The sequence below is a fragment of the Pristiophorus japonicus genome, chromosome 13, assembly GCF_044704955.1.
Source record: "Pristiophorus japonicus isolate sPriJap1 chromosome 13, sPriJap1.hap1, whole genome shotgun sequence".
Classification (NCBI taxonomy): domain Eukaryota; kingdom Metazoa; phylum Chordata; class Chondrichthyes; family Pristiophoridae; genus Pristiophorus; species Pristiophorus japonicus.
Window position 1 is genome coordinate 16,315,633 of NC_091989.1, and position 288,358 is coordinate 16,603,990.

The window sequence follows — 288,358 nt, forward strand, 5'->3', positions numbered from 1 at the left end:
ACATTATATTTTCCTGCAAGGTCATTGTTGGGGTCTCTTGGGGATCTACCCAGATTATTGTAACGCGATGTTTCATTTCAAAATGCCACTGTCTGCCTTCAAGAACCACTGTCATGTTATTCAGGAGGAGGCACCCTTCCCACCCACTCCCACGATAAAGCAATACTGCTGGAACAGCAGCTCTCCGCCCTTCTATATTGGGGTCCTTCTTACAAAATCAGACGATTTTATCATTCCCATTTCCCTCCAGCCTGAATGTGTGACTGACTGACAACACATAAAATGCCCTCCCGCTTAGAGACCACCTACCCCCTCACAGACTCCCTACCTCTCTCCCTTATAAACCTTCTACCCCTCACAGACTCCCTCCCCCTCCCCCTTGGATATAGCCTCCTTCTCCCCCTTCAGACACCCACCTGCCCCCTTCCTGCTCCTTCACAGGAATGCTCTACCCTTCCTCCTTTCCAAGCTTCCCCAAGGCACTATCTCTCTCTCCCACACACACACATAGCCACTGTTCATTTCCCTTTCACAGAGACACTGGCCATGACACATTGCTCACTCCCCGGCCTGGACCCCACACAGGCCTGATGCTGTCGCTGTACCTCAGTAGCAGGATTAGCTTTAGCGAGATCAGTCATTCCCACACATGGTGCACAGTGGTGGTCTCCCAATGGGACATTATCTGGGTCACAGAAGCAGAAAACTGCTCTCTGCCAACATTAAACATCAGGAAAATGCCAGAAAGATTGAGAGAAAATGATTCCTAGCCAGACATGAACAGCCGAGCAGACTGAATGTTGCCTTCCTGTTTCAGCTTGGGCCGGTTGGTAGACTCTGGGTTGTGGGTTTAAGTCCCACATTGGGACCTGGAGCTCCTGTAGACGGGCAGCACTGAGGAAAGGGGATCAGGCTGAAATGTTTTACACAGGATATACAGCACAGAAACAGGCCATTCGGCCCAACCAGTCCATGACGGTGTTTATGCTCCACTCGCACCTCCTCTTGTCTTTCCTCATCTAACTCTATCAGCATAACCCTCTATTCCCTTCTCCCTCACATGCTTGTCTAACATCCCCTTAAATGCATCGATACTATTCGCTTCAACCACTCCCTGTGGTAGTGAGTTCCACATTCTCACCACTCTCTGGGTAAAGAAGTTTCTTCTGAATTCCCTATTGGATTTCCTGGTCTCTACCTTATATAGATGGCCTCTAGTTATGCTCTTCCCCACAAGTGGAAACATTCTCTCTGTATCCACTCTATCAAAACCTTTCATAATTTTAAAGACCTCTATTAGGTCACCCCTCAGCCTTCTCATATCAAGAGAAAAGAGACCCAGCCTGTTCATCCTTTCCTGATAGGTATGCCCTGACATTTCTGGTATTATCCTTGTAAATCTTCTCTGCACCCTCTCCAGTGCCTCTATATCCTTTTTATAATCTGGCGACCACAGCTGTTGGCAGGTGTCCTTTCGCTGTTAAACCCAAGTTCCGTTAACCTGTTTGAGGAGCAATTCGAGGGGTAATTCTCCAACTTCATGCTCCCAGCTGCTGAGATTTCCGACACGCACTCTCGGCGATCCCCGGTCAGGAGTATCACGTTGGAAACTTGCGCCTTTGCTACAAGTTTTTTTTCCTGTTTGTATTGTGGCAAGTTCAGTTTTGGACTAACAATAAGAACATCTGATACAAAGACTTAACTTAGCATGGAGATACTTGAGTTTAAAGAAATTTAAGAGTTTTATTAGCTGCTGTATTTATATGTGTACACAACGTTTGCTAATTACATGTACAGAAGTCCCTTTTTAACATACTATATCCTTCCATTTAAAAAAACAGACTCATTACATTGACGATGTTTTATAGTTTAAAAGCCTAGTGTTGAGGTTCAGTTGAACTATTCATGACTGTCTCCAGTGGTGCATTACTGACTGCTCAATTGTACATTATCGTCCAAATCCCTTTTCCTCCTCGCCTGAAGGTGCTGCCACTTGCTGGGATTGGGCTTCCATGGGAGTTTGCTGCCCTCTGGTGGCTACTCTTCATGATTGCTGGCAGACTACTCAACTAAAGGTGGCATCACAGATAAATCTGACCTTGTCCCCATCCAAAATCCATACACACATCCTCAAGCACACACACACACACACAAAAGAGTCTGGGGATACAATTAGGAGTGGTAACCCTGGCTGATTTGCTGTCTCAAATGCTACCCTTGCTGATATCGGCACAGTGCAGGAATTGAACCTGGAGCACGCACTGCCTGTATGACTCAATTGCACAGCAGGTAGTATACCTACCAACTAAGCCATTGGGGGAAGCACACACAGCTAATCTTATTAAACCAATCACCTGTGGAACAGCAACAAAGAGTGATTTATTGATTAGTGTCAGCCGTGGCTCAGTGGACAGCACTCGTGCCTCTGAGTCAGAAGGTTGTGGGTTCAAATGTCACTCCAGGAACTTGAGCATAAAAAATCTAGGCTGACACTCCAGTGCTGTGCTGAGGGAGTGCTGCACTGTCAGAGGTGCCGTCTTTCGGATGAGACGTTAAACCGAGGCCCTGTCTGCTCTCTCAGGTGGATGGAAAAGATCCCATGCCACTATTTTGAAGAAGAGCAGGGGAGTTATTCCCGGTGTCCAGGCCAATATTTATCCCTCAATCAACATAACAAAAAGAGATTATCTGGTCATTGTCACGTTGCTGTTTGTGGGAGCTTGCTGTGCGCAAATTGGCTGCCGTATTTCCTACATTACAATAGTGACTACACTCCGAAAGTACTTCATTGGCTGTAAAGCGCTTTGAGACGTCCAGTGGTCATGAAAGGCACTATATAAATGCAAGTCTTTCTGTTTTCTTTAAAATCTGGCAACAGGATCTGTATTTGCCAGGAATAGAGCCACCCACTTGCCAATTTGTCGACTCCAGTGAGTTGCCTAATGGTTATTGAGTTTTGGGGTTTGATTACTTGATGACGAATAAAAGGAATATCTTTTACTCCCTGAATCGGTTGCTAGATATGGTGCTTTGTGCATTCACCGTGATCCCTTTGTGTGCAGTAGTTCACTTCCATTGATCCTCCGTGGTGTGTGGTAGACTTAATTGGACAATAACGGATGAGCATGGCCAGGTATGCAGCCTAGATTTTACTGCATCAGATTATTTTCGACACAAATAAGGAGCTAGCACCTTATTGTGTCTCAGAAACGGCCCCGAGCATTTCAGACGGAGTGAATTACAATGCCTGGTTACTGCTGTTACGCAGGCAAGCCCGGCAGCCAGTTTGTATATGCCAAGGACCCGCAAAGGCCAATGAGTTAAATGATGGTGTTGAGGGACGTGCTGGACAATGACCGTGGCTTCAAATAGTGCTGTGGGATCTGCAACAGGAAGCCAGAGCTTGGTTTTCCCTCTGACAATGCTGTCAGCACTACATTGAAGGGTCAGCCGAAAGTCTGCATCCAAGTCCTAAAGTGGGGCTTGAACCTGCCCCTTTCAGTCTCTGAGAAGAGACACAGGGGGGCCTCTGACCGAAGCAAGGCCCAGCACCACTCCAATCTGTAAGTAAAATAAAATGAATTACCATTTCAAGCTGTATAAAAACCAGGCTGGAAATCTCGTTATAGAGCTAAATTGCTCACAAACAGGGCGTCTGATGATGATTGGTAGCATAGCCCATCGCAGAGGATGGACCCTGCAGGGGATAGTAAAATGCAAAACCACCAGAAGAATGCTTTTACAATGCTCCGATGGCTGGTGGGGCCCCACGCATTGGGCTCTACTGATTGCTTTTCACTGGATGTAAGTCTTCAATGTCAAACTTCCATCAAAATCATTCAAATTCACACGCTCATGAGGAAATTTGGGGAAAATGATGATTCTTACCAACTCACAGTGTCGCCTCCTGCACTGTGCTGACTGGAATGGAGCAGCTCAATCCAACGTGGTTGCCGAGGTGGCTGGAGAGTTGCCTTGTGAAGATGATTTGCATTTATTTGTTTAAACATAGAACTTAACAATAAAACAATCTCTCAAGCCCCCACAGTTTAAAAAGACCTCTAGTGTTGTATATACTTAGTATTAACAATCTGATTTGTCTCATTGGCATTATTTATTGTTAAAAGTTGGCTGCAATGTTGTTGTACACCTTCCCGCCTCATTGGTGTTCAGGTATTTTGCCTGAAGTAAAAGATGTGGCTGAATGTGCAGCATTAAAGATATAAAGCCATATTCTCTCTTTTGGAAATATAACTACACCCTCACCTCCGGTTATTAACTTCAAAATAGATCTGTTCAGGTGGATGTTAATGGGAAGCTGGTGGGTCTGGTATTCTGGAAGCAGAAGATCAAATGAGCTGCAGGGGCTTCTTCATCTAAACCCATCTTGTGCCCTTGGGAACCTTATTCTATTTCTTTATTTGCATACATATAAATCATTCGTCAGACCTGCAGGCCCTCAGAGTCCTACACTAGTGATAGCCAGGGATTTGCACTGGTGAAGGACAAGGAGTGGGAGCTCCTCTTTCTCAGGGTTGCCAACTCTGGTTGCACCTATTCCTGGAGGTTTCATCACATGACCTGCTGATTGCACCGCCCTCTCCCCTCCACTCCTACTATTGGTCGCTTGCCATGTCCATCCCCACTGTGCCCCGCCTTCCCTCAGCCAATTGGAAGGCGAATGGACTCCTCATCGCCCGACTGGATGATTCTCGACTGTTGGGCAAACAGCATTTTATCTTGTGTCTGATGATTTTATAACTAATAAACCAAAGTGTTCAAAGAAACATGTTTTAAAAAAAACACCCACAAATTTTTCAACGCGCCGATCATTTTTCTCCTCGGGTCGCTGACAGCAGCATCCTGGAGACTCCAGAGTAATCCTGGAGGGTTGGCAACCCAACTCTTCTCAGGAGCCGGCGCTGAGCTCGCGGGATCTCGCCTGGAATGTCTGTGGGGGTCCTTCTGGTGAGAGAAACCTCCCCCCCCCCACAGAAACTGTGATCAAGGCTGTGTCAGCTGTGGCTCAGTGGGTAGCACACTCGCCTCTGAGTCAGAAGGTTGTGGGTTCAAGTCCCACTCCAGGCACATGAGCACATAAATCTAGGCTGACACTCCAGTGCAGTGCTGAGGGAGCGCTGCACTGTCGGAGGTGCCGTCTTTCGGATGGAACATTAAACCGAGGCCCCGTCTGCCCTCTCAGGTGGATGTAAAAGATCCCATGGCATTATTTGGAAGAAGAGCTGGGGAGTTATCCCCGGTGTCCTGGGCCAATATTTATCCCTCAGTCAACATCACTAAAACTGATTATCTGCTCATTATCACATTGCTGTTTGTGGGAGCTTGCCGGGCGCGAATTGGCTGCCGCGTTTCCCACATTACAGCAGTGACTGCACTCCAAAAGTACTTCGTTGACTGTAAAGAGCTTTGAGACGTCCGGTGGCTGTGAAAGGCGCTATATAAATGCAAGTCTTTCGAAAGCTTCTCCAGGTATTCCGCCAGACATCCAGCGGGAGATGAGGAGAATCCTGTGGAAATTTGCCCCTTAAGAATAATTTGTTGTAATAGTTAATGTTTTTAGGAAAGAAGAGAGTCGGCTGCAGCTCTCCGTAAATCCTGGAAAATCTAATTTCCAAATAAAAACAACCCTATAATGATCCGGAGAGAATATGGCTTTAAGGAGGTGGTTGTATGGGTTACAGTTTGAGTTCAGTCTCTGTTGGCGTATATATATATATAATATATACACATACACATATATTGAAGCAATCGTACAGGTGTGCAGTGGAGCGGGAGATAGCAGTGAGATTATATTTTCAGCTGCTTTACAAATGTGTGTCTTCTTCATCCAGCTCGTCCTTGGTGAGGCTGTCCATGGGCACAATCCAACTGTCCGTGTTTTCCAGGAAGTTCGCATTTGAGTTGGGCTTCTTCTCCTGCATCTCTGACTCCCGCTCGCTGATGTCCATGGCCGGGTTGTCGTGGCAACCGTTGACCACCGAGCGCATCTCTTCAGTCAGGTACTGCGAAGGAGGGAAAGATTTAAAAAAAAAAAGGAACCAATGACGAAAGAATTTCTGGACCCAGGTTCGATCCCTCGGTCTGTGGCCATGAGTTGATCTCGGCTCCGGGCACTTTTATTGCCTTCGGTTGCACCCAGGCTGGGGGAGGGGGTGGGCGGAGAGACTACCCGGGGTTCCTGCTCCTGATTACTATCCAGTGATAAACGTCTGCTGGAATAGCTGTTTGTCAGATTTTTCAGAAGTAGGTTATCCGGTCATTTATCTCGACCGCTGTTTGTGGGAGCTTGTTGTGCGCAGACTGGCTGCCACATTTCCTACATTACAACAGCGATTGCCCCTTCAAAGGAAACATAGAAAATAGGTGCAGGAGTAGGCCATTCGGCCCTTCGAGCCTGCACCGCCATTCAATGAGTTCATGGCTGAACATGCAACCTCAGTACGCCATTCCTGCTTTCTCGCCATACCCCTTGATCCCCCTAGTAGTAAGGACTACATCTAACTCCTTTTTGAATCTATTTAGTGAATTGGCCTCAACAACTTTCTGTGGTAGAGAATTCCACAGATTCACCACTCTCTGGGTGAAGACGTTTCTCCTCATCTTGGTCCTAAATGGCTTACCCATTATCCTTAGACTGTGACCCCTGGTTCTGGACTTCCCCAACATTGGGAACATTCTTCCTGCATCTAACCTGTCTTAAACCCATCAGAATTTTAAACGTTTCTATGAGATCCCCTCTCATTCTTCTGAACTCCAGTGAATACAAGCCCAGTTGATCCAGTCTTTCTTGATATGTCAGTCCCGCCATCCCGGGAATCAGTCTGGTGAATCTTCGCTGCACTCCTTCAATAGCAAGAATGTCTTTCCTCAAGTTAGGAGACCAAAACTGTACACAATACTCCAGGTGTGGCCTCACCAAGGTCCTGTACAACTGTAGTAACACCTCCCTGCCCCTGTACTCAAATCCCCTTGCTATGAAGGCCAACATGCCATTTGCTTTCTTAACCGCCTGCTGTACCTGCATGCCAACCTTCAATGACTGATGTACCATGACACCCAGGTCTCTTTGCACCTCCCCTTTTCATAATCTGTCACCATTCAGATAATAGTCTGTCTCTCTGTTTTTACCACCAAAGTGGATAACCTCACATTTATCCACATTATACTTCATCTGCCATACATTTGCCCACTCACCTAACCTATCCAAGTCATTCTGCAACCTCATAGCATCCTCCTCACAGCTCACACTGCCACCCTACTTAGTGTCATCCGCAAATTTGAAGATACTACATTTAATCCCCTCGTCTAAATCATTAATGTACAATGTAAACAGCTGGGGCCCCAGCACAGAACCTTGCGGTACCCCACTAGTCACTGCCTGCCATTCTGAAAAGTACCCATTTACTCCTACTCTTTGCTTCCTGTCTGCCAACCAGTTCTCAATCCATGTCAGCACACTACCCCCAATCCCATGTGCATTAACTTTGCACATTAATCTCTTGTGTGGGACCTTGTTGAAAGCCTTCTGAAAGTCCAAATATACCACATCAGCTGGTTCTCCCTTGTCCACTCTACTGGAAACATCCTCAAAAAATTCCAGAAGATTTGTCAAGCATGATTTCCCTTTCACAAATCCATGCTGACTTGGACCTATCATGTCACCTCTTTCCAAATGCGCTGCTATGACAACCTTAATAATTGATTCCATCATTTTACCCACTACCGATGTCAGGCTGACTGGTCTATAATTCCCTGTTTTCTCTCTCCCTCCTTTTTTAAAAAGTGGGGTTACATTGGCTACCCTCCACTCCATAGGAACTGATCCAGAGTTATGGAATGTTGGAAAATGACTGTCAATGCATCCGCTATTTCCAAGGCCACCTCCTTAAGTACTCTGGGATGCAGACCATCAGGCCCTGGGGGTTTATCGGCTTTCAATCCCATCAATTTCCCCAACACAATTTCCCGACTAATAAGGATTTCCCTCAGTTCCTCCTCCTTACTAGACCCTTTGACTCCTTTTATATCCGGAAGGTTGTTTGTGTCCTCCTTAGTGAATACCGAACCAAAGTACTTGTTCAATTGGTCCGCCATTTCTTTGTTCCCCGTTATGACTTCCCCTGATTCTGACTGCAGGGGACCTACGTTTGTCTTTACTAACCTTTTTCTCTTTACATATCTATAGAAACTTTTGCAGTCCGTTTTAATGTTCCCTGCAAGCTTCTTCTCGTACTCTATTTTTCCTGCCCTAATCAAACCCTTTGTCCTCCTCTGCTGAGTTCTAAATTTCTCCCAGTCCCTCGGGTCGCTGCTATTTCTGGCCAATTTGTATGCCACTTCCTTGGCTTTAATACTATCCCTGATTTCCCTTGATAGCCACGGTTGAGCCACCTTTCCTTTTTTATTTTTATGCCAGACAGGAATGTACAATTGTTGTAGTTCATCCATGCGGTCTCTAAATGTCTGCCATTGCCCATCCACTGTCAACCCCTTAGGTATCATTCGCCAATCTATCCTAGCCAATTCACGCCTCATACCTTCAAAGTTACCCTTCTTTAAGTTCTGGACCATGGTCTCTGAATTAACTGTTTCATTCTCCATCCTAATGTAGAATTCCACCATATTATGGTCACTCTTCCCCAAGAGGCCTCGCACAATGAGTTTGCTAATTAATCCTCTCTCATTACACAACACCCAGTCTAAGATGGCCTCCCCCCTAGTTGGTTCCTCGACATATTGGTCTAGAAAACCATCCCTTATGCACTCCAGGAAATCCTCCTCCACCGTATTGCTTGCAGTTTGGTTAGCCCAATCTATATGCATATTAAAGTCACCTATGTTAACTGCTGCACCTTTATTGCATGCACCCCTATTTTCCTGTTTGATGCCCTCCCCAACATCACTCCTACTGTTTGGTGGTCTGTACACAACTCCCACTAACATTTTTTGCCCTTTGGTGTTCTGCAGCTCTACCCATATAGATTCCACATCATCCAAGCTAATGTCCTTCCTAACTATTGCATTAATCTCCTCTTTAACCAGCAATGCTACCCCACCTCCTTTTCCTGTTATTCTATCCTTCCTGAATGTTGAATACCCTTGGATGTTGAGTTCCCAGCCCTGATCATCCTGGAGCCATGTCTCTGTAATCCCAATCACATCATATCTGTTAATATCTATTTGCACAGTTAATTCTCCACCTTATTACGGATACTCCTTGCATTAAGACACAAAGCCTTCAGGCTTGTTTTTTTTTAGCACCCTTTGTCCTTTTAAAATTATGATGTAGTGTGGCCCTTTTTGTTTCTTGCCTTTGTTTACTTGGCCTTCCACTATTGCTTTTTACCTTTCTACCATCTGTTTCTGACTCCATATTACTTCGCCCTATCTCGCGGCATAGGTTCCCATCCCCCTGCCATATTAGTTTAAACACTCCCGAACTGCATTAGCAAATGTTACCCCCAGGACATCAGTTCCAGTGCAGACCGTCCCTTTTGTACAGATCCCATTTCCCCCAGAGCTGGTTCCAATGTCCCAGGAATTTGAATCCCTCCCTCTTGCACCACTGCTCAAGCCACGTATTTATTCTAACTATCCTGCTCCCTCTACTCTGATTAGCACGTGGCACTGGTAGCAATCCAGAGATTACTACCTTTGAGGTCCTACTTTTTAATTTAACTCCTAGCTCCCTAAATTCAGCTTGTAGGACCTCTGCCCGCTTCTTACCTATATCGTTGGTACCTACATGTACCGCGACAACTGGCTGTTCACCCTCCCTCTCCAGAATGCTCTGCAGCCGCTCCGAGACATCCTTGACCCTTGCACCAGGGAGGCAATATCCTATCCTGGAGTCTCGGTTGCGGCCGCAGAAACTCTTATCTATTCCCCTTACAATAGAGTCCCCTATCACTAGAGCTCTCCCACTCTTTTTCCCGCCCTTCTGTGCAGCAGAGCCACCCATGGTGCCATGAACCTGGCTGCTGGTGCCTTCCCCTGGTAAGTCATCTCCCCCAACAGTATCTAAAACAGTATATCTGTTTGGCTGGTTGGTTGGAACTTCACTGGTTGTAAAGCGCTTCGAGGTGCACTGAGGTGGTGACAGTTCTTTCTTTTTCATTATTTCTTTAATTCTGCTCTCTTGAGCATTCCTGATTATAATCACTCAACCACTGGTGGCCGTGCCTTCTGTTGCCTAGGTCCCAAGCTCTGGAACTCCCTGCCTAAACCTCTCTCTACCTCTATTTCCTCCTTCAAGATGCTCCTTAAAACCTCCCTCTTTGACCAAGCTTTTGGTCACCTGTGCTAATTTCTATTTATGCGGCTTGGTGTCAAGTTTTTTAAATCTCATAATACTCCTGTGAAGTGCCTTGGGACGTTTCACTACATTAAAGGCGCTATATAAATACGAGTTGTTGTTGCTGTAATGAGCACGGGAAAACTGTCCAGATCTCGTGTGGAAATGCAAGATCGCCACCTGGTGATCAGACCCTGCAACAGCTTCCCAGTGCATCAGGCGACAAGGTGCAGTGAGATGGCAGCACCAGCAGAGGGAGCTGTTTCTGAACAGCTGCAAAAGGTTCAGAAAGAGTTGCAGCTCCCACTGTTATGTTTTATAGTGGGCTAACGTTTCGTGCTACAGGACAATTTTGATATAGATTGTGCAATGAGGGTTACACTCGTGGGTTTGATTGAACTAATTTCTCTTGTATGTCGCTGTTTTGCAGCCTCAAAAAAAAACTGCTGTACGACTAATAAATCTAAATACACCTGCAGACAGATCATCTGATCATTATCACATTGCTGTTTGCGGGGAGCTTGCTGTGCGCAAGTTGGCTGCCGTGTTTCCCACATTACAACAGTGACTACACTCCAAAAGTACTTCATTGGCTGTAAAGCGCTTTGAGATGTCAAATGGTTGTGAAAGAGGCTATATAAATGCAAGTCTTAGTTCTTTCAGTGTTTCTCTCCCTCCTTTCCGGAAGGCTTTTATTCATTGGTGGGCTCCAGTTGCAGAAGTTAGCAAACTATTGGACTGAGGTGGGGTGGGGTCACAGTGGAGCCCAATCCTTTACCATTGCCCAGTTAATTTGGCACAGCGTTGATTGACAAGATTGCAATCGGGAGCGGGAATCTGGGCATGATTCCTTCTCCACTCTGGCCGAGAGGAACTGAGCCATGTGCTTGGCATCCTTTCTGCTGCCTTGCCTGAGGTGATAAGGGGGAGTTAATTAACATTCCATGGCAGTGACTGGCTCTCAGGCACTGCAGGCAGCCCCGCGGGTACTCACCGGGTCCTTCTTGTGCTGCGACTTGCGCTGTGTGCACCTGTAGATAATGGCGGACAGGAACACCAGCAGCAGGAGAGCGCCAGTGACCACCATGGCGATGAGCTTCTTGAGCTCCGATGCCTTTTGCCGTTCGTTGTTGGATTCATGGTACGAGGAGGACCGAATATTCAGCTGTAACAGCGGGGACAAGCAATAAGTCGACGTGACAATTCAGGCAACCAGAGAAAAGAAGCAAAATACCACGGAGCCTGGAAATCTCGACTCGGGCAATATTTTTAACTTATTATTTATTCATTCGTGGGATGTGGGCATCGCTGGCAAGGCCAGCATTTATTATCCATCCCTAATCGCTCTTGAGCCGCCTTATTGAATCGCTGCAGTCCGTGTGCTGGTTTGGGAGGGAGTGCCAGGATTTTACATAAGACATAAGAAATAGGAGCAGGAGCAAGCCATAGGACCCCTTGAGCCTGCTCCGCCATTTAATACAATCATGGCTGATCTGATCATGGACTCAGGTCCACTTCCCTGCCCGCTCCCCATAACCCCTTTTGACCCAGATGAAGGAACGGTGATATATTTCCACGGCCGGATGGTGTGTGACTTGGAGGGGGAACGTGGAGGTGGTGGTGTTCCCATGCGCCTGCTGCCCTTGTCCTTCTAGGCGGGTTTGGGAGGTGCTGCCGAAGAAGCCTTGGTGAGTTGCTGCAGTGCATCTTGTAGGTGGTACCCACTGCAGCCACGATGGCTGAGGGAGTGAATGCTTACGGTGAATGGCAATGCTGGTTACTAAGGTACTGCTGTACCCAACACCCCAGTTCTCGTTCTTTATTCTCTTGAGCATAGGATACAAGCACCAGGGTTTATGTGAAAAATTGCAAATATTGAATGCAAGAAATGAACAGCACCTGAGAGAGACGAAGACAGAAGCAGAATACTGCCGATGCATGGAAATCGGAAATAAAAACAGTAAAATGCTGGAAAACGCTCAGTGGGTCAGATAGGATCTGTGGAGCGAGAAACAGCGAGTTAACCCTCCAGGTCGCTGGCCTCTCGTCAGAACTGGAAAAGATTTTGCAGTTTTTAAGCAAGTGCTGAGCCAGGGGAAAAGGGAGAACAGGGTGGGGAAAGAACGAGGAGGGAGGTCTGTGACAGGGTGGAGGGCAGGAGTGCTGACAAAAAGGGAGCTGGTGCGAGACACCAAGGGATGGGAATGGGACATGTGAGTAGATGTTTCCTTGAGGGGCCAGAGGAAGCAATCCCACTCCTCCTGACCCACAAACGAGCTGTAAAAAAACACGCACATGGGCCTCCTGTGGTCAGGACGGCCTGAAACTACATGAGAGTTACAATGAGGTGTGCGTCGCTATCATGGTGTCAACAGGATGTTTAAACTAAGGCCTGGACTCTTCTGGGGAGGGTGGCCCTCCCATATCTGATTTCAGGTTAAGTTAAGGTAGTGGTGCGGGAGTGGGGTGGGTGGACATGGTGCGGATTAACCCCTTCATCTTAACCACCCGCCCACACTGTTCCCGCTGGTGGGGGTGGGGTTAAAATACCCCCTTATATAAATGCAAGCTACTTGTTTTCCTTTTGTTAATGAACGGTTGCGAAAATCATGCACTGCGGGTACAAATGTATTTGCTTCATGGGTTCTTTGCGAATTCATAGCAACACATTGCTATTAAGAACTGGTTGGTTACAGCAAAGGTTTAACAATCACACTACAGCTCATCCACCAGGCTCACAACTGCATACCTCATCGTGGATCCCCCGAACCCAACTGTCTGGGGTTTTATTGAGTCTTGTGAACATCACGTGACTGGCTCAGCCACTCCCAACTCAACAGCTCTACAACTATTTTCGTTGTGAACATTAATCAAGTGCCCCCTGATTAAAAGGGGGGAGGGGAACTAAAACCGACAAAATAAACCAAAATGAACTTTGGACGGTAAACTTAAATCAAATTAAAATGTGGTTGCCGGGGGTGATGATGCACTCCAGTTCCTCCGGTGCCCACCTCTTCAACAGCTCCACAAGCCTGTGAGCATCCTCACAGCAAGCTGCATACATTGCAACATGTTTTGGTGAGGTCCCAGTGCACACTCACAACAGGCAACGCTCCCTGTCAGGAGTGCAACACTTAAAACAATTCACCCTTTTGGTATTCCTTAAAGTGTGGGGGTGGGGGCCGGGGGCGGTCAAGAACAGATGGTGCTGGGACCTGGGAGGAGAGTCAAATGATTGAATGAGTATTCCTGGATGGAGTGGGATAAAGGGCCCTTTTTCACTCCTTACACGTCCTTATGTCTGACCCTTCCAGGGCATGCAACTGAATCAGTCCGAACGTTGTATATTGTAATTGTACAAACAGAAATGTAGTAATGTCAAATATTACCTCGGTCAGTCTTGTCTCCATGTTACCCAGAACCTTGTTGACTTTGTTTTCATCAACTGTGAAGAAAAACAATAAAGTTTCAGAATGCCCAAGGTTTGACCTTCTCCCTGTGCTGAGGTAGGTTCCCACTCTGGTCAGGAGCTGACGCACTGCGGAACTCCTGGGTTATGTTCCGCTGTGGGTCCTCACCTGATTCCCTCTCCATTGGTGCTTGGCACGGGCGTGTTGAGGTCACGCTTGGGCACTGTTGGGTGGACACAAGGGGCATCTACATCCTTCCGCTCCCAGCCATTCCACTACAGCAACAACTGCCTGCATTGTTATAGCGTCTTTGACATAGTCAAACATGCCAAGGCGCTTCGCGAGGGATGCCAACTCTGCTTGGGGTGATTCCTGGAGGTTTCATCGCATGACCTGCTCCCTGCCGTACGCCCGCCGCTGATCGCCCGACATGCCCGTCCACACCGTGCCCACTTCTTCCCTCGGCCAATCAGTAAGTGATTGCACTCTTCATCACCCTAATGATTTAGATGAAGGAATTGAGTGTAATATCTCCAAGTTTGCAGATGACACTAAACTGGGTGGCGGTGTGAGCTGAGAGGGGGACGCTAGGAGGCTACAGGGCGACTTGGACCAGTTAGGTGAGAGGGCAAATGCAGAGCAGATGCAGTATAATGTGGATAAATGTGAGGTTATCCACTTTGGGGACAAAAACACGAATGCAAAATATTATCTGAATGGTGGCAGATTAAGAAAAGGGGAGGTGCAACGAGACCTGGGTGTCATGGTTCATCAGTCATTGAAAGTTGGCATGCAGGTATAGCAGACGGTGAAGAAGGCAAATGGTATGTTGGCCTTCATAGCTAGGGGATTTGAGTATAGGAGCAGGGAGGTCTTACTGCAGTTGTACAGGGCCTTGGTGAGACCTCCCCTGGAATATTGTGTTCAGTTTTGGTCTCCTAAACTGAGGAAGGACGTTCTTGCTATTGAGGGAGTGCAGAGAAGGTTCACTAGACTGATTCCAGGAATGGCTGGACTGACATGTGAGGAGAGACTGGATCAACTGGGCATTTATACACTGGAGTTTAGAAGGATGAGAGGGGATCTCATAGAAACGTAAAAGATTCTGACGGGACTGGACAGGTTAGATGCGGGAAGAATGTTCCCGATGTTGGGGAAATCCAGAACCAGGGGACACAGTCTTAGGATAAGGGGTAGGCCACTTAGGACTGAGATGAAGAGAAACTTCTTCACTCAGAGAGTTGTTAACCTGTGGAATTCCCTGCTGCAGAGAGTTGTTGATGCCAGTTCATTGGATATATTCAAAAGGGAGTTAGATATGGCCCTCACAGCAAAAGGGATCAAGGGCTATGGAGAGAAAGCAGGAAGGGGGTACTGAGGTGAATGATCAGCCATGATCGTATTGAATGGTGGTGCAGGCTCGAAGGGCCGAATGGCCTACCTCTGCACCTATTTTCTATGTTTCTATGTTTCTAATGGGTGTTTCTTGACTGTCCGTCAAACAGGCTTTTTTCCTCAGGTCCAAAATTTTTATAACTAGTAAACAAAAATCTTCAAAGAAAATTCAAAACAATGTTTTAATGTTGCTGTGGATTGTCTCCCGCGTTGTTCACAGCAATGTCCTGGAATTTAATCTTTCATCTCCAGGGCAACCCTGGCGGTTTTGGCATGCCCACACTTTACCACAGCATTATGAGATAAAATTGAGCACTAAGCCACAGAAGGTGATATGAGGACAGGTGACCAAAAGCTTGGGTCAAAGAGGTAGCTCTTGGCTGCTGCAAACTTTGATTGTTCCTCTGAACTTTGCCCCATTGTTCTCGTGCTCGCTCGCGCGCACACACCAGGGATGTGGTTCCCTGACTAGCCGCACAAACCAGGGTTGGAATCTGATCTGCGTGGATCAATACCATCTATCGGAAGGGTGATGGTGGGAGAGGTGGGTGGCAGTGCATTTACTCATTGAGCCGCCGCTGGGAGCTGGTTCTTGGTCACCGGTTCGCACCGAGTCTGGGCTGGAGCGTCGACCAGTTACCCTGGGCGCAAAATGTTAACAAACTGATGGATCTCACCTTTAAAAGAGATGTCGATGTTCAGAGTGCTCTGGACTTCTTTCACAGGGCTGAGTCTAATCTCGCAGTGGGTAAACCCTTTGAAGTTCTCATTCCCGGCAACTGCAGAGCACAGCAGATTGCCCAGAGTCTGTCCGTACATCCTCTTAAACTCTTTCTAGAATTAATTACATAGGATTACATCGGATATACAACACAGAAACAGGTCATTCGGCCAAACCAGTCCGTGCCGGCATTTATGCTCCGTTCGAGCCTCCTCCCGTCTTTCCTCATCTAACTCTATCAGCATAACCCTCTATTCCCTTCTCCCTCATATGCTTGTCTAGCCTCCCCTTAAATGCATCGATACTATTCACTTCAACCACTCCCTGTGGTAGCGAGTTCCACATTCTCACCACCAAGGTTCTCTCTAATTATTGTTTGTACTGATTGGGCCACGAGCTCCTCTGAACGCAACATTTTCGTCCATGAGCAAATTCTACAACAACAACAACAACAACAACGTTTACAACAACAACTTTTACAACAACGGCAGCAACCACTTAAAAGCATATATACAGCCCTGCCATATTGCCACCCCACTGTCTCAAATCATGAGACAATCAGACAAGATTCTATACAAGTTTAACATAACTTCGCTGCTTTTGAATTCTGTTCCTCTAGAAATGAACCTCAGTGCTTTATTGACACTTTTATAGCTTTTTTTTTAAACCGTTGCTACTTTTAATGATTTGTGTATCCCCTAGATCCCTTTACTCCATTTAGATTCCCATTTTCCAAGGAGAAGGCAGCCTTCTTATTCCTGCTACCAAAATGCACCACCTCACACTTACCTATATTGAAATTAATTTATCATTTGCATACCAATTCTACAAGTTTGTTTACAGTAGAATTAATTAAAAGCTTTTAGTTCATTATGTACAAACTCTATTTAATAAAAAAAATACTTGTTAGAAATGACTGGGATATAAAAGAACTGCACAATAATGCAGGGTTGTAAATCTGTGGAATTCTCTGCCCCAGAGAGCTGTGGAGGCTGGGTCATTGAATATATTTAAGGCGGAGATAGACAGTTTTTTGAGCGATAAGGGAGTAAAGGGTTATGGGGAGCAGGCAGGGAAATGGAGCTGAGTCCATGATCAGATCAGCCATGATCTTTTTGAATGGCAGAGCAGGCTCGAGGGGCCAAATGGCCTACTCCTGCTCCTATTTCTTATGTTCTTATGTTCGTAATGCATTAACAGTTCAGAAACGTTATTCAGTTACACGGTTATGCATCGACAAATATTCCAAAGGTCCAAGGTGAGCTGAAAGAGGCCTATCTATTTGTGCAATTAGTATTAATTTTAAAGTTTTCAATGTATTTTCCCATCCCTCATGTCACTATAGCAAAGGCTGCACAAGCAGCAGGAGCAGTGACTTTCCTATGGTGCTGACGTGCTGTATGTCCACATATGTAATTACAATATTAATCATGGTGTAACCAGACAACCAACAAAGTGCTGTCGTTCTTTAGTTCACAGTATTAAAAATTGATCAAAAACGGGTATCCATATTTCCAACTTCAATCACTCCCATTAATAAACGTTGCCTTCTTGAACCAGCACAACCCCATGTAACATGTCAGAAATGCAGCACTTATTCACAGTGCAGAAAAACACAAACACGATTTGCATCACTGAATTAAAAACAAAAAGCAGGAAAAGCTATGATTGAACAGAAATAAACAAATAATCTTTCTTCCTAGACAGGAGAAACAATCAGGCGGACTTGGAAATGTTTACATATTATGTTTACCGTAAAGATGTTAATTTACGAATTTCACTTCTGATGTTTCTCTCTTAAACATTCTCCACAATATTAATCCCTGCTCTCATCACGAAAAGTGTTGAATTATTTTGGGTACCTCCTAATTAAACAGTGGGAAACAAACTTCATTGTAATCTCAATTTTGAATCTCCTATTTCAAACATTTATACCAAATCAAAATTATACATTATCAGTTTAACCAAAGTATTTTCTATGTCTTTCTCAATAAACAAATAGTAGTTTCTTCTGAATTAGCTTTCCTGCAATTTTTATACATCATTATATAACTCCACTAAACGTATAAGAGGAAATCTATATTTACATTATTCCTGGGACTAGTTCGGACTATAGAACAACAGACAAGATAAAATGGTTTGTGTTTTTCCCCTTTTTTGGTTCTCTTCCTAAATGTCTTAATGTTTTAGTTTTTAAAGTCAATAAAAAGTAATATATAACACCTACAAATCCCCCCCTACCTTCCCCCTCCTCAACAGCATGATTGCAAGTCTGTGTAAAGTGATCATTCAAAAGCAGATATTGAGAAATGTACTTTTTAAAATGTTTTAAGCATTTCAGATCCTCTTTGAAAGCGTTTAGACTTCAAGAACGGGTTAAAACTTGTTTAGATGAGTGGAAAATTGATTTTTGTTTCTGTTTCTTCCAAAATCATATTCGAAACTTAGGGGGGAAAAGTGCTTTTAACACTCAATTTGTGTGAAATTTTCATTAAAAATCTTTAAATTTATTCAAGTTTCATTGCAGCTTTGACATTTCTTTAAATTTTCAGGTGACCAATTGTCAATGGCTTTTTGGGGGGAAAATGTTCCAGCTTTCCACTACCCTTTGTGTGAAGAAGTGCTTCCTGACATCACCCCTGAACGGCCTGGCTCTAATTTTAAGGGCAGGTAAGAGATATCAGTCACTTTCAAAATTCTCTCTCATTTTTGGGGGGATGTGCAATCCCTTTAAGTGTCGGCGCGGCCCATTCAAATCTTCACCAACGGGGAACGCTACCAGGAGGAGTAGTCGGGGCGAAAAGCATAGATGCCTTTAAAGAGAAGCTAGATAAGTAAATGAGGGAGCGAGGTATAGAAGGATATACTGGTAGTTATCTGAAGTAGGGTGAGAGGAAGCTCGTGTGGAACATAAATACGGCGTAGACCAGTTAGGCCCAATGGCTTGTTTCTATGCAAGGATATCCCACTTAACGGTCCTTCACTCCACACCTTCAACTGGTGGGCAGTGGGCAGGCTCTGCAAAGGGCAGGCGATGAGGGTGTAAATTTACACCCCATGGTCCTCCACAAAGGCTCCTCGCTGCCCAAGACAGAAGACAGAATGGCTTTCTGTTCCTCTTGCCCCCCCCCGCCCCCGCCCCCGCACCCCAGCGCAGTTTCACCAGAATGATACCTGGACTGAAACAGTTAAATTACGAGGGCAGGTTGTGTAGACCAGGTTTGTATTCCCTCGAGTATGGAAGATTAAGAGGTGATCTGATTGAGGTGTTTAAGATGATCAAAGGAGAGGGTAGATAGAAAGAAACTATTCCCTCTGGTGGGGGGAGTCCAGGGCAAGGGGGCATGACCTTAAAATTAGAGCCAGGCCCTTCAGGAGTGATGTCAGGAAGCACCTCTTCACACAAAGGATGGGGTAAAGGGGTTATGGGGAGCGGGCAGGGAGCCGAGTCCATGATCAGATCAGCCATGATCTTATTGAATGGTGGAACAGGCTCGAGGGGCCGTATGGTCTACTCCTGCTCCTATTTCTTATGTACATATGTTAAATCTGGAACTTCCCCCCTCAAAATTGTTGACAATTGGTCAATTGAAAATTTTTAAATTAATATTGCTAGATTGTTTTGTTAGGCAAGGGTTATTGAGGCAGGGCAAGTAGATGGACTTAAGATACAAGATCAGCCATGATCTAATTGAATGGTGGAACAGGCTCGTGGGGCTGAATGGCCCACGTCTGTTCCGATGGTTCCCATTGCCAATCCTCCAGTCCCAGACTGAGAATTCTTTGTTTGGGAATTCAGGCATTGATTCAGCTGGTGGCCGCTTTGCAGCGCCAAGCCACTGTGCCAAGAAACGGTTAGAAAGTCGTCTGTTGAACAGTGTGCTGTGCAAGCAGCCAAATAGTTCCACTTCGCCTCACTGCACAAAGGCTCCTGAGCAAGGCCAGGAGGTGAAATGCAGCGTTTGAGAACTTGAAACATTTTTAGGGGCAGGAAAGGCCATTGGGCCCAACAAGCTTGTCTCTTGTTGATAATCGAACCCTACCTCACCATATACCCTCCAGTCCGCCACTACCCCGAAACACAACTAGCCACGTCTGACCAGGCTGCACTGCCGTCTTTCGGACAAGATGTTAAACTGAGTCACTCTGGTGGATGTAAAAAGATCCGACAACACTATTCCAAAGAAGAGCAGAGGTGTTCCTCCCTGGCCAATATTTTCCCCTCGACTAACATCACCAAATCAGATTAGCTGGTCATTCTTGCTGTTTGTGGGAGCTTGCCGTGCGCAATTTGGCTGCCGCGTTTTCCTACATTACAACAGTGACTGCACTTCAAAAAATACTGAATAGGTTATAAAGCACTTTGGGACATCCTGAGGTTGTGAAAGGCGCTATATAAATGCAAGTTCTTTCCTTTTTTATCGTGAACTCATTTGCACGGTGCGCTTCAGTGAGCTAAATCTTCGCCACCATCCTGCGCCGTGTTTTTGGCCTACGCTGGTTTTTTTTTGAGCAGACTAAAATCTGCAAGTTTTGCCAAAGTTTCTGTGCCATCCTAAAGTAGATACGTCACGATTCTTTTTCGTTCCTGATTTTTTGACGTCACTGGGGGCGGAACCTGCCGGGTGCGTCATCTCTGGCCATTTAAACGAGTTTGGTCAAGTACGATCTCTTTCTACAACAGTGCACTGCACCCTTCTGAAAAAGCTCACCTACATTTAAGAAAATCGTCCCAGAGAAGAGAAAATCGGCGGGGAGAAGACGCCATTGTTTCAGCGGAGCTGAAGACACGGCCGGGGGCGGGGTGGGGGGTGGGGGGTGGGGGGGGGGTGGAGGCCTTTCGGCCAGGGATCGAAGTGGCAGGCAGCGGGGGCAGGTGGTGGGAGGAGGGACCATTACAGGGTCATGGTTGAGTTTACAAAGAGACAAATCAATTTTTAAGAATTAGGCTCTTGGAAAGTTTACACCCGTTTTGAAAATAGAAGTTCTTGGGGAGAAAAAAAAAATCAGCAGTGACACTACAGGATAAATTCAGCGACCCTCGTTACCCTGGCAACCTCAGTTTTTCGGCGCACACCTTAAGCTCCACCCACAGAACTTAAGGACAATATGCACCGCTCCAAAATGAAAGGTTATGCCGGCGAAACTTGGAACTGTTTTTTTGGCGCAGTCGGACCACCAAAAAAAATCGGGCGTACCTCTACAATTGTGCCAAAAAAAGTCCATGTGGAACTTTGGGCCCAATGTCTTTGCCTGTCGACAAAGAAGCTCTCTGATGGCACAAAATGTCCATTACCCTCTCGGTGGAAAAGCTCCAATTGACTTCATAGAATCTTATACCACAGAAGGAGGCCATTCAGCCCAACTGAAAGAGCTATCATAGAAACCTAGAAAATAGGTGCAGGAGGAGGCCATTCGGCCCTTCGAGCCTGCACCGCCCTTCAATATGATCATGGCTGATCATGCAACTTCAGTACCCCAATCCTGCTTTCTCTCCATACCCCTTGATCCCTTTAGCCATAGGGGCCACATCTAACTCCCTTTTGACTATATCCAACGAACTGGCCTCAACAACTTTCTGTGGTAGAGAATTCCACAGGTTCACAATTCTCTGGGTGAAGAAGTTTCTCCTGATCTTGGTCCTAAATGGCTTACCCCTTATCCTTAGACTGTGACCCCTGGTTCTGGACTTCCCCAACATCGGGAACATTCTTCCTGCATCTAACCTGTCCAATCCCGTCAGAATTTTATATATTTCTATGAGATCTCCTCTCATTCTTCTAAATTCCATATCCAATTAGTCCCTCTCCCCTGTTCTTTCCCCATACAACAACAATAACAACTTATATTTATATAGCGCCTTTAACATAGTGAAACATCCCAAGGTGCTTCACATGAGTATTATGAGATAAAAATTTGACATTGAGCTGCATAAGTAGAAATTAGCGCAGGTGATTAAAAGCTTGGTCAAAGAGGTAGGTTTTAAGAAGCGCCTTGAAGGAGGAAAAAGAGATAGAGAGGTTTAGGGAGGGAGTTCCAGAGTTGTGGCTGAGGCAACAGAAGGCACGGCCACCAATGGTTGAGTGATTATAATCAGGGATGCTCAGGAGGGCAGAATTAACCCTCAAATTGCCTTGCAAATATTCCTTATCAAGTATATATCCGACTGCTTTTGAAAGTTGCTATTAAATCTGCTTCCACCGCCCTTTCATAGAATGTACAGCACGGAAAGAGGTGGTCTGGCCCAACTGGTCCACACCAACCCCTTCCCAGCCTGCTTTCATCTCACCATATCAGCATAGCCCATCTATTCCTTTCTCCCTCATGTACTTATCTAGTTTCCCCTTAAAGGCATCATTTTCAGTTAGTACCTTCCAGATCAGAACAAATGTTCTTATTCCGAACATCCCATTTTTTAAACTTGAATTTTTTACCCTTGATAATTTGCCAAATTGCGCACAGCAAGCTCCCACAAACAGCACTGTGATAGTGATCAGATAATCTGTTTTTCTTATGTTGTTTGAGGGATAAATATCGGACAGGACATAGAAACATAGAGATCTACAGCGCAGAAGGGGGCCACTTCTGCCCATCGTGTCCGCGCCGGCCGACAAAGAGCCACACGGCCCTCGGTCAGCAGCCCTGAAGGTTACATATAAATCTATGAACAATGAACAATGGTGGAAAGATAAGGTGCACCCGGCCCAACCAGTCTGTCCCACACAACTGCGACACCCCTTGCACCGAAACATTCGACACTCCACCCCAACCGGAGCCATGTGATCTCCTGGGGGAGGCAAAACCCAGATAAAAATCGGGCACTTGGGATAACTCCCCTGCTCTTTTTCGAAATAGTATGGTGGGATATTTTACATCCATCTGAGAGAGCAGACGGGGTCTCGGTCTTCACAGTAGAAGACACTAAAAACATCCCAATAGTAGATAATCAAGGGGCTATAGGGAGGGAGGAACTTAATACAATCACTATCACTAAAGAAGTAGTACTCGGTAAAATAATGGGACTAAAGGCGGACAAGTCCCCGGGACCTGATGGCTTGCGTCCCAGGGTCTTAAAAGAAGTGGCTGCAGAGATAGTGGGTGCATTGGTTGTAATCTACCAAAATTCCCTGGATTCTGGTGAGATCCCAGCAGATTGGAAAACTGCAAATGTAATGCCCCTTTTTAAAAAAGGAGGCAGACAGAAAGCAGGAAACTATAGACCAGTTAGCCTAACCTCTGTCGTTGGGAAAATGCTGGAGTCCATTATTAAGGAAGCAGGAGCAGGACATTTGGAAAAGCATGATTCAATCAAGCAGAGTCAGCATGGTTTTATGAAATGGAAATCATGTTTGACAAATTTTCTGGAGTTCTTTGAGGATGTTACAAGCAGGGTAGATAAGGGGGAACCAGTGGCTGTGGTGTATTTGGATTTCCGGAAGGCATTCGATAAGGTGCCACATAAAAGGTTACTGCACAAGATAAAAGTTCACGGGGTTGGGGGTAATATATTAGCATGGATAGAGAATTGGCTAACTAACAGGTAACAGCGAGTCAGGATAAATGGGTCATTTTCTGGTTGGCAAACAATAACTAGTGGGGTGCCACAGGGATCGGTGCTGGGGCCTCAACTATTTACAATCTATATTAATGACTTGGATGAAGGGACCGAGTGTAATGTAGCCAAGTTTGCTGATGAAAAGATGGGTGGGAAAGCAAATTGTGAGGAGGACACAAAAAATCTGCAAAGGGTAGAAGGAACTAGAAGGCAGGATCTTAGAATAAGGGGCCGCCCATTTAAAACTGAGATGAGGAGAAATTTCTTCTGAGGTTTGTAAATCTGTGGAATTTGCTGCCTCAGAGAGCTGTGGAAGACGGAACATTGCATAAATTTAAGACAGAAATAGACAGTTTCTTAAACAATAAGGGGATAAGGGGTTATAGGGAGTGGGTGGGGAAATGGAGCTGAGTCCATGATCAGATCAGCCATGATCTTATTAAATGGCGGAGCAGGCTCGAGGGGCCGAATGGCCTACTCCTGTTCCTATTTCTTATGTTCTTATGTTCCTATGTAAAGGGTGATAGACAGGCTAAGTGAGTTGACAAAAATTTGGCAGATGGAGTATAATGTGGGAAAATGTGAGGTTATCCACTTTGGCAGAAAAAATAGAAAAGCAAATTATAATTTAAATGGAGAAAAATTGCAAAGTGCTGCAGTACAGAGGGACCTGGGGGTCCTTGTGCATGAAACATAAAAAGCTAATAAGCGGTCCAGCAAGTAATCAGGAAGGCAAGTGGAATGTTGGCTTTTATTGCAAGGGGGACGGAGTATAAAAGCAGAGAAGTCCTGCTACAACTGTATAGGGTATTGGTGAGGCCACACCTGGAGTACTGCGTACAGTTTTGGTCTCCGACTTTAAGGAAGGATATACTTGCATTGGAGGCTGTTCAGAGAAGGTTCACTCGGTTGATTCCTGAAATGAGGGATTTGACTTAGATAGGTTGAATAGGTTGGGCCTATACTCATTGGAGTTCAGAAGAATGAGAGGTGATATTATAGAAACATGTAAGATAATGAGGGGGCTCGACAAGGTGGATGCAGTGAGGATAGTTCCACATAGGGGAATCTAGAACTCGAGGGCATAATTTCAGAATAAGGAGCACCCATTTAAAACTGAGATGAGGAAGAATTTCTTCTCTGAGGGTTGTAAATCTATGGAATTCTCTGCCCCAGAGAGCTGTGGAGGCTGGGTCATTGAATATATTTAAGGCGGAGATAGACAAATTTTTGAGCGATAAGGGAATAAAGGGTTATGGGAAGCGGGCAGGGAAGTGGAGCTGAGTCCATGATCAGATCAGCCATGATCTTATTGAATGGCGGAGCAGGCTCGAGGGGCCAAATGGCCTACTCCTGCTCCTATTTCGTATGATCTTATGTTCTTAATGTCTCATCTTCAGCACCGCACTGGGAGTGTCAGCTTGGAATTTTGTGCTCAAGTCCCTGGAGTGGGACTTGAACCTGCAACCTCCTAACTCAGAAGCGAGGGTGCTACCCACTGAGCCACGGCTGAGCCGGGAGCCCTCGAAGCTGGCACCCGCCCGCTCTCTGTGGCTCAGTTCCACACCGGCCTGTGGACGCACTGTGGGAGGTTGATGTTTTAAAATAAGACACACCAGACGACGATTTGTCACTGGCTGAGCCTCTTGCAACAAACTTGCCTGTTAGATTCTGTCACCGTTGACATCAGGAGCAGTACTCCGAAGCGAAATGGGGTTGTAACAACTGCTGTGGTAATGAATGATATTTCAGCGACATGTCCCTTATCACACATGCTGAACTCTCAAACAAAACGTGTGCTTGTTTACCCCTATTGTGGGAAAGAAAGAGCAGATGGCGACCTCTCTCCTCGGAGGGCTGAAAGGCCTGAATATTACTACTTATCACCAGCAATATGGCTTGTGACAGCTTCATCAGTAAACACTTGACTTCCTATCTCTCTCTGGCAGCTGTACATGATATTAGCATAAAGTGGCCACTGGGACTGTAAACGTGTTAAAGGAGGGAATAATGTGAACAGCATAGAGTTTTACTAATATTCAATCATCGCTGCAGCCGACCTCAACCTTTGGTGGTCTGTGTGAGTTTTTGTCAGAGGCGCCTATATCTTAGCTCAGGCGAGAGACAGAGAGAGCTGTCAGGCCGACATTTTGACTGGAATATTGGGTCCTTCATTGAAACATCTGGAACTCATGTGGAAGCAAGTCATCCTCGTTCGAGGGACCGCCGATGATGATGATGACTTCAGCTTAATTCCTACATTACTCTGCAGTTACTCTAGGTGGCGCTGTCGTGATTCTCTCTACTCCTGGCTGCTCCACCTCCCCGCGACTCAAGCACCCTCAAACACCCCACCCCCTCAAACACCCCACCCCCTCAAACACCCCACCCCCTCAAACACCCCACCCCCTCAAACACCCCACCCCCTCAAACACCCCACCCCCTCAAACACCCCACCCCCTCAAACACCCCACCCCCTCAAACACCCCACCCCCTCAAACACCCCACCCCCTCAAACACACCACCCCCTCAAACACCCCACCCCCTCAAACACCCCACCCCCTCAAACACCCCACTCCCTCAAACACCCCACTCCCTCAAACACCCCACCCCCTCAAACACCCCACCCCCTCAAACACCCCACCCCCTCAAACACCCCACCCCCTCAAACACCCCACCCCCTCAAACACCCCACCCCCTCAAACACCCCACCCCCTCAAACACCCCACCCCCTCAAACACCCCACCCCCTCAAACACCCCACCCCCCCAAACACCCCACCCCCTCAAACACCCCACCCCCTCAAACATACCGCGACTCAAACACCCTCAAACAACCCATTCCCCAGCCCACTTACACACCACCTTAGCCCCCCCTGCCTGCCTGATTCCAACTCCAGGTTAAAATTGGACCATTTATCGCTCTCTCTCTCTTTCTACCTCAGTGAGGCACGAGAGTCAACCAAGTATGGTGAAAAAATCCTTTTGTCACCGATGAAGTGATTTCACCGAGTCAGCCACAATAAATCGAAAAAATTGACTTAGAAAATAGGTGTTTTATCAGCAAACCAAAAACCATCCACTAATTAATCTGCCTTTCTATTCCTTCCACATATCCTGCCTGTAAAAAGTACAATGTTCTGAACTAAATGAATACAAATTACAATACCCTTCAGAGGGCAAAATGGATCATGCTCAGACCTAGAATCACTGAATAAATAGACTAGTCCATTTTACTACTGGTGGGTTTTTATTATGAGAATGAAAGACCCAAAACTTAAAGGAAGCATCAACATGCATTCTTCCTTCCTCACTGAACATTTCTCTGATGCTACATATGGCCACCGAAGTGTTTCTGCTAACACACCGTATCGCCCGGGATAAATGGGTCCTTTTCGGGTTGGAAATCGGCGGTTAGTGGTGTGCCACAGGGATCGGTGCTGGGACCATAACTGTTTACAATATACATAGATGACCTGGAAGAGGGGACAGAGTGTAGTGTAACAAAATTTGCAGATGACACAAAGATTAGTGGGAAAGCGGGTTGTATAGAGGACACAGAGAGGCTGCAAAGAGATTTAGATAGGTTAAGCGAATGGGCTAAGGTTTGGCAGATGGAATACAATGTCGGAAAATGTGAGGTCATCCACCTTTGGGAAAAAAAACAGTAAAAGGGAATATTATTTGAATGGGGAGAAATTACAACATGCTGAGGTGCAGAGGGACCTGGGGGTCCTTGTGCATGAATCCCAAAAAGTTTGTTTGCAGGTGCAGAAGGTAATCAGGAAGGCAATTGGAATGTTGGCCTTCATTGCGAGAGGGATGGAGTACAAAAGCAGGGAGGTCTTTCTGCAACTGTATAGGGTATTGGTGAGGCCGTACCTGGAGTACTGGGTGCAGTTTTGGTCACCTTACTTAAGGAAGGATATACTAGCTTTGGAGGGGGTACAGAGACGATTCACTAGGCTGATACCGGAGATGAGGGGTTACCTTATGATGATAGATTGAGTAGACTGGGTCTTTACTCGTTGGAGTTCAGAAGGATGAGGGGTGATCTTATAGAAACATTTAAAATCATGAAAGGGATAGACAAGATAGAGGCAGAGAGGTTGTTTCCACTGGTTGGGGAGACTAGAACTAGGGGGCACAGCCTCAAAATACGGGGGAGCCAATTTAAAACCGAGTTGACAAGGAATTTCTTCTCCCAGAGGGTTGTGAATCTGTGGAATTCTCTGCCCAAGGAAGCAGTTGAGGCTAGCTCATTGAATGTATTCAAATCACAGATAGATAGATTTTTAACCAATAAGGGAATTAAGGGTTACGGGGAGCGGGCGGGTAAGTGGAGCTGAGTCCACGGCCAGATCAGCCATGATCTTGTTGAATGGCGGAGCAGGCTCGAGGGGCTAGATGGCCTACTCCTGTTCCTAATTCTTATGTTCTTATGGCCCCGCCCCAAACGGGACGCACTTACCGTTTGTAGAAGTTTTTGGGGCGGAGATTCCAGCGAAATTTAGAACTTTTTTTTTGGGGGTTGAGGTGGTGTTCTGGTCGGGTGCGGGGCAGAAGTGCCCTTGTCGCGGGTCAGCTGCCCCGGCCAGTCACCAGTGCTGCGCGGGTGAGGTCAGCGCGACGCGGCACGACACCCCTCCCCTTCAGTTAAAGGGGAGGGCCGCTGCGAACTCTGCAAAGTTTTTGCATAGGTCCACTGGGCCACCAAGGAGGCCACCGGGCCAGCGGCCTGGCACCCAAGAGGGGGTGCCAGGCTGCCTGTTGGTGGCCCGGCCGAAACCCCGCGTGCATCATTGTCGGCCCGACCTAGCAGCCGACCGATAATAGAAAATAATCTGGAGTCGCCGGCAGTGCCACCTCCCCTTTAAGGGCGGATGCCGGGAAAGCTGTCAGTGCCACCTCCCCTTTAAGGGCGGATGCCGGGAAAGCTGTCAGTGGCACCGACCGGCTGCAGCGCTCTCGCGGGGCAATACCGAGCGAGGGGCAGAAAGGGGATCGTCGCCGGTCGGAAAGGGGCCGGCGCGTGGCCGACGGGGCGGGAAAACGGGCGGTGCGGAAACTCATTCCCGCTGCTTCTGGCCCGGGGACAATGCCGGTCGGGTAGGCCCATCCGTCTGCCCCCGGTTGGTAAGGCCTCTGTGCTCCATTCCAGTTTCGGCCCCCATTTATAAGTTGAAGACTTTTACCGCCTTCTTCTGAGGCGGTCCCTCGAAACGAGGATGACTTGCTTCCACGCCAAAAAGGGTGAGTTCACAGGTGTTTTAATGAAGGACCTAATACTCCAGGTCCTGAACTACATCCTGAAGGGTGGAAGATGTGTGTGCGTGGATTTTTTTAACGTGGGGTGGCCGTTGCACACCAGCCACCACACGGGGCTTGACGGAGCAAGGTCTTGGTCCAGTGGCAAGGATTAACCAGGATGACTGGAGACCAGCTCTGCTGCACGGACCTAGTGCGCAGACATATCGCAGAGTGGGCTGGGCCCGTGCTGCCCCTGGGCCCTCGCCTCTTCTGGCCGCGCACTCACACCTCTCCTGGGCCCCGATCACATCGCTCTACAATCTCTCGCCGCGCCCTTGCCCCGACCTCGCCACTCCTGCTGTGCCTGCCCATGCACCAATCACTGACCTGGATTATGGTGACGTCAAATCCAGTCGCCCTCTTCACCACCTCTTTACTGACTCTCAGGTGCAGTGCTGAGGGAATGCTGCACTGTCGAAGGTGCCGTCTTTTGGATGAGACGTTAAACCGAGGCCCTGTCTGCTCTCTCAGATGTAAAAGGTCCCATGACACAATTTCAAAGAAGAGCAGGGGAGTTATCCCCGGTGTCCAGGCCAATATTTATCCCTCAATCAACAGAACCAAAACAGATTATCTGGTCATTATCACATTGCTGTTTGTGGGAGCTTGCTGTGCACTTACAACAGTGACTGCACTTCAAAAGTACTTTATTGGCTGTAAAGCACTTTGGGACGTCCTGAGGTCTTGAGAGGCGCTGAGACCATGCAGAAACCAAGCGCAGACAGCGGAAGGAGCGTGCGGCAAACCAGACTCCCCACCCACCCTTTCCCTCAACCACTGTTTGTCCCACCTGGGACAGAGACTGTAATTCCCGTATTGGACTGAACAGTCACCTGAGAACTCATTTTTAGAGTGGAAGCAAGTCTTCCTTGATTTCGAGGGACTGCCTATGATAATGATGATACATACAAGTCTTTCTTTTTACTTGAATGGTCTTGCCAAGATTTCCCTCTGTGAAGGTAACCTTTTTGCTGCTGTTCCCATTTTTGTATTTCTCAGGTCCCTGTGAATGACAGAGAGTCAATCGCCCTAGATTCCCAGAGCACAGTGCAAAAATAAACACGCAGTGCAGAATTTCAAACATGAAGGATCACTGGCCACACTTGATACGGTGCCCAGCGAGCTGTCAATTGCAGTCCCACTGCTTGCCTGCCAGTTGGCATATAGTATCGTGGGCCACCCTGACCTGTATGAGAACACCACCGCAGGTCGGGCCTACAAATAGAGCTGGGCCCTGGAACATCGTGGGCGAAGGTGCGGCGAATGAGGGTACGGGGCCCAGAAGGGCCGAGGGCCCAGGGGCAGCACGGACCAGCCCACACTGCGATATGTGTGCGCACTAGGTCTGTGCAGCAGAGCAGGTCTCCAGTCATTCTGGTTAATCCTTGCCACTGGATAAAGGCCAGTTCTGTCAAGCCCGTGCGGTGGCTGGTGTGCAATGGTCACCGCACGTTAAAAAAAATCCACGCTCATCAATGGAGTTCAGGACTGGAACATCAGGTCATTCATTGAAACATCTGTGAACTCTCATGGAAGTAAGTCATCCTCGTTTGAGGGACCACCTATGATGATGATGATGATGATGAGTATCGCAACTAGTAGCCACGTGATCAAACTTGGCCAGGCACCCTCATTTCCTGGCTATCATTTAAACCCTGCGTTCTCCCTCACAGTGACACCGACACGCTGTCACTGTGCACTGTAGATCGGATCAAATATTTGCACAGCCTGCTAATTTATCATTGGCTGTTTAAGTGGTAAAGAAAACCAAATTCAGAGAATATTGTGGGTTCACTCCAGGGAAACAGCCTAAAGACTTGGCTCTAAAAACGGCCAGTCTCATTCAGAGAGGTCATGGAAGGTGCCACATTGGTTCGGGAGGCGGAGCGGGAGGGGCGGTCAGGGATTACTTATCAGCACTGGACCACATTGGATTACACTGTAAGATTTACCTGCTGTGTCTCTATCACTGATGCTAAAAAAAAAAGTTACAAAAAAAAATTGAAACTGTGGCCGTGTGTGCTGAACTGGTTCCAGTGGTCTTTCGACGCTGTTGGCCTATTAAGCCGCATTAGAGGGAGCAGCGGGCCGGAAATCGGCATGGTCCCGGCCTGCAAGACCATCAGCAAGCCGGGGCCATCGGAGGGAGCAACGTGCGGCGGCGCATACCACTGCAGGAGGACGACGGCTACGAAGTCAGGTCGCTCATTGCACTGCGGGCAGGCACAGCAGGAGGGGCGAAGGAGCAAGAGTTTGTTGAAGGAAGTGACCGGGGCCCAGGAGAGGCGTGAATCTGAGGCCCAGAAAAGACGAGGGCCCAGGGGCAGCACGGGCCAGCCCACACTGCGATATGTGTGCGTGCTCGGTCCGTGCAGCAGAGCTGGTCTCCAGTTAGTCTTGGGTAATCCTTGCCACTGGACCAAGACCTAGCTCGGTCAAGCCTGTGTGGTGGCTGGTGTGCAACGGTCACCCCACGTTAAAAAAATCCAAGCACAGGCATCTTCCACCCTCCAAGATGCAGTTCGGGATCTGGAATATTAGGTCCTTCATTGAAACACCTGTGAACTCATTCCTTTTTGGCGTGGAAGCAAGTCATCCTCGCTTCGAGGGACTGCCTATGATGATCTTAGGTTGGGATATGGCACAGTGTTGCGGAACAGGGCCTAACCACCCTTTACCCTGACCTGAGAACGCCTGAAGCTGATACTGGAGGGGGCTTGGGGGGACTGAAGAGGAAGAAGGTCTCTTTCCCCAGCAGCAACTCCCGCCCCAGAAAAAAAGTGACAAGTCACACTCACATTGAGAATGATAATTCACCTCGAATCCTTTGAGCTAGAGTGCAAAATGTACCTTGTTGAATTAAATTACAAACCGGCTCCCCGAGCCTGTGCGTTCACAAACACCCCACTCCACACTCCAACATAGTTTGATAAACCTCTCCGCCTCTCTCTCTCCTCCTTTAATGTCAGCTGTGGCTCAGTGGGTAGCACTCTCACCTCTGAGTCAGCAGGTTGTGGGTTCAAGTCCCACTCCTGAGACTTGAGCACAAAAATCTGGGCTGAGGGAGCGTTGCACTGTCGGTGGTGCCGTCTTTCGGATGAGACGTTAAACCGAGGCCCCACCTGCTCTCTCAGGTAGATGTAAAAGATCCCATGGCACTATTTCGAAGAAGAGCAGGGGAGTTCTTCTCGGTGTCCTGACCAATATTTATCCCTCAACCAACATAACAAATAAACAGTTGCTGTTTGTGGGAGCTTGCTGTGCGCAAATTGGCTGCTGCATTACCACAGTGACTAAACTCCAAAAGTATTTCATTGGCTGTAAAGCGCTTTGGGACGTCCGGTGGTCATGAAAGGCGCTATATAAATCCAAGTCTGTCTTTTTCTTTTTAAGTCACTGCTTAAAACCTACCTCTTTGACCAAGCTTTTGGTCACCTGTCCTAATATGGCCTTGTGTGGCTCACGTTGTTTGATAATGTTCCTGTGAAGCACCTTGGGATGTTTTTACTATGCTAACGGCGCTATTCAAATGCAAGTTGTTGTGAATAATTTTTTTTTAAAAGCCAGGGATAGTTTTGCAAGAACTTTGGTTTAATCTGAAGCTGCCAGCTTGCTGGGTTTTGAGGTATCTTCCCATGTCAATATGTGTGAAACAGGCAGCCCACTTTGGAATGCACAGTGCTGTGGGTAAAACCATCTCACACACAGGCGGTGATTCTATTGTGAGGGAGTAGCCAGTTCCTCTGATAAAATGGAGAATGCTATCTAACCCAGCCAGATCCCTGCAGCAGGAATGTCCCACAGCACCGTGCCAAGGAACAGGCTCGAATCACACTGCTGCCGCTGATTTAACCCCCACAGTGCTGACTCCCCCGGACTTCTCCTTACTTTTCTTCGCACCTCTCCCGAAAGAGAGAAAAAAACTTGCATTTATATAGCGCCTTTCATGACCTCAGGATGCCCCCAAAGCGCTTTACAGCAAAAGGAATACTATTGTAATGTGGGAGCCAAGTTGCGCACAGCAAGCACCCACAAACAGCAATGTAATAAATGACCAGGGTATCTTTTTTTTAAGTGATGTTGCTTGACGGATAAATAAGTGTTGTGTATCTGTAAAGCATGCACTCCCATGTTCCGCCACCAGGGAGTGCATCCCCTGAAGTCCCAAGGAATCCCAGCATCCCTTGGGAGCACTGTAAAAAAGCCGGCCCCTAAGGCCTGTTCCTCATTCTTGAGTGTCTTAATAAAGACTGAGGTCACTGTTACTTCAACCTCCCTGTGTGCAGTCTCATCTGTGTTAGGAACACAATAACTGGCGACGAGTACACGAATCCAACGCAAAGATGCAGCAAACTGTGGGCATCCTGGAGAAGTTCTCGGAGGGTGAGGACTGGGAAGCCTATGTCGAATGGTTAGACCAATACTTTGCAGTTAACGAGCTGGACGGAGAAGGAAGCGCTGCAAAAAGGAGAGTGGTCCTCCTCTCAGTCTGCGGGGCACCGACCGACAGCCTCATGAAGAATATTCTGGCTCTGGTGAAACCCACAGATAAGTCGTATGAGGAACTGTGTACACTGGTTCGGGAGCATCTTAACCTGAGGGAGAGCGTGCTGATGGCGAGATATCGGTTCTACAGGTGCCAGTGATCTGAAGGTCAGGAAGTAGCGAGCTACATCGCCGAGCTAAGGTGACTTGCAGGATAATGTGAGTTTGATGGCTACCTGGAGCAAATGCTCAGAGACCTTTTTGTACTAGGCATTGGTCACGAGACCATCCTAGGAAAACTTTTGACTGTAGAGACACCGACCCTCAGTAAGGCTATTGCGATAGAACAGGCGTTTATGTCCACCAGTGATAACACCAAACAAATCTTTCAGCACACAAGTGCTAGCAATGTTCATAAATTAACTGGAACTGTGTTTGCGAGCAGAAATGTACAGGGCAGAAACCACGAGTCTGCAACTGCCAGCAGGCCTCAGGTGACTCAGAGTCCGCAACAAAGGATGAATGCAAGGCAATTCACACCTTGTTGGCGCTGTGGAGGCTTTAATTCAGCCTATTCATGCCGCTTCAAAAGGTATGTTTGCAAGAGCTGTGGAACAATGGGGCACCTCCAACGAGCTTGCAGACGAGCTGCAAGCTCTGCAAAACCTGCTAACCACCACGTGGCAGAGGAAGATCGGATCATGGTGGCTCAAAGCAATTTCAAGCCTCCGAGAGAGGAGGCAGATGCTGAAATACACGGGGTGCACACATTTTCGACGAAATGTCCACCTATAATGCTAAATGTAAAATTGAATGGCTTACCTGTAGCCATGGTACTGGACACTGGTGCTAGCCAATCCATCATGAGTAAAAAGATGTTTGAGAGACTGTGGTGCAACAAGGCACTCAGACCAGCCCTGAGCCCCATCCACACGAAACTGAGAACGTACACCAAGGAGCTTATCACTGTCCTGGGCAGCGCCATGGTCAAGGTCACCTACGAGGGCACGGTGCATGAACTGCCATTCTGGATTGTCCCGGGCGATGGCCCCACGCTGCTTGGAAGGAGCTGGCTGGGCAAAATCCGCTGGAACTGGGATGACATCCGAGCGCTATCACATGTTGATAAGGCCTCATGTACCCAGGTTCTTCACAAATTTCCTTCCCTTTTTGAGCCAGACATTGGAAACTTTTCCGGGGCGAAGGTGCGGATCGACTTGATCCCAGAGACACGACACATTCACCACAAGACGCGAGCGGTACCTCACATGATGAGGGAGAGAGTGGAAATCGAGCTGGACAGACTGCAACGCGAGGGCATCATCTCCCCAGTGGAGTTCAGCGAGTCGGCCAGCCCGATTGTTCCAGTACTCAAAAGTGATGGCACGGTCAGGATTTGCGGCGATTATAAAGTAACTATTAATCGTTTCTCGCTACAGGACCAATACCCACTACCTAAGGCAGACGACCTATTTGCGACGCTGGCAGGAGGCAAGACGTTCACCAAGCTCGACCTGACTTCGGCCTACATGACACAGGAGCTGGAGGAGTCTTCGAAGGGTCTCACCTGCATCAACACGCACAAGGGACTGCTCATCTACAACCGATGCCCATTTGGAATTCGGTCGGCTGCAGCGATCTTCCAGAGAAACATGGAGAGCCTACTCAAGTCGGTACCATGCACAGTGGTTTTTCAGGATGACATATTGGTCACGGGTCGGGACACTGCCGAGCACCTACAAAACCTGGAGGAGGTCCTCCAGCAACTGGATCGCGTAGGGCTGCGGCTGAAGAGGTCGAAATACGTCTTCATGGCAACAGAAGTGGAGTTTTTGTGGAGAAAGATCGCGGCGGATGGCATTCGGCCCACAGACGCCAAGACAGAGACTATCAGGAACGCGCCCAGGCCACAGAACATCACGGAGCTGCTGTCGTTCCTGGGACTCCTCAACTATTTTGGTAACTTCCTACCGGGGTTAAGCACCCTCTTAGAGCCCCTACATGTGTTATTGCGTAAAGGTGAGAACTGGGTATGGGGAAAATTGCTTTTGAGAAAGCCAGAAACATTTTATTTACCAACAAGCTGCTTGTATTGTATAACCCGTGTAAAAGACTTGTGCTAGCATGTGTCGCCGTACAGAGTCGCGTGTGTATTACAACAAGCTAATGTTGCGGGCAAGTTGCAACCTGTCGCCTATGCCTCCAGGAGCGTGTCTAAGGCTGAGGGGGCCTACAGCATGAATGAGAAAGAGGCATTAGCGTGTGTGTTCGGGGTAAAGAAAATGCATCAGTACCTGTTTGGCCTCAAATTTGAGCTGGAAACTGATCATAAGCCCCTCACATCCCTGTTCGCTGAAAACAAGGGGATAAACACTAATGCCTCAGCCCGCATACAAAGGTGGGCACTCGAGCTATCAGCGTATAACTTTACCATCCGCACAGGTCAGGCACCGAGAACTGTGCGGATGCTCTCAGTCGGCTTGTCTGCAAACTTGTTGATGGTGGTGCAGCCCGCAGACTTGTTGATGGTCATGGAAGCATTTGAAAATGATCAATCACCTGTCACGGCCCGCCAGATTAGGACTTGGACCAGCCAAGATCCTCTGCTGTCCCTAGTAAAAAAAACTGTGTACTGTATGGGAGCTGGGCCAGCATCCCCGTTGAAATGCAACAACTAATCAAGCCGTTCCAGCGGCGAAAGGACGAGCTGTCCATTCAGGCAGACTGCCTGTTAGGTAACCGCGTAGTGCTACCCAAAAAGGGCACGAAGACATTCATCTCGGATCACCACAGCACACACCTGGGTATAGTAACGATGAAAGCGATAGCCAGATCCCACGTGAGGTGGCCCGGTATCGACTCAGACTGAGAGTCCTGTGTACGGCAATGCAGCATGTGTCTCAGTTGAGCAACGCGCCCAGAGAGGCACCACTAAGTTTGTGGTCCTGGCCCTCCAGACCATGGTCGAGGATCCATGTCGACTATGCGGGCCCGTTTCTCGGTAAAATGTTCCTGGTGGTGGTGGATGCTTTTTCAAAGTGGATTGAATGTGAAATAATGTCGGGAAGCACCACCACCGCCACCATTGAAAGCCTGAGGGCCATGTTTGGCACCCACGGCCTGCCTGACATACTGGTCAGTGACAACGGGCCATGTTTCACCAGTGCCGAATTAAAAAAATTCATGACCCGCAATGGGATCAAACATGTCACCTCGGCCCCGTTTAAACCAGCCTCCAATGGGCAGGCAGAGCAGGCAATACAAACCATCAAACCATCTTAAATGAGTCACAGAAGGCTCACTCCAAAGCCGCCTGTCCCGAGTAACTGCTCAGCTACCGCACGAGACCCCATTCGCTCACAGGGGTGCCCCCGGCTGAGCTACTCATGAAAAGGACACTTAAAACCAGACTCTCGCTGGTTCACCCCAACCTGCATGATCAGGCAGAGAGCAGGCAGCAGCAACAAAATGGAAACGATGTTTGCGCCACTGTGTCACGGGAAATTGATCTGAATGACCCTGTGTATGTGCTAAACTATGGACATGGTCCCAAGTGGATCGCGGGCACGGTGATAGCTAAAGAAGGGAGTAGGGTGTTTGTAGTCAAACTAGACAATGGACAAATTTGCAGAAAGCATCTGGACCAAACGAGGCTGTGGTTCACAGACTGCCCTGAACAACCCACAGCAGACACCACCTTTTTCGAGCCCACAACACACACCCAAAGGATCAACGACACCACCCCGGACCAGGAAATCGAACCCATCATGCCCAACAGCCCAGCAAGGCCAGGCTCACCCAGCAGCCCTGCAGGGCCAACAACACGCGAGCCCAGCGAGGGCACAGCCAACACTCTAGAACAGGCGGTCCACCAGAGAAAGAAAGGCTCCCGACCGCCTCACCTTGTAAATAGTTTTCACTTTGACTTTGGGGCGGGCGAGTGATGTTGTGTATCTGTAAAGTATGCACTCCCATGTTCCGCCACCAGGGAGTGCATCCCCTGAAGTCCCAAGGGATCCCAGCATCCCCTGGGAGCACTGTATATAAGCCGGCCCCTAAGGCCTGTTCCTCACTCTGGAGTGTCTTAATAAAGACTGAGGTCACTGTTACTTTAACCTCCAAGTGTGCAGTCTCATCTGTGTTAGGAACACAATAATAAAAACATAAGAAATAGGAGCATAAGTACCTATCTTCATAAGTCAACCCCCTCATCTCCGGAATCAACCTAATGAACCTTCTCTGAATTGCCTCCAAAGCAAGTATGTCCTTTCATAAATATGGAAACCAAAACTGAACGCAGTATTCCAGGTGTGGCCTCACCAATGCCCTGTATAACTGTAGCAAGACTTCCCTGCTTTTATACTCCAGGATATTAGCCAGGACATCGGGGAGAACTTCCTGCTCTTCTTCGAAAAAGAGTGCTCTGGGATCTTTTGTGTCCGCCTGAGAGGGTAGACATGGCCCTTGGTTTAATGTCTCATCCAAAAGACGGCACTGACTCAAACTGGGCTGTGGGTCCACCGGCACTAGCCCCTCCTTGTACAGGAGACCGCTGAGCATTACTGCGGCCCTGAGCACTCTCCCAGCCCTGCCTGGTCTAACCTTCAGCTGACGTCCCATCACAGGAGATCAGCGGATAAACATTAGGAGTGGGGGACCCTAGCCGTTCTTTCCTGCCCATAGCCCAGGGTTGCTAAGACCGGTTTACCCAGCGCAGTGTCTCACTGTACCTGGGCATCCATTTGTCAGCAGAGCCATCTTGTGGTGGGGAGGAGGGAGGGCAGCACTTCACCAATTAATTAAAAAGTAGATAGAGTAAGGGTACATGAACTGATAAAGAGGTGAGTTCAGGGCCCGGAAGAGGTGAGGGCCCAGGGGCAGCCCACACTGCGATATGTGTGCGCACTAGGTCCGTGCAGCAGAGCTGGTCTCCAGTCGTCTTGGTTAATCTTTGCCACTGGACAAAGACCTAGCTCTGTCAAGCCCGTGTGGTGGCTGATGTGCAACGGCCACCCCACGTTAAAAAAAATCCACGCACAGGCATCTTCCACCCTTCAACATGTAGTTCGGGATCCGGAATATTAGGTCCTTCAGTGAAACACCTGTGAACTCATCCCTTTTTGGCGTGGAAGCAAGTCATCCTCGATACGAGGGAGCGAGCGCCTACGATCTATCACTGGGGACACTTGCATCATGGATTCGAAAAGATTCTGAAAATGCCAAGATGGTTAAAGGGTCTACAATCGTTCACTTAAAAAAAAAAAAGAATTAAAATGAAACAATTATCAAAATAAAGATTCCCATTCAAGATTCTTCTCCAGTTCCTGGCAGGCTGTTGGGGGTGGGGGGAGACGGGGGCGGGGGGGGGGCGCAGGGAATAAGCATTGATCCTCTTGATATTCATAAAACATTTTAGCAGGCAAGAAAGAAAGCTCTTTGAAAGATTTAAATCTTAGGGCTTAAATGCTGCTGTGCAGATAATAACATAGACATGCTGAATGCATTCATGTGTAAATCTTTTGTTGATTATTTTAATAGAGACATTAATCCAATTAGAGGACAAAAGAATTGCACACAAACATGTCAAGCCTTCCTACGCTAATATTACTCCTGCCAAACCAAGATTTCTATTTTACGCAGTACCACTCCCTTTGCTGATCAATAACTCCCCGTCTTGTGAGAATCAAGAGTTTGGAACAGAAGAGATGTCTGTGAAGGCCTTGGAGAGAGGAGAGGAGATTGACCAGAATGGTTCCAGGGATGAGGGATTACAGTTACGTGGATAGACTGGAGAAGCTGGGGTTGTTCTCCTTAGAGCAGAAAAGACTAAGAGCAGATTTGATAGAGGTGTTCAAAATGATGAAGGTTTAGATAGAGTGAATAAAGGGAAATGGTGCCCAGTGGCTGAAGGGTCGATAACCAGAGGGCACAGGTTTATGGCGATTGGCAAAAGAACCGGAGGCAACAGGAGGAAAAACCTTTTTATGCGACGAGTGGTTAGGATTTAGAAAGCACAACCGGATAGGGTGGTGGACACAGATTCAATAGCAGCCTTCAAAAGGACAAATATTTGAAAGAGAAAATATTGCAAGGATATGGGGAAAGATCGGGGGAGTGGGATTAACGGGATCGCTCTTCAAAAGAGCCGGCACAGACTCGATGGGCCGAATGGCCTCCTTCTGTGCTGTACTATTCTAAAATGGGGCTTTCTCTCTCAATAGAGCTCTAATGGTGAACTCCCTTATCTACAAGCAATGGCAGCCATCTGCTCTCGCCCTCAACTCAAAACTTCATCTCAATAGATGGCAGATATACAGGTCAATGGGGCGTCTTGGGTGTGAGAGAGTTAAGTGAGTTCACCGTCTTCGGTAGCTTGATGAATACGAGTTTGCTTTAAAGTCTGCGGGAAAGCACTGATCAAAATCCTTGGAATAAAGGCCGGACCAGTAAGTCAGTGTTTTGATTGGAAAGTTTCACCAATAATGGATTACTTTTTCCTCACCTTCATCCTTGCTCTGCCCCCACCCGCTCAGCTTTGTTAAAGGCATTGACTCACGCTGGGGTACAGTCCCAGTGCTGTCAGCTGCCAGATGTCCTCAGGCACTTGACCTGATCTTCATGTAGGAGCCTGAACGCTGCACGTCAGCCGGTCCTGCCCCCACCTGGCATCAACACTTTCCAGCAGGGAGCACTAGCTAATTAGCAGTGGTATCCACCCCACCCCCCTCATCATTTTCTCCCTTCTTAAGGTAAGGACCCTTGTGGTCAGTGGTAGTACTCCCACTACCGCCATGGCTAAGATCATAGAAACATAGAAAATAAGTGCAGGAGTTGGCCATTCGGCCCTTCGAGCCTGCACCACCATTCAATGAGATCATGGCTGATCATTCCTTCAGTACCCCTTTCCTGCTTTCTCTCCATACCCCTTGATCCCTTTAGCCGTAAGGGCCATATCTAACTCCCTCTTGAATATATCCAATGAACTGACATCAGCAACTCTCTGTGGCAGGGAATTTCACAGGTTAACAACTCTCTGAGTGAAGAAGTTTCTCCTCATCTCAGTCCTCAATGGCCTGCCCCTTATCCTAAGACTGTGACCCCTGGTTCTGGACTTTCCCAACATCAGGAACATTCTTTCTGCATCTAACCTGACAAGTCCCATCAGAATCTTATATGTTTCTACGAGATCCCCTCTCATCCTTCTAAACTCCAGTGTATAAAGGCCCAGTTGATCCAGTCTCTCCTCATATGTCAGTCCAGCCATCCCTGGAATCAGTCTGGTGAACCTTCGATGCACTCCCTCAACAGCAAGAACGTCCTTCCTCAGATTAGGAGACTAAAACTGAACACTTTCCTCAGCAAGGCCCTGTACAACTGCACTAAGACTTCCCTGCTCCTATACTCAAATCCCCTAGCTATGAAAACCAACATACCATTTGCCTTCTTCACCGCCTGCTGTACCTGTATGCCAACTTTCAATGACTGATGAACCATGACACCCAGGTCTCGCTGCAGCTCCCCTTTTCCTAATCTGCCACAATTCAGATAATATTCTGCCTTTGTGTTGTTGCCCCAAAGTGGATAACCTCACATTTATCGACATTATGCTGCATCTGTCATGTATTTGCCCTCTCACCTAACCTATCCAAGTCACTCTGCAGCCTGCAGCCTCTTAACGTCCTCACCGCTCACACCGCCACCCAGTTTAGTGCCATCTGCAAACTTGGAGATATTACACTCAATTCCATCATCTAAATCATTAATGTATAAAGAGCTGGGGTCCCAGCACTGAGCCCTGCGGCACCCCACTAGTCACTGCCTGCCATTCTGAAAAGGACCCGTTTATCCCGACCCTCTGCTTCCTGTCTGCCAACCAGTTCTCTATCCACGTCAATACATAACCCCCAATACCATGTGCTTTGATTTTGCACATCAATCTCTTGTGTGGGACCTTGTCAAAAGCCTTTTGAAAGTCCAAATACACCACATCCACTGGTTCTCACTTGTCCACTCTACTAGTTACCTCCTCAAAAAATTCCAGAAGATTTGACAAGCATGATTTCCCTTTCATAAATCCATGCTGACTTGGACCAATCCTGTCACTGCTTTCCAAATGCACTGCTATTTCATCCTTAATGATTGATTCCAACATTTTCCCCACTACTGATGTCAGGCTAAACGGTGTATAATTATCCGTTTTCTCTCTCCCTCCTTTTTTAAAAAGTGGTGTTACTTTAGCTACTCTCCAGTCCATAGGAACTGATCCAGAGTCGAAAGACTGTTGGGAAATGATCACCAATGCATCCACTATTTCTAGGGCCACTTCCTTAAGTACTCTGGGATGTAGGCCCCGGGGATTTATCGGCCTTCAATCCCATCAATTTTCCGAACGCAATTTCCCACCTAATAAGGATATCCTTCAGTTCCTCCTTCTCACTAGATCCTCGGTCCCCTAGTACATCCAGAAGTTATTTGTGTCTTCCTTTGTGAAGACAGAACCAAAGTATTTGTTCAATTGGTCTGCCATTTCTTTGTTCCCTATTATAAATTCACCTGAATCCGACTGCAAGGGACCTACGTTTATCTTCACTAATTTGTTTTTCTTCACTTATCTACAGAAGCTTTTGCAGTCAGTTTTTATGTTCCCGGCAAGCTTCCTCTCATACTCCATTTTCCCCCTCTTAATTAAACCCTTTGTTCTCCTCTGCTGAATTCTAAATTTCTCCCAGTCCTCAGGTTTGCTGCTTTTTCTGGCTAATTTATATGCCTCTTCCTTGGATTTAACACTATCCCTAATTTCCCTTGTTAGCCACGGTTGAACCACCTTCCCCGTTTTATTTTTACTCCAGACAGGGATGTACAATTGTTGAAATTCATCCATATGATCTTTAAAGCTTTGCCATTGCCTATCCACCGTCAACCCTTTAAGTATAATTTGCCAGTCTAATCTAGCCAATTCGCGCCTCATACTGTCAAAGTTACCTTTCCTTAAGTTCAGGACCCTAGTTTCTGAATTAACTGTGTCACTCTCCATCTTAATAAAGAATTCTACCGTGTTATGGTCACTCTTCCCCAAGGCACCTCAAACAACAAGATTGCTAATTAGTCCCTTCTCATTACACATCACCTAGTCTAGGATGGCCAGCTCTCTGGTTGGTTCCTTCGACATATTGGTCTCGAAAACCATCCCTGATACACTCCGGGAAATCTTCCTCCACAGCATTGCTACCAGTTTGGTTCGCCCAATCAATATGTAGATTAAAGTCGCCCATGATTACTGCTGTACCTTTATTGCACACATCCCTTATTTCTTGTTTGATGCTGTCCGCAACTTCACTACTACTGTTTGGTGGCCTGTACACAATGCCCACTAGCGTTTTCTGCCCTTTGGTATTCCATAGCTCCACCCATACCGATTCCACATCATCCAAGCTAATGTCCTTCCTTACAATTGCATTAATTTCCTCTTTAACCAGCAACACCACCCCGCCTCCTTTTCCTTTCTGTCTATCCTTCCTAAATGCTGAATACCCTTGGATGTTGAGTTCCCAGCCTTGGTCACCCTGGAGTCATGTCTCCGTGATGCCAATCACATCATATCCGTTAACTGCTATCTGCGCAGTTAATTCGTCCACCTTATTCTGAATACTCCTTGCATTGAGGCACAGAGCCTTCAGGCTTGTCTTTTTAACACACTTTGCCCCTTTAGAATTTTGCTGTAATGTGGCCCTTTTTGTTTTTTGCCTTGGGTTTCTCTGCCCTCCACTTTTACGATTCTCCTTTCTATCTTTTGCTTCTGACTCCATTTTATTTCCCTCTGTCTCCCTGCATAGGTTCCCATCTCCCTGCCATATTAGGTTAACTCCTCCCCAACAGCACTAGCAAACACTCCCCCTAGGACATTGGTTCTGATCCTGCCCGGGTGCAGAACGTCCGCTTTGTACTGGTCCCACCTCTCCCAGAACCGGTTCCAGTGCCCCAGGAATTTGAATCCTTCCCTTCTGAACCATTGCTCAAGCCATGTATTCAGCTGAGCTAACCTGCGATTCCTACTCTGACTAGTACGTGGCACTGGTAGCAATCCTGAGATTACTACTTTTGAGGTCCTACTTTTTAATTTAACTCCTAGCTCCCTAAATTCGTCTCGTAGGACCTCATCCCGTTCTTTACCTATATCGTTGGTACCTATATGCACCACGACAACTGGCTGTTCACCCTCCCTTTTCAGCTGAAGCAAGACAGGCCGGTAATGGAACCTGTGGTTTTACCATGTCTGCATAGCTCGCATGAACATACAATACATGCATGTCGTGGAGCAGGCGGAGGATGGTGACAAACTTTTGGGGGCAGCCAAAACGGAGAAGGACGCTCCATAGTCCCTCGCGGTTGACCGTGTCAAAGAAGGCTATGTACAAGGGTTGGTGCTGTTCACAAAAGGATAGGTGAAGACCAGCTGGTCCGTAGGGCCTGTCACGCTCTGAGATGTGCAAATATCGACTTGTCATTCGGGGCAGCATGACCCAGCGTTTTCAAGGCTTTCCTTTTTTCTCCTCGATGGTTCCCCCTTTTGTCATATTTGTCCTTTTAGTGATAGTTGTCATAAACTTTCCTTGAGGTTAATGGGCAGGGGCGCTTGTCTTGGTCCTGGTAGCTAAGGACCAACAAAGGAATGGACTTTGGTGTGATGCTCACTTCCTCCCTTTGGGGGAGTTCCTGGCCTCCATTCAGTGGCTCTTCCCAACAGCGTGACTGACATTGGGTACATGGTATGACGTTTCTCCTGAATTCCCTCTTGGATTTATTAGATAAATAATCTTGCATTTACATAAGTGTCTTTCACAGGGCCATACAGTGGTGCAGCGCATTAAGGCCCCCATCTAATGTGGAAACACAGGTTCTCACCTGCAGTTCCACACATGCTATGTACCTTGTGTGTATGTATCGGCACATGCGGTGGAGCCTGGTCTCCAGCCTTGGATCCCCTTGCCACTGGACCAAGACCGTGCTCCGTCAAGCCCGTGTGGTGACTGGTGTACAACGACCACCACACGTTAAAAAAATCCACGCACAGGCATCTTCCGCTGTTTAAAATTAGTTTATCAGTCACCTGAGTACTCATTTTCAGTGTGGAAACAAGTCATCCTCGACCCCGAGGGATTGCCTATGATGATGATGATGTGACAGTGCCATGTAATGGGCACACTAGAAATTACATGGGCTTTGCAAAGGTTTCTTTGAAGCATTCCCTTAAATCTTAAGCAAGCACTTAATTAATATAGCTCCTCAAACTCCCACGTCTCTGTACAAACGCAATTAACCCGTACCCTGTCAAATAAGCGCATACAAGTGCTGCAGACCGAGTACAGCAACTGCAGTGACGGCTTTCAAATGATCTTGGTTCCGACACTGACCTACTATTCATGCTGGGAGCTCCTGAACACATGGGCTAGGGTGGGCTTGCTGGTAATTTAATATGGAAAAATAAACTCAACAAGATTTAAATTACATGCTCAGAAATTGATAGCGCCTCTTTCCCACAGTGACAAAAATCTAAAATAAACATCCTGCCATGAAGCAAGCACTGAGACTCGAAAGAGCAATTTACATTAATCAGGCGCTGCCTCACGGAGGATACAAGCATCAGGCTGCTTAAGCCACACAGGCCAGGATCCAATTAAAGCCACACAGAGACTGAGGGGGAGCCAAGTCTCACATGTCAGCTACGCTTCACACTTCTTCTCTCTGGCGAAAATGCCAATATTTTCAAAGACCTTGACGCCAAGGTCCAAATTGGGAAATCCATAACTCTTACATCGGATTACATACACAGGATCTATGGCACAGAAACAGGCCATTCGGCCCAACCAGTCCATGCCAGCGTTTATGCTCCACTCGCGCCTCCTCCCGTCTTTCTTCATCTAAATCTATCAGCATAACCCTCTATTCTCTTTCTCCCTCATATGCTTGTCCAGCCTCCCCTTAACTGCATCCATAATATTATGTCTTGAATAAAGAGTCAGACTAGATACTGCAAGCTCAAAGTAAGGTGTGACCGTAGTCCTTTGTTACAGCTCTCAGAGTGCCTCTCCAGCCTGTGAGGCCTCCTTATATACACGTGCTCCCAAGGGATTGTGGGATCCCTTGGGACTCCAGGGGATAGGCCCTCTGGTGGTTAGACATGGTGTTTACATGTTTACATACATAACACATACTATTCGCTTCAACCACTCCCTGTGGTAGCGAGGTCCACATTCTCGCCACTCTCTGGGTAAAGAATTTCCTTCTCAATTCCCTATTGGATTTCTTGGTGACTATCTTATATTGATGGCCTCTAGTTATGCTCTTCCCCACAAGTAGAAACATTCTCTCTGTATCCACTCTATCAAAACCTTTCATCATTTTAAAGACCTCTATTAGGTCACGCCTCTGCCTTCTTTTTTCAAGCAAAAAGAGACCTAGCCTGTTCATCCTTTCCTGATATGTATACCCTCGCATTTCTGTAAATCTTGTAAATCTTCTCTCCACCCTCTCCAGTGCCTCCATATCCTTTTTCTAATACGGTGACCAGAACTGTACACATTAGTCCAAGTGTGGTCTAATCAAGGTTCGATACAGGATTTGCATAACTTCCCAACTTTTCAAATCATTTTATAAAAGATACTAATGGTGGATTAATAAATTTAAAGCCAACATCCAAACTTTTCTTTAGGGGTAATGTTTTCCATCTTTTTTCCTCCCTCTGAGTTAGGTGCCTCTGTGGCACAGAAGGTAGGTTTAACTGGCCAACTTCCAATCCACTGTCATCACCGGGCATCTGAAGGCATGTGGCAGAAGTTGAACGGGACCCGCCGTCCCATCACTATTAAATGCCAATCTGCCCCTCCAACCACACACCCTTCGCTGGTTAAGAAGTTGAGGGAGTGCCCCACTTGTTATCAGTGGAGATTCTGGAGCTGGGTGCAAGGAATTGGTTAAAAGCAGCCTGGTGTTGACCCAAGCCTGTGTTTTTCCATCCCTTCCACCTGTTATTGTTGCCTTGAAACTCAAGATGGTAAAAGTACCAGCGGTTGCCATGACTATGGGGAAATATTATGCAACTGCCTCCAGCCATTAATACAGCACACATTTACTGCAAGGGCGGAGACCGGGTGGACTCTGTCCGTTAACTGATTGGATAACTCTGGCAATATATTTGAACTTTGTGAGAAATTGTAAAAAAAAAAAAAATTAGATTTAGGTCATTCGGGGGTGATGTCAGGAAACACTTCTTCACACAAAGGGTAGTGGGAATCTGGAACTCTTTCTCCAATAAGCTGTTGAGGCTGGAGGGTCAATTGAACATTTTAAAACTGAGGCTGCTAGATAATGGTTGGGCAGGGGTAGTAAGGGATAGAAAACCAAGGCGGGTGGGTGGAGTTGAGATATAGATCAGTTATGATCTAATTGAAGGGTGGAACAGGTTCGTAGGGCTGAATGGCCTATTCCTGTTACTATGGTCCCTTTCTGTGCTGTCAGGTTCTATGATTCTATGAGCTCAGTGATAACTGTTGAGAACTTGTGGGGTGAGCACTACAGCCTATATATGTATATCAAAAAAGAATCACTGAGCTGGGGTGGAGAGATTTAAAAAATACAGCTTTAGAAGAGTGTCAGCTGTGGCTCAGTGGACAGCGCTCTTGCCTCTGAGTCAGAAGGTTGTGGGTTCGAGTCCCACTCCAGAGGCTTGAGCACAAAAATCTAGGCTGACACTCCCGTGGAGTGGTGCACTGTTGGAGGTGCCGTCTTTCGGATGAGACATTAAGCCGAGGCACCATCTGCTCTCAAGTGGGTGTAAAAGATCCAATGACATTAATTTTAAAGAAGAGCAGGGGACTTATCTCCCGGTGTCCTGGCCAATATTTATCCCTCAATCAACATAACAAAAGCAGATTATCTGGTCATTATCACATTGCTGTTTGCGGGAGCTTGCTGTGCGCAAATTGGCTGTCACGTTTCCCACATTACAACAGTGACTACACTCCAAAAGTACTTCATTGGCTGATAAGCGCTTTGAGGCAGCCGGTGGTCATTGAAAGGCGCTAGATAAATCCGAGTGTTGACTTTTTTTTAACAGCATTGAGTTAACATCAACATAACAAAGTTTCTTCAACAAAAACTCTTTATCTTTTGCTATAAGATAAGCACTGCCTGGGAAAGCACGTCTCAACGTTCGGTGGGCTGTGGCTTTAATTCAGCATACTGATTTATGGTGGGATTTACCTCCAACTGAGGTTGAAGTTGCAAAGCGAGGCTGGCAGGTAAATGAGCCTCGGTGACAGGCTGCGCAAGGCCGTAAAAGTGTGAGGCCTGTCACTGTGGCGCACAAAGTAAGGCCTGTCACCAAGTCAGAACAAGGCATGGTTCTTCGCAATTAAACTTTTAAAAGAACTATTCCGAGCAATGCTCCGGCCAATGATTGTGGGGACGCGCGGTCCCTTTAATTGGCTGTGCGCCGTTCAAAGTTTTGCGCATGCGTGACATTTCACGTCGGAAAAGCCACGTAGCTTAGAGGAGATATTGACTCGAACACAGCCATGTCTGCCTAAGCGTGCGCACATCTCATCTTGACTGTTCTGTGGCATGAAGCATGCACACCAAGACTTAAAATGTACGTCATACGATGGCCACTGTCAGTCTGTCAGCCGTGGCTCAGTAGTAGCATCCTTGCCTCTGATTCAGAAGGTTCACGTCCCACTCCAGAGACTTGAGCACAAAATCCAATCTAACCCTCCAGTGCTGCACTGTCTTTCAGATGAGACATTAAACCGACGCTCCGTCTGCCCTCTCGGGTGGACGTAAAAGATCCCACGTCACTGTTTCGAAGAAGAGCAAGAGTGTTCTTCCCCGGTGTCCTGGCCAATATGTAACTCTCAGTCAACACCTAAAAACAGATGATCTGGCCATTATCACGTTGCTGCTTGTGGGATCTTTCTGTGCGCAAGTTGGCTGCCGTGTTTCCTACATTACAACATTTCAAAAGTACTTCATTGGCTGTAAAGCGCCTTAGGACGTCCTGAGATCATGAAAGGCGCTATATAATTGCAAGTCTTTTTTTTTAATGTTCCTTTGTTTGCTTGGCACTGGGAATATGACTGGCTGCCCATTTGATTTCCCACAATTGGTTCAGGCAAAGAAGGTCTTTTGTCGCACTTGATCTCTTCTTTCCAGAATGCCAACCCTGCCATTTTCCCATAACAGCAATTAGCTGGAGCCCAGTGTCTGGGCCTAGCTCATTCTTCATGCTACCCTGATCCTGCTGGAGCTGCTGGAATTGGCAAGCCTGCTAAATAATTGTAGGTCAGACACACTGCAGTGAGGAGGCAAGAGGGGCTTCACACCCACAATGCTGTTAGGGTCGGCAACCCTGGAGGTCTCGTCACATGACCTCCTGCCTCCAACTGCACCGCCCAGTAACACAGCTTCTTTTTTTTAAATCGCCAATATTTTTATAACTAATAAATAAAACTGTTTGACGAAATTGGCAAAAACACTTTTTTTAACCCCTATGATTTTACCCCTGGGTGTTGCTCACAGTGGTGTCCAGGAGATACATCTTTAATTCTTGGATACTCCAGGGTAATCCTGGAGGGTTGGCAACCCAACCTACTATGCAAGAGCCAGCCTCCTACTGGATTCCCAGTTTTACCTTTCACAAACTCCGAGACTGACCCCTCTTATCTAATGCTGGGCAAACGAGATGCTAAATTCAGGTCATAAGAACATAAGAAATAAGAACAGGATTAGGTTATACGGCCCCTCGAGCCTGCTCTGCCATTGAATAAGATCATGGCTGATCTGATCATGGACTCAGCTCCACTTCCCTGCCCGCTCCCTATAACCCCTTATCCCCTTATCGATTAAGAAACTGTCTATTTCTGTCTTAAATTTATTCAATGTCCCAGCTTCCACAGCTCTCTGAGGCAGTGAATTCCATAGATTTACAACCCTCTGAGAGAAGAAATTTCTCCTCATCTCAGTTTTAAATGGGCGGCTCCTTACTCTAAGATTATGCCCCCTAGTTCTAGTCTCCCCCATCAGAGGAAACATCCTCTCTGCATCCACCTTGTCAAGCCCCCTCATAATCTTATATGTTTTCATAAGATCACCTCTCATTCTTCTGAATTCCAATGAGTAGAGGCCCAATCTACTCATCATTTCCTCATAAGTCAACCCCCTCATTCCTGGAATCAACCTAGTGAATCTTCTCTGAACTGCCTCCAAAGCAAGTATATCCTTTCGTAAATATGGAAACCAAAACTGCACGCAATATTTTAGGTGTGGCCTCACCAATACCTTGTATAGCTGTCGCAAGACTTCCCTGCTTTTATACTCCATCCCCTTTGCCAAGATACCATTGACCTTCCTGATCACTTGCTGTACCTGCATACTATTCCTTTTGTGTTTCATACACAAGTACCCCCGGTCCCGTTTACTGCGGCACTTTGTAATCTTTCTCCATTTAATAATAACTTGCTCTTTGATTTTTTTCTGTCAAAGTGCATGACCTCACACTTTCCAACATTATACTCCATCTGCCAAATTTTTGCCCACTCACTTAACCTGTCTATGTCTTTTTGCAGATTTTTTGTGTCCTCCTCACGCATTGCTTTGGCTACGTTACACTCAGTCCCTTCTTCCAAGTCGTTAATATAGATTGTTAATAGTTGGGGTCCCAGCACTGATCCCTGCGGTACCCCACTGGTTACTTATTGTCAACCCGAGAATGAACCATTTATCCCGACTATCTGTTTTCTGTAAGTTAGCCAATCCTCTATCCATGCTAATATATTACCTCCAACCCCGTGAACTTTTATCTTGTGCAGTAACCTTTTATGCGGCACCTTGTCAAATGCCTTCTGGAAATCCAAATACACCACATCCACTGGTTCCCCTTTATCCACCCTGTTCGTTACATCCTCAAAGAACTCCAGCAAATTTGTCAAACATGACTTCCCCTTCATAAATCCATGCTGACTCTGCCTGACCAAATTTTGATTTTCCAAATGTCCTGCTACTGTCATCCCTGTGTTGTAGTCCGCTGTGGCTATTTACATGCATCAGAATGTTCCTATGATATCATAATCTGCCAGCAAGGCAAACGAGATGGGCTCCAAATATATTATTGTCTTGCATAGGGCTTTCAGGATCTGAGGAAAATGATGAGAGTTGTTAGCATGTAGAACTCGCTACCACAGGAGAATTTGAGGTGAATAGCATAGATGCATTTAAGGGGAAGCTGGATAAAAACGTGAGGGAGAAAGGAATAGAAGGTTATGCTGATAGGGTGAGATGTAAAGGGATGGGAGAAGGCTTGTGTGGAGCATCAACACCGGCATGGATCAATTAGGCTGAATGGTCTGTTTCAATGCTGTAGATTCTATGTGTTATGTCTGTAATGTACTTATGAATGATTCCATGAAGCAATGTGTTGTACTCAAACTGTAGTGACCTTAGTCCTTTATTCATGACTCCAGAGTGAAGCACAAGCAGGGTGGGCAGCCTTTTATACTGGGCCCTGCACACCTATGCAGGTGACTCTCAGGTCTCCCACCGCAGTGCCCTCTGGTGGACAGCCACTGCCACAGGAACAGGAAACCCCGGTCTCCACCAGTTGCACTCTCTAGTGGTGCCAGCATAGTATATACACAGTGTAAACCTTATTGATAGTACGTCAGGTAACAAGTCTCCATCTTATGCAACTATACAGTGACTACACAGAGAGTATATCTATAGTCTGCATATATAACACTATGTAATAAGCAACTCGTGACTATTCTTCTGGGGGGGAAGGTGGGGGGGAGGCGGGGGGGTAAGCTGGTTCTCCATGGATTGAGTGGCCCCACCAGATACAATGCCAACAGGGAACTGAACCGATCCTCAGTGGTAGATTTGCCAATTGGTATCTGAACCGGGCAGGTTTGCCGTGCTCTCGGGCGCTGTTGATGATTGAGATAAACAACAATGACAAATTGCATTTATATAGTGCCTATAATACAGTAAAATGTCTCAAGGCGCTTCAGACAAAATTTGAAAATTATTGAAGCGATTGGGGAAAGAGCAAATAAAGAAAGACTTGCATTTATATAGCGCCTTTCACAACCACCGGATGTCTCAAAGCGCTTTACAGCCAACGCAGTTCTTTTGAATTGTAGTCACTGTCGTAATATAGGAAACACGGTGGCCAATTAGCGCACAGCAAACCCCCACAAACAGCAATGTGGTAATGACCAGAAAATCTGTTCTTGTTATGGTGATTGAGGAAAAAAATATTGGCCCCAGGGATAACTCCCCTGCTCTTCTTTGAAGTAGTGGCATGGGATCTTTTACGTCCACTTGAGAGTACAGACAGTGCCTCGCTTTAACTTCTCATCCGAAAGACAGCACCTCCGACAGTGCAGCACTGCACTGGAGTGCCAGCCTAGATTTTTGTGCTCAAGTTCCTAGAGTGGGACTTGAACCCACAACCTTCTGACTCAGTGGCAAGTTGTGCTATGCACTGAGCCGCAGCTGACACTGTGATAAAGTGCTCATGTGGCGATAGCATTGACTCAGATACGATGGGCCCAATGGCTTCCCTCTGTTCTGCCAGCTCTATGATTCATTAACTTATACCAGACGGTGTGTTTGAGATTCCTATTGAAAAGCTTTTTGCTCGTTGCCATGGCACAGGTTCCGTGTCTGCCCTCCGGTATGCGAGATCTTTATGTCTCATTAAACCAGAAGCCTTGGTTTAAACGTCAATGGCAGGGAGGGAAAAAGCTGTTGCTACCCAACATCTTCAACTGGACAATGCAGCCTGGGATTCGTGCCTCTTGGAATGACAACTATAGCAAAGAGGTCAAGGGAGTCTAAAAATATGATGGAGCTGGAAAAGCAGTTTTAGTGGAACAGGCTCCAGGGGCTGAATGGCCTACTCCTGTTCCTATTTTAAACTGAATCCAAATTCCGAAACGTTTTGGTCGAATTTGAACTCTTGTTCATGATAATTATTAGTCCGGGTGTTGTGGATTATTAATCCAGTGACCAAACCACCACACTGCCATTCCCTGCTCGCTCGCCTGTGCACACATAAAGCAGTGGATAGTTTATAGAAACATAGAAAATAGGTGCAGGAGCAGGCCATTCAGCCCTTCTAGCCTGCACCACCATTCAATGAGTTCATGGCTGAACATGAAACTTTAGTACCCCCTTCCTGCTTTCTCGCCATACCCCTTGATCCCCCGAGTAGTAAGGACTTTATCTAACTCCCTTTTGAATATATTTAGTGAATTGGCCTCAACTACTTTCTGTGGTAGAGAATTCCACAGGTTCACCACTCTCTGGGTGAAGAAGTTTCTCCTCATCTCAGTCCTAAATGGCTTACCCCTTATCCTTAGACTGTGACCCCTGGTTCTGGACTTCCCCAACATTGGGAACATTCTTCCTGCATCCAACCTGTCCAAACCCGTTAGAATTTTAAACGTTTCTATGAGGTCCCTTCTCACTCTTCTGAACTCCAGTGAATACAAGCCCAGTTGATCCAGTCTTTCTTGATAGGTCAGTCCCACCATCCCGGGAATCAGTCTGGTGAATCTTCGCTGCACTCCCTCAATAGCAAGAATGTCCTTCCTCAAGTTAGGAGACCAAAACTGTACACAATACTCCAGGTGTGGCCTCACCAAGGCCCTGTACAACTGTAGCAACACCTCCCTGCCCCTGTACTCAAATCCCCTCGCTATGAAGGCCAACATGCCATTTGCTTTCTTAACCGCCTGCTGTACCTGCATGCCAACCTTCAATGACTGATGTACCAAGACACCCAGGTCTCGTTGCACCTTCCCTTTTCCTAATCTGTCACCATTCAGATAATAGTCTGTTTCTCTGTTTTTACCACCAAAGTGGATAACCTCACATTTATCCACATTATACTTCATCTGCCATGCATTTGCCCACTCACCTAACCTATCCAAGTCACTCTGCAGCCTCATAGCATCCTCCTCGCAGCTCACACTGCCACCCAACTTAGTGTCATCCGCAAATTTGGAGATACTACATTTAATCCCCTCGTCTAAATCATTAATGTACAATGTATACAGCTGGGGCCCCAGCACAGAACCTTGCGGTACCCCACTAGTCACTGCCTGCCATTCTGAAAAGTACCCATTTACTCCTACTCTTTGCTTCCTGTCTGACAACCAGTTCTCAATCCATGTCAGCACACTACCCCCAATCCCATGTGCTTTAACTTTGCACATTAATCTCTTGTGTGGGACCTTGTCGAAAGCCTTCTGAAAGTTCAAATATACCACATCAACTGGTTCTCCTTTGTCCACTTTACTGGAAACATCCTCAAAAAATTCCAGAAGATTTGTCAAGCATGATTTCCCTTTCACAAATCCATGCTGACTTGGACCTATCATGTCACCATTTTCCAAATGTGCTGCTATGACATCCTTAATAATTGATTCCATCATTTTACCCACTACTGAGGTCAGGCTGACCGGTCTATAATTCCCTGCTTTCTCTCTCCCTCCTTTTTTAAAAAGTGGGATTACATTGTCTACCCTCCACTCGATAGGAACTGATCCAGAGTCAATGGAATGTTGGAAAATGACTGTCAATGCATCCGCTATTTCCAAGGCCACCTCCTTAAGTGCTCTGGGATGCAGTCCATCAGGCCCTGGGGATTTATCGGCCTTCAATCCCATCAATTTCCCCAACACAATTTCCCGACTAATAAAGATTTCCCTCAGTTCCTCCTCCTTACTAGACACTCTGACCCCATTTTATATAATGGGGAGGTGGGTGTTGCAGAAAGGTGCAGGAATGCAAGCGGGGTAGAATTAGCAGCGGGCCCCACCAGCCTGTTGGCCTTGCCACTTTAAAAGTTGAGACAATTCTGTCAATGTTATTCCAAAGATGATCGATGGGCAGAATGTGAACCAAACCAAGCTGGGACAATGTGAATTGGGTCAATTCAGATGAATTTGCCAAAATATTTCCCAATCAGACCCTTTAAGATGTGCTTGTACCTTTAAGAAGATGCAAATTCAGTGGGGGCAACTTGGCAGCTAATGTCTACTTTCTCTTGGACCATGAGGTCCCTAAAGTGACAGTGCTTAGTATCTTCCTATAATTCATAGGGTTTGGCAGAGAAGATGTGATTTTCTTTCTCAATTCTAACTATTCATTTTTCGCGGTTGCCTGAGGAGACACCTAACCCCATATCCAGATTCATGGTGATCTCAGGAAGGATCTAACCCTGACATTACATGTCGCTCTATGTTACCTTCACAAGATATCTTCCAGCACCTTAATGGGCGAGGCTAGATACATCCATTTGCCTGATCTTTTTGTGATGTTTCACCTAAACTGTATATACACATCCTCCTCTCTGCATCCCAGCTGTGTTGACATTAAGACTTATTGCACCGTCTCCTACTCTACCTCATTCTTTCTAATCGACTCTAAACTGTAGATTCCTTCTTTCTACAAACTACAGGCTTTGAAAAGCCTCCTGTAATCACTACTTCCAAATTGCATACTTGGCAACTCACAAAGCCATTGTGCAGCTTCAAACAAATGTTGGTGCCACCTCAAAACAGCCAACAATCCTGAATATAAGCCCAGTGGATGACTAAATAAGTTCAATTCTGTTTTCACAACTTACTATTGCTGTGAAAACTGGAACCTTCCAACCTTGCCTCCGACATATGCAAGCAAGGAGTTACAGTGAGAGTGCAGTGGGACATAATTCGATCGCAATCTAAGTAGCAAGTGTACCTATACTGCATCACTTGTATTGCAAGGAACTAGACAAAAAGGTTTGTTGCATTGGTGAATCTAGACATTTCTGAAGGGTAATGTGTGTATTGAACATGCAGGGTTTATTTTCTGGGAGATATATATTTCTCCCAGGATATATATTTCTTGACACTTTTTTGGCACATTTTCCAGCATTTTTGGAGAGCACTGTAATTCCAACTTTGAAACCAAATGCAATTTCACCTTTGAAACCAAATGTAATTTATTCAGCAAAGTGAAATGTCCCAAGGCGCTTCACAGGAGTATTATGAGACAAAAATTTGACACTGAGCCGCATAAGGAGAAATTAGCGCAGGTGACCAAAAACTTGGTTAAAGAGGTAGGTTTTAAGGGGCGCCTTGAAGGAGGAAAGAGAGGTAGAGAGGCGGAGAGGTTTAGGGAGGGAGTTCCAGAACTTAGGGCCTAGCCTACAGAAGGCACAGCCATCAATGATTGAGTGATTATAATCAGAGATGCTCAAGAGGGCAGAATTAGAGGAGCGCAGACATCTCGGGGGTGGGGGTGGGGGGGGTTTGTGGGGCTGGAGGAGATTACAGAGATAGGGAGGGCTGAGGCCATGGAGGGATTTGAATACAAGGATGAGAATTTTGAAATCGAAGCGTTGCTTAACCGGAAGCCTGTTATGTATGTAACTATGTAATACTTGCCACCAGAGGGCGCGACTGTTGGAGTCCTAATGGTCACCTGCACACACGTGCAGGGCAAGTATAAAAGGTTGGCTGCCATGTTGCTTAGACGCTCTGGAGTTGTAATAAAGAAGACTAAGGTCACATTAAGTTTAGCTCACAGTACTCAGCCTCATGGAGTTCTATATATAATAATTGGCAAAGAGTAACAGAATACGAACCTTCATGCAACCATGGCTGCAGTTGGAATATTAGAGATGCGTAGAGGGTGATGATTGGGAAGCCTTCGTTGAGCGTCTTGACCAGTACTTCGTGGCCAATGAACTGGAAGGAGACACTAACGCGGTCAAGCGCAGGGCGGTTCTCCTCACCGTCTGTGGGCCTAAAATATACGGCCTCATCAAGAATCTGCTCACACCGACAAAACCAACGGATAAGGAATACACAGAGTTGTGCATGCTGGTTCGGGACCACCTCAAGCCGAAGGCGAGTATTCTCATGGCCAGATATCGTTTTTACACGCACCATCGCTCTGGGGGCCAGGACCTGAGACGACTCGCAGGATCGTGCGATTTTGGAGCTGCGTTGGAGGAAATGCTGTGGGACTTTTTTGTGCTGGGCATCAGCCACGAGGTCATTCTTCGAAAGCTGCTGGCTGCCGAAACCCTCGACCTGAGCAGGGCCATCGCGATCGCCCAGGCATGCAAGGCTACGGACAATAACACCAAACAGATATTCTCTCAACATCGAAGCTCACCGGCAAGCACTGTGCATAAAATGATGTCGCTAGCAGGCCGAACTGCATATGGCAGGGCCTATACGTCTGCGGCTGCAAGACCTGTGATGACTCAGAGTCCGCCATCGGGGGTGAATGTGAATCCATTAGCACCATGTTAGCGCTGCGGGGGTAATCATCGGATCCATCAATGTTGATTCAAGCACTACGTGTGCAAAGGCTGCGCAACAATGGGGCACCTCCAGCGAATGTGCAAACGTGCTGCGACACACCACGTGGCAGAGGATGATCGATCCGGCGCGGATTATGCAGCACAGGCAACTCAACCCGAGGAAGAAGAGTATGGGATACATACCTTCACCACTAAGAGCCCTCCTATAATGCTGAAAGTCAAATTAAATGGAGTTCCAGTATCCATGGAGTTGGACACGGATGCGAGTCAGTCAATAATGAGCCAGAAGGCTTTCGAGAAACTGTGGGGCAATAAGGCACAAAGGTCCAAACTGATCCCAATTAATGCAAAGCTGCGTACCTACACCAAAGAGCTCATACCAGTTATTGGAAGTGCGGCAGTGAAGGTATTGTATGATGGAGCTGTGCATGACCTATCATTGTGGATTGTACCAGGCAATGGCCCAACGCTGTTCGGCAGAAGCTGGCTAGAAAAGATTAGATGGAATTGGAACGACATCAAAGCACTATCTTCAGTGGATGACGCCTCGTGTGCTCAAGTGCTGAGCAAGTTTCCCTCGCTATTCGAACTAGGCATTGGCAACTTCACAGGTGCCAAAGTACCGATCCATCTAAGCCCCGATGCACGGCCCGTCCATCACAAGACTTGGGCGGTTCCATACATGATGAGGGAAAAAGTCGAGATCGAACTGGACAGACTCCAACACGAAGGAATTATATTGCTAGTCGAGTTCAACGAGTGGGCCAGTCCAATTGTTCCGGTGTTGAAAAGCGATGGCGCGGTCAGAATCTGTGGAGACTGCAAGGTAACAATTAACCGAGTCTCACTACAGGACTAGTACCCACTGCCCAAGGCAGATGACCTGTTTGCAATGTTAGCAGGGGGGAAGTCGTTCACCAAGTTGGACCTAACCTCCGCCTATATGACACAGGAGCTAGCTGAATCTTCGAAAAGACTGACGTGCATCAACACACACAAAGGACCGTTCATATACCACAGGTGCTCTTTCGGGATTCGCTCGGCTACAGTCATTTTCCAGAGAAACATGGAGAGTTTGCTGAAACGCGCACCGTTGTGTTTCAAGACGACATCCTGATCACCAGTCATGACACCATCGAATACCTACACAACCTGGAAGAGGTTCTAAGTCACCTGGACAGAGTGGGGCTCAGGCTGAAACGCTCCAAGTGTGTTTTCCTGGCGCCAGAAGTCGAATTTTTGGGAAGAAAGATTGCAGCAGACGGCATCAGGCCCACGGACTCAGACAGAGGCCATCAAGAATGCACGCAGACCACAGAATGTGACAGAGCTGCGTTTGCTCCTGGTACTCCTCAACTATTTTGGTAACTTTCTACCCGGGTTGAGCACATTGTTAGAGCCTTTACACATGCTGCTATGTAAGGGTGATGGGTTTGGGGCAAATCTCAAGACACACCCTTTGAGAAGGCCAGGAACCTGCTATGTTCAAATAAGTAACTTGTACACTATGACCCATGTAAATGTTTAGTGCTCGCTTGTGATGCCTCATCGTACGAGGTCGGCTGTGTATTACATCAAGCCAATGTATCGGGCAACCTCCAACCAGTTGCATAGGCATCTAGAAGTCTGTCTAAGGCTGAGAGGGTCTATAGTATGGTCGAGAAAGAGGTGCTAGCATGTGTATGTGGGGTTAAGAAAATGCACCAATACCTATTTGGACTTTGGTTTGAGCTTGAAACTGACCACAAGCCACTCATTTCGCTGTTTTCAGAGAGCAAAGGTATAAACACCAACGCTTCGTCCCGCATCCAAAGATGGGCACTAACATTATCCGCTTATGACTATGTTATCCGCCACAGACTAGGCACTGTAAACTGTGCCGATGCTCTTAGCCGGCTGCCATTACACACCACCGGGATTGAAATGGCGCAGCCCGCAGACATGCTACTGGTCATGGATGCTTTTGAGAGCGAGGGGTCACCCATCATGGCTCGCCAGATCAGGACCTGGACCAGCCATGATTCTGTGCTATCATTAGCAAAGAGTTGCGTCCTAAATGGGAACTGGTCGGCCGTTCCCAGGGAAATGCAAGATGAAATTAAGCCGTTTCACCGACGCAAAGATGAAATTTCCATCCAGTCGTTCGGAATCCTTATGGGGTAATCGCCTGGTTTTGCCAAAAAAAGGCAAGGAAACGTTTATATGCGACCTACACAGCACCCACCCAGGCATTGTCATGATGAAGGCAATAGCCAGGTTGCGTGTTTGGTGGCCCGGCATTGACTCGGACTTGGAGTCATGCGTGCATCAGTGCAAAACTTGCTCGCAACTGAGCAATGCACCAAGGGAGGCTCCACTGAGTCTGTGGTCATGGCCCTCCGAACCGTGGTCCAGGATCAACGTAGATTTTGCTGGCTTCTTTCTAGGAAAGATGTTTTTAGTAGAAGTGGACGCTTACTCCAAATGGATTGAATGCGTAATCATGTCATCCAGCACATCCACAGCCACCATTGAAAGCCTCCGGGCCATGATCGCCACCCATGGCTTGCCCGACGTCCTTGTCAGCGACAATGGACCGTGTTTCACCAGCTCGGAATTCAACGAGTTTATGACCCGCAATGGCATCAAGCATGTCAGGTCTGCTCCATTTAAGCCCGCGTCTAACGGTCAAGCGGAGTGGGCAGTCCAAACAATCAAGCAGAGCAGGAAACGCGTGACGGACGGCTCCCTGCAGACCTGCTTGTCTCTCATTCTGCTCAGTTACCAGACACGACCCCACGCGCTCCCCCGGCAGAAGTGTTAATGAAGAGAGCCCTCAAAACCTGGCTATCCTGAGTCCACCCGGATCTCAATGATCACGTGGAAACCCGGCGACACCGGCAGATCATGTACCACAATCGCGCGGCTATTTCACGTGACATTGATGTTAACGACCCTGTGTTTGTCCTGAATTACGGTCATGGTCCCAAGTGGGTTGCTGGCACTGTTTTGGCCAAGGAAGAGAATAGGATGTTTGTAGTCAAACTGTTGAATGGCCAAACGTGCAGAAAGCATTTAGATCAGACCAAATTATGATTTACTGACAACCAGGAATGACTTGAAGGGGACGTCACCATTGACGATCCACTAACACACACCCAACCAGCAATTGACCTCGCTGTCAATCACGAGGATGAACCCACCGTTCCTGACAGTCCTGTCAGACCAGCCACGGTGCAGTGTGGCAATGGTCCAACCACCTCACACACGCCAGGGTTTGAACTTAGATGATCAACCAGGGAACGAAGGGCTCCGGATTGCCTCAACTTGTAAATAACTTGTACCGAAGATTTTGGGGGGGGTGTGATGTTATGTATGTAACTATGTAATACTTACCACCAGAGGGCGCGACTGTTGGAGTCCTAATGGTCACCTGCACACACGTGCAGGGCCAGTATAAAAGATTGGCTGCCATGTTGTTTAGGCACTCTGGAGTTGTAATAAGGAAGACTAAGGTCACACTAAGTTTAGCTCACAGTACTCAGCCTCGTGGAGTTCTTATATACATAATAAAGCCCATGTAGGTCAGCGAGCACAGGGGTGATGGGTGAGTGGGACTTGATGCGAGTTAGGACACGGGCTGCCGAGTTTTTGGATCGCCTCTAGTTTACGGAGGGTAGAATGTGGGAGGCCAGCCAGGAGTGTGTTGGACTGATCAAGTCTAGAGGTAACAAAAGCACGGATGAGGGCTTCAGCAGCGGATGAGCTGAGACAAGGGCGGAGAAGGGCGATGATACGGAGGTGGAAATAGGCAGTCTTAGTTATGCTGCGGATATGTGGTCAAAATGAAAGATTACAGATAGTTTAAATATTAAAACGGTTGTTACAAGTTGAACTCTTTCTTGATTTTGGTACCATTAATGGCAATAAATAGCAGGGTTACATAGCAGATCACTGCCACATGAAGCAGTGCAGTTGTCCCGTGAAACCCCAACTTTTCTTAAAGACACTTTAATAGATTCACACTAAACCTGAACAAACCATCTAAATGCAAGGAGAAAACAGCTGTATTGTGATCAGAAGGTTAAAGAATGGAATTCACAATAAAGTCTATTCTGGTCACACTCTTTGTCACGTATTTATTTTTCCCATAATTTTAGGTTGCAACCAAATTTCAGGTTCCCCCAGAGACCGTGGTCACGAACTTCATTCTTGTGGATTGTTGCAAAAACAAAAGAATGAATTCTTAGCCTAACCCTGCACAATAGCAAGAGAATTGTTTCTATTTCCATTAAGCGTGCCGGTGGCTACTGATCACAAGTCAGTGAGAGATCCATACGTTCGTACGTGATGCGCAGACGCAACTCAGTACACGCTTACGATCAGCGTAAAACGCCAACAGCGACCATGAATGGATTGAGCTCATCATCTAACTCGTTTCGTCATTGCCGGTGCCCTGCTCAGGTTGTCTACCCTCGGGGATTGTCTTGGGAGTCTCCAGGAATGAAACCGTAATCTCCAGGATACGGATGCAAGCGCCTCAGGAGAAAAATCATAAGAAATAGGAGCACGGAGTAGGCCCTATGGCCCCACGAGCCTGCTCCGCCATTCAATAAGATCCTCCATATCCCTTGATTTCCCTCGACTCCAAAATCACAGCTGCATTTGGAAAAAAAAGTGTTTTTTTTTCAATTCTCTTGGAACACTTTTGTTTATATGTTATAAAAATATTGAAGATGGGAAATAAGGCTGTTTGACTGGGTGGGAGCGGTTGGAGATCATTTGATGACATTTCCAGGAATATGTTGGCCTTTATTGCAAGGGGGATAGAGTATAAAAGCAGAGAAGTCCTGCTACAACTGAACAGGGTATTGGTGAGGCCACACCTGGAGTACTGCGTACAGTTTTGGTCTCCGTATTTAATTAAGGATAAATGCATTGGAGGCTGTTCAGAAAAGGTTCACTAGGTTGATTCTGAAGGTGAGGGGATTGACTTTATGAAGATAGGTTAAGTAGGCTGGGCCTATACTCACTGCAGTTCAGAAGAATGGGAGGTGATCTTATTGAAACATATAAGATAATGAGGAGGCTCGACAAGGTGGATGCAGAGAGGATATTTCCACTCATAGGTGAAACTAAAACTAGGGGATATACTCTTAGAATAAGGGGTCGCCCATTTAAAACTGAGATGAGGAGAAATTTCTTCTCTCCTAATTTAAAAATTAATTCCTGTCCCGAATGGATTGTGAATTGTCAAGAAGCCTAGGTGACAGACAATGGCCCAGTAATGCAGGGTTCCAGGGTAGCTGATCATTATCCCACCATTCACACCCTATCTTGACTATGTTTTTCTAACTCCTGGCATTACCATTTCAATTTGGCCCATCGTCCCTTTTGTCTCTCTAATCCCTTCTATCTTCCACCCTAGCACAGACCTTCCCTTTTGTTCTTCTTCCCCTCCCCCGTTCAGTGTTGGTTAAGAATCTGTTCTTTCTGAACACTCTCCAGTTCTGATGAAGGGTCATCGACCCGAAACGTTAACTCTGCTTCCTCTCCACAGATGTTGCCTGACCCGCTGAGATTTCCAGCGTTTTCTGTTTTTAATTCCAGATTCCAGCATCCGCAGTATTTTGGTTTCACCTGGGTGACAAAAGTAAGGAGGTACGAGCTAAACCAAGGAAGTAATGGCGTGGGCTGGGGCCAATATTTATCCTTCAACCAACATCACTAAAACAGATTATCTGTTCATTATCACATTGCTGTTTGTGGGAGCTTGCTGTGCGCAAAATTGGCTGCCATGTTTCCTATAGTGCCGACACTTCAACAAAGTACTTCATTGGCTATAAAGCGCTTTGGAACGTCCTGAGGTCGTGAAAGGCGCTATATGAATGCAAGTTATTTCTTTCTCTTGGGTTTTAAAAGCCTGGAGATTGTAGGAGGAAGAGATGACTGATACAAGGAGTTCTGTACTTCTGAGATGCTGAAAAGCTAATGAGTTATAAATACTTTTGACTTAACATGGTTTTTTTTGGAGGAGAAAAGCTCCTGGCAATTAAAAAATACAGCTGTTCAGTGCAAGTCTGATGTTTTCTGATTAAATGCAAACACACAGCAAAAATGCCCTTTACGGCAAGCAAATAATTCAATTCTGAGACTGACGTTTTTTAAGGTACCATTTAAAGTTTGCTCTTTGTAGCTAGACACAAACCAGAGGCACTTTAGATGCTAATGGACACTGCACCAGGTTCATTTATCAGGTTCTCATTCACTTGAATCACCTCGCTCTGTTCTCTTAATTGGCATCTAAGTGACCTTTCATCCGAAAGGTCACCTGTGGAACTTGCAGGAACCACCGATATCACAGTGAGAGTCCTGTGATAGATCACATCTGGTACAACCTGTACCATGCTGTTAGCTTTCACCGAGGCTACAGGGGTGCTCAAAATTCCACTTCTGGTAATCTTTGACCCCAGTGTGCCCCTTCACCTTTCACTTTAAGATTAGACCTGTCAAGTCTCAATTTATCGCAAACTGGTATGCTGCCTTGGAGTCGGACTTTGCAGTTAGAATGTGGTCGAATCCTTTCGTCCACAGTATAGAAAGCTTGTTTCCTCCTCCCACGTCCTGGTACCCGCAGGTCAAATGTCAACACACATCCTCCTTCAACCAGGAGTGAGGACAGATCTACAATGTAAAGTTTCCCTGATTAACATTAAACCTCCACACCCCCGCCCCTCAACCCATGATCAATCAGAACCAGGCAGGATTCAGGAGAGAATAAGATCCTAGAATCATAGACAGTCAAAGTTACTTTTATTTCTCTCCAAAGTGGTTCACTCCATCTAGTGGCCCGGCTGAGAACTTGGGTCGGCAGATCAAAAAATATAGAAACATAGAAAAATAAGTGCAGGAGTAGGCCATTCGGCCCTTCGAGCCTGCACCACCATTCAATAAGATCATGGCTGATCATTCCCTCAGTACCCCATTCCTGCTTTCTCTCCATACCCCTTGATCCCCTTAACCGTAAGGGCCATATCTAACTCCCTCTTGAATATATCCAATGAACTGGCATCAACAACTCTCTGCGGCAGGGAATTCCACAGGTCAACAACTCTCTGAGTGAAGAAGTTTCTCCTCATCTCAGTCCTAAATGGCCTACCCCTTATCCTAAGACTATGTCCCCTGGTTCTGGACTTTCCCAACATCGAGAACATTCTTCCCGCATCTAACCTGTCCAGTCCTGTCAGAATCTTGTATGTTTCTATGAGATCCCCCCTCATCCTTCTAAACGCCAGTGAATAAAGGCTCAGTTGATCCAGTCTCTTCTCAGATGACAGCCCAGCCATCCCTGGAATCAGTCTGGTGAACCTTCGCTGCAAGCCCTCAATAGCAAGAACGTCCTTCCTCAGATTAGGAGACCAAAACTGAACACAATATTCCAGGTGAGGCCTCACTAAGGCCGTGTACAACTGCAGTAAGATCTCCCTGCTTCTATACTCAACTCCTAGCTATGAAGGCCAACATACCATTTGCCTTCTTCACCGCCTGCTGTACCTGCGTGCCCACTTTCAGTGACTGATGAACCATGACACCCAGGTCTCGTTGCACCTCCCGTTATTCTAGTCTGCCGCCATTCAGTTAATATTCTGCCTTCGTGTTTTTGCCCCCAAAATGGATAACCTCACATTTATCCACATTATACTGCATCTGCCATGTATTTGCCCACTCACCTAATCTGTCCAAGTCACCCTGCAACCTCTTAGCGTCCTCCTCACAGCTCACACCCGCCACCCAGTTTAGTGTCATCCGCAAATTTGGAGATATTACACTCTATTCCTTCATCCAAATCGTTAATGTATGTTGTAAAAAGCTGGGGTCCCAGCACTGAGCCCTGCTGCACCCCACTAGTAACTGCCTGCCATTCTGAAAAGGACCCGTTTATCCCGACTCTCTGCTTCCTGTCTGCCAACCAGTTTTCTATCCATGTCAGTACATTACACCCAATACCATGCGTTTTGATTTTGTACACCAATCTCTTGTGCGGGACCTTGTCAAAAGCCTTTTGAAAGTCCAAATACACCACATCCACTGGTTCTCCCTTGTCCACTCTAGCAGTTACATCCTCAAAAAATTCCAGAAGATTCGTCAAGCATGATTTCCCTTTCATAAATCCATGCTGACTCAGTCCGATCCTGTCACTGCTTTCCAAATGGGCTGCTATTTCATCCTTAATGATTGATTCCAACATTTTCCCCACTACTGATGTCGGGCTAACCGGTCTATAATTACCCGCTTTTTCTCTCCCTCCTTTTTAAAAAAGTGGCGTTACATTAGCTACCCTCCAGTCCATAGGAACTGATCCAGAGTCGATAGATAGTTGGAAAATGATCACCAATGCATCCACTATTTCTAGGGCCACTTCCTTAAGTACTCTGGGATGCAGACTATCAGGATCCGGGGATTTATCGGCTTTTAATCCCATCAATTTCCCTAACTCAATTTCCCGCCTAATAAGGATATCTTTCAGTTCCTCATTCTCACTAGACCCACTGTCCCCTAGTACATTCGGAAGGTTATTTGTGAAGACAGAACTAAAGTATTTGTTCAATTGGTCTGCCATTTCTTTGTTCCTCATTATAAATTCAGCTGAATCCGATTGCAAGGGACCTACGTTTGTCTTTACTAATCTTTTTCTTTTCACATATTTATAGAAGCTTTTGCAGTCAGTTTTTATGTTCCCTGCAAGTTTCCTCTCATACTCTCTTTTCCCCTTCTTAATTAAATCCTTAGTCCTCCTCTGTTGAATTCTAAATTTCTCCCAGTCCTCAGGTTTGTTGCTTTTTCTAGCCAATTTATATGCCTCTTCCTTGGTTTTAACACCTTGCTTAATTTCCCTTGTTAGCCATGGTTGAGCCACCTTCCCAGTTTTATTTTTACTCCAGACAGGGATGTACAATTGCTGAAGTTCATCCATGTGATCTTTAAATGTTTGCCATTGCTTATCCACCGTCAACCCTTTAAGTATCCTCTGCCAGTCTATTCTAGCCAATTCACACCCCATACCGTCGAAGTTAACTTTCCTTAAGTTCAGAACCATAGTTTCTGAATTAACTTTGTCACTCTCCATCTTAATAAGGAATTCTACCATATTATGGTCACTTTTCCCCAAAGGGCCTCGCACAACAAGATTGCTAATTGGTCCCTTCTCATTACACATCACCCAGTCTAGGATGGCCGGCTCCCTGGTTGGTTCCTCGACATATTGGTCTAGAAAACCATCCCTAATACACTCCAGGAAATCCTCCTCCACCGCATTGCTACCAGTTAGGTTAGCCCAATCTATATGAAGATTAAAGTCGCCCATGATTACTGCTGTACCTTTATTGCACATATCCCTTATTTCTTGTTAGATGCTGTCCCCAACCTCACTACTACTATTTGGTGGTCTATACACAACTCCCACTAGCATTTTCTGCCTTTTGGAATTCCGCAGCTCCATCCATACTAATTCCACATCATCCAGGCTAATGTCCTTCCTTACAATTGCATTGATTTTCTCTTTAACCAGCAACACCACCCTGCCTCCTTTTGCTTTTGTGGCTCTTTTTGCTTTTTGCCTTGGGTTTCTCTGCCCACCACTTTTACTATTCTCCTTTCTATCTTTTGCTTCTGCCCCCCTTCTATTTCCCTCTGTCTCCCTGCATAGGTTCCCATCCCCCTGCCATATTAGTTTAACTCCTACCCAACAGCACTAGCAAACACTTCCCCTAGGACATTGGTTCCGATCCTCAAAGAGAGAGGCAGTCCACGGGTATGAACCCGGGATCCTCTCCTTGGGACCTCAACGCTCACTTTCACACTGCACAGTGCAGCCAGGGCAGGTCTGGAAAAATACACACCTCAACAACTTAAGGCTAAGATACTCTCAGCTTTGTCCAGACTGGACAGCAAAGAAATTCAACAGCTTACCAGCAACATCTGTATTTGTTTGCCTTTATTTCAAGTTGTTCAATACTGAGCTTTCCTGCAGCAACTAAACCTTTGTGGCCTTTGGTATGTCCTCCCCGCTCCACTAACCTTCTATGTCCAGCAAAGATCCACTTTTTTTGAAGAACTTGCAGTTTAAGATTCATATCCTCTGGTTAAAATAACCATTGTTAATGAGTACTAAATGAACCCAGGCAAGTTTAAAAGGAAAGTTTATAGAATGATACAGGACAGGAGGAGGCCATTCGGCCCATCTTGCCTGTGCCGGCTCATTGAAAGAGCTGTCTAATTAGTCCCACTCCCCTGCTCTTTTCCCCCATAGCCCTGCAAATGTTTTACCCTTCACGGATTCATCCAAGACAGGGCTCATTTTTACTTTCACCTCATGAGCCCATTGTAGAACTTGCTCAGTTTTCATCCCATTGATCACAACAACTATTATAATCAGCAGGTCTGGAGATAATCCCTTATAACCGCTGACTTTGAACCTATGGTTCCCAAAGCTCTCCATCATTGGGTGTTTTTTCCTCACCTCATGTCTGGGTCTGCTGCAGACTAATTGTTAGAGATTGATTGCTGTGATTAGTCAACAACTCCATTATCGTTGTACCAAGCGAATGGTAGAAGATGAACTACGACATTTTTTTTTCTAGTAATTCCTAAGTTCCTATCTAAGCTGAACGCAGAGTTACATAAGTACATAAGAACGTAAGAAATAGGAGCTGGAGTAGGCCATGCGGCCCTTCGAGTCATTCATCAAGATCATGACTGATCTTCTACCACAACTCCACCTTCCCGTATTATCCCCATATCCCTTGATTCCCTTAGTTCCCCAAAATTTATCGACCTCTGTCTTGAATATACTTAATGACTGAGCATCCACAGCTCTCAGGGGTAGAGAATTTCAAAGATTCTTTTGAGTGAAGAAATTTCTCCTCATCTCAGTCCTAAATGGCCGACCCCTTATTCGAGACTGTGACCCCGTATTGTAGATTCCCCAGCCAGGGGAAACCTTTTCTCAATATTAACCCTGTCAAGCCTCTTAAGAATTTTATATATTTCAATTAGATCGCCTCTCATTCTTTGAAATTCTAGGGAATGTAGGCCTAAGGAAAGACATACCTGCCTCAGAGGGAGTGCAATGAAGGTTCACTAGGTGGGTTCCTGGGATGAGACGATTGCCCTATGAGAGGAGATAGAGTCAAGTCGATCTCCTCTCATAGGACAATCGCCTCATCCCAGGGACCAGCCTAGTGACCTAGAGGTATGTCTTTCCTTAGATAAGGAGACAAGAACTGTACACAGTATTCCAGGTGTGACCTCACCAATGCCCTGTATAATTGTAGTAAGACTTCTTCACTCTTATACTCCAATCCATTTGAAGCAAAAGCTAACATACCATTTGCTTTCCTAATTGCTTGCTGTACCTGCATGTTAACTTTCTGTGATTCATGTACAAGGACACCCGGGTCCCTCTGAATGCAAATATTTCCCAGTCTCTCGCAATTCAAAAAATATTCTGCCTTTTTGTGTTTCCTACCAAAGTGGATAACTTCACATTTCCCCACATTGTATTCTATTTTCCATGTTCTTGCCACTCAGTCAACCTGTCTCTACCTCTCTGCAACCTCTTTCTGTTCTCCTGACAGCTTACTTTCCCAGCTAACACTGTATCATCAGCAAACTTGGATAGGTTACATTCAGTCCCTTCATCTAAGTCATTACTTACACAGTCCATGCTTTTATTCAATATCAGGAAGTTTTTTTGGCTACTGGATTCAGCCACACAATGGACCTGGGAAAACAGATAAACACAAAATGGTTAGCGTCGATTTTGTTTAAAGCAATATTTTTTTGGGGAAAAAATTGTCAATTTCCAAGCACATCAGGAGTCATGACCAAGATGTGAATGAGGTGTATTTGGATCTCCAGAAGGCATTCGATAAGGTACCACATAAAAGCTAACTGCACAAGATAAAAGTTCATGGGGTTGGGGGTAATATATTAGCATGGATAGAGGATTGGCTAACTAACAGAAAACAGAGTTGGGATAAATTTGGTCATTTCCCGGTTGGCAAACAGGAACTAGTGGGGTGCCACAGGATCAGTGCTGGGTCCTCAACTATTTACAATCTATATTAATGACTTGGATGAAGAGACCGAGTGTAATGTAGCCAAGTTTGCTGATGATACAAAGATGGGTGGGAAAGCAAATTGTGAGGAGGTCGTAAAAAATCTGCAAAGGGATATAGACAGGCTAAGTGAGTAGGCAAAAATTTGGCAGATGGAGTATAATGTGAGAAAATGTGAGGTTATCCACTTTGGCAGAAAAAATAGAAAAGCAAATTATAATTTAAATGGAGAAAAATTGCAAAGTGCTGCAGTACAGAGAGACCTGGGGGTCCTTGTGCATGAAACACAAAAAGTGAGTATGCAGGTACAGCAAGTAATCAGGAAGGTAAATGGAATGTTGGCCTTTATTGCAAGGGGGATAGAGTATAAAAGCAGAAAAGTCCTGCTACAACTGTACAGGGTATTGGTGAGGCTACACCTAGAGTACCGTGTACAGTTTTGGTCTCCATATTTAAGGAAGGATATACTTACATTGGAGGCTGTTCAGAGAAGGTTCACTCGGTTGATTCCAGAGTTGGGGGGGGTTGACTTATTAAGATAGGTTAAGTAAGTTGGGCCTATACTCATTGGAGTTCAGAAGAACTCAAAACATATAAGGTGGATGCAGAGAGGATATTTCCACTCATAGGGAAAACTAAAACTAGGGGACATAGTCTTAGAATAAGGGGCTGCCCATTTAAAACTGAGATGAGGAATTTGTTCTTCTCAGAGGGTTGTAAATCTGTGGAATTCTCTGCCTCAGAGAGCTTTGGAGGCTGGGTCATTGAATATATTTAAGGTGGAGTTAGACAGATTTTTTGAGTAGTAAGGGAATAAAGGGTTATGGGGAGCGGGCGGGGAAGTGGAGCTGAGTCCATGATCAGACCAGCCATGATCTTATTGAATGGCGGAGCAGGCTCGAGGGGTCAGGTGGCCAACTCCTGCTCCTATTTCTTATGTTCTTATGAAAAGTTGGTTTCAAAGTTTTGGGTTTCGCTCATGTAACTTGATTTCAAGAATGTCAACAATTTGTTCTTTAATATACTTTCTTTTGTGAATTGTGTACATGTCAAGTTGAGGCTTGAAGGAATGGAACACTTTCCCCTACAGAAACCGACCTTTGCTATCTGTTAATTCTAGATTAGGTATAGTATAGTTAGTCAACCTGCCCGGCCCCATCACTGTGCTTTAAGCCCAACCTCAGAAGAACATTTGTGGCATTGCCCTATCACCCACACACCAGATAGCTTGTGCCCTTTCTGAGGGCTCAAATTTGGCCCACCCCTTTTTTCGTCGCACTCACCAAAGATGCGCCGGCTTTGTGGGCTGAAAATGGCGCCTAAAAAATCTCCCCCAATTCTGGCTGCTGTGTTGCCTCTCCCGGGCGTGGCGTGGCGTGGCCAGTCGATTGGGGGTGGAGCTAGGGCCCTGTGCCAGAAACAGTGCCGGCAGCTCTGCACATGCGCGTTGGAGTGCGCGCGCATGCGCAGTAGCTCCTGCCCCCAGCCTCTGTTTGCATGCTGCAGCGTGGGACCTGATACGTCCCGCCCCTATCCTGGGCCGCGTGGCCTGCCGCACAGTAACGAGACTTTGATAGAGAAGCCTGCCTTCTTCCAAAGCACTTGGTTCTTTTGTTGAATGCCTACATTATTGCCGCTGGATGTCAATATTCTACACATAACTTGAAGGCTTAAGGACATTGCCATGCAAAGGTTCAGGTAGAATTGTCTATTTTGAAATCCATCTCAAAAGTTATATCCAGGTATTTTTGTAGAGAAACGATTATAAACGTCATTAGGTTGGCAGTTTAATTTTCCACCCACTCAATTACATTTTTCCTCGGGATGGGGGGGAGGGGGGGGGGAAGAGTTTTGATCGGTGGGGGGGTGGCAGGGGAGGTGGGGAGGGGTGATAACTGTGTAGCCAGTAATTTTAATGAGCTTACTCAAGACTTTCCTTAACCCTGTTGATGAAAATACTTTCCTACATAAAAACATAAGAAAGACGAGCAGGAGGTACTTCTATTTTTTATTTGGATATTTAGAAAAAATGATGTAAATATATTTTGTCTCTACTTTTATTTTTGTAGTTTAAGCTTCCATGAATGCTTCTGTTGTATAGTAAATTAACTTTGCGAAGTTTGTCATATGATGTCCTGTATAGCTGTTTGATCCTATTCACATTCTTTAGTCAAGTCATTAAGTTCTGCTGGCCCCCGTTGTACCTACCTGCGCTGATTTCATAACTCTCCGCAAGGGTTTTCTTTGTGGCCACATATGCTGGCCTAAGTTAGTTTGGAGTAACTAGTAGCTGTACAAAGTGGCCTAAATGGGCAAAACCGGTCATAGGTGGCTAGTAACGCCCCCTTTTGAAAAAAACTAAACGAAACTAAAAAAAATCCTAACTAACTCACTTACACTGGTGCAAATTGAATGCGCAAAATGGGGATTTTTAAGATACTCCAGAAAAAATCAAGTTGCTCCAAAAAACACGGAGCAACTTCTGGGCAATTTTGAGCCCGAGTGAGGTCATTAATCAGTGACAAATTCGGGTCCGCTTTACGCTACAGGTTCATGGAGGAGATGGATTGAAACTTCCAGCAATCATTCACAAGCTTTGTTCTAACCACACAAAATATCACTCTTGCAAAAGGTGGAATGACCAGAGTTATGAACATATCTCCGTGGTTCTGACAGTCCTGCATAAACGAGAACAATATGACAGCAAGAATGAAGAGAAACATTGAGGAAAGGGAGGGGAATGATTGGCAGTGCTGAGTGCTCACTCTTGCACTGTTTTGTTTTACCTCTGACTGTATATCTGTCTTTGAGTTAGTTGATGCAGTTCCCTGTGTTTCTTCATTTGCATTTTCCATTGTTCCTTGAGGACTTGAGGACTTTTCTAATGTTCCTTCAGTTACATTTTTCTTTGTCTCTTCAGTTGATGTATTGTGGGAAATCTCTTCAGTTGATGTAATTAGCAATATCCTTTTATTAGTCTGAAGGTTGTCATTCATTGCTCCTGTAGCTGTAACACTTGTAGGTGTGGTTTTGAACAATGCTGAAACGGTTGTGTTCACAAGGTGTGTTGATTGTGTTATAGCAGGGCTAGAATTTACTGATGTTGAATTGACGGCACTGTCGGTGGGTGCAGTTTTAGTTACAACTGTGGGACTTGTAGTTTCTGTAACAACATAGGTTTAGAATATATTTAAAAAATATCCAAGTTCCCTGTCCTGCGCCTCTGATTTTAACTGGTGCAGTAGAAATGATTAAATATTAAGGAAAGTTTACAAATTGGCACACATGGCATGAAGCTTTGCTTATCAAGAGTTGAGTGGACTCTGCATAATGGCAAATCTTCTAATTGTTATTGACTGTCCCACATTGCACTGTAACTACTCTTGGGTAGTTTTTTAGAGCCTTGGTTCAGTGGGTAGCACTCTCGCCTCTGAGTCAGAAGGTCTAAGCCCCACTCCAGGAACTTGAGCACAAAATCTAAGCTGACACTCCTGCGCAGTGCTAAGCGAGCACTGCACTGTCAGAGCTGCTGTCTTTTGGATGAGAGGTTAAACCGAGGCCCCATCTCCTCGCTCAGGAGGGGGTAAAAGATTCACATGGCAATATTTCGAAGAAGAGCAGGGGAGTTACCCCTGGTGTCCTGGCCAATATTTAGCCCTCAACCATCACCAAGAAACAGATTATCTGGTCATTATCACATTGCTGTTTGCGGGACCTTGCTGTGCACAAATTGGCTGCTATGTTTCCTAGATTACAACAGTGACTACACTCCAAAAAAGTACTTCATTGGTTGTAAAGCACTTTGGGACGTCCTGAGGTTGTGAAAGTCGCTATATAAATACAAATTCTTTGTTTCTTCCTAGAAATATGTTGATTAGGCAGATAAGGTGTATGAAGCTGGGCTAATTTGATCCATCAGTTTGGATGTAAGCTCAGTGTTATGGTGAACATCAATCTGAAGTCGCGGCGATGCACACTCGCCAACAGCGAATACCCAGAAAGAGGCCCCAGAGCTACTATCTTCAAACAGTTGGATTAATGCTACAAGGCAGGGTAGTTGAGAATGTGTGTCGATCACGTGAGGCATCATGTAGTGGGGCTCAAACCTCCAACCTGGGGCGTCACTCAATGGTAGAAGGTGGCCGCTTCCCTGCCATCCCCAACACATTGAGTTCTCAATCCCAGCCATGTCCCACATCAGCAGGCCAAAAGTTTCTCTTGGTTGAATTTTTGTACTCCTCAGAGTGAGGGGAAGGGAACAGTTCTCTCCCCAGGCACCGGTGTCAGCATAAAGCACTCCCAGATTCAGTTAGATATATAATGAAGCTCCCTCAATTCAGCACCAACCTCAGGCGTGCCACTTAGGACACGTTGAGGAGCCTCACTATCCAGAAGCAAGTGATGAATAATGCATCTCCGTGATGCAACCAAGGTTCAAATTTTCAGTGGCCACGGGAAATTCCATGAATGCGGTGATCTCAGGAACTCCTTCCTCACGTTAATATTCTAATAGGGAATTGTGTAACGCACAGGAAGTTCAATGTAGGAGCACTCTGAGTGTAATCATCTCATAAACACTTTCCTCTTCAATACATTTGACCTCAATAGTTCTGTCCTTATCATTTTCCAGAGCCAAGGAGAAGTATTGATCTGCAGGATGTATTTTGAGTAAAAAGAAAAAAAGAAAAACATGCATTTATATGCCTCAGGACATCCCAAAGCATTTTATAGAGTAGTCACTGTTGCAATGCAGGAAACTCTGTGCAAGGTCCCATAAACAGCCATGTGATAATGACCAGATAATCTGTTTTAGCAAGGCTGGTTGAGGGATAAATATTGGCCAGGACACCAGGAAGAACTCCCCTGCTCTTCTTCAAAATAGTGCCATGGGATCTTTTACGTCTACCTGAGAGAGCAGACGGGGTCTTGGTTTAACGTCTCATCCGAAAGGCAGCACCTCTGACAGCGCAGTACTCCCTCAGTACTACACTGGGGAGTGTCAGCCTCGATGTCTGTGCTCAAGTCTCTTGAGGGGGGATTGAACCCATAATCTGCTGACTGAGAGTTGAGAGTGACTACACTCCAAAACTACTTCATTGGCTGTAAAGTGCTTTGAGATGTCAGGTGGTCATGAAAGGTGCTATATAAATGCGAGCCTTCTTTTCATATGATCTGGAATGCACTGCCTGAAAGGGCGGTGGAAGCAGATTCAATAGCAACTTTCAAAAGCGAATCAGATATATACTTGAAAGGAAAAATTTTCAGAGCTATGGGGAAAGAACAGGGGATTTGGGACTAATTGGATAGCTCTTTCATAGAACAAGATGGGTCGAATGGCCTCCTTATGTGCTGTATGATTCTATGATTTCAGTGGTACATTCTCCTTACCAGGTATTACATCACTTGTAGACTTCTGGGTTGTAGAGGCACTGCTTTCATTCTGATGTGAAGCAGTTGGTGTGAACCCTTCACGTTGAACAGTTGTGGTATTACTCTGACCCGTAGATGTCACTGACATGGTGTTGGTCAAAGTCGTCGTTGCTGGATTGGTCACTACTCCAGGCATTGCACCGAGAGTGGGTGTGGTCATTGTGGGTGCCGTGATCGTAGCAGTAGAGTTGTTTCCCTCAGCGACAGTGCTAGAATTTGATACCGTGCTTTCTTCTTTTTGTGTTGCAGTGCTGGAAGGCACGATAACACTCGTTGAGCTGGTGTGCTGTGCAGTTATGGACACATCGGTGACCGTTCTCATTGCATTGCTTGAGACTGTTAAGGTGATTGTGGTTGGAATGCTGATTGACCATAAACCTGCTGAAATAATAAAAGTCTGAGGTTATTATAGGAACAGGAGTAGGCCATTCAACCCCTTGAGCCTGCGCCGCCCTTCAAATACATCATGGCTGACCTGTATTTTAATTCCATTTATTCATCTTGGTTCCATAACTCTTAATACCCTTAACTATCAAACAGCTATCAACCACAGTTTTGAAATTTTCAACTGACAGCCGAAACAGCTTTATGGTGTGAGCCTTGGCTCAGTGGGTAGCATTCCCACCTCTGGGTCAGAAGGTTGTGGGTTCAAGTCACTACTCCAGAGACTTGAGCACAAAAGTGCTCCACGCTAACACACCAGGTCTCGGCCTATGATGATGATGATGATGATTTTTTTTAGAGAACGTGCAAATCCAGTCCAAGATGGAGGTCTCGTCTCTGTAATGTATTTGCTTCATGGGTTCTTTGCTTAAGAATTCATAGCAACAGTTGGTTTATTAACAACGGTTAACAAAGGTTTAACAATCACACTGCACATTGCCAGTTCATCCACCAGACTCACAACTACATACCTCATCGTGGATGACCTAGATCCAACTGACTGGGGTTTTATTGAGTTTTGTGGATGGCACATGACTGGCTAAGCCACTCACAGTGCAACAGCTCTACAAGCCTGTGAGTATTCTCACAGGGGCATACATTGTCTCCTTTATGGGAGGTGATAAAAACTTATTTATGAGAACAGCACAAGAGGTCATCAAGCTTCCAGTTTTAATGCATGATTATTCCATGATGTACTCCCCACCTCCATCCCCTGTATTGGTAGTTGATTTGGAGCTGGACCCATATCTGTTGAGAAGGAGGATAGTGGGACATACAGATAACAGCTTGTTTTTTTTGTTCACGTGAATTAAAGAATGGAATTTAGGGGGCGATTTTCTGAATTGCCAAATCTTCACCTCTGGGTCCTGACAGTGAGTGGCTACAGGCTTTTCATTTATGGAGAGCCCTATAGCCCAGTCTGATCTTGCTCTCACTTTAAAGCCCATGGATCACTGGATGGTAATCACCAGTAGAAACCCTGCTTGATTTTTCTCCCCCATTCATTCTATAGCCGAGGAACGTTGAGACCAATTATAGCCTCTCCATGCCTACAACCAATCAACTCATCAATCACAGACAGGGACAGATTGGCACTGTCCTGGGGCCTGTGTCCTTAATTCTATAATTATCAGTGCTCCTACCCCGTGAGCCATAAGAACATAGAAACATAAGAATTAGGTTCAGGAGTAGGCCAGACGGCCCTTCGAGCCTGATCCGCCATTCAATAAGATCATGGTTGAACTTTGACCTCAACTCCACTTTCCCGCCCGATCCCTGTATCCCTTGATTCCCCTAGAGTCCAAAACATCTATCTAGCTCAGCCTTGAATAAACAAAGTGACTCAGAGCACATGAGGACATACAGCACATAAGGAGGCCATTCGACCCATCTTGCTCGATGAAAGAACTATCTAATTAGTCCCAAATCCCCTGTTCTTTCCCCACGGCCCTTTGAGGTAGAGAATTCCAAAGGTTCACAACCCTCTGAGTGAAGAAAAATTCCTCCTCATCTCAGTCTTAAATGGCCGACTCCTTATTCTGAGACTATGTCCCCTAGTTCTAGACTCTCTAGCCAGGAAAAACAACCTTACAGCATCCACCCTGTCAATCCCCCGAGGAATCTTATATGTTCCAATGAGATCACCTCTCATTCTTCCAATTTCCAGAGTGTATAAACCCAATCTGCTCTATCCCTCCTCATAGAACAACCAACTAATCCCAGGAATCAATCGAGTGAACCTTCGTTGCACCACCTCCAAGGCAGGTATATCCTTTCTCAGATAAGGAGACCAAAACTGCACACAGTACTCCAGGTGTAGTCTCACCAAAGCCCTGTACAATTATAGTAAGACTTCCTTTGTCTAGTACTCCAACCTCCTTGCTATAAAGGCCAACATGTCTATTACCTGCTGTATCTGCATGCTAGCTTTCTGTGTTTCCTGTACGAGGACACCTAAATCTCTCTGAACACCAACATTTAATAGTTTCTAATCACTTTAAAAAAATTCTGTTTTTCTATTCTTCCTACTAAAGTGAATAACCTCACATTTACGTACATTATACTCCATATACCATCTTATTGCCCACTCACTTAATCTGTCCATATCTCTCCTCACAGCTTACTTTCCCACCTAGCTTTTTATCATCAGCAAACTTGGATACATTGCACTCAGTTCCTTCATCTAAGTTATTAATATAGATTGTAAATAGCTGAGACCCAAGCACTGATCCTTGCGGCATCCCATTAGTTACAGCCTGCCAACTGAAAATTACCTGTTTATCCCGACTCACGGTTTTCTGTCTGTTAACCAATCCTCTATACATGCTAATGTATTACCCCTACCTCGTGAGCCCTTATCTTGCGTAGCAACCTTTTATGTGGCACCTTATCGAATGCCTTTTGGAAATCCAAATATACGACATCCACTGGATCCCCTTTATCTACCTTGCTCATTACATCCTCAAAAAACTCGAATAAATTTGTTAAACATGATTTACTTTTCATAAAACTATGTTAACTCTGCCTGATCATATTATGATTTTCTAAGTGCCCTGTTTTCACATCCTTAATAATGCATTCCAGCATTTACCCTGATGACTGATGTCAGGCTAACTGGCCTGTAGTTCCCTACTTTCTCTCTCTCACCTTTCTTGAAAAGCGGGGTTACGTTTACCTTCCAATCTTCTGGGACCGTTCGAGAATGTAGGGAATTTTGGAAGATCACAACCAATGCATCAGGTTCAGGGGATTTGTCAGCTTTTAGTCCCATTAGTTTTTCAAGGTAACTTTGAAGGTATGAGGCATGAATTGGCTAGGATAGATTAGCGAATGATACTTAAAAGGTTGACAATGGATGGGCAATGGCAGACATTTAGAGATCGCATGGATGAACTACAACAATTGTACATCCCTGTCTGGCGTAAAAAGAAAAAAGGGAAGGTGGCTCAACCGTGGCTATCAAGGGAAATCAGGGATAGTATTAAAACCAAGGAAGTGGCATACAAATTGGCCAGAAATAGCAGCGAACCCGGGGACTGGGAGAAATTTAGAACTCAGCAGAGGAGGACAAAGGGTTTGATTAGGGCAGGGAAAATAGAGTACGAGAGGAAGCTTGCAGGGAACATTAAGACGGACTGCAAAAGCTTCTATAGATATGTAAAGAGAAAAAGGTTAGTAAAGACAAACATAGGTCCCCTGCAGTCAGAATTAGGGGAAGTCATAACGGGGAACAAAGAAATGGCAGACCAATTGAACAAGTACTTTGGTTCTGTATTCACTAAGGAGGACACAAACAACCTTCCGGATATAAAAGGGGTCAGAGGGTCGAGTAAGAAGGAGGAACTGGGGGAAATTCTTATTAGTCGGGAAATTGTGTTGGGGAAATTGATGGGATTGAAGGCCGATAAATCCCCAGGGCCTGATGGACTGCATCCCAGAGTACTTAAGGAGGTGGCCTTGGAAATAGCGGATGCATTGACAGTCATTTTCCAACATTCCATTGACTCTGGATCAGTTCCTATGGAGTGGAGGGTAGCCAATGTAACCCCACTTTTTAAAAAATGAGGGAGAGAGAAAACAGGGAATTATAGACCGGTCAGCCTGACATCGGTAGTGGGTAAAATGATGGAATCAATTATTAAGGATGTCATAGCAGCGCATTTGGAAAGAGGTGATATGATAGGTCCAAGTCAGCATGGATTTGTGAAAGGTAAATCATGCTTGACAAATCTTCTGGAATTTTTTGAGGATGTTTCCAGTCGAGTGGACAAGGGAGAACCAGTTGATGTGGTGTATTTGGACTTTCAGAAGGTTTTCGACAAGGTTCCACACAAGAGATTAATGTGCAAAGTTAAAGCACATGGGATTGGGGGTAGTGTGCTGACATGGATTGAGAACTGGTTGTCAGACAGGAAGCAAAGAGTAGGAGTAAATGGGGACTTTTCAGAATGGCAGGCAGTGACTAGTGGGGTACCGCAAGGTTCTGTGCTGGGGCCCCAGCTGTTTACATTGTACATTACTGATTTAGATGAGGGGATTAAATGTAGTATCTCCAAATTTGCGGATGACACTAAGTTGGGTAGTAGTGTGAGCTGCGAGGAGGATGCTATGAGGCTGCAGAGTGACTTGGATAGGTTAGGTGAGTGGGCAAATGCATGGCAGATGAAGTATAATGTGGATAAATGTGAGGTTATCCATTTTGGTGGTAAAAACAGAGAGACAGACTATTATCTGAATGGTGACAGATTAGGAAAAGGGGAGGTGCAACAAGACCTGGGTGTCATGGTACATCAGTCATTGAAGGTTGGCATGCAGGAATAGCAGGCGATTAAGAAAGCAAATTGCATGTTGGCCTTCATAGCGAGGGGATTTGAGTACAGGGGCAGGGAGGTGTTACTACAGTTGTACCGGGCCTTGGTGAGGCCACACCTGGAGTGTTGTGTACAGTTTTGGTCTCCTAACTTGAGGAAGGACATTCTTGCTATTGAGGGAGTGCAGCGAAGGTTCACCAGACTGATTCCCGGGATGGCGGGACTGACATAGCAAGAAAGACTGGATCAACTGGGCTTGTATTCACTGGAGTTCAGAAGACTGAGATGGGATCTCATAGAAACGTTTAAAATTCTGACGGGTTTAGACAGGTTAGATGCAGGAAGAATGTTCCCAATGTTGGGGAAGTCCAGAACCAGGGGTCACAGTCTAAGGATAAGGGGTAAGCCATTTAGGACCGAGATGAGGAGAAACTTCTTCACCCAGAGAGTGGTGAACCTGTGGAATTCTCTACCACAGAAAGTTGTTGAGGCCAATTCACTAAATATATTCAAAAAGGAATTAGATGTAGTCCTTACTACTAGGAGGATCAAGGGGTATTGCGAGAAAGCAGGAATAGGGTACTGAAGTTGCATGTTCAGCCATGAACTCATTGAATGGTGGTGCAGGCTCGAAGGGCCGAATGGCCTACTCCTGCACCTATTTTCTATGTTTCTATGTTTAAATACATTTCTCTACTGATATTAATTACTTTCTCACACGTATTAGTCCCTTGGTTCCCCACTATTTTTGGCATGCTTTTGTGTCTGCAAAGACCGATACAAAATATTTGTTTAAAATCTCTGCCATCTCCTTATTCCCAATTATAATTTCACCTGTTTCAGCCTCCAAGAGACCAATGTTACTTTTGCTACTCTCTTCCTTTTTACATACTTGTCGAAGCTCTTACTATCTGTTTTTATACTTCTTGATAGTTTACTCTCATATTCTATTTTTTTTCTTTTCACCAATTTTTTGATCATCCTTTGCTGGTTTCTAAAGCTCTCCCAAGCCTCAGGCTTACTACTATGCTTCGCAACATTATAAGCCTCTTCTTTTAATCTAATACTATCCTTAACTTCTTTAGTTAGCCACACGGGGGGGGGGGGATCTCTTTTGCTGTGGAGTTTTTTATTTCTCAGTGGAATGAATATATGGAATGTGACCAAGGAACAACGGACCTGATTGAAATGGAGTCTGATGGCAGAGCCTGTGAAACAACAATTTTCTTTTTAAAGCTGTCAAACGCACTGTGATGTCATGGCCACGCATCGCATAAATTTACTGCTATTTAGTCACTGAGCTCAGAATGGGTGAGCAATGGCTGAGTACCTTCAACAGCAGTAAGGATTTCTTCCCGATCAAATTGTCCATGGTGCCTACAGCTGGGTGGATGGAGTTTGACAGTGCAAGTTGATTGTTAGCTCCCCGAAGCATCAACTATGCAGTGTGGTTCCTGGCCTTAAATCTGAGTGCAGGGTGAAGGGCACACTAGACTTTTCTGATCATCTACAGGAGCAGTAACTTGGTCTGCAGAAGAGTCTGCCAAGAAAATCCTCATCGGAAATGGCCACTTCATAACGAGTGCAGTTTCCTGTTCTGATTAATAAGACTGGACGACTGTTGACTGCCTGACTATGCTGTGTGGGTAATTGTGAATCAGTGCCTCACAGGTCGAAGAAGTAGCTCTCAACAGATTAAAGAAAGAAGGCGTTTATACAGGACCTTTCATGACCTCAGGATGTTCAAAAGCGCTTCGCAGCCAATGATGTATTTTTGAAGTGGAGTTATTTCTGTAACGTTGGGAAATGCAGCAGCCAATTTGCGCACAGCAAGGTCCCATGAACAGCAGTGAGATAAATGACCACATCATTTGTTTTACTGACACGGGTTGAGGGATAAATATTGGTCTGGGTACCAGGTGAACTCCACTGCTCTTCTTCGAATAGGGCCGTGGGATCTTTCACATCCACCTGAGATGGGAGACGGGGCCTCGGTTTAACGTCTCAACCGAAAGACGGCACCTCTGACAGTGCCAGCACTCCCTCAGCACTGCACTGGAGTGTCAGTCTAGATTATATTATCTGGAGTGGGACTTGAAGCCACAACTTTAAATAGAAACATAGAAACATCGAAAATAGGTGCAGGAGTAGGCCATTCGGCCTTTCGAGCCTGCACCACCATTCAATAAGATCATGGCTGATCATGCAACTTCAGTACCCCACTCCTGCCTTACTTGTTTATTTGTCGTCACGATATTTTTACACGATAAAGTTGCTGAACGGGCACAGCTGTATTAACGGGAAGGATTGCGGTCATTTGATAATGTTAATGAAACCATTCATAAATGCTACGATTAGTTTAAATGGGGCTCTGATGCACCCATCACCCATTAATCTCAAGGCTGCATCGAGAGGTGAATCCACGAGTTACAGAATCGTTGAGTAAGACTGGGGCCGATGTTAACGCCGGTTGTTTTTGGGCGGAAAGCAGCAGCTGGATGGCAGCACCTGGAGAAGGTTGCCGGCAGCAAGATAAGTCGGCGAAAGGGGGGGGGTTGCGAAGGCCTCGCGGTTAGGGCAGGATGGGGGGGGGGAGGGGGGGAGGTAGCGAGCTGCAGAGGCCAGGGCATTCCTTCTGCGGCATTCCTTAAAGGGTTGGCTGTGGTGGGAATCCAGCTCAAGAGCGCGTTAAAATGTAATCGGGGTCTCTCATGTATGTCATTGAACCCCAATTTGCATTTACCAATGAGGGTCCTGCCTGCCAAAGTCCAATGGGAGCCTTGTCCAGCACCAAAACCAGCGGGAAATGGAACCGCTCCATTTTAACTGCTCCCCTGCCCCCTCACCTTTCCAGCCATTCAGAGTGGGTTAAAATCCCCCCTATTGTTTTAATGATGAGGGACGGCGTACTATTCTGCTGCTAAGGCTCATCTCTGTTTAAACTGCCCTGTTCCTTTCAAACTACAGGGCCAGAAATTCGGTGCATTTGCCCCACCCGTTAACGCAAAAGCCTTACCGGCCGGGTGCACCGCTGGCAACGACTCCCGCCCTCAGCAGCGGCCCTGCCGCTTTGCTTCCCGATCTCCTGCGCCCGGAGATGGTGACATCATTGCCACGCGCATTGCCTCCCCCCCCCCCCCCCTCCCGCCGTGCAGCAGTGCCGGGCAAAAGCACTAAAATTACCTTCTTGTTGCCGCTCCTGATCTGGTCCCTTCGCAGGCTCCTGGCCGCGATCGCATTCTGATTGAGTGACGGGCTGATCGCGTGGCACGCCCCGCTCCCTGGTGGTCCAGGTAGGTGCTTTTTCCTTCCGCAATGTCGGCAGCGTGGGCCCTTCCCCTTTAAGTGAGGGATGGGCCCCCTCGGACGCGGCACCACGGCATGGCCCAGGGTGCAGTGCAGCTGTGGCATCCGCCCCAGGAATGCATCCTTCCTGGGGGGGGGGAAACCCGAATTTTTCGAGAGGGGCGAGACTGCAGCGCCTGGGGGTAAGTTCGCGCCTCCTGACTGTTACCAACCCCAAACGGGGCAATAATGAATTTCAGCCCCACAAAGTCTAATTATTGTAAATATGGACCACCCAGAGGCCAAGCAGAGATCAATTGCTTTAGGTCAGAGAAGTTTTGCAGTTTGGCAGGCTCTTGAAAATTTCTGGCTGCAGATCAGAATAAAGCAGCATAAAATCACTGCCTAATTTTCTGTTTCTTCATCCTTTGACGCTGTCAAGTGTGACGCCTGATGCAATATTGAAAGTATGGCAATATCTAATCAGACAGACATTTTAGGGGATGGAGCAGCCATTCTTGTTGCTCTTTCATTAATTTTTCCTGACGCAGTAAAATCCTTTTGAAGATAAAGCAATCTAAAACTGCAGCAAACATTCCACATGTGGCCTTACTAATGAGCTATCGAGAATCAAAAATGAGAGGCCATAAATATAAGATAGTCACGAATAAATCCAATAAATAATTCTGCAGAATTTTGTTTATGCAGAGGAGTGCTGTGAAAGTGGTACACGCTACCACATGGAATAGTTGAGGCGAATAGTATAGATGGATTTAAGATGAAGCTAGTTAAGAACATGAGGGAGAAAGGAATAGAAGGCTATGCTGATTGGGTGCGATGAAGTAGGGTGGGAGGAGGCTCGTGTGGAGCACAAACACCGGCATAGACCAGTTGGTCCGAATGACCTGTTTCTGTGCTATACATTCTATGCAATGTGTGTGTAAAATAAGTTGCTTCAACTTATAGAATCATAGAAAGATACAACATAAAACGGGGCTATTCGGCCCATCGTGCCTGTGCCGGCTCTTTGAAAGAGTTATCCAAGTAGTCCCACTCTCCCGCTCTTTCCCCATTGTCTTGCAAATTTTTTCTCCTTCAAGTATTTATCTGATTCCCTTTTAAAAGTTACCATTGAATCTGCTTCCCTTTCAGGCAGCGCATTCCAGATCATATCAACTCTCTGAGTAAATGATTTTCTCCTCATCTCCCCTTGTGGTTCCTTTTCTAATGACCTTAAATCTGTGTCCTCTGGTTAACGACCCCCCCGCCAGTGGAAACAGTTTCTCCTTATTTACTCTATCAAAAGCCCTCATGATTTTGAACGCCTCTATCAAAACTCCCCTTAGCCTTCTCTGCTCGAAGGAGAACAATCCCAGCTTCTCCGCATAACTAAAGCCTCTCATCCCTAGTACCGTTCTGGTAAATCTCCCCATGGAATGAGAGCAGCCTCACATCGCTGGATACAATGAATTCTTGATAATCACACCCAAATCCTTTTCCTTTTCTATCTTTGCCTACGGACAGTTAATGTGTATCCAAGGTTCATGTTTCCTGTTCCATTGTACATTAGTTTACGTTCATACGCATTCCAATCGGATGGTCATTCCTTAGACAATCCCCTGAATTTGCATGTAATTAATCTCCCTTTATTCTGGTCACCGATCCTTATAGCTGATGTCATCTGCAAATGTTATATTCAGATAGTTCTACTCTCCTCCATATCATTGATGAATAGGGCAAACATGAAGGGCTCCCAAATTGTTCCCTGTGGCCTTTGTTATGTTCAGAATAATTCCACAAGGCTGTATTGTAAGCTCAAACTGTTGTGACCTTGGTCTCTTTATTCAGACTCCAGAGTGAGGAGGTAGCATGGTGGATTACCTTTTATACCTGCTTGCCCAGGGTGCACAGGTGACCCTTAGGTCTCCCACAGGTCTGCCCCCTAGTGGCAAGTCTTACATATTGGTGAGGTTTACATACATACAGAACAGTCTCCCCTACTCACTGCTTCCCAAGGCACAGACTTACCTATTAATTACTTTGACTCTGTTGACCAGTCAACGTTCTGTACAGCTAACCTCCACTCCGCTCCAACAGCTGTAATCTTCCTTAAAAACATTGAGCTTTATTAAATGTCTTCTGAAAATCCAGGTAAATTATACAGTCGATTCCACAATCATGGGAAAAGTAACCAAGAGAACCAGTCGATTCCCTCTGCTCCTCGTATCACAACAGAAGCCACAAAACTCTGCTTCTATTGTAGGCTAAACTCGTGCGCTAACAAGATACCTGAACCTGAACTAATTGTCACTTACCTTTGGTTACAAGCAGTGTGGGTTCATTCTACGATACTCAAGCCTGTGTCTGACTAACCTGCACTCACTGAATAGGGCTCTCTCGCTCTACCTGCACCAGGCTTCCACTTTAGTGGCAAAGGGGAAAAAAAGACAACCCTCTGATCCCTCACTCAGCTGTGTATGTCAAGGATTGGCTCACCAAGCTGACAATCAAAACCATTACCTTGAATGAAATGCCACTCCCCATCTCTCCTTGCTGTGAAGTTTATATTAATAATGAATGAAAACCATTCCACTTCTTCTGAGGCAGTCCCCCAGACTCGAGGATGACTTGCTTCCACACTAAAATGAATTCTAAGGTGCCTGATGAGACCAATGCGGGATCTAGCGTCTCTGTCACAGGTGAGGCAAATGGTGGTTGGAGGGACGGCTGGGTGGGGTGCATGATTTGTCGTACGCTTCTTCCGCTGTTTGTTCCTGGCTTCTGCATGCTACCGGCGAAGAAACTCGAAGTGTTCAGCGCCTTCTCCTCCACTTTGAGCAGTCCTGGGCCAGGGATTCCCAAGAGTCGGTGGCTTTGAGGCTTTGAGGATGTCCTTGAAGCATTTTCTCTGCCCTTCTGGGGCTCGCCTCCTGTGACGTGGTTCAGAGTAGAGTGCTTGTTTCGGGAGTCTGGTTTCGGGCATGTGGACAATGTGGTCCATCCATCGGAGCTGATCGAGCGTGGTCAATGCCTCGATGCTGGGGATGTTGGGTGCAAACTGCAATGGACCATAATAAATACCCTTCCTTTGTCTCAAAACTGAGATAACATGGAACAGAACACATTTTGATGGCTGTTCCAGTGGGAGACCCACCTAATCATCTTAAGCCACATTCTGTATGTCTCTGGGAGTACCTCATATCAAGAACATAAATTAAAACAAAATCCCTCCCAGGTTAAAAAGGTAAACGTCCCAAAATGTTACCGTTCGCTTAAACATCTTCTTACTTCCCCATTGAAAATCACTCATTCAGTAACCCATTCAGTAATGGGCAGCTGCCCATTAGGAGCAAGGAACTCAATGCATTGGCCTTAGTAATGAGTGCAGAACCTAGAATGGCATCTTACTAATACATGTTCCCTTTCTCTTCATGAGGGATCTCCCAAAAAGATACAGATATGAGCTGGACGCTGCCCCATCTCACCAGCACCCCTGACCACACAGGCACCAGTCCAGATACCTCCATCTCTGGGGAATGAGACGGAGAGGAGAAGCAAGTTGAGCAACGGAGGAGCAGCAACAAGGTGAAGGGAATACTAGAGCAGCCCGCAAAAACGCTCAACCAGCGAAATGCAAATTGGGTGTTGGGTTTATTTTCCCCGATTCAGCGAATCACGTTTGTGCGAGGTATGTCTCTGGAACATGAGGTTGTGTTCTCTGACTGCGCCAGTGGGGCGTCAGCCCTTTTATCTATTGTAGAAACCTTAACCATCCTCTCAATCATCTCCTTAAAGAACTACAGTGGATTTATGAACTGTGACCTATCGCTTCTAAAACCATACTGACTGCTCCTTTAAGGAATCTCTGCTCTTTAGTTGAACCCTCACACCATTGCATAAAGTGCTCGCTAGCATTTTGCCCATTACAGGTGTTAGACTAAGTGATGCTGAAGGCACGGCCACCAATGGTGGAGCGATTAAAATCAGGGATGCCCCAAGAGGCCAGAATTAGAGGAGCGCAGACATCTCGGGGTGTTGTGGGGCTGGAGGAGATTAGAGAGATAGGGAGGGACGAGGCCATGGAGAGATTTAAAAACAAGGATGAGAATTTTTAAAATCGAGGCGTTGCTTAACCGCGATGAGGGACCTTGTGAGTAAATTGAGCGCAGCCCACTCTGCAGCATGATTTATAAAGCTTGTGACTTTTCTGTGGCTTGTTGTGTCAGCTGTAGTTCAGTGGGTATCACATTCGCCTCTGAGTCAGAAGGTTGTGGGTTCAAGTGCACATAAATCTAGGCTGACACTCCAGTGAAGTGTTGCGCTGTCAGAGGTGCTGTCTTTTGAATGAAACATTAACGTGAGGCCTCGTCGGCATAAAAGATGAAGAAGAGCAGGGGAGTTATCCCCGGTGTTCTGGCCAATATTTATCCCTCAATCAACATAACAAAAACAGATTATTTGGTGATTATCACATTGCTGTTTGTGGGAGCTTGCTGTGCGCAAATTGACTGCCGCGTTTCCCACATTACAACAGTGACAACACTTCAAAAGTACTTTATTGGCTGTAAAGCACTTTGGGATGTCTGGTGGTCGTGAAAGGCGCTATATAAATGCAAGGCTTTCTTTTTTCTCTTTCTTGTTAGGTGCTTGAGGAGTGTTAAAGCTGTCTTAATGCAGGTGTGTTATGGTTACTGTTTTTTTTTGTTAACACTAACAAGATGACAATCTAATTAATCACATTTATCAGAACAATGCGTTCCCACAATTTTGCTAACAGGTCATAAATCACAGTGAGAAAGCTAGGCACTTTTGTTCAAAGAAGGATTAGTGGCTCTCTTTAAAAAAAGAAAGAAACCTATTCATTTTTATGAAATTGGATCAGACAAAAAAACAAAGAGACATTTCTATTGTTGCCTAATATTTATCACGTCGTGTGACTCGTTGAACTTCCATTTGATTTGAATTTAATTTGGCCTGTGTTGGTCCTCCAGCCTCAGCCTCATTCCTCCCTCCCTTGGACATGTGACCCTGGCTGCTTGGTAGCTTCTGGCAACTCTTTCTGCAAGGATGCAGCAGATCAGTTCCGTCTTCCTCCTGCTCCTGCACGGATATGACCTGAAGCGATGAAGTGCGATCTTTACGGCGTGACAACTGCAAGAGAAATGCAGGGAACAGCACCAACCCTTGTACCTGGCCTTCTTTGACCTTACAAAGGCCTTTGACACTGTTAACCGCGAGGGACTATGGAGCATCCTCCTCTGTTTTGTATATATATATATAGCCCCAGCTGTGGCTCAGTGGGTAGCACTCTCGCCTCTGAGTCAGAAGGTCGTGGGTTCGCGTCCCACTCCTGAGACTTGAGAACAAAAATCCAGGCTGACACTCCCGAGGGAGCACTGCACTGTTGGAGGTGCCGTCTTTTGGATGTGACATTAAACCGAAACCCCGTATGTTCTCTGAGGTGGATCTTGCTATGAATAAATTGGCTGCCGCGGTTCCGACATTACAACAGTGACTACACTTCAAGAGTACTTCATTGGATGCAAAGGGACATCCTGAGGTTGTGAAAGGCGCTATATAGATGCAAGTCCTTCTTTCATATATAATTGCAAGTTGATTGGAACAATAAAAAAATTAGGAGAAAAGAATGTGATTTTTGTTATTTTCTCCCCATTAATTAAATCATGGGAATGCCTGGCTTGAGACACTTTTCATTTCATACAATGCTATTTCATTAGACGGAACAAAAAAATAATCTTCTAATCAGGATGCATCTGTGATAATAATCGTGCAGCCCTTCTTTAACAGCTAACGAGCCTTCAAATATCTGAATGTTCATGAATCCAGCTGCAAAGTGCACGATTGTATAGAAGGGCTGAGTGTAAATGGAGAAAATCCCCTATTTACCCAAGACAAGCTCCACTGCAGCACCTCCCAAACACAGCAGCCAATTTGTGCACAGGAGTGGGATTTGAACCCACAAACAACAATGAAATAAATGATCGCATCATCTGTTTTAGGTGTAGGCTAAGGGATAAGTATTGGTCAGGACACCAGGAGACCTCCTCTGCTCTTCTTCAAATAGTGCCGTGGGCTCTTTTACATCCACTTGAGAGGGCAGACAGGGCCTTGGTTTCATGTCTCAAGTCAAAAGATGGCACCTCTCTCAGTACTGCACTGAAATGTCAGCCTAGATTTTGTGCTCGTGTGACTGCAGTGGAACTTTGAACCCACGACTCAGAGGTGAGAGTGTTATAACACTGATTCAGATGTGCTTAAGCTAACCTATAAACTTCCGTTGCCAATAGTTCAGTGAGACGGAGCTCTCAAAGTGGAGCCTCACTCGCGGAGGTAAGAAACATGTTAAAAAGTCCCAGTATTTGAGTGTCAGCTTTCCCAGTGCTGCTACCTTACACGTAGCTGGCACCACCTCACATGTCAGCAACTGCAGCAACTTGCCACTGCTTCTTCGGCAGCACCTCCCAAACCCACAGCCTCCATCGCCTAGAAGGACAAAGGCAGCAAGCGCATGGGAACACCTCCACAGTCACACACCATCCTGACTTGGAAATATATCGCCGTTCCTTTATTGTTGTTGGGTCAAAATCCTGGAAGTCCCTCGCTAACAGCTCTGTGGGAGCACCTGACCACTTGCCAGAGTTTTGTTTCCCAGCGGAAACCTGCTCCGAGTTAAAATTCCCCTCCAAGGTTTTGGTCCTCAGAATCAAGGTCAACAGTAGGTGTCCTGGACATCCCCCTTGAGTAAACAGCTCCCTCCTATCGCCTTCCAGATGAATCATTCCTGGCTCTGGCACGGCCTTAGGTATTTTGAAACTGCAGTCACAGTGCTTCCAACATCCCTTCCGTGATTTCTCAACTACAGAGATACTGATTGGCTTCCTTGCAATCTCCACCCAAGCCTTCTTCCTCTTCACAGCGCTTGCGGATGGCTACAGGTGCCAGACATTTTTTGTTTTTGTTTTTTAGACTTTCCAACCTAAGAGGAAGTCCACCTCAGTGTCAAGGAAACGTTCTTTGCTCGGCCTCCCTGCCGATTCGAGCTTGCGCTTTTTTTACCTTTTGCTTTCCAGCACACAGGGTCCTCAGCTCGCCTCCGCTTTCTTGCTCTTGTCTCCCATTCGCATTCTAATCACGTTCCCTTCTACTTTGATGATATTTTATTCACCTTTCGTCTTTCAAATGCCTGACTGAACATAGGAACAGGAGGAGTCACTCAGCCCCTCGAGCCAGCTCCGTCATTCATGGCTGATCTGTACCTTAACTCCACCTACCCGCCTTATATATTTTACCGAGTAAGAATCTGTCTATCTCATTTTTTTAATTTTCAATTGACCCCCAGTCTCAACAGCTTTTTGGGGGCAGAGAGTTCCAGTTGTCACTACCCTTTGTGTGACGAAGTGCTTCCTGACATCACCCCTGAATAGCCTGGCTATAATTTTAAGGTTATGCCCCCTTGTTCTGGATTCCCCCAGCAGATGAAATAGTATATCTCTATCTACCCTATCAACTCCTTTTTATCAACACCCCAATTACATCATCCCTTAATCTTCTGTACGCAAGGGTATAAAAGCCTATGCAACCTGTCATCATAATTTAACCCTTTTAGCTCTAGTATAATTCTGGAATTTGTGCTTCATTGTCTTTTCGGTGTACGGTAGCATAGTGGTTATGTTTCTGGACTAGTAATCCAGAGGCTTGGACTAATAATCCGGAGACGTGAGTTCAAATCCCATCACGGTAGCTGGGGGGATTTAAATTCAGTTACTTAAATAAATCTAGAATTAAAAAGCTAGTATCAGTAATGGTGACCATGAAACTGCAGGATTGTCATAAAAACTCATCTGTTTCACTAATGTCCTTCAGGGAAGGAAATCTGCCGCCCTTACCCGGTCTGGCCTATATGTGACTCCAGACCCCACAGCGATGTGGTTTACTCTTAACTGCCCACTGAAATGGCCCAGCAAGACACTCAGTTGTACCAAACCGTTACGAACAAGTCAGCACTGTGGGAGTACCTTCACCACAGTGGTTCAAGAAGGCGGCTCACCATTACCTTCTCAAGGGCAATTAGGGATGGGCAATAAATGCTAGCCTTGCCAGCGATGCCCACATCCCGTGAACGAATAAATAACAGTAATATAGATCCCTCCTGAGGTGCAGTGCCCAGAACATATGAACGTCCAGAATGACTAAAAATCATTTGGCCCATCAAGCCCTCTCCTTCCAAAGTCAATATGTGATTTTACTCTCACAGACATCCCTCAAATGCAAACTGTTGATCCCTATTTTAAGTAATATAAAATTCCTTCCCCTACCTTCCCTTGAAGATTATCCTTAATCCTTCCTTCTCAAAAGGACATAAGAAATAGGAGCAGGAGGAGGCCATTCGGCCCCTTGAGTCTGCTCCGCCATTCAATAAGATCATGGCTGATTTTCGACCTCAACTAAAATTTCCCGCTCGATACCCATATCCCTTGATTCCCCTAAAGTCCAAAAATCTATCTATCCCATCGAACAAAATGCCGTGACTGAGATGATATTTCTATATCGTTCAGCACTTCTCAACACTTCCAACATCCTGTTGGTGCATTTTCGAATCGACCCCTTTATGTTGTTTTATTAAGGAATGTGTTGCCCAGTTGCAATACGATTACAACCTTGCCAAACCTGGAACTGACAACTAAACAAGACCTATGTTACTGCTTTCAGCAAATAGAAATGGAAGTGGTCCCATGACTTGCTGATTGATTGTTTTTTGTTAACCAAAGGTATTAATGGGTATGGGTTAATATGGAGTTAGATCGCAGATGAGCCATGATGTCAGTGAATAGCGGAACAGGTTGAATGGCTGACTCCTGTTCCTATTTCATTCATTCATGGGGGCATCGCTGGCAAGACCAGCATTTATTGCCCATCCCTAATTGCCCTTGAGAAGGTGATAGTGAGCCACCATTTCAGAGGGCAGTTAAGAGTCAACCACATTGCTGTGGGTCTGGAGTCACATATAGGCCAGACCTGGTATGGATGGCAGATTTCTTTCCCTAAAGGACATTAGTGAACCAACTAAATGGGTTTTTAATGACAATCCAGTAGTTTCATGGTCACCATTACTGACACTAGCTTTTCATTCCAGGTTTATTTAATTAACTGAATTTAAATTCCCCAGCCGCTGTGGTGGGATTTGAACATGTCTCCGGATAATTAGTCCAGATCTCTGGATTTCTAGTCTAGTAACATAACCGTAGCCCAGTTCCTCTGCTCCTAATTAAAACAGTGTAACTAAATAACATGGTGATCAGTAGGATTGGAGATATGCTGGAATGTACTTTTTCAAGGCCCATGTTGCAGGACAGCACCAAGTCTGTAAAGATGAGCTCAGTCAAGAACGACTGATTTGCTGGCACAAATCTTGGGTTTTAAAAGCCTGTAGGCTGCAAGCGGGTGGGGAAAGACTTAGGGAGGTAAGGAGTGCTGCAGTCTGCACTCCTGGAAAAGAATGAGTTGGAGTAAGGGACAATGGAACAAGTTTTTGACTATGACACAGTGTGTAATATCAAGGGGTTTGGTTGATGAAGCCCAAATGGTTTGCATGTAAAATTGCTGACAGATGTTAGTGTGATACAGGAAATAATCCACAGAGTGATGGCAAGGCGATGTAGGCAATGGGCTTCCTCAAGTCATGAGGTGAGCTTATTTTCCTGTATCCCACTGGTCTCAAATTAATAACTTTATTCACAGCATCCGTGTTATACAAAAATACAATTCAGATCAAATTTTACAATTGTAAAATGCCAGTGGCAGTCGGACATCACATTACACAACTTAAAATCTGGAAAGTCATGCCGGATCTGTACGAAGTGCTCACGGACTTGGCAAGGTCTCGCAAAAGCCAGTTTTCGGGGCGCAATGCGCATGTGCCAAAAACCGGATTTTCCGATCTGTCAAGATTTCTCTTGACCGATCCTCCGCATCCCCACAGGAAGGACATCCGCATGGGAGAGATTGGGCTATTTGCCCAACTCATGCCCAGCGAATGTCCTTCAAACTTTTACGCCTGGTAAAAGCAGGCGTATAGCTTACTTTTAGAAACATAGAAATTTACAGCGCAGAAGGAGGCCATTTCGCCCCATCGTGTCCGCGCCGGCCGACAAAGAGCCACTTGGCCCTCGGTCAGCAGCCCTGAAGGTTACATATAAGCCTATGAACAATGAACAATGGCAGAAAGTTAACGAGCACCCAGCCCAACCAGTCCACCCCACACAACTGTGACACCCCCTGCACCGCAATATTCTACACTCCACCCCAACGGGAGCCACGTGATCTCCTGGGAGAGGCAAAAATAGATTTAAAAACCCAGGCCAATTGGGGAAATTTGCCAGCATAAGAGTTTTAAAACATATAAAAATTAAATTTAATCATTCATTTTTATGTTAAAAACCCTGTCCATTAAGGTAAGTTTATTTTGAACCCCATTAAAAAAAAATTCCCTCCAATTTTTTTTCGAAAACATTTAATTACTTTTAATTTCAATTCATTTTAAATACGTGAGGTGTGTCTTAAAATTTATTATGCTGTGTTTCTTGTTTTAGGAGGGTTTTCTCATTGATAGAAATGGGATCTCGCACAAATGGAGATCCCATTTTTATCAATGAGAATACTACCTAGTGATTGGTGGTCCAGGCCCACATGATTCCAGAGTTTCCGTACCGACAGGGAAATCATCTCCCCGTACACTGCGCTGCACAGCGAATGAAGGCCTCCGACCGGAATCGAGAGCGTTTCCGGGGCCACCAGGTATTTTCGTAAAATATTTTCGGGTCGGAGATGTTCGTCCAAAGGAATCCTCCGACCACAATTTTCCCCCCAATAAAAGTCAAGGAGAAAACACCATTTCCCCCCCGACAAAAGTTTACAAAAGTTCATCTCTCCAGTACCTTAACTATCCCATAATAGTGTCCAACGTCATTGTGAATATCCAGAATGTTTTTGTCTCGAATATTGGCCTGGCGGATTACTTGAAACACTTCAGCAAATAAATTCCTCTTAATCTCTGTTTTAAAACAATTTCTCACGAATTTAAATCTAGTCCTACTTCCCTGGCTTAATATAATGTCATATTCTATGTTTACTTTTTCGGACCATCTAATATTTTGTCTACCTCAGTAATGTGGCCTTTCATCTCTTTCTTTCTGGATTGGTCTTTTCCTCCTTTTAGAGACATGTTTATGTTGTTGTGCCATCAATGGCTCCCTAATCTTTCCCTATAGCTCGTGAGCACCCTGACTCCTCTTTGCACCCACTACATGTGGTGTGGTGACCATGACTAAACACTAAATGCAGTTTCATTACTGTTTTACAAACCTGCAGTATAACCAGCGATGACCTGTACTCGATGGTTCTGGTTTAATATGCCCAGCATTCTATCTGTAACATCTCATGTGCGTTTTTTTACTATGCTCTGTCGAATTTATTTTGAAATTCTTTAACTAAGCAGCTTGTTCTGCAAATTAACAACTAATAATTAGCTGTGTTTGTCCTTAGGTTATTATGCGTCACCGATGGTTTCTTTAACCCAATCATGAGTTGTGATTCTTTTCTTATGATGTAGCACAAAAAAGGATGGCGGGACTGACCTATCAAGAAAGATTGGATCAATTGGGCTTGTATTCACTGGAGTTCAGAAGAATGAGAGGGGACCTCATAGAAACGTTTAAAATTCTGACGGGTTTAGACAGGTTGGATGCAGAAAGAATGTTCCCAATGTTGGGGAGGTCCAGAACCAGGGGTCACAGTCTGAGGATAAGGGGTAAGCCATTTAGGACCGAGATGAGGAGAAACTTCTTCACCCAGAGAGTGGTGAACCTGTGGAATTCTCTACCACAGAAAGTAGTTGAGGCCAATTCACTAAATATATTCAAAAGGGAGTTAGATGAAGTCCTTACTACTCGGGGGATCAAGGGTTATGGCGAGAAAGCAGGAAGGGGGTACTGAAGTTTCATGTTCAGCCATGAACTCATTGAATGGCGGTGCAGGCTAGAAGGGCTGAATGGCCTGCTCCTGCACCTATTTTCTATGTTTCTATGTTTCTATGACCCCACATTTACCCCACTGATAGCCTAACGACATAAACATGTCTAACAACAGGGGGACAAGCCATTAGAACCAACAAGCCCAACGCTTTTTAATAGAACAAACCCATCTACCCTCTTTTTCAGCATATCGCTCAGTCCCTTCTTAGGAACATCGAAACAGGAGGAGGCCATTCAGCCCCTCGAGCCTGCTCCGCCATTCAATAAGATCATGACTGATTGGCGACCTAACTCCTTATACCCGCCTTTGGCCCAAATCCATTAATACCTGTGATTAACAGAAAGCTATTAATCTCCAATTTAAGATTAACAATTGACCTAGCATCATTTGCCGTTTGCGGAAGAGAGTTCCAAACTTCTACCATTCTTTATGTGTGGAAGTGTTTCCGAATTTCACTCCTCAAAGGTCTGGCTCTAATTTTCAGACTATGCCCCCTAGTCCTAGAATCCCCAACCAGCAGAAATAGTTTCTCTCTGTCTACCCTATCTGTTCCCCTTAATATCTTGAAAACTTCAACCAGGTCACCCCTTAACCTTGTAAATTATCAGGAATACAACCCCAATTTGTGAAATCTTTCCCCGTAACTTAACCCTTGAAGTCCGGGTATCATTCTGGTAAACCTACGCTGCACTCGCTCCAAGACCAATATATCCTCCCTAAGGTGTGGTGCCCAGTACTGCCCACAGTGCCCCAGGTGTGGGTCTAACCAGGAATGCAACTCACTGCTTTTTAAAGCAATTTACACTGTCAGCTTTGGCAGTCTGGGTAACTTAGTCAACAAGGCTATTACCCTGAGTGTAAAGATTTTGCCTGACTTCCCGTTCTCACTTGTGCTGCTTGCAATTTGAATCCTTCGTGATACCAGACTACTGCCATCAATTCTCTCCATAATCTTGAACATTTGTAAACTTCTAAACCATTTTAAGGCGGCATGGGTTGTACTCTGAATATCCAATTTCATTCTCCGACTATACAAAGGGAACCCACAGTCCACACTTTGATGCATTTCAATGGTTGCCAACTCTTTCCCAGCATGCATAGCTGGAGGGTTAGGTTCCCAGCTGGCAGTGCGCACTTGGAGAATCCGCTTGAGGGGGGGTGGAACTTCCATGATGCCCTTTAAGATGGTAGTGCTCCTATTAAACTTCTACAATGCTCTTTCAGATGGCTATGCCCTTTTTAAACTTTCACAGTGCCCTTTCAGATGGTAGTGTCCATATAAAATTTAGATGACATCCAACCACTGATCTCCCTTTCAGACTCAAGCACAAGCGGGACTAATCTACAAAAAACTGACCCCGAAATTGTCAGGGTTGATACAAGTCAGCTGGAGTATTGTGGGCATTTCTGGGCATCACACTCCAGGAAAGCTGTAAACACCCTAGAAAGGGTACAGAGGAGGTTTACCACAATATTACCAAGGATGAGGGATTTCACTTATGAGGAGAAGTTGGAAAGGTTAGGGCTAATCTCCTTGGAATAGAGAAGGTGAAGAGGTGACCTAATAGAGATTTTCAAGGTGATGAGAGGATTTGATAGAGTAGATAGAGTAAAACTATTCCCTGTGGCGGACGGGTAAATAACCAGAGGTCATTGGTTCAAAATCATTGTAAAAGATCGAGAGGGGAGATGCGGAAGGTTATTTTTCACAGAGAACTGTCGGGATCGGGAACGCTCGACCTGAAAAGGCGGTGGAAGCTGATTCTATAAATAATTTTAAAAGGGAGTTGGACAGGTACCTGAAGATAGGGAACTTTGAGTTATGGACAAAGAGCGGAGGCGTGGGACTAAGCACGACTGCTCTATCAAACAGCCAGTACAGGCACGGCAGGCCGATTGGCCTACTTCTGTGTTATAAGTTTCTAGGGTTCTATAAGTTAAAAATAAGCAGCATTTTCATTGCATTCAGCTTTGCAATTGTCGCTTTGGAGAAGTTTGCTGAGAACAACCGAGAAAAATATTTCTTCACAAAGCATAATTCTTCATAAATTCTCTGGGGTTGAGCTTGGTCCACCGCCCCCCACCCCAACCATTGTCTCAAACTGTCAAAGAAAGACGCTGGGATGCATAGTGAGAACAGACTTGCTTAACAGCTGGATCATTGGTATTGTGCTTCATACAACTCCTCGCAAAAAAAATATTGAAATAAATTGAATTTGTTCCAGCTATTTTTAGTGCAAAGGAAACTTAGAATAATAACTTAGGAAACAGCGCACAACACACCCATCCCGACAGATTCAGCACCACAATGCTCTTTAAATTATGCTATTTAACCCACTAGGTTCCAAAAGTGCTTTTCCAACTTTTCAGCTGCGACCCTGAACATGATGGGATGCAAGTTCTGCCGTGGGCGGTGGGGGGGCAGGGGTGAGTGTGTGTTCCTCCAAATTGCCTCCTGTAAAACCTCAATGGAAACCCTGGAGTAGCAGTGTGGACGATCTTGATACCCTTTCTCCAGCGTTTCAGTGGGATCACATTGCAACTGGGTCTAAACTTCATAAGTATTGGCTGTGAAGCGCTTCGGAATATCCTGAGGTTGTGAGAGGCGCCCGTTCAAATTGCAACTTCTTTCTTTTCGTTCTTTATCATCGGCCGAAGTTACAACCAGACGATCGGGAGAGGCCCTGAGGAAGATGATGGTTCGTGTGCTGTAAGCACGCTGCTGGCTGCTGCAATAAACAGTAATTCCGGACACTTTGGCTCTACTTGGCCACTTTGGTTTCACCTGAACTGATTTATCTCTTCGTACTGGGGGCTATTGATCTCACATCTAGATCATGAAAAATAATTTCTGAGATTGATACGGCGGCGGTGCCTTTAACTTTTAGAGCACGAACATGCTCTACCATGTAATGGTAGAATGGAGATTCAATGCTTTACTTTGATGAGTTCCCTATCTCAGTCATGTTTCTGCGGAGAGAGGCCAAGTGGATATGGGATGTATCTGCTCAGGAATTGGGGAAGATTCTGTTACATTGCTAGGTTTCTCTAACCTTCTCACCGTAGATTATTTTGGCTGTTGAATCTTAGATCGCACTCATGGGCAATTCCCAATTCCCCATAACTTCAAGAGTGTATGGCAGCTGACTCCATGTTTGCAGATGACATCACCAAGGGGCAGAATGTAGCTGAGGAAGAGGAGGGGAGCCGAGGGTGGATTCTTGGAGGACTCCAGAGGCAACAGTTCGAGAATAGAAGCCTTAGCTGGAGATGCTCTGGCTATGAACTGATAGGTCAGAGTGGAAAGGTGAGGGTAGATCTACTGAACTAGACAATGGAGGAGAGGCAGCGGAAAGGTGCCACACAAGAAGTTGTTACACAAGATTAGGGCTCATGGGATTAGGGATAATATATTAGCAGGGATTGAGGATTGGTTAACGGACAGAAAACAGAAAGGAGGAACAAAAGGATCATTTTCAGGTTGGCAGGCTGCAACTAGTGGGGTGCCGCAGGGATCGGTGCTGGGGCCTCAGCTAGTCACAATCTATATCAATGACAATGGCAAGTTTGCCGATGATACAAAGCTAGGAGGGAAAGTAAGTTGTGAGGAGGATGCAAAGAGGCTCCAAAGCGATATAGACGGGCTACGTGAGTGGGCAAGAACATGGCAGATGGACTTTCATGTGGAGAAGTGTGAAGTTATCCACTGTGGCAGGAAAAATAGAAAAACGGAATATTTTTTAAACGGTGAGAGATTGAGAAATATTGATGTTCAGAGGAACCTGGGTGTCTTTGTACACAAATCACTGAAAGTTAACCTGCAGGTACAGCAAGCAATTAGGGAAGCAAATGGTATGTCGGCACTCATTATAAAAGGATTGAAGTACAAGAGTAAAGACATCTTACTGCAATTAAATAGGGCCCGGGTGAGACCACATTATTGAAAGTTCCTCGAGCTTCTGTTGAACTTCATTGGAACAGTGTAGGAGGCTGAGGACAGAGATGTCAGAGTGGGAGCGAGATGGAGAATTCAAATGGCAAGCGACGGTAAGATTACCCACATCTGCAGTATTTTGCCTTCTGTAATTCTTCATAGGGCTGGAAATACCCCAACCTTGCACCCATTTTTTTAGCGCTATTTCGCCGTTTTTGGCAGGCTGTAACTAGTGGGGTACCACAAGGATCAGTGCTTATCCCTTGGCGATATCATCGGAAAACACCGAATCAGTTTCCACATGTACGCAGAGGACACCAAGCTCGACCTCTCCAACACTTCTCTCGACCCCTGCTTGGTATCTGAATTGTCAGATTGCTTGTCCGACATCCAATACTGGATGAACAGAAATTTTCTCCAATTAAATATTGGGAAGACCGAAGCCATTATCTTTGGTCCCCGCCACAAACTGCGTTCCCTAACCACTGACTCCATCCCTCTCCCTAGCATCAATCTGAGGGTGAACAAGACTGTTCGCAACCTAGGTGTCATATTTGATCCTGAAATGAGTTTCCAGCCACATGTCCGCAGCATAACTAAAAACAACTTTTTCCAGCTCCATAACATTACCCGTCTCCGCCCCTGCCTCAGCTCTTCTGCTGCTGAAAGCCTCATCCATGCCTTTGTTACCTCTAGACTTGACTACTCCAACTCACTCCTGGCCGGCCTCTTACATTCCACACTACGTAAACTTGAAGTCATCCAAAACTCAGCTGCCAGTGTACTAACTCGCACGATCACCCCTGTGCTTTCTGACTTACATTGTCTCAGTTAAACAACGCCTCGATTTCAAAATTCTCATCCTTGTTTACAAATCACTCCATGGACTTACTCCTCCCTATCTCTGTAATCTTTTTCAGCTTTACAACCCCACAAGGTGTCTGCGCTCCTCAAATTCTAGCCTCTTGAACATCACTAACTGCTCAACCATTGGTGGCCGTGCCTTCAGCTGCCTGGGCACTAAGCTCTGGAACTCCCTCCCTAAACCTCCACGCCTCTCTATAGCTCTTTTCTTCGTTAAGACGCTTGTTAAAACCTATCTCTTTAAACAAGCTTTTGATCATCTGCCTTAATTTCTTCTGTGGCTCAGTGTCAAATTTATCTGTTTTTCCGTAACACTGTTGTGAAGCGCCTTGGGATGTTTTACTACGTTAAAGGCGCTATATAAATAAAAGTTATTATTATTATTATTATTATCATAACTCAGTCAGATTCAAGTTAGTATGGATAAGGACAAGGATAGACCAGGGATAAAAGTCCCAAATTGAGGAAAAGCTAATTTTGCTAAGTTGAGGAGTAATTTGCCCATAGTGGACTGGAAACAGCTACTTGTGGGTAAATCAGTGCCGGAACAGTGGGAGGCATTCAAGGAGGAGATCTGGAAGGCTCAGGCCAAACATGTGCCTTTAAAGAAAAAGGGTGGGAAGAACAATGCTAGAACCCCCTGGATGTCTAGGGACTTACAGGGGAGGGTAAAGAAAAAAAGGGAACCTTATGTCATATACCGACGGCTAAATACTGTAGGAATATAGAAAGTTAAGGGGTAAAATTAAAAAGGATATTAGGAATGCTAAGAGAGAGCATGAAAAATTCTTGGCTGGTAAAATGAAGGAAAACCCAAAGATGTTCTATAAATATAAAAATCGCAATTCTCCCCATTTAAGTTGCTCCAGTGTAAGTGAGTTAGTTAGGTTTTTTTTAGTTCAGTTTTTTTTTTCAAAAGGGGGCGTTAACGGCCAATTACGCCTGTTTTGTCCAGTTAAGCAAGTTTAGCCAGCTAAAACTTACTTCAAACTAAGTTAGGCCAGAGTAAGTGCCTACTTTTGTACGTTCTGAAAAACCCTGTGGTGAATTAAGAGACTAGCGCAGGTAGTCTCCAAATGACAGTGTTATGATAGGAATGCTAGTTTAAAAAAAAATCCCAAGCAGTGAGACTGGACAGGATGTAGCCTGATTAAACTGAGTATACTTTTACTAAAGATAGCTAGGTATTAAAGTACTGGAAAATCTTTGAAGATTCTCTCCGCCCCCCCGCCCCGCCCCCACCCACCATCGGATCAAAACGTTCCCCCTCCCCCCCCACCTGTCAAAACTCTTCCTCCCCATTCCCCTCATCAAAACTCCCCCCCCAAAAAAAAACCCTTCCCCTTCCCCACAATCAAAACTCTTCCCCCCCCCACCAACCTGTCTCTTGTAGCCCTCAGCGCGGGAAGGCAGTGGCCGGCCCGTGCAGCAGGCCACCCTGCCTGGGATAGAGGCTGCGAACATCGCGTTGTCCCTTCAGCCAGGGATAGGGTCGCCCGGAGCCAGGACGCGCTGGGAGGGCCAGGAGCTACTGCGCATGTGCGCAGACTCCACCGTGAATGCGCACAGCTGCCGGCACTCTTTTCGGCGCAGGTCTGTAGCTCCGCCCAGCGCACAATCCGATGCGCTGCGCCACAGGCCTGGAACAAACGGGGAGAATACGGAGGTAAGAAATCGGCGCCGTTTCTGTACTACAAAGCCTGCACACCTCCATGACGTGTGCCGCTCTAGCAGAGGAGGCAAACTTGGGCACATTAAGAGCAAGAGGATAACTAAAGAAAGGATAGGGCCTGTTAGGGACCATGTGGGTAATCTGTGTGTGAAGGCGGAAGATGTTGGTATGGTTCTTAATGACTACTTTGCATCTGTTTTCACAAAGGAAAAGGGCAATGCAGATACTGCTATCGAGGTGGAGTGTGAAATTCTGGATGAAATAAACATAGTGAGAGAGGAAGTATTCAGGGGTATAGCAGCTTTGAAAGTAGATAAGTCCCCAGGCCTGGATAAAATGCATCTCAGGCTGTTGAGTGAAGTAAAAGAGGAAAAAGCAGAGGCCTTGACCATCACTTTCCAGTCCTCTTTGGATTTAGGCATGGTGTCGGAGGACTGGAATACTGCTAATGTGGTAGCCTTGTTTAAGAAGGAAGAAAGTGATAAGCCAAGTAATTACAGGCCTGTCAGCCTAACCTTATTGGTGGGAAAATTATTGGAAAAATCCTGAAAGACAGGATAAATCTACATTTGGAAAGGCAAGGATTAATTAGGGACAGTTAGCACGGATTTGTTAAGGGAAGATCGTGTTTGACTAACCTGATTGAATTTTTCGAGGAGGTAACCAAGAGGGTCGATGAGGGTAGTGCGCACGATGTAGTGTATATGGACTTTAGCAAAGCTTTTGATAAGGTCCCACATGGTAGACTGGTCAGGAAGGTTAAAGCCCATGGGATCTAGAGCAAAGTGGCAAGTTGGACCCAAAATTGGCTTACAGGTAGGAAGCAAAAGGTAATGGTTGATGGATGTTTATGTGACTGGAAGGATGTTTCCAGTGGGGTTCCGCAGGGCCCAGTACTGGGTCCCTTGCTTTTTGTGATATACATCAATGATCTAGATTTGAATATAGGGAGTATGATTAAGAAGTTTACAAATGACACTAAAATTGGCTGTGTAGTTGATAATGAAGAGGAAAGTCATGGACTGCAGGAGGATATCAATCTATTGGTCAGGTGGGCAGAGCAGTGGGAAATGGAATTTAATTCGGAGAAGTGTGAGGTAATGCACTTTGGGAGGGCTAATAAGGAAAGGGTATACACATTAAGCGGTAGGCCACTTAAAAGTGTAGATGAACAAAGGGACCTTGGAGTGCTTGTCCACAGATCCCTGCAAGTAGCAGGCCAGGTGGATGAGGTGGTTAAGAAGGCATACGGAATGCTTGCTTTTATTGGCTGAGGCATAGAATACAAGGTTATGCTTAAATTATATAATAGTCTGGTTAGGTACAGCTGGAGTACTGCGTGCAGTTCTGGTCGCCGTATTATAGGAAGGACATGATTGCATTGAGAGGGTGCAGAGGAGATTTACTAGGATGCTGCCTGGAATGGAGAATCTTAGCTATGAAGACAGATTGGATAGGCTGGGTTTGGTCTCATTGGAACAGAGGCGGCTGAGAGGAGACCTCATTAAGGTGTACAAAATTTTGAGGGGCCTGGATATAGTGGATAGCAAGGGCCTATTTCCCTTGGTGGAGGGTCTATTATGAGGGGGCATAGTTGATGGAAGTTTCAGAGGCGATTTGAGGGGAAGCTTCTTCACGCAGAGGGTTGTGGGGGTCTGGAACTCATTGCCTGGAAGGGTGGTGGATGCAGAAACTCTCACCACATTTAAGAGATGGTTGGATGGACACTTAATGTGCCGTAACCTGCATGGTTACGGACCTAGAGCTGGTAAGTGGGATTAGCCTGGATAACCTCGTGTTGGCTGGTGCAGATGTGATAAGCACTGCAGGGAATCGAATATGGCCAGGGTGATCTCCTGGACTAGTTTCAATCGCCTGGATGGGTCGGAGAGGAATGTTCCCAGATTTTTTCCCCAATTGACCTAGCTTTTAATCTGGTTTTTGCCTCTCCCAGGAGATCACATGGCTCCAGTTGGGGTGGAGTGTAGAATGTTTCAGTGCAAGGGGTGTCGCAGTTGTGTGGGGCGGACTGGTTGGGCTGGGTGCTCTTTACCTTTCCACCATTGTTCATTGTTTATATGTAACCTTAAGGGCCACTGACCAAGGGCCGTGTGGCTCTTTGTCAGCCGGCGCGGACACGATCGGCCGAAATGGCCTCCTTCTGCGCTGTAAATTTCTATGTTTCTATGTTTCTTAATAGCAATGTGTTGCTATGAATTCTTAAGCAAAGAACCCATGAAGCAAATACATTACAATTATGAACAATGTTTATTCCTGTATCAAAGAAAGAGGCAATTATATGGAAGGATGAGGAAGTTCTTTGGACCTCAGAAGGGGTCTGTGTTTGCACTGGTTTCTCCCATGGCTTCGAAGGTAAGACACTGCCCAGTGTGGAATTGACCCATACAAACCATGAGAGTGCAAGGTTCAAACAGCAATCTGTGTTGAGTTAACTGATCTTGGGCTGGCTGACAGTAAGGCTCTGCAATGGACCTTGGAATCCTTGGCCTAGGGTGAGGAAAGAAAATCACCCAGCGTTCAGCTGTGGCTCAGTGAGTAGCACGCTCACCTCTGAGTTAGAAGGTTGTGGGTTCAAGTCCCTCTCCAGAGACTTGAGTGCAAATATATAGGCTGACACTCCAACATCATCAAGATCATAGGCCGTCCCTCGGAGTCGAGGATGACTTGATTCCACTCAAAAAGTGAGTTCTCAGGTGACTGAGGAGTCCAATGCAGGACCTACAGTCTGTCACAGGTGGGGCAGACAGTGGTTGAAGGAAAGGGTGAGTGGGGAGCCTGGGTTGACGCATGCTCCTTCCGCTGTCTATGTTTGGTTTCTGCTTGTTCTTGGCGATGGGACTCGAGGTGCTCAACGCCCTCCCGGGTGCTCTTCCTCCATTTGGGGTGGTCATCGGCCAGGGATTCCCAGGAGTGGTGGGGATGTTGCACCTATCAAGGAGGCTTTGAGGATGTCCTTGAAGCGTTTCCTCTGCCCACCTGGGGCTCGCTTGCCATGTCGAAGCTTCGTGTGGAGCGCTTGCTTTGGGAGTCTCTTGCCGGGCATGCGGATGATGTGGCCCGCCCAACGGAGCTGATCGAGCGTGGTCAATACTTCGATGCTGGGGATGTTGGCCTGAGCGAGAACACTGACGTTGGTGCATCTGTCCTGCCAATGGATTTGCACGATCTTGCGGAAGCAGCGCTGGTGGTACTTCTCCAGCATTTTGAGGTATCTGCTGTATATAGTCCACATGTCTGAGCCATATAGGAGGGCGGTTATCATTACTGCCCTGTAGACCATAAGCTTGGTGCTGGATTTGAGGTCCTGGTCTTCGAACATTCTCATCCTCAGGCGGCCAAAGGCTGCGCTGGTGCACTGAAGGTGGTGTTGGACTTCGTCGTCGATGTCTGCTCTTGCTGACAGTAGGCTCCTGAGGTATAGAATGTGGTCCACGTTGTCCAAGGCCTCATCGTGGATTTTGATAATCGGGGGGCAGTGCTATGTGGTGGGGGCAGGTTGGTAGAGGACCCTTTGTCTTACGGCTGACAATCCAGTGCAATACTGAGGGAGTGCTGCACTGTTGGAGGTGACATCTTTCGGGTGAGACGCTAAAGCGAGGCCCCATCTGCTCTCTCAAGTGGACGTAAAAGATCCTATGACACTATTTCGAAGGAGAGCAGGGGAGTTATCCCTGGTGTCCTGGCCAATATCTATCCCTCAATCAACATCACTAAAACACATTATCTGGTCATTATCACATTGCTGTTTATGGGAGCTTGCTGTGCGCAAATTGGCCGCCACTTTTCCTACATTACAACAATGAGTACACTTCAAAAAGTACTTCATTGGCTGTAAAGTGCTTTTGGACATCCTGAGGTTATGAAAGGCGCTATATAAATGCAAGTTCTTTCCTTCTTTTACGCAGGGGCGACAAGTTGAAATTCTACCTCAGAATCTTCAGAGGGGGAAAGAAGAAAAGTGGAGAGGTGGGGGAGGCGGGGGGCAGGTTGGTGATGAACAGTTCGTATTTACCACTGCCAGCAAGCAGTCTGACCTGTAACAGTAAATACGATGCACTCCATGCTAACGCTGCTCATTAGCAAAAGGTCTTCAGTAGAGGCCCGGCTTTGTCAGAGCTACAGGCAATGTGTGTATGAGGGCTCGGGATAAAGAAACCACTCTGCTCAGCACTAAAGCGCAGGCTATACCAGGGAACGGAATGTTTCCAAAGGAGAGTTTAAGAGAGATAAGCCCCAGCTCTTTGTGTGGAATGCGAGATAATCCTTCGTGTCCCTCAGCCAGCTCTTATCTCAGCTGCTCACATGGAGACAGTGAATCCCTGTATTTCTGGCACCCTTTATTACAACATTTACTTCATATTTCCACCCAGCCCTTCCAACCCTTGTCAGCCAAGTTTATACGTACGGTGTCATGGTGACCAGTGGTGTGGAATTTAAAGCTCGTCTATCGGCTTTGTTGCTCACACAAAACCCAGACTTTACTTCGTGTGGACTTTCCCGGCAGAGCGCTCAGGATGCCAGTTGACTGCAACAGAACTTTTCCTCTTGAAAGAAGGAGAATGTAGAAAACCGGCGCTTTCCAACATAAATGTTTCCTTGTATTAGTCTTGCCCGTAAAACGATTAAAATTTTCCTATACTTCCTTGTACCCTCCTTACACCCTCTGTAAACCTGAGCTCTGCTGTCCCGTTTCCTAACTCGCACCAAGTCCTGCTCGCCCATCACCCCTATGACAACATTGGCTCCCGTTTGGCAACGCCTCGATTTTAAAATTCTCATCCTAGTTTTCAAATTCCTCCATGGCCTCGCCGCCCACCCCGCCAATCCCCCTAACTCTGTAACCTCCTCCAGCCCTACAACCTTCCGAGATCTCCGCGCTCCTCCAATTCTAGCTTTCTGAGCAGCCCCAATTTTAATCGCTCCGCCATTGGCGGCCGTGCCTTGAGTTGCCTAGGCCACAAGCTCTGTAAACCCCTCCCTCAACCCCTCCACCGCGCTACCTCTCACTCCTCCTTTAAGGCGCTCCTTAAAACCTATCTCTTTTACAAGGCTGATACCAGAACTGCGAGGTTGCCCCTATCAGGAAAGGATGAACAGGCCGGAAGGGACGGCGGAGTTTGGGCGGTTGATAGGCCGCCGCGGTCGGGTACTTTTCCCTCCCCGAGCCATATTCAGCTCGGGGAGGATTTCAGCGATGTTCACGTCCGCCAGAAACGTCGCGGTGAAGTCGCTGTAAAAGGGAGATCTCCAGCGGTGAGCTCTGCAGCATGCGGGCCGCTGGAAAGGGACTACCACAGCGACATTCATCGAGGAAAAGGTAGGACTTTTCCCGGCAGTGCCCCCGCGCGGTTTCTGATGCAGTGCTCGAAAGCGACACCGCTTGGGGCCCTTTGGTAGGTAAATAGTTTTATTACTTATTAGTGTTTTAGTTTCATTTAACAAGCATGCATCCGCAGTATTTATCTTTTGATATAGTTTTATTAATTATTCGTGTTTTTATTTCATTTTCCAGCATCCGCAGTATTTATCTTTTCATGTAGTTTTAGTAATTGTTTTGGCTCCATTCAACCTGCTGAGTGCTGCTCAGAGGTTTGCACAGACCCCTGTGCTTTTGTACAACTTTCAGGTCTGACTCTTTAGTGGAGGCCTGTGGGCTGCAGAGACCTGCTTGGCAGGGTTCACCCTGAGGATGGGAGGGCGATACCTGGTACACCTGGTCAGAAGCAGGGCGGCACGCAGGAGTAGGCATCGCTGTCAGCACCGCACAGAGAGGCAGCGGGCAAGTGGGGCAGCAGCCATGATTCGTTCACTCTGCGCCAGACCAGTGTGCCCGCCGTCTTCACCGGCCCGAATCAGGATTGCGGTTGGCTGCTTGGGGACAAGGGGATATCCCCTGTCCACTTGGCTGCTCACTCCACTGCAGAACCCCAGGACAGCGCCAGAGCATGCATACAATGACGCTCATTGTGCCACCAGGTGTATCATCGAGCAGTGCATAGGCATCCTTACGCAGAGGTTCCGGTGCCTGGACCGTTCTGGTGGCACCCTGCAGTACTCTCCTCAACGGGTCTCCATCATCGTCGTGGTCTGCTGCATGCTGCACAACCTGGCCATCATGAGGGGACAGCCGCTGGAGATCGAGCCAACAGTACCACCTGAGGAGGAGGAAGAGGTGCAGGAGGAGGAGGAGGAGGAGGCAGTGCAGGAGGAGGAAGATCCCCGTTGCCCCAGAGCTAGGAGGCGTCGACCCATCGCCACCCTGGAAGGGCCGGGTGCAGACTGGCCAGCACACTCCTGGGTTGCTGCGTCCTCACATATATGGAGGTGCCCGACACCTCCCCTGCAATCTCCCTCCTTGCATTATGTACCGGCGGTCTGCCAGGTCTCCCCACGTCAGGAAACAGTATTCTTCTTCTGTCCTCCACACCGTCCATCAGTGTCTCCAGCTCCATATCAGAGCAAGTTGGCTCTCCTTGCACCTCTTACACCAGCCATCCTTCCAAACTCCTCCCCCCCTCAGGCCCTTGCTGCAAACCCTGACCTTTAAAGAGCAGCTGGTATGTTAGAAGCCCTTACCTGCATGCTGAATTTCTCAGTGGTGATAACGCTCAAATTAAGTCAGCCATACTGCTGAAAAATCCACTTTGGAAGGGCTCATTAGCGCTGGAACCCATTTGTTCACTTTTGGAGATGAATGTGGGGTGGCCCAGCCACGAAAAACTTTTGATGCTGATGGCCACAAAATGGTGGGGGGAGCATCAGCTTTCCAGCGGGACTGAATTTCGGGCCCTAGATCTGTTTTCGCTTGAATAGAGAAGGTTGAGGGGTGACCTAATAGAGGTCTTTAAAATTATGAAAGGTTTTGATAGAGTGGATACAGAGAGAATGTTTCCACTTGTGGGGAAGAGCATAACTAGAGGCCATCAATACAAGATACTCACCGAGAAATCCAATAGAGAATTTAGAAGAAACGTCTTTACCCAGAGAGTGGTGAGAATGTGGAACTCGCTGCCACAGGGAGTGGTTGAAGCGAATAGTATCGATGCATTTAAGGGGAGGCAAGACAAGCATATGGGGGAGAAAGGAATAGAGGGTTATGCTGATAGAGTTAGATGAGGAAAGACGGGAGGAGGCTCGAGTGGAGCATAAACGCTGGCATGGACTGGTTGGACCGAATGGCCTGTTCCTGTGCTGAGAGGGGATCTCATAGAAACATATAAAATTCTGACAGGATTGGATAGGTTAGATGCAGGAAGAATGTTCCCAATGTTGGGGAAGTCCAGAACCAGGGGTCACAGTCTAAGGATAAGGGGTAAGCCATTTAGGACCGAGATGAGGAGAAACTTCTTCACTCAGAGAATTGTGAACCTGTGCAATTCTCTACCACAGAAAGTGGTTGAGGCCAGTTCGTTAGATATATTCAAAAGGGAGTTAGATGTGGCCCTTATGGCTAAAGGGATCAAGTGGTATGGAGAGAAGGCAGGAATGGGGTACTGAAGTTGCCTACTCCTGCACCTATTTTCTATGTTTCTATGTTTCTATGTCCTACGTAATCCTATGTAACTTTTGGTCACCTATCCTAATATCTCCGTTGTCTAACTTTGTTTGATAATGCCTGTGAAAGCTTTGGAACGTTTTACTACGCTATATAAATGCTGTTATTAAAATTATTTATTTTATGCAGGGACGATGGGACAGGGTCTATCTGGACGGATAATGTAAGTTAGACAGAGGGATTTTCTTTGTCCTTATCTGCCATGTGATCTTACATCTTTCATTACGTTAAGGACTGCATGGGGAGGGAGGTCTTGAGCTCTGTGCAAAACAGACATGACGTCAGGGATTTGGCCGAGCTACTTGCCTGAAGCTGGCGTCAGGAGGCCCGAACCATTTTAGCAGGTTTGGGCCTCATGGGACCGTAGCCGCGGTCACTCCGCTGCAGCTCGTCCTTTGAGGAATGTTCCGAAAACCGCACTGTTTTAGTCACTGCACTGACCCGGCTGGCAGGTCAGACTTTGGTTGGACGTATTCGTGGAGGCTTCATCACATGACCTCCCGCCTCCCAATGGCCCTGTGTAATCACAAGACCTTTTTTCTCCCCTATTTCCAAAATTTCTGTCAGTAATAAATTAAAGTGCTCAAAGAAAACGAAAACCAGACAATTTTTTTTTAATGCCCCGATTATTTTTTTCTCGGGTTGCGTCCGGGAAATTAATCTGCTGTTCATGGAGGGCCTCCAACCAGAGCAAAAAGAAAACACAACCGCCCAGGTCTAATCACCAATTACTTCATCCAATTCCTAGACGGAAAAACAGTCCAGATATCTATCAGCTTCCACCATCGGGACTTCCTTGTCCTTGCACACACACAGTGCAACAGCTGTCACTTCATGCTCACACTCTATTCTTCCTCTTCATTTTCAACATGCTAATCACCCACTCAGTCTTTCCCAAAGCCTCAAAGCTCAGCAACTCCTCTCCTTTCCCCCTCCCCTCACCTTCCCCTCCCCCTTCTCCTCTCCCCTCCCTCTTCCCCTCCCCTTCCCTTCCCCTCCCCCTTCCCCATCCTCTTCCCGTCCCCCATTTCCCCTCCCCTCCCCTCTCCCCCTCCCCTACTCCCCTTCCTGCCACCTTCCCCTCCCCTCACCTCCATTTCCCCTCCCTTCCCCTCCATTTCCCCTCACCTCCCTTCCCCCTTCCCCTCCCCTTCCCCCCCACTTCACCTCATCCCCTCCCCTCCACCTTCCCTGTCCCTCCATTCCCCTTCCCCTCCCTCCCCCCCCACTTCCTCTCCCTCGCCCCCACTTCCCCTCCCCCCCCCCCATTTCCCTTCCTCTCCCTCTCCCCTCCACCTTCCCCTCCCCTCCCCTTCTTTCTAGCATTGTCTCCACTTTCTCAAAGTCAATCTGACCCCCATAACCCTAACAAGAAAAGGAATGCATCAGATAAAGATTCACCTGCCATCAAACACTTGCATTAAGACGTTCTTCCTGACATCAGTTCTAAAAGAAAAGAAAGACTTGCATTTATATAGCGCCTTTCACAACCACAAGACATCCCAAGGTACTTTACAGCCAATGATGTACTTTTTAGGAGTGTAGTCACTGTTGCAATCACAGTAGCTAATTAGCACACAGCAAGCTCCCACAAACAGCAATGTGATAATGATCAGATAATCTGTTTTAGTCATGTTGATTGAAAGATAACTCCTCTGCTCTTCTTCAAATTAACACCATAGGATCTGTTACATCCACCTGAGAGAGCAGACAGGGCCTCAGTTTAACATTGCATCTGAAAGACAGCACCTCTGACAGTGCAGCACTCCCTCAGCATTGCACTGGGGTGTCAGCCTAGCTTTTTGTGCTGAAATCCCTGAAGTGGGACTTGAACCCACAACCTTCCTATCCAGAAGCAAGGGTGTTACCAACGGAGCCACAGCTGGCACTTGAGTTTTCTAAATTTTCTTTTCACCATTAAAGCCTATGCCCCTTGATCTATGTATCCTGCCATACCCTTGAAGTAGTGCTCCGATTTATCTTATTTATGCTGTATAATCAGCGTTCCCTCATAACTTAATCCTCTGAAACTAGGGATCAGCCTCGTGGCTCAACCCTGCACAGCACAGCTTGAATGATTCCTTAATATCCAGGCGACTAAACTGGGACAGCGCTCAGGTTGCACTCTGCATGGGACATTGTGCAGTTGAAGCATCACTGGTGCTGACATACTCGACTGACCCAGTGATATAATTGCTCTCCGCATATATTTGACAATTGTATCAAATCTGCTTTCACTTCCAGATCCTTGTCTTCAACAACTTGCATCTATATGGCATCTTTAATGTAGAGAAACATCCTAAGGCTCTTCTCAGGAGCGATATCAAACAAAATTTGACACCGAGCCACATAAGGAGACACTGTGTTAAGATGGCCAATCAAAGGGTTGGTCAAAGAGTTAAAAATAAAAAAAGATTTGTTTTTATATCATCATCCATCATCATCATAGGCAGTCCCTCGGAATTGAGGAAGACTTGCTTCCACTCTTAGAATGAGTCCTCAGGTGGCTGAACAGTCCAATACGAGAGCCACAGTCCCCGCCACAGGTGGGACAGACAGTCATTGAGGGTAAGAGAGGGTGGGACAGGTTTGCCGCACGTTCCTTCCGCAGCCTGCGCTTGTCTTCCGCATGCACTAGCCGACGAGTCTCGAGGCGCTTAGCATCCTCCCGGATCCACCTCCTCCACCCAGGGTGGTCTTCGGCCATGGATTCCCAGGAGTCGGTGGGGATGCTGCACTTTACCAGGGAGGCTTTGAGGGTGTCCATGTAACGTTTCCTCTGTCCACCTTTGGCTCGTTTGCCATGACGGAGTTCCGAGTAGAGCGCTTGTTTCGGGAGTCTCGTGTCTGGCATGCGGACGACGTGGCCCGCCCAGCGGAGCTGATCAAGTGTAGCCAGTGCTTCAATGCTGGGGATGTTGGCCTGGTCGAGGACGCTAATGTTAGTGCATCAGTTCTGCCAGGGAATTTGTAGGATCTTGCGGAGGCATCGCTGGTGGTATTTCTCCAGCGATTTGAGGTGCCTACTATACATGGTCCATATAGCACCTTTCACGACCACCAGACGTCCCAAAAGCGCTTTACAGATATACCTTTTGAAATGCCGTTACTGTTGTAATGTAGGAAACGTGACAGCCAATTTGCGCACAGCAAGCTCCCACAAACAGCAATGTGATAATTACCAGATAATCTGTTTTTTTTAGAGATGTTGGTTGAGTGATAAATATTGGTCAGGACATCGGGGATAACTTCCCTGCTCTTCTTTGAAATAGTGTCATAGGATCATTTACGTCCACCTGAGAGGGCAGACAGGCCTCAGTTTAATGCCCCATCCAAAAGACGGCACCTCCGAGAATGCAGCACTCCCTCAGAACTGCACTGGAGTGTCAGCCTAGATTTTCGTACTCAATTCCCTGGAGTGGGACTTGAACCCACAAAACCTTCTGACTCAGAGGCGAGGATGCTGCCAACTGAACCACAACTCACAGCTAGGTTTTGAGGAGTGTCTTGAAGGAGTTAGAGAGATAGAGAGGTTTAGGGAGGGAATTCCAGAGCTTCGGGCCCAGGCAGCTGAAGGCACGGCCGCCAATGGCGGAGCGATTAAAATCGGAGATGCTCAAGAGGCCAGAATTGGAGGAGCGCAGAGATCCCGGATGGTTGTGGGGCTGGAGGAGGTTACAGAGATAGGGAGGGCCATGGAGGGATTTGAAAACTAGGATGGGAATTTTTTATTCGACACTGAGCCGAAGAAAGAACTGTTTGGAGGTGTGGCAAATGCTCGGTCAAAGAGGATAGGTTTGAAGCAGGGTCCCCTCCCCACTTTGCTTTTACAAACGGGCAGAAACATTGGGTGTGAAGGAGCTTCTGTCCTCCCTGTGGGAACTGTCTTTCAGTGGCCGCATCTTTACAGTCTATATGGAGTTACAAACCACCCATTACTGAGGCGGCCGTTCCTCTTTCCTCCTGAGTACCTGTGGACTTCACTCCCCGTGACCAAAGTTCAAGCTGAGCTGTGAAGGCACGGCTCCGGTTGCTGGAAGGATTCCTGTCCCCGTGTTATCCAAAAAGCCATATTATGCAAACCAGCTCTGTGGAAAATGTATTCTAGCCGGGACAATCTGTACTGGGAAATCTGCCCAGCAAAGTCTTCAGGCGGGGAGGAAACAGGCAGAATGCCCCCACCCATGTGCAATGTTGGCCACAGGATCCTGTTTGTGAGTAAACTACTGTGACTCATACTTTGTAAAGACTGGGCTCAATTTCCTCGCTGACTGGAAATGACTGCTAAAGGTCGCGGCATTCATCACGCCTTGTTCTGACAGGCCTGATCAGGTGTTGTAACGACACTGTACATGCAAAGAAAGAAGGCCGTGCATTTATATAGCGTCTTTCACGACCACCGGATGTCCCAAAGCGCTCTACAGCCAATGACGTATTTATTTGAAGTGTAGTCACTGTTGTAATGTAGGAAACGCGGCAGCCAATTTGCGCCCAGCAAGCTTCCACAGACAACAATGCGATAATGACCAGATATGGATGAGTGCAGCCCCAATAACACTCAAAAAGCTCGACACCATCCAGGACAAAGCATGCCGCTTGATTGGCACCCCATCCCCCACCTTCAACATTCACTCCCTCCACCACCGGCGCACCCTGGCTGCAGTGTGTACCATCTACAAGACGCACTGCAGCAACTCGCCAAGGCTTCTTCGGCAGCACCTCCCAAACCCGTGACCTCTACCACCTAGAAGGACAAGGGCAGCAGGCGCATGGGAACACCATCACCTGCAAGTTTCCCTTCAAGTCACACACCATCCTCACTTGGAAATATATCGGCCGTTCCTTCATCGTTGCTGGGTCAAAATCCTGGAACGACCTCCCTAGCAGCACTGTGGGAGTACCTTCACCACACGGACTGCAACGGTTCAAGAAGGCGGCTCACCAACACCCTCTCAATGGCAGTTAGGGATGGGCAATAAATGCTGGCCTTGCCAGCGATGCCCACATCCCAAAATGAATTAAAAAAATGAAAATCTGTTTTGGTAAATTTGATTCAGGGATAAATATTGGTCAGGACACTGGGGATAACTCCCTTGCTCTTCTTCGAAATAGCGCCATGGGGTCTTTTACATCCACCTGAGAGTTTAACGTCTCATCCGAAAGACGCTGACATTCTGCTGACATTCGTATAAATGCACTGATGACGCTGTGTGCATGTTAAAGTAAAACGTTTCCTTGCAATTCAGGTAGTTATTTATTTGTGGCAATTTTTTCAAAAAGCAGCGTTATTTGTCAGATAGCCGCCATTACTGGCATCTCCTCCCTGAACCCCTCCGCTTCTCCCTCGACCCTTTCAGATGTTCTTTAGAACTAACCTCTTTTACTAAGTTTTTGCTCACCTTATTATCTATTATCTATTATCACCCTATTATCTCCTTCTGTGGCTCGGTGTCTGATAACGTTCCGGTGATGTATCTTGGGATGTTTTACTGCGTTAAAGGCGCTAGATAAATGCAAATTGTTGTCTTAAAATATTATGACCATGTTCCCTGAGGTTTTGAAAGTTATCTGAAGATCCTCCAAGATCCTTCAGCGAGAAAAGGATTACGTACCACATTCTTTCTTTGAAATTGACCTAAAATGATCTCTTGCTCCTGAACTGAACGTAACCTTTTACCGAGCACGTGTGTGCTGAGGGCTTACTTGGGGAAAGATACTGGCAATGTAGAATGGGGACCAGGAACGTACCTGGCTTGATCCCTGGTGTCAGCCGTGGCTCAGTGGCTACCACACTTATCTGAGTCAGAAGGTTGTGGGTTCACGTCCCACTCCAGAGACTTGAGCACAAAAATCTAGGCTGACACTCCAGTGCAGTACAGAGAGAATGCTGCACTGTCAGAGGTGCCGTCTTTCGGATGAGACATTAAACTGAGGCTGTGTCTGCTCTCCCCGGTGGTTGTAAAAGATCCCATGGCACTATTTCGGAGAAGAGCAGGGGACTTATCCCTGGTGTCCTGGTCAATATTTTTCGCTCAATCAACATCGAGAAACAGATGATCTGGTCATTATCACATTGCTGTTTGTGGGAGCTTGCTGTGTGCAAATTGACTGCCGTGTTTCCTACATTATAGCAGTGATCACACTTCAAAAAGTACTTCATTGGCTGTAAAGTGCTTTGGAATGTCCGGTGGTCGTGAAAGGTGCTATATAAATGCAAGTCTTTCTTTTCTGGTCTGTGCTGAGAATGGTGGTCGCAGCCTGGGGGAGTGGGGGCGGTTTCCGTCAGGGGTAACTGGACGTGGGATCAGCTCTCTTGATCAATCAGCCCCGCTGGAGATTTGGGTGAGGACAGGGTCAGGCCGGGCTTTGCTGACACTCGCTGCCTCGATTCATACATGGGAGGGAAGCCAAAAAAATATCTAGCGGTGTATTGAAAGCAAGGGTTCCTGAAACGTTTTGGAGCACTGTTATCCACACTCTGTGCTGTAGTTGTCTGCCTCCTGTGAGTCAGGACTTTTCAGGCGAGAGATTCGCTGGGGTATACCGCTCCTCGCGAGGGTCGGAACAGGGGCGCTATAGGGTTGGCAGCCATGAGCGCCGGCATTCGCGCCGCTCGGCAATTTGAGTGTGTTGCTACCGGCAACGCTGAGCAGTATCGCCCGGGAGCATCGCGCCAGTGTGCAACACCCCCGGTATCGACTCGCTTTCTAAATTTGTTTCGTGCTGAACCCGTAGTGCCCCCTAGTGACCCCGCCAGAGAAAGCTGGCATGCAGAGCTGTCCTGGCGACAGTGAGGGTAGGAAAGACAGCGTGAGGTAAGTACAATTGATTCTTTTTCTTTTCACGATTTAATTTTATTTGCGCTGTAATATATAGGGAATGTTTTTTGTGTTTTTTGCTCCGATTCTTTTTTGTTGTCGGGAGACCTCTCTCAGGATACTACAAAGCCAGCTCTTTAGCCCCAGATATTCATAGAAACAAAAAAAGAAGGTGCAGGAGTAGGCCATTCGGCCCATCGAGCCTGCACCACCATTCAATAAGATCATGGCTGATCATTCACCTCAGTACCCCTTTCCTGCTTTCTCTCCATACTCCTTGATCCCGGTAGCCATAAGGGCCATATCTAACTCCCTCTTGAATATATCCAACGAACTGGCATCAACAACTCTCTGCGGCAGGGAATTCCACAGGTTCACAACTCTCTGAGTGAAGAAGTTTCTCCTCATTTCGGTCCTAAATGGCTTACCCCTCATCCTTAGACTGTGACCCCCTGGTTCTGGACTTCCCCAACATCGGGAACATACTTCCTGCATCTAACCTGTCCAGTCCCGTCAGAATTTTATATCTTTCTATGAGATCCCCTCTCATCCTTCTAGACTCCAGTGAATACAGGCCCAGGCTCAGTTGCTCACCCGGCCTAGCGCACTAAGGTAAATGTGGAACACTTCCCTTAGTGCTCCGCTCCACTGTCAGGGCACAGCTGCTGAATCTTTTGGCTGCCGTCGCAAACCATTTCCCGGCGATAAACTTATCCATCTCCCGACATTACCGCCGTAAAAACCGTCGACCTCATTTCCAACCCCAAACTTCTTTAAAAATAAAAGCGGGATGCTCTCCTTTTGGCACTGTGTGTGAATCCAGTGAGTAGTTGAGCCCTAAAGCCCAGGGAACTGGGAGGTTGGATTGCCAGTTGGTGCTGAGTTAGCTGTTCCCGGGCAGGCCGGCGCTAGAACGGCTGGGATTAGCCTCAGCGCCCTTTGGTAGGGAGGAAGAACTGGGCCAGGCTTCTCACTCCGGAAAGCTATTCCCGCAACCTCAGGATGCCCCACGCTGTCAGATAGCTTGCCCCACTCGCCATCTCGGTTTTATATCTGAAGAATAGTCACTTGAGGTACTGGGCGGGTTGCTTTGTGGAACAGTGCCACAGGAAAGAGTCAACACCTTCGGAAGGAGCGGGAAGTGGAGGGAAACTGCGAGCTGGGATATAAAACAACAACAGGAGGGTTTGTGATCCTGTATCAGCTCCGAAACAGTCAGGTGCAAGTGATGGCAGACAGACACCAGAGTAGAGCTGACCAGGAAGCCTCTGAAGATAAGACTGTCTTTAAATCCCTAAATTTATCTCCACTGCCACTTTTTCTTTCCTTTACAACACAGATCGTTTCGGATTTTTGGATTCCCACAGACTCTGGGCAGGAGGTGAAAGCAATCGCAGCAAAACTAGAGATAAACCTTTTTTTGTTTATTGTGTCAGTAGCTGGGAAGAGATTAAAATGCTCTCCGGTTCATCCTTCCTTTCCTGACGATCTGCATCTTCAATTTCTTCTCTCCCAAAAGAAATTCCTCACAACGACACACTTCCACAGGCATCTGATCCCCTCTCTGGTACCTCTCCACCCATCTATACCTCCTCTAGAACCTTGCCACCCATCTGTTCTCCCTCTAGAACCTCACTGCCCATCCATTTCTCCTCTAGAACCTCATCACCCATCTATTCCTCCTCTAGAACCTCACTGCCCATCCATTCCTCCTCTAGAACCTCGTCACCCATCTATTCCTCCTCTAGAACCTCACTGCCCATCCATTCCTCCTCTAAAACCTCGTTGCCCATCTATTCCTCCTCTAGAACCTCACTGTCCAGCTATTCCTCCTCTAGAACCTCGTCGCCCATCTATTCCTCCTCTAGAACCTTGCTTCCCATTTGTTCCCCCTCTAGAACCTCACTGCCCATCCATTTCTCCTCTAGAAACTCGTCGCCCATCTATTCCTCCTCTAGAACCTCATGCCCATCTATTCCTCCTCCAGAACCTTGCCGCCCATCTATTCCTCCTCTAGAACCTCCTCTGGTATGTCATATTGTTATCCATCCAGTAGCTTACACATGGCCATTATTCACACATGACAGTGAATATTGATAGATTACTGGGCCAACAGGGTCAGCAGAGTGGAGACTCACCCTGTCCTCGCTCAACACCCACACACACACTTTCAGCAGCAGTCACTTGGTAAATGATCAGGAGCGGGAACCCTGGTTGATTTTCCCTTCTCACTCTACCTCCAGAGCTGAACTGGGTGAGATCACTTAACTCTACCTTGGGCCTTCCTGGGCTACATCAGTTAACCAGCTGAGCCTTCTGGGCTGATTCATTCTAATCCCAACATTAAACAGTGCTGGTCAGAAATCCCAGCGGCAGGCTGCGAGACTCCCCCAAATTAGGTGATTTACCGCTCCTACAGAAAGCAACACACCCACCCAAACACGGAGCCCAAATACAACTCCCTCTCAACACACTGCGGGTGATATTTGCTAATAGAAGTATCGCCTTAATCGTCTTTCGGATGAGACATTAAACCGAGGCCCCGTCTACCCCCTCAGGTGGATGTAAAAGCTCCCGTGGCATTATTTCGAAGAAGAGCGGGGGAGTTAACCCCGGTGTCCAGGCCAATATTTATCCCTCAATCACATAACACAAATCAGATTATCTGGTCATTAGCACATTGCTGTTTGTGGGAGCTTGCTGTGCGCAATTTGGCTGCTGTGTTTCCCACATTACAACAGTGACTACACTTCAAAAAGTACTTCATTGGTGGTAATGTGCTGAGACGTCTGATGGTTGTGAAAGGCACTATATAAATCCAAGTCTTTCTTTCTTAATTCACTGAACTTCCTTTGCATTAGTGACAGATGAGCTCAAAATGGTGACAGGGCCACCAACTGTGGCACTTAATTGTTTCCACTTTTATTTTTGTATGAGAAAAATTTATATTGTGTGACTATAACAGGAAGTGCTGTCTTGTCCATTCAACTCTGAGCTGTTTCCTGTGTATAAATAATTTTAAATAGTGTCCCACCCTAGTGATCTCCGCCCGAGTCCTGTGGGGTAAGACCCCAGCTTTCACTTTGGTATGCGCTCTTGATCTCGATCCAGTGACTCCTGTTGGAAAAGTGTGTCTGCGTAGATTTCCAAGCCTCTATTCGCCTCTTCCGCTCACTCCTCCGTGTCCGGCCCCTGCCCGGACCCACCTTTCTGGGTCAAGGTTCATCAGTGATGTACAAGGATTCCCGCCGTCAAGTGGTGAGTCAGTGTAGATCAGCGAGCACAGTGGTGATGGGTGAACGGGACTTGGTGCGAGTTAGAGTGCAGGCAGCCGAGTTTTGGATGAGCTCAAGTTAATGAAGGGTTCAAGGTGGGAGGCCGTCCAGGGGAGCATTGGAATAGTTGAGTCTAGAGGTAACAGAGGCATGGATGAGGGTTTCAGCCGCAGATGAGCTGTGGCAGAGGAGGAGATGAGTGATGTTATGAAGGTGGAAGTAGGCAGTCTTGGTGATAGAGAGGATGTGGTGCCAAAAGCTCAGCTCAAAGTCACATAAGACGCCAAGGTTGCGAAAGATCTGGTTCGGCCTTAGACAGTGATCAGGTAGAGGCACCAGAAGATCCGACGAGGGACCTTAAAGGGGCAGAGGTACCCCAAAGATTGGAAGGAAGTCTCCACGTGGCATTGGCTGAGATGGTGGCTTTCAGCAGATAAGTCTCTGGGGCCAGCTGGAAGCGAAGGATGCTGCTTCTCGGTCCCCCTCTCTCCAAGTGTGCATTTACCACCATTTCCTGGGGTCTATTGCCAGCTTCCTCATGGTGGTCCCGGGAAGGGTGCAAGTGTGGCTCAAAGCAGGAAATTCCATCAGAATCATGGACGCCCCATCCATCATTTGCAGGCGGGGAAGGAATGGTTAAGGGGGGTCTAGGCTAGGGGGGGTGCGGGAGGTGGAGGGGCGGGGGAGTGCGGTGAGGCAAACATGGTTACGCAGTGAGGTGGCAGGGTGTACTGGATTGTGCGTGCATCATCATCATAGGCAGTCCCTTGGAATCGAGGAAGACGTGCTTCCACTCTTAACATGAGTCCTCAGGTGGCTGAACAGTCCAATACGAGAGCCACAGTTCCTGTCACAGGTGGGACATTAGTTGTTGAGGGAAAGGGTGGGTGGGACAGGTTTGCCGCACGCTCTTTCCGCTGCCTGCGCTTGATTTCTGCCTGCTCTCGGCGATGAGACTCGAGGTGCTCAGCGCCCTCCCGGATGCACTTCCTCCCCTTAGGTACCGGTCTTTGGCCAGGGACTCCCAGGTGTCAGTGGGGTTGTTGCATTTTATCAGGGAGGCTTTGAGGGTGCAGTGTGTAATGAACAGCTGAGCCAGGAGGATTGCAGGTTCGTGAAGCAAAGCAGGATCCAAATCAACTGCAGTGCCTGTTTTATATGGCAATTGAAAGCCCATTGCTCCATTGCTCTGTGTGATGTGGTAACCACTGGAATCTGGTCGGGTCTTCCTCCATCGGTAATTATTCAGGAGCTCAGCAAGGCCACCGCACAGCGTCAGCTCAGCAGTGCACAACCCCCTCGGGATTGGTCGAAACCCGGCAGGAATAATGCAAAATCACCTTACTGCTGCCCAGTCGGGCACATTTGCCGCCATTATGAAGGCTTGCACCACAGCGATACCACGGCACTGAGGATATCGACACCCACCATGTGTACTGCTGTCAGTTTGCGCACACCAAGCTCCCACAAACAGCAATGAGACAAAGGAGGGATAAATATTGGCTAGAACACCGGGGGAGAAATCCCCTGCCAGTCCTCAAAATATTTTTAATGGTAAAAAAAATGCATAAAAATTGGATGTTAGTTTTTTTTTATCCTCGCACTGAATAGGCGCCTAGTGAGTCTCGCTGTGCCTGTTATATGGAACTCTAGTTTTCGAACAATTCTGGTCGTGCCCTGACTTACCACATGCGGCAGGTCTCCGCTGCTTTGGTGGGGTGTTCACAGAATGGAAACACAGATGAAAAGCCAACAACATCTGGAAGAATTCGCTCTCTCATGCCAACACTCAGACCTGCCAATGATGGCTTCAGCGCTATTTAGGGGCACGGTAGCATAGTGGTTATGTTACTGGACTAGTAATCCGGAGACCTGGATTAATGATCTGGGGATACAAGTTCAAATCCCACCATGGCAGCTGTGGAATTTAAATTCAATTAATTTGATAAATCCGGAATTAAAAAGCTAGTGTCAATAATGGTGACCATGAAACTATCGGATTGTCCGGTTCACTAATTTCACTAAGGAAATCTGCTGCCCTTCCCCGGTCTGGCCTATATGTGAATCCAGACACCATAGCAATGTGGTTGACTCTTAGCTGCCCTCTGAAATGGCCCAGCAAGGCATTCAGTTGTATAAGGCGGCTCACCACCACCTTCTCGAGGGCAATGAAGGACGGGCAATAAATGCCGACCTTGCCAGCGATGCCCACATCCCGTGGATGAATAAATAAGTAAAACATTTAAATTTCCACTCTGTGCCCTACCTGTTGTGAGTTGGAACAGTATGAACTGTAAAACAAGGGCAGACAAAAGTTCATAGACCATGAAATCTATGGCTTGGATTAGAATAGAATGGAAAAAAGTAACATCAAAATAGAACAGAGGGAAAGCAGATGGAATTTGTCATTTTTATATAAATATTTTTAGTGCTTGTGTAGGGTTAATATTACGTTAACGAGGATGGAATGTTTTTAGTCCGATAATATTGGTGTTTATTTCAGGTCATGTTAAATCTTTTTTTAAAAGTGGGCTGGTCCAGGGGGACTAGAGTTCCCCCAAGAGCTGACAGCACTTTAAGAGTTAAAATAGTAACTGACCTTTGATAGCTGGTAATCAGCGGCCGGTCTGAAATATTGTGTCCTTAAAATTCCTGTGCTCCCAGCAGGGTTTAAGAAGCATTCACACTGCGAGAGGCTTAGAAAGAGGCAAGTCCAGACTTTATAACTGGACCGTGAAACTGGAACCGAAGACTTCTTTTATTGCTCACATTGACCGCCGTGGCTCAGTGGGCAGCACTCTCGCCTCGGAGTCAGAAGCCAAGTCCTACTCCAGGGGCTTGAGCACAAAAATTCTAGGCTGACACCCCAGTGCAGTACCAAGGGAGCGCTGCACTGTCGGAGGTGCTGTCTTTCAGATGTAGACGTTAAACCGAAGCCCTGTCTGCTCTCTCAGGTGCACGTAAAAGATCCTGTGGCACTATTTCGAAGAAGAGCAGTTATCCCCGGTGTACCGGCCAATATTTATCCCTCAATCAACATAACAAAAAAACAGATTATCTGGTCATTATCACATTGCTGTTTGTGGGAGCTTGCTGTGCGCAAATTGGCTGCCGTGTTTCCCACATTACAACAGTGACTAGACTCCAAAAGTACTTCATTGGCTGTAAAACACTTTGAGACGTCCGGTTGTTGTGAAAGGCGCTATATAAATGCAAGTCTTTCTTTCTATGGCATGTGATTTGTTCCTGTTTGAGGCCGCTCTGAAGCCGGCATTCTCACTGCCCCTGGGGTGCTTTACGTGGTATCACTTTTATCTTACTTTTATCAGTGGCCAGGATACAAAGCAAGATGTTACACAAGCTGCAGGAAGTTACTGAGACCAAGAAGCGTGAGGCTGTCCAGAAGGGAGTGGAGGGGTGGGGACTCGGGCTGGGAGGGAATAAATAGGCAGGAGATAGCGTGCAGGTTATGCTGTTGAAATGGGGGTGACTGCTGGGGTGTGGAAGTGGAGAGGAGTGCACATTTCTAGATGTAAAACAATTTACACTAAGCTTATTATTCCCTGTTATTTGGGGTTCTGCCATCCAGGTCTACTATCCTGTGAATCATGTAATTTTGTTGTTCCGCTATGGAATAGCCTCCGGCAACCTTCAGTCAATGTCACGTCAGCTGCTAGTGCCATTGTTCCTGTTTTATTACGGTGAAACACTTAAAAAAAATCTTCTAGCTGGTAGAAAACGATTACTGAGGCTATGGTTTAATCCCCAGGCTCAGCTAACTCCCAAGCACCAAATTTCATATATATTTTACTGAATTTTTTGATAATGCCAGATTATTGAATCACACCTCTTTTGGTTTCGAGTCAACGTAATTCTGGCTGTAACTGTCTTCATGGTTGGTGTAGTTTCTGTCTCCGATGGGAGTAACTTTATCTCCGTTCCTGTCTACACTACGGTTTTCATTTTATTGAGTGTGTAATAATGTCATTGTCGATGGCAAGAAGTGAGAGAAAAATGATTTATTCGATCAGGCATTTGCAGTGTTTACGGCGCGGCGACCCCGACCTGCTAGGACCATCAGCATGTTGTTCGGGATCTGGAATGTCAGGACACTCATTGAAACACCTGTGAACTCATCCCTTTTTGGCGTGGAAGCAAGTCATCCTCGAAACGAGGGACCGCCTATAATGATGATGATCACAATAAGCAAAGTGTGATAAGTGTAGACGTTCATGCGAGTTGTCATGGGATGTCGTGATGGCAACCAATTATTTGCCCTGATAATGAGCAAGAAATCCCCATCATTCCAATTTACTCTCCGTCTCTCCGAGAAGCGATTGCTAGTGTTGGGTGTGACCATCGATATCTCACCTTTGTAGCCATTATTCGTGTGTAAGCTGAGACAGTAAGTGTTGGCAGGCTATTTGCCCATCACAGCTAATGCCAGTCTCGTCTTCACATGACATCAATGCGTGCAGTTTCCAACAGGCGTGACTGATCAGCGGTCAATGGCAGGAACCCTGGCAGATTTCACCCGCCGCCCCCCCATGTATCTTATGGGTCAAGACTACTTATAGCACCCTGTCTGAATACGCAATCTCAGCGCAGTAGCTGTAACGCACTGCTCGTGTCGGAGGAATCACCTGCTTATTCTGTAGTACAATTATCGATTTTATAGAAGCAAAGAGGAACCACACTGCTAGGGCCAACTCCCATTTGCTACAATGCACTTTGTGACTTTAGACCATTCACAAAGGATCACCCCAGACTTTCCACAGTGCAGCGAGAGATAGAAGACAAAGGAAAAAAAGAGAAGAATCGAAGACCATCGAAACAACAAGGAGGGAGCAAAGGGACAGAAACGGTAATGAGAGAGCAAAGGAAAAGAGAGAGAAAAGGGAGAGAGAGAGAGAGAGAGCAAAGTGGGAGAGAGAGAGAGAGCAAAGGGGGAGAGAGAGAGAGAGAGAGAACAAAGGGGGAGAGAGAGAGAGAGAGAGAACAAAGGGGGAGAGAGAGAGAGAGAGAGAGCAAAGGGGGAGAGAGAGAGAGAGCAAAAGGGGAGAGAGAGAGAGCAAAGGAATACAGAGAGAGAGAGAAAGAGCGAAGGAAGAGAGAGAGAGAGCAAAAGGGGAGAGAGAGAGAGCAAAGGAATACAGAGAGAGAGAGAAAGAGCGAAGGAAGAGAGAGAGAGAGAGCAAAGGGAGGGAGAGAGAGCAAAGTGAGGGAGAGAGAGAGAGAGCGAAGGAAGAGCGAGAGAGAGCAAAGGGAGAGAGAAAGAGCAGAGGAAGAGAGAGAGAGAGAGAGAGAGAGCAAAGGGAGGGAGAGAGAGAGAGCGAAGGAAGAGCGAGAGAGAGAGAGAGCAGATTAAGAGAGAGAGAGAGCAGAGAGAAAGCAAAGGTAGGGGGAGAGAGAGAGTGCAGAGAGAGAGCAAAGGGAGAGAGAGAGAGCAGAGAGAAAGCAAAGGGAGAGGGAGAGAGAGAGAGCAGAGAGAGAGCAAAGGGAGAGAGAGAGAGAGAGCAAAGGGAGAGGGAGAGAGAGAGCAGAGAGAGAGCAAAGGGAGAGAGAGAGAGAGCAGAGAGAGAGCAAAGGGAGAGGGAGAGAGAGAGAGCAGAGAGAGAGCAAAGGGAGAGAGAGAGAGAGCAGAGAGAGAGAGAGAGAGAGCAGAGAGAAAGCAAAGGGAGAAAGAGAGAGAGAGCAGAGAGAGAGCAAAGGGAGAGAGATAGAGAGAGAGAGAGCGCAAAGGAACACAGCGGGGTAGAAATTGCTGCATGTTGCACCCATTCGCGAGCGACATGTGCCTAAGTTATGGGTCCCACCATAGTGGTAAATGCAGCTTTACAGGCATCGTGGGGGGTCATCTAAGACAGGGTTTAGCCCCCTTCCATATGTGGATGAAACGTCTAATACTGTTTTGGGCCCCGTTGCAGATACTGGTTGGGATTGAGCAGAGTTGCTCCACTCGGGATTCTCTGCTGCAGCAGCAGCAGCGACTGCCGCCAAGAAGGGGACATTGAGGGGGTGAAATTTGCGTTGTTTGCGCCTGCCATTAGCACTCTAACGGGGCGGAAACGACTTCTCCCTCAGGGCTTCCTGCCTAGCGCTGGAAAGTTCCCGCAGTTTGTGCCCCAGTCTCGCCCCCGAGAGGAGGTGGAGTGCGCGACGTTGCGATCCACTGCCCCACCGGGGGGCGATAAGCCCAATTTAGCTACCGGGGTGGGACTGTTGTGCCTGGCACAGGAAGTCCTGTCTCCCAAACGAGGCAGTGCTGAATTTCGCCCCCTGAGTGTCCACACAATAACATTGCAGTAATTCCCAGGCTGTGGTCTTTCGGTTACTTGGCTTCAGTGACAACCTCTCAGTATTTCTTCATTCATTCTTGGGATGTGGACGTCACTGGCAAAGCCGAATTTACTGCCCATCTCCCTGAACGATTCGATACAAGCCGGGGTGGCTTGCTCGGCCTCTTTGGGGAGGCAGTTGTGAGTCAACTGATTTTTGTGTGGGTCTCGAGTCACGTATGGGCCAGCCCGGGTAAGGATTGCACATTCCCCTCCCTAAAGGACACGAGTGAACCAGTTTTTATACGACAATCCGACAGCTTCGTGGTCACTTTCATCATCGTAGGCAGGCCCTCAAAATCGAGGAAGGTATGCTTCCACTCTAAGAATGAGTTCTTGGGTGACTGAACAGTCCAATACGGGAATTACAGTCTCTGTCGCAGGTGGGACAGACAGTGGTTGAGGGAAAGGGTGGGTGGGACAGGTTTGCCGCACGCTCCTTCCGCTGCCTGCGCTTGTTTTCTGCATGCTTTCAGCGACGAGACTCGAGGTGCTCAGCGCCCTCCCGGAGGCACTTCCTCCACTTAGGGTGGTCTTTGGCCAGGGACTCCTGATACCTGTACCAGGCTGTCTGGAACTTTTATTTTAAACTGAATTCAAATTCTCAATCTGCCATGGCGGGATTTGAACCCACGTTCTCCCTGGATTATTAGCCCAGGCCTCTAGATTACTAGTCCAATGGCATAACCACTGCGCTACTGCTCCCACATAAAGGCAGTGGGACCCTCCCTTTTCATCATTACGGCGTATTAGTCTGAGGTATTAGTGCGGAGCAGGCGATGTGATCATGCTCTATTATCCAAACGGAACAAGCGTGCCTGATACGTTCAGCAAGGAGGTGCCCACCCAGGAAATCCTTTCGCTTCCAATTAGTGAGGCACAGGGCCACAGAGACAATATGCCGCTGCTGTTCACTGCCCGAAGACAGTCACGGAAAGTGCTCGGAACAAAGACTGCCTCAGCGCAATTACTTTCTAGTAGAGCTGTTCCAGCGAGCGATTCCCTAAGTGCCATCCTTTCTCTGTGACAGCCAACTGTGTGAAGGCCTGTCAACGCCTTTCTAAACTCCTTTTTTTATCATGTCAGTCTCCGCCTGAAAACCCTGCCTGCCTTCACAAAAAAACAAACAAACGTCCCCATGAAAGGTCAGCTTGCCCCTTCAACCCCCACCAGCCTCACACACGGGAGTCTGAAGCCGCTTTCACACTTACACAGGGCTTGCCAAGTCCGGCCTACCCTGCAGATGGATTAGCACTTAACTTTTCAGATGCAAATCCTTGTGTTAAGGCCGATCTCCTCTATTTATCTTATTCAGCAAAACAGGCGGGAATGTTGAGTCACTCTCTTGACTAGGCCTGTGTTCTCCTGAATATAGAAGATTAAGAGGTGATCTAATTGAGGTGTTTATGATGGTCAAAGGAGTTGAAAGGTAGATAGAGAGAAACTATTCCCTCTGGTGGGGGGAGTCCAGAACAAGGGGGCGTAACCTTAAAATTAGAGCCAGGCCGTTCAGGGCTGATGTCAGGAAGTACTCCTTCACACAAAGGACAGTGGGAATCTGGAACTCTCTCCCCCTGTTGAGGCTGGGGATCAATTGAAGATTTTTGTTAGGCAAGGGTATTAAGGGTTACGGAACCAAGGCGGGTAGGTGGAGTAAGGATTTAGGTCAGCCGTGGTCTCATTGAACGGCGGAACAGGCTCGAGGGGCTGAATGGCCTACTCCTGTTCATATGTTGATGTGTTTGTCCAGACGTGCATCAAAATGCAGCGTTTTAAGTTCCTCTGATAGCTTGGTGTCTGCCGGCCCACTGCTTGGCATGGCACTGACCCACACAGGAAGGTACCAGATACAATCCCTGGTCTATGCTCAGTTAAACAGAAAGGAAGACTTGCATTTATATAGCACCTTTCATGACCACCAGATGTCCCAAAGTCCTTTACAGTCAATGAAGTCCTTTGAGACAGGGATTCTCTCTCGATCAATAATATTGAGTGGGTCTTGCTGGAAGGTATTTATGTGTAATTCTCAGTTGAAGACAGGACCGGTTGTTATTTATGCTTCCGCAGTGGTTGAAGTGTAGACACAGCAAGCTCCCACAAACAGCAATGCAATAATGACCAGATATCTGATTTTTTTCAATGATATTGATTGAGGGATAAATATTGGCCAGGACACTGGGGCTAACTCCCCTGCTCTTCTTCACAATAGTACCATGCGATCTTTTACGTCCACCTGAGAGAACAGACAGGGCCTCGGTTTAACAACTCATCCGAAAGACGGCACCTCCGACAGTGCAGCGCTCCCTCAGCACTGCACTGGAGTGTCAGCCGAGATTTTTGTCTCTCTCTCTGTAGTGGGACTTGAACCCACAACCTTCTGACTCAGAGGCAAAGGTGCTACCTGCTGAGTCACGGCTGACATTAGTTAGCTGCTTACAGTCACACACAGTTCGCAGAAGAACAATAATTGGCCTCAGCACCCCTGCTCCAGTGAGGCAAAAACAATCAGGCAGGGTTTTTCTCTCTTGATCAATAATATTGAGTGGGTCTCGCTGGAAGGTACCTATGTGTAATTCTCGGTCGAAGACAGGACTGGGTGTTATTAACGCTGCCCTTGTGGTTGAATAGCCCATTGACACTTGGTGTAGAGGCTTGCTCGTGAGGAATAGCCACATGGGCAAAGTGCAGGAGGGTGTTGGTAGAGCAGTACACCGGCATGTCGCTTGGTATTCTGTGTTTGATATATTGCAGAATCTAACCGACAAATGTTAAAGAAAGACTTGCATTTATATAGCGCCTTTCACAACCTCGGGACATCATAAAGCACTTTATTGCCATTGAAATATATTTTCAATTGTAGTCGCTTTCATAATGAAGAAAACGCAGCAGCCAATTTGTGCACAGCAAGCTCCCACAAACAGCAATGAAATAAAAGATCGTATCATGTGTTTTAGGTTAGGCTAAGAGATAAGTATTGGTCAGGACACCAGGAGACCTCCTCTGTTCTTCTTCGAATAGTGCCATGGGATCTTTTACATCCACCTGAGAGGACAGACAGGGCCTCGGTTTCACGAAGATGGCTCACCCCTTCCTGCTCAAGGCCATTTAGGGATGGGCAATAAACGCTGGCTTTGCCAGCATCGCCCACATCCCGTGAATGAATAATTAAAAAAATATATATCACACATCCTTCCTCGTCCTAACATGATTTAACGGAGTGGCCGTGAGTGAAAATGAACGCAATTTTTTTTGTGATTTATTTCAAGGGCCTAAGTTGACAACTGAACCCTCAGTTCAAGGGTCAGGCCGTTGTTTCATGTCAGATCTTCTTTTTAACAAGTAAAAATAAAACCTGCTTGGGAATGTCTGAGGGGAAAAGCTGTGAGGGCTCAGTGCCGTGAAAGCTGAGAGCCATCAATTAGACTGCTTTATTTATTTTACTTTGTGAGTATTTTTGATTACCTGGCTCTCAAACTGTGGTGAGGTTTTATTCGTTGACGGGGAGCAAAGGCATGACCCTTGACCCTATGTTACACAAGCACCATCCAGTGGAACCTGTAGTGGATGGAAAGTGACTCTGAAAGTAGGTTGTGGTGGGATATAGAATTAAAAAAAAACCTACGATTTCCTTCTCTTCCCCAAAGTGCTGACTTGTGTTAAAAAGACTTGCATTTATATAGCGCCTTTCACAACCACCAGATGTCTCCAAGCACATTACAGCCAATGAAGTACTTTTAGCATGTAATGTAGGAAACGCGGCAGCCAATTTGTGCACAATCAAGCTGCCACAAACAGCAATGTGATAATGACCAGATAATCTGTTTTTTTTGTTATGTTGTTTGTGGGATAAATATTGGCCTGAACACTGGGGATAACTCCCCTGCTCTTCTTCGAAATAGTGCTGTGGGATCTTTTACATCCACTTGAGAGCGCAGACAAGGCCTCAGTTTAACATCTCATCCCAAAGACAGCACAGCACTCCATCAGCACTGCACTGGAGTGTCAGCTTAGATTTTTTGCACAATAAGATCCTGGAGTGGGACTTGAACCCACAGCCTTCTGACGTAGAGGCAAATGTGCTACCCACTGAGCCACGGCTGACAATCCAAAATTAAGTTGTGCGGACAGGTCACATAAGCTTGGCTTGTATTGCCTTGAGTTTAGAAGATTGAGTGCTGATCTAATCGAGGTATTCAAAGTGACAAAAGGATTCGATAAGGTACATAAAGAGAAATTAGCTCCTCTGGTGGGGGAATCCAGAACAAGAGGACATGACCTTAAAATGAGAGCTTTGTCATTCAGAAGTGAAATCAGGAAGCACTTTTTCATACAAAGGGTAGTGGAAATCATGAACGCTCTCCCCCAAAAGGCTGTGGCTGCTGAGGGTCAATTGAAACTTTTAAGACTGAGATCAATAGATTTTTGTTGGGTAGGAGTATCAAGCGATATAGTGGTAAATGGGCTTGAGGTTACTGATCAGCCATGATCTTAATTAAATGGGGGAAGAGGAAAGAGGGGCTCAATGGACTTTTATTTTCATTCACGGGATGTGGACGTCGCTGACAAGACCAGCATTTATTGCCCATCTCTAATTGCCCTCGAGAAGGTGGTGGTGAGCCGCCTTCTTGAATGCAACTCAATGGCTTGCTGGGCCATTTCAGAGACAGTTAAGAGTCAACCCACATTGCTGTGGGTCTGGGGTCACATCTAGACCAGACCGGGTAAGGACGGCAGATTTCCTTCCCTTAAGGACATTAGTGAGCCAGATGGGTTTATTGCAACAATCCAGTCGTTTCATGGCCACCATTACTGATACCACCTTTTCATTCCAGATTTATTTCATTGAATTTAAATTCCCCAGCTTTCGTGGTGGGGATCTGAACTTATAACTCCAGATCATTAGTCCAGGCCTCTGGATTACTAGTCCAGTAACATAACCACTATGCTGTCGTACCCAAAAATGATACTCCTGTTCCTAAGTGTTGTGGTACAGCTCCATGTAGCTGGCTCCCCTCCAGTGCCTCATCCACAGCAGGTACCCCTTCAAAGTACTTTGAGCAAATGGTGATCCTCCATGTGTGAGCCCAGATAGTGACAATTATTAAGGATGTCATAGCAGCGCATTTGGAAAGAGGTGACATGATAGGTCCAAGTCAGCATGGGTTTGTGAAAGGGAAATCATGCTTGACAAATCTTCTGGAATTTTTTGAGGATGTTTCCAGTAGAGTGGACAAGGGAGAACCAGTTGATGTGGTGTATTTGGACTTTCAGAAGGCTTTCGACAAGATCCCACACAAGAGATTAATGTGCAAAGTTAAAGAACATGTGATTGGGGGTAGTGTGCTGACATGGATTGAGAACTGGTTGGCAGACAGGAAGCAAAGAGTAGGAGTAAATGGGTACTTTTCAGAATGGCAGGCAGTGACTAGTGGGGTACCGCAAGGTTCTGTGCTGGGGCCCCAGCTGTTTACATTGTACATTAATGATTTAGACGAGGGGATTAAATGTAGTATCTCCAAATTTGCGGATGACACTAAGTTGGGTGGTAGTGTGAGCTGCAAGGAGGATGCTATGAGGCTGCAGAGCGACTTGGATAGGTTAGGTGAGTGGGCAAATGCATGGCAGATGAAGTATAATGTGGATAAATGTGAGGTTATCCACTTTGGTGGTAAAAACAGAGAGACAGACTATTATCTGAATGGTGACAGATTAGGAAAGGGGGAGGTGCAATGAGACCTGGGTGTCATGGTACATCAGTCATTGAAGGTTGGCATGCAGGTACAGCAGGCGGTTAAGAAAGCAAATGGCATGTTGGCCTTCATAGCGAGGTGATTTGAGTACAGGGGCAGGGAGGTGTTACTACAGTTGTACAGGGCCTTGGTGAGGCCACACCTGGAGTATTGTGTACAGTTTTGGTCTCCTAACTTGAGGAAGGACATTCTTGCTATTGAGGGAGTGCAGCGAAGGTTCACCAGACTGATTCCCGGGATGGCGGGACTGACATATCAAGAAAGACTGGATCAATTGGGCTTGTATTCACTGGAGTTCAGAAGAATTAGAGGGGATCTCATCGAAACGTTTAAAATTCTGGTGGGTTTAGACAGGTTAGATGCAGGAAGAATGTTCCCAATGTTGGGGAAGTCCAGAACCAGGGGTCACAGTCTAAGGATAAGGGGTAAGCCATTTAGGACTGAGATGAGGAGAAACTTCTTCACCCAGAGAGTGGTGAACCTGTGGAATTCTCTACCACAGAAAGTTGTTGAGGCCAATTCACTAAATATATTCAAAAAGGAGTTAGATGTAGTCCTTACTACTAGGGGGATCAAGGGGTATGGCGATAAAGCAGGAATAGGGTATTGAAGTTGCATGTTCAGCCATGAACTCATTGAATGGCGGTGCAGGCTTGGAGGGCTGAATGGCCTACTCCTGCACCCATTTTCTATGTTTCTATGTTTCTATGTGACTGTCACATGAATACAGGTGCGACGTCCAAAATCCGGAGTTCCAGAATCCGGAATGTTCCGGAATCCGGACACCGGGTAGATCCGTGGCGGGGTCGTCTGGAAACCGGAAAATGTACCGAAATCCGGACTCCCCTGCCTCGGCCCGACCTCCGGCCACTCGGCCGCCCCCCCGTCTCGGCCCAACCTCCGCCCGACTTCCGGCTGCCCGGCCTCACCTCCCCCGACCTCACCCTGTCTCGGCCCGAACTTGTCCAGCCTCTGGCCGCCTGACCTTCCCCGGCCTCGGCCCGACCTCCGACCGCCTGACCTCCCCCGACCTCCAGCGGCCCGACTGACCCCCCTCCACCTGCCATCCTCGGCCCAGGCAATGACGTTCCAAAATCCGAAATACCCGGGATCCGGAACGGCCCTGGTCCCGAGGTTTCCAGATTTCGGATGTCACACCTGTATCGGCATCATAGCTGAGCCCGATGTTGGCCCACCCAAGGTTCATACAGGTGGGCCTCCCAGGGTAGCGTTCACGAGCAGGGAGTCCGCCTGAGTCCTCCCCTTCCACAGCCTGGGAGCGCTGGAGCCAATGCCGTATGCCTACTACTGCTCCAGTCAGGGTCAGCTGTATCAGCACTGACTGAGGAGTGAGTGCTTCCTGAGGTGTATGGCTCAGTCCCACACTGGACCAATTGGACCACTGGAGGAGTGGAAAACATAATTTAATAGCGAAAAATGTAATGTACCTCTACCCCTTCCGCCTTCGACGTGAATTTCACTTTGAGCCGATCTTTTGTGAGAGTTCGGTAATATGGTGGCTCTATTTGGCTCCTGGATGCACCACCTCCATTTACCTTGATTGTGTTCCTAACACAGATGAGACTGCACACAGGGAGGTTAAAGTAACAGTGACCTCAGTCTTTATTAAGACACTCCAGAGTGAGGAACAGGCCCTAGGGGCCGGCTTATATACAGTGCTCCCAAGGGATGCTGGGATCCCTTGGGACTTCAGGGGATGCGCTCCTCGGTGGCGGAACATGGGAGTGCATGCATTACAGATACACAACATCACTCCACCCCAAAGTTAAAGTGAAAACTATTTACAAGGTGAGGCGGTTGGGAGCCTTTCTTTCCCTGGTGGACTGCCTCGGTACAAATGTCAGTTCTGGTGTGTTGACTGTGCCCTCGCTGGGCTGGCGTGTTGTTGGCCCTGCAGGGCTGCTGGGTGAGCCTGGCCTTGCTGGGCTGTTGGGCGTGATGGGTTCGATTTCCTGGTCCGGGGTGGTGTCGTTGATCCTTTGGGTGTGTGTTGTGGGCTCGAAAAAGTTGGTGTCTGCTGTGGGTTGTTCAGGGCAGTCTGTGAACCGCAGCCTCATTTGGTCCAGGTGCTTTCTGCAAATTTTTCCATTGTCTAGTTTGACAACAAACACCCTACTCCCTTCTTTAGTTATCACCGTGCCCGCGATCCACTTGGGACCATGTCCATAGTTTAGCACATACATAGGGTCATTCAGATCAATTTCCCGTGACACAGTGGTGTGACCATCGTTTACATTTTGTTGCTGCCGCCTGCTCTCTCCCTGATCATGCAGGTTGGGTGAACCAGCGAGAGTCTGGTTTTAAGTGTCCTTTTCATGAGTAGCTCAGCCGGGGACACCCCGTGAGTGAGTGAGTGGGGTCTCGTGCAGTAGCTGAGCAGTACTCGGACAAGCGGGTTTGGAGTGAGCCTTCTGTGACTCGTTTAAGGCTCTGTTTGATTGTTTGTACTGCCCGCTCGACCTGCCCTTTGGAGGCTGGTTTAAACGGGGCCGAGGTGACATGTTTGATGTCATTGCGGGTCATGAATTCTTCACATTCGGCACTGGTGAAACATGGCCTATTGTCACTGACCAGCATGTCAGTGAGTGGCAAACATGGCCCTCAGGCTTTCAATGGTGGTGGTGGCGGTGCTTCCCGATATTATTTCACATTCAATGCATTTTGAAAAAGCATCCACCACGACCAGGAACATTTTACCGAGAAACGGGCCCGCATAGTCAACATGGATCCTTGTCCATGGTCTGGAGGGCCAGGACCACAAACTTAGTGGTGCCTCTCTGCCACTTGCTCAGCTGAGCACACACGCTGCATTGCCGTACACAGGACTGTCAGAGTCGATACCGTGCCACCACACGTGGGATCTGGCTATCGCTTTCATCATTACTATACCCGGGTGTGTGCTGTGGAGATCCGAGATGAACGTCTCCCTGCCCTTTGTGGGTAGCACTAAGCGGTTACCCCACAACAGGCAGTCTGCCTGAATGGACAGCTCGTCCTTTCACCGCTGGATCGGCTTGATTAGCTCTTGCATTTCAGCAGGGATGCTGGCCCAGCTCCCATGAAGCACACAGTTTTTTACTAGGGACTGCAGAGGATCTTGGCTGGTCCAAGTCCTAATATGGAGGGTCGTGACAGGTGAGTTATCATTTTCAAACGCTTCCTTGACCATCAACAAGTCTGCGGGCTGCGCCACCATCAACAAGTTTGCAGGATGCGCCATTTCCATCCCCGTGGTGGGCAATGGTAGCCGACTGAGAGCATCCGCACAGTTCTCGGTGCCTGGCCTGTGGCGGATGGTATAGTTATATGCTGATAGCGCGAGTGCCCACCTTTGTATGTGGGCTGAGGCATTAGTATTTATCCCCTTGTTTTCAGTGAACAGGGATATGAGGGGCTTGTGATCGGTTTCCAGCTCAAATTTGAGGCCAAACAGGTACTGATGCATTTTCGTTACTCCGAACACACACGCTAATGCCTCTTTCTCAATCATGCTGTAGGCCCTCTTGGCCTTAGACAAGCTCCTGGAGGCATAGGTGACAGGTTGCAACTTCCCCGCAACGTTAGCTTGTTGTAACACACACTCGACTCCGTACAACGACGCATCACATGCTAGCACAAGTCTTTTACACGGGTTGTACAATACAAGCAGCTTGTTGGAGCATAAAATGTTTCTGGCTTTCTCAAAAGCAGTTACTTGGTCTTTCCCCATACCCAGTTCTCACCTTTACGCAATACCACATGTAGGGGCTCTAAGAGGGTGCTTAACCCCGGTCGGAAGTTACAAAAATAGTTGAGGAGTCCCAGGAACGACCGCAGTTCCGTGACGTTCTTTGGCCTGGGGGCGTTCCTGATAGCCTCTGTCTTGCCGTCTGTGGGCCGAATGCCATCCGCCGCGATCTTTCTCCCCAAAAACTCCACTTCTGTTGCCATGAAGACGCATTTCGACCTCTTCAGCCGCAGCCTTACGCGATCCAGTCACTGGAGGACCTCCTCCAGGTTTTGTAGGTGCTCGACGGTGTCCCGACCCGTGACCAATATGTCGTCCTGAAAAACCACCGTGTGTGGTACCGACTTGAATAGGCTCTCCATGTTTCTCTGGAAGAGCGCTGCAGCCGACTGAATTCCAAACGGGCATCTGTTGTAGATGAACAGTCCCTTGTGCGTGTTGATGCAGGTGAGGCCCTTCGAAGACTCCTCCAGCTCCTGTGTCATGTAGGCCGAAGTCAGGTCGAGCTTGGTGAACGTCTTGCCTCCTGCCAGTGTCGCAAATAGGTCGTCTGCCTTAGGTAGCGGGTATTGGCCCTGTAGCGAAAAACGATTAATAGTTACTTTATAATCGCTGCAAATCCTGACCGTGCCATCACTTTTGAGTACTGGAACAATCAGGCTGGCCCACTCGCTGAATTCCACTGGGGAGATGATGCCCTCACGTTGCAGCCTGTCCAGCTCGATTTCCACTCTCTCCCTCATCATGTGAGGTACCGCTCGCGCCTTGTGGTGAATGGGTCGTGCCTCTGGGACCAAATGGATCCACACCTTCACCCTGGAAAAGTTTCTAATGCCTGGCTCAAAAAGGGAAGGAAATTTGTTGAGAACCTGGGTACATGAGGCCTCATCGACATGTGATAGCGCTCGGATGTCATCCCAGTTCCAGCGGATTTTGCCCAGCCAGCTCCTTCCAAGCAGTGTGGGGCCATCGCCCGGGACAATCCAGAGTGGCAGTTCATGCACCATGCCCTCATAGGTGACCTTGACCATGGCACTGCCCAGGACAATGATAAACTCTTTGGTGTACGTTCTCAGTTTCATGTGGATGGGGCTCGGGGCTGGTCTGAATGCCTTGTTGTACCACAGTCTCTCAAACATCTTTTTACTCATGATGGATTGGCTAGCACCAGTGTCCCGTTCCATGGCTACGGGTAAGCCATTCAATTTTACATTTAGCATTATAGGTGGACATTTCATCAAAAATGTGTGCACCCCATGTATTTCAGCATCTGCCTCCTCTCTCTGAGGCTCAAAATTGCTTTGATCCACCATGGACTAATCTTCCTCTGCCACATGGTGGTTAGCAGGTTTTGCAGAGCTGCAAGCTCGTTGGAGGTGCCCCATTGTTCCACAGCTCTTGCAAACATACCCTTTGAAGCGGCATGAATAGGCTGAATGGAAGCCTCCACAACGCCAACAAGGTGTGAATTGCCTTGCATTCATCCTTTGTTGCGGACTCTGTGTCATCTGGGTCACCTGAGGCCTGCTGCCAGTTGCAGACTCATGGTTTCTGCCCTGTACATTTCTGCTCGCGAACACAGTTCCAGTTAATTTATGAACATTTGTTTGGTGTTATCACTGGTGGACATAAACGCCTATGCTATCACAATGGGCTTACTGAGGGTCGGTGTCTCTACAGTCAAAAGTTTTCGTAGGATGTTCTCATGGCCAATGCCCAGTCCAAAAAATCTCTGAGCATTTGCTCCAGGTTGCCATCAAACTCACATTGTCCTGCAAGTTGCCTTAGCTCGGCGACGTAGCTCGTCACTTCCTGACCTTCAGATCGTTGGCACCTGTAGAACCGATACCTCGCCATCAGCACGCTCTCCCTCCGGTTAAGATGCTCCCGAACCAGTGTACACAGCTCCTCATATGACTTATCTGTGGGTTCACCGGAGCCAGAAGATCCTTCATGAGTCTGTAGGCCAGTGCACCGCAGACCGTGAGGAGGACCGCTCTCCTTTTTGCATCGCTTCCTTCTCCATCAAGCTCATTGGCTACAAAGTACTGGTCTAGCCGTTCGACATAGGCTTCCCAGTCCTCACCCTCTAAGAACTTCTCCAGGATGCCCACAGTTTGCTGCATCTTTGCGTTGGATTCGTATACTTGTCGCCAGTTGTTGTGTTCCTAACACAGGTGAGACTGCACACAGGGAGCTTAAAGTAACAGTGACCTCAGTCTTTATTAAGACACTCCAGTGTGAGGAACAGGCCTTAGAGCCGGCCTATATACAGTGCTCCCAAGGGATGCTGGGATCCTTTGGGACTTCAGGGGATGCACTGCCTGGTGGCGGAACATGGGAGTGCATGCTTTACAGATACAAAACAACCTCCCTAATTGAAATGTGTACCATAGTCATACTAGCAAAATTGTGGTTGGATTCATCCTGTAATCTTGCTGTCAATCTCTACGATAAACAGACTGAACTGATGGGCGGTGATGGGATGTGAGGAATGGGGGGGAGGAGAAGCAAACCGCGGCCCACCTCAGCAGTACATATCGCTCCCAGCGGCCATTTGGGCATCCCGAGTGTAATGGATTGTCACATGGTCGGTCAATGGTCCGTAGACATCTGGCCCGATCTCCGTCAGAAAAATTGCTTTCTTCCTTTCACGAATGACTTTATTTTGAGCTTGAACATTCTCATCTGCACCTTCGGTCTCAATAATGTTATTGGCCCTGAAAAACATCTCCATCCGCTCAATGTAGGAACTGAACGGTTCGCGAGCTCGGTTCCATCTGAGGCTTCCGATGAATCCCGTAGGAGTGATCATGATGGTCCCGATCCCGTTGAACAGTGATGCAGCCCGTTACCTGTGTAACTGTGAGAATCAACGCTGCTGTTGCTGTGGATACACACACGCGACGGCGATTCTGCACGAGCATTAGCGGTAAAACATCGCAAAAATTCAGATTAGGTGGCACAGATTCACCTTAGACTTTTCCACTCGAAGGTTGAACACTGTGTCCTCCCATGATCTCTAAAAGTGGCGTTGAGATCCCATCCTCATCACCAAAATGTAATAAATGTGAGTAGAACAACTGATGGACAGAGACACCATGAGTTGCTGGTCCATGTGCTTGTTTTACTGGGCCAGAGCGAACTGAGCATGCTCATACCAAACCATGTGACAAACCATGTGATAATACATTACACCGAGGTTGGCTGCCCTTGTGTCTGGCGCTACCCCCACTTCTCACTGCACTGACGTTCTGCCCAGATATAAATGTTTGTCAAGTACACACACATATTGTCTCGCATGTGTGGATGTGCAGTCTAACCAGCACATTAAATGAAGCAGCTCTACTAAAACCAACTTTAATCACTTGGAAAGTCTCTAACTCCAGATTATGCAGCTGCATCTCAGTTTAAGCCCAATACTGGACTGCTCAGGTGGCTAATTCTTGCCTTATTGTGACTTCAAAAATGTTATGCTCTTTGACTTTAGACTTAGTTTAGTTCAGGCCAACCTCTCTGTTTGTCCAGCTGAGCTTTGTCAATAAAGTTGCCTGCTGCAATTGAGACAATTGTGTAGTGAATTAAAAGTTCTCAACAGGGGATATGGGCAACCTTTAGCCCACTGTAATGAATTTCCTCTGTGGTCAACTGCACTCCTAATAAGCAAGGTCTACTGGGAATTCTTGAGAGGGTACTTAGCAACTAGATACTTGAACTGGGAACTTAAATAAACAGAGTTTGGATATTAGCCTGGACTGAAAGGGATGGGAACGGAGCAGGGGATGGGGGACAGAGATGGAGCAGGGGATGGGGGACAGAGATGGAGCAGGAGATGGGGGACAGAGATGGAGCAGGGGATGGGGGACAGAGATGGAGCAGGGGATGGGGGACAGAGATGGAGCAGGGGATGGGGGACAGAGATGGAGCAGGGGATGGGGGACAGAGATGGAGCAGGGGATGGGGGACAGAGATGGAGCAGGGGATGGGGGACAGAGATGGAGACGTACTTACCGATGGGCTCCTCTTTGGTTGGACAGTGAGCTGATACTGGATGGAGCTTGTGCGGTCGAAGGTAAAAGTCTTTTAGTAAAAGATTCGATGGCACTATTTCAAAGAAGAGCGGGGGAGTTGTCCCCAGTGTCTTGGCCAATTTTAATCCCTCAACCATCATCACTAAAAACAGATGATCTGATCATTATCTCATTGCTGTTTGTGGGAGCTTACTGTGCGCAAAATGGCTGCCACGTTTCCTACATTACAACAGTGACTCAAAAGTATTACATTGTTTGTAAAGCACTTTTGGATGTCCGTAGGTCGTGAAAGATGCTGTTTAAATGCAAGTCTTTCTTTCTCTCTCTCAGGGAGTGCAGATTCTTTCCTCTCAGCCCCCTCCCCAATCAGGGGCAGTGTAAAACGAGTGCCCTAATGCCTCTACTCCCCTGCTGTGTCCAGCACTCAGACACTAACGTCATGAAATTCCTCCATCTCAGCTTGGCTGTTGGTGTTTGCACTAACACCGAGGCATTATCATTCATTGTTAGCGGGGTGGGGGCTGGCCTGAGTCACTCGATGCACGTAAATGTCAGCAGTTTCTGACTCCTTTGTCAGATTCCATCTGCTCACTGACTACTTGTGAGAATCCTGTCCTCCTACACTCCAAGACTCCCATGCACTCGGGCTTCTCAAACCTCCCCATTAAAAACAACACTGGCACATCTGTGCGTTAGAATATTTGCCCGGCACAACCAGAGATTCCCTCGGCCCTTTGTTCAAAAACAAAACCACCCTTAAGATATGGATGCCTGTGGGTTCGTGACATCGAGCTTTATGAGTTTCCTAGGAGCAAACCGTCCTTCTTTTAATTATTTATTGTAACTACTGTTTTCAACTAAATCCCTTTCAACCAATCGGCTCTGCAGCGGGTTTCTGCAGCTCAGAGGAATGAGATGTTAAACCGAGGCCCCGTCTGCCCTCTCAGGTGGACAAAAAGATTCTGCGACACTATTTCGAAGAAAAGTAGGGGAGTTCCCCCAGTGTCTCATCCAATATTTATCCCTCAACCAATGTCATTAAAAACCAATTATCTGGTCATTATCACATGGCTGTTTGTGGGAGCTTGCTGTGCTCAAATTAGCTACTGCATTTCCTACATTACAACAGTGACGACACTTCAAAAATACTTAATTGGCTGTGAAGCACTTTGGGACGTCCTGAGGTTGTGAAAGACACTATATAAATCTAAGTCAGTCAGTCTTTCTTTCTTACATAAGAAATAGGAGCAGGAGTAGGCCATACGGCCCCTTGAGCTTGCTCCACCATTCAATACGATCATGGCTGATCTGAGCATGGACTCAGCTCCACTTCCCTGCCTGCTCCCCATAACCCCTTATTTCCTTATCGGTTAAGAAACTGTCTATCTCTGTCTTAAATTTATTCAATGACCCAGCTTCCACAGCTCTCTGAGGCAACGAATTCTACAGATTTACAACCCTCTGAGAGAAGAAATTCCTCCTCATCTCAGTTTTAAATGGGTGTCCCCTTATTCTAAGATCATGCCCCCTAGTTCTAGTCTCCCCATCAGTGGAAACATCCTCTCTGCATCCACCTTGTCAAGTCCCCTCATAATCTCATACATTCTTTATTTCTTTCTTTTTCTCTTTTTTTCTCTCTTTCTTTCTTTCCTTCTCCAGACAAATCATCGACGAGCAGGCGATGCTTTGAATCTCTTCCCGACACACCTGAGACAATGCTGAGACAAGTTTGTACGCAACCAAGGAGCGAATGGCCCTTTTTGTTTATTTGCTATCTGAAACAAGATGCCTCCAAGCAGGCGGCAGCTGCAGCAATATCGTGCTCAGGAAGTCAGTGTCAGTAGGGCAGTGCCTGATAGCCTTTCCTTTCTTTTTGGTATGTCTGTCAGAGAATAGGGTTACAAAGAAAAAAAAAGACTTGCATTTACATAGCGCCTTTCACAACCACCGGACGTCTCAAAGCGCTTTACAACCAATGAAGTACTTTTGGAGTGTAGTCACTGTTGTAATGTGGGAAACACGGCAGCCAATTTGTGCACAGCAAGATCCCACAAACAGCAATGTGATAATGAGCAGATAATCTGTTTTTGTTATGTTGATTGAGAGATAAATATTGGCCAGAATACCAGGGATAACTCCACTGCTCTTCTTCGAAATAGTGGCAAGGGATCTTTCACGTCCACCCGAGAGGGCAGACAGGGCCTCGCTTTAACATCTCGAGGCTGGGTCACTGAATATATTTAAGGTGGAGATAGACAGATTTTTGAGCGATAAAGGAATAATGGGTTATGGGGAGCAGGCAGGGAAGTGGAGCCGATTCCATGATCAGATCAGCCATGATCTTATTGAATGGCGGAGCAGGCTCGAGGGGCCAAATGGCCTACTCCTGCTCCTATTTCTTATGTGCTTATGTTCTTATGTTCTTTTGTTCCGCCCACCTGACCAGTACATTGATATCTTCCTGCAATCCACAGCTTTCTTCTTCATTATCAACCACACAGCGCTATAAAAATGCAAGTCTTTATTTTTATTTTTTGGTGCCCTAACTGCCAACCTAGCATCTATAAACCTGGGAGCTCCTTGGATGTAACACTGCAGAAAGTCTGGTCAGCAGTAGTCAAGGGTAAAATGAGTGCTTTTAATTAATCCCATTTGACTTCTTTACAGAAAAAAAGATTCATCATAGGAACGGGAGTAGACCATTCAACCATTGGCAGCTGTTCGGCCATTCAATGAGATCACAGCTGATCTGTATCTCAACTCCATCTCTCCACCTTGGTTCATTAATCCTTGATACCCTTGCCTAACAGAAAATCTATCTATCTCAGTTTTGAAATTTTCAATTGACCCCTCCAGCTTTTTGGGGTAGAGAGTTCCGGATCACCACTGCCCTTTGTGTGAAGAAGTACTTCCTGACATCACATCCCTGAACGACCTGGCCCTAATTTTAAGGTTATGCCCTCTTGTTCTGGGCTCCCCCCACCAGACGAAATAGTTTCTTTCTATCTACCTTAGCAAATCCTTTAAACGCTTCAAGTACATCGCCCCTTAATCTTCTCCCCAGGTGGGCAGAGGAAACGTTTCAAGGACACCCTCAAAGCCTCCTTGATAAAGTGCAACATCCCCACCGACACCTGGGAGTCCCTGGCCAAAGACTGCCCTAAGTGGAGGAAGTGCATCCGGGAGGGCGCTGAGCACCTCGAGTCTCGTCGCCGAGAGCATGCAGAAAACAAGCGCAGGCAGTGGAAGGAGCGTGCGGCAAACCAGACTCCCCACCCACCCTTTCCTCCAACGACTACCTGTGACAGAGAGTGTGGTTCCCGTATTGGACTGTTCAGTCACCTGGGAACTCACTTTTGGAGTGGAAGCAAGTCTGCCTCGATTTCGAGGGACTGCTTATGAAGATGATACTCAAGGGAACACAAGCTTAGTTTGCACAACTGGCTCTCATAATTTAACCCTTTTAGCCCAGGTATTATTCTGGTGAAACTACCTTGCATTCATCCCCTCCAAGGCCAATGGATCCGTCCTGAGGTGCAATGGCCAGAACTGAACTTTGTACTCTAAACGGGGTCCAGCCAGAGCTTTTTATAAATGTAAGATAACTTCCATCTACTTTGTAAGAGATAAAATCCAACATTCCAATAACCTTTTCAATTATTTTTTTTGGAACCTGTTCACCAGCTTTCTGTGATTTCTGTGCATGGACCCCCTAACTCTCCCCGCTCCTCCACAGTTCCGAGTGTCTCACCATTTATAAAACACTCTGATCTCTCTTTCTTGAGAGGCGTTCTTAAGATCCTGGACAACGGGGCTATCTCCCTGTCAGGGATCCTGCTGTCATTCTCCCTGCTGCTACTGCTGTTGCCGTAGGAAGCTGTGCCTTTTGTCCGAGAATAGGTTCAAAGAATGTTTAAAACAATCCGTTAGAGAGAGAAAAAAAAACACACACACACACGCAATCCCAGAACAGACTGCTCGGGCCAACAGAGTCAAGCATTCCTCTGAAGACAATGAGGTTCCTTTTTAGTTGATTTTCTGGCGCATTTGAAAGGATGTGTCAAACCGGATTACTGCCAACAAGACATCGCAGAGTAAAGATCGCCCAGAGGACCTGCAGCTTCCCTCCCCAAATAGAAGATAAAAGACGTTTTATTTGTGTAATCTCTCATTACGAAATTTCTTCACTCAGAGGGTGGTGAATCTTTAGAATTCTCTATCCCAGAGGGCTGTGGAGGCTCAGTCGTTGAGTATATGCAAGACAGAGGTTGATAGATGTTTGGACATTAAGGGAATCAAGGGATATGGGGACAGTGCAGGAAAGTGTTGAGGTAGAAGATCAGCCATGGTGGAGCAATCTCGAGGGGCCAACTGCTCCTATTTCTGATGCTCTTATTTCTCACCGTTGAGCTAAGAGGCGATATTTTGCTCTCACGAATACATTATTTTTGCGCTCTTCGCTTAAAATGCCTCAAAAAACGTTCGGCTTTTATTCCTTCAGTTAATTCTCCTCGGGCAGTCACTCGGGCCGTTATCTGCAGCAGCACAATTTCAGACCAGGCCTCCACTCCTGGCCAAAGCTTCCCCCACATCCCCCCCTCTTCCCCACAGCATGCTCCGATTGCCTCTGATGCACCCACTTCTTCCGTAATGCGCAGTCCACAGCATCCTGGGGGAGTCAAGGCCATTTGGTGCTTTCTGCGTAGATTCAGCCACACTCCCAACCACCCGCCCTCCGCTCTCCCTGTCTGTGTAACCCTGGGCAAGATTTGTTCCGCTGTTTTTATATTGATCTTTTGCCACAGGGCCCCGCAGCCCTAGAGGAAACGTTTCAAGGCCCTCAAAGCCTCCCTGATAAAGTGCGACATCCCCACCAACACCTGGGAGTCCCTGGCCAAAGATTGCCCTAAGTGGAGGAGGTGCATCCGGGAGGGCACTGAGCACCTCGAGTCTCGTCGCCGAGAACATGCAGAAATCAAGCGCAGGCAGCGGAAAGAGCGTGCGGCAAATCTGTCCCACCCACCCCTTCCCTCAACGACTGTCTGTCCCACCTGTGACAGAGATTGTGGTTCTCGTATTGGACTGTTCAGTCACCGAAGAACTCATTTTTAGAGTGGAAGCAAGTCTTCCGCGATTCCGAGGGACTGCCTATGATGATGATGATGAACCCAAAACCTGCTTTTCACTGGATCCCAGCATCTGCTGTTGATCTAACTCGGTCCACCACGGCAGCATGCTTTTGGAATGCCCGCTGCTGATATCATCACAGGCGTTACCACCATTGTGAGGACAGATGATATTACATAGTATTTACAGTACAGAAACAGGCCATTCAGCCCAGCTGGTCCATGCTGGTATTTATGCTCCACACGAGCCTCCTCCCACCCTCCTTCAACTCACCCTTTCAACTACTCCTTTCTCCCTCATGTGCTTATCTTGCTTCCCTATAAATGCTTCTATGCTATTTGCCTTAGCCACTCCCTGTGGTAGCAAGTTCCACATTCTCACCACTCTCTGGGTAAAGAAGTTTCTCCTGAATTCCCGATTGGATTTATTAGTGACTATCATAAAGTTATGGCCCCTAGTTTTGGACTTCCCACAAGTGGAAACAGCTCCTCTATGTCTACCCTATTGAATCCCTTCATAATTTCTTAAGACCTCTATTAGGTTGCACCTCAGCCTTCACTTTTCTGGTGAAACGAGCCCAGCCTGTTCATTCTTTCCCGATGGTTATAACCTTTCATTTCTGATATCTGTCGTAACCTGTGTTTCCTAGTTTTACTCCCACAGTTTAAAGTAATATTTTGGGTTGACTTTCTATACCGTTAACAAACTTATCTACCTCGTTCAGATCACCTCTTGGATGCCTCCTTTGCAGGTTGATAGGCCCAAGTGTCTCCAGTTTTTCCTAATGCTGGGCATCAGCCTCATGAAGGTTAAGAGGAGATTTGATAGAGGTATTCAAAGTCATGACCAGTTTTGATAGAGTAGTTAGGGAGGAACTGTTTCCAGTGGCAGGAGGGCCAGTAACCAGAAGGCACAGATTTAAGGTGGTTGCCAAAAGAACCAGAGGCAACGTGAGGAAACATTTTTTTTTACACACGAGTTGTGGTCTGGAATGAGCTGCCTGAAAGGGCGGTGGAAGCAGATTCAATGGTAACTTTCAAGAGAAAATTGGATAAATACTTGAAGGGGAAAGATTTACAGGGCTCTGGGGAAAGAGCGGGGGAGTGGGACTAGTTGGATAGCTCTACCGAAGAGGCGGCACATGCATGATGGGCCGAATGGCCTCCTTCTCTGCTGTGTTGTATCATTCTATAATTTTATGACATTTTATTACATTAAAGGCACTATATAAATGCAAGTTGTTATAAATGTATTGCTTTTCCTTCCCTTCATTATCTCTTCCCCTCTCCCTTGATTTCTCCCCACCTCCTGCTCGACAGCAACTTGCTTGCAGATCGCTCTGAGATCGTCTTCTGGAGAAAACTGAGATGAGGAGGAATTTCTTCTCTCACAGGGTTGTAAATCTGTGGAATTCGCTGCCTCAGAGAGCTGTGGAAGCCGGGTCATTGAATACATTTAAGACAGAGACAGACAGTTTCTTAACCGATAAGGGAATAAGGGATTATGGGGAGCGGGCAGGGAAGTGGACCCGAGTCCATGATCGGATCAGCCATGATCTTATTGAATGGCAGAGCAGGCTCGAGGGGCCGTATGGCCTACTCCTGCTCCTATTTCTTATATTCTTATGTTCTTATGTTAAGAGTGCAAAAGTGATGGTTAAACAAAGAGCCCCCCTCAAGCTGACCAATCAGGTTTTGAACCACACTGTCTCCTTTGATATTACGTCACCATATTAGAGAATCCCTTGGTTCCTTTACACACTCGATTGACACCGTCGCTGTTGACAGCAACGCAGCCCGGCTGTGCTCACACTGCGCTGGGGCTCAGCGCCTCCGACAGCACTGGTCGGGGGAGGATCCATTGCACTGCACGGCTGCCTCTAACTGCACTTTAGGAACAGGAGCAGGCCATTCATCCCCTCGAGCCTGTCCCGCCATTCAATTAGATCATGGCTGATACACACGTGTAGCTCAACTTTTGACAATCGGCGAGATGGTGAAGGGCAAAAGGGAGCACGAGGTGCGGCCAAAAACTTTCCCCCATTTTAGAGTCAATTTGTTTGGTGTTTTTTTTGCTGGGGAAAACCGACTGAAACAAGAAAACGTGCTCGGGCTTTTGTGTGAAAATGCTTGAGGTTGTTAAAGTTAAGAATTTAAAAAAAACAACTGTTGCAAGCCAGATATCATCTCCACTTAAAAGGTCATTCATTTGTGTATGCATCTTTGATACTGTGGTTCACACACGGTTCGGCTAGCCACTGTTCCGGCAGTAAAGCTGTGTTTACTCTCAGCAGGCGTTAACTAGATCCTATTTAGTTGAGTGGCTGGGTCCGTTTACAATAAAACCCCACGACACCAAAGGGAGTGAATTGAAGGAATTAATTTCCTGCATATGAAGTAAAAATAACCTCTTGACATGGGCGTCAAGAGCACTGCATCGCGAACCCAAAAGGTTCCCAAACATTCTTCAAACCTGCCACAGAGAACTCTTCCTTTTATATAATTTATGGTGACCTCTTTGTATAGCCCAATATGTACAGTGATTGTCCTTTTGTTTCCCTGCTTTGAGCTATAGTGCCATTAATAGTAAAGAAAGGTCACTTTATTGGACTGCCCATTTCCACTCAATGTAAGGCTGTTATCAATGTTCCAAACGCCCTTTCAACAACAACATTTATCTAGCCACATAAAGAGATATAAGGACAGATGACCAAGATCTTGGTCAAAGAGGTAGGTTTTAACAAGTGACTCAAAGGAGCAGAGCGAGGTGGAGAGGCGGAGAGGTTTAGGGAGGGAATTCCAGAGCTTAGGGCCCAGGCAGCTGAAGGCACGGCCGCCAATGGTGGAGCGATGAAAATGGAGGATGTGCAAGAGGCCAGAATTGGTGGAGGGCAGAGATCTCGGAGGGTTGTAGGGCTGCAGGAGGTTAGAGAGGTAAGGAGGGGGTGAGGCCAAGGAGGGAATTGAACATGAGGGTGAGAATTTTCCAGAGTTAACGTTTCAGGTTGATGACCCTTCGTCTGACGAAAGGTCATCGATCTGAAATGTTAACTCGGTTTCTCTCTCTACAGGTGCTGAGATTTGCAGCATTTTCTGTTTTTACTTCATATTGCAGCATCCGCAGTATATTGCTTTTGCATGAGAATTTTCTTGTTGGGTCTGACCCTCCAGTATTTTGCCCCAGTGACCAATCTTCATGTGTGGGTCCAGAGACTGACTGGGTCGGGGGAGCCATCATAGACAAGCACTGCCCTCATCAAACGTCTACATACTCACGCTTTCCAGGGAAGGAGGGGTTCTCCTGACTTAAAGGGATTGTCTCCCCCATCCTTTTCCTCAGATCTTCTCGCACCTACTCCAGCGGAGGATGCTGATGCCCCATTGGCAGCTTGCTGGCAGTGCCACTCTGAATCAGAACAGTAACTGGTACTGAGTGCCACTTGTATTTTCCCCTCCTTCTCAGCATTTCGGAGATCAGGGTGACATCCACCATTCAGAGTATCGCGGGTGCCGTTCTGCTACCTTAGTATGATACGTTGCAAAAGTGTCAGGGCTTCACTGCCTTGTACCACTTGCCGCTGGTAAATGCAATACTTAAACTCCCTTCGAACTGCGTAAATACTATTTAAAAGGACGCGGAATGAACAGCGTTTGGGATTCTCAACCAGCCATTTATCGAACACACCGCACCTGCCGTTTGCCAGAGACTGTTGCCTTTCACTGAGCGAAACCTACCTTGTGTGAGAGGGAGCAGTGTAGTGGTAATGGGCTTACCAGCCACTTGGGTGGAAAAATTTAACTGTGGGGGCGGAGGGCAGAATTAAGGGCAATATAAAAAAAACACAACTCAAAACCCAACTGCTCTCACTGCGCTGGCCAGCAAAACACAAAATGAAGACACTGCGAGTGACATGGGAAGCAACATGGGTGGAATCGCATTTGCCGCCTGTTATACGACACGCCCGATACTGAGTTCTATCGAAGGTAAAGGGACTGAATAGCGTCTGGGGCCAATGCGACACCGCCCGTTTTCTCTCCCCCAGCCCAGTGTCCACTTTCGCCATCTCTCTCTTCTCTTGGGCGATCCCTCGTATCATAGAAACATAAATAGGTGCAGGAGTAGGCCATTCGGCCCTTCGAGCCTGCACCGCCATTCAATGAGTTCATGGCTGAACATGCAACTTCAGTACCCCATTCCTGCTTTTTCGCCATATCCCTTGATCCCCCTAGTAGTAAGGACTACATCTAACTCCTTTTTAAATATATTTAGTGAATTGACCTCAACAACTTTCTGTGGTAGAAAATTCCACAGGTTCACCACTCTCTGGGTGAAGAAGTTTCTCCTCATCTCGGTCCTAAATGGCTTACCCCTTATCCTTAGACTGTGACCCCTGGTTCTGGACTTCCCCAACATTGGGAACATTCTTCCTGCATCTAACCTGTCTAAACCCATCAGAATTTTAAACATTTCTATGAGATCCCCTCTCATTCTTCTGAACTCCAGTGAATACAAGCCCAGTTGATCCAGTCTTTCTTGATATGTCAGTCCCGCCATCCCGGGAATCAGTCTGGTGAACCTTCGCTGCACTCCCTCAATAGCAAGAATGTCCTTCCTCAAGTTAGGAGACCAAAACTGTACACAATACTCCAGGTGTGGCCTCACCAAGGCCCTGTACAACTGTAGTAACACCTCACTGCCCCTGTACTCAAATCCCCTCACTATGAAGGCCAACATGCCATTTGCTTTCTTAACCGCCTGCTGTACCTGCATGCCAACCTTCAATGACTGATGTACCATGACACCCAGGTCTCGTTGCACCTCCCCTTTTCCTAATTTGTCACCATTCAGATAATAGTCTGTCTCTCTGTTTTTACCACCAAAGTGGATAACCTCACATTTATCCACATTATACTTCATCTGCCACACATTTGCCCACTCACCTAACCTATCCAAGTCACTCTGCAGCCTCATAGCATCCTCCTTGCAGCTCACACTGCCACCCAACTTAGTGTCATCCGCAAATTTGGAGATACTACATTTAATCCCCTCGTCTAAATCATTAATGTACAATGTAAACAGCTGGGGCCCCAGCACAGAACCTTGCGGTACCCCACTAGTCACTGCCTGCCATTCTGGTACCCCACTAGTCACTGCCTGCCATTCTGGTACCCCACTAGTCACTGCCTGCCAGTCACTGCCTGCCATCGAGGATGACCCACTTCCACACCAAAAAAGGATAAGTTCACAGGTGTTACAATGAAGGACCTAATATTCCAGATCCTGAACTACATGTTGAAGGGTGGAAGATGCGTGTGCGTGGATTTTTTTAACGTGTGGTGGCTGTTGCACACCAGCCACCTCAAGGGCTTGACAGAGCTAGGTCTTGGTCCAGTGGCAAGGATTAACCAGGATGACTGGAGACGAGCTTTGCTGCACGGACCTACTGTGCACACATATCGCAGTATGGGCTGGCCCCGTGCTGCACCTGGGACTCTCCTGGGCCCCCACCTCACGCCTCTCCTGGGTCACGATCACGTTGCTCTACAATCTCTTGCCGCTCCTTCTCCCCGACCTCGCCGCTCCTGCTGTACCTGCCCACGCATCAATCAGCGACCTGGATTAAGGTGACATCCCTCTTCGCTGGCGTCGCCCTCCGCTAAGTCGTCGCCCTCCTGAACTGGCTCGTGCTGTACCATGCAGTGGCTGCCTCCGCGCCACTCCTTTTAAGGCCCCGACCTGCCGCTGAGGAAACTGCCATTTGGGACTGAGATGTCACATATCCTCAGCCAGCCCTTATTTGCCAATGAATCTGAATGACCACCTCTCTGCTGTCCGGTGTTATATGAGTTGGAATCCCCTTAGGAACAAATGCCCTGATGTGAGATTCCTTTGCCTCTTATGTTAACCGTGTATTTAGAGGTTAGCAAGAATAAAATAAATAATTTGTTCAGATACACAGAATTCAGTGATTTGAGAAATGACCCATGGTTTCGTAAGATTCTCCAATTCCATTTTGTAATATTCCAGTGTGAGAAATGTCCAATAAAGTCACTTCTAAGGAAGTTACAGCTTAGGATAGTAAATCTGGGGGTTATCTGACACGGGTATTAGTCCCTCCAGTGCTTAGGGAGCTAAGCAAACTTTCTTACTAGATTTTACAATATTAGAGCTGGCATTTAGACTGGAACTAGAACTTGAGGGCACGATCTTAGAATAAGGGGCCGCCCATTTAAAACAGAGATAAGGAGAAATTACTTCTCTCAGAGGATTGTAAATCTGTGGAACTCACTGCCTCAGAGAGCTGTGAAAGCTGGGACACTGAATAAATTTAAGACAGAAATAGACAGTTTCTTAAACAATAAGGGGATAAGGGGTTATGGGGAGCGGGCGGGGAAGTGGAGCTGAGTCCATGATCAGATCAGCCATGATCTTATTGAATGGCAGAGCAGGCTCGAGGGCCCGTATGGCCTACTCCTGTTCCTATTTTTTATGTTCTTATGTTCTTATTTAGTCCATTAGGCCCAACAAGGAACGATCACTGTTTAATTAATCTCAGCTTCATCAATCCATATTTTCAGCATCTTTTTCAATGTCCTCACTCTCCAGAACCATAACAAATTGTCTCTTGAACTCTTTTATACCAGTCACCATTCAATGGCCTTACCTGATAATGTAGGCAGAACCCCAAGATCATTCAAAAAATAATTGGATGCTGTGACGTAATGCTTTGGTTCTTCCCCGAGAGATATTCTAGGAGGGTTGAATGATCTTCATCTGTACCTATCCTATAATCTGATGACAATATCAAGTCCCACTCCAGGGACTAGAGCACATAAATCTAGGCCGATACTCCAGTGCAGTGCTGAGGGAGTGCTGCACTGTCAGAGGTGCCGTCTTTCAGATGAGACGTTAAACTGAGGCCCTATCTGTTTTCTCAGGTGGACGTAAAAGATCCCATGGCACTATTTCGAAGAAGAGCAGGGGAGTTATCCCCGGTGTCCTGGCCAATATTTATCCCTCAATCAACATAATAAAAACAGATTATCTGGTCATTATCACATTGTTGTTTGTGGGTCTTGCTGTGCGCAAATTAGCTGCCATGTTTCCTACAACACAACAGTGACTACATTCCAAAAATACTTAATTGACTGTAAAGCGCTTTGAGATGGCCAGAGGTTGTGGAAAGCGCTATATAAATATGTCTTTCTTTCTTTATTGAAAGTGCACGACATTTCAACAGTGACTACACTCCAAAAGTACTTCATTGGCTGTAAAGTGCTTCAGAACGTCCTGAGGTTGTGAAAGGCGCTATAGAAATGCAAGTCTTTCTGTTTTTCTTAATGTAAGAAATCTTGAGTAAGAGTGTAAACTAATTGGGGTAGATGTTTGTGTTCATTATCTGGGCAGTGATCTGCCAGGGTGAATCGTCTGATCTTTATAGAACCTGCCTGAGATTCGCTCCATTGAAATGAATGGAATGGTAAAGCAGATGGATTCGATAAAGGGCTGATGACCATATTAATGCCAAGGTGGTGAGACGTAAATGTACCCCATTGTTTTTTTTAAATGTAGGTCCCTGTTAAGGGAATATTTTTTGGCTCGAGCACACACAAATATACTTGACATTGCTCAATGTTGGATTGCTATCCTGGAGCATTCCCTTGATATTCCTTGTGAGAAGTGAAGAATTTGACAGAGTTTTTGGAGACTATTTCTTTTGCCTCCCTCAAGCAACTAACCGGGAGAGTGCAACAGATTAGACGCAACGGTTCAGAAAGTAAGGGCACCCAATAGCCCATTCGCCTTTTCTCAACCATTCTTGTGTTCTTGTCTCGGTGGTTTATCAGTACGTCTGTGTGGAAGGTCAGTTTGAATATTCAGAAAGAATAACCGACCTTTCTACATCTGGGGAACTTTGCAACCGAGTTTGTGATTGGCTGTGGAGTTACCGAGCTACCTCGCTGGATTCCCAACCACAGATTACCGCCTCTTCTTATCGGGAAAATGGAAGGATGTCCATTCTTCGCTACAATGTATGGCTTAACAACCAAGTTACAGCAATCGTGCGTTTCCTGAGAATGCAATTTTGGTAACACTAATGGAAAACGCAGAGCCAATCATGGCTCGCTTATAGTAACAATCCTTATAATAATCAAGCAGTTAATTAGCCACTTAAATAGCAAAAGTGTTGTTAATTCAACCGCAGAGTGTGCAGTTTTTTGAAGAAAATGGTTGAACAACAAGTTCAAAAGAACAGGTTTATCAATGAAACCCGACTTGTAATCACTGTAATGGGGAAACAACAGCAGCTTATTGATTGATAAGGACAGGCTCCCAATCGGCAAAGGAGGCAACAAGTGTGGGATGAACCCGGTGATCCTGAGTGAGATTCAGAAGAAGTCGTGTGATTTACGAAAGAGCGCAAATCTAAACATAGAAACATATAGAAATTTACAGGCCATTTCGCCCCATTGTGTCCGCGCCGGCCGACAAAGAGCTGCACGGCCCTCGGTCAGCAGCCCTGAAGGTTGCATATAAACCTATGAACAATGAACAATGACAGAAAGGTAAAGAGCACCCGGCCCAACCAGTCCGCCCCACACAACTGCGACACCCCTTGCATCGAAACATTCTACACTCCACCCCAACCGGAGCCACGCGATCGCCTGGGAGAGGCTAAAACCAGATAAAAACCCAGGCCACTTGGTGGGGGGGGGGGGGGGGGGGGGGGGAAATCTGGGAAAATTCCTCTCTGACCCATCCAGGTGATCGAAACTAGTCCAGGAGATCACCTTGGCCATAGTCGATTCCCTGCAGTACTTACCATCGTGAATATTACAGATGACACATTTAACTGAGGACCGTCTGCCTGTTCAGATGGATGTGAAATGAACCCATGGCTTTATTCGAAGAGCGGGGAAGTTCTGCCAGGGTCCTGGCTAACATGTATCCTTCAACCAAAATGGTCAGCTATTTCATTGTTGTTTGTGGGAGCTTGATGTGCCCAAATTGGCTGCTTACCAAACAAGAGTGACTATACTTCAATAGTAATTCGCTGGCCATGAGCCATTTTGGGACATCCTCAAGATATGAAAGTCACTATATAAATACAAGCTCTTCCCGTCTGTGCTGTAAGGTAGCAGTTCAGGACATATTTGGACAACATAGAAAGTAGTACATGCAACAAAAAACCCACAGAGATCTGTCAGCGAGAATGTGGAAAAAAAGAAAGACTCGGATTTATATAGCGTCTTTCATGACCACTGGATGTCTCAAAGCGCTTTACAGCCAATTAAGTACTTTTTGAAGTGTAGTCACTGTTGTAATGTAGGAAATGCGGCAGCCAATTTGCGCACAGTAAGCTCCCACAAACAGCAATGTGATCATGACCAGATAATCTGTTTTTTTGTTATGTTGATCGAGGGATAAATATTGGCCAGGACACTGGGGATAACTCCCCTGCTCTTCTTCAAAATAGTGCCATGGGATCTTTTACGTCCACCTGAGAGAGCAGACGGGGCCTCGGTTTAACCTCTCATCTGAAAGACGGCACTTCCAACAGTGCACACAACCTCGGCACAGCACTGGAGTGTCAGCCTAGATTTATGTGCTCACATCCCTGGAGTGGCACTTGAATCCGCAACCTTCCAACTCAGAGGAAAGTAAGGTATTAGATGTGAATGTAGCCACCTAAGGACTCATTTTAAGAGTGGAAGCAAGTCTTCCTCGATTCCGAGGGATTGCCTATGATGATGAGTCGGGTTAAGCAAATGGAATTCTACATGCCGCAATGGGAGCGGGAATGTACTGCAAGAAGGAATTTCCTTGAGCCAAATCACTTGGTTTCAAAATTGGTGGGTAGTGTTGGTGGAGCCAGACTGGTGAGTGTACGCAGGTCATACCCTACGCCACTCAGTGGCTGCCCGCTGCTCTCATCAGCTGCCATCAGGCCTGACCGAGGCACTTGGCAGGTGATGGGCTGAGCATTGGCGCAATCGACAACCAAATACAACTTGTCGGGTTGATAACCCCTGCACCAGCTGCCGCAGACCCACTCTCAGCTGTGCCCAGTGGTGTACCCTCCCCCGTCTCAACAGCTCAGACTTGGCACGTGGAGCTTTCTGAGCACTTACCCTGCAGGAAGGAGCCGATGTGAATGCTTACATATACGCACGACCTAATCTTTCACTTAACGGCTCACAGGTAATCACAGGAGTCTGCAGCCTGTTTAGATTACATGGAGCTTGTGTTCAACATGACCAGTCTCGCTACGGGCTGAGAGGAACTGATTTAAATGGGCACATCCGAAGGTCAGTTAGAGGTTAATTGCTGCGGGACGTTTGTGCGGATTGGTGGCTACTTTTAAATCCCTGGCTCCGACCCTCGGGGAGGAAGCCAGCGCTACCAAGGTTGGAAAAAGCAGAATTAAATGACTGGCTTTCTCTCTTTTTTATATACTTTTGACTCTTTGAACTGTGAAGTCAAGCATCAGAGGGTCTTTCTCTTACACACACATATTTGGGGGTATGGTAGCATAGTGGTAATGTCACTGGACTAGTAATTCAAGGAATAATCTAGAGTTCAAATCCCACCATGGTAGCTGGGGAATTTAAAGTCCGTTAATTAAAAAAAAAAATCTACAATAAAAAGCTAGTATAAGTAATGGTGTCCATGAAACTATTGGATTGTCATGAACAACCCCATCTGGCTCACTAATGCTCTTAAGGGAAGAAAATCTGCTGTCCTTACCCGGACTGGCCTATATGTGACTCCAGACCCACAGCAATGTGGTTGGCTCTTAAATGTATTCAAGGCGGCGGCTCACCACCACCTTCTTGAGGGAAATTAGGGATGGGCAATGAACGCCGGCCTGAATTTAATCCCATGACTGAATTTTAAAAAGCAAAGTACGAGAATTAACCAGTTTGGCCAATTAACCTCGATCTCGTCCAGTTTCCCATCCAGGAGCACTTGGATCTGGGAGAAAGGAGAGGAAACATGGAATCCTGTGCATTGTAGAAAACACCTAGCTCTCGCTACGTTGCCACAGATTCTCCCTCCGTTCTGCAACACTTGTAGCATTGTGAAAACCTTCTCCTCCCCTTCACAAGCTAACATTTGCAAAATCTGACAACTAAAAGTCACCGAAACAAACTTGAATCATCTAATAATTTGAGTTTAAGCAACGTAAATAACGCACCAAAGTGGGATTAAAAACAGAAAATGTTGGAAGCACTCAGCAGGTCAGGCAGCATCTGTGGAGAGAGAAACACATGGGTCGGGTCGTTGACCTCTCGTCAGAACTGGGAGAACTTCTCTGATGCTGCCTGGTCTGGCCTATGTGTGACTCCAGGCCCACACCAACGCAGTTAACTCTTAATGCCCTCAGGGGCTACTAGGGGTGGGCAATAAACGCGGGCTTATACCAGCCTCACCCACATCATGACAAAAAAAAAGGAATTTTAAGCGACGATTGTAGGGACTTGGCATTGGAGAAAGGAGAGAAGGGAGCGGAACTTTTGAAGGTGGAAATATATTGTTTCAGAAGAAGCTCTGTCTCATTAATCACAAGGCTGGAAGTCCATTTGGATCAAAATAAAAGATTTACAACAACTATATTTAATAATTTTTAAATGCGCTTTTAAAACGCAAGTTAAATTTGGAATCCTTTTGAATTATAGCCCAGATAAACTAAGAAAGGAAACCTGTTTGTTTCCTTGAAGCGGAAAGCTATTGTTTCCACTTGTGACCACCTAGTTCCAGCCACCTCCCTGAAGAAAAATTAATCTAGCAATTCTGGAATCTTCTATTCTGTTTCGCTTTTAATTAGATTATTGTCGTCCTGTTTTGCAAGCTGTCAGATCCATGTTTACTTTTCAGTACAAGAGCAAAAGAAAAATGACTGGAATTATTAAAATAATAAACACACCAACTAACAACATCAAAACTATTTAAGGAGACTTACTTGGATTAGAAGCAATTATTCAAGGGCTGACAGCCAATCTTGACTGTAACCACTTGCTTTAATTTGAAATGTGATGTGTCGCCCAGCCTTGGCACTGTGCCAGTACCTGGGTGCTCCATGCTCCACAGACGCAAGCCACCCGAGTCAAACTCATACATGTTTCATGTCTCCTGCAGCTGTGGAGCGATCTGCTCTGTGTGTGTTGCAGCTATAAACTCATACTAGTGTTCAAATCCCTCCATGGCCTCGTCCCTCCCCATCTCTTTAATCTCCTCCAGTCCCACAACCCTCCGAGATATCTGCGCTCCTCCAATTCTGGCCTCTTGAGCATCCCATATTTTAATCGCTCCACCATTGGTGGCCGAGCCTTCAGTTGCCAAGGCCCTAAGCTCTGGAATTCCCTCCCTAAACCTCTCCACCTCTCTTTCCTCCTTTAAGCTGCTCCTTAAAACCTACCTCTTTGACTAAGTTTTTTGCATCTACCCTAATATCTCATTATGTGGCTCAGTGTCAAATTTTGTTTGATAACACTCCTGTGAAGCCTCTTGGGGTATTTTACTAAGTTAAAGGCGCTATATAAATACAAGTTGTTGATGGAAAACTGACAGCCTACAGAACCCTAAAGAGAGAAATTTGAGTAAGTTCTCGCTATGTTTTTGGCATTATTAGTGTTCATTATTTTCGCAAAATCTTTAAGTATTTAGACTTGTTCAGACATAAAGGGCCCAAGTTTCCACATGATTCGCGCCTGATTTTTAGGAGCAACTGGTGGAGAACGGACTATTTTAGAAATCGCAATTCTCCACATTTTTTTTTCTGCAGTTCTCGTCAGGTAGAACAGTTCTAGTTTAGAACAGAATTTTTTCTTCAAAAGGCCACTGACGCCTGATTTGAAAGTTTCCACAGTGAAAATGTACTCCAAACTAAAGTAGAATGGAGCCAGTGAAGATTTTTGTAGAACTGAAAAAACCTGTTCCACACATTAAAAAATCAGGCGCAGGTTACAAATTAGGCGTCCAGAACGAGGTGGGGGGAAGGGAACTCATTAAATTCGACAATAAATCCTTATTTATACTTCTACAAATATTATACAAATAAATCCAACCTGAATAAACATTTATAAGCCAAGAAAAGATTAAATAAACCATCTTCCTACCTGTGTGAAAGTGCTTCAGCCAGGGAGAATTCTGCAGCCGTTCGTGCCGCTGAGCGGGAGGGGGAGAGAGAGAGAGAGAGAGAGAGAGGGGGGAGGGAGGGAGAGAGGGGGAGGGAGGGAGGGAGAGAGGGGGAGGGAGGGAGGGGGAGAGGGGGAGGGAGGGAGGGAGAGAGGGGGAGGGAGGGAGGGAGAGAGGGGGAGGGAGGGAGGGAGAGGGGGGGAGGGAGGGAGAGGAGCCCCAGTGAGGCCATTGGGCCAGGGCTAGGGGCTGCGTGCTTCGGGCCCCTCCCACACAGTTCGGCGCCTGGAGCTACTGCACTTGCGTGCCGACTGTAGCGCGCATGTGCAGAGGTCCCGGCACTGTTTTCAGCGCCGGGAGCTGGCTCCGCCCCCCCACAGCTCGTGCTGGCTGCGCCAAGAGCCAGAGGACCTGTAAGTAGGTGCAGAATACCGAGGATTTTTTTAGGCGCCGTTTTAGGCGCGAAAAACGGGCGCCCAGCTCGGAGGGGCACCCGTTTTTTTTCTTGTGGAAACTTGGGCCCAAGGTGTGACATTACTGTGCATTAATAAATCAGGTAAATAAAAAGGGCTTTCAAACCCATTTTATAACTTTCATTCTTTTCAGACACCAGATTCTAAGGGCTCAATTTTCCCATTATCTGTGCCGTTTTTTTGGCGTGCGCCACTTTTTTTCGCCTAAATTAAATTATCCAAGCTTCCCCAAAGATTGTGCGCCAGCGTTACGATTTTTTTAGGTTTGTTTTTTCTTTGCGTCATTTATGCAAGTTTGGCCAACTTACATTTCTCCTAGGACGGCGTATATGACCACTCTCAAAAAACCTTCTGGGCACTGAAGAAAAACCAACGCACATTAAAAAGTCAGCACAGAAAGACGCCATTGTTTTGGAGGGAGTCAAGAACACATTAAATATGCATCATGAAGCTTCATTTTTTTCAAACATAAAACACAGAAAATGGAAGTCTAATGCAATTCTTTAATTTTGGATTTTTTTCAAAGTGCCAAGCCACCACCGAACGTCTCCAAACCGGGCTTGAGGGTCGGAGCGTCGGCCGGCAGAATCGGTCCCTCACCTGGACACAGAGGCTCAGGGCTCGGCTTGAAAAGAAGCCCGGGGGAGGGGGTGGGATGGTGTGGAAGCCGAACTGAAGGGATGAGAACTCTCACACTATGCTGCAGCATCAAAAGAAACCCAGGCGGGGGGGTGGGGGGGGGGGGAGGGCGGTTGGGTGTTTGCCGAGCCCGTGTCCGGGCGAGGGAGTTATTCTGCCGGGTGCGGTCCATGCTAGGGTGTCGACCTTGGGGAGAGAGAGAACAAAGAAGCTTGAACTCCTTGTCCTGCTGTTTTGAGCTTCTTGCAAAGCTGCAATTTAATTATGGGGCAATATTGACAATCCCATACCTCGTGCAAGTCTTCTGCATGATGGTGCTGCAGAGGAGATGATTGATTCGACATCATCGCATGAGAAACCTCAGAGCACATAGGATGCTGGGCAGGAGGCCTTACCCACGTCGGGTATATCAAGACAAACATTCATACCTGCACCTGAGTGATGCAGACTGTGTGAGAAGGCTGTGTTTCCGCAAAAAAGTTGTAACCGAGATCTGTGAGTTAGTAAAAGCAGACCTGCAACCTAGAAGCGTCAGGGGGACTGCTTTGTTAGTTGAAGTGAAGGTTACAGCTGCACTTTCATTCTATGCATCTGGATCATTCCAGGCCACAACTGGGGATGTGTGCGCCATTTCTCAACATGCAACATATATCTGCATTTGGCAGGTGACTGCTGCAATATATGCCCGGAGGAATGACTACATAAACTTTCCCATGACTGCCCAGTCAATGCACGAAAGGGCTGTGGGCTTCTCCAGTATTGTTGGCTTCCCAAAGGTACAGGGCTGCATTGATTGTACCCACATTGCCTTGCGAGCACCTTTGGAGGATTCCGAGATGTACAGGAACAGAAAAGGCTTCCACTCCGTTAATGTGCAGCTCGTGTGTGACGACATGCATCGCATCATGACAGTTGATGCGAGATACCCTGGGAGCACCCATGATGCGTTTATCCTACACGAGAGCACTATATCTGCCATGTTTCAGCAGCAGCCAGAAGGGCAGTGCTGGCTACTGGGAGACAAAGGGTACAGCCTCGCCACCTGGCTCATGACGCCCCTACGCGTAACCCGGACGGAAGCTGACCGGGAATACAACATGTCGCACATTGCGATGCGCAGCATAATAGAGAGGACCATTGGCATCTTGAAACAGCATTTCTGATGCCTGGACCATTTCTGAGGCTATTTGCAATACTCCCCTGAGATTGTCGGTCAGTTCACTGTTGTGTGCTGCATGCTGCACAACTTAGCCATCATGAGGCAGCAGCTGCTGGTAGTAGAAGACCCACCTGAGGTGAGAGTGGCTGATGATGAGGAGGAAGATGCAGGTGACGAGGAGGAGGACGAGGAAGCCATGCAAATACCTGAACTCGGAGCACGACGGCGGAGGAGGGCGGGCCGTCGTGCCCCCTTTAACAATTGCTCGAGCCTTGTGCCAGCAGCTCATTTGTGAATGCTTGGCTGCCTGAAGGCTGAGCGGCAACTATTCCAAATGGACCATGTTTACTGTTTGGACCTGTTCCGTAATGTTGTGTTGTGTTAATGGAACAAATAATGGAAATGATTCTCCTTTACTTCAAAAAGTTATGTTAATAATGGAACAAATAATGGAAATGATTCAGTTATAATTTAAAATATATTTTTTTATTCAAAAGTTTAACAAACACTTGTTTGTACTTAACTTAACTTTAATAAAAATATTCTTGTATCAAACTCTAAGATCACTTACAAACTTTAAGATCACTTACGAACTCTAAGGTCACTTAAAAACTTTAAGATCACTTAAACACTTTAAGATCACTTAAAAACTTTTAAACTTGTAAATTTACATAACTTACAAAAAACTTTTAATTTGAGAACAGTAACAACAACAACAACAACAACAACAAAGAAAGGCTGCACCCATCTCTCCTCCACCTTATTCTAAGACCGCCCACTGCGCTTGGCCTTGTTGACTCCACCCCTGCCCGCAGGCGGTGGCGCAGCGTTTCTCGGGTTGATACCAAGATTACTCTTTCGAACATCTCGGGTAATGCGCACTTCTTGATGGGAGGGAGGTGGGGCGGGGGGCAGGCTGTAACGTGGAAGGCCCAGCTTGGGCCTCTTCAGAGGCTGGTCTGGGGATTGGAGTGGGAGTGGCAGTTGATTCTGCCAATGCACGTGGGGTCTGCGCGTGTTCCCTTATTGCAGCAGCTACTTCTGACATTCCCTCCCTCATGTGCCCTGACAGTGTATCAGCTACCTCCAACATTTCCCCTCTCATGTTCACCAACAGTGTGTCAGCTACCTGCGACATTCCCTCCCTAATGTGCACTGACAGTGTTCCAATTTCTCGTGAGAGTGTTGTTACTTCTCCCGACCGTCCCGATACCTCATCGCCCACCCCACTGATGGTGACCAGGAGTGATTGTGTAAAGTCAATGCTCTCCGCACTCACTGCTATCATCTGAACCACATCTGTTACACCCTGCACCTCAGGAGACAGCTGTCGAGCTCTCCTTCCCCTCCTCACCCTGGGTGTGGCTCGCTGCATCCCACTGGGACCCGCAGCCTCGGATGGTGGGGCGCTGGGCGTGCCTTGCTGCACCCCACTGGGACCGGCAGCCTCGGACGGTGTGGCCCTGGGTCTGCCTCGCTGCATCCCACTGGAATCCCCAGCCTCGGACTGTGAGAAACCATGGAATGTCCCAACACTCATACCACTCAGCAAAGGGCCTGGCATCTCAATGGGTGGCACCTGCAGATTGAGTACAACAGTGGGGGCTTCATCCATCACCTCCCCCTCCCCTCCCCCTCATCCCCATGCTCTTGGTCTGGAAGGTGGGAGTGGAAGATGTTGTCCTCTTCAGGCTTGTCTGCTTCTGAATCTTCTGCATCAGCCTGCGCCTTGTCAGGGTTGGCTTCAAGTTCTGCAAAATATAACAGACAATACAATAGAACAGACAAATGGTTACCAGCAGAGGAGGGGGCAGGGTTGGTGGCATGACTAGGCTCACACAGTGCAGTCAGCAGGCTCATTTGAAGGACCACGATGAACGATAGCACATTGCATCAACTGAAGTGTAGCTGATGGAGACATCCCCATGAACCGAAGCATGGCTAGCCCACGCAGTACTTAACATTTAGCAAAGCCAGAATGTGGAATTTGCAGGACTTACCCTTTCCCTCGAGTGTGGGCCCAGCTTGTGCAGTAATGGTTGTTTTTCTCAGGCAGGACCCATCAAAGCAGTGACCCTTTCTTCTAAGGGTGGTAATGGATGCAGATTTGCCGGGGCTCCTCCTGTTCGAGTTCTTTCCCTTTTGTTGTGTGCCGCCTTCCTCTGCAAAGATGAAAATATAACTTTTTAGAGAGGGTGTCTTTCTGCTGGGTGGAACATATACAGATGGTCACATTCAGAATTGCAATTCCAGTGAATAATTGAAAATATTACTTACGCTAACTACTTGACCAAGGTCCTGCCACTTCTTTTTGCACTGGCCTCCAGACCTCGGGGTGGTCACCATTGCAGAGTAATCTTCTGCAAGTTGGTTCCAGCGTTTCTTCATTTCTTTTGGCGAAACTTTTATGTGACCTCTGCTGGTGTCCCACTCGTGCCATCTGGTCTCAATTATAGTAACTAGTGCCTCCACTTCATCCTGTAAGAAATTCTTGGCCCTTGAGCCGCGTTGTATCTTGTATTGCAGCTCCAATTTTTCCAATGAGAATTAAAGTTCTCACACACAACTGGCTCTTTAAAAATGGCCGAATGCAGACCGGGAGCTATACTGGGCATGCGCCCCCATAGCAGTCACATCAAAAACGTCCTTTTTTCCCCCCGTGCATGTGCATTGTTTTTTCAGCGCAGAAATTAGGCTCCACCCCTCGAAGCTACAGAACCGGCTGTGCAGAGCCAATTTCAAAAAATAGAACGGGGAAACTTGCTAGTTATTTTTTTTGGAGTAGTCGGGGCCAAAATAAATGGGCGTAACTCTTGCAATACGCCAAAAAACTGCTTTGGGGAAAATTGAACCCTTAGTGTGGCTGTTGAAATTCTGAATGTGGTTCCTTCCAGTGCATTCCCTTTACAATTCACCCATTACAATCCTCACAATCACACACTAATCATTTCTAGGGTCACCAACTCTGGTTGGACATATTCCCAGAGGTTTCATCACATGACCTCCCTCCTCCAACCACCCCGCCATTGGTCATCTGTCATGTCCAACCTCACAGTGCACCACCTTCCCACGGCAACTGGAATACAAACAGACTCTTCATTACATAATTGGAAGATTCCTGACTTGTCGGTCAAACAGCCTAATTTTACCACCTCAAATATTTTTCAAACTAATGAACGAAAGTGTTCAAAGAAAGTGAAAAAAAGAACCTCACAATTTAAAAAAAATTCCCGTGGCATTTTCTCTTGGGTTTGCTTACGGTGGTGTCCTGGGAGATTAATGCTTAATCCCTGGAGACTCCAGTGCAATCCTGCAGGGTTGGCGATCTTAATCACTTCCATGTTTCCACAGGAATTCGTACTACAGGAATTGTGAGGGTTAATCGGAATTTTCTTCATTTTTAGACACACCCACAAGTATTGCACGTGCCACAGTCACACCGCTGAACTTTTTGTCCTTTTTATTAACCAAAGTCATGATTGGATAAGCTTAGGTTGGCTCAGCCAATGAAATTTCAGCAGGACCACACTCATCCACCATTTTTATGTGGAGGCGAGGTCATTAAAATCTACAAAATAAAGTCATAAAGCTGCAATCTTTTTTCTTCTTTGAACAAAAGGTGGAAATATAACCCAGAGCTGCGATGTACGTACACAGCTGGCATCTGTTACAAGGTCGGACCACATCAAACCGTCCCGAAAGATAGACGTAGCACCAGCCATTGGCTAAAGAGGCCCAAGCTTTAAGAGGTGCTGTCAGACCACCTACACCGAGTACCTTGTACCGTTCTAGTTACCTTATTTTTAAACTTGAGAAAACTTGGCGAAGGGCCAAGATGCAAGACCTCACCAAGGCTGAAAAGGATAGGAGAGAAGATGAGATAAATGAAAGACTGAGGAAGGTTGCCAAGTTTGGGTTATGAAAGCCTTTAAGTTGCAGGAAGATTATTCAATCCTGTAACTCGCACTTCAGGCTCACGGGTTCGATCCCTATTTTCGGTCGGTGGTTTATTGTTCTTTCAATGACTGAGTTCTCTTGTGCGTCCTCTATTAACTATTTGTGTGGCATCTAATTAAAAAGATATGTGGATGGATAAAGAAGGCAGGACATGTGGTAGGGAAGGCTGAATGACCAAAAATGTTCGATCAATTACCTAATGTGTACCAACTCTGTGGTAGCACTCTCGCCTCTGAGTCAGAAGGTCGTGGGTTCAAGTCCCACTCCAGAGACTTGAGCACACAATCTAAGCTGATATCTCAGTGCAGTACTGAGGGAGTGTTGCACTGTCGGAGGTGCCGTCTGTTGGATGAGACGTTAAACCGAGGCCCTGTTTGCTCTCTCAGGTGGATGTAAAAGATTCCATGGCACTATTTTGAAGAAGAGCAGGGGAGTTATTCCCGGTGTCCTGGGTCAACTCCAACACTCCCTCAGTACTGCACCGAAGATTTCCTCGGCTTGTTATTTGTTGCAAAATTATAAACATGTCTTGTGGCCTTGCTACAAAATCTGAAGAGAGGATATCGAGGATCAAAGTGTTTCCTGGGATAGAATGTGCGTAACTACTGGATGTCCTGGGATAGAATGTGTCCGACTACTAATGCTTCTTCAATGCAAGATTTAGATGCCAAGACCTGTTATCCCACTTTCTTTCCATTATCTTCTGAAAGCACTGACTCATGCTGGGCTATCATTACACACGGGCAATCTGCTTTATCCTCGACCCTGCTCAGTTATCAAGTTATCATGTCTCAATCACCTATTTAACCTCAGCTATGTAATACGTCCCTGACTGCTCACATTTCTTGACGTTTTCATGGTCCCTGTAGCTTAATAATCTCTACCTTTGCATGGTATTTTTTTCTTATGCTTATTTCAGTTAATCTTGTTACGTATTTTTATATTTTAAATGACCTCATCCCATCCTTATGTCAAGCAAACAAACTCTACTTGGCTCAGAGGTAACACTCTGGATTCTGAATCAGAAGGTGGTGGGTTCAAGCCCCAATCCAGAGACTTGAGCACATAATCTAGGCTGACACTCTCAGTGCAGGACTGAGGGAGTGCTGCACTGTTGGAGAGGCTGTTCTTTGGATAAGGTGTTAAACCGAGGCCCTGTCTACCCTCACTAGTGGATATGAAAGATACCTGTGGTACTATTGGAAGGAGAGCAGAGTAGCTGTCCTGGCCAACATTTCTCCCTCAACCAACATCATAAAAAGCAGATGATCTGATCATTCATATCATTGCTATTTGTGGGATCTTGCTGTGCTCAAATTGGCTGTTATGTCACAACAGTGCTGACATTTTTTTTAAGTATTTAATTGACTGTTAAACACCTTGGGACATCCTGAGGTTGTGAGAGAGGCGATATAAATACAAGTTTTTAATTTACTTATATGGCATCTCAGTGGTTTGGTTCATAGACTCTTAAACATGGGGATGGGTTTCTGTGTGTAGTAAAGTGGCTGGTCAAAAGAATCCCAATCCCTTGATGTGGTACTACACTCTACATAAAATACTACAGACAGTGGGTTAGATTCTCCACTCACTGATTAGGAAGCTGTGAGATTGTAGGGGATTTGCTTATCGTAACGCACTGATTCCGCTTGATGTAAAATCATTGAAAATTTGATAAAATCCAAAATCATAGCTTGTGGCAATGAAAGAGTTAAACTATTGTGGGTTACTTCAGATCGGACTTAAAAGCGACGGGCCTCTCGTTATTACAGTTTCTCAATCTAATTTTAAACAGAAAGTAGCATTTGTTTCACAAAATATAAAATGTAAAAATTAGATGGGGAAAAAACCCACAAGACCGTGAGTCGAATTGGAGCTGCTTGCTCATTCCACATTATTCATCGTGCCTTGGGATGACCGCAGTTTTGTTCAAAGGCTGTAGCTGAGCTGATATTAGGCAGACCGGAGTGTGGTATCTTTATGACACATTCCAGCTGTAGATCACTGAAGACACTCCCAACCACGGACAGTAAATTCTCTAGAGGTGTTTACAGCCATTTAGAAGCCCCAAAATCCAGCGTGGCAGAATGGCTATTCATCCCCTATTCGCGCCCATGCTGCAGAGGTTGAGAGCGAAATAAATTTAGGATGCGGTGAAAACCGATAGGCTCGGCTGTGATGAGGTGAAGCCGTTTCAGCTTCTCACTAAATGTATGCTGTGCAGTGTCATTTGAGTGCAAAAATTGCCTGAATTAGGGAAGTGGTGCAAAGGCTGTAGAGAAGGACAGCTATACCCAATCTTAAATATTAAAATCTTATTAATATTAGGGGACAGCCGATGGGATTTAGCCCCATTGGTATAACTTGGTCCAGGCTTCCCAACTTCACTGTCCGCAGGTAGTGGTTTGGAATTGTTGCCAGTGCATTGACAACACGACAGGAGCTTGTGATGTTAGCAACAACCCCGTTCACGCATTCATATCAAAGCCGTTCCGCCTTTAGGGTGAAGGTGTCACCCTGCTACTGTACTTTAAATTGCTTAAAGCCTTCACTAAAGTATGGGAGGAAGCGATTTCAAAAAGGAGTGTATTTGTTACAAATATCGCTAACGCTAAGAATCCTCTCCTGCACATGCCCCCACCACCCAACCTGGTCTGCTGAATTTTGCTTCGAACAGCTCAAGCGATGGAAGACAGCAGAGCTGAGAAGTTAGTGTGGAGTTGGAAACCCGCCTCTGAACGACGTGCTTATATTTCCTGGATACCACCTGTGAAATTCCAAGCACCTGAGATGAAAGCAGTTATTTTGATCGCGGACTAGATGTCTTTTTTTTAAAAAGATGAAGAAATGAGAGAGTGCACTAGTTATTCAAGGCACTCCCTAAAAACAAGCTGAATGCACAACGTGCAGCTGCATAACTAATGGACTGTTCACCGATTTACACTGTGTGGTGAAGAGGGCTGAGTTTTTGCATTTGAACTTAATTTACTCAAAGGCATGCAAGAGGATTACTGTATATTTCTACGTTTAGTTGATAAAATGTAGGCTTCCTTTCAGTGCTGCCCACATTGCAAATAAGTCATCCAAAACTCTACTGTCCGCTCACCCATCACCCCCTGTGCTCGCTGGCCTACATTGGCTCCCGGTTAAGCAACGCCTCAATTCTAAAATTTTCATCCTTGTTTTCAAATCCCTCCATGGCCTCATCCTCTTCCTATCTCTGTAATCTCCTCCACACCTACATTGCTCCGAAATTTCTGTGGTCCTCCAATTTTGGCCTCTTGTGCAGCCCTGATTTTAATCGCTTCACCATTGGTGGCAGTGCCTTCAGCTGCTGAGATCCTGAGCTCTGGAATTCTTTCCCTAAACCTTTCTGCCTCTCTACCTCCTTTAAAACACATCTTAAAACATACCTCTTTGACCAAGCTTTTGGTCATCTGCCCTAGTATCTCCTTATTTGTTTGATAATACTCCTGTGAAGCACCTTGGGATGTTTTTACTACATTAAAGGCGCTATATAAATGCAAGTTGTTGTTGCTATTATTACCCAGCATTGGAAATGTCGTGTTGTCTTAAAGGGGCTGTGCGGTTTGGACAGACATCTCTTCAAAAGGTCAAACTAAGATTATCCAACATGGAAGGAGAAAATTAAGGAAAGACAGAAGTGGGAAAGTGAAAGGGAGATAGGGGAAGCGATTAAAGGGGAGAGGGAAAGGGGGAATGAGGAGAGAGGAATGCGGGGTGAAGGAAAGAGAGGCAGAAGGGAGGCAAAGGGGAACGAGGGAGGGAAAGGTGGAAAAGTGAAGGGAAGAGGTAAAGGGGAAGGAAAGGTGAAGAGAGGAGGGGAAGGAAAGGTGAAGAGAGGAGGGGAAGTGAAGGGAAACAGAATGAAAAGTGGAAGGAGGGAGAAGAGGGAAAGTGAAGGAGAGAGGAAAGGGAGGCAGGGAAAAGGAAGAGTCTAGGAGTGGCATTTTGGGCAAAATGGAGAGGAGGCAAAAGTGGGTCTTTGGTGAGGATAGGCTGGGAGTAGTACTTTGGGAGGAGGTGGGTGGGAGTGGTATTTTGGAAGGGGGCAGGAAGGAAGGGGGAGACGGGAGTGGTATTTTGGAAGGGTGGGAGGTGGGAGTGGTATTTTAGGAGGGGGAGGTGGGAGTGGTATTTTGGGAGGGGGAAGTGGGAGTGGGTCTTTGGGAGGGGGCAGGTGGGAAAGGGGGGTTGTGAGTGGTGCTTTGGGAGGGGGAGGTGGGAGTGGCATTTTGGGAGGGAGAAGTGGAAGTGGGTCTTTGGGAGGGGGGAAGGTGGGAGTGGCATTTTTGGAGGGGGGAGTTGGGAGTGGTATTTTGGGAAGGGAGGAGGTGGGAGTGGGTCTTTGGGAGGGGATGAAGCGGGAAAGAGGGGTTGTGAATGGTGCTTTGGGAGGTGGGGGGAGATGGGGGTGATATTGTGGGGGGGGGGTGGGAGTGGTATTTTGGGAGGGGGAGGTGGGAGTGGTAGTTGGGAGGCGATGAAGTGGGGCAGCGTTTTTGGAGGAGAGATGCTGGACTTTGTGCTTTGGCAATGGGGGAAAAGGAAAGTGTGAATCATAACAAACGGAAGGGGAGAAAGAGTGCCCATTCACACTGAGAGAGGTTGGAGGGTGGAAAGAGTGCTGTCTGAATGGAAGGTGGAAGGATATGTGTTTCTAATGGGTTAGAGAGGGAGGAGAGTGTCAGCTTGAATTGAAAGGGAGAGAGGGTTGCCAGCAGGAACTGGGGGAGGGTTGTGCGAGGAGTGAACAGGCTTGGGAATTAGACAGGGGAGGACATAGTACCACTGTGAACTGGGAGGCTGTTTGAACATGGGAGAGTGATTTTAGACGTTACTTTTTTTGTGGAAGTAATGACCTCATTGCTCTGTTTATAATCCAAATGTCACTTTTTTTTTTAATCGATTAAAAGTTTATCGAGTTGTTATGATATGAAGTGCACTTTCTGAAAGGGTGGTGGAAGCCGATTCAATCGTAGCTTTCAAAAGGAAATCAGATATACACTTGAAGAGGAAAGATTGTCAGGGCGATGGGGCAAGAACAGGACTGTGGGACTAATTGGATCGCTCTTACAAAGAGCCGGCACAGGCACAATGGGTCGATTGGTCGCCTTCTGTGCTCTATGGTGTTATAAAATAGAAATAAAGAATAAAAGTGTGTAAAATAAACCTCAAGTAACCACTTTTAACTTAAAAAAATAAACTTTCCTAGGGCGGCAATCCAATCCAGGGGTAATCGACTTGGAAGGAATTTGCACAATTCTAAATTTGCTGGCTTTAGCCCTGACTGGATTGATCCCACAATCAGTAGGCAGGGCTTAAATCCCCTATTTGCTGTAAGCCGTTTTATTTTTCAAAAATGACACTTGTAGCTTTGCAAGACACTTTTTCAAAGCGAGGCCGACTTCTTCAAATTATAATGGTAACCATCGCAACGCAACAATCTGAATGAGAATTAAAGCCCCAGTTCCCTGTGAATCTATTTTTCTCATAGCTAAAGGATCCTAGCTGTCGGAAGGAATATTTCCATGAGGCATCTGTTGGGAAGTTATTTTGAGTTTTAGCATTTTGAGTAATGTGCATCACCTACCTTCGTTCTCTACTCCCTCTTGGCGTCTGGCTCTGAGACGGTCATTTACTCGATCTTAAAATTCTAATCCTTGTTTTCAAATCCCTCTAAGGCCTCTCCCTATCTCTGTAACCTCCTCCAGCCCTATAACCCTCAGAGATAATTGCACTCCTCCAATTCTGCCCTCTTGATCATTCCTGATTATAATCGCTCAACCATCGTTGGTCGTGCCTTCAGTTGCCTAGGCCCAAGCTCTGAAAGTCCCCGCCTAAACCTCTCCGCCTCCTTATCTCTCTTTCCTCCTTTAAGACACTGCTTAAAACATACCTCCTTAATCCAAGCTTTTGGTCACCTGCCCTAATATCTAGTTACACGGCTCGGTGTCACATTTAGTTTGATAATGCTCCTGTGAAGCGCCTTGGGACGTTTTACTATGTTAAAGGCGCTAAATAAATGCAAGTTGATGTTGTTGTTGGAGCGGAGAGTGGGACATGACGATGTGTGGGCACAAATTGTGACCTCCTGATATTCAGCTTTGGCTGCGTAAGTTGACATATTGTCATCACATAGCGAACTCGGAGCTTTTATTTACAGAGCAGTCTTCCTCATTTAATTGTGTAATTTCTATGGGAAACTATGGTTTAAACTGATGCCTCACCCACATGTTACGTTAATGTCCTGGAGTCTCCAGGGATTAAAAAAATAATCTTCAGGACACTGCTATGAGAAACGCAGGTGAAAAAGCATTGGGGTATTTAAAAAAAGTATATCTTTTCTTTCATTGTCTTTGAACATTTAATTTGATTACATAGGATTTAGAGCACAGAACCAGACCATTTGGCCCAACTGATCCATGCTCCACACGAGCCTCCTGCTCATCTCCTATTTAATCTCACTTTATTAGCACAACCTTCTATTCCTTTCTCCCTCAGGCATTTATCTAGCTTTCCCCTTAAAAAGAAAGACTTGCATTTATATAGCACCTTTCTCTGCTATATTGACTCTGGATCAGTTCCTATGGAGTGGAGGATAGCCAATGGAACCCCACTTTTTAAAAAAGGAGGGAGAGAGAAAACAGGGAATTATAGACCGGTCAGCCTGACATCGGTAGTGGGTAAAATGATGGAATCAATTATTAAGGATGTCATAGCAGCGCATTTGGAAAGAGGTGACATGATAGGTCCAAGTCAGCATGGATTTGTGAAAGGGAAATCATGCTTGACAAATCTTCTGGAATTTTTTGAGGATGTTTCCAGTAGAGTGGACAAGGGAGAACCAGTTGATGTGGTATATTTGGACTTTCAGAAGGCTTTCGACAAGGTCCCACACAAGAGATTAACGTGCAAAGTTAAAGCACATGGGATTGGGGGTAGTGTGCTGACATGGATTGAGAACTTGTTGTCAGACAGGAAGCAAAGAGTAGGAGTAAATGGGGACTTTTCAGAATGGCAGGCAGTGACTAGTGGGGTACCGCAAGGTTCTGTGCTGGGGCCCCAGCTGTTTACACTGTACATTAATGATTTAGACGAGGGGATTACATGTAGTATTTCCAAATTTGAGGATGACACTAAGTTGGGTGGCAGTGTGAGCTGCGAGAAGGATGCTATGAGGCTGCAGACGACTTGGATAAGTTAGGTGAGTGGGCAAATGCATGGTAGATGAAGTATAATGTGGATAAATGTGAAGTTATCCACTTTGGTGGTAAAAACAGAGAGACAGACTATTATCTGAATGGTGACAGATTAGGAAAAGGGGAGGTGCAACGAGGCCTGGGTGTCATGGTACATCAGTCATTGAAGGTTGGCATGCAGGTACAGCAGGCGGTTAAGAAAGCAAATGGCATGTTGGCCTTCATAGCGAGGGGATTTGAGTACAGGGGCAGGGAGGTGTTGCTACAGTTGTACAGGGCCTTGGTGAGGCCACACCTGGAGTATTGTGTACAGTTTTGGTCTCCTAACCTGAGGAAGGACATTCTTGCTATTGAGGAAGTACAGCGAAGGTTCACCGGACTGATTCCCGGGATGGCGGGACTGGCCTATCAAGAAAGACTGGATCAACTGGGCTTTCATTCACTGGAGTTCAGAAGAATGAGAGGGGGCCTCATAGGAACATTTAAAATTCTGACGGGGTTAGACAGGTTAGATGCAGGAAGAATGTTCCCAATGTTGGGGAAGTCCAGAACCAGGGGACACAGTCTAAGGATAAGGGGTATGCCATTTAGGACCAAGATGAGGAGAAACTTCTTCACCCAGAGAGTGGTGAACCTGTGGAATTCTCTACCACAGAAAGTTGTTGAGGCCAATTCACTAAATATATTCAAAAAGGAGTTAGATGAAGTCCTTACTACTAGGGGGATCAAGGGGTATGGCGAGAAAGCAGGAATGGGGTACTGAAGTTGCATGTTCAGCCATGAACCCGTTGAATGGCGGTGCAGGCTAGAAGGGCCGAATGGCCTACTCCTGCACCTATTTTCTATGTTTCTATGTTTCTATGTTTCACAACCACCGGATGTCCCAAAGTGCTTTACAGCCAATGAAGTACTTTTGGGGTGTAGTCACTGTTGTAATTTGGGAAACACGGCAGCCAATTTGTGCACAGTAAGCTCCCACATACAGCAATGTGATAATGAGCAGATAATCTGTTATTATGTTGATTGAGGGATAAATAATGTCCCAGGACACTGGGGATAACTCCCCCGCTCTTCTTCAAGATACTGCCATGGGATCTTTTACGTCCACCTGAGAGAGCAGACGGGGCCTCGGTTTGACGTCTCATCTGAAAGATGGCAACTCCAACAGTGCAGCACTCACTCAGCACTGCACTGGAGGGTCAGCCTAGATTTATGTACTCACAACGTTCTGACTTAGAGGCGACAGTGCGACCCACTGAGCCACAGCTGACACTTAAAGGCATATATGCTATTCACCTCAACCACTCTGAGTAAAAAAGTTTCTCTGAATTCCTTATGGGATTTATTAGTGACTATCTTATATTTATGGCCCCGAGTTCTGATCTCACCCACAAGTGGAAATAACTGCTCTATGTCTACCCAAACAAATCCTTTCAGAATTAAAAAAAAAACCCTATTAGGTCAGCCCTCAGCCTTCTCTTTTCCAGAGAAAAGGGACCCTGTCTGTTTAGTTTAAAATATTGGAGATAGGGGTTGAAAAAAGGCTGTTTGACCATGAGGGGCAGTTGGAGGAGGAAGGTCATCTGATAAAACCTCCACGAATACGTCTGTAATGTATGCACCGGTGAGGATGCTAACCGGTTTGTAGAGCTGTTGAGTTGTGAGTGGCTTAGCCAGTCATGTTATGTTCACAAGATTCAATAAAACCCCAGCCAGTTGGGTTCAGGGGATCCACAATGAGGCAGGTGGTTGTGAGCCTGGTGGATGAACTGGTAATGTGTAGTGTGATTGTTAAACCGTTGCTAATAAACCAACTAGTTCCTAATAGCAATGTGTTGCTATGGATGCTTAAGCAAAGAACCCATGAAGCAAATACATTACAACGTACAATTGGAGTTGTAACCGTGATGGTGGGTGTAGAAGCTGCTTCCTCACAAAAGTGAAGAGCGCTACCAAACAATGCTCTCGAGACAGCGCATGAGGAGCATTGTGAAAGGCACGGCCCCTCCGAAGCAGTGTGCCAGCAGGGAGAGGGATCGATCGATTGTGTGCGGGAGGTGGTGGTTGATAGTGACTGGAGGTTCAACACCTTCCCGGGCACCTTGGCTGCCTGGACAGTGGGCACGGTCCCTGGCATTTCCCCCCTGGTGAGCTGGCACCACTGATGAGGGATTGGAATAAGCGTGGGCAATGGGAGCCCTGTGCAGAGAGAACTCAAAGATAAAGAGGATTACATTTAAAAAAAGAGAAATTCATTTGATGACAGCATAAAATATTCACAGTCACACCCTGCTAAACTCGAGCATCAGTCAGAAGAAACAAACTACTATTCTACAACGAGCCACTTGCAATGACCTAAGCTCTTCATGAATATTAATATATTATAATGATGCACAACAGCAGGATCGAGCACACCACTTTTAACACCTTTTTGCCCCCTGGCGCTCCATATGTAGCTTCGTAAATGCTCTGAAGAAACTCTGATCAGCATTTTTATTTTTTTTAGCGAAATCAAAAAGAGGTTCAACTGTAGGCTTACCATTCCCCTTATACTTCGCAAGGCAAGTGAGCAGCTTTGTAACCGCAACTTCGTTAGGCTGCGAGCTGAGAGCACCGTTACACGCTGCTGCTCTCAAACTCCAAACAAACATTGCTAAACACTTCCTCCTGCTCCAAACACATAGAATTTTAAATGAAATAAAGTGACAGACTTACCAAGAAAACTCAAAAAAAGCAACAGCCTCATCTTCTTCTCTTCAGATCTCACTGATGGGAGTTTTTTTTTGTCTCAAATTGAAATCTCAGGGTATACGCTATAATCTGGAACTGTCCATTCAAGTTAAATCTTCACTCGGAGTTATCTTTTTGAGAGTTGCGAGTTTGTTTGCTGACCAATCCGGCTTTTGTTTTCTCTCTCTCTCTTGTGGGTTGTGTGTGTGTGTGTGTAAAAGTTCCACCGTTTAATGTCTGCTCCACTGATGCTCACAGACCCCAGCAACTGAAATGACAAAAGCGCCAGCCCCGCTGAAACAGACCAGCAAGCGAGAGGAAATCCCAGACGTGTCACTACCCTTAAAGGGACAGGCACCGCCAATCACTGGCACTGTACTCAAAGACCAGACACATTTCTACCGAGATATTTTGAAATAATAACGCGGAATGATGTCATTATCAAATATGTTATTTGCTTTTGAATTCAACGATTGATTTTGAAAGAAAGAATAAAAACGGAAAATTCTGGAAATCTCAGCAGGTCAGGCAGAGATTGCGGAGGGAGAGAGTGCGAGTGGAGAGAGTGCGAGAGGAAACAGAATTAACGTTTCGGGTCGATGACCCTTCGTCAGAACTGGAGAGTGTTCAAAAAGAACGTATTCTTAACCAGCACTGAAAGGGGGAGGGGAAGAAAGAACAAAAGGGAAGGTCTGTGATAAGTTGGAAGATAGGAGAGATTAGAAAGACAAAAGGGATGATGGGCCAAATTCAATTGGTAATGCCAGGAGTTAGAAAAACATTAGTCAAGATAGGGGTGTAAATGTGGGCTAATGACCAGCTGCCATTAGAGACGAGGAGAAAAAAAGAAAAGAAACAGGCTCTGAGGGTGGGGGGGTGGGGGGAGGGAAGGGAGCCAAAGATTGGCAGCAGTTACGCTCTGAAATGTTTGAACTCGATGTTGAGTCCAGAAGGCTGTAAAGATGAGCTCATGTTGAGCTTCGTTGGAACAGTGTAGGAGACCGAGGTCAGAGTGGGAATGGAGTGGAGAATTAAAGTGAAGGCGACTGGAAGCTCAGGGTCACACTTGTGGACTGAATGGAAGAAAGAAAGACTTGCATTTATATAGTGCCTTTCACAACCACTGGACGTCCCAAAGCACTTTACAGCCAATGAAGTACTTTCCTGAAGTGTAGTCACTGTTGTAATGTGGGAAACACAGCAGCCAATTTGCACTCAGCAAGCTCCCACAAACAGCAATGTGATAATGACCAGATAATGTTTTTGTTATGATGATTGTGGGATAACTATTGGCCAGGACACAGGGGGATAACTCCCTGTTCTTCTTCGAAATAGCACCATTGGATCTTTTACATCCACCTGAGAAACATAAAAACATAGAAAATAAGTGCAGGAGTAGGCCAGTTGACCCTTCAAGCCTGCACCACCATTCAATATGACCATGGCTGACCATGCAACTTCACTACCCCGTTCCTACTTTCTCTCCATACCCCTGATCCCTTTAGCCATAAGGGCCATATCTAACTCCCTTTTGAATATATCTAATGAACTGGCCTCAACAACTTTCTGTGGTAGAGAATTCCACAGGTTCACAATTCTCTGAGTGAAGAAGTTTCTCCTCATCTCGGTCCTAAATGGCTTAACCCTTATCCTTAGACTGTGACCCCTGATTCTGGACTTCCCCAACATCGGGAACATTCTTCTAACCTGTCCAATCCCAATTTTATATGTTTCTATGAGATTCCCTCTCATTCTTCTAAATTCCAGTGAATATAAGCCTAGTCGATCCAGTCTTTCTTCATATGTCAGTCCAGCCATCCCGGGAATCAGTCTGGTGAACCTTCGCTGCGCTCCCTCAATAGCAAGAATGTCCTTCCTCAGATTAGGAGACCAAAATTGTACACAATATTCAAGGTATGGCCTCACCAAGGCCCTGTACAACTGCAGTAAGACCTCCCTGCTCCTATACTCAATTCCTCTCGCTATGAAGGCCAACATGCCATTTGCCTTCTTCACCGCCTGCTGTACCTGCCTGCCAACTTTCAATGACTGATGTACCATGACACCCAGGTCTCGTTGCACCTCTCCTTTTCCTAATCTGTCACCATTCAGATAATATTCTGCCTTCCTGTTTTACCACAAAGTGGATAACCTCACATTTATCTACATTATACTGCATCTGTCATGCATTTGCCCACTCACCTAACCTGTCCAAGTCACCCTGCAGCCTCTTAGCATCCTCCTCACAGCTCACACTACCACCCAGCTTAGTGTCATCTGCAAACTTAGAGATATTACATTCAATTTCTTCCTCTAAATCATTAATGTATATTGTAAATAGCTGGGGTCCCAGCATGTATTCTAGTCACTGCCTGCCATTCTGAAAAGGACCCGTTTATTCCTACTCTTTGCTTCCTGTCTGCCAACCTGAGAGAACAGACGGGGCTTCGGTTTAATGACTCATCCAAAAGATGGCACCCCCAACAGTGCAGCTCTCCCTCAGCACTGCACTGGAGTGCCAACCTAGATTTTTGTGCTCAAGTCCCTGGAGTGGGACTTGAACCCACAACTTTCTGACTCAGAGGCAAAGGTGCTACCCACTGAGCCACTAGCTGACAGCTTATAATATAAATATAGAAGTTAATTATTAATAAGTGAGAACTCAAAGTGAAATTGTCCTTTTTCTGTCTTCTACATTCATGAAGGTGATAATTTAATTTAGGTAACAGCTTTACATCAATCTAGATACTCTTCACATTCAATCACACAAAAGGTGGGGGATATTTGCGTGGCTCCAGCGAGTGTTCAATGTTACACAGCGCGGACACAGTATTAACCTGTCACCATTGCAATAACACACATTTTAAAACATTCTGCTAAGTGTAGTATTTTTGCCAGTGGGTGAGGCTATCTGGCAGGTTGAGACAGCTAGTGCCAAACTCTCAACCACACATCTGCCATCAAACACTTAACTCGCTCTGTCAGTCCACAGACCGTATTTCTTGTTCTTTTCAGTTCAAGCTGTGGTCCAGAGCTCATGGTTCCCCACGGTGTCAGCCATTACTCAATGGGGAGCACTTTTGCCTGTGAGTCAGAAGGTTGTGGGTCCCACTCCTGACAAAAGTCTAGGCTGACATTCCAGAGCTGTACTGAGGGAGCGCTGCACCATCAGAAGTGCTACTTTTGGAGGAGACATTAAGCTGCTTTCTCAGGTGAATGTAAAAAGTTCCATGGCACTATTTTGAAGAAGAACAGGGGAGTTATCCCCCTTGTCCTGGCCAATATTGATCTTTCAAACAACGACACTAAAACAATTATCTGGTCATTATCACATTTGTGGGAGCTTGCTGCCTTGTTTGTTACCTTACAACAGTGACTACACTTCAAAAGTACTTCATTGGCTATAAAGCGCATTGGGATGTCCTGAGGTTGCGAAAATACATGCAAGTCTGTCTTTGTTCCAGTTTAGTTTTATGCAAATATCCTTTGCCACCTTAGTTTAACTTAAATTGAGAAAGTGGGATCACTAGACATCTGATAGAAATATGGGGATTTGCCATTTTCTAAATAACAATAAACATTTTTTCCTTTTTACAGACAAGAAATGAGACAGCTTTTATGACATGGATTTTGAACTGAACTATCCTGATGAATTTTACGCGACTAAGAGATTTAAATTGTGTATTACACCGGGGAGTGTGGATCAGGAATAATGGCTAGGATTTCACTGTCAGCTGCAAACGAATGGCATTGGCCATTCATTACACTTACATTTGCCCACAGACATTCTATGGGGTTTTGCACTGGAACTTGCGGTTATGAGAAAGCTAAAATGGCACGGCGCCCTCTACAGGGGATCTGGGACCTGTGTGAACAGGGCAAGCAACTCACTAATCCTTAACCAATCAGATTGAAGAATCCTTGCTGAGGCAGGCAGCGTCTAAACCAGGAAGTGCAAGTTAGAATATGTAGAATTCAATGTCAAATCATGTACAGAAAGTGAATTAAAGAGAGTGAAAGAAAGATGGGATTAAGAGAGATATAGATAGATAAAAGAGTTAGAAAGAAAAAGCAAAAAATGTAATTTTTAAATGTTTTAAAATCTCCACCAATAATTAAAATCTGAAAGAATGAGACTCCACACTTGTAAAAGTTAATTTTCAATGCCAGAGAGGTTGTTTGGCAGTAATTATGACTTAGCACAAATTTAATTTACAATTGAATAGACAAGCCCTAACTTTTTTGGTGTGTTTAGTGGGTATCTAGTGGGTAAGTACCAAATATTTTTGCCCTTCCATGTGTTTGAATGCCGGGTCTTTTGGCGGGGTACCAGTGTCGCAAAGCATCTGGAGGAGAAGGGCAACTTCCTGATTTCCGTGTTTAACTTCGCATGTGGGGATGCTGGAAGTTGCTGTCTGATTTACTGTTTAATAACAGTGAGCGCTGACAGCTTTATTTCAGAGGAAGAGGGCAAAGTACCAGAGGTGCAAGGGAACCTAAAAATAAGTCAAAGGGAGGAACGTATTGTATATATTACAAGTAAAAAAAAAAGATAATGGAGAAAATAACGAGACTTAAGATAGACAAATCTCTAGGACCTGATGGTTTCCACCCCAGAGTGTTCAAAGAAATAGATGAGGAAATTGCAGATACATTAGTCACAATATTTCAGAGCCCTCTAGATTCAGGAATTGTGGCTTTGGATTGGAAAATTGCGAATGTTACTCCATTACTTAAGAAGCGAGGGAAGGACAGAGAAACCAGGCAACTGCAGACCTGTCAGCTTAACATCAGTTGTGGGGAAGTTCCTGAATCTATCATCAGGGACAGAGTGGCTGAGCACTTGGACAAGTATGATCTGATCAAATAGAGCCAGCATGGATTTCTGATCAATCTAGTTGAATTTTTTGAGGAAGCCACTAACATAATGGACTGGAGACTGTCAATGGCTGTTGTCTATACGAACTTCCAGAAAGCATTTGATAAGGTTCTATACAAGAGATTATGAGCAAAAATGAGAGGAAGTAAAATCTTCCTCATTAACCTGTGGACAGGACTCGGGAAACACTGACTATCAGTCTTAAACACCAACTTTTGGAAAATAGGAATCATATTGATTGAGAATGACCACAGCCTGTGGAATCATGCAAGGAGTAAGCATTATCAGAAATTAGCAAACAAAAAAAATGCTATTGTCTGATTCAAACTACCAGGGGTGGTAGGGTTGAAGATACAAGGGGGAAGTCTGATAGATTTTCATCATACAATAAAAATAAATCTTGCATTTATATAGCACCTTTCATGACCACCGGACATCCCAAAGCAAATACTTTTTGAAGTGTAGTCACTGATGTTATTTTGGAAACGCGGCAGACAATCTGCGCTTTACATCTAATGAAAGCTTGACGCATAAATGTTGGCCAGGATACTGGGGAGAACTCCCCTCCTCTTCTTCAAATTAGAGCCATGGGACCTTTTATGTCCACCTGAGAGGGCAGACATGCGCCTCGGTTTAAAGTCTCATCCAAAGGTTGACACCTCCAACAGTGCAGCACTACCCCGGTACGGCACTGGAGTGTCAGTCTGGATTATGTGCTCAAGTCTCATGGAGTGAGATGCACAACCTTCTGACTCAGAGCCAGGAGTGCTACCCACTGATCCACAGCAGAACTATAGATTAGAAAATCAGAATTAAAACAGATTTCTGAGTTTAACTCAATACTGTTACTCTGAGCATAGGAAGAGCCAGCTTCATAAATGAAGTTCCCAGTAAAATAAGCCCTTTCTCGAATGCAACATCCAAGCCAATGTTTGTTAGGCTATTAAGGGTTATGGAACCAAGGCGGGTAGATGGAGTTGAGATACAGATCGGCTGTGATCTAATTGAAGGGCTGAACAAGCTGGATGGGCTGAATTGCTTCCTCCTGTTCCTATGTTTGTAAGGACAGAGCTCTCTGATCGACACTGAGGATACAGCCTGTGGTGCCTTCGCTGACTGTGGAAGTGTAGGAGAGATTAACGGACACAATACAAATTACATTGTCTGTGCAAGAGTGTGGCTGACTCCTTCAAAAAAATTAACAAATCAAAAGCTGAGACCAAAGGGGGCACCTGGTTTGTTTAGTTCGGACAACTGCTGGTTTCTCTGTATGCTCCATTTCACTTGGTCCCTGAAAAACTCAATTTCCACACAGAGGCGAAACTGCGAGGAGACGCTCCCTGCCACCTAAAGCAGGGTTGAGCCTAGGTCGAGCCCACATTCTTCGTGCACAAGCGCCTGGCACCCCGCGCACACACCCATAAAACCTTTGGCCATTCTTCTCCAACGGCTCCCTTACAACCTTCGCTTACAAGTGATTGGAACCCATCAAACTCCACGCTCGTGCACAGAAGCACTTTGAAAGCGTCCTGGGGTGGTTCGGCTCAAGATGCATGAGAGCTTTCCTCAGCAAATGCTGATGTGCAGAAACTCTGACCGTCAAGGTGAACTGCTCACAGCGACATATAGTCAACTGGTTGTTAAAGAAAGAACCTTGTATTTATATAGCACCTTTCATCATCTCTAGCTATCTAAAAGTGCTTTGCAGCCAATGAAGTCCGTTTGAAGTGTAGGCAAGTGTTGCAGCCAATTTGCACGCAGCACAGTCCCACAAACAACAATGTGATTACTGACCAGATAATCTGGTGGTGCAGCGGTTGGTTGAGGGCTAAATGTTAGATAAGACAATGGCTGTTCTTTTTTGAATAGTGCTACTTCTGACAGCCTGTTCTTATAGCACTGTTGCTGGGTTTTACAGTACAGTTTGTGGCACAGCTGTTGGATCTTATAGTAGTTTTATAGCATTGATATTGGGTTTCATGGCCAACCTTTATGGCCTTGATGTGTTTTATACAGTAGTCTTATGGCATTGCAGTTGGGTTTTAATAGTAGTTTTATTGCATTCCTGTTTGGACTTTAATAGAATTTTATAGTATCGATGGTTTATTTTATATTCCACTGTGGTTAGATTTTTTAATTCAGTTCTATGACATATTGCACATTCCATTCTTTACATCTGGGCCCGCACTCCTTTCCGTTGTAGTATCTATATCACCTGGAATAATCTTCAAACAAAGTGACCCCAGGGTAGGCAAAATCTTTGAAAGAATATTAAAGTCGATTCACCATCAATTCTGTTACACTTCTGCAAATATAAAAGCGCCAAAATACATGCAGGCTTGTGTAGTCAGGCTGTAAGACTACTTATTTCCACCTCCGTAACATCACCCGTCTCCGCCCCTACCTCAGCTCACCTGATGCTGAAGCCCTCATCCATGCCTTTGTTACCTCTAGACTTGACTATTCCAATGCACACCTGGCTGGCCTCCGACATCCTACCCTATGTATACTTGAGGTCATCCAAAACTCGGCTGCCCGTGTCCTAACTCGCACCAAATCTCGCTCACCCATCACCCCTGTGCTCGCTGACCTCTATTGGCACCTGGTTAAGCAATGCCACAATTTCAAAATTCTCATTCTTGTTTTCAAATCCCTCCATGGCCTCGCCCCTCCCTATCTCTGTAATCTGTAATCTAAGTGGAGGAAGTGCATCCAGGAGGGGCGCTGAGCACCTTGAATCTCATCGCCGAGAGCGTGCAGAAATCAAGCACAGGCAGCGGAAAGAGCGTGCGGCAGACCTGTCCCACCCACCCTTTCCCTCAACGACTATCTGTCCCACCTGTGACAGGGACTGTGGCTCTCGTATTGGACTGTTCAGCCACCTAAGAACTCATTTTAAGAGTGGAAGCAAGTCTTCCTCGGTTCCGAGGGACTGCCTATGATGATGATGAATCTCCTTCAGCTCCACAACCCTCCGAGATATCTGTGCTCCTCTAATTCTGCTCTGTTGAGCATCGCTGATTATAATCGTTCAACCATTGGTGGCCGTGCCTTCAGCTGCCTAGGCCCCAAGCTCTGGAATTCCCTCCCTAAACCTCTCTGCTTCTCTACTTCTCTCTCCTCCTTTAAGACACTCCATAATACCGACCTCTTCGACAAAACTTTTGGTCGTCTGCCCTAATTTCTCCTTATGTGGCTCGGTGTCAAATTCTTATCTTATAATGCTCCCGTGAAACGCCTTGGGATGTTTCACTATATTAAAGGCACTATATAAATACAAGTTGTTGTTGTTATATATCGCCTTTAATGTGGTAAAACATCCCAAGGTACTTCACAGGAGCGTTATCAAATAAAATTTGACACTGAGCCAAAGAATGAGGCATTCGGTATCTAAAAGCTTGGTTAAAGGGGTAGGTTTTAAAGAGTGCCTTAAAGGAAAAGAGGTAGAGAGGCGGCGAGGTTTAGGAAGGGAAGTCCAGAGCTTAGGGTTTAGGCTTGGGTCATGGCATGGTCTTCTGAAGACAGAAGCTGGACTCTTTTTGTTATCAAGCCAATTATAAAGGGGAAGATCAAGTGGGCACTGCTGATTACTTTCAGGGAAGAGAGTGGGGGGGTGGGGAGGGGTAGAGGGGTGCACTCCAACAACCCCTGGCTTGACTCCCTCATTAGCACTAGGATAGTATCTGGCATGGAACAGAGAGGAGGAAGCCTCCCTTTGGCCTCAGAAGGTTCACTGGGGTCAGCAGCGGAGGTTCTCAGCGGGTGCATCTCACCAGTTATGCCAAGGTGTGGCTCTCATCAACCTTAGGCCCCATTGAACCCTAGTGAGACCCAATCAGCTCCTTCATCCCCGAACAAACTCTCTCAATGATCCCATCAGCAAAGATTATTTCAGCAAATTATTTTGCAAGAGGAAGAGAACTGGCTGAGGTGGGTGGGGAATTCTTGAAAGGGCATTACCGATGATTCTTCCAAACTGTTTACATTCTTACTAGGGTGGCCAATAGTTTCATTCCCATTCTAAGCTCAAAGAAACTCTGCATATTTGCCTCATTACACAACAAAACAGAAACCATTCCAAGATTGCAGCCGACTTTTCCTTCATTTCCTACTGAGTAACAAGCTCACATTATAAACCTATTAGTGAGTGGGTTCCCTCTTATTATTTTAGGCGTTAATATCCTTTGGATTTGTTTTCTTCCACCCTATTTCATTCGAAGGTGGAGTCCAGTTAACTTCCACATCCGGCCAAGAGTGGCTCAATGGATAGCACACTTGCCTCTGAGTCAGAAGGTTGTGGGTTCAAGTCCCACTCCAGGGACTTGAGCACATAAATCTAGGCTGACACTCCAGTGAAGTGCTGAGGGAGTGCTGCACTGTCGCAAGAGCTGTCTTTAGGATGAGATGTTAAACCAAGTCTGCCCTCTCAGGTGAATAAACAAGATCCCATGGCACTATTTCGAAGAAAGGCAAGGGAATTATCCCCGGTGTCCTGGCCAATATTTATCCCTCAATCAACATAACAAAAGAACAGATTTTCTGGTCGTTATCACATTGCTGTTTGTGGGAGCTTGCTGTGCAAATTGGCTATATTACAACACTTCAAAAGGACTTAATTGGCTGTAAAGCGCTTTGAGACATCCGGTGGTCGTGAAAGGCGCTATATGAATGCAGGTCTTTCTGATTTGATCCTACTTGCGCCCAGCGCAGCAAAATGAAGGTAGGTGCTCTTCAAACGCTATAGGCCACCTTAACCAACATCACTAAAACAGACAATCTGGTCATTATCACGTTGTTTGGGGACCTTGCTGTGTACAAATTGGCTGCCGCGTACCCAATAGACCTGTCCAAAGCTCTTGGTTAAACTCACCGTCAAAACAAGAAACCCTTCTTTAGACAGACTGCTGGGAAGCTTTGGACCTTTCATGTCACACCTTCAGTTAAGTTATTTGCCCGCCTGGAGCAAGGAAGAATCTGAGTTTAGTTCGGAGACTCCAATCTCTCGTGACCTGGTCTCTTTGTAGGAATGTCTGTGGAATGTGAAGGACAGGGAAGGAGTCGACCAGGATTCTGGTCTTTATATCCTTAACGAACATTCCACAGTGAGAGAGTTCACGCACATCTGCAACTCACTTATCAAAGGTTCTGGCACTTTCCGCAGCATACTTCAGGCCCTACCCTCCCCATTCCCTTCCTGACACTTAAGTCAGTGATTATATAAATAACTGTTTCAGCAATGTAAACTATAAATGAGAAATATGCTTCCATTTAATTTTTTTTTAAGCAAATATCCCTGCCACGAACACTCCCCAGTGCACAAACCTGCGTGGAAATGATAAGTATGTTCACCAATAGACCAGTGTCCAGTTCCCCAATTTTCTGAGTATGTGAGCATTTTAAGGACCTTTGCAATTTACTTTATACGCTTACAAATTAATTTCTAAATGTACTCACCAAAATCCCGTTTGAGCAATTTCAATCTCGATTAGTATGTTTTAGTTTGGCAGTGGTGGTGAAAGTCATCTTGGGTAAAATGGGTAATAGTGCATCAGGAGTCTGTATTACACTCCGCCCGATGTCCTCTTCCAGTGAGATGGGCCACCCATTTGCTATCGCCATTCGCTGCCGGCCAGGAGGAGTTCCCCCACTAGTAAGTCTGTTGGAATTGTTTATGTTCCCCTTTGTTTTGTCCTTAATAGGCAACCACGGGGACGGTAGCATTGTGGTTATGTTACTGGATGAGTAATCCAGAGCCCTGGAGTAATAATCCGGAGACAGTGAATTCAAGTTCCACCACGCTGGCTCAGGAATTTAAATTCAGTTAATTGAATAAAATCTGGAATTAAAAAGCTAATATCAGTAATGGTGACCATGAAACTGTTGGATTGTCGTAAAAGCCCATCTGGAAATCTGCCGTCCTTAACCTGGTTTGGACGATATATGACTCCAGACCTACAGCAATGTGGTTGACTCTTAACTGCTCTTTGAAATGGCCGAGCGAGACACTCAGTTGTACCCAATCACTGCAACAAACTGTGGGAGTACCTTCACCACAAGGACTGCAGCGGCTCAAGAAGGCGGCTCTCCACCACCTTCTCGAGGGCAATTAGGGATGGGCAATAAATGCCGGCCTTGCCAGCGACGCCCACATCCTTTAAACGAATAAATTAACAAAACCCAAGTGAGTAAAGAGCATTACTGCTGAGTCTGTGTGTTAATGTGCCTGACTGTTTTACTTCTAAGACTACGTAGAAGTACGCAGACATTATAATGCAGAAACAGGCTGTTTGGAGTTCATCCCACACACAGACAGCAGCCCTAATCCCATGTGCCCATGGTGTTCCCATATCCCTTTAACCCCCTTTCCTTCACAACTATGAGGAAAAAACAGGGGGAGTGGGAGAAATTGGATTGCTCTTTCAAAGAGCCTGCACAGGCACGGTGGGCCGAATGGTCATTCTATGGCCTCCATATTGAACCCCTCTCCAACTATGTGTGGGAGAAGGTCAGGGGTCGGGGGTTAAACCCTAACGAACGGGGAATGCACTCCCAACCTGCCACGTACACACCCGTTGCCATTTTATTCCGTTTATCATCAGACGTCAACATACATAAATAAAAGGCAAATAAAACACTTGTGTTAGTTGCTTATTTCAATGCCAACACAGGGCTCAATTTCCTGTCAGCTCTATGTCCCCCTCCAACCCCCGCCCCCAAATGAAGCTGACTTTAATTCAAATAGATGAAAACAAATTTTCTGAAGTAAATCACTGAGCGAGAGAGGCCCCATCATCACTAAAAAGGATGAATTCCTCCATCGATCGTGCACAGGGCTACCTTTTCCCCAACCTCCGACCTGGATTCTTGTCTCGTTAACAGTGTAAGATGGCAGAGTTTAGATGGCTGGCTTTCTGGTAGCATCCACCGGGGTAACACACTAATCCTTAGTTAGCATGGTGTATGGCTGATGTTATTACTGAACAATTGTCAACCGCGTGCTTTCCCGAGGGAGTCGTCAGTGTTTGGGCCCCTTGTTCATCATTGTTTTCAAATCCCTCCATGGCCTCGCCGCTCCCTATCTCTGTAATCTCCTCCAAGAGGTTCCAAGAGAAGGTCCCTAGCATCGTTTTGATGGGATATTCCGGTCGAGGTGATAATCAGTTTGGTTTCGAGTGCAATACTGAAGACATTCTATTGGAATCCTCAGCTTTTATTTTTAAAGTAAAAATTTTCATTCCAACCCACTCACCAACACCAAAGTCCCTCAACCCACCCAGGAAAGTAAAGCAAACTCAAACCCTTTTGTGATTTACCACTGTATGGCCTAATATAAACACGCTTGACGAGGGTTGTCAACTCTGGCTGGACATATTCCAGGTGGTTTCACCACATGACCTCCCGTCTATAATCGTCCTGACCTTACACTCCTGCTGTCGGTTGCCCAATACCCATCCTCACGCCGATTGGAGAGCGAACAGACTCTTTGGTATGTGGCTGTTTGACTTTTGACTGTCGGTGAAGCAGCTTTTCACCTCACTATTTTCCTCCTGGGTTTGCTCGCATTGGTGTGTGGGAAGTTAATCTTTAATCCCTGGAGACTCCAGAACAACCTGGGAAGGGTGGCTATGCCAGAGATCGTTAGCTTAGTTGAGTGTTTGGTCCTGTCTGCACCTGTGTTAAAAGCTCATATTGATCGCTATTATTGGCTCCATTCTTTGGCTCAGGTTCGGTGAACCTGAAATGGTTCAGCTGCTCGTCAGAGTTATTCCTATCAGCAAGTTCTGGTTGAGGCCGAATTTTCCTCCCTATTGTTAAGCCCGAGAGCTTTCCCTTTGCTGCTTTGATCAACTCTGAATACAACAGAACCTATGAAACATCAAAAACGACACATCCTTTCTCCACATCAAAGCTCATCCCTCTAGTGCTCTAATTATTTCAGATCAGCATCCAAACCATTTTAAATTACCCTAAAGTCTGCATCTTAGATGCCTGGCCGATTATTCCAGCTATTTATCGTCCTCTGTAACAGTGTCAGTTGTAGCTCAGTGGGTAGCACACTCTCCTCTGAGTCAGAAGGTTGTGGGTTCCAGTTCCACTCCAGGGACTTGATCACCAAAATCTAGGCTGACACTCCAGTGCAGGGCTGAGGGAATGCTGCACTGTCAGATGGTGCCGTCTTTTGGATGAGACGTTAAATCAAGTCCCTGTCGGCCTCCTCAGGTGGATGTAAGAGATTCCATGACATTATTTTGAAGATGAGCAGGGGAGTTATCTCCGAAGTCCTGGCCAATATTTATCCCTCAATCAACATCACTAACAAGCAGATTATCTGGTCATTATCACATTGCTGTTTGTGGAAGCTGGTTGTGTGCAAATTGGCTGCCACATTTCCCACATTACAACAATGCCTAAACTTCCTTGACTTCATTGACTACTGTAAAGTGCTTTATGAAGTCCTGTGGTCATGAAAGGTGCTATATAAATGCAAGTCTTTAAAAATAAAACTTGGTTGTGGTTTCTGGATTATTTGCATTCTTTGGTAGAGATAAAGTGTTGTGTATCTGTAAAGCATGCATTCCCATGTTCCGCCACCAGGCAGTGCATCCCCTGAAGTCTCAAGGAATCCCAGCATCCCTTGGGAGCACTGTGTATAAGCCGGCCACGAGAGCCTGTTCCTCACTCTGGAGTCTCTTAATAAAGACTGAGGTCACTGTTACTTTAACCTCCCTGTGTGCAGTCTCATCTGTATTAGGAACGCAATAACTGGCGACGAGGGTACAAATCCAAAGCAAAGATGCAGCAAACTGTGGGCATCCTGGAGAAGTTCTCGGAGGGTGAGGACTGGGAAGCCTATGTCGAATGGCTAGACCAGTACTTTGTAGCCTACGAGCTGGATGGAGAAGGAAGCGCTGCAAAAAGGAGAGCAGTCCTCCTCGTGATCTGCGGGGCACCGACCTATAGCCTCATGAAGAATCTTCTGGCTCCAGTGAAACCCACAGATAAGTCATATGAGGAGCTGTGTACACTGGTTCAGGAGCATCTTAACCCGAGGGAGAGCATGCTGATGGTGAGGTATCAGTTCTACACGTGCCAGCGATCTGAAGGTCAGGAAGTGGCGAGCTACGTCGCCGAGCTAAGGCGACTTGCAGGAAAATGTGAGTTTGATGGCTACCTGGAGCAGATGCTCAGAGACCTTTTTGTACTGGGCATTGGCCATGAGACCATCCGACAAAAACTTTTGACTGTAGAGATACCGACTCTCAGTAAGGCCATTGCAATAGCACAGGCGTTTATGGCCACCAGTGATAACACCAAACAAATCTCTCAGCACACAAGTGCTAGCAATGTTCATAAATTAACTGAAACTGTGTCTGCGAGCAGAAATGTACAGGGCAGAATCCACGAGTCTGCAACTGCCACCAGGCCTCAGGTGACCCAGATGACTCAGAGTCCGCAACAAAGGGTGAATGCAAGGCAATTCACACCTTGTTGGCGTTGTGGAGGCTTCAATTCAGCCTATTCATGCCACTTCAAAGGTATGTTTGCAAGAGCTGTGGAACAATGGGGCACCTCCAACGAGCTTGCAGACGAGCTGCAAGCACTGCAAAACCTGCTAACCACAACGTTGCAGAGGAAGATCGGTCCATGGTGGATCAAAGCAATTCTGAGCCTCAGAGAGAGGAGGCAGATGCTGAAGTACACGGGGTGCACACATTTTCGACGAAATGTCCACCTATAATGCTAAATGTAAAATTGAATGGCTTACCTGTAGCCATGGAACTGGACACTGGCGCTAGCCAATCCATCATGAGTAAAAAGATGTTTGCGAGACTGTGGTGCAACAAGGCACTCAGACCAGCCCTGAGCCCCATCCACACGAAACTGAGAACGTACTCCAAAGAGCTCATCACTGTCCTGGGCAGCGCCATGGTCAAGGTCACCCACGAGGGCACGGTGCATGAACTGCCACTCTGGATTGTCCCGGGCGGTGGCCCCAAACTGCTTGGAAGGAGCTGGCTGGGCAAAATCCGCTGGAACTGGGATGACATCCGAGCGCTATCACATGTCGATGAGGCCTCATCTACCCAGGTTCTTAACCAATTTCCTTCCCTTTTTGAGCCAGGCATTGGAAACTTTTCCGGGGCAAAGGTGCGGATCCATTTGGTCCCTGAGGCACGACCCATTCACCACAGGCATGAGCTGTATCTCACATGATGAGGGAGAGAGTGGAAATCGAGCTGGACAGACTGCAACGCAAGGGCATCATCTCCCCAGTGGAATTCAGCGAGTGGGCCAGCCTGATTGTTCGAGTACTCAAAAGTAATGGCACGGTCAGGATTTGCGGCAATTATAAAGTAACTATTGATCGTTTCTCGCTACAGGACCAATACCCACTACCTAAGGCAGACGACCTATTTGCGATGCTGGCAGGAGGCAAGACGTTCACCAAGCTCGACCTGATTTCGGCCGACAAGACGCAGGAGCTGGAGGAGTCATCGAAGGGCCTCACCTGCATCAACACGCACAAGGGACTGTTCATCTACAACAGATGCCCGTTTGGAATTCGTTCGGCTGCAGCGATCTTCCAGAGAAACATGGAGAGCCTACTCAAGCCGGTACCACGCACGGTGGTTTTTCAGGACGACGTATTGGTCACGGGTCGGGACACCGCCGAGCACCTACAAAACCTGGAGGAGGTCCTCCAGCGACTGGATCGCGTAGGGCTGCTGCTGAAAAGGTTGAAATGCGTCTTCATGGCAACAGAAGTGGAGTTTTTGGGGAGAAAGATCGTGGCAGATGGCATTCGGCCCACAGACGCCAAGACTGAGGCTACCAGGAATGTGTCCAGGCCACAGAACGTCACAGAGCTGCAGTCGTTCCTGGGACTCCTCAACTATTTTGGTAACTTCTTACCGGAGTTAAGCACCCTCTTAGAGCCCCTCCATGTGTTATTGCATAAAGGTGAGAACTGGGTATGGGGAAAAAACCAAGCAATTGCTTTTGAGAAAGCCAGAAACATTTTATGCTCCAACAAGCTGCTTGTATTGTATAACCCGTGTAAAAGACTTGTGCTAGCATGTGATGTGTCGTTGTACGGATTCGGGTGTGTATTACAACAAGCTAACGTTGCGGAGAAGTTGCAACCTGTCGCCTATGCCTCCAGGAGCTTGTCTGAGGCCGAGAGGGCCTACAGCATGATTGAGAAAGAGGCATTAGCGTGTGTGTTCAGAGTAAAGAAAATGCATCAGTACCTGTTTGGCCTCAAATTTGAGCTGGAAACCAATCACAAGTCCTTCATATCCCTGTTCGCTGAAAACAAGGGGATAAATACTAATGCCTCAGCCCGCATACAAAGGTGGGCACTCGCGCTATCAGCGTATAACTATACCATCTGCCACAGGCCAGGCACTGAGAACTGAGCGGATGCTCTCAGTCGGCTACCATTGCCCACCACGGGGGTGGAAATGGCGCAGCCTGCAAACTTGTTGATGGTGGCGCAGCCCGCAGACTTGTTGATGGTCATGGAAGCGTTTGAAAATGATAAATCACCTGTCACGGCCCGCCAGATTAGGACTTGGACCAGCCAAGATCCTCTGCTGTCTCGAGTAAAAAAACTGTGTACTGCATGGGAGCTGGGCCAGCATCCCCGTTGAAATGCAAGAGCCGTTCCAGCGGCGAAAAGATGAACTGTCCATTCAGGCAGACTGCCTGTTGTGGGGTAACCGCGTATTGCTGCTCAAAAAGGGCAGGGAGATGTTCATCTCGGATCACCACAGCACACACCCGGGTATAGTAATGATGAAAGCGATAGCCAGATCCCACATGTGGTGGCCCGGTATCGACTCTGACTTCGAGTCCTGTGTACGGCAATGTAGCGTGTGTGCTGAGTTGAGCAACGCGCCCAGAGAGGCACCACGAAGTTTGTGGTCCTGGCCCTCCAGACCATGGTCGAGGATCCATGTCGACTATGCGGGCCGTTTCTCGGTAAAATGTTCCTGGTAGTGGTGGATGCTTCTTCAAAATGGATTGAATGTGAAATAATGTCGGGAAGCACCGCCACCGCCACCATTGAAAGCCTGAGGGCCATGTTTGCAACCCACGGCCTGCCTGACATACTGGTCAGTGACAACGGGCCATGTTTCACCAGTGCTGAATTTAAAGAATTCATGACCCGCAATGGGATCAAACATGTCACCTCGGCCCCGTTTAAACCAGCCTCCAATGGGCAGGCAGAGCGGGCAGTACAAACAATCAAACAGAGCCTTAAACGAGTCACAGAAGGCTCACTCCAAACCCGCCTGTCCCGAGTACTGCTCAGCTACCACACGAGACCCCACTCGCTCACAGGGGTGCCCCCGGCTGAGCTACTCATGAAAAGGACACTTAAAACCAGACTCTCACTGGTTCACCCCAACCTGCATGATCAGGTAGAGAGCAGGCAGCAGCAACAAAATGTAAACGATGGTTGCGCCACTGTGTCACGGGAAATTGATCTGAATGACCCTGTGTATGTGCTAAACTATGGACATGGTCCCAAGTGGATCGCGGGCACGGTGATAGCTAAAGAAGGGAGTAGGGTGTTTGTAGTCAAACTAGACAATGGACAAATTTGCAGAAAGCACCTGGACCAAACGAGGCTGCGGTTCACAGACTGCCCTGAACAACCCACAGCAGACACCACCTTTTTCAAGCCCACAGCACACACCCAAAGGATCAACGACACCACCCCGGACCAGGAAATCAAACCCAACATGCCCAACAGCCCAGCAAAGCCAGGATCACCCTGCAGCCCTGCAAGGCCAACAACACGCCAGCCCAGCGAGGGCACAGCCAACACACCAGAACAGACATTTGTACCGAGGCGGTCCACCAGGGAAAGAAAGGCTCCCGACCGCCTCACCTTGTAAATAGTTTTCACTTTGACTTTGGGGGGGCGTGATGTGTAACTGTAAAGCATGCGCTCCCATGTTCCGTCACCAGTGAACTCATCCCCTGAAGTCCCAAGGGATCCCAGCATCCCTTGGGAGCACTGTGTATAAGCCGGCCCCTTGGGCCTGTTCCTCACTCTGGAGTGTCTTAATAAAGACTAAGGTCACTGTTACTTTAACCTCCCTGTGTGCAGTCTCATCTGTGTTAGGAACACAATATAAATGACATACCATTGGCGGCTGTGCCTTCATCTGTCTTAGCCCTCAGCTCTGGAACTCCCTCCCTAAACCTCTTCATCTCACCAACCCTCTCCTCCTTCAAGACGCTCCTTAAAACCTATTTCTTTGACCAAGCTTTTGGTCACCTGTACTAATATCTCCTTATGTGGCTTGGTATCAATGTTTGTGTCATGTATCTCACATTACTGTATATAACTGTATCTTACCATGCTATACATGACTGTAACTGGATATGACCTGTAACAATAAGCATACCTTACCACCAGGGTTGCACTTGCAGGAGACACTTCATACCTGTCCCACTGAGGTATATAAAGGGAGGTCTCAGGCAACTGCAGCACTGGAGAGCTGGAATTAAAGGTGCAGGTCCTGAGTGACCTTGACTTCAGCATGTGTCTTGTGTAAGTCAGTACATTAGAGTCAGGACTTAACAGTGGCGACGAGTTACGGGATCACAGAATCCACAGAATGGCTACCAACAGCTCAGATGAGAAATACAATGCTGGAGACAATTGGGATGACTTTATAGAAAGGCTCCAGCAAAGCTTTGTGACCAAAAACTGGCTGGGCGACGATAAGGCAGACATGAGAAGAGCCCATCTCTTGACCAGCTGTGGCTCGAAAACATACGCTTTAATGAAAGACCTGCTGGCACCCGAGAAACCAGCAAGCAAGTCATTTGAGGAGTTGAGCACACTGGTGAGAGACCACCTGAAGCCAGTGAGCAGCCTACACATGGCCAGACACAGGTTCTACAACTACAGACGCTGTGTGGGCCAAAGCATACCCGACTTCGTGGCGGAACTTTGGAGGCTGGCTAATTCATATGAGTTCCCCGATGAACTAAGGAGAGAAGTACTGAGAGACTTTTTTATTGAAGGAATAGGCCACACAGGCATATTCCGAAAGCTTTTGGAGACTAAGAACTTGACTCTAGAGGCAGCAACACTGATCGCACAGACGTTCTTGGCAAGCGAAGAAGAAACAAGGCTGATCTATACTTCAGGTACGACAACCAACGAGGCATCGAAACAAGGGGTTCACATTGTGAAACAAACCGCTACCCTCATACAGAGACAAGGGCAGGAGAGCAGGCCTTCAACAGCAGACAGTGGCGTCAGAAGCCATCAAAATCAAGGGCCACATGAACGGCCGATTACACCTCATCAACCCACGATGCGAGCAATTAAAACAGATTGAGAGAAGCTCAAGGGAGATCAGCCAGATGCAGCTCATCCTTTGGAAACAATGGAAACGGTCTATGTTGGAGATGTGGGGGAAGGCACTCAACCAGGGTGTGTCGATTTCAGCATGCCGTTTGCAGAAACTGCAACTACACAGTGCATCTGGCTCGCATGTGCAGAAAAACAGCAGCTCGGCTGGTATTTGAATTGGAAGGGTCGGAAAGCGGACCGGAAGATGGTTGGAACAGTGCACGGGACGCCGAGGTACAGCGGGTTAACACGATCAATGTCCACTGTTCTTACACCAAGATGCCTCTAATTATGATGAGGGTTCTACTCAACGGGATGCCCGTCAACATGGAACTGGACACGGGGGCCAGTCAATCCCTCATGAGCGTTCAACAATTTGAACAGCTGTGGCCGCACAAAAGCAACAGACCAAAACTCACAAAGATCGACACCAAACTAAGGACCTATACTAAAGAAATCGTCCCAGTCCTTGGTAGCGCCATGCTCTCAGTCACACACAAAGGGATGGTGCACCGACTTTCCCTGTGGATTGTCCCCGGGGATCTCCCAGCCCTGTTGGGGAGAAGTTGGCTAGCAGAACTTAATTGGATATGGGATGATGTTCACGCCATGTCGTCAGAGGAACGGACTTCCTGCTCAACAGTTCTAAGCTGTTTTGAACATCTCTTTCAGCCAGGTGTGGGCACCTTCAAAGGGGCTAAAGTTAGAATCTACATCACACAGAATGCCAGACCGGTCCATCACAAGGCTAGAGCTGTGCCTTATGTGATGAGGGAAAAGATTGAAAACGAACTGGACTGGCTTCTGCGGGAAGGTATAATTTCTCCCGTGGAATTCAGCGACTGGGCAAGCCCCATCATCCCAGCCATGACGCCTGATGGATCCGTACGAATCTGTGGAGATTACAAGTCTACCATAAACAGAGTCTCCCTACAGGACCAATACCCGCTGCCCAGAGCGGAGGACCTATTTGGCACGTTGGCTAGAGGAAAACTTCTCTTGAAACTTGACCTCACATCTGCGTATATGATGCAAGAATTGACCGAAGAGTCTAAGCTACTCACTACCAGCAATCACACCAAACGAAACAGACAGCCCAGGCGAGATACCAGCGATCACATCGAACGAAAAACAGGCACCAAGGCAAACAACTGAACCACAACTAAGACGCTCCACGCGAGAGCGCAGACCACCTGAGAGACTGAATCTATAAAGGCAATAAGACCTTGGGGGAGGGTGATGTCATGTATCGCACATTACTGTATATAACTGTATCTTACCATGCTATACATGACTGTAACTGGATATAACCTGTAACAATAAGCATACCTTACCACCAGGAGTGCACTTGCAGGAGACACTCCATACCTGTTCCACTGTCGTATATAAAGGGAGGTCTCGGGCAAGTGCAGCACTGGAGAGCTGGAATTAAAGGTGCAGGTCCTGAGTGACCTTGACTTCAGCATGTGTCTCGTGTAAGTCAGTACATTAGAGTCAGGACTTAACAGTGGCGACGAGTTACGGGATCACAGAATCCACAGAATGGCTACCAACAGCTCAGATGAGAAATACAATGCTGGAGACAATTGGGATGACTTTATAGAAAGGCTCCAGCAAAGCTTTGTGACCAAAGACTGAAAGACTGGCTGGGCGACGATAAGGCAGACAAGATAAGAGACCATCTCTTGACCAGCTGTGGCTCGAAAACATACACTTTAATGAAAGACCTGCTGACACCCGAGAAACCAGCAAGCAAGTCGTTTGAGGAGTTGAGCCTCTCCCCATCCTATTTCTGTAATCTCCTCCAGGCCTATAATCTGCTGAGATCTCTGCAATCCTCTGAATCTGGCCTCTTGCACATCCCCAATTTTCATCCCTCCACCATTGTCAGCTGTGCCTTCAGCTGTCTAGGCTCTAAGAACATAAGAAATAGGAGCAGGAATAGGCCATTTGGCAACTCGAGCTTGTTCTGCCATTTAGTAAGATCATGGCTGATCTGATCATGAACTCAGCTCCACTTCCCTGCTCACTCCCCATAACCCTTTACTCCCTTATCGCTCAAAAATCTGTCTATCTCCGTCTTAAATATATTCAATGACCCAGCCTCCACAGCTCTCTGAAAGAAGAAATTCCTCCTCATCTCAGTTTTAAAAGGGCGGCCCCATATTCTGAGACTATGCCTCCTAGTTTTAGTTTCCCCTATGAGTGGAAATATACTCTCTGCATCCAACTTATCAAGCCCTCTCATTATCTTCTATGTTTTGATAAGATCACCTCTCATTCTTTTGAACTCCAAAGAGTATAGGCCCAATCTACTCTATCCCCCTTGCAATAAAGGCTAACATTCCATTTGCCTTCCTGATTCTTTGCTGTACCTGCAGACTAACTTTTTACGTTTCATGCACAAGGTCTCTCTGCAGCACTTTTCTCTCTTTAAATTATAATTAGCTTTTTTATTTTGTCTATCAAAGTGGATAACCTCACATTTTCCCCACTCACTTAGCCTGCCTATATCTCTTTGCAGATTTTTTGTATCCTCCTCACAATTTGCTTTCCCACCCACTTTTGTATCATCAGCAAACTTGGCTACATTGCACTCGGTCCCTTCATCTGTCATTAATGTAGATTGTAAATAGTTGCGGCCCCAGCACTGATCCCTGTGGCACCCCACTCGTTACTGTTTGCCAACCGGAAAATGACCCATTTATCCCGACTTTCTGTTTTCTGTTAGTTAGCCAAGCCTCAATCCATGCTAATATATTACCCCCAACCCCATGAGCTTTTATCTTGTGCAATACCTTTTATGTGGCACCTTATCGAATGCCTTCTGGATCCTCAATGTATGCACCTGCAAGTCGATGATAATCTGTCGTCCACAGTAAAGCTTTGGTAAATGGGGCTCACATTGCAAGCGTGTGTTGCTGGCGTATGAGGTGTGTTGAGGCTCCTGCCGCCAGGTGTACTGGCAAAATGTCCCCCAATCAACATGAAAACTTGGTTAGAATCGTAGAATCATATAGCACAGAAGGAGGCCATTTGGCCCATCGTGTCTGTGCCGGCTCTTTGGTAGGGCTAACCAATTAATCTCGCTCCCCCTACACCTTACCCATAGCCCTGTAACTTTTTCCTTTCAAGTATTTATCCAATTCTCTTTTGAATACTGAGTCTGCTTCCACCACCCCATCGGGCAGCGCAGTCCTGATCACAACATGAATGTCTATGTTTTGTAAAGACTGTTTAGCTTCAGGGTGTGGTTTGTACGAGTGGAGTGGAGACAGACCGACTTGCAGACCATGAAATTATGCTGTGTAAATATTAGTGTACAAATGCTTGTCATAGTTGTATACAGTTCCTTTGCCTAATGTTTCAATGCAGGCTTCTATTGAGCAGACTAAGTATTCCATTTAAATAGCAGATGGAGGTACATTAATCATAGAATCATAGAAATTTACATCACGGAAGGAGACCATTTCGGTCTATCGTGTCTGCGCCGGCCGACCGAGAGCTATCCAGCCTAATCCCACTTCCCAGCTCTGGGTCCGTAGTCCTGTAGGTTATGGCACTTAAGTATTTTTTTAAATGTGGTGAGGGTTTCTGCCTCTACCACCCTTTCAGGCAGTGCGGTCCAGACCCCCACCACCCTCTGGTTAAAGAAATTTCCCCTCATATATCCTCTAAACCTCCCTCCAATTACTTTAAATCTATGCCCCCCGGTTGTTGACCCCTCTGCCAAGGGAAACAGATCCTTCCTATCCACTCTATCCAGGCCCCTCATAATTTTATATGGTCTCCCCTCAGCCTCCTCTGTACCAAAGAAAACAGACCCAGCATCTCCAATCTTTCCTCATAGCCAAAATTCTCCAGTCCAGGCAACATTCTAAAGCACTCCAGAGACATCCGGTGGTTGTGAAAGGCGCTATATAAATGCAAATCTTTGTTTTTCTCAGAGAGTTATTTAAAGACCTTAGATCGCCAGGTGACTAAGGTCCACATTCTTTTGAAGGTAACAATTTTCCTCTGCTTAGCGATAGGTGCAGACAGCAATGAGAAAGAAGAAATAAAAGCAGAACATATTGGCAGTCAGGCAACAGGTCAGGCAGCATCTACATAAGAACATAAGGACATAAGAAATAGGAGCAGGAGTAGGCCATTTGGCCCCTCGAGCCTGCTCCGCCATTCAATAAGATCATGGCTGATCTGATCATGGACTCAGCTCCACTTCCCTCGCCCGCTCCCCATAACCCTTTACTCCCTTATCGCTCAAAAATCTGTCTATCTCCGCCTTAAATATATTCAATGACCCAGCCTCCACAGCTCTCTGGGGCAGAGAATTCCACAGATTTACAACCCTCCGAGAGAAGAAATTCCTCCTCATCTCAATTTTCAATGGACGGCTCCTTATTCTGAGACCTAGGCCCTGATATTGATGAGCTGTAAGGCCCACCCATTTTTCGGCAATCCCCGGGCGGCACCTACCTTTTTGGCACCTGCTGCCGCCGGGTCCAGCCGGGAGCTGGCTTCGGCTCGGTATTGTGAGCAGCAACGGCAGCGGCAGGCAGCAGGAGTCAGCGGGCGGCATCAGTGAGGCGGAGGTGCAGGCCTCTCGAATCGGAGAACTTTTGTAGGCGCTGCACCGTGCAAGTGCGAGATTTGTTTTTTTTTGTAGTTCTATCAGCACACCGACGTCATTTTTGCCGCGGTTGAGGCTGTTGGGACATCTGCGCACGCGCTTAAATGGTGAACACTCTCTCGCACCTGCCAGTTGTAGAGGGGAGAGTGTAGGAGACACAGAGCTGCAAACCTTTCATTAGCCGTTCCTTAAGTGATTTAAGATAAGTGAAAAAAAAGCATCAAAGAAGATTGTCAAGACCAGGCCCAGAGCTCCCTGGTTTAATGATGAGGAACTGGAGGAGCTTGTATCAGAGTTAGAGCGCAGGTATAAAGACCTCACCTGGGATGGTCATGGCAAAGCTCCATCACCCCAATACAGACACATCTGGAGGGAGATTGGCAAGGCCGTGTCCTCAATGGGCAACATTGCGCGAGATGGGGACCAGTGTAGGAAACGTTGGAATGATGCGGTGGCATCAGCAAGAGTGAGTAAACATTTATGGAACCCCTCCAGTCCGACTGCAATTGGGCATGACCCAGATGTGTGTGTGGGGCATGGGCAAAGGGGGTAAAGGCTTCAATGTGTTTCTGTTATGTTCAGAATAACTCCACAAGACTGTATATTGTAAGCTCAAACTGTTGTGACCTTGGTCTCTTTAATGTAACTCCAGAGTGAGGAAGCAGCATGGTAGACTGCCTTTTATACCTGCTTGCCCAGGGTGTGCAGTTGACTCTTGGGTCTCCCGCAGGTGCGCCCCCTGGTGGCAAGTCTTACACATTGGTAATGTTTACATACATAACAGTTTCTTTCAGCAGAAGAAAAATACAAGCCCCAGTGCCACGGGAGGAGGCCCAGCAGAGGTGATGGAGTTGAGCAGCCTGGAGGAGCATGCCTTGGCATTGGTGAGTGACCGCCACTGTGCAACCACAAAGGATGATGCAGATCCCGTGCTACAGCATGGTAAGGGTATAATAATCTCTGGTACGAGTAACGCTCATGGCATGAAAAGTCATGCAATGTCAAGGCAAATGCATTTTAACGCACAGTTTGTCGGCCGTTATTGGTGTGCCCGTGTAGAGATGGAACTCCTTGATGGCACAATGTGAGATGAGACGACTTATGTGTCAGCTTTACCTAACCCCTACCCCCCCACTATAGACTGAAATGTTGTCCTCCACTTGCCGATGGTGAGTCGGACAGCACTGATCAATGCACACCATCTACCTCTGGCACTCAAAGGAGGAGTGTGACCACAGCGTCTCCCACCCCAACGTTGTCCCCAGCCCAAGACAGTGGCTCCTTCCTCGACCCCCCCCCCCCCGCCCACAAGATCACCAATTTCCACCGCACCCAACTCCACCACCCAGAGTCATGAAGAACAGGAGAGGAGGGAGAAAGGCCTGTGTTTGAGCCCCTTGAGGTGGAGGAGCTGGAAGAGGATGACACCAGCCTCCTGCCATGTGTGCCAGCTGTCCGGAGAACCTCGGCGTCAGGCTCAGAATTCATGGGCTTTGAACCGGATGCAACACCTCCAAGCACTGCCAGGTGCAGAGGCCGTGGGGCTGACCCAACCAGGGCGGGTCAACCCACAACGGCCCAACAAGCTGCTGAGGATGCAGGACGACTCACAGCTATTCACGAGCTGGTGCAACTATCGAGGACGGGCGAGAAGATAGATCGCAACCTGCTGCAGACCATGGCTGGGTTGGCTGCCACCGCCAGCGAGACCTTTACTCAGCAGGATGACAGGATGGAATGGCTCATTCGTGCGTTGGAGTGCACCAGCGAGTCTGTTGAGGTGATGAGGCAGGCAATGGCTTCTGGACAGGTCGTGCAAGCCTCCTAGCCCACACCCTCAAGGCAGACGGATCCCGAGGAGCCGGAGGTACCGGGACCTTCAGTCACGCCCTCTACCTTCTCGCCAAGGCGGACACATCTACAGAGATCCGGCTGCCCAGCTGCACAACCTGCTCAAGCAGAGGCGCTTAGGGGCAGGGGCCTGGCATGCCACATTGAAGGTGGGGCGAAGAAAAGGACCGAAGGCCTCACGTCGGGGCCGGGGGGGAATGGGTGGATGTTGATGGTACAAATGTTCTTCATGTTATTATATTATGTCACTTTTGGTATGCTGGAATTTTCAATAGTCACATTGTTCACCCTCTCTTGGTCAGTGTCTCATTTTTACATAATGTGTGGTGCCTTCTGAGAAAAACACGGCTCTCCCTCACGTGTTCTGGTCTAAGAGGAATATGTTGCCCTACACATATGACTGCACTTATAATGGGCCCTGTCATCAGGCCATAATGAAATGACAAATAAGGGTCACCAATGCTGGAAGGCTGCCATTCAATGCCAGTCAGTTGAACTACTTGCAGGACACACATTTAGGCTTGCAATTCTACCCACTTTTTATTACAACATAAATCGTGGAGTGCCACCCCTGAGATGACATGGCCATCAGTGACATTGCAATCCATGATATGTATTTTTCCGTCTTCCATACCTCACTATCACTTGCAGTGAGCTGCCATAGCTTTACATCTTCTAACTCTCGCTTATTCACTCTGACATAAGCTCATACCATCTGCGTGGTCACAATCTGTCACTAAATATAGTCCACCTGAAATGGTGTCAACACTCTTGGAGGACACCTTCAAAGCCTCCCTGGTAAAGTGCAACATAATGGGGAACAAAGAAATGGCAGACCAATTGAACAAATACTTTGGATCTGTCTTCACTAAGGAAGACACAAATAACCTTCTGGAAATACTAGGGGTTCGAGTGTCTAGCGAAAAGGAGGAACTGAAGGAAATTCTTATTAGTCAGGAAATTGTGCTAGGGAAATTTTTGGGATTGAAGGCTGATAAATCCCCAGGGCCTGATAGGCTGCATGCCAGAGTACTTAAGGAAGTGGCCCTAGAAATAGTGGATGCATTGGTGATCATTTTCCAACATTCTATTGACTCTGGATCAGTTCCTATGGACTGGAGGGTAGCTAATGTAACACCACTTTTTAAAAAAGGAGGGAGAGAGAAAACGGGGAATTATAGCCTGACATCGGTGGTGGGGAAAATGTTGGAATCAATTAATAAAGATGAAATAGCAGAGCATTTGGAAAGCAGTGACAGGACCGGTCCAAGTCAGCATGGATTTATGAAAGGGAAATCATGCTTGACAAATCTTCTGGAATTTTTTGAGGATGTAATTAGTAGAGTGGACAAGAGAGAACCAGTGGATGTGGTGTATATGGACTTTCAAAAGGCTTTTGACAAGGTCCCACACAAGAGATTAGTGTGCAAAATTAAAGCATATAGTATTGGGGGTAATGTATTGATGTGGATAGAGAACTGGTTGGCAGACAGGAAGCAGAGAGTTGGAATAAACGGGTCCTTTTCAGAATGGCAGGCAGTGACAAGTGATTCAGTGCTGGGACCCCAGCTATTTGTAATATACATCAATGATTTAGATGAAGGAATTGAATGTAATATCTCCAAGTTTGCAGATAGGTGGTGGTGTGAGCTGTGAGGAGGATGCTAAGAGGCTGCAGGATGACTTGGACAGGTTAGGTGAGTGGGCAAATGCATGGCAAATCCGCAGTATAATGTGGATAAATGTGAGGTTATCCACTTTGGTGGCAAAAACAGGAAGACAGAATATTATCTGAATGGTGACAGATTAGGAAAAGGGGAGGTGCAACGTGACCTGGGTGTCATGGTACATCAGTCATTGAAGTTTGGCATGCAGGTACAGCAGGCGGTGACGAAGGCAAATGGCATGTTGGCCTTCATAGCTAGAGGATTTGAGTATAGGAGCAGGGAGATCTTACTGCAGTTGTACAGGGCCTTCGTGAGGTCTCACCTGGAATAATGTGTTCAGTTTTGGTCTCCTAATCTGAGGAAGGACATTCTTGCTATTGAGGGAGTGCAGCGAAGGTTCACCAGATCGATTCCCGGGATGGCAGGACTAACATATGAGGAGAGACTGGACCAACTGGGCTTGTATCCACTGGAGTTTAGAAGAATGAGAGGGGATCTCACAGAAACATATCAAATTCTGACGGGATTGGACAGGTTCGAGGCAGGAAGAATGTTCCCATTGCTGGGGAGTTCCAGAACCAGGGGTCATAGTCTAAGAATAAGGGGTAAGCCATTTAGGCCTGAGATGAGGAGAAACTTCTTCACTCAGAGAGTGGTTAACCTTTGGAATTCTCTACCAGAGAAAGTTGTTGATGCCAGTTCGTTAGATATATTCAAAAGGGAGTTAGATATGGCCCTTATGGCCAAAGGGATCAAGGGGTATGGAGAGAAAGCAGGAAAGGGGTATTGAGTTTGAATGATCAGCCATGAACTTATTGTATGGCGGTGCAGGCTCGAAGTGCCGAATGGCCTACTTCTGCACCTCATTTCTATGTTTCTATGTTTCTATCACCACTGACACCTGGGAGACCCTGGCCGAAGACCGCCCAAGGTGGAGAAAGTGCATCCGGGAGGGCGTTGAGCTCTTCAAGTCTCAACGCAAAGAGCGTGAAGAGGTCAAGCGCAGGCAGCGGAAGGAGCGCGCGGCAAACGAGCCCCACCCACCCCTTCCCTCGACGAATGTCTGTCCCACCTGTAACAGGGTCTGTGGCTCTCATATTGGACTGTTGATCCATCAAAGAACTCACTTTAGGAGTGGAAGCAAGTCTTCCTCGATTCCGAGGGACTGCCTGTGATGAGAGGGCATCTCCAGTGAGCCTTTAACATCTCTCGATACTTATTGCCGCTTCCCCCACCACACCTTCCCTTCATCGGAGTCATATGGATTTACATTTCCCAACTGTCCATGTGCAGGGTGAGGTCCATCCCATCATGATTTCAGAGCCATGTATAATTCTCCAGCATCTGCACGATACCCGGGATGTGGAGCGTTGCAGGACTCTCAGCGTTTCTCCCTGCCGCCGACTCACAGCCAGCTCAGACCAACGTTTTGCCAGCGGTCCTTCTGGCGGGCGGCAGGGCGATCGGAGTGGATCGCGCCTGAGGAAAATGCCGGATTTCCCGCCTCCGGCAAGGGTGGACAGCAGCACATCGCTCCGGTGGAATCTCCGCGACCAATCTCCGGCCGGGCGGCAAGTGGGCGTCAGACGGGCGGTGCCGGAGGCATCTCAAAAAGAAAAATTATTTCCATCGGAACCTCGGCGGCTGTGGGCAGCACTTCCACCAATTCTGGCTCCTTATTCTAAGACTATGTCCCCTAGTTTTAGTTTCCCCTATGAGTGGAAATATTCTCTCTACATCCACCTTGTTGAGCCCCCTCATTATCTTATATGTTTCGATAAGATCACCTCTCATTCTTCTGAACTCCAATATTTATAGGTCCGACTTACTCAACCTATCTTCTTAAGTCAACCCCCTCATCTCCGGAATCAACCTAGTGAACCTTCTGTGAACAGCCTCCAATGCAAGTATATCCTTCCTTAAATACGGAGACCAAAACTGAACGCAGTACTCTAGGTCTGGCCTCACCAATACCCTATACAGTTGTAGCAGGACTTCTCTGTTTTTATACTCTATCCCCCTTGCAATAAAGGTCAACATTCCATTTGCCTTCCTGATCACTTGCTGTACCTGCATACTAACTTTTTGTGTTTCATGCACAAGGACCCCCAGGTCCCTCTGTACTGCAGCACTTAGCAATTTTTCTCCATTTAAATTATAATTAGCTTTTTTATTTTTTTCTGCCAAAGTGGATAACCTCACATTTTCCCACATTATACTCCACCTGCCAAATTTTTCCCCACTCACTTCGCCTGTCTATATCACTTTGCAGATTTTTTGTGTCCTCCTCACAATTTGCTTTCCCACCCATCTTTGTATCTGTGGAAAGAGAAACTGAGTTTCAGGTCGATGACCTTTCATCAGAACTGGAAACTGAGAAAAGGAAAGATTTGCATTGATATTGCACCTTTCACGACCACCGGATGTCTCAGAGCTCTTTACAGCCAATGAAGTACTTTTTGAAGTGTAGTCACTGTTTTAATGCAGGGATCATGGCAGCCGGTTTGCACACAGCAGGCTCCCACAAACAGTAATGAGATAATTACCAGATAATTTGTTTGAGTGATGTTGGTTAAGAATGTTATCCTATTGTGGAAGTCTGAGATTTGCTTATTCCCAGTTCAATTCCTTCAAGCCTTTCTCTGCTCCCAGAAAATACCAGGGTAGAATTGGTGAAAAATTGGAATATATTTGACCTCTCTACCATTGCCTTCAGTTGCAGGCCATCTACAGCATAGATAAGGAAGTAATCATCATCATAGGCAGTCACTCGAAGCAAGGATGACTTGCTTCCATGCCAAAAAGGAATGAGTTCACAGGTATTTCAATGAAGGACCTAATATTCCAGATCCCGAGCTACATGTTGAAGGGTGGAAGATGCCTGTGCGTGGATTTTTTTAAATGTAGTAGCCATTGCACATCAGCCACCACACGGGCTTGACAGAGCTAGGTCTTGGTCCAGTGGCAAGGATTAACCAGGACGACTGGAGACCAGCTCTGCTGCACGGATCTAGTGTGCACACATATCGCAGTGTGGGCTGGCCCGTGCTGCCCCTGGGCCCTCGCCTCTTCTGAGCCCCAAACTCACCTCTCTCCTGAGCCCCGGTCACTTCCCTCGACGGACTCTTGCCGCTCCTTTGCTCCTCCTGCTGTGCCTGCCCGCAGTGCAATCAGCGATCTGGCTTTGTAGACATCACCCTCCTGCAGCAGCGCGCGCTGCTCCCTGCAGTGGTATACCGCCGCACGCTGCTCCCTCTAATGGCCTTGCAGGCCGGGACTGCGACGATTTAACAACAAGCTCACACAAGCAGCAATGGGATAATGACCAGATAATCTGTTTTAATGATACTGATTGAGGGATAAATATCCGCCAAGGCACTGGGGATAACGCTCCTGCTCTTCTCCGAAACAGTGGCACGGAATCTTTTAAGTCCACCTAAGAGGATAGATGGGGCCTCGGTTTATCCTCCGCCAATGCAGCACGCCCTCAGTACGGCACTGAAGTGTCAGGCTAGGTTTTGTGTTCAAGTCTCTTGAGTGGGTCCCATGACCTTCTGACTTAGAGCCAAGAGTGCGACCCACTGAGCCACGGCTGAAACTGGAGAGTTAACAGTTTATGAGCACGTACAGGGCCTGGGAAAAGGAGGTGGTGGGGTGGGCGGAGAGGGGAGGAAAGAACCAAGGGGAAAGATAGGTGATGGGGTGGATGGCAGGAGCGATTCAATGACTGAAGGGATGATGGTGCAAGGCAAAAGGGGGATGGTGATGAGACAAGTTAAGAAACAAAAGATATGTCTAGAGAGGTTGTAAATGTTAACAACAGCAATTTGTCCACCTGCCCCAAACTGGCTCTCATTTTATCGATCAACCTTGACGCACCAACCACAACTTGCATTTATATAGCAACTTTAATGTAATAAAACGTCCCAAGGCGCTTCCATGGGAGCATTATCAAAAGAAATTTGACACCAAGCCACATAACACTGATAGATGACCAAAAGCTTGGTCAAAGAAACAGGTTCCAGCAACACTGGCTGTCCAAGCAAATAAAAGCGATGGGTGTAGTCTAATGTTGTTGAACTCAGTGTTGTCTGCAGTTACCTCCTTACACTAGAATGAATGTGCTGGTGTTTCTGGAATGTAATATTGTGCTTTATCTGTCTCAAGTTTGCATTGCGTCAAGCTTCAACCCCCAGATTGACATTAACAAGGGTCACATACGCTATCTACCCTTGTCAGTTCATGGGTTAAATTATTGCTAACATCCAAATACAACTTATGTATGTGTTGTGGAAAATGATTTAGTCATGTCTGAGCTGCTTTAGTTGACATGCTGGATTTTCCCCGTGCAACAACCTCCAGGCCAAGTCCTCAATAAATAAAGGGAGGACTCCCACCTAGAGAGCACTCCACTGGAGACTCCCGCCTCCTCCGGACAGCAAGATAGTGCGCCATGGCGTGTCCGGATGGCAGACGAGGATGGCAAAATGGAGAATGTGCAAGAGCAGCCCGTACACGAATCTGTTCCGCGCAGAACTGAAAGGCACAGACGCGATTTCCCGGAGATGGCTCAAGCTGTGAGGCGCCGGCTCCTGAGGGAGGTTTCGGGGTCTGGCGCTGATGAGGAATTCCATCCGGATGGGGGTCAGTTCGGGCGGGATCGCCCCACGTGCTTGAGCCTCCTCAACGCACCTTGTGGAGTCAGGGCCCAGTGCCCATTTTTAGCGACTCGATGGCATTGGCCACGAGTCGTGCCAGCTCTTCTGGCGCTATCCAGCCCGCTCCTCCACCATCCAGCAGGTCCCTGACCCTGGTCACCTTGCCAAACACAGCCCTCTCGTCCGCCTGCCACCTGAAACCGTGCTCGTGGAGATACGGATTCCTGAGCAGCGGCTCCCGAAGGACAGCCGCCACTCTGGACGGGGGAGAACTGCGCTTGGAGGCGACCTTGCTCCAGACCCTGATGAGTACATTACACTAGGTGCCGGCACAGACGAGGCTTTCTGCACACATTTCCCAAATCCGTAGCATCCACTTGAGTTACAATGAGACTGACCTCGCAGATGCACCATCTGTCACGTTACGGCAGTGCTTGCTTGGCAATCAAACAGTGTCTCTGTGTGCTATACGGCAGTTTTGCTTTAGGAAGCGCTATGAAATTCTTATCAGAGCCAGGAGGAAAGACTGTCCAGAATTGTACTTTCAAGCGTTATGTTAGCATAATGCGGCTCATTAGCTCCTGACTGGGAATCTAAGCGATGAGCCCTTTGATCCCACACTGAATCTCTGTAAGTTTCATGAGCTTTTAATCACACCAGATGTCAAACCTCATGACTGATTCAGGGCTGAGACTGATTTGATTCATCATCAGATCTGAAGGAATATTAACGGGCATCTTTTGAAAAGATTCTCGGCTGTCGGCTCTTCTGTATCACTTGTCAGGGTTTATCTGAATAACGTTCACATGTATCTTTAAAAAAGAAAGTGAAGATTTGCTGCTAGTTAGAGAGGAATATCTTCCTGGTCCAGTCAGAATGAGCAGGTTCTGCAATTATAATGGGACCACTGGATGAATGGCCAGGTCTGGACCTACCCAAGTCTGGCACAGTGTTAAAGTTGTTGCTTCTTCCACCAAAAGTAGTCATCACACATAAAGGAAGAATAGAAAAACAGAATATTTTTTAAATGATGAGAAACTTTTAAATGTTGGTGTTCAGAGAGATTTAGGTGCCCTAGTACAAGAAACACAAAGCTAGCATGCAGGTACAGCAAGCAATAAGGAAGGCAAATGGCATGTTGTCCTTTATTGCAAGGGGGTTGGAGTACAAGAGTAGGGAAGTCTTGCTACAATTGTGCAGGGTCTTGGTGAGACCACACCTGGAGTACAGTGCGCAGTTTTGGTCTCTGTATCTGAGGAAGGATATACTTGCCTTGGAGGCTGTGCAACGAAGGTTCACTAGATTGATTCCTGGGATGAGAGGGCTGTCTTATGATGAGAGATTGTGTAGAATGGGCCTATTCTCTCTGGAATTTAGAAGAATGAGAGGTGCTCTCATTGAAACATACACGATCCTATAGATGCTGAGAGATTGTTTCCCCTGTAGTGTCCAGAGCTACGAGGCACAGTCTCAGGATAAGGGGTCAACCATTTAAGACAGAGATGAGAAGGAATTTCTTCACTCAGAGGGCTGTGGATGCTGAGTCTCTGAATATATTCAAGGCTATGATAGATAGATTTTTTGGAGTCTAGGGGAATCAACGGATATGGAGATCGGGCAGGAAAGTGGAGTTGAGGTCGAAGATCAGCCATGATCTTATTGAATGGTGGAGCAAGCTCAAGGGGCCGTATGGCCTACTCTTCCTCCTATTCTTATGTTCTTACGTTCTTATAATGGGTGCTGCACTTTAGTGGGGATGTGGGTAACACATTGAACCTTGACCTCATAACCAATGAGCAAAGACAGTATAGGGGAAGGGGAGGGTGAGGAGTTGATCCGTTATATGGCATTAAAGGTAGCCATCATATGTTCCCTGATAGTCTGGCATTGATTGATATCTTTCCTGAAAGCATTACTTCATAGTATTGCCATTGTCTTGAGATTGGGATGAAAAAGTGGCTCAGTTAGAACTACTCTTGCTTCTGGGCCAAGGGTCAAATCCCAACATCAGTCCTTGAACACATGACCTGGATGTTCATTCCCATGAGGTACTGGTGGAGCGCTGTGCTATCAGTGGTACCACCATTGGGATTGACATGTTAAACCGAGTTCATGTCCACTTGTTCTTACGGTTCAGGTGGGTATTACTCTATTCAAACATGGACAAGGTGTTCAGCCATTTTTCTGCCCAATATTCCTCCCTGAACCAACACCACCAAACCAACTGATTGTTCATCTCATTGCTCTTTGTGTGGCATTGTTTGAACAGAATGGCATTTGCCTTCATGGCACGGCACTCCAAAAAACAATTGACTGTATGAAGCTCTGTAAGACACGGTACGGCGCTAAATAAATGTAAGTATCGTTATAAAAAGAACAAGACGAGTTAATGATACTGAGCATTAGTCAATTCAAAGACCAAATAAAAAGAATTGAACAAGAACTATTACACAGATCAATCCATAGAGTTGGAGGTGGCTTCACACTGCTCCATTAGATGACTTGATCCATTAATTACAGTGCACTTTCCATTGATTTATAGACAAAATCGCATCACGTTGATGATGCAAGCTATGTGCGGTGTGGGCTAATCTGTAAGATGTCTGGAATATGCAGCTTCTATTGTTTTTCCTACTGTTTCATGAAGTTGCTTTTTTCCTACTGCCACCAGCGCCATTGGATGGCCGAGGCGGTGGGGCCAAAGGTGACCTCTTACCTTTTTATTTCTTTTATTAGTTCCGGGATGTGGGTGTCGCTGGCAAGACCAGCATTTATTGCCCATCCCTAATTGCCCTTGAGAAGGTGGTGGTGAGCTGCCTTCTTCAACCGCTGCAGTCCCTGTGATGAAGGTACTCACACAGTGCAGTTAGGGAGGGAGTTCCAGGATTTTGTCCCAGCAATGATGAAGGAACGGCAATATACTTCCAAGTCAGGATGGTGTGTGACTTGGAGGGAAACTTGCAGGTGATGGTGCTCCCCTGCGCCTGTTGCCCTTGTCCTTCTAAGTGGTACAGGTCATGGGTTTGGGAGGTGCTGCCGAAGAAGCCTTGGCGAGTTGCTGCAGTGCATCTTGTAGATGGTACACACTGCAGCCACGGTGCGCCAGTGGTGCAGGCTGAGTTTCCCAGGCCTCGGGAAACCCGGCAGCTGAAGGGAGGTGAGAAGGGCTGGATCCGTCAGGCAAGTGGCTTTACAGCACTGTTTGTGGGCCTGGAGGAGCAGGATTACTTCCCTTGGCCCACCAAGCTTCCCTCTTTACCCCCCTGCGAAAGGCCGACTCCAGCCCACCAATAGGAGCTCTGTGATCAACTGACTTCCCCAGCAATGTCCGACTCACTCCATCCCATCCCCCCCGCCGATGTCCGACTCCCCTCGCTATCCCCACCTCGATGTTAGACTTACCTCCGATCCGCTCCCCAGTTGCTCTCCATCCCAACAGCCAGCCAACGGCCATCGGGCTGGAAACCTGTTGAACAAGTTCAAAACAGGTCCCGCCATTAAATTCGGCAGGACCTGTGCGAAACACTCACTTCCGGGCTTCCTGTCCACAAATCCTCCCCCCCCCCCCCACCACCCCCTGCTCGCTTTCTGCCTTGGAGCTATTAGCGGGGCCTTTGTGTCCCACCATGCTGTGAGGTAGTGCTTCGGTGCGTCATCGTGATACACCAGTAGACTATTGGCTTCCACTTGGACAACACTAAGCCAAAGTGACTTTACAATCCAGGCCGACTTGAACAACCTACCACCAACCCGTCTCAAATCGAGAAGGCCATTTTGGACCGTCGCCGAAACCCTTCAGCGATCTCCCCTTGGCCTTGATGACCGATGGCGAAATGCTTGGAAGAACTGCGGCATACGGAAAGGATTCCTTATGGAGGAGCCCACAGTACAACCTGAAGGATCAAACCTTCCTCACAAACAGTGGACAACCATCAACTGCCTCAGAAACTGTCATGGTAGATGCTGCCACCTTCTCCATGGAAGGAAGATTAAAGCAGCCCCATCATGCGACTGTGGAGCTGCTAATCAGACCCTGGAGCACATCAGTGAGCTCTGCTCGCAGAGGGAATTTGCAGGCGGCCTGCAAGATATCCACACTGTTACACCAGAAGCTTTGGCCTGGATATCGGACTTAGATATTGACATTTGATTGTGCTACTACCATATAAGAGAAGAAGTGAGTTTACCGTGGCTACTTGCTGAAGTCGTGTCTTGGCTGTACAGCCTTCCATTGCTTTTCATTTACGAACTGTAATTGCTTTGCTGATAGATTGCACACTGCCGTTCCCAATCCACCATTTTATTGATAGTTCGTTGACTCGTAATGCAATTTATGGAAACTGTAACCCGGTGACACGTTCATTTCAGTTCACTTTGTTAATCTACATAATTTAAAGTTTTAATCCCGAACCTGGAAGGTGATAGATAACCTCATGCCATTCTTACAGCTGCGAACATATGTTAACACATAATAAATGCAACGGCTTGAATTAATGCAATGGAATAAGAAGGAATGACGAATCAGTATCTATTTGTTACACAGTGAATCATCCATAAAAACAAAAGTACCAGAATTCGCTGGTTGAAATCTCTCAACTTAAACTCAAGAGGCTGCAGCTGTCCAAAGAGATAAGAAGCACGGGCCATCGTGAGAGGCCAATACCAATACGACGAGCAGCTCTGACTGCACTGTAAGACCACACCTGTGTCAAAGGCCTTTGTAAGGTCAAAGAAAGCCATGTACAAGGGTTGGTGCTGTTCCCTGCATTTCTCTTGCAGTTGTTGCGCCGTAAAGATCATGTCCATTGTACCCCATAGTAATCCGCATTGTGACTCCGGGAGGAGCTCTTCAGCCACAGGGAGAAGACGGTTGAGGAGGATTCTAGCAATGAATTTCCCAGTGGCTGACAACAGGGAGATTCCTCTGTAGTTGCCGCAGTCGGACTTGTCCCCTTTTTTAAAGATGGTCACGATTATTACATGATGATGATGATGTGATGATGAACTGAACCCGAATGATATGTCTGAAATAATCACAAGCTCTGCACAGGAAGCACAAATGCAACTAAGAAGTGGGGAAGGCAGTTTAGGTTTTTAATGGGATAGATTTTCACTTTGGGCAGCAATCAGAGTGTATAGCACTTTTCACAACCACTGGACATCTCAAGTCGCTTTATAGCCTATGAAGTACAGTCACTGTTGTAATGTGGGAAACGCGGCAGCCAATATGCACACAGCACGCTCCCACAAACAGCAAATGTAATTCCCCTATTGAAAAAAGGAGGCAGACAAACAGTGGGAAACTATAGGCCAATTAGCTTAACATCTGTCGTTGGGAAAATGCTGGAGTCATTTAAGGGTAGCAGAAGCAGGACATTTGGAAAAGCATAATTCAATCAAGTAGAGTCAGCATGGTTTTATGAAAAGGAAATCATGTTTGACAAATTTGCTGGAGTTTTTCGAGGATGTAACGAGCAGAGTGGATAAGGGGGAACCAGTAGATGTGATGTATTTGAATTTCCAGAAGGCATTCGACAAGGTGCCACATAAGAGGTTACTGCACAAGATAAAAGTTCATGGGGTTGGGGGTAATATATTAGCATGGATTGAGGATTAGCTAACTAACAGAAAACAGAGAGTCGGGATAAATGGGTCATTTTCCAGTTGGCAAACAATAACTAGTGGGATGCCGCAGGGATCGGTGCTGGGGTCTCAACTATTTACAATCTATATTAATGACTTGGCTGAAGGGACCGAGTGTAATGTAGCCAAGTTTGCTGATGATACAAAGATGGGTGGGAAAGCAAATTGTGAGGAGGACACAAAAAATCTGCAAAGCGATATAGACAGGCTAAGTGAGTGGGCAAAAATTTGGCAGATGAAATATAATGTAGGGAAATATGAGATTATCCACTTTGGCAGACAAAATAGAAAAGCTAATTATAATTTAAATGGAGAAAAATTGCAAAGTGCTGCAGTACAGAGGGACCTGGGAGTCCTTGTACATGAAACACAAAATGTTAGTATGCAGATACAGCAAGTAATCAGGAAGGCAAATGGAATGTTGGCCTTTATTGCAAGGGGGATGGAGTATAAAAGCAGAGAAGTCCTGCTACAACCGTACAGGGTATTGGTGAGGCCATACCTGGAGTACTGCGTACAGTTTTGGTCTCCGTATTTAAAGAAGGATATACTTGCATTGGAGGCTGTTCAGAGAAGGTTCACTAGGTTGATTCTGGAGTTGAGGGGGTTGACTTATGAAGATAGGTTGAGTAGGTTGGGTCTGTACTTACTGGAATCCAGAAGAATGAGAGGTGATCTGATCAAAACATATAAGATAATGAGAGGGCTTGTCAAGTTGAACGCAGAGAGAATATTTCCACTCATAGGGAAAACTAAAACTAGGGGGCATAGTCTCAGAATAAGGGGTTGTCCATTTAAAACTGAGATGAGGATGAGTTTCTTCTCTCAGAGGTTTGTAAATGTGTGTAATTCTTTGCCAGAGAGCTGCAGAGGCTGGGTCATTGAATATATTTAAGACGGAGATGGACAGATTTTTGAGCGATAAGGGAATAAAGGGTAATGGGGAACGGGCAGGGAAGTGGAACTGAGTCCATGATCAGATCAGCCATGATCTTATTAAGTGGTGGAGCAGGCTCAAGGGCCTGCCCCTGCTCTTATTTCTTGTGTTCTTGTGTATGACGAGATCATCTGTTTTAATGATGCTGATTGAGGGATAAATGTTGGCCAGAAATAGTGCCATGGGATCTTTTACGTCCATCTGAGTGAGCAGACGGGGCCTCGGTTAAACGTCTCATCTAAAAGACGGCACCTCCGACAGTGCAGCATTCCCTCAGCTCCGTACTGGAGCCTCAGCCTAGGCTTTGTGCTCAAGTCCCTGGAGTGGGACTCAGGGCCTAAGTTTCACTAATAAAAAATAATGGTGCTTACTTACCTGGGCGCCTGTTTTTTGTTTGGCCCCTCAGCGCTGAACATAAAAATCTAAAGTTTTCTTCCACCATGCTCACTTTCTGGCGTCGGCGCTACCCGAGCTGATCTCGGAAGGCGGGGCTTCCAGTGTGCGCCGGAACCGCATGGTGTGTGTGGACCTTCGGCCTGGGATAGCAGCTGGCCATGTGGGTGGAGGACCTTCGGCCAGGGGCTAGCAGTGCCTGCAGTCACCGTCGAGGAGACTAGGCAGAAGGCTGCACTGGATGGCAAAAGAAGAAGACTCCGATTTGTCTGCTGCTTTTTCAAACTTGAAGATTTAAAAAAGTTTCCCTGCACTTTTGGAGTGATTTTGGGCAGTGAGACCATTGCTGGAAAAAGGTAAGGATTTTTAATTTTTTTTTTCCAGCATTCATTTATCATCGCAGGAACATCAGTATTGGTAAGTTTGTATTTATTTTTATTTTTATAACTGCCATACAGTTAGTATTCGCTTTTTAAATTACAGGCAATTCTCAATTATCCGGGTCCTTCGGGGATTGGGTTATGCCGGGTAAATGATTTCTCCGTTAGAGTGATTAACATTATAAAGTTAAAACCCGATGCCTTCCGGGCCGAAATTTTAAACCCATCTAAAAGATGGCACCTCCGACATTGCAGCATTCCCTCAGCTCTGCATTGGAGTCTCAGCCTAGTCTTTGTGCTCAAGTCCCTGGAGTGGGACTCAGGGCCTAAGGTTCACTAATAAAAAATAATGGTTTCCCGTTGGATCCGTGTGCGGATAATCGCAAGTTGCCTGTACTTAAAAGTTTATTTATAAGACACGGGGAGTCCTTTTGGCTGGGGTTAGGAGTGAGCCAGCGCAGATTTCTCTAACTGCAGGTAAGGGTTTTTCCTACAGCACTTCTAGGGTCTGTGCGCTGGTTTCAAAAATGTTGTTCTTGTGGAAAGTTGGCCTTATGCACAGAAATGGGCCGCAATCATCTTTTGCAGGTATACCAGCGTCAGAATGTATGGCGGCAAACATTCTGCCGTTGGTAGTAGACACCGGCGCCCCGACATTGGGGAATCTTTGGACTGAGTTTCGGCACCAAAAAAATTCACTGGGTGCCAAAAAAATGTCGCCCAGTGATGGGCAAAATTGGGGCCATAAATCTACAACCTTCCGACTCAGAGGCGAGTGTGCTACCCACTGAACTACAGCTGAGAACCTGCAGGATTTTCATTCTATTGAAAGGGATTGAATTAATATAAGGCAGGTTCTATGAAGGGCGACCCTTCCTACTCAATTCCTTCCGAGGCGGTTAAGATGCTGATCTACTCCAATGACACCACAGGGGGTGGAAACTATAGAAACACAGAAACATAGAAAATAGTTGCAGGAGTAGGCCATTTGGCCCTTCGAGCCTGCACAATCATTCAATAAGATCATGGCTGATCTTTCACCTCAGTACCCCTTTCTTGTTTCTCTCCATACTTCTTGATCCCTTTAGGGTCACATCTAACACCCTCTTGAATATATCCAACAAACTGGCATCAACAATTCTCTGCGGTAGGGAATTCCACAGGTTAACAACTCTCTGAGTGAAGAAGTTTCTCCTCATCTCAGTCCTAAATGGCTTAGCCCTTATCCTTAGACTGTGTCCCCTGGTTCTGGACTTCCCCAACATCGGGAACATTCTTCCTGCATCTAACTTGTCCAGTCCCGTCAGAATTTTACATGTTTCTATGAGATCCCCTCTCATCCTTCTAAATTCCAGTGAATACAGGCCCAGTCAATCCAATCTCTCCTCATATATCAGTCCAGCCATCCCGGGAATCAGTCTGGTGAACCTTCGCTGCACTCCCTCAATAGCAAGAACGTCCTTCCTCAGATTAGGAGACCAAAACTGAACACAATATTCCAGGTGAGGCCTCACAAAGGCCCTGTACAACTGTAGTAACACCTCCCTGCCCCTGTACTCAAATCACCTCGCTATGAAGGCCAACATGCCATTTGCTTTCTTAACTGCCTGCTGTACCTGCATGCCAACCTTCAATGACTGATGTACCATGACACCCAGGTCTCGTTGTACCTCCCCTTTTCCTAATCTGTCACCATTCAGATAATAGTCTGTTTCTCTTTTTACCACCAAAGTGGATAACCTCACATTTATCCACATTATACTTCATCTGCCATGCATTTACCCACTCACCTAACCTATCCAAGTCACTCTGCAGCCTCATAGCATCCTCCTCGCAGCTCACACTGCCACCCAACTTAATGTCATCCGCAAATTTGGAGATACTACATTTAATCCCTTCATCCAAGTCATTAATATAGATTATAAATAGTTGAGACCCCAGCACCAATCCCTGCGGCACCCCACTAGTTACTGTTTGCCAACTGGAAAATGACCCATTTATCCCGACTCTCTGTTTTCTGTTAGTTAGCTAATCCTCTATCCATGCTAATATATTACCCCCAACCCCATGAACTTTTATCTTGTGCAGTAATCTCTTATGTGGCACCTTGTCGAATGCCTTCTGGAAATCCAAATACATCACATCTACTGGTTCCCCCTTATCCACTCTGCTTGTTACCTCCTCGAAGAACTCCAGCAAATTTGTCAAACATGATTTCCTTTTTATAAAACCATGCTGACTCTGCTTGATTGAATTATGCTTTTCCAAATGTCCTGCTTATGCTTTCTTCATAATGGACTCCAGCATTTTCCCAACGACAGATGTTAAGCTAATTGGTCTATAATTTCCCACTGTCTGTCTGCCTCCTTTTTTCAATAGGGGAATTACATTTGCTGTTTGTGGGAGCATGCTGTGTGCATATTGGCTGCCGCATTTCCCACATTACAACAGTGACTGTACTTCATAGGTTATAAAGCGACTTGAGATGTCCAGTGGTTGTGAAAAGCGCTGTACACCCTGATTGCTGCCCAAAGTGAAAATCTATCCCATTAAAAACCTAAACTGCCTTCCCCACTTCTTAGTTGCGTTTGTGCTTCCTGTGCAGAGCTTGTGATTATTTCAGACATATCATTCGGGTTCAGTTCATCATCACATCATCATCATCATGTAATAATCGTGACCATCTTTAAAAAAGGGGACAAGTCCGACTGCGGCAACTACAGAGGAATCTCCCTGTTGTCAGCCACTGGGAAATTCATTGCTAGAATCCTCCTCAACCGTCTTCTCCCTGTGGCTGAAGAGCTCCTTCCGGAGTCACAATGCGGATTCCGTCCACTACGGAGTACACCGGACATGATCTTTACGGCGCAACAACTGCAAGAGAAATGCAGGGAACAGCACCAACCCTTGTACATGGCCTTCTTTGACCTTACAAAGGCCTTTGACACAGGTGTGGTCTTACAGTGCAGTCAGAGCTGCTCGTCGTATTGGTATTGGCCTCTCACGATGGCCCGTGCTTCTTATCTCTTTGGACAGCTGCAGCCTCTTGAGTTTAAGTTGAGAGATTTGTCAAGCATGATTTCCCTTTCATAAATCCATGTTGAATGGACCGATCCTGTCACTGCTTTCCAAATGCGTTGTTATTTCATCTTTAATAATTGATTCCAACATTTACCCCACTACTGGTGTCAGGCTAACCAGTCTATAATTACCCGTTTTCTCTCTGCCTCCTTTTTTAAAAAGTGGTGTTACATTAGCTACCCTCCAGTCCTTAGGAACTGATCCAGAATCGATAGACTGTTGGAAAATGATCACCAATGCATCCACTATTTCTAAGGCCACTTCCTTAAGTACTCTGGGATGCAGATTATCAAGCCCTGGGGATTTATCAGCCTTCAATCCCATCAATTTCCCTAACACAATTTCCCACTTTATAAAGATATCCTTTAGTTCCTCCTTCTCACTAGACCCACTGTCCTCTCGTACATTCGGAAGGTTATTCGTGTCTTCCTTAGTGAAGACAGATCCAAAGTATTTGTTCAATTGGTTTGCCATTTCTTTGTTCCCCATTATAAATTCACCTGAATCCGAGTGCAAGGGACCTACATTTGTCTTCACTAATTTTTTTCTATTCACATATTTATAAAAGCTTTTGCAGTCAGTTTTTATGTTACCGGCAAGTTTCCTCTCATACTCTATTTTCCCCCTCCTAATTAAGCCCTTTGTCCTCCTCTGCTGAATTATAAATTTCTTCCGGTCCTCAGGTTTGCTGCTTTTTCTGGCCAATTTATATGCCTCTTTGATTTAACACTATCCTTAATTTCCCTTGTTAGCCACGGTTGAGCCACCTTCCCCATTTTATTTTTACTCCAGACAGGGATGTACAGTTGTTGAAGTTCATCTATGTGATCTTTAAATGTTTTCCATTACCTATCCACCGTCAACCCTCTAAGTATCATTTGCCAGTCTATTCTAGCCAATTCATGTCTCATACCATTGAAGTTACCTTTCCTTAAGTTCAGCACCCTAGTCTCTGAATTAACTATGTCACTTTCCATCTTAATAAGGAATTCTACCATATTATGGTCACTCTTCCCCAAGGGGCCTCGCACAACAAGATTGCTAATTAGTCCTTTCTCATTACACATCACCCAGTCTACAATGGCCAGCCCTCTAGTTGGTTCCTCAACATATTGCTCCAGAAAACCATTCCTAATACACTCTAGGAAATCCTCCTCCATTGTATTGCTACCAGTTTGGTTCACCCAATCTATATGTAGATTAAAGTCGCTCATGATAACTGCTGTACCTTTATTGCATGCATCCCTAATTTCTCATTTGATTCTGTCCCCAACCTCATTACTACTGTTTGGTGGTCTGCACACAACTCCCACTAGCGTTTTCTGCCCTTTGGTATTCCGCAGCTCCACCCATACAGATTCCACATCATCCAAGCTAATGTCCTTCCTTACTATTGCGTTAATTTCCTCTTTAACCAGCAACGATACCCCACCTCCTTTGCCTTTCTGCCTATCTTTCCTAAATGTTGAATACCCCTGGATGTTGAGTTCCCAGCCTTGGTCACCCTGGAGCCATGTCTCCGTGATGCCAATGATAACATATTCATTAATTGCTGCCTGTGCAGTTAATTCGTCCACCTTATTACGAATACTCCCCGCATTGAGGCACAGAGCCTTCAGGCTTGTCTTTTTAACACATTTTGCCCTTTTAGAATTTTGCTGCAATGTGGCCCTTTTTGATTTTTGCCTTGGGTTTCTCTGCCCTCCACTTTTACTTTTCTTCTTTCTATCTTTTGCTTCTGCCCCTATTTTACTTCCTTCTGTCTCCCTGCATAGGTTCCCATCCCCCTGCCATATTAGTTTAACCCCTCCCCAACAGCACTAGCAAATACTCCCCTTTGGACATTGGTTCCGGTCCTGCCCAGGTGCAGACCGTCCGGTTTGTACTGGTCCCACCTCCCCCAGAACCGGTTGCAATGTCCCAGGAATTTGAATCCCTCCCTTCTGCACCACTCCTCAAACCATGCATTCATCTGAACTATCCTGCGATTCCTACTCTGACTAGCACGTGGCACTGGTCGCAATCCTGAGATTACTACCTTTTGAGGTCCTACTTTTTAATTTAATTTAACTTCTAGCTCCCTAAATTCGTCTTGTAGGACCTCATCCCGTTTTTTACCTATATTGTTGGTACCGATATGCACCACGACAACTGGCTGTTCACCCTCCCTTTTCAAAATGAAACAAACTTCACAGGGAGTCGGTGGAAGCAGATAATGTCAGCAAATTCATGAGAGAAATGGAGCTGTATTTGATAGAGAACATGACTGAGGGTTCTGTGAAGATAGTCCATCACCAAAGCTGTGTAATTGCATCTCCATGATATCACCTTTCTTTCTGTGCCCTTACCTCACCCCCACTTCCATTGAAAGGGCGATCCGTGCCAGAGTCGCCTCATGATTGGATTATCATAGATTGGTTACAGCACAGTCGGAGGCCATTTAGCCCATCGAGCCCATGCCGGCTCTCTGCAAGAGCACTTCAGCCAATCCCACCCCACCCCGCCCTTTTCCCGTAGCCCTGCAAAAAATGTTCCTTCAGGTACTTATCCAATTCCCTTTTGAAAGCCACGCTTGAATCTGCCTCCATCACCTTTCAGGCCATTCATTCCAGATCCTAACCACTATCTTATGTAAACTTGAAGGGGAAAGACTTGCAGGGCTATGGGGAGAGAGAGAGTGGGCCTAATTGGACAGCTCTTTTAACGAGTCGCCACAGCCATGATGGGCTGAATGGCCTCCTTCTGTTCCGTGTCATTCTATGATCCTTTCTGTTCTTCCAAGCTCCACCCTACGCAAATGCCAAATCATTCAGAATTCCCTGCCACCGACTGTCCCATACTAAATCCCACTCGTCCATCACAGCATTAACCTGCGTTGTTCCCTCGTACAACACGTAGACTTCAAGATGCTCATCGTTGTCTACAAATCCCTCCGTGGCCTTTGCTCTACTCTACATTCTCCTTCCACCTAAACTTTGTGTTGAAATCAAAAGCTGGGTTTTAATTACCTTGTGCCTGCTGCGAATGGGGCATGTGGGGTGTGGGGTGGGGGCGGTGTGAGGGGGGGGCGGGAGGTATTAAAATCATCATCATCATAGGCAGTCCCTCAGAATCGCGGAAGACTTGCTTCCACTCCTGAAGTGAGTTCTTTGGTGGCTGAACAGTCCAATACAAAAGCCACAGACTCTGTCACAGATGGGACAGATAGTCGTTGAGGGAAGGGGTGGGTGGGACTGGTTTGACGCACGCTCTTTCCGCTGCCTTCGCTTGATTTCTACATGCTCTTGGCGTTGAGACTCGAGGTGCTTAGCGTCCTCTCGGATGCACTTCCTCCACTTAGGGCGGTCTTGGGCCAGGGACTCCCAGGTGTCAGTGGGGATATCGCACTTTATCAGGGAGGCTTTGTGGGTGTCCTTGTAGTGTTTCCGCTGCCCACCTTTGGCTTGTTTGCCATGAAGGAGCTCCAAGTAGAGCATTTGCTTTGGGAGTGTCGTGGTCGTGTCCGGCATGCGAACTATGTGGCCTGCCCAGCGGAGCTGATCGACTGTGGTCAGTGCATCAATACTGGGGAGGTTGGCCTGGACGAGGACACTGATGTTGGTGTGCCTGTCCTCCCAGTGGATTTGTAGGATCTTGCGAAGACATCGTTGGTGATATTTCTCCAGCAATTTGAGGTGTCTGCTGTACATGGTCCATGTCTCTGAGCCATACAGGAGGGCAGGTATTACTACAGCCCAGTAGACCATGAGCATGGTGGCAGTTTTGAGGGCCTGGTCTTCAAATACACTGATTTCCTCAGGCGGCCGAAGGCTGCAGTGGCGCACTGAAGGCAGTATTGGATCTTGTCGTCGATGCCTGCTCTTGTTGATAGGAGGCTCCCAAGACATGGGAAGTGGTCCACAGTGTCCAGGGCTGCGCCATGGATCTTGATGACTGGGGGGGTGGTGAGGACAGGCTGGTGGAGGAGCTTTGTCTTACGGATGTTTAGCGTAAGGCCCATGCTTTCGTGCCCCTCAGTAAATACGTTGACAATGTCCTGGAGTTCAGCCTCTGTATGTGCGCAGACGCAGGTGTCGTCTGCATACTGTACCTCGACGACAGAAGTTGGGGTGGTCTTGGACCTCTCTTGGAGACGGCACACATATATAATGTGTGATATATTAAAATATAGGCAGGGTGGCACTTACTGGAGCCATGCTGCTCACGACCCCAATTTTAGACAGCGTATTTTGGGCAGAGTGCGAGGCCCTCACCCCGGCCAGGCAAGGGCCTCGCTGAGATTCAAAAGTCGGGGCCTGCTGTATGTCATTCAGACCGCGGCTAGATTTTAACCGCCAGCTTCGGCGGGGGAACCCGATGCCGAGGATCAGTCAGCTCCCAAAGCGGGCCAACAGCTTTAGTTATATAGAATTCACATCTTTCAAATTAATAAAAATGGAATTTAATTAATTACTTAAAACAAAAATTAAATTTTTTGAAAAATAAATGTACATATTTTAAAGGGTCTAAAAATAAACTTGCCTTATTTAACTGGATTTTAAATGTTGAAATTCATTTTTTTAATGTCTTTTTCTGTACTTTAAGGGGCCGAAATTGCTCACCACTGGAAACGGGAGGGCGCACTTTGTTTTTTTTTTCCAGGCGGACATAGTTGTACATAATTGGGTGGAAATGCGGCGGTAAGCTCTCTGGAGGGGGCGGAGGTTGTATATTGGGGTGGGGGGCGGTGTAGTGTCCGCTGCTTTCAGTCACCAGCGTAGTGCTGATGATGTCATCACGGCACTGCCATCACCATGGCTCTCCCCTTCACTTAAAGGGGGAGCCTGCACCAGTTAAAAAGTTCGATCCACTGGGCCACCAGGGAGGGTTTCGGCCGGGCCAGGCTGCCTGTTGGAACATGCAGCGACCCCCCTCCCCACCGGCACGTGCCAATCTCATACCCGTGGGGAGCGTGATTTCAGGCCCATAATGTTTATGACTAAACTGTTCTGCTATATATTGCACACCGAGCTTTAGATCAGAGTTGTAGGGCTGAATTTTCACCACCATTCTGCACCGTATTTTTGGGCCTACGTTGTTTTTTCTGGAGTAGACTAAGATCTGCACGCTTTGCCAAAGTTTCTGCGCCGTCCTAAACTACTTACAGACGATTATTTTAGTTCCCGATTTTTTGACGTCACTGGGGGTGTCGGCTGTGCCATTTCTGATCATTTAAGCCAAGTTGGCCAACTAGAATTATTTAAAAAAAAAAACGGCGCAGTGCACCGTTCTGAAAAACCTTACCCGCAGTTAAGAAAATCGGCGCAGAGAAGACGCCATTGTTTTATCGGAGCTGAAGACACGGCACCGGCACCGGGGCGGGGGGGGGGGGGGGGGGGGCGGGGGTGTGTCTGGGATAGCAGCACCACTAGGGCTCGACATAAAAGCGGTAACCTACCTGCATCTGTCTTGCTGCATCTTGTGTGCTTCACTTTGCAACCTCGGCCCTTCAGCGTATCCCTGGTTATCCTGGCAACCTCAGTTTTTTGGGCGCAGACCTTAAGCTCCACCCACGCAGCTTAAGGACAATCTGCGCCGCTCAAAAATGAAAGGTTATGCCAGCGAAACTTGGAACTTTTTTGGGGGCGGATTCAGCCACTAAAAAAATCGGATGTACCTTTACAACTGCGCCAAAAATCAGCCATGTGGAAAATTGGCCCCATAGTGTTGGAATTTTCACTATCAAAATGTGCTGTAGAAAAATGCACCATTTGCTACCTTGGTTAATCAGTTGCCATTTAACAACCTCTTATATTTGCTTTACTATAGTATATTGTACTGTTTGATATGAAGGGGCATTGCTAAACACACACAAGGTGAACATTTTGTCAATAAATATCCTGGCGACATAACATTATTTTCAATATGATTTAATTCAGCTCCTTTAGATGATATATGCTTCCTTTCACTGTCCTGAAGAAATATAGTGGGATCAAGCCCTACAAAAGCCCTATAATTAAAAATTTGTAGGAGTCTACAGCACAGAAGAAAGCTATTTGGCCCATTGTCTCTGTGCCGGCTCTTTACTGGAGCAATCTAAAACTATTCCCAAAGCTCTGCTCCCTCCTGATAGCTTTTATCTTTCTCTGCTTCAAATATTTATCCAATTTTCTCTTAAAAGATGCAATGGTTTCTGCCCCAACCACTCCCTGTGATAAAACATTCCATGTTTCAACAATCCCCTATTGTAAAGACATTATAAGAATATAAGAACGTAAGAAATAGGAGCAGGAGTAGGCCATTTGGCCCTTTGAGCCTGCTCTGCCATTCGACAAGATCATGGCTGATCTTCTACCTCAACTCCCCCTTCCCGCACTATCCACAAATCCCTTAATTCCCTCAGTTCCGGCCGACCCCTCATTCTGAGACTGTGACCCCGTGTTCTAGATTCCCCAGCCAGGAAAAACATTTTCTCAGCATTAATTCTGTCAAGCTCCTTAAAAATATTATATGTTTCAATGAGATCACCTCTCATGCTTCTAAACTCTAGGGAATATAGGCTTAGTCCACTCAATCTCTCCTCATAGGACAATCCCCCCATCCCAGGAACCAGCCTAGTGAACATTCGCTGCACTCCCTCTAAGGCAAGTATATCTTTCCTTAGATAGGGAGAAAAGAACTGTACTCCAGGTGTGGCCTCACCAATGCCCTGTATAATTGGAGTAAGACTTCTTTAGTTTTATACTCTACTACCTTGTAATCATCATAGGCAGTCCCTCGAAATCGAGGAAGACTTGCTTCCACTGAACAGTCCAATACGGGAACTACAGTCTCTGTCACAGGTGGGGCAGACAGTGTGGTTGAAGGAAAGGGCGGGTGGGGAGTCTGGTTTGCCGCACGCTCCTTCCGCTGCCTGCGCTTGTTTTCTGCATGCTCTCGGCGACGAGACTCGAGGTGCTCAGCACCCTCCCGGATGCTCTTCCTCCACTTGGGGCGGTCTTTGGCCAGGGACTCCCAGGTGTCGGTGGGGATGTTGCAGTTTATCAAAGAGGCTTTGAGGGTGTCCTTGTAATGTTTCCCCTGCCCATCTGGGGCTCGCTTGCCATGTAGGAGTTCCGAGTAGAGCACTTGCTTTGTGAGTCTTGTGTCAAGCATGCTTTGTAACAAAAGCTAATATACCATTTGCTTTCCTAATTTCTCCTAATTATCCTCCTCACTCTCTTAGTAATCATTTTAAATTGATAACCCCTTCATCAGTGATTCCCCAAACCAGATGAAATAGTATTTCCCTATTCTCTCGATCCCTTAATAACTTTTTTTAAAAAGCTCTATTAAGTCTCCTCTGTTTCAATAGTTTCCGTATTTCAAGTCTCTCCTCTTAACCATAGTTTCCCATGTCTGGCATCATCTTGATCCATCTATGCTGTAAGCTCTGTATGGCATTAATGTCCTTTTATTTAATCAAACACCCAGAACTACACACAATACTCTAGACTGTGGGCAAACAAAAGCTTTGTGTAAACCCATCATTATATTTTTACTCTTGTAATCTATGTCCCCATTTGTAAAACCCAAGACTTCATTTGCCTTTTTATGGTTTGATGTGTCTGCACATTCACTTTCAGCCGATTATATAATTGAACTCCTGTGTCCCTCGATTCATCCACACCCTTCAATGTCTTTCCATTGAGTGTATCCACTCTTGCTCCTCGCACTATCCCATTTCCATCTCTCGGATGAGACATTAAACCGAGGCCCCGTCTGCTCTCTCACAGGTGGACGTAAAAGATCCCATGGCACTGTTTCAAAGAAGAGCAAAGAAGTTATCCCCTGTGTCCTGGGGCCAATATTTATCCCTCAATCAACATAACACAAACAGATTATCTAGTTATTATCACATTGCTGATTGTGGGAGCTTGCTGTACACAAATTGGCTGCTGCGTTTCCCAGAGTACAACAGTGACTACACTCCAAAAGTACTTCATTGTCTGTAAAGTGCTTTGAGACATCCGGTGGTCGTGAAAGGCGCTATATAAATCCAAGTCTTTCTTTTATCCTCTCCCAGCTACAGATCCCAGTAAATATATCTTAGGAATTGCAGTTAATTATAAACTTTGCCAAGTAATAATAATAACAGGAAGAAGAAGAGGAATAATGAGAACATAGAAACATAGAAAATAGGTGCAGGAGTAGGCCATTCAGCCCTTTGAGCCTGCAACGCCATTCAATGAGTTCATGGCTGAACATGCAACTTCAGTACCCCATTCCTGCTTTCTTGCCATACCCCTTGATTCCCCTAGTAGTAAGGACGACATCTAACTCCTTTTTGAATATATTTAGTGAATTGGCCTCAACAACTTTCTGTGGTCGAGAATTCCACAGGTTCACCACTCTCTGGGTGAAGAAGTTTCTCGTCATCTCGGTCCTAAATGGCTTACCCCTTATCCTTAGACTGTGACCCCTGGTTCTGGACTTCCCCAACATTGGGAACATTCTTCCTGCATCTAACATAGAAACATAGAAACATAGAAACATAGAAAATAGGTGCAGGAGTAGGCCATTCGGCCCTTCTAGCCTGCACCGCCATTCAATGAGTTCATGGCTGAACATTCAACTTCAGTACCCCATTCCTGCTTTCTCGCCATACCCCTTGATCCCCCTAGCAGTAAGGACCTCATCTAACTCCTTTTTGAATATATTTAGTGAATTGGCCTCAACAACTTTCTGTGGTAGAGAATTCCACAGGTTCACCACTCTCTGGGTGAAGAAGTTCCTCCGCATCTCGGTCCTAAATGGCTTACCCCTTATCCTTAGACTGTGACCCCTGGTTCTGGACTTCCCCAACATTGGGAACATTCTTCCTGCATCTAACCTGTCTAACCCCGTCAGAATTTTATATGTTTCTATGAGGTCCCCTCTCATTCTTCTGAACTCCAGTGAATACAAGCCCAGTTGATCCAGTCTTTCTTGATAGGTCAGTCCCGCCATCCCGGGAATCAGTCTGGTGAACCTTCGCTGCACTCCCTCAATAGCAAGAATGTCCTTCCTCAGGTTAGGAGACCAAAACTGTACACAATACTCCAGGTGTGGCCTCACCAATGCCCTGTACAACTGTAGCAACACCTCCCTGCCCCTGTACTCAAATCCCCTTGCTATGAAGGCCAACATGCCATTTGCTTTCTTAACCGCCTGCTGCACCTGCATGCCAACCTTCAATGACTGATGTACCATGACACCCAGGTCTCTTTGCACCTCCCCTTTTCCTAATCTGTCACCATTCAGATAATAGTCTGTCTCTCTGTTTTTACCACCAAAGTGGATAACCTCACATTTATCCACATTATACTTCATCTGCCATGCATTTGCCCACTCACCTAACCTATCCAAGTCGCTCTGCAGCCTCACAGCATCCTCCTCGCAGCTCACACTGCCACCCAACTTAGTGTCATCCGCAAATTTGGAGATACTACATTTAATCCCCTCATCTAAATCATTAATGTACAGTGTAAACAGCTGGGGCCCCAGCACAGAACCTTGCGGTACCCCACTAGTCACTGCCTGCCATTCTGAAAAGTACCCATTTACTCCTACTCTTTGCTTCCTGTCTGACAACCAGTTCTCAATCCATGTCAGTACACTACCCCCAATCCCATGTGCTCTAACTTTGCACATCAATCTCTTGTGTGGGACCTTGTCGAACGCCTTCTGAAAGTCCAAATATACCAAATATACCTGTCTAAACGCGTCATAAGAACTAAAATGCGACATAAGAACAATTTTATATACCACCGTTAATGTCCGTAAAATGCACGAATAGGGTCAAAACTAAAAATCATGGTTTAAAAACTAGTATTAAAACACTCTACCTAAATGCACGCAGCATTCGAAATAAAGTAAATGAGTTGACGGCACAAATCATTACAAATGGGTATGATTTGGTGGCCATTACAGAAACGTGGTTGCAGGGTGGCCAAGACTGGGAATTAAACATACAGGGGTATCTGACGATTTGGAAAGATAGACAAGAAGGGAAAGGAGGTGGGGTAGCTCTGTTAATAAAGGATGATATCAGGGCAGTTGTGAGAGACGATATTGGCTCTAATGAACAAAATGTTGAATCATTGTGGGTGGAGATTAATGATAGTAGGGGGAAAAAAGTCATTGGTGGACGTAGTTTATCGGCCCCCAAATAATAACTTCACGGTGGGGTGGACAATAATCAAGGGAATAATGGAGGTATGTGGAAAAAGGAACGGCAGTAATCATGGGGGATTTTAACCTACATATCGATTGGTCAAATCAAATCGCACGGGGTAGCCTGGAGGAGGAATTCATAGAATGCATACGGGATTGTTTCTTGGAACAGTATGTTACAGAACCAACAAGGGAGCAAGCTATCTTAGATCTGGTCCTGTGTAATGGGACAGGAAAAATAAACGATCTCCTAGTAAAAGATCCTCTCGGAATGAGTGATCACAGTATGGTTGAATTTGTAATACAGATTGAGGGTGAGGAAGTAGTGTCTAAAACGAGCGTACTATGCTTAAACAAAGGGGACTACAGTGGGATGAGGGTAGAGTTGGCTAAAGTAGACTGGAAACACAGACTAAACGGTGGCACAATTGAGGAACAGTGGAGGACTTTTAAGGAGCTCTTTCATAGTGCTCAACAAAAATATATTCCAGTGAAAAAGAAGGGCGGTAAGAGAAGGGATAACCAGCCGTGGATAACCAAGGAAATAAAGGAGAGTATCAAATTAAAGACCAATGCGTATAAGGTGGCCAAGGTTAGTGGGAAACTAGAAGATTGGGAAAATTTTAAACGACAGCAAAGAATGACTAAGAAAGCAATAAAGAAAGGAAAGATAGATTACGAAGGTAAACTTGCGCAAAACATAAAAACGGATAGTAAAAGCTTTTACAGATATATAAAACGGAAAAGAGTGACTAAAGTAAATGTTGGTCCCTTAGAAGATGAGAAGGGAGATTTAATAATGGGAAATGTGGAAATGGCTGAGACCTTAAATAATTACTTTGCTTCGGTCTTCACAGTGGAAGACACAAAAACCATGCCAAAAATTGCTGGTCACAGGAATGTGGGAAGGGAGGACCTTGAGACAATCACTATCACTAGGGGGGTAGTGCTGGACAGGCTAATGGGACTCAAGTTAGACAAGTCCCCTAGTCCTGATGAAATGCATCCCAGGGTATTAAAAGAGATGGCGGAAGTTATAGCAGATGCATTCGTTATAATCTACCAAAATTCTCTGGACTCTGGGGAGGTACCAGCAGATTGGAAAGCAGCTAATGTAATGCCTCTGTTTAAAAAAAGGAGGCAGACAAAAGGCAGGTAACTATAGGCCGGTTAGTTTAACATCTGTAGGGGGGAAAATGCTTGAAACTATCATTAAGGAAGAAATAGTGGGACATCTAGATAGGAATAGTGCAATCAAGCAGACGCAGCATGGATTCATGAAGGGGAAATCATGTTTAACTAATTTACTGGAATTCTTTGACGATATAACGAGCATGGTGGATAGAGGTGTACCGATGGATGTGGTGTATTTAGATTTCCAAAAGGCATTCGATAAGGTACCACACAAAAGGTTACTGCAGAAGATAGAGGTACACGGAGTCAGAGGAAATGTATTAGCATGGATCGAGAATTGGCTGGCTAACAGAAAGCAGAGAGTCGGGATAAATGGGTCCTTTTTGGGTTGGAAATTGGTGGTTAGTGGTGTGCCACAGGGATCGGTGCTGGGACCACAACTGTTTACAATATACATAGATGACCTGGAAGAGGGGACAGAGTGTAGTGTAACAAAATTTGCAGATGACACAAAGATTAGTGGGAAAGCGGGTTGTGTAGAGAACACAGAGAGGCTGCAAAGAGATTTAGATAGGTTAAGCGAATGGGCTAAGGTTTGGCAGATGGAATACAATGTCGGAAAGTGTGAGGTCACCCACCTTGGGGAAAAAAACAGTAAAAGGGAACATTATTTGAATGGGGAGAAATTACAACATGCTGAGGTGCAGAGGGACCTGGGGGTCCTTGTGCATGAATCCCAAAAAGTTAGTTTGCAGGTGCAGCAGATAATCAGGAAGGCGAATGGAATGTTGGCCTTCATTGCGAGAGGGATGGAGTACAAAAGCAGGGAGGTCCTGCTGCAACTGTACAGGGTATTGGTGAGGCCGCACCTGGAGTACTGTGTGCAGTTTTGGTCACCTTACTTAAGGAAGGATATACTAGCTTTGGAGGGGGTACAGAGACGATTCACTTGGCTGATTTCGGAGATGAGGGGGTTATCTTATGATGATAGATTGAGTAGACTGGGTCTTTACTCGTTGGAGTTCAGGAGGATGAGGGGTGATCTTATAGAAACATTTAAAATAATGAAAGGGATAGACAAGGTAGAGGCAGAGAGGTTGTTTCCACTGGTCGGGGAGACTAGAACTAGGGGGCACAGCCTCAAAATACGGGGGAGCCAATTTAAAACTGAGTTGAGAACGAATTTCTTCTCCCAGAGGGTTGTGAATCTGTGGAATTCTCTGCCCAAGGAAGCAGTTGAGGCTAGCTCATTGAATACATTCAAATCACAGATAGATAGATTTTTAACCAATAAGGGAATTAAGGGTTATGGGGAGCGAGCGGGTAAGTGGAGCTGAGTCCACAGCCAGATCAGCCATGATCTTGTTGAATGGCGGAGCAGGCTCGAGGGGCTAGATGGCCTACTCCTGTTCCTAATTCTTATGTTCTTATGTTCTTATGTTCTTCATGGAATAGGGATTCTAAATAGCAATTCTGAAGCAAAACGTGCAATTTTTATGTACGGCAATTTGTGTGCAATATAGAAAACAAGGCCCTAGACCGCTTCACCTTTGAGTCTTCAGCTACACGCAGCTCCAGTTACAGTTCGCCATGTGTGCTTTGCTTTGGTTGTGATCTATATTCTCTAGAGTTTAGAGCAATGAGAAGTGATCTCATTGAAAAATACAAAATTATTACAGTACATGACAGGGTAGATGCAGGGAGGATGTTTCCCCAGGCTGTGGAGTCTAGAACCAGGGGTCACAGAATCAGAATAAGAGATCGGCCATTTAGGACTGAGATGAGGAGAAATTTTTTCACTCAGAGGTTGGTGAATCTTTGAAATCAGAGGGCTGTGAAGGCTCAGTCGTTGAGTATATTCAAGACAGAGATTGATAGATTTTTGGAATCAAGGGATAAGGGGACAGTGCAGGAAAATGGAGTTGAGGTAGAAGATCAGCCATGATCTTATTGAATGGTGGAGTAGGCTCAAGGGGCTGATTGGCCTGCTCCTGCTCCCTATGTTTTAATGGTTATGTCTGCCATTGACTGGTGCCAGCACCTACAAACATACAAAAAAAGGTGCAGTAAAAGCTCCTCAGGGTCAATATTCAATCTGTACACTAAACGGCACAATCCAACATACTGCCTTCCAGCCCAGGGAAGACAAGAAAGAACAGGGAGAAAGCGAGAGCGAGAGAGAGAGAGAGAGAACAGCCTGTAACCTCTACAACTCCATAACACATTCACGCTAGATCCAGGAGACCATGCTTACCCACGACGCATCACTGAGCAAACTGAACTAACTCACACACCCGAGAGGCGCCAGTGCTCTCCTCCCCTGGCAGTTTTCCATTCCCTTCTTAAAGGACTGTGGATTAACTGGATCTGCAGCAGCGAGTGCACTTCAAAAAGTACTTTGTTGGCTGCAAAGTGCATTAGGACGCCCGGTGGCCATGAAAGGCACTATATAAATGCAAGTCTTTCTTTTCTTTTTTACTGCAAGTTGTTTGCTTGCTTTTACCAGTGGCTTGGTGGCCAAGTGGTTTGATTAAATTCATCGCGGGTTGCCAGAGTAAATTGATGTGAAGCACCAACATTCTTAGTAGTACCACGACACCTGGGAGTCCCTGGCCAAAGACCGCCCTAAGTGGAGGAAGAGCGTCTGGGAGGGCGCTGAGCACCTCGAGTCTCATCGCCGAGAGCATGCAGAAATCAAGCGCAGGCAGCGGAAAGAGCGTGCGGCAAACCTGTCCCACCCACCCCTTCCCTCAACGACTGTCTGTCCCACCTGTGACAGGGACTGTGGTTCTCGTATTGGACTGTTCAACCACCTAAGGACTCATTCTAAGAGTGGAAGCAATTCTTCCTTGATTCCGAGGGACTGCCTATGATGATCCCCACAGCCAGGACATTCGCATGGGCAAGATTGCGGTATTTACCCCATTTCTTGGAACCCACATCTGCCCAGCGGATGCCCTGAAAACTCTTGAGCCTGATAAAAGCAGGCACATAGCCTACTTTTACAGGCTTAAGAGTTTTAAAACATACAAAAATATAATAAAATAAAATTTAAAAAACACATTTTAATGTTAAAAACCCTGCCCACTAAGGTAAGTTTATTTTAAACCAAAATTAAAGAAACTTTTTTAAAAATCGGAAAAATATATATTTTTTATAAGACATTAATAACTTTAATTTGAATTAATCTTAAATTTGTGGTGTATTTTTTCTAGTTTTTATTGGTGTTTGTTTTTTTTGGGGGGGGTGAGTTTCTCAATCATAATAATGGGAACTCCTACTTACGGAGTTCCCATTATTATGAATGAGAAAATACTGTATCTGGATTGGCTGCCCGGAGCCATGTGACTCCAGCCCCGACGTCACGCGCTGCGATGCGCAGGGAGAGGAGGCCTCAGGACCGGGATCGTGGGTGGGCAGGATAAGGTAGGTGCGCATCTTTTAAAAAATATTTTCTGTCGATCGCCCACGGGAAGCCCTTGACTGGGATTTCTCGGCCAGCATCGCGCTGCTTTGTCATATTTCCTGATTGATTTTTAACAATGTAAGTAGATGACAATGCCTCTCTCAATTTGCCACAATAATCTCTTGCAGTGGTTCTCCGTGATACATTTGTGTTGTGATTGGAGTGTTGGCCAGCCTCAGACCTGTTGTCTCTCACTCTGTGGGTAGCAACGCTCCCAAGGTGAGATTGAAGAGGAATGCAATGTAATAAAACAGATTATTTATATCTTCCGGAGATAATTATGGATGTAAGCAGGCTGTGAACGCTGAGCACAAGTACCAAGTCATCTAACCTCCAGCAAGGCTTGAGATTAGACAGATATTTTCTCTCAACAGTGTCAGCTGTGGCTCCAGTGGGTAGCACACTTGCCTCTGATGCCAGAAGGCCGTGGGTTCAAGTCCTGCCCCAGAGACTTGAGCACGCAATCTAGGCTGACACTCCAGTGCAGTGCTGAGGGAGCGCTACGCTGCCGGTGGTGCCGTCTTTCAGATGAAACGTTAAACCGAGGCCCTGCCTGCCCTCTCAGGTGGACATAAAAGAATCCAGGGCATTATTCTTCTGAAGAAGTGCAGGGGAGTTCTCCCTGGTGTCCTAGCCAATATTTATCCCTCGGACACCATTGCCAAGATCTGGTCATTATCACATGGCTGTTTGTGGGAGTTTGCTGTTGCCGTGTTTCCCACATTACAACAGTGACTACGCTCCAAAAGTACTTCATTGGCTGTAAAGTGCTTTGAGACATCTGGTGATGGTGCTGAAAGGCGCTATATAAATGCAAGTCTGAAGGTTATGTGAGGAAGGTAAGGCTATGGGTGGTAAGGACTTCCTTAATTTGGAGCTTTCTGGGGCAGAATGAGTTAGAGTTGGGGACAGTGTGAGGAACCTTGATCTCAATACAGTGAGGATGGTGGGGGAAGGGGCCGATGGTATTTGCTGTAGTTTTCAAATCCTCAAAGGCAAAGTCATTTCCAAACAGTGGATTTGCTAAGGTTGCTTGATCTATGCTTGAAATAATTCAATTCATAAAATGAGATTATCTTTTTGGTTTTTTTCCCAGTGTAAGAGTAGTGTTTTAATTTGCAGTTTTACCTGCCTGTCTGGGAATTTTTAGCAACTCAATTGCCTGTAATTTAAAATGTGTGATCAATGAAAGCGTTTACATGGTTGTAATTGCTGCTCACATCATAACCCTACTCCTCCCCCGCAACCCTCACCTTGCTTTTTATTGTCGAGACTTTACATATTTTAAGTTTCCAAAACCTTTGATCAGTTAAATGCTAATTAGCGCTTTTCTAATTACAGTAATGAGCATATTTATAAACCAAAGCTCCTATAATCAGATTCTCCACACTGACAGAGTCAGCACAGCCTTCCCGGGGTATCCCAGCTCAATTCCTGTGGCTGTTCAACTTTCCTTCAGCTCACCACAAGGGCCCTTTGCCGACTCCGTGGGTGTGTGTTGTGCTCCAGACTGCCCGGTCTGTCCGCAAGAGTAGTGAGCACACCCATTGTAACTCAGCTGAGCCTTTCCGTCTGGCTCAAGGGCCGATAACCAGATTGAAGGCGATTGGCAGAAGAACCAGAGGCGACCATGAGGAAAAACATTTTCATGCAACGGGTGGTTAGGATTTGGAATGCACTGCCTGATAGGCTGGTGGAAACCCGTGACCTCCACCACCTCGAAGGACCAGGGCAGCATGGGAACACCACCACCTCCCACGTTCTCCTCCAAGTCACACACCATCCTGACTTGGAAGTATATCGCTGTTCCTTCATCATCGCTGGGTCAGAATCCTGGAACTCCCTCCCAAACAGCACTGCGGGAGGACCTTCACCACACGGACTGCAGCGGTTCAAGAAGGCGGCTCACCGCCACCTTCTCGAGGGCAAATAGGGATGGGCAATAAATGCTGGCCTTGTCAGCGATGCCCACATCCCGTGAATGACTAAAAAAAACACCCAGATTCAATAGTAGCTTTCAACAAGGGAATTGGATAAATGCTTGAAGGAGAAAAAAATTGCAGGGCTATGGGGAAAGAGAGGGGGAGTGTGACTAACTGATTGCTTTTCGAAAGAGCTGGTGCGGGCTCGATGGACCGAATGCTTCTGTGCTGTACTATTCTATGACGTACTTTTAACAAGATGAGCCTGGGGTGAAGGTTTACGTCGGGGGCCAGCTGATGGTCAGCGATGTGCCGAGTCCGTTCTCCAGCATGACCATTGCCCAGTTCCTCGAGATTGCTGCACTCCACAAGGCTGAGGCCGTTCATTAAGCCCCATTCTGCTCACTATTTCCAGGAGTACTGCGATGAAACAGGAAGCTCCTCAAAAACTCCAGTCTTTACAAACATTGCCTGGCCAGTGTTTCTAATTCCACCCAGGTGTAGGACTGGCCTGGAACATAAGAAGGTAAGAAATAGGAGCAGAAGTAGGCCATTCGGCCCTTCGACCCCGCTCCGCCATTCAATGAGATCATGGCCGATCTTCGACCTCAACTCCACCTTTGCTGCCCGACCCCATATCCCTCGGTTCCCTAAGTATCCAAAAATCTATCGATCTCTGTCTTGAATATACTCAACGACTGAGTATCCACAGCCCTCTGGGGTAGATAATTCCAAAGATTCACCACCCTCTGAGTGAAGAAGTTTCTCCTCATCTCAGTCCTAAATGGTCGACCCCTTATTCTGAGACTGTGTGACCCCTGGTTCTAGACTCCCCAGCCAGGGGAAACATCCTCCCTGCATCTACCCTGTCAATCCCTATGCATTTTATATGTTTCAATGAAATCTCCTCTCATTCTTCTAAACTCCAGAGAATATACCATCTACTCAATCTCTCCTCAGAGGACAATCCCCCATCCCAGATGAGATGGAAGATCGATCTCCAGAACATTGCTACAAGCAACCCAGGAGAAAAAAAAATCCTAGGGACATGAAAAAAATTTGTGTCTGTTCGATTTTACATTTTTTGATAATTTATTAGTTATTAAAATAACTGGAGACAGGATAGAAAGACTGTTTGACAGACAGTCAACAATCATCCAATCGGGTAATTAGGAGCCCTGTGCTTGCTTTCCAATTGGCCTGGGAGGGGGAACGATGCGGGCATGGACATGTTGGGTAACCAATGGTGGGAGCGGGATGGTGGAAGGTGGGAGGTCATGTGACGAAACCTCCAGGAATATGTCCGTATGTCCAACCAGAATTGGCGACCCTCCCCAATGGAAACCATCGCGGCTGCGAGGAGATTCAGCGAGAAAAGTGCTGCAGCTTCGCAGAGTTTGTGCAGACGGAAAGCTCACTGTGGTGGCGACCGCTTTCGGTATGGCCCCTTGAACCTGATTTAGGGCCGAAGGATGAGCAGGAGGGAAGTTATACCTCTGAGTCAGAAGGTCGCGGGTTCATGTCCCACTCCAGAGACTTGAACTCTTAATGTTAGCTGGCATTCCAGTGCAGTGCTGAGGGAGTGCTGCACTGTCGGAGGTGCTGTCCTTCAGATGAGACGTTAAACCGAGGCCCCGTCTGCTCTCTCAGATAGACATAAAAAACCCCACGGCACTATTTTGAAGAACAGCAGGGGAGTTATTTCCAGTGTCCTGGCCACTTCTTATAACCTACCTTGTCAGCTGTAATCATATCTGCTTGTGTTGCTTGGTGTCAATTTTTGTCTGATCACAATTGGGATGTTTTACTATGTTAAAGGGGCTATACAAATGCAAGTTGTTGTTGTTACGTGGACTTCAGAACAACTCTGGCAAGAATCTAAGTTCTGTCGAAGGGTCACAGACCTGAAATGTTGACTCTGTTTCTCTCAACATTATGCTGCCTGACCCACTGAGATTTGCAGCATTTTCTGATTTTATTTCAGATTCCAGCATCCAAAGTATTTTGCTTTTGTGTCCGGCAAGAATCCGTTGAAACAACCAAGAATTTCAGCTCCTACTTCTTGATTTCCTTCAGTTTTTCTTCCTAACTTTTCCAACCTCAGCATTATCCAGCACTTTGGTTCTTGGATCTTTATCGAGGTTTCTCAATACATATATACATATTTATATATATGTATTAAAAAAAGCTTGTGTGATTTTTTTTTCCCCCTGCAGTTCTGGCTCTCCAACAGCAGATGGCGATGCTGCACTTTATACCTTGTGCAGTGACAAACCTGCCTGCCGATGAATGGATTTGTCATTTTAAACGGGAAGGGAAATTACAATTGTTGTTGTGCTGAACCCCAGTTGATAAGGGATATTTTAAGCTGTTGGTGAAGATAACTTATCTGAAATTGTTTCACTCTAATCTCTCCAAATTAATTTCCAGGCTGAGCAGTGCTGAGGGAGTGCTGCACTGTCGGAGGTGCAGTCTTTCAGATGGGACGTTAAACCGAGGCCCCGTCTGCTCTCTCAGGTGGACGTAAAAGATCCCACAGCACTATTTCAAAGAAGAGCAGGGGAGTTATCCCCGGTGTCCTGGCCGATATTTATCCCTCAATCAACATAACAAAAACAGATTGTTATGTATGCATGTTAATGTATGTACTGTAACACTAGATCACTGAATGTACCTTCACCCTGTATACACTATACCTGTACCACCAGAGGATGCTGCTGCTGGAGACCTAAGGGTCACCTACACACTGCAGGTAACCCAGTATAAAAGGGAGCTCACCTCTTGGTGTCCTCACTCTAGGAGCTGCAATAAAGGACTAAGGTCACTACAGTTCAAGTACTATACCCTTACCTCGTGGAGTCATTATTAGAGTGCTTGCATATACTACAGATTATCTGCTCATTATCACATTGCTGTTTATGGGAGCTTGCTGTGCGCAAATTGGCTGCCGCGTTTTCTGCATTACAACAGTGACTACACTCCAAAAGTACTTCATTGGCTGTAAAGCGCTTTGGACGTCCTGTGTTTGTGAGAGGCGCTATATAAATGCGATTTCTTTCTTTAACTGTTACTACTGTTAACCATTTGCTCTCCTCCTGTGCAGACTATCAAAAAATGCATGACACCTGTCCATATAGCTCCCTGCTAGAGTACCAGGGGTTAGAAGCATACTGCTGCCTACATCTGCAGTTGGATATTTATGCCAGTCTCACTCACTGTAGTCACTAGTGAAAATTCCCGCTGGGGTGTGATTCGGTCAGTGTACAATGGTTACCTAACCATTAATCTGCCTGATTTTATGAGGTACACTTCATTTACATAATGTGGGTGAACTCCTTGCCGTCCGGAGAAGGCGGGGGTCCCCAATGGAGTGTTCTCTATGCGGGAGTCCTCCCTCTATGTATTGGGGACTTGGCCTGGAGGGTATTGCATGGAGCAGTCGGTTTTTAAGTCGGTTCATGGGCTCCCAGGCCACCTGTAATTTCTGCGGTCTGGAGGAGTCCGTGTTCCATGTGTATGTTGAGTGTGCGAGGTTGCAGCCCCTCTTCCAATATTTGAAGGGGCTGCTCCTCAAATTCTGGTTGCACTTCAGTCCCACGCTCCTGATCTTTGGGCACCCTGTGCGGAGGGGAGCGGGCAGGTCAGAAGGCCACCTCGTAGGACTGCTCCTGGGCATGGCCAAGGGGGCTATCAGCCGGCACAGGCAGCGGGCGGTCGTCAGCCCGACTGCCTGCCTCTCTTCCGCGGTTACATCTGAGCCAGGGTGTCCCTGGAGATGGAGCACGCGGTGTCCACCAATATGCTCGCAGCCTTCCGCGAGAGGTGGGCGCCGGAGGGACTGGAGTGCATCATCACCCCCGGCAACCAAATTTTAATTTGATCCTTAATATCTAAAGTTTAATTTGTTTAAATTTGTCAGTTTTAGTGCCTCCCTTTAATAACTTGATTTACAGTTTACACCAAAATAGTTGAGGGTGAACTCCCAGCCCATGTTGGATCTGGCATGCTTGCTAGGCAATGTTTGGTGTGAGGGGGGGGGGGAGTAAGGCAGTAAATCTCCTTAAGCAAACCTTGTAAATGAAAAATGAGCTTTTCTATAGCACCTTTCATTACCTCAGGACTTCCCAAAATGCTTTGCAGCCAATGGAGCACTTTTGAAGTTTAATCATTGTTGTAATGTTGCTTGTGAGTAGCGATTGTGACTGGACACCATATACCAGCGGGAAGCTCAACAGGGACATGGCTACGCAAACGGACATTTTGTCCCCATGTTGCTGGAGGCCTTTGATAAAGAGACCCTCCAACCCAACCTCAATAATCCAAACTGAACTAATCCCGGCCAATTTAGGCCTGGAATCCTTTCCTGACATTAACCACAGCAAATCGCCAATCTATCAAAACCCATCACGGCAGCTGGGGAATTTAAACTCAGTTAATTAAATTAATCTGGAATAAAAAACCAGTATCGGTAATGGTGATCATAAAACTACCGGATTATAGTAAAAATCCATCTGGTTCACTAATGTCCTTTAGGGAAGGAAATCTGCTGTCCTTACCCGGTCTGGCCGATATGTGACTCCAGACCCACAGCAATGTGGTTGACTCTTAACTGTCTCTGAAATGACCGTGCCTGCCATCCACTTGGGACCATGTCCATAGTTTAGCACATACACAGGGTCATTCAGATCAATTTCCCGTGACACAGTGGCGCGACCATCGTTTACATTTTGTTGCTGCTGCCTGCTCTCTACCTGATCATGCAGGTTGGGGTGAACCAGCGAGAGTCTGGTTTTAACTATCAAGCTGCAAGGAAAAGCTTCACCACATAGACTGCAGCGGCTCAAGAAGTCGGCTCACCACCACCTCTTAAGGGCCATTAGGGAAGGGCAATAAATGCTGGCCTTGTTGGCAATGCCCACGTCCCGAGAAAAAATCAAATCACTCCAAGGGAATAAGTTGACCCTGTTGCTGAGTGTAAAATGTTTAACAAGCACAATTGCAGTGTCAGCTGTGGCTCAGTGAGGAGCACCTTTGCCTCTGAGTCAGAAGATTGTGGGTTCAAGTCCCACTCCAGGAACCTGAGCATGTAAATCTAGGCTGTTACTCCTGTGCAGTGCTGAGGAAAGTGCTGCACTGTCAGAGGTGCTGTCTTTCAGATGAAAAGTTAAACTGAGTCCCTGTCTGCCATTTCAGGTGGATTGCAAAATCCCATGGTGCTATTTTGAAGAAGAACACAGGAGTTATCCCCGGTGTCCTGGTTTATCCCTCAATCAACATAACAAAAACAAATGAACTGGCCATTATCACATTGCTGTTTGTGGGAGCTTGCTGTGCGCAAGTTGGCTGCCATGTTTCCCACATTACAACAGTGACTACATTCCAAAAGTAGTTAGTTGCCTGTAAAGCACTTTTGAGATGTCTGGTGGTTGTGCAAGGTGCTACATAAATGCAAGTCTTTCTTTTAAAATGAACCCAGTGCTGAAACATTGCAGCTCAACGGGACAAGTGAAGTTTCACACGGTGAAGCTCCCATTCATAATTCATTGTCTGACATTGCATGAGATGTAAAGTCCACTTTAGCACAAAATCCCCACCGTTACTGTTTCCCCCCCACCCCCCCCGAGTGATTAATGCCATCGTCTCGAGACCATTAGCTCCTGTTATGCAGCAACTAATACAACTCAAACTCGCATTTCATCTCCAGTGTAAAGTCTATAACTAAACTCATTAATATTTCAAGTGGGACCCAGTGCAATTCTGAAAATAAAAAGCTCCCGTCTCAAATAGCGGCAAAACGTTTATCAATCGATTAATTCCAAATTACAAGTTTGCCTGACATGGGAAATTTCTCAGGAGCATTGCTGTTCATGGCGACATTATTGATACGTATATCTTCTGGTGTGTTGCGTATTTTAATGTGGCTGATTCAAATTTTAAGCTAATTTTCTGCTTAATTGGTGAAATAGATCGTCAAATATGAATGGTTCCAGAGCAAACTGCCTTCCATCTCTCAGAGTAATTTTACATTAATTAGTCTCGCGATTATATTGAAGTCCTTTACTTGGCAAGGGACCTAAAATGCCAGCTGTGGCTCAGTGCGTAGCACACATATCTCTGGGTCAGAAAATTGTGGGTTCATAGTCCCACTCCAGGGACTTGAGCCCAAAAATCTAGGCTGACACTCTAGTGCAGTGCTGAGGGAGCGCTGCACTGTCAGAGGTGCCGTCTTTCAGATGAGATGGTAAACTCAGGCCCCATCTGCCCTCTCAGGTGGATGTAAAAGATCCCATGACACTATTTTCATAGAAGAGCAGGGGAGTTCTCCCCGGTGTCCTGGCCAATATTTTATCCCTCAATCAACATAACAAAAAAACACATTATTTGGTCATTATCATGTTGCTGTTTGTGGGAGCTTGCTGTGCACAAATTGGCTGCTGCGTTTCCCACATTACAACAGTGACTACACTTCAAAAGTACTTCATTGGCTGTAAAGCGCTTTGAGACGTCCGGTGGTCAAGAAAGGTGCGATATAAATGCAAGTCTTTTTTCTCCTTCTTCTTTACTAGATTCTAGGAAAGCGAGACTCTTTATTGGTTAGCTTCAAGGGACTCAAAATAAAAAATAAATGGTGGGTTACAATCCCAGTTTCACAAGTAATGAACACAATGGTTTCTAGGATCAGGATAGGGCCACTTTGTTCGAGAGCTAGAACTCTTGAATGTCTGCCACCCTCGAACCATCCACTCCTCTGATTCAGGCCCTTTGTGTATTCCCCCCCATCCCTTCACCCCACCATTGACGGTCAAGCCTTCAACCGCTTAGATCCCACACTCTGGAATTGCCTCCCTGCAACAACAACAACATTTATGTAGCGCTTTTAATGTCGTAAAACGTCCCAAGGTGCTTTACAGGTGCGTTATCCAAACAAAATTTGACACCCGAGCCACATAGAGACATATTAGGACAGGTGACGAGGTGGGTTTTAAGGAGCATCTTAATGGTGGAGGGAGAGGTAGAGAGGCGGAGAGGTTTAGGCAAGGAGCTCCAGAGCTTGGGGCCTAGGCAACAGAAGGCACGGCCACCGATGATGGAGCAAAGGAAATCGGGGGTACTCAAGAGGCTAGAATTGGAAGAACGTAGTGATCACAGAGAGTTGTGGGGCTGGAGGAGCTTACAAAGATAGGGAAGGGCGAGGGCCATGGAGGGATTAGAAAACAAGGATGAGAATTTTAAAATTGAGGTGTTGCTGAACCGGGAGTCAATGTAGGTCAGCGAGCTCCGGGGTGATGGGTGAGCGGGACTTGGTGCGCATTGGGTCTGGGGACAGCAGAGTTTTGGATGCGCTCTAGGCCCTGCTTAAAGCCTAACTCTTTGGCTGAGTATTTGGTCAAACCTCCGGTTATCTCCTTCTCTCGCAGGAACCTATTTTTTGGATTACGCTTCTGTGAAGTGCCTTGGGATGTTTTTTTAATAGTCGAAGGCACTATATGAATGCAAAAGTGTTGTTGCTGTAGATACCATCTGCTGGTAGGCACTGTCGGAGACGGAATGTATAATCCATGCAAATTTCACAATTGTTAGTTGAAAACAGTTAGTGGTCAGTAATTTTCATTTGGAGAGCCCACCTGGCACTTTATGCATGGAGCTAACCCTTTTAGAAGAGGGAGGGGGGGCGTCTGGAAGCTGTTCTGAAAGGATTGAGCTTTACCTAATGCCATTGATTATCAGTCTATCCTGCACGGGTTGGAGGTAAGTTGCTGCTATGCGTTTCTCAATTCTTCCAATGCGTTGGGAGCTGCCTGTATGCTTCACTTTACAGCCCCGCATCGTGGCGGAGGTGCAGCGAATGAGGGTACGGGGCCCAGAAGAGCCCAGGGCCCAGGGCAGCACGGGCCAGCCCACACTGCGATATGTGTGCGCACTAGGTCCGTGCAGCAGAGCTGGTCTTCAGTCGTCCTGGGTAATCCTTGCCACTGGACCAAGACCTAGCTCTGTCAAGCCCGTGTGGTGGCTGATGTGCAACGGTCACCACACGTAAAAAAAATCCACACACAGGCATCTTCCACCCCCTCAATTGGAGTTCAGGACTGGAACATCGGGTCCTTCATTGAAACACCTGTGAACTCGTAGAAGCAAGTCATCCTCGCTCGAGGGACCGCCTATGATGATGATGGTACTGCACGGGGCACTCACTGAAGCAAGGAAACTTCTACAGATGCTCATATTATGGGGTCGCAAATCTGTCGCCCCTGCCCCGCCCCCCTCCCCCCCCACCCCCTCCATGCTAACTTATCTGGAGTGACTGGAGTCCGTTAGATTTGTGCCCTCCTCCGATTGGCCGGCCATTTCAAATACGCGAACAGCTCATTGACAGAATGTTAGTGAAGCTCGATCCTGAAAATTGGGACCCCTCCCAGTGGGTGGGGAATGGGACCCTCCCAGTGGGTGGGGAATGGGATCGCTCCCAGTGGGTGGGGGATGGGATCGCTCCCAGTGGGTGGGGGATGGGATCGCTCCCAGTGGGTGGGGGATGGGATCGCTCCCAGTGGGCGGGGGATGGGATCGCTCCCAGTGGGCGGGGGATGGGATCACTCCCAGTGGGTGGGGGATGGGATCGCTCCCAGTGGATGGGGGATGGGACAGCTCTCAGTGGGCGGGGGATGGGATCGCGCCCAGTGGGCGGGGGATGGGACTGCCCCCAGTGGGCGGGGGATAGGACAGCTCCCAGTGGGTGGGGGATGGGACTGCCCCCAGTGGGCGGGGGATGGGACTGCCCCCAGTGGGTGGGGGATGGGACTGCCCCCAGTGGGCGGGGGATAGGACAGCTCCCAGTGGGTGGGGGGATGGGACTGCCCCCAGTGGGCGGGGGATGGGACAGCTCCCGGTGGGCGGGGGATGGGATTGCTCCCGGTGGGTGGGGGATGGGATTGCTCCCAGTGGGTGGGGGATGGGATCGCTCCCAGGAGGTGGGTGATGGGATCGCTCCACTCGCTTCCAACCTGATCATAGAATCATAGAAATGTATGGCACTGAAGCAGACCATTCGGCCCATCGCGTCTGTGGTGTAAGTGGTCACATGAAAATCTACCCCGGAGCGTCTTCAAAGGGAAACCTGCATAACCACTGAACAGCACATCTAATGCCAAAAACACCTCTCACCTGTAACTGGATAAAGGAATTAATGACGGTTCAAATAGAGGATCCCAGACTCGAACATAATTGTCAATTGTATCATCCTCGATTCTGTTGCCACACACAAAAAAAACTGGCATTCCACATAACCCCCAACTAGATATGATGTGCGCTAACGTCATATTCACTTCAACGATGAACAGTTCCACATGTCAGTAATGAGCAATCCCACCCGAAAACATACAACAACCCACATCACTTAGCATAGAAGTGGTTCCAGAGATGAGGGATTACAGTTACCTGGATAGAATGGAGAACTTGGGGCTGTTCTCCTTCGAGCAGAGAAGGCTAAGAGGAGATTTGATAGAGGCGTTTAAAATCATGAAGGGTTTAGATAGAATAAAGAAAGCAAAACTGTTCCCAATGGCTGAAGGGTGAGTAACCAGAGGGCACAGATTTAAGGTGATTGACAAAAGAACCAGAGGCGACATGGGGAATAACCTTTTTATGCAACGAGTGGCTAGGATTTGGAAAGCACTGCCTGATAGGGTGGTGGACACAGATTCAATAGCAGCCTTCAAAAGGGAACTGGATAAATACTTGAAGGAGAAAACATTGCAGGGACATGGGGAAAGAGTGGAGAGTGGGACTAACTGGATTGCTCTTCGAAAGAGCCAGTGCGGACTCGTTGGGCCGATGGGCCTTCTTCACTGCTGTACTATTCTACGATTCTAAATATCGAGGAACTTGCATTTCTACAGCACCTTTCATGACCTCAGGACGTCCCAAAGCGCCTTACAGCCAATGAAGTACTTTTGAAGTGTAGTCATTGTTGTAATGTAAGGAAAGGCGGGAGCCAATTAACTCACAGCACGGTCCCACAAACAGCATTGAGATAATGACCAGGTCATCTGTTTTTGGTAATGTGGATTGAGGAATAAATGTTGCCCAGGAACTTATCTGATCTTTTTCGAAATAGTGGCGTGGGATCTTTTACAACTACTTAGGAGAGCAGACAGGGCCTCGGTTTAACGTCTCAACCGAATAGATGGCACCTCTGACAGTGCAGCGCTCCCTCAGCACTGCACTTGAGGGTCAGCCTAGATTTTGTGCTCAAGTCTCTGGAGTGGGACTTAGACCACCAGCTTCTGACTCAGAGGCGAGAGTGCTACCCACTGAGCCACAGCTGACACCTTTTAATATATAAATGCTATCTTGTGTTTTATATATATAAATCTTTTTAATATATAATATATAAAATGGCTGGGCAAGATACAAGGCAGCAATTGAATCTCGGGGTTTTGATGCCGGTGAAAAATACTTGAGATTCACTTAAGATCCTTTCATTTATTTTTGTGGTGTGTCTCACTGTTAGTTGTTCCTCTATTATAGATAAATTCGAGCTCCAGCTCCACCTGGAAGAGGATTAATATCCAGGAAAAGCTATCACTTTCCTAATCTCTAATCTAATTTCTCGATCATTCGCAGAGATTGTATCAACGTCAAACTGAGATTGATGCCGGTGGCTTGGAACCTCGCCCAATCTGTGGGGTAAAGTGAAAGTATTTTCCGAGTAAAATTCTCGATCCAACCTTTGCAGAATTGACTGAGCCGAGGCTGAATAAAAGCAAGTTTATTCAGTTAGAAAACCAGACTGAAAGAGGGTCTCCAGAATATTAGGACAATCGATTGACTGTCTCAACGGGTGGTGTTTCCACGCGCCCGCTGCCTTTGTCCTTCGAGGTGGCAGAGGTCGCGGGTTTGGGAGGTGCTGCCAAAGAAGCCTTGGCGATGGTAGATGGTACACACTGCAGCCATGGTGCACCGGTGGTGGAGGGAGTCAATGTTTAAGGGGTTTGTTAGTGAAACCTGAAGATCCGGCAGATAATAGAGTTCCTCCTGAGGGCAACTTCAAACCAGATGGTGGCAGCCACTCACTGGGGCTGTGAAGTGTTCTATCATTCCAGGTGATTGGTTGCCAAAGTAGCCAATGAAATCGCTGGTCGATGAGCATGTACAGGGTATTCCGACTAGATAACATTTTTTTTACCTGAGTGATGTTCAACTGAATCTAAGAAGACACCAAGCGGCATCTTATGGAAAGTCATCATCATAGACAGTCCCTCGGAATCGAGGAAGACTTGCTTCCACTCTTAAAATGAGTCCTTAGGTGGCTGAACAGTCCAATACGAGAGCCACAGTCCCTGTCACAGGTGGGACAGACAGTCGTTGAGGGTAAGAGAGAGCGGGACTGGTTTTCCGCACGCTCTTTCCGCTTAAATCAGCATTGGTGTGACGAGAGGGCCGATTTTCAGCAAGGTCTCCGCGCGCCCAAAGTGCCGCCGATGGCCGCCGAGGTACCGGACGGAACTTTGGGCGGGATATTCATCGCCGAGGTCCCTCGAAGGTCGGCGGGTGGCAAGTGGACGACGTGCACCGCCAATCTTGTCGGCAGCGGGCGCGAGGTCACATTCTCGGCGATAGAGGCGCTTGCTGCCCAAGTGCCGCCAAGGATGGAGTCGGACCCACGGAGGATCGAAGACCTGAAAAAAAAATCACAAATTAAAAAAATGCAAAAACTATCCAAAGACCTCCAGGGGACCCCATGCAGGTAAGTCGCTGTGGAAAATTTAAAAAAAAAATGTTCACTTACCTTTTTTTCCAGGTTCTTCATATTCACCTCGGTGACAGACCAGCCTCCAGCCAGCGGTTAACCCCCATTCTGCCTCCGACTGCCGCTGACTCCCGCCCACAGGAATCAGGCAACTCGGCGGGCAGGAGGTTAGTTGCACCACTCGGCCGTCCGCTGACATCAGCGAGCGGTTCCTGGCGGCTCTCCCCTCCCGCCCGTCCCAGGCCACCCCGAAAGTGGCACTGGGTGGATCTTCAGGAAGAATGTCAGCGGGAGTGGGCGGCAGTCAGCGGCAGTGGGCAGTGGGCTGATGAAAATCGGCCCCTAGGTGACGATAAAGAAGATGGATTTGTGAATAGAAGATAGCTGCTTTATTGGCTTTATATAAACGTCCGTAGATCGGGTGTGTGTGCCAGATGGGGCCACCATATGACAGTGGAGCAGATGATTTGCACATTCCAAGGTCCGTGTGCTATAACAGACTGGACGCTCATCAGTTCGAGCGGCTTCCTGTGCAGAAAGCTGTGCAAGAGTGCTGCTGCAGCCACCAGCCATAGAACATAAGAATTAGGAACAGGAGTAGGCCATCTAGCCCCTCAAGCATGCTCCGAGGTTGGATTCGATGCCATATTCGAGGTTGGATTCGATGACGTCTTTGGTCGTTTCAAGTCTTTCCATTCCCTAATCCCATGTGCTCCACATTTATCCTCATGCTGTTCAGCTAAAGTTAAAGTGAAACGCAGAATGCACAGAGGGCAGAGGTGAGAAAGTTCAGTTAACTCTCCCCTTTAAGTGGCAGACTCATTTTGATCTTAACCCTCAGTGTCAGCTGTGGCTCAGTGGGCAGCACACTTGCCTTTGAGTTAAAAAGCTGTGGGTTTGAGTCCCACTCCAGGGACTTGAGCATAAAAATCTCGGCTGACACTCCAGTGCAATGCTGATGGAGTGCTGCACTGTCGAAGGTGCCGTCTTTTGGATGAGATATTAAACTGAGGTCCTTACTGCTCTCTTAAGTGGATGTAAAATATCCCACACCATTATTTTGAAGAAGGGCAGGGAGTTATCCCCGGTGTCCTGGCCAATATTTATCCCTCAATCAACATAACAAAAACAGATTATCCAATCATTATCACATTGCTGTTTGTGGGAGCTTGCTGTCACATTACAACAGTGACTACACTCTAAAAGTACTTCATTGGCTATAAAGCACTTTGAGATATCTGGTGGTCATGAAAGAGGCTATATAAATCCCTTTCTTTGTTTCTTTCTTTCTAAGTATATACAATATGGATAAAAAGTGTTTGCACACAATTAGACTTCCATGTAGGAACTTAGGAACTGTAGGAACAGGAGGAGGCCATTCAGCCCCTCAAGCCTGCTCTGCCATTCAATGAGATCACAGCTGATCCGCACCTCAACTCCACTCTTCCGTCTTTGCTCCATATCACTTGATACCCTTGTCTAACAAGAATCTATTGATCTTAGTTTGAAAGCTCCAATTGACTCAGCCTCCACAGTCTTTTGGTGGAGAGAATTCCAGATTTCTACAAACCTTTGTAGGAAGAAGTGCTTCCTGACTTCACTCCCGAATGGCTTGACTCTAACTTTAAGATTATGTCTCCTCGATCTTGGTTCTTGATAGTTTCTCTGTATCTGCCCGATTGAATCCTTTTTTAACATTTGATCACTCTTCAATCTTCTATATACAAGGGAATATAAGCCATATTTATGCTACCCATGTAACCCTCTAAGCCACAGTATAATTCTGGTGAATCTGCATTGCATGTCCTCCAAGGCCAATGTATCCCTCCAGAGGTGCGGTGCCCAAAACTGAGCACCATACTAGAGATGGGATCTGACTGAGGCTTGGGCCAGAAATTGGGTAGTGTCCCGCTTGGGGTACTAATTTTTGAAATCTTGAAAAATTAGAGGTGGTAATCATTGTGAGCTTCCCTTAACTTGATTGCTAGCATTCCAAGAAAGAACTGGAACGCTAAGTCAAGCGCTAATGACCACAGTAGGGTGCTACAGGTGCTCTATCAGCAGGGTGATAATGAAGTTCAGGTGCAATGCAATCGGAAATCATCATTCACACTGGCTCCTTGAGCTGATCAAGGGGTCCGTCCGCGCTGCCGCTAAAACCTTGGCCGCGGGCGGGCCCTTGACACAGGCGCAACACCTTGAGCAGCGCGAGCTCGAGGGACTCCTCGCTGGGCTGCGGAGGGAGTGGAGTTCAACAAAAGACTCCGCTCCCTCATCCACAATAGGTTAAGGTAGAGGTTGCACTATGCTTTTGCCATGAAGATAACCATAGCCAGCCTCAACATCAACGGCGGCAGAGGGGCACGCCGTAGATTTGACAATTTTTCGCTCCTGCCGGAGGGGAAATATGCGGTGTGCTTCCTGCAAGAAACCCACACCGTTCCGGGAGACGAAGCCACGTGGCTCCTGGAATGGCAAGGAGAGGTCCGCATGAGTCACCTCACCGCCATTTCTAGTGGGGTGGCCATCTTGCTGGGCCCGCATTTTCAGCCGGAGATCTTGGGGGTCGAGGAGCCCGTGCCAGGCCGCTTGCTGCACGTAACGGTTCGCCTGGGGGACGTGCCGCTCCATCTCGTGAACGTGTACGCCCCTCATCCCGGCCCGCAGCAAACGCGCTTCTTTGAAGAGGTGTCCGCTCTTCTTGGCTCCGTCGACGTCGGCGACTGCATTGTCCTCGGGGGGGATTTTAACTGCACCCTCGAGGCGAGGGACTGCTCCGGTGCCCCGCAGTGCATGATGGCGATGGAGAAGTTGAGAGACCTGGTCGGGTCCTTCGACTTGGTGGACGTCTGGCGAAATCTCCACCCCGACTCCAGCGCCTTTACTTGGTGAGGCCTGGAGTAGGATGGTCCAGAGTCGACTGCCTTTACGTGTCTCGGGCGTACGTTTCCTGCGTCCCGGCGGCCTCCATGCGGCCGGTGCCGTGTTCGGACCACCACCTGGTGTGGGCGGAGCTCACTTCGCTCCGCGCGAGGACGGGGTCCGCGTACTGGCACTTTAACAACCGGCTGCTGGAGGACGTGCGGTTCCAGGACTCGTTCCGTCGATTCTGGTCCGACTGGAGAAGGAAGCAGGGGGGCTTCCCCTCCCTGAGGCTATGGTGGGACGTGGGCAAGGCTCACATCCGCGTCTTCTGTCAAGAGTACGCGAGGGGGTCGACCAAGAGGCGGGCGGCCAGGGTCGGGCGCCTAGAAAAAGAGGTGCTCGACCTGGAATCCCGTCTCGGTCAAGTCGTCCAGGACCCGGCCCTGCGGACGGTGTACGAAGCGAAGAAGGCCGCGCTGAAGGACCTGCAGCTCGTCGGGTCCCGAGGCGCGTTCGTGAGGTCACGGATCCGGTTCCTGCGGGATCTGGACCGCGGCTCCCCCTTCTTCTACTCGCTGGAAAAAAGGCAGAGTGTCCGTAAGCAGCTCTTGACGCTGCTGGCCGACGACGGCTCTCTCGTCTCGGATCCGGAGGGCGTCAACAACAGGGCCCGTGAATATTACGGGGCTCTGTTCTCTCCGGATCCGTCCAGCGAGGAAGTGCGTAGAGTTTTGTTGGAGGACCTGCCGAAGGTCAGCCCGGAGGCCGCCGAAAACTTGGAAGCTCCGCTAAGCCTGGCGGAGCTGACCGGTGCCCTCGACCGGCTCTCGAGGGGAAGATCCCCGGGGCTGGACGGGCTGACCGTGGAGTTCCACAGGGCGTTCTGGGACGTCCTGGGGGGCGACTACGCGCGGGTCCTGGGGGAAAGTCTGGCGACCGGGGAGATGCCCCTCTCTTGGCGCAGGGCAGTCATCGTCCTGCTGCCTAAGAAGGGCGATCTCCGCCTCCTTAAGAACTGGCGCCCGGTCTCCCTTCTCAGCACGGACTACAAAATCTTCGCCAGGGCGATGTCTGCTCGCCTTGGTGCCGTGCTGGACCACATGATCCACCCCGACCAGTCCTACACGGTCCCGGGCCGGACAATCCACGATAACATCCATCTGGTCTGGGACCTCATCCATTGTTCCCAGGAGGCTGGTCTGTCGGTCGCCTTCCTATCCCTCGACCAAGAGAAGGCGTTCGACAGGGTGGATCACGACTATCTGCTCGGAACTCTGCGCGCTTTCGGGTTCGGGACGCATTTTTGTACGCCGACTTTTGTACGCCGCCGCGGAGTGTCTGATTAAGGTTAACGGGTCCTTGACGGCGCCCCTTCGCTTTAGGAGAGGGGTGCGCCAGGGATGCCCCATGTCCGGCCAGTTATATGCCATCTGCGTGGAGCCTTTCCTGCGCCTCTTGCGGACGAGGTTGACAGGACTGGCTCTGCAAGGGCCGGGCGTGGAGGTCGTCCTCTCGGCTTACGCCGATGACGTGCTCCTCGCGGTAGAGGATCCCGCTGACCTGCGGAGGATGCGTGAGTGCCAAGAGATTTACTCGGCCGCATCCTCCGCCAGAATCAACTGGGAGAAATGTTCCGGACTCCTGGTGGGTCAGTGGCGGGTGGACTCCCTGCCGGAGGAGCTCAGGCCATTTGCCTGGAGCACGACCCATCTCCTCTATCTGGGAGTCTACCTTAGCCCAGACGAGGGAGCCTGGCCGGCGAACTGGCAGGAGCTGGAGGCCAAGGTCGTCGCTCGCCTAGGGCGCTGGACAGGACTGCTCCGAGTGCTGTCCTACAGGGGTCGAGCGCTAGTCATAAATCAGCTGGTGGCCGCAATGTTGTGGTACCGGCTGGTCACTTTGACCCCTCCCCCTGCGTTTGTCGCCAAGATACAGAAGAAGCTGGTGGACTTCTTCTGGAACAACAGGAAGCACTGGGTCTCTGCCGCAATCTTGAGTCTCCCGCTTGAGGAGGGCGGTCAGTCGTTGGTGTGCGTCAGCGCCCAGCTCGCGACTTTCCGTCTTCAGACCCTGCAGAGATACCTTTACGTCGAGCCCCCTCCTAGGTGGTGTGCTCTGGCGACGTATTTCTTCCGCCAGCAGCGCGACCTCAATTACGACACGCAGCTCCTGTTTGTGAACTTGGGGGGTGCCAGGACCGCCCTCCGGGAGCTGCCTGTCTTTTACAGGGAACTCATCAGGGTCTGGAACAAAGTCTCCACCAAGCGCAGCTCTCCGCCGGCTGGAGTGGCGGCCGTCCTGCAGGAGCCGCTGCTCGGGAATCCGTACCTCCACGGCCGAGGTTTTATGTGGCGGTCGGAAGAGAGGGCTGTGGCTGGTGAGGTGACCAGGGTCAGGGACCTGCTCGATGGCGGAGGAGCGGGCTGGATGGCGCCAGACACGCTGGCGCGGCGCCTAAATTCTGCCAACGTCCGCCACGCGGCTGATGCCATCGAGTCTGATGCCATCGAGTCGCTAAAAACAGCTCTGGGCCCTGACTCTGTTAGGTGCATCGAGGAGGCTCAAGCACGTGGGGAGATCCCGTCCGAACTGACCCCCGTCCGGACGGAATTCCTCATCGGCGCCAAACCCCGGAACCTCCCTCGGGGGCCGGCGCCTCACAACTTGAGCCGCCTCGGGGAAATCCTCTCCGTGCCTTTCAGTTCCGCGCGGAGGGGTTTCCTGTACGGGCTGCTCCTGCACACTCTCAACTTTGCCATCCTCGCCGGCCGTCCGGACACGCCATGGCGTACCATCTTGCCGTCCGGAGGAGGCGGGGGTCCCCGATGGAGGGCACTCTATGCAGGGGTCCTCCCACTATTCATCGGGGACTTGGCCTGGAGGGTGGTGCACGGAGCAGTGCCGTGCAACAAATTTTTAAGCCGGTTCACGGACTCCCAGGCCGCCTGCAATTTCTGCGGTCTGGAAGAGTCCGTGTTCCATGGTTTTATGGAATGCACGAGGTTGCAGCCCCTGTTTTATTATTTGAAGGGGCTGCTCCTGAAATTCTGGCTGCACTTCAGTCCCACTCTCCTGATCTTTGGGCACCCTGTGCGGAGGGGAGCGGGTAGGTCCGAAGGCCTCCTCGTAGGACTGCTCCTGGGCACGGCCAAGGGTGCCATCAGCCGGTCCAGGCAGCGGGCGGTCGAGGGGGTCGTTCAACCTGACTGCCTGCCTCTCTTCCGCTCTTACATCCGGTCCAGGGTGTCCTTGGAGATGGAGCACACGGTGTCCACCGGTACGCTCGCGGCCTTCCGCGAGAGGTGGGCACCGGAGGGGCTGGAGTGCATCATCACGCCCGGCAACCAAATTTTAATTTGATTTTACGTTTTAAAGTTTAATTTGTTTTAATTGCCGGTGCTTTTAGTGTCCCCCTCCCCTTTTATAGGAGGCACTTGGAAAAATGTGATTTTAGCACCCCAAAAAAAACCAAAAAAAAAGAAAAACACAAAAAAAAACCACAAAAATGAAAAAAAAAAGGGCCTTGTAAATGTCTGCTGTGTCATCCAGGGCGGGTGGCACGGTTTAATGTTTCTTTATTTTACAGATAAACTCAAAAGAGTTTCACACTGGCTCCTTCCAGCTCTTAAAGGGGAGGTTGCATCATTGTGCAGATCCTCATTATCAGCATTGCTGGCTGTGAAGGCGACCTGCAATCAACTGAATCCACTGATCGTCATGGCTGATCCCACTCCCAGGGAGCGAGCTCGTCGTTTCACCGACCAGGCATTGAAGGCATCGGTCGTGGGAGTGGAGCGAAGGAGGGCAGTGCTGTTCCTGGACACTAGAAGGAGGCCATTGCCCCAGGTCTTCAGAGCAAAGTGGAGTGAAGTGGCCCAGTAGTGTGGTCGTCCGCAGCCTGACACAGTGCTGGAAGAAATTCAACTACCTCACTCGGGTGGTCAAGGTGAGTATATGTTTCAACAGCTCCTACATATCAGCATCTGAACCTCAGTCTATACACACTCCACAAGCCACCACACCCCCATCACTTACCCACCAAGCATCTGCACCTACTCAAACTCACATCCACATCTCATGCCTTGCCTACAATTACAACGATTCAACTATGGCATGCATATCTCCCAAGCACATCATCATGGACGGTCCCTCGAATGAGGATGACTTGCTTCCACGAGAGTTCACAGATGTTTCAATGAAGGACCCGATGTTCCAGTCCTGAACTCCAGTTGAGGGGGTGGAAGATGCCTGTGCGTGGATTATTTTTTAACGTGTGGTGACTGTTGCACATCAGCCACCACATGGGCTTGACAGAGCTAGGCCTTTATCCAATGGCAAAGGTTAACCAGGATGGCCGGAGACCTGCTCTGCTGCACGGACCTAGTGCGCACACATATCACAGTGTGGGCAGGTCCGTGCTGCCCCTGGGCCCTCGGCTCTTCTGGGCCCCGTACCCTCATTCGCCGCACCTCCACCCACAATGTTCCAGGGCCTGGCGCTCCAGCTCTATTTATAGCCCCGACCTGCGGTGATGTTGTCGCACAGGTCCGGGCGGCCCAAGCACATAGCTGGAATTTGACTCACACACATTCTTTTCTCTTGCTGGCCAAGGTGACCCACAATAGGAGGGAGCAGCAGAGAACAGGTGAGGGTGCTGTGCAGTTCCAGCAGCTCTCAGACATTGGGCAGCAGGTGGTGGGCACTGTGGTCATCGGCAACGTCGACCCCATTGGGGGCAATAACAGTATCTTCATCCCCTCACTTTCCCTCATACCCCCCCCCCTTTCCCCCTCACACTACACTCCTTTCTCATTGTCCAGCTCCTAATACTGTCTGCATTCCTTGCTCCATTCTTGCCCCCTGCCCTCACCTTAACGCGAGTCTTGGGCCTTTCTGCTTCCAGATAATCAGCAACCAGATGACCAGCCTGTCCCTGAGCCTCGCACTGAGGATGAGGAAGGAGAAGAGGAGGAGGAGGAGCAAAGCACCGTGTCACTGCATCTCTCACTCGCGGGCACCAGCTCAGGTCCTGGCATGACATGATCTTTCGAGGCAAGTTTAGTGGAGGGTTCTGCATTGGGTGATGCACCGGGGACAAGTGGGCTGCGGCAAGGCCAAGGGGAAAGGATAGCTCAGGAGCCAGCTCCCCGGAGGGCGAGTTTGCGTGGGAGTTCTGCTGCACAGGACTCAGCTGGGGCGGCGTTCACAAGAAGGGTGATGGCCATGCACTCTGAGATGATGGGTGCAATGGCAAGGGTGCCTGAGAGCCTCTCGGCAGTGGTAAGGGGTGTGGAGGAGTCCGCCTCCAACATTGCTCAGAGCTCTGCGCACACCATGGAGCTCATTACTTCCACTCTGCAGAGAATGGTGGACTCCCAGAGAGACCGTGTGGTTTCAGACGTAATGACGCGTGACATGGGCGATGTGGCAGCTTCCATTGTAGCACAGGTGGAAACCACGCAATGTTTTAGTGCTGTAATGCAGACAATACAGTCTCAGACTGTTCTCATGCAGACTCAGCTGAATGCCACGCCATTTTTTCTCTCTTTCTTTCTTTCTTTCTTTGGGCTAGACTTTCCACTTCACGTCGCCCAGCTAAGGCCCACCTATCGCCCAAAATGGACCTTTATCGCCCATTTTGAGGAAAAAGTGGAAACTTAGGCCCAAAACAGCTGAAAAAAACAGGTGTCCAAGTTTCGGATCACTTCGCCGAAATGCTCGCCGAACTGATCGCCCACACAGGGCCCATCCCAAGTTTCGACACCTAGCAAGCACTTCGCTGGGCTCATGCTAGGCCAAAAAAGATCGCTGAGAAATAGTTGCTTTTACTGGGCTTATTCGAAGGAAATGGGCGCTACGGACGCCATTTTGAAGATCGGAGGAAGGGTGGAGGCAACAGAAAAGAAGGAGCTAAATAGTTGTGAGTTATTTAGAGAGTTATTTAAAGATAATTCAACTCAGAATATTAGATTAGGGGCATATATAATATATTCAGTATTGTATAGGCATTTTCTTTTTGAAAAGTGCTTTTATATGTATTGAAAATAACTACTGATATTGTTGGGGCCTATTAGACTGACTGGTATACAGTGTAGAGAGTGTAGAGAGTACAGAGAGTACAGTGATTAGAGAGTAGAGAGATTAGTTTAATTTAGTGAAAGTAATTATTGCTAGTGATGGGGCCTATGCTTTCCCTGCCATTACTTGTAACTGCTCACACGCTGGTTACTGAAAGGATCAATTGAAGAGGTGGCCACCCATCCTCCTCTGCTCGGCGTGATTGATAGATATCTCCTTCTGCAAATGACAAGAGAACATGGCATGGCATAAGCTAATGGACTTGGTAATAAACATTTAAGAATGACATATTTAAATTCAATGCCGGAGATGCAATGTTCGATTAGAAATTTGCATTGCATTGCATATGAACAATATTTCATAATATAAAATTCAACTTACTGTTAGGATGCCTAAATTAATTCATAATTTAATTAATTAATACTATAAAGAAATGACATTCAAGATTCCAATTAAAATTTGCATGCATCATTAAAATATTACATATGTAACATTTAAAATATAACAGGCTACTTACTCTGGCTGCTGCCAACAAGCTGTTCCACCTTTTCTGGCACTGGTCAGGTGTTCTCACTTCATTTGATGACGATGTCACGACATCGATTTTGCGGTACACATGGGGTGGAGGTTTCCCATGCCCACCCCGTGTCAAGTCGCCCCACCTGCCCTGTACAATATTTACCAGAGCCTCGTTGGCTTCTTTGCTGAAGGGTTTCGCCCTCTTCCTCTCAGTCTCACCCTCCATTTTAAAGTATAATTATATATAGTACACTATTAAATTACAAAATTAATTTCAGTAATTTCAGTGCAATGAAACACTGTAAAGTAACATAATATAAATTATTTTTTACTCCAAAGAACTATTTTCAGGATTGCTACACTCCAACCAGCCCAACAAATCTCCTTTTCCCCTCTTCCTTCCTTCACTCGCTCTGTCTGCACTCTCTCTCTCTGACCCTCCCTGTGCCTTCTGAGCATGTGTGATGACCCCTGACCTCTCAAAATGCGGCAAAGAAACTCAACCAACAAAAAAAAAATCCCACACATGCGCAGAATAGCGTTGCTAGGGAAGGTTTTATTTTTTATTTCCGTTTTCGATAGGCGATCGTGAGATCGCCGAAAAATCACATTGCCCATTTGATGTCACCGGGGTAAGGCCGAGTGGAAAATTGCAAAAAAAAATGTGCCTTGTGCCGGCGATCAGCAAGGCCGAGACGTCCCACATCGCTGGACCAACGCTCATTTTTTTGGGCCTTAGCCACCTAGTGGAAAGTCTAGCCCTTCCTTTCTTTGTTTCTTTCTTTGTTTCTTTCTTTGTTTCTTTCTCTCTTTCTTTCTTTCTTTCTTTCTTTCTTTCTTTCTTTCTGTTATGTTCGTAATAAAGTAATTTAACTGAGTACTGTAGACGTGAGTAAGTGTGACCATCGTTCCTTTATTCTAATTCCAGAGTGCCTATACAGCATGGGAGGCCTGCTTATATACAGTGCTCCCAAGGGATGCTGGGATCCCTTGGGACCCCAACAAGTACGCCCTCTGATGGCGGTATAATACTGGTTACATAGGATTGCATACATAACATCACTCCCTCCCAAAGTCAATAGTACATTATTTACAGGGTGAGACGATCTGGGGCCTTTCGCTCCCTAGTCGATTGTCTCGGTACAAATGCAGTTGTAGGTGAGTTGGTTAGTTGTTCGCTGGGCTGCTGGGCAGCTGGCCTTGTTGGGCTGCTGGGGATGTTGAGTTCAGCTTCGTGTCCGACCGTGATGTCGGTTGCCACTTGTGTGTGTGTCGGAGGGTCGAAGTTGGTGGTGTCCTCTTCAGGTTGCTCGTGGCTGTCTGTGAATCGCAGTTTGGTTTGGTCCAAATGCTTTCTGCAAGTTCGTCCATTTGTAAGCTTGACGTGAAACACCCTACACCCTTCTTTGGCTATGACCGTGCCAGCAAGCCATTTGGGACCATGTCCATAGCTGAGTACAAATACAGGGTCATTGACTTCAATATCGCTTGACAAATTTGCGCGATCATGGTACATGCTTTGTTGATGCCGCATGTCCTCGACGTGATCATGGAGATCAGGGTGGACAAGAGAGAGCCTTGTTTTGAGTGCCCTTTTCATGAGCAGCTCGGCTGGGGGAACCCCGGTGAGCGAGTGGGGTCTGGTGCAGTAACTGAGCAGGACTCAGGACAGGCGGGTCTGCAGGGAGCCTTCCGACATGCGTTTCAAGCTTTGCTTGATGGTTTGGACTGCCCGTTTTGCCTGGCCACTGGATGCGGGCTTGAACAGGGCAGATGTGACGTGCTTGATCCCATTGTGGGTCATGAATTCCTTGAATTCAGCACTGGTGAAGCACGGCCCATTGTCGCTGACAAGGACATCAGGCAGGCCGTGCGTGGCAAACATGGCTTGTAGGCTTTCGATGGTGGCAGTGGACGTGCTCACAGACATTATTACACACTCAATCCATTTTGAATAAGCATCCACAATAACTAAACACATTTTGCCGAGAAACAGGCCAGCAAAGTCAACGTGGATCCTAGACCATGGTTTGGAGGGCCGTGACCACAAACTTAGCGGTGCCTCCCTGGGGGCATTGCTCAGTTGAGAGCAAGTGTTGCATTGGCGTATGCAAGACTCCAAATCTGAGTCGATGCCAGGCCACCACACATGGGATCTGGCTATAGCTTTGATAATTACTATGCCTGGGTGGGTACTGTGTAGGTCGCGTATAAACGTTTCCCTGCCTTCCTTAGGCAAAACCACGCAATTACCCCACAAAAGACAGTCCACATGTATGGACATTTCGTCTGCGCCACTGGAACGGCTTGATCTCTTCATGTATCTCCGCTGGGACGCTGGACCAGCTCCCATGGAGGACACAGTTTTTTACAAGGGACAATAAAGGATCCTGGCTGGTCCAGGTCCTGATCTGGCAGGCCGTAACGGGTGACTTTTCGTTTTCAAATGCATCCATCACCAAGAGCAAGTCTGCAGGCTGTGCCATTTCCACCCTGGTGGTGGGCAATGGTAGCCGACTGAGAGCATCAGCGTTGTTCTCTGTGCCTGGTGTGTGGCGGATTACATAGTTATATGCAGATAGCGTGGCCGCCCATCTTTGGATGCGAGCAGAGGCATTGGTATTAATCCCTTTGCTCTCTGACAATAGCAACATGAGCGGCTTATAGTCGGTTTCTAACTCAAACTTGACACCAAACAGATACTGGTGCATTTTTTTTACCCTGTAAACGTGTGCCAGAGCTTCTTTTTCAATCACGCTGCAGGCCCTTTCGGCCTTGGACTCCTGGATGCATGGGCGACCGGTTGCAATGTTCCCGATTCGTTTGCTTGTTGTAACACACACCCGACCCTGTCCGAAGACGCATCACAAGCTAGCACTAAACGTTTACATAGGTCATACAGAACAAGCAGTTTGTTGGAACATAACAGATTTCTGGCTTAGTCAAAAGCAGCCTCTTGTGATTTCCCCCATACCCAGTTATCTCCCTTGCGTAGCAACACATGTAGAGGTTCGAGCAAGGTGCTTAACCCGGTAGGAAATTACCAAAATAACCGAGGAGTCCCAGGAGCGACCGCAGTTCTGTCAAGTTCTATGGTCTCGGCACGTTCTTGATGGCCTCCGCCTTGGCATTGGTGGGTCTGATGCCATCTGCCGTGATTCTTCTTCCTAAGAACTTGATCTCTGGCGCCAGGAAAACACACTTCAAGGTTCTTCAAGTGTTCGATAGTGTCCTGACCTGTGATCAATATGTCGTCCTGGAAAACCACGGTGCACGGGACTGACATTAGCAGGCTCTCCATGTTCCTTTGAAAAATAGCCACGGTCGATCAAATCCCAAATGGGCATCTATTGTAGATGAACAGACCTTTGTGCGTGTTGATGCAGGTGAGGCCTTTCGAAGATTCCGCCAGCTCCTGCGTCATGTAGGCTGAGGTCAGGTCCAACTTGGTGAACGTCTTCCCTCCTGCCAACGTCGCAAATAGATCGTCTGCCTTGGGTAGCGGGGACTGGTCCTGCAGCGAAAAATGGTAAATTGTTACTTTATAGTCCCCACAAATTCTGACCGTGCCGTCGCCCTTGAGGACCGGAACAATCGGACTGGCCCACTCATTGAACTCCACCGGCACGATGCTGCCTTCTCGTTGCAGCCTGTCCAGCTCGATCTCCACTTTCTCTTGCATCATATATGGCACCGCCCATGCCTGGTGGTGGATGGGTCGTGTACCAGGAACCAGGTGGAGCTGCACCTTGGCCTCCGAGAAACTTCCGATGCCTGACTCATATAATGATGGAAACTTGCTCAGAACCTGGACACATGAGGCATCGTCGACGGACAAGAGCGCTCGGATGCTGTCCCAGTTCCAGTGGATTTTTCCCAGCCAGCTTCTGCCGAACAGTGTGGGGCCATCTCCTGGTACAATCCATAGTGGGAGTTCGTGCAGTGCTCCATCATAGGAGACTTTGACTGCTACGCTGCCAATTACAGGGATCAGCTCTTTAGTGTAAGTTCTCAGCTTGGTGTGAATAGGGCAAAGCTTGGGCCTGTTGCGCCAGAGCCTGTCGAAGGCCTTTTTGCTCATGATAGACTGACCCACACCCGTGTCCAGTTCCATGGATACTGGAATTCCGTTCAGTTTGACTTTTAACATGATCGGTGGACATTTCGTAGTGAAGGCGTGTACCCCGTACACTTCTGCCTCCTCGGTTTGAGTCTCTAGTTCAGTTTGATCCGTCATGGATCTGTCTTCTTCTGCAACATGGTGGTTTGCAGGGTTTGCAGCTCGTCTGCACACTCGCTGGAGGTGTCCCATTGTTCCACAGCCTTTGCACGCATAGTGTATGAAGCAGCATTGATGGGCTCAATGATCGCCTCCGCAGCGCCAACAAGGTGTCAATTGCCTCGCATTAACGCTTGACGGCGGACTCTGGGTCATCTGAGGTCGTGCAGCTGCAGGCGTGTATGTTCTACCATATACATTCCTGCCTGAAAACGACGTTACTTTGTGTACAGTACTTGCCGAAACCTCTTTATGCTGCGAAATTTGTTTGGTAGACATAAATGCCTGGGCTATCGTTATGGCTTTGCTCAGGTTCGGTGTTTCAACAGTCAATAGTTTGCGAAGGATCACCAATACCAAGCACGAAAAAGACTCTTAGCATTTGCTCCAGGAATCCATCGAATTCGCATTGTCCTGCAAGGTGCCTTAGTTTGGCGACATAGCTCGCCACTTCCTGGTCTTCAGACCATTGACATATGTAAAATCAATACCTTGCCATCAGATCGCTCTCCTTCGGATTTAAGTGCTCCCGGACCAGCGTACACAGTTCTTCATACGATTTGGCTGTTGGTTTCACCGGAGCGAGAAGATTCTTCATGAGGTCATAGGTTGTTGCCCCGCAGACGGTGAGGAGGATCGCCCTTCTTTTGGCAGTGTTCTCGTCCCCTTCCAGCTCGTTGGCCACGAAGTATTGGTCGAATCGCTCCACGAAGGCCTCACAATCGTGCCCTTCTGAGAATTTCTCCAGGATACCAACAGTTCTCTGCATTTCCGTGTGATGGTTCGTTATCTCGTCGTCAGTTGTTATGTTCGTAATAAAGTAATGTAACTGAGTGCTGTAGACGTGAGTAAGTGTGACCTTAATTCCTTTATTCTAACTCCAGAGTCTCGGTACAGCATGGGAGACCTGCTTATATACAGTGCTCCCAAGGGATGCTGGGATCCCTTGGGACTCCAACAGGTACGCCCTCTGGTGGCAGTATAAAACTGGTTACATAGGGTTGCATACATAACACTTTCTTTCTTTCTCTCTCTCTCTCTCTCTCTCTCTCAGGTTAGCTATCAGGAGGTGGTTCTTTTCCCAGAGAATAGTGGGCCTCTGGAATAGGCTGCCGTCTTGTGGGATGGATAAAATGAGAGGAACGGAGGTGCTCCTGCTGAGGGGGGCGGGTGGTGGAAGAGTTAAAATTGCGATTGGAGTCACTTGCACGTCAGAGTGGCTCGGAGTGACAGGTATCAGTTGGGTCCTTGCCTGTCCTGCTGCTGACCCCATAATTTGCCATGCTGGAATTTGAACTCACGACCTTGGGGCTGCCAATCCAGTACCATAAGCACAAGGCTCCCAACCCCTGCTCCACAGGAGCCACTTGTGTCGTGTTTGAAAGCTGCAATCTTGCTCGATCTTGCAGCTCAAGATTGAGGCCTGTGCTTCTCAGAGTTTTTGAAAAGATGGCAGAGGGTGTACAGCCTGTGTAGGATACTCCCAGGCTGGTGGTTAGCTTACATCAGGGCTTTTGTTAGCTTTTCATTAGCTCCCTCGTTAAAGGATCATTGTCGTCAGGAATCTCTGCCAGTAGTTTCCGAAATCAATGATCCTGTAATAAGTATAATGATACACATGAGATGGCGAGGCAGATGAGATGATAAAAGATACACTGCAAAGTTAAAGAGCCCAGTCTGGCAACAAGGGATGCGATCCTTCCTAGAATGTATGTCGGAAAGGGAATCTGGTGGTGTCTGGAGTATGAAGGAACTGACTGAAGGATGGGCAGGCAGACATCAGTCAAAATGGCTGAGCCATGTTGGGTCTAATTGCCTTCTCTTGCTCCTTAAATGCTTATATTTGTCCGGTGAAAATAACATCAAATGTCTTGTTGGGGTTCTCACCCAGCTCAGTGGGACAGCTGATGAACAGGATTTACGGCACAGAAACAGGCCATTTGGCCCAACCAATCCGTGCCAGTGTTTCTGCTCCTCTCGAGCCTCTTCCCGTCTTTCCTGATCTTGAAGCCAGCTAGCTATCCATTCTGCTACTTGTCCCCTGACTCTGCATTCTCTGACCTGGTTCATTAGACTATTATGGTTTACCCTTGCCACTGGATAAAGGCCTAGCTCTGTCAAGCCCATGAGGTGGCTGATGTGCAACGGTCACCACACGTTAAAGAAAATCCACACACAGACATCTTCCACCCTTGGAGTTCAGGACTGGAATATCGTGTCCACCATTGAAACATCTGTGAACTCATCCCTTTTGGTGTGGAAGCAAGTCATCCTCATTTGAGGGACCGCCTATGATGATGATGATTATGGGGTACCTTGTACTTTGCACACTGAAGTGACATTGAACGTTTACACACAGTTTTGAGCCTTTGATTGGATTTTGTGTTTCTTTGTTTGCAAGCTGTTTGAACGTGGCAGAATTCCTCTCATTGAAAAACACAAATCTACTTGTTTTTGGAATAGTCTCGCTGACAAGTGGTAGATGATGATGGTGCTGTGGACGTGCCAGGAGGAACCCTTGGCTCACACAGTGACTCAGGAGCTGATGTTGTGGATCGCTGCTTCCAGGGTGAAGTCGGGCGATTTGAACAGATGTGCCCATCACAAAATCTGGGCAATGGTTCACTGCTCATCAGAGTCACATGACCTGACCAAAGCGCGCAAACCTGCGGCCAAACTCATTCAAATGTAACAAACTCAGATGTCCGGTGGTCGTGAAAGGCGCTATATAAATGCAAATCTTTCTTTCTTTATTAGAAGCACATGCTCATTTCAGCTCCACAGTGCAGGAATTTTTAATGGGACTATATATCCTCACTTCATTGCTCTTGGCACTCTGATAAACAAGTTCCTTCTAGGCTGTTTTTGAACCCTGCGGGCACCCATGCCATATTTTTCTGCCGGTTTGTCAAAACCTCTCGCCTGCATCTAGACGAAGAGAAAGAAGCAGAAAGCATTTGCATTTTCATGGTGACTTATCACATCACTCAGAAATGTCTCAAAGTGCTTTACAAGCACTTGAAGTGTCGTCACTGTTGCTACGTAAGAAAAAAGAAATATCTGCATTTATACAGTGCCTTTCATGATCACCGTACGTCCCAAAGCGCTTCACAGCCAATGAGGTACTTCCTGAAGTGTAGTCAGTATTGTAATGTAGGGAATGTCAGCAAACGTGGCAGCCATTCTGCACACAGCAAGATCCCATAAAGAGCCATGAGGTGAATCATACGTTGATCTGCTTTTATTGATTAAGATTGAGATTGTTGACCAATACCCTACTCTTCAAAAGCAAAATATTGCAGGGTGTTGGAAATCTGAAGTAAGAACAGAAAATGCTGGAAACACTCAGAAACCTTGATGACCATCAGAAACCTTCAGTTGGTGCTCTGGGATCTCAAATGCCCACTGGGACTGCTAGATGGGGGATTGAGCTTCCACAGGCTCTGTCTGGCCAACTTCAGCGAAACAGAGTAACTCGGGAGTTCTTCGACGTTTATGCTGTTTCTTAGGAGCCTCCGACATTCTCCCGTCAGAGAATCCCCTGGGGAAATTCCAGGCACTCACTCCAAAGGATGGAGCTTCTGACAATGCTGCACTCCCTTGGTGTTGCGCTGATATGCCAGCCTCGGTTATGTGCTCAAGTACCTCTTGAACCCACAACCTTCCTGACTCCGAGGCGAGAGTATGTGCTCAACAACAACAACAACAACTTGCATTTATGTAGCACCTTTAAGATAGTGAAATATCCCAAGGTGCTTTTCAGGAGAGTTATCAAACAAACTTTGACATAAGGTGATATTAGGATAGGCGACCCAAAACTTGGTCAAAGGAGTAGGTTTTAAGGAACATCTTAAAGGAGGAAAGAGAGATAGAGAGGCGGTGAGGTCTAAGGAGGGAAGTCCAGAGCTTAAGGCCCTGGCAGCTGAACGGCCGCCAATGGTGGAGCGACGAAAATCATGGATGCGCAAGAGGCCAGAATTGGAGGGGTGCAGTGATCTCGGATGGTTTTAGGCAACGTTCGCACTAAGCTGCGCGGCCGGGCAGTGGTCTGGAGGTCCCGTGCAGGCTGCTTACCAGCTTTTATATGTCAGAAACTGCACACTTACGAAAATTTGAATGGGCCAAGCAGCCAGCTAAAGGGACCGTGCACGAAAAAAAAAGATTAGAGGGTACGTTGGTCATGTGGCTTGAGGAGGTTACAGAGATAGGAATGGGTGAGGTCATGGAGGGATTTGAAAACACGGATGAGAATTTTAAAATGAAGTTGCTGCCAGACCAGGAGCCAATGTAGGTCAACAAGCACAGGGGTGGTGAGTGAACGGGACTTGGTGCGAGTTAGGACACGGACAGCGGAGTTTTGGTTGAGCTCACGTCTACGGAGGGTGCATTAGAAGAAAAAATGATGCACTTGTCTCCAATATTTGGACTAGATTCTGAGTGAAGGCACGTAATGCTGTGCCAATTAACTCATTTTACAATGTGAGATAAATATCCAGTTAGGAACAAGATTGAAGGTTATGGAGATGAGTGTAGGTGGCAATGGTCATACACCATCGAATGCAATGGCCCCATGCTGCTGGAACCAATGTGATGTCTTCAATGGAAAGCAAGCAGTTATGGCTGAATAATGGAGGTTAAAGATTCGATACATAGTGTGAAATTTTACTCAATTATCTTCAGGGCTCAGGGAAATATTTCAGAGAACCTTCTCTCAGGGGATTAAATACATTGGTTAAGTTCACAATAGGTCAATTCACAGGTGGTCCATCCATGAAATGGACATCATGCCTAAGTGGTCGTATTTCATTCCTTGCTTCCTTACGCTATATTTCTTGGGGCAGGCTAGGTGGATCAGCTAGTCTTTTCCTACCCGTCAATTTCACATGTTATCATTTTTCTTCAGTTGAAAAACTTATGGAAACTGTGCAGGGAAGAAGTGACAGGCCGCCCAGATAGCTCACCAGTGACAAAGTTGGAAATGAATAGAAGGTGCAGACTTAGTTCATGGCTATTACTTCCTTATCTGTGCTGTAGATGGCTTGCAACTGAAGGCAACTGTAGAGAGGTCAAATATTTCACCAATTTGACCCTGGTATTTTCTGGGAGTAGAGAAAGGCTTGAAGGAATTGCACTGGGAACAGGCAAGTCACATGTTTCCAATAGTAGAACACGCTCCCAAAGTCAGCTGTGGCTCAGTGGGTAGTACCAGGGCTGGATTAAGGGCCTGATGAGCCTGATCCAAATGGGCCAATAGTTATGTTTGTTCATGATCATTACATTACATACATGATTCTGATTCTGAGTATGAAAACATAGGCCAGTATATTCAACAATGATAGCATATATTCTGTATCAAGTAGGTATATATTCTTGTTTTGGTAACATTGCAATACTAAAATCCTATACATATATGCAAATAGTAAAGACTTGGCTCTGCAAAAATAAGTATGTGCACGTTAGGCAAATAAACAATATTTTCCTCGATCTTGTTTTTCCGCTCTTATTGTCTACTCTATTAAGCCTAATTGGGAGGCCTTATGTATTTTTTCCTACATTTGGTGGGCCAATGTTCTTTGATGGGCTGCAGCCCCATCCGCCTCATGGTTATCCGTGCCTGGATAGCACTCTCTTTGAATCAGAAAGTTGTGGTTTCAAGTCCCATTCCAAAGACTTGAGCATATGATCGAGGCTGACACTTCAATGCATTGCTGAGGGAGTGCTGCACTGCCAGAGGTGTTGCCTTTTGGATGAGATGTTAAACCGAGGTCCCTTCTGCTCTCAGGGGGATGTAAAAGATCCCATGGCACTTTTTCGAAGAAGAGCGAGGGAGTTCTCTCCGGTGTCCTGGTTAATATTTATCTCTTAACCAACGTCAAAAAAACAGATTAACCGGTCATTATCTCATTGCTGTTTGTGGGAGCTTGCTGTGTGCAAACCGTCTGCCGTGATTCCTACGTTACAACAATGACAACACTTCAAAAGTACTTCATTGGCTGTAAAGTGCTTTGGGACGTCCTGAGGTCATGAAAGTCGCTATATAAATGCAAGTTCCATATTTGTATGCGAAGTGCTGTGGGTTATTGTATGTTTTTGGGTGGGATTGCACATTAATGACATGTGGAACTGTCCATAGTTGATGTGTTTATTAGGGTAGTACACATCAGTTGACTGTAGACCTAAACATGTAATTCATTGGCTGTGAAGCGCTTTGGGACGTCCTGAGGTTGTGAAAGGCGCTATAGAAATGCAAGTTATTTTCTTTCTGGTACTGCATTTGAAGCATAACCGTGCTCCACAGGCCTGAGGGGTAGTGTGTAAATCTTTGTTACTGATATTCTGAGCAGGCTGTTTGCACTGATACAGAATATGTTGTGTCTTCTACAGTAACATCTTGCATTTTGATAGCACCTTTATCATAGAGAAACAGCGCAAGGTGCTCATAGCTCGTGAGTGTGTGTGTCCGAGTATGTGTGAGTGAGTGTGTGTTAGTGAGTAAGTGTGTGTGTGAATGGGTGAGTGTTTGAGGGTAAGTGAGTGTGAGTGTGTGTGTGAGTTTGAGTATGAGTCTGTGTATGTGGGTGAGTTTGAGTGTGAGTCTGAGTGTGTGTATGTGAGAGTGTGTGAGAGTGAATGTGTGTGTATGTGTATGTGCGTGTGTGAGTGAGTGTGAGAGAGAGTGTGTGTGAGTGAGTAAGTGAATGTGTGTGTGTGAGTAAGTGAGTGAGTGTGTGAGTGTGAGTGTGTCTGAGTGTGTGTGAGAGTGAATGTGTGTGAGTGTGTGTTTGTGAGTGTGAGTGTGAGTGAGTGTGTGTGTGAGTGTGTGTGTGTGAGTGTGTGTGAGTGCATGTGAGTGAGTGTGAGTGTGTGAGTGCATGTGAGTGAGTGTGTGAGTGTGAGTAAGTGTATGTATGAGTGTGCCTGAGTGTGTGAATGTGTGTGAGAGTGTATGTGCGAGTGTGTCTGAGTGTGTGTGTGTATGAGTTTGTGTGTGAATGTGTGTGTGTGAGTCTGTGTGTCTGTGTGTGTCTGAATATGTGAGTGTGTGTATGTGTAAGAGTGTGTGTCTGAGTGTGTGTGAGTGTGTGTGTGAGTGAGTCAGTGTGTCTGAGTGTGTGAGTGTGTGTGAGTGTGACTGTGTGTGTGTGTGTGTGAGAGTGAGTCAATGTGTCTGAGTGTGTGTCTGAGTGTATGAGTGTGTGTGTGAATGTGAGTGTGTGAGTGAGTCAGTGTGTGTGAGTGTGTCTGAGTGTGTGTCTGAGTGTATGAGTGTATGTGTTGTGTGAGTGTGAGTGTGTGTGTGAATAAGTCAGTGTGAGTGTGTGTGAGTGAGTGTGTGTAAGTGTGAGTGTCTGTACACATCTGATGAGTCTGCTCCCTTTTCCACAAGAGGACGGCCCTCACATGCTGTGGAGGGTTAAGATTGTACACAGAAACACAAGATGCTCCTCGATCCACCACTATCATCATTTCCCTCGATTGGCCATCCTGGTGCATCCATTGTTGGAGTCATGGCAACCAAGGTCGTTAATTCTTCCCCCTCTCAGTTCAAATTTAAATTCATGTTTTAAGAAAAAAAGAAGAAAAGGTACATGAATTATACAAATAGTGGAGGGCAGTGAATATAGTTATCATCATAAGATCATAGCTCATCGTTGCAGTACATGGGTGTGCATATCACATTCCCCCCGAGGACAATACCATTAGAATAGAGCAGGTCTGAAGACAACAATGAACGTAATAAAGGAACGAAGGCAAGCTGTGTTGGCCTTTGTTAATTTATGCCAGTATTCAAACCGAGCGATTCTCCTTTGCATTTCATTTCTTTATGTCGTGTGTACACCTTGCTCGCAGAGCTGAGGGATGTCAGTGCTGGGGCATTTTGTTTACCCACCTCCAGATCAAGCCTGCCCACTCATGCCGCAGGTGGACTTAGAGGGAAGATTGTCTCTGTTCTGCCCTAACAACAGGCCTAATTGGGCGACCGCCCCATCTAGCGCAGAGGCCTGAATGTTTCCTCCTCCTACACCAGCCTCACACGTGATCCCTCTGGCGACGGCTGCCAGTCTGCTGCCAATTGTGGCCAATTTGAGCGATGAGACCATGAATGACTCAAGGACCATATCTCAGGTTGTGGGTTCAAGTCCCACTCCAGGGACTTGAGCACATAATCCAGGCTGACACTTCAGTGCGGTGCTGAGGGAGTGCTGCGCTGTCGGCGGTGCCATCGTTCAGATGAGACGTCAAACCGAGGCCCCGCCTGCCACGAGGTGGACGTAAAAGATCCCATGGGTTCTCCCCGGTGTCCCTCTACATTTATCTCTCAACCAACAGCTAAAAACGGTCATTATCACATGGCAGTTGGTGGTGGGATCTTGCTTCTGCATTTTCCTACATTGCAACAATATCTACACTTCAAAAATACTTCATTGGTTATAAAGCACATTGGGACAGCTTGAGAATGTGAAAGGCGCTATAAAAATTCAACACCTTTCTTTCTCTTTCTCTCCCTCCCTCCCTCCCAGACGAGAGTGCTACCCACTGAGCTGCAACTGACGCCTGTAGAGGGGTAACCGAGGGACAGGTGTTGGCACCTTTGCTCAGACTCATCATCATCATCATCATCATCATCATCATAGGCAGTGCCTCGGAATCGAGGAAGACACTTACTTCCACTCCTGAAGTGAGTCCTTTGGTGGCTGGACAGTCCAATACGAGAGCCACAGACCCTATCACAGGTGGGACAGATAGTCGTTGAGGGAAACATAGAAACATAGAAAATAGGTGCAGGAGTAGGCCATTCGGCCCTTCTAGCCTGCACCGCCATTCAATGAGTTCATGGCTGAACATGCAACTTCAGTACCTCATTCCTGCTTTCTCGCCATACCCCTTGATCCCCCTAGTAGTAAGGACTACATCTAACTCCTTTTTGAATATATTTAGTGAATTGGCCTCAACAACTTTCTGTGGTAGAGAATTCCACAGGTTCACCACTCTCTGGGTGAAGAAGTTTCTCCTCATCTCGGTCCTAAATGGCTTACCCCTTATCCTTAGACTGTGACCCCTGGTTCTGGACTTCCCCAACATTGGGAACATTCTTCCTGCATCTAACCTGTCTAAACCCGTCAGAATTTTAAACGTTTCTATAAGGTCCCCTCTCATTCTTCTGAATTCCAGTGAATACAAGCCCAGTTGATTTAGTCTTTCTTGATAGGTCAGTCCCGCCATCCCGGGAATCAGTCTGGTGAACCTTCGCCGCACTCCCTCAATAACAAGAATGTCCTTCCTCAGGTTAGGAGACCAAAACTGTACACAATACTCCAGGTGTGGCCTCACCAAGGCCCTGTACAACTGTAGCAACACCTCCCTGCCCCTGTACTCAAATCCCCTTGCTATGAAGGCCAACATGCCATTTGCTTTCTTAACCGCCTGCTGTACCTGCATGCCAACCTTCAATGACTGATGTACCATGACACCCAGGTCTCGTTGCATCTCCCCTTTTCCTAATCTGTCACCATTCAGATAATAGTCTGTCTCTCTGTTTTTACCACCAAAGTGGACAACCTCACATTTATCCACATTATACTTCATCTGCCATGCATTTGCCCACTCACCTAACCTATCCAAGTCGCTCTGCAGCCTCATAGCATCCTCCTCGCAGCTCACACTGCCACCTAACTTAGTGTCATCCGCAAATTTGGAGATACTACATTTAATCCCCTCATCTAAATCATTAATATACAGTGTAAACAGCTGGGGCCCCAGCACAGAACCTTGCGGTATCCCACTAGTCACTGCCTGCCATTCTGAAAAGTACCCATTTACTCCTACTCTTTGCTTCCTGTCTGACAACCATTTCTCAATCCATGTCAGCACACTATCCCCAATCCCATATGCTTTAACTTTGCACATTAATCTCTTGTGTGGAACCTTGTTGAAAGCCTTCTGAAAGTCCAAATATACCACATCAAATGGTTCTCCCTTGTCCACTCTATTGGAAACATCCTCAAAAAATTCCAGAAGATTTGTCAAGCATGATTTCCCTTTCACAAATCCATGCTGACTTGGACCTATCATGTCACCTCTTTCCAAATGCGCTGCTATGACATCCTTAATAATTGATTCCATCATCTTACCCACTACCGATGTCAGGCTGACCGGTCTATAATTCCCTGTTTTCTCTCTCCCTCCTTTTTTAAAAAGTGGGGTTACATTGGCTACCCTCCACTCGATCGGAAGTGGTGGGTGGGACTGGTTTGCCGCACGCTCTTTCCGCTGCCTGTGCTTGATTTCTGCATGCTCTTGGCGACGAGATTCGAGGTGCTCAGCGCCCTCCCGGATACACTTGCTCAGACTGTTGCCAAACTGTCACTACCAGTCTTGGCACAAGTGGCCTGTCTACATAGAGCAAGCCGACCTCGGGACTTCATGAGCTGAACAATGCCTGCAGTGCTCGCCGGGAATCAGTAGGGGGTAGGCTGGCACTGTTGATGGCTGAGTTGATCATGCTGAAATTCTACTGTCATCTCAAGATGGCAGCAATGATCTATCTTTAAGTCAACAATGACCAAAAGTTTCTCTGACACAACCGCAGTTTCAGTGGGACTTTTGCAGCCATGGCTTCAGCTGTGAATCTGGATTATATCCACTCACTCCCTCTAAAGTTCAGCTCTTCAGCACTGCATAGCTCCTCCAGTCACAGCATATTATTTTAAATACAAATTTATAACATCAAACTCTAATTATATGCAAATAGGATTTATGCAAATTATGGAGATGTGTGCAAGTTTTTTAAAAGTCCTGTTTTTTTTCCCCTTTAGTTCATTTTAACACCGTTCCCTCCATTTTAATGTGAGTCTCTGTATGCAAATTCCCAAATGGAAGGAAGGAATTAGGTGCAAGGTAATGTTTTTTTCCGTGAATTGTGGATGCCAGGTTAGAACGTACAGCCTTAGAGATAACTGCACCACAGGCTTCAGTTCTGGGGCCACTTCTGATCACTGTGTCCATCAAGGATTTGGATATAGGCTCGGAGGCAATGGTGTCGGAATTTGATACCGAAATAGGTGGAATATTTCATTCTTTAGGAGACCGCAGGAAGGTGCGAAGAGATATTTATGGATGGGAGAAATGTGCTAAGAAAATGGCAAATTGAATTCAATGCCAGTAAGTGTGAGGTGTTACATTTTAGCAAAAAACAAATAACAGCAATCATTATACTGCGAATGGAGGTAGGGTCGGTGCTGTGGGAGAGCAGAGGGATTTGGGGATAGTGGTTCGCAAGGCATCAGGTGGATATAGCACTAATGGGTTCCAGGTTTTATGGCAGGAGTTTTGGAATATCAAAGTCAAGAGATTATGATGAGTCAACATAAAAGCTGACGAGGCCCTCATTAACTGTGTGCTGAATCGGGCTCCACATTCAGATATTGAGGATTTCGAACAGGTACAACATGGGTTCACGATGATGCAGCCTGGTGTGAGGAATCACAAAACTGAAGAAAGACTTGAAAAATTGAGTCTTTTTATTTTGTTAGAACAATGCAGATTGTGGAGTAATATGTTTGGAGTGTTTACAATTATGAAAGGATGGGGCAGGATAGATAGAAAAGGACTGTTTCCAATCGGTGATTGGGGGGGGGGCGGGGGTCAAGGAGGCAGGGCCATAGGTACAAGGTTAAATAAGTAAGGGCTTTAAACCACAGAGCGAGAGAAACTTCTTTACACAGAGAGTTGTGATGCTGTGGCATTCACGTCCAGGGTTAGTGGTGGAAGCAGAAACTGTATCAACATTCAAGGTTACATTGGACAGGAGAATAAAGAAACAGGAACAGGGCAAGCCACTCCATTGTATCACCACCTTCTCAGGGCAACTGGGGTGAGCAATAAATGGCGACCTTGCCAGTGAAGAAATGTGATTAGGTCTATTTGCTCTCATGGAAGATAAATGCGACATGATGCAGAAACCCTCACCACTTTTAAGAGATGGTTGGATGGGCACTTAAAGTGCAGCAACCTACAGGGTTACAGACCTAGAGCTGGTAATTGGGATTAGACTGGATGATCTTTTGTTGTTTGTTGGACGGAGCAGATATAATGATAAGTACTGCAGGGAATAGAATACGGCCAGGGTGATCTCCTGGACTAGTTTCGATCGCTTGGATGGGTCGGAGAGGAATGTTCCCAGATTTTATCTTCCTAAATTGGCCTGGGTTTTTATCTGTTTTTTGTCTCTCCCAGGAGATCACATGGCTCCGGTTGGGGTGGAGTGTAGAATGTTTCAGTGTAAGGGTGTCGTGGTTGTGGTGAGGCGGATTGGTTGGGCTGGGTGCTCTTTGCCTTTCCGTCATTGTTCGTAGGTTTATATGTAACCTTTAGGGCTGCTGACCGAGGGCCGTGTGGCTCTTTGTCAGTCAGCGCAGACACGATGGGCCGGAATGGCCTCCTTCTGCGCTGTAAATTTCTATGTTTCTATGTTTTTATGACCTGTTTGCATGTTGTAACTTCTACGTGCTTCTATGCATGATTACAATATTCCTGTCCTCACAAGTAGCAAGAAAATAAAACTACTTTCCAAAAGGTGCGGCTCACAGCTCAACACTGTCCCAAGGCACGGCACGAATGATCAACCTCAGCGAGCCCACAGGATGGAAATGGAGAAATGTCACACTGGCTCAGTAGGGGGGGCTCTGTTCTGAGGTTGGTGTTGGGGCAGAAGCAGATTGTCAGTTCGCTTCTCACTGGCAGGAAAGTGGAGCAGAATGGCCACCGGCAGCGAAGGACTGGGCGGCAAATGGGCTTCCAGGTTAGTTGCCGGGAAGGTCTTGTTGGAAGGAAGGGGAGGGAGTCCAGGAAAGGGCAGGCTGGAATGTTCCTTGTCGGAGTCCAGAGAACTCGCGCTGCTCCTGGCCCAAAAAAGGAACGTTTTCTTGACTTGACACGGAGGACCTCTTCTGTCTTCAGACCAGTTGCCAACCTACCACAGCCTGGATGGAAAGCTGTGGTGGTGACGAAGGAGAACCCCAGTCAACTTTCCAGTGAGGAATCTCACCTTTTCAGATATACATTTGTTATAGGAAGACTTCTGGATTTAAAAAACTCAAGCAAGCTATCAGCGACAAAGAAAGGCCTTATCCACATATACACTATCATGTGCGAAGCAACGTTGACTTGCGATAGTGTGATAATAAAGCTCATTCTCTACATGTCGGCTTTGGCTGAGGGCAGAGTTGCACAGCTGAACTCGATGAATGTCCATAGCCACACGGACCCTTGCAGCGAGCAAATGACAGTAATTAGGCCTGCATTCAGCATCAAATGGAGGCAGCCTTTCAATCATCCACTCTGGATTGAGTCCAAACTCTCGATAATTAACGGGTCTAGTTTTTCTCCACCAGCGTCAAGCCCTCCCTGCCCCTCCTCTGGGACTGCTGATTAGAAAATGGGTGAGAAGCAACCTTGCGATGATTATTTAGAAAAGCAATTCATTTACATGCAATTTTATAAGCGTTCGAGCTAGTTATATACATTGATGCCAATTTGGGGGCATTGGCCTTGTTAGTTCACTGTAATTTTCACTGTAACAGTGATATTTGACACAGTTACAAAGAACCAATCTTTGAATGGAGACAGTGCAAATTCGCATTTTATATTTGGCTCAGTTGGACATTAATTCAGCAACTACACTCAGAGAGGCCATCTGTAACCTCTCTGCGTCTTTCAGACCATCCAAGTTCATAATTATTGTAACAATCATGGCAGCTGCTCATGGTGGCTGCCATTTTTGATAATTACAAGTTGCCGTCTCTTTGTGTACAGAGACTGCTAGCTTGTAAAGACATAGGAGAACAAGCACTCAGAATCCAACTTTGGTCTCAGTGAAACTCAGTCTCATTTATCTCCTTGCTGTTTATGGGATCTTGCCGTGAATAAATTGTCTGCCATATATATGTACAAAAAAACAGTGACTATCCCTCACACTTTGGGATATCCTGAGGAATATGAACGTTGCTGTAATCCAGCTTGAACGTTGAGTTGTGTCAGTGGGTTCAGCTTCCTGAGGAAACTCTGGCCATTCTTTGCATCCCTTCTCCCTTTGGTGCACCATGTCAGCCATCTTGGCCCCACACTCTACAACATTCTTTCTGGACCATTCCCCCTACTCTTCATTCAAAAGCTTCCTCAAAATCCACCTCTTTAACCTTTCTTTCAGGCGCCTCCCGGGCCACTGTTCAGTGTCCGTCTTTGTCTCTATGGCTTGCTTTGAGGTATTGTACTACATTGAATATGCAACATCACGCAGGCTGTTGTTGTTTGTCGAGACCATCCTGTGATGTTAAAATTCCACCAGCCGGAGATGTGGACAAGAGTGCCTTAAGTCACATTGTGTGATTTTATACCTTCGTTTGAAATGTTCTCGTCCCATCTTTGGATTGATAACTCACACCCCAAGTAGTCTTCTGTGATTCTTCAAGATGATGAGCGGTTTTGAGAGAGTAGGTGGAGAAAAACTAGCCCCTCAGGCGAGTGGGTCACTAACCAAAGGTTATAGATTTTAAATTATTGGAAAATGATCTGGAGGGGAGAATTTTTTTTCACTCAGAGTGTTGGGATTTGGAATGCTCGACCTGAAAAGGCAATGTAAGCTGATTCCATAAATAATTGTAAAAGGGAGTTGGGCAGATACTGGAGGATGAGGAACTTACAGGGTAGGGACCAAGAGCGGGATGTGGGACTAAGCACGACTGCTCTTTCAAAGTGTCAGCACAGGCACAATGGGCAGGGAGGTGTTGCTGCAGTTGTACAGAGCCTTGGTGAGACCACATCTTGAATATTGTGTACAGTTTTGGTCTCCTAATCTGAGGAAGGGCATTCTTGCTATTGAGGGAGTGCAACAAAGGTTCACCAGACTGATTCCCAGGATGGCAGGACTGGCATATGAAGAAAGACTGGATCGACTAGGCTTATATTCAATGGAATTTAGAAGAATGAGAGGGGATCTCATAGAAATGTATAACATTTTGATGGGATTGGACAGGTTAGATGCAGGAAGAATGTTCCCAATGTTGGGGAAGTCCAGAACCAGGGGACACAGTCTAAGGATAAGGGGTAAGCCATTTAGGACTGAGATGAGGAGAAACTTCTTCACTCAGAGAATTGTGAACCTGTGGAATTCTCTACCACAGAAAGTTGTTGAGGCCAGTTCGTTAGATATATTCAAAAGGGAGTTAGATGTGGCCCTTATGGCTAAAGGGATCAAGGGGTATGGAGAGAAAGCAGGAATGGGGTACTGAAGTTGCATGATCAGCCATGATCATAGTGAATGGTGGTGCAGGCTCGAAGGGCCGAATGGCCTACTCCTGCACCTATTTTCTATGTTTCTATGAATGGCTTCCTTCTGTGTTGTAAATTTCTATGACAATTTGTGCGTAACTGTCAGCAGGCTGTTGTTAGGCAACCTCTGACTCAGTGCTAGGTCCCTGGTCTATGCTGAGTTAGACTGCCTCAGTCTGCCTGGCAACAACAATTTGCATTTATATAGCGCCTTTAACATAGTAAAACGTCTCAAGGTAGTGGGAGATGTAATGTATTTGCTTCATGGGTTCTTTGCTTAAGAATTCATAGCAACACATTGCTATTAAGAACGAGTTGGTTTATTAGCAAAGGTTTAACAATCACACTACACATTACCAGGTCATCCACCAGGTTCCCAACCACCTGCCTCATCGTGGATCCCCTGAACCCAACTAGCTGGGGTTTTATTGAGCCTTGTGAACATCATGTGACTGGCTAAGCCACTCACAATGCAACAGCTCTACAAACCTGTGAGCATACTCACGGGTCCACACATTACAGGAGGAGTACTGCGTGTCTTTGAGCTAAGAAGCGGAAAATCAGTCAGCGTTCCCACATTGGAACCTTATCCAGTGATCCCTGTTGTAAAATGCAGAAGTGGTCCTCATATCGGTACAGGAGCAGACTCGAGCGTGATAGTATTCATGGTTAAATAGCCTGCTGACCACTCACTGTCCAGGCTTACACACAAACTTCTGATGAAAGGTCATCGACCTGAAACATTAACTCTGTTTCTCTCTCCACAGATGCTGCCTGACCTGCTGAGTATTTCCAGCATTTTCTGTTTTCAGTTCTTGCACAAGGTATTAGAGGACTGATGGTGCGTGAGATGTTGGTCTGCCTGCTCCAGAGGTTTAGGCTTGGCTCGTGCCTCCAAGTCAGAAGGTTGTGGATGTAAACCGCAATCCAGGGCTTGAGTGTCTGAGCTAGGCTGATACCTCAGTGAATTACTGAGACAGGACTATGGGCTCTGTCTGCCTGTTCAGGCGGATGCAAAAGATCCCAAGTCAAAAGATCCTGAGTACATCTCATTCGCTAACCGCTTTTCAGTTCTGGATACTGGTGAGGGCGATGGTTTTGCTACAGCTATATAAGGTATTGGTGAGGCCACACCTGGAATACTGCGTGCAATTTTGGTTTCCATATTTACGAAAGGATCTACCTGCTTTGGAGGCCGTTCAGAGAAGGTTCACTCGGTTGATTCCGGAGATAAGGGGGTTGACTTATGAGGAAATGTTGAGTAGGTTGGGCCTCTACTCATTGGAGTTCAGAAGAATGAGAGGTGATCTTATCGAAATGTATAAGATTATGAGGGGGCTTGACAAGGTGGATGCAGAGAGGATGTTTCCACTGATGGGGAAGACTAGAACTAGGGGGCATAATCTTAGAATAAGGGGCCGCCCATTTAAAACTGAGATGAGGAGAAATTTCTTCTCTCAGAGAGTTGTAAATCTATGGAATTTGCTGCCTCAGAGAGCTGTGGAAGCTGGGACATTGAATAACTTTAAGACAGAAATAGACAGTTTCTTAAATGATAAGGGGACAAGGGGTTATGGGGAGTGGGCAGGGAAATGCAGCTGAGTCCATAATCGGATCAGCCATGATCTTATTGAGTGGTGTAGCAGGCTCGAGGGGCCGTATGGCCTACTCCTGTTCCTATTTCTTATGTTCCTCTGGGGAGTGCAGCCAGAGCCAAGTCCACTACACCATGGGTGGCTCAGGTACATGGGGCGGGGAGGAAGCAGAGTTGAAGAGCATTAGTGGTAGGGGATTCAATAGTTAGGGGAACAGACAGGTGCTTCTGTGCCACAGACGTGACTCCAGGGTGGTATGTTGCCCCTCTGGTGCCAGGGTCAAGGATGTCACTGAACAGCTGCAGGACATTCTGAGGGGGGAGGGGGAACAGCCAGAGGTCGTGGTCCACATCGGCACCAATGACATAGGTAGGAAGAGGGATGAGGTCCTGCAGGGAGCTAGGAAAGAAATTAAAAAGCAGGACCTCAAAGGTAGTAATCTCCGGATTACCCCCGGTTCCACGTGCTAGTGAGTACAGGAACAGGAGGATAGAGCAGATGAATGTGTGGCTGGAGAGATGGTGCAAGAGGGAGGACTTTAGATTCCTGAGGCATTGTGACCATTTCTGGGGGAGGTGGGACCTGTACAAGCCGGAGGGGTTGCACCTCAACAAAGCCGGGACCAATATCCTCGTGGGAGTGGGAGTTGCTCGTGATGTTAAGGAGGGTTTAAACTAGTTTGGCAGGGGGATGGGAAGCTGAGAGTACATTCAGAAGGGAGAGCAGAAAAGCTGGAAATGGAAGGCAGAAATTAGTAAGCGAGTTTGGAAGGCAGAGGAAACAAAGGCGAATAAAATCGACAATGAGGGAGTTTGGCAGTGCTAAATGGTATATACTTCAATGCAAGGCGTGTAGGGAATAAGGTAGATGAGCTGAGAGCACAGATTAATACTTGGGAGTATGATATTATAGCTATTACTGAGACATGGCTGAAAGAAGGGCAATTATGGCAGCTCAACATTGCTGGTTATTGGGTTTTCAGAAGAGATAGAGAGGGGGTAAAAAAGGAGAGGGGTCGCAGTATTGATTAAAGGAACAAGTACAGCTATAAGGAGGGATGATATGTGAGAAGGATCATCAAATGAGACCATATAGGTTGAACTGAAGAACAAAAAAGGGGCGATCACACTGCTGGGAGTGTACTACAGACCCCCAAACAGTCAGAGGGAGATAGAAGAGCAAATATATCGGCAAATTTCTGAGAAGTGCAAAAACTATAAGGCAGTAATAGTAGGGGATTTGAACTACCCTAATATTAATTGGGATAGAATTAGTGTGAAAGGTATGGAGGGAGCAGGGTTCTTAAAATGCATTCAGGAGAACTTTTTTAGCCAGTATGTAGCAAGCCCAACAAGAGAGGGAGTGTTCTGGAATTTAGGGAATGAAGCTGGGCAGGGGAAAAGGATATCTGTGGGAGAGCATTTTGGAGCTAGTGATCATAATTCAGTTAGATTTAGGGTAGTTATGGAAAAGGATATAGATAGACCAGGAATAAAAGTTCTCTATTGGGGAAAGCTAATTTTACTAAGCTGAGATCTGATTTAGCCAAAGTGGACTGGGAACAGCTACTTATAAGAACATAAGAAATAGGAGCAGGAGTCGGCCATTTGGCCCCTCGAGCCTGCTCCGCCATTCAATAAGATCATGACTGATCTGATCCTGGCCTCAACTCCACTTCCCCGCCCGCTCCCCATACCCCTTGATTCCCTTATCGTTCAAAAATCTGTCTATCTCTACCTTAAATATATTCGATGACCCAGCCTTCACAGCTTCCTGGGATAGAGAATTCCAAAGATTCACGACCCTCTGAGAGAAAAAATTCCTCCTCATTTCTGTCTTGAACGGGCAAACCCTTATTCTGAAACTATGCCCCCTAGTTCTAGATTCCCCCATGAGGGTAAACATCCTCTCTGCATCTACCCTGTCCAGCCCCCTCAAAATCATTCTTCTAAACTCAAATGAGTACAGGCCCAACCTACTTGATGGTAAATCAATGTCAGAGCAGTGAGAGACATTCAAGGAGGAGATAGTGAGGGTTCAGAGTAAGTATGTTCCCTTAAAGAAACAGGGTGGGACTAACAAATCCAGAGCCTGCTGGATGTCAAAGGGCATACAGAGTAACATAAAGAATAAAAGGGAAGCTTGTGACAGATACCGAGGGCTCAATACTGCAGAACCCCTAGCAGCCTATAGAAAGTGCAGGGGTGAAATTTTTAAAAGCCCATTGGATCCAACATTGGCTCCGAGGTAGGAAGCAAAGGGTAATGGTCGATGGGTGTTTTTGTGACTGGAAAGCTGTTTCCAGTGGGGCTCCACAAAGCTCAGTACTAGGTTCCTTGCTTTTTGTGGTATCTATCAATGAATTGGCATTGAATGTAGGAGGTATGATTAAGATGTTTGCAGATGATACAAAAATTGGCAGTGTGATTGACAATGTAGAAGAAAGCTGCAGACTGCAAGAAGATATCGATGGACTGGTCAGGTGGGCAGAACAGTGGCAAATGGAATTCAATCTGGAGAAGTGTGCGGTAATGCATTTGGGGAGGGCTAACAAGGCAAGGGGATACCCAATAAATGGTAAGACACTGAAGTGTAGAGGAACAGAGGGACCCTGGACTGCATGTCCACAGATCCTGAAGGTAGCAGGACAGGTAGATAAGGTGGTTAAAAAGGTATACGGGATACTTGTCTTTATTAGCCGAGGCATAGAATATAAGAGCAGGGAGGTTATGCTTGAAATGTATGAAACATAGACCACAGGTAGAGTACTGCGTGTAGTTCTGGTCACCACATTACAGGAAAAATGTGATTGCACTAGAGAGGGTACAGAGGAGATTTACGAGGATGTTGCCTGGTTGGAGAACTTTAGCTATGAGGAAAGATTGAATAGGCTGGGGTTGCTTTCTTTCGAACAGAGGAGGCTGAGGGGAGATCTAATTGAGGTGTATAAAATTATGAGGGGCCTAGATAGTATGGATAGGAAGGACCTATTTCTCTTAGCAGAGAGGTCAATAAGCAGGGGGCATAAATTTAAAGTAAGTGTTAGGAAGTTTAGAGGGGATTTGAGGGGAAATTTCTTCACCCAGAGGGTGGTGTGGGTCTGGAACTTACTGCCTGAAAGGGTGGTAGAGGCAGAAACTCTCAAAGCATTTAACAAGTACTGGAATATGCACTTGAAGCAATGTGACCAACAAGGCTACGGACCAAAAGCTGCAAAATGGGATTTGGCAGCCGGCACAGACACGATGGGCCGAATGGCCTCCTTCCGTGCTGTAAGTTTCTATGATTCTATGATTCAAAGAAGATGAGGAAGGTCCTCCAGTGTCCTGACCAACATTCCTCCCTCAACCAACATCCCTACAAACAAGATTTGGCAGGCGGGGGACATCTCATCGAACAATGGCACCCGCGACAGTGCAGCACTCCCTCGGCACTGCACTGCAGTATCAGCCTGAAATATGTGCTCAAGTCTCATGCGGTGGAACCTAAACCCACAAACTGGTGACTCAGAGGCAAGAGTGCTACCCACTAAACCACAGCTGGCACATCTTCCAGAGTAGGCATGACATCGTTTTGGCTTCAGTGGGAGCAGAAAAAATAGACTTGCCTGCAGCAAAGAGTTCTGAGGTGGAGAGTGTTATGTTCACAATAAAGTAATGTAACTGAGTACTGTAGGTGAGAGTAAGTGTGACCTTAGCTCCCTTATTCTAACTTCAGAGTCTTGGTACAACATGGTAGGCCTGCTTATATACAGTGCTCCCAAGGGATGCTGGGATCCCTTGGGACTCCAACAGATACGCTCTCTGGTGGCGATATAATAATGGTTACATAGGGTTGCATACATAACAGAGAGTAAGCTTTGCAGCGTCATATTAATATTTCGGGAGGGTTGTCTCCAAGTCAAGGGCAAAAATCACAGGGCAAAAGTACAGAGAGTTACTTTGCGAGAAGGCTAAATTCGGGGATGTTATGAATGGTTATGAGACGGTTATCTTTGTGTCAGGGAAGGTCAGAGCTTGAAATAAATAAAATAAAATTATTCCAGTAAACAGAAGTGCATGCTCCTTTGATATGTGACAGGTGGACTGCAGCTCCATAAAAAACTAGATGAGAGGTCAGGCAGTCCAAGTAAGCCGTACACTGAAAGAATGATTTTCGCATCACCCTGGCGGTGTTTAATTCCGTTCAGACTGTGACTTCCCGCAATTATTCCGTGCCCGTAATGACAAACAGCAAGCAGCACAGGTCCAGGCTGTACTCCTCCATTGCTGGCTGAGTTTGTCAGTAATAAGGGGCTAGGCTAAGGAAAGAAAGAAGAGAATTTACATTTCTACAGCACCTTTTACCACCTCTGTGGCTCAGTGGGTAGCACATGTGCCTCTGGGTCAGAAGGTTGTGGGTTCAAGTCCCACTCCAGGGACCTGGAGTGCATAAATCTAAACTGACACTCCAGCACAGTCCAGAGGGCGTGCTGCACTGTCAGAAGTGCTGTTTTTTGGATGAGACATTAAACCGAGGTCCCGGATGCCCTCTCAGGTGGATGTAAAAGATCCCATGGCACCATTTCGAAGAAGAGCAGGGGAGTTCTCCCCGGTGTCCTGACCAATATTTACTCCTCAACCAACATCAATAATCTGGTCATTATCACATTGCTGTTTGTGGGAGCTTGCTGTGCGCAAATTAGCTGCCGCGTTTCCCACATTATTCTAAAGGTGTTTATACCCAGAAGGGGAGCCCAAGGCTCAAAAGGAGACTGAAGTCACTTAACTTTTTGTCTTTCGGGCAAGACGGAAACTAAGGCCCCGTCTGCCATTTTAAGTGGACGTAAAAGATCCCACGGCATTATTTCAAAGTATAAAGGAGTTCTTCACGGTGTCCTGGCCAATGTTTATCCCTCAACCACCATCACTAAAAACATATCTGATCATTAGCTGTTTGTGGGAGCTTGCTGTGTGCAAATTGGTTGCCGCGTTTCCCACATTGCAACAGTGACTACATTTCAAAAGTATTTCATTGGCTGTAAAATGCTTCGAGATGTCCAGTGGTCGTGAAAGGCGCTATAGAAATGCAAGTCTTTTTTTCAGGGCGTCCCAAAACGCTTTACATCCAGTGATGTACTTTTGGAGTTTGAAGGTGGAAATGAAACATCCCATAATTTTTAAAACAGCGATGTCTTAAAATAAGATCCAAACAATTGGATTTGGACTCGACTCTTTAAGGGGTTTAGATGTACAGAGCCATCCATAAACTGACTGAACATAGCTGCGATCGTTAATGAGTAACATTTTAGGAACTGGCAGTTCCCATCCCCCTCGACGGAGCTCAGCTTACTCTCAGGTGGTTTTCACGTTTGTTCGGTTCACTGTTTAATTTATTTATAGTAGCAACTACTGGGCAGACGCTGGGTTCAGTTCCCTGCCTGTGCTTTGGGGTGCTAAAATTGGCCAGAGTGTTCTTGAGCTAGTCAGGGTAAAATACCAGCTCGGGTTCCTGCTCCAATTCTCTAGCTAGTCACTCCTGCTAGAAAATGTGTGCTTCTGGCGGTGGGGTCAGGACTGGGTGAGGACATGTTGTGTACCGTCTCGGGGGATACACCTTATCTAGGTTCACACCTGAAGGAGGTACTGGAGGCCTGCAGGCATTTGCGGAACTATGCCCCAGCAACAGTCAGTGTGTTTGGGGGTGGAAAGATCCTCATATCCTCTTTATCACCAACACCGCCTACTTGCACCTTCCACCCATCTCCGCCCCTGCCTCATCCCACATCCATCCCTTTGTTACCTCCAGACTAGATTATTCCAATGCTCTCCCGCCTGGCCTCCTATCCTCCACCCTCCATAAACTTAAGCTCATCCAAAGCTCTGATGCTCATATCCTAGCTTACACCAAGTCACATCCACCCCTCACTCCTGTTCTCGTTGAACTACATTGTCTCCCAGTCCGGCAGCGCCTCAATTTTAAAATTCTCATGCTTGTGTTCAAATCCCTCCTTGGCCTCGCCCCCTATCTCTGGAACCACCTCTAGCCTTACAACCCTCCGAGATGTCTGCGCTCCTCTAATTCTGGCCCCTTGCGCATTCACGATTTTAATCGCTCCACCATTGACAGCCATGCCTTCAGCTGCCAAGGCCCTAAGCTCTTGAATCCCCGTCCCAATCCTCTCCACCGCGCTGCCTCTCGCTCCTCCTGTAGGATGCTCTTTAAAACTTACTACTTTGACCAAGCCTTTGGTCACCTGTCCTGATACCTCCTTATGTGGCTCGGTGTCAAATTTTGTTCGATAGCACTTCTGTGAAGCGCATTTTACGATGATAAAGGTGCTCTACAAATGCAAATTGTTGTTGTTGTTGTTAGTGTGTCAAGACCGAACGGATAAGCTGCGAGGCAGCTTGGGGCAGATGCTCAACACAAATCTCTTATGCTTGGTGACAGCGATATTTTTAGCAAATAAGCGAGTGTAAATCCTGTGGTGATTATATAAATTCAGAGTATGAATGTGATATCCCACTGGCGAGCAACTAAATATCTCAAGTGTTGACAGTCCTGTCTGTCAGATATAGAATGAAGTCTTGATATGTGTGTGTAGTGTGTGTGTGTGATGGGACACGGGAATTAGAATAGAAGCTGGAAAGAAAGAGCAAACCCAAATGAAAGGTTAAAAAGAGCAAAAAGGGAAGAGGCGGCGGGAACAATAATTGGTGCATTATATACACACTCATGTATCCTTTCCACGGAGTTCCTGCAGCAATGTCGGTGATTAATGGAATTCCCAGATCATTGGCCAACCTGGGTATCCATTTCTGCTACTGACAAGTGCAAACTCTGGCTACATACAGGTGTGAAGCTGCAATCTCAAGTCCCGTGCTACCTTTCAAGAATCCAGCATGACCTACATACCAACTGCATTCATTCAAAATCAAATAATTTCCTGTTTTCATAATAGGGAATATTAATTCCGTGCCACCTTTTGAAACAGGATATAATATGAATTTAATAACCGTGAAAAATGCATGTACAGCAAATGCGTTTATCAAGATTTCATGTTAAAGTAGCAGTAGAATGGGAAGGCGGGCACAGTCTCTCTAATGATTGTGTTGCAGTGGTTCCAGCCAGACCTGTAAAGGTTTACTGTCATTGGATGCCAATTATCACATGGCAAAGCCTTCACATTCACCTACCTTTCTTCCGCCACTTTCCGGGGCCATGGTAACCCTCTCCACTTTGCCAGATTTTCTATGGTTCCCACCGCTCACTCCACCCCCTTGCCCCCTGTAACCATATACACCTCCTCTAGACCCAGCTTTTGTCTCGATACTTGTCTCATTATCGCTCCCTTTGGCCGCGCACCATCATCCTTTTTGCCATGTAATCACTCCTGCCTTCCACCCAATCATAGACCTCTCCCTTTTGTTCTACTCCTGCTACCCCCACCCCTCCCTCCCTCCCCCCCCCCGACTTTTCTGTGGCTCTGTTTTTGCTTAAAAGCTGTTCATCTCTAACATCTTATTCTGATCTGGAACGCACTGCCTGACAGGGTGCTGGAAGCAGATTCAACAGTAGCTTTCAAAAATTGCATAAATACCTGAAGGGCAGAAAATTGCAGAGTTATGGGGAAAGAGCAGGGATGTGGGACTAATTGGCTAGCTCGTTCAAAGAGCCGGCACAGGCACGATGGGCTGAATGGCCTCCTTCTGTGATTCTATGATCACTCAGTTATGCTGCAATGTCATCGATCTGAAACGTTGGGCTCAATTTTCCCCAAAGCATTTTTTTTGGCATACTCGAAGAGTTACGCCCGATTGTTCGGGGGCCCAAGTATGCCAACAATAAAGATTCTAAATTTCCCCGTTGGATTTGTTCATTCTGGCGTGGCCGAACCCAACCTTTAGTTTTGGGGGTGGAGCCTTAATCTGCGCCAAAAAGAGCGGGTTGCCATGGTAACCAGGGACACGATGTGAGCTGAACCATCAGCCAGCTCCCAACACATTAAAAGAATTGAAAAGCACTTACCTCTAACCCCGCCCGAAGGGCTTGCCGGTCCGGTACCATTCTGACTCTCTCTCTCCCTATCTCTCTCTCTCTATGTGTGTTTTTCAATTCTTTCAATGTGTCCGGACAGCTGCTGCGCCGATTTCCTTAACTCTCCGGAAGGTTTTTCAGCAGAGGCCACGTACGCTGGTCTAAGCACAATTGGAGTAACTCTCAGCCGGCCAAACTTCCCTAATTGGTGTAGGTGGCTGGTTACGCCCCTTTTGGCTGAAAAAAAACGTACCTAAAAAAATCGTAACTTGTCATGTATCTTACATTATTATATATAACTGTATCCTAACATGCTATACATGACTGTAATAAGATATGACCTGTAACCACCAGCATACCTTACCACCAGGGGTGCACTTGCAAGAGACAGGTATATAAGGACAGGTCTCAGGCAAGTGCAGCATTCGAGAGCTGTGAAATAATGGTGAAATAATTCGAGAGTGACCTTGACTTTACTACATGCCTCGTGTGAATCTGTACTGAGGGGAGAGGACTTTACATAACTAACTGACTTACACTGGTGCAAATTGATTGGGGAAACTGTGGTTTTACAACTTAGACCAAAAAGAGCAGCCTGCTCCAAAAAAACGGCCCAAATCACTGGGAAAAATTGAGCCCGTTAACTCTGTTTCTCTCCCCACAGATGCTGCCTGACCTGCTGAGTGCTTTCCAGCATTTCTCTGTTTTTACTTCACATCTTACTGTTATGTGCTGAACCCACAGTTGAGCCAGGTGTGTTTGTAGGGATTAGGATGGTGCAACTGCTGTGGGTGGCTGGGGATATGTTCACACAATGGGGGTCATTTTAACTTCCATCAACGCGCAAAAAGCCGGGTGATAATGAATCGGACGGCAAATTCACACCTCAATTGAAAAGCAAATCGGGCAAAGTGTAACAAAAGTTGCTTATTCACTATTGTCTGATCCCCCCCCCCGCCCCCCGGCAACAATGTCACACTTACCCGCAGTGAAACCGCAATAAACTATAGACCTGTTATTCGACATGTATCTATATTTTGGGATATAGACCTTTTGGGATCTAAGCCTTACTCTGTCACTCCAGAGCTTGGAACGTCCTCTGCTGCTTGCTATTTTCAGAACGAACGCCTCCGCGTTCACTCATCTTTCTAAATGTTGCACACATACACGCACCAAAAACGCATAAAGCTCTTAAGAAATGCACATCGACAAACAAGGCCACACAGGAGTGGCACCTCCAATTAGCTCACAGTGCGAACACCACTTAGAGCGATCAGAAGCAGAAGCCATTATCGAAAGTGTTTTTGGATGGCTTACCTGTGGCTAGTCACCAGCGTCAGACCGCAAACCAAACAAGGGAAGAGTCTATAAGAGTACAAACTATCGACAGACTGTTGGAAGAAGTCAGATCCTTTTAGCTGTTGTTGGATACCTTTTTATGTCTTTATAACGTGATTACTATATGCTCACACTATATATCATAGGCAGGCCCTCAGCGTCGAGGAAGACTTGCTTCCACTCTAAAAGTGAGTTCTCAGGTGACTGAACAGTCCAATACGGGAATTACAGTCTCTGTCACAAGGGGGACAGACAGTCGTTGAGGGAAAGGGAGGGTGGGGAGTCTGGTTTGCCGCACGCTCCTTCCACTGCCTGCGCTTGATTTCTGCATGCTTTCGGCGACGATACTTAAGGTGCTCAGCGCCCTCCCGGATGCTTTTCCTCCACTTAGGGCGGTCTTTGGTCAGGGATACCCAAGTACCGGTGGGGATGTTGCATTTTATCAAGGAGCCTTTGAGGGTGTCCTTGAAGCGTTTCCTCTGCCCACCTGGGGATGGCCTGCTGTGTCGGAGTTCCGAGTAGAGCGCTTGCTTTGGGAGTCTCGTGTCGGGCATGTGGACGATGTGGCCCGCCCAACGGAGCTGGTCGAGTGTGCTCAGTGCTTCGATGCTGGGGATGTTGGTCTGATCGAGAACACTAACGTTGATGCGTTTGTCCTCCCAGGGTATTTGCAGGATCTTGAGGAGTTGCTATACAGGCCAGAATAGACAACCCTAATGGACTATGCTGGGACTGAATGGGATATTGAGGATAGCGGGGCAATTATGGGAATTGGGGAGGGGGTGGAATTTACAGCTTTGCTGCCTAGATGGTAATGCAGAGGAGCAGATTGTCCGCTTGTTATACAACCGGTCCGATTTTTATCCCATTGAGATCAAGTGATCATGAGGAGTCTGGACAGAGTAGATAGAGAGAAACTGTTCCCATTGGTGGAAGGGTCGAGAACCAGAGGTCACAGGTTTAAGCTGATTGGCAAAAGAACCAAAGGCGATGTAAGATAAACCTTTTTTACACAGCGAGTGGTTGGGATCTGGAATGCATTGCCTGAAAGGGTGGTGGAGGCAGATTCAATATTATCTTTCACAAGGGAATTGGAGAAGTATCTAAAGGGAAAGGGCGGGGGAGTGGGACTCACTGACTGTCGGCACAGGCTCAACGGGCCGAATGGCCTCCTTCCGTGCTGTAATCATTCTATGATTCTTTGAGTTCTGCAAAAGGCAGGCACTCCACTCCGCTACATTACTGCCCGGGCAGTGAAGTTGGGAATTACCCCAGGGTCTCTTCTTTCACATCATGTGCCTACCTTTAACATTTTGGAACAAGGCAGACTCCTCTAGTTATCCGAGCCCTGTTTAACAGCATTATCTAGATTTTGGATTTTCCTCTGTTTGATTCTATGACAGTGTTGGGCCCTATTTCCAAAATCATCAGATACAAAGCCCCCTTACCTAGAGCGGGGTGATAATATCTGACAGTGATCTCCAAGCCAATTGCCCTTGTATTATGCTCCACTGGGCTATAATGTACTGTCATTAATTAAGCCATTCCATTTGGGACAAGTGGAAATGATTCAAATTTTCTTCCTTAACAAGCAGAAATGAGCCCCATGACCTCTGCGAATGCTGCGACTTATTGAGCCGATAATGGTAAAAGCAAGAAAATTATGGGATAAAACAGACTTGAGCTCATAATTGAGTTGACGCTTCAGTGCAGTAAAAGAAAGAAAGAACGACTTACATATATATAATGCCTTTCTCGACTGCCGGACATCTCAAAGCGCTCTACAGCCAATGAAGTACTTTTGAAGCATAGTCTCTGTTGCAGTGTAGGAAACGCAGCAGCTAATTTGTACACAGCAAGCTCCCACAAACAGAAATGTGATAATGACCGGATAAACTCCTTTTGTTATGTTGATTGAGGGCTAAATATTGGCCAGGACACCGAGGATAACTCCTCTGCTCTTCTTTGAAATAGTGCCATGGGATCTTTCACGTCCACCTGAGAGGGCAGACGGGTTCAACGTCTCACCCGAAAGATGGCATCTCTGACAGTGCAGCACACCCTCAGCATTGTGCTGGAGTGTCAGACTGGAGTTATGTGCTCAAGTCCCTGGAGTCAGTATTGAGAAAGTACTGTATCATTGGAGGTGTTGTACTTCAGATGAGGTGTTAAACAGCGGGTGTATCTGCCTGGTCAAGTGGACATCATAAGTCCCGCGGCATTATTTTGACAAAGAGCAGACAGTTCAGTTCTTCTGGTGTCCTGGCTCACATTCAGGAGGCCAGGAGAAACATCCTTACCCAAAGAGTGGAGAGAATGTGGAACTCGCTAACACAGGAAGTAGTTGAGGCGAATACTATAAATGCATTTAAACGACAGCTCGATAAATACATGAGGAATTAAAGGGATAGAAGTATATACTGATAGGGCTAGAAGAAGAGGGCTGAGAGGAGGCTTGTGTGGAGTAAAAGCAGAGGCATGGATAAGGTGGGTTGAATGACCTGTTTTGGTGCTGCAGACTCCATGCAAGATTTAACTTTTACCTCAAAAATGGTTAACCAATCCGTCACCTTTCCACTGAGGTTTCACTCTGTACACAATGACTACCATCTTTGCCTAGGCAACAATGTTTTTGGCGATTCATGGTAATTCATTGTATGTGAAGCAATTTGACACAGTATTGCGAGATTTCATAAATACTACGGACCCGATTCTAACTCCTGGCGGGTTTTTGGGCCGTTTGGGGGGTTGGGTGAGCTGTGTTGGAAACTCACCAGCTGCAGTGATCAGGCCCGGCCTGTTTTAACTCCCGCGCCTCCTTCACATGCCGCTGGTCCAAAGAGGGCAAGAAATCAGGGGGCAAGTGACGGAAAATCGCATCTACCCGGAAGCCACCCGCTGACAGCAGGTAGGTGGCGGGATCATGCTCCTCCGGGCCCCGCAACGGTGGGACTGGTCCTCTTCTGGTCCCAGGTGGGCCTGGCAGGAACGACACAGGCCTGAGTTAAAATTGCAGGCGGGTCCCGGCATGCATCTGTAAAGAAGGACCCTGCTGCTTGTGGATGGGTGTCCTTTCATCCGATCAGGGAAGCAGATTAAAATCACGGACAGTGAGATCTTGGCAGCTCCAAGGCGGGTAAATATCCCAGGGGCGGGCTATTTTAACTGCCTTTGTGCCCGGTTACTGCTCGGTGGGTAGGGCTACAAATCACTACCTACTTCTATTCAATTTAGTTCACTTTCAAATGTCAAATTTACCAATGCAACTTTTAGAATTTTTATTTTAATCACTTACTGAGGTTGTGATATTAAGAAAATATATATTGACTTCTACCCTTCCTGTGATATTACATAGAATTTTTAGCATAGAAACAGGCCATTCGGCCCAACCAGTCCATGCCGGTGTTTATGCTCCACTCGAGCCTCCTCCCATCTTTCCTCACCTAACTCTATCAGCAAACCCTCCATTCCCTTCTCCCTCATGTGTTTATCTAGCCTCCTCTAAAATGCATCGACACTATTCGCTTCAACCACTCCCTGTGGCAGCCACATTCTCACCACTCTCTGGGTAAAGAAGTTTCTCCTGAATTCCCTATCGGATTTCTATGGATGGCCTCTAGTTTTGCTCTTCCCCACAAGTGGAAACCCTCTCTGTGTGTCGACTCTATCAAAATCTTTCATAATTTTAAAGATCACTCCTAGGCCTTCTATTTTCAAGAGAAAAGAGACCCAGCCTTTTCATCCTTTCCTGATAGGTATACCCTCGCAATTCTGGTATCATCCTTGTGAACTTTAGAACATAAGAACATAAGAATTAGGAACAGGAGTAGGCCATCTAGCCCCTCAAGCCTGCTCCGCCATTCAACAAGATCATGGCTGATCTGGCCGTGGACTCAGCTCCACTTACCCGCCCGCTCCCCGTAACCCTTAATTCCCTTATTGGTTAAAAATCTATCTATCTGTGACTTGAATACATTCAATGAGCTAGCCTCAACTGCTTCCTTGGGCAGAGAATTCCACAGATTCACAACCCTCTGGGAGAAGAAATTCCTTCTCAACTCGGTTTTAAATTGGCTCCCCCGTATTTTGAGGTTGTGCTCCCTAGTTCTAGTCTCCCGGACCAGTGGAAACAACCTCTCTGCCTCTATTTTGTCTATCCCTTTCATTATTTTAAATATTTCTATAAGATACCCCCTCATCCTTCTGAACTCCAATGAGTAAAGACCCAGTCTACTCAATCAATCATCATAAGGTAACCCCCTCATCTCTGGAATCAGCCTCGTGAATCGTCTCTGTACCCCCTCCAAAGCTAGTATATCCTTCCTTAAGTAAGGTGACCAAAACTGCACGCAGTACTCCAGCTGCGGCCTCACCAATACCCTATACAGTTGCAGAAGGACCTCCCTGCTTTTGTACTCCATCCCTCTCGCAATGAAGGCCAACATTCCATTCGGCTTCCATTGCTGCACCTGCAAACTAACTTTTTGGGATTCATGCACAAGGACCCCCAGGTGCCTCTGCACCGCAGCATGTTGTAATTTCTCCCCATTCAAATAATATTCCCTTTTACTGTTTTTTTTCCCAAGGTGGATGACCTCACTCTTTCCGACATTGTATTCCATCTGCCAAACCTTACCCCATTCGCTTAACCTATCTAAATCTCTTTGCAACCTCTCTGTGTCCTCTACACAACCCGCTTTCCCACTAATCTTTGTGTCATCTGCAAATTTTGTTACACTACACTCTGTCCCCTC

The 288,358-nt window shown here is 46.8% G+C and overlaps 1 protein-coding gene across 2 annotated transcripts; it reads right to left on the minus strand.

Annotated features, from left to right (window-relative positions):
- Nucleotides 1–1,723: 1,723 nt before the first annotated feature.
- podxl (podocalyxin-like) lies at nt 1,724–172,895 on the minus strand. 2 transcript variants are annotated; one of them, XM_070897186.1, is made up of 8 exons: nt 172,624–172,895; nt 74,053–74,475; nt 71,451–71,827; nt 68,262–68,327; nt 15,798–15,954; nt 13,705–13,760; nt 11,310–11,480; nt 1,724–6,023 (listed from the first exon to the last, which is right to left on the minus strand). In XM_070897186.1, exons 1-8 carry the CDS (start codon nt 172,652–172,654, stop codon nt 5,826–5,828), a joined length of 1,479 nt encoding a protein of 492 aa, XP_070753287.1. In that variant the 5' UTR covers nt 172,655–172,895; the 3' UTR covers nt 1,724–5,825. The 2 variants fall into 2 exon arrangements, with proteins under 2 accessions (XP_070753287.1, XP_070753288.1); XM_070897187.1 differs by lacking the exon at nt 11,310–11,480.
- Nucleotides 172,896–288,358: the final 115,463 nt, after the last annotated feature.

What these genes read in the sequence shown, in the direction of transcription:
- podxl (XM_070897186.1), bottom strand. Translation starts at nt 172,654, where the DNA reads ATGAGGCTGTTGCTTTTTTTGAGTTTTCTTG. An exon ending in GCTTTTTTTGAGTTTTCTTG is followed by an intron (nt 74,476 to 172,623) that starts GTAAGTCTGTCA and finishes TTATTATTTCAG; the next exon opens with CAGGTTTATGGTCAATCAGC. An exon ending in AGACAGATATACAGTCAGAG is followed by an intron (nt 68,328 to 71,450) that starts GTAAAACAAAAC and finishes CTGTTTTCCCAG; the next exon opens with GTCCATTGTGTGGCTGAATC.